Below are 288,358 nucleotides of genomic sequence, written 5' to 3' on the forward strand. Positions count from 1 at the left end.
AACCACTGGACCAGCAGCAGCCGCATCACCCGGGACCTTGTTAGAAATGCAGATTCTCAGATCTTACCTGAGACCTACTGAATCAGAAACTCTGGGGGTGGGGCCCTGGGATCTATGTTTTAACAGTCCTTCCAGGTGAGGATGATACCTGCTCAGCTCTGATTCCTGTTCAGCTGTGGCCGGAAGGTGGGGGCTGTGGAGAGGTGATTATAAGGTAGGGTGTGTTGAAGCACAGGCTCAGAGAAACCCTCCTTCAAATCCAGACTCTGCCAATGTCTTAGCATGTGATCTTGGGCAGGTCACTTTTGTAATTGAATAGATATTTACTGATAACCTACTGTTCACTATTAAGGCCCTGGGGCCGAAGTGCTGGGAGAAAACAATGACAACAGCCAACATCTTTTCCCAGATTAACTCATTTCCCTTACAAGAGACCTTTCAGGTCTGGTTCCATCAATCCCTGAATCTGGGTAAGTGAGGCACAGATGGGCACAGTAACCGGCCCGACGGCTGGTCTGAGGCAGTGCTGGGGTTTGAGCCATAGGATGTGCTCCCACGGCCGGGCACTGGGCCCCAGGGCTAGGCTGACCTGCAGCTAGTTAAGGAGATGGACAACATGCAATGCAGATGCACAACGCTGGCAAGTCGTGATGCATGCAATGAAGACAAAAGAAAGTAGGGAAGGAGGTATAGAGCACATTGGGGTGGGGGGAGATGACTTTTAAAAGGGTGGTCTGGCAAGGTGACCTGTGAGCAGAGACCCCTCCAAGGCAGCTTAGAGGAATTATGAGTACCCAGGTGTGGTTTGAATATGTCGCAAAAATATGCCTGTAAAGCACAGTAGATGCTGAACAAACGGGAACTGTCGGTATTATTTGGAGAACTGAGTTCAAATCCTAACCGGCTTGGTCACTCACTAGCTGTGTGTCCCATGTCCAAGCAAGTCACTCCATCCCTCTGAACTGAAGTTTCTGTGACCTCTGGAGATGACCCACCTATGGGTCAGAGAACAGAGCCAGGTACAGTGAGGACAGTCCCTCCTCCGGCCCCCACCGGCTTCTCTCCAGTCCCTCAGCAGCTCCTCTCTGGGGCGGTCGGTTCCCTGATCCAGGCTGCCCAAGAGCCCTTGCTGGTTTTATTTTTATTGCTCTTGCTCCACAGCTGAGGCCTCTAACTCCAAATGGCTCCTCTTGCCCAGAAAAATAGGTCGTTGGCAGCTCCGGCCTCATGACAGGCTTCACACAAAGGTGGCTGGCGGGCCTGCGTGTTGACGCCAAGCCCAGGGTGACGGGAAACGAGGAGCAGAGTCCACAGGGCTGGTGCCCGGCAGCACTGGGTCCCTGCAGGTTCCTGCGTGCCCTGGCAGAGTGACCCTGGTCCAGTCGCTTTCTGTCCCTGGGCTTGTTTCCTCACCTCTGGAGACATAGTGGGGTTGCTAAGGCTTCGAAGACATCAAAGGGCCTGGTACACACGGGGCACCATCACCCCACCTGCGGAGGCAAACTCCAGATATGCTCCCACCACAGTTGCTTTCACATTTGTGCCACCACCGACCCCTTGATGAGGGGTAGACCTTGTTATTCTTATTTCACAGATGAAGAGACAGGCTCATAAAACAAATTTTCCCCAAGTCCAATGAGTCAAATAGGCAGTCTTGACTTCAAGGCCCTGACCCTCCCCTCCACACGCTCATTCAAATCTTCTTTCCACCGATGCTGGACAACAGGGGAGGGACGTGGGCTGACCCCTGGCTGCTGAGTGGAGAACAGACAAGGGTGGGAAGAAGGAGCCCAGGTGGGAGATGATGCAGGCTCAGACCCAGGTGGTAGCAGGGAGGGGTGAGGAGTGCTTTGGTTCTGGATGTGGCGGGAAGGTCCAGCCCGGGGATGTGCTGACACATTACCCCAGGGAGTGACAGAGTTGAGGACCAGTGCCTGGATGGAGCCACCTCTGGCTCCAGCTCACATTTTTCAGGTCTTTGCCCAAATATCACCTCTTCTGAGGCCTCCCCTAATGCTCTCCTCTCTCACTAGCCCTGGGCCCCTACCCTGCTTTATTTACCCTGCAGCCTATCCCCATCCCACAGACTAGCTATTTTACAGACTGACTTGCTTGCCTCACCAGAATGTCAGTTCCTTGGGGTGGGGTTTTTGCCTGTTTTTCCCAACTGCTGCATCCCCAGTGCCCAGCCTGCTATGAAGGGGGGCTGATTCACCTCAATTATCTGCCATAATCTGTGTGACCTCAGGCAAATTGTCCCCCCACCTCAGTATATCCAGCTGCCCATTGGTCTCAGTGACTTCCCAGCCCTGACAGTCAGCCACTGGTGACTTTTATGTGGATGCTGGGTCAGGAGAACAAGACCAGGGCCCCCACGTGGGGCGGAGGTGAGAGTGTTGGGAAGCCCTGCTGGGCGCCCTGGCCTAAGGTGCTACATATAAATAGCAGCTGGTTCCACTATTATCCTTCCCTAATCCGCAGTTTCCTAATCCCGGGCAGGTTTGTGTGTGTGTGTGTGTACAGTGAACAGCAGAGCCTTCTGGAAGCCCAGGCCAGAGGCTGCCTCATCTCTGACCTTCAGCAGCAGCCCCGGGCCCCACTTCCACCCAGATGGATCCGGGTGATGGATTTTCCCAGAAGCCCCACTGGTCACCTTCGTGGTCTCAGTCACAAGTGGCCTTGAACAGTTAGAGACTCCCTACCCTCACCTCAGACACTAGGAGGACCCTAGAAAAACTCCTCATTGGTGTCCTGATTCCACACTCCCTGCCCTCCAGCCCACTCTCCACTTATAGCCAGAGTGGCCTTTTAAACACATAAGTCAGACCATGCTTAACACCCGCCAACGATTTCTTTCCTTCAGAATAAATGCAGGTGCTTTAGCAAGGCCTGCAAGGCCACCCAGCTGGACCACTCTCCCCCATCCTTCACTCGTTCCCCTCCAGCCAAGCTGGCCCCTGGGCCTTTATATGTGCTGGTCCCTCTTCCTGGAACAAATCCCCAAATCCTCACCTTGCTGCCCCTCTGTGATTCAGCTCCCAGCTTCTCGGGAGGCCTTACCCCTATCTAAATGAGTGCACCCTTCTCACTGTGTAAGCTCGACCTTCTGTTGTTCATTAATTATTTCTGCTTGTCTACCTGTCTCCCCACTAGAATGTAAATTCCTTGCAGACACGGACATGGCGTGGGTCATTGCTGTACTCTCCCACCCAAAGAAAAGAAAATCCCCTTGCACTTCAAATACTGCCCAGATCCCTGTGGGTTCCCAAGGACTGCTGTCAAATGCTTGACTTATTTATCAAACGCTATGTGGCACTTGGTACATGCCAGGCACTTTTTAAAGTGTTGTATAAATATTAATTCATCTAAACCTCACACCAGTCTTTTTAGGTTGATACTCCTGTTGGCCTCATTTCAGATGAAGAAACTGAGCCACAAAAATGACAAGGTATTTTCTCAAGTCTACACAGCTCACAAGAGGTGGCTGGCAGGATTTGAACCTAGGCAGCACCCTGCCTGCCTCCTTGTCTTAGCACCATACCAGGACCAGGCACTCGACAGGGAGGCTGGGGTAGGGTCCGGGGAGGTGCGGGAGAAGTGGGGGCTGTCACTGTACAAAGATCTTTAGCCTGGGAATCAGAAATTCAAATCTGGTTTCTACCCAGGCCTTGCTGTGTGGCCTTGGGCAAGTCCCCTCCCTCTCTGAGCCTCAATCCCCACTCAGTTTATAGGACTGGCCCTTCACCCACCCACCTTGCTTGATATCGTCCTAACGGCTTTTTGAAGCCAAACTGGCTATTGTTATTTACAATTAGCAGAGGGTCTTGGTCTCCCTTCCCTCCCACAGTCTGGAGCCTTCTTTGTCCGGGTGACCAGAGGATTCCCACCTGCTATCTCTGGCCTGGCTGCTATTGGGTACACAGCTTTCCCTCAAAGAAGGGGAGAAACAGAGAGAGAGACTGAGAAAGGGAGAATGGTTGCTTTTTTCTCACCAGCTGGCTCTGTCCTGCCTCCAGGCCTCTGGCCCCTGCTCTCCTCCCATCCCCTCATCTTCCTCACCGCCAGCCATCTTCCTGAAGCCCAGGCCTTCAAGTTCCCCCTGGCCCCGCACCCCTGCCTGGGCCTTCTGCACCCCTGAATCAGCCAGCCTTGACAGAGAGGAACCTCGCTAAGAGAGCCCACCTCCCCAGGGAGGCCCGGACCCTTCCCTTCGGGTTTCCTGGCCACAGCCCCTCTTCTACTCCCTCTCCTCCCCGCAAGCTTTTCCAGGCGGTACTGAAGTCCTTCCTACACACACGCTATTTTTGTACCATCACTCTCTCCTTCCTCCCCCCCTTCCCCCTACCTTCACTTACTTCCTGCTTTTCCTTCACCTCGGCCCAGCTCTGAAAGAATCGGGGCCCCTCTGGCCCTCACCCACCCCGAGAGGGGCCTTGGGCTTTGGGGCACAGGGGCAGGGCCACTGGGGAGGGGCGAAAGGCAGGCTCCCCCTTCCTTCACTCCCCCGCTCCTTCGCCGCCTCCAGCCTCCCGCGGCGGGAAGCGGGGGACTGGCCGCGGCCGGAGTCCGGAGGCGAGGGGAGGCCGGCCGCAACTTCCCCAGTCCACCTTAAGAGGACGATGTAACCGGCTCGCGGCGCTGACCTTAGAAAAACAAGTTTGCGCAAAGTGGAGCGAGGGGCCCGGGCTCTGGGCAGCCCCGGCGGCTCTTCCACCGTCTCGCAGCCCTCGCCAGCCCGGCGGCGCAGGTCCGAGCCCGGCTGGCCGAAGGAGGGGGCGAGGGGGAGGCGGTTCGGGGCCCGGGGCCGCCGCGCGGGCTTCTGAACTGTCACATCGTCGGAGCCCGGGCTCTGGGTCCAGTCCCGAGCCGAGCGGTGCGCCCCCGGCGGGGGCCGCAGCCTGGGCCCGGGCGGGGGTGCCGGGGCCGCGCGCGCCGCCCTCCCTCCCGGGGCGCGCAGCCGGCGGGCGCTCGGCTGAGGTGCCGGCCGGGCTGGAGCCCCGCAGCTTCCCGCGCGGCCGGCGGGAGGAGGGGGAGGGGAAGGAGGGCGGGGGCCGTGGCCGGGACTGTGGGCCAGAGGAGGCGAGCCACGGCGCCGCGAGGAGCCCGGGCGGGGCAGGTGGGCAGCGGCGGGGGCGGCCGGGCCCGCTGCCCCTCGCCCTGCCCTCGCGTCGGTCCTCCCTCTCCCGCGCTGTCTCGATCTGCGCGCCGCCTTGCTCACTCCGAGCTCGCTCGCTCGCTCGCTCTCTCTCTCCCCCTCTCTCGCCTCTCTGTGTCTCTGGCTCTCTGCCTGGCTCCCTTGGGTCTGTTTCCCTCTCCTGCCGCTTCTTTCGGGCCGTCCCTGGCTTCGTTTCTCGCGTGCTTGGGGTCTCTCCCCCTCTCCGTCTCTCGATCTCTCCGGGGGGCGGGGGGTTCTCCGAAAATCGCGGCGCTGACGGCGGCTCCTAAGCCGCTCCAGGCGCCCGTACCGGGGAGGTGGGGGCGGGGGGGAGCCCGGCCGCGAGGAGAGGAGAGAGGAGAGGGGGGAGCCTTAGTCATTTCCCCGCTCCAGTCCGCGCCCGCCCGAGCGCGCACTCACGGCCGCTCTCCCTCCTCGCTCCGCAGCCGCGGCCCATGGAGCCCGCCCGGCCGGCCCCCGGCCGCCTCAGGCCGCTGCTCTGCCTGCTGCTCGCTGCGTCCAGCGCCTGGTCAGGTAAGCACCCCCACCCCCCACCGCTGCCGTCCCCAGATGGCGAGTTCAGGCCTCTCAGACCGCCACTCGGCTAATGTCGAGCAGTAATGGGGGAGAGGTGCCCGTAACCAGGGTTACAGATGCGGAAACTGAGGCCCAGAGAGGGACACGACTTGCCCAAGGTCACACAGCCAAGGATGGAACCCAGTCTGGACTCTGACTGTGCGGCACTATGCTGGGCACCCGGACAGACCCAGATGAGTTGGTTCACCAGCCCCTGCCCAGTCTGATGGCGGAGGCAGCCTGTCAGCGGCTTTCAGAGCAAGGCGCCCCTGGCTTCTCTAGAAGCTCTTATGTTTTCCACATGTTTGACTTCAGGGTCTAAGAGAAGGGGCAGAGGTCCTTCCAGTACTGACGGGATGGAACAGAAGCAGGCTGTTGCAATTAGGGAAGAGTGAGCTATCCCTCTTGTGCGCAGAGTAAAACAGTGTTAGTATGGGGGCGAGAGAGGAAGGGAGGCCAGGGTAGCCCTGGGGTGAGCTGCTGCAATCCACAGATCCTGATGTGAAAACACGGCGGATTGTCCCCGTGGTTGCCAAAGCCTCTCGCTGGATGGTCGTGCTCCCTGCTGCTCTCCGGCCCCTCCTCCTTCCTCCTCCCTTCCCCAGGCTTCCAGGCAACTCCCTGCAGCTCAGGTGCTCTGTGGGGCTGTTACCTGTGGCTCTGAGCATGTCTTTTTGTTGGCCTACATCAAACACCTGGCTGTATCCAGCAGGCGGGCTCAGAAGTCTACCGTGTGTTCGCCAAGGGGTGAGGTCACCATTCAGGAGCCCTGCTTCTTAAAGGGGTTTTGCAGCACCCTGAGTCTCCTGGGAGGGGGTGGGGGGTGGAGAAACGGTGTTAAAGGAGTTGTTGGGGGTAGAATGGGAATCTTGTTTTTTTGGCTCCTTGAAGCTGTGTTGTCAGCAGAGGGGTCTCTGCACCTCCCCTCCCCTGAGGAAGGAGGTAAAGATGAGCTCAGTATACACCTCCCCCCTCCTGCATTTGCCTAGAGACTGGTAACCAGCTGATAGCAGTGAGAAAGGGAGAACTAGCAAACAGTGGGTGGAGGGAGAAGTGGGGGTGGACAGCAGCTTCTCTCTGCCCACAGTTTCCCCTGAACCCACACAGGCATCCCCCCACCTCCCCTCCCCCAGTCTTTCAATTACAGTTGGGTCCTCTCTGGACAAGAGGAAGCCCTGATAGATTTCATGGCTCTCTGGTGAGCCGATCGCATCTCCGATCTACTCCTTCCTGCCTGAGCCGGCCATTTACACCCAGCAAAAGTCCGAGGCCCTGCCCTGCCGTCCTTCCTGGCCTGGAAGTGCACGAGGGTCTCTCTCAAGTGCTTAATTTTCCTGAAGCAGGGAACTGGGCCCAAGTTAATTTCTAAATGTCTATTCCAGACCCTTCTATAACCAGGACCCCGTGTTTTTCCATCCCTGGCAAATGAGGGGTGACGCTGATTAACGAGTGGGCAGCTGCCTTTCCCAGGGCTGCCTGGGAACACCAACACCCTTCTCGGGAGGAAATTCTCCCCTTTGGCCTGTAAAAACAATCTATAAAATGGTAAAGGTTAGGCCATAAAACTTCTGTTCCAATCCATTCAGCATCAATAGCCTGAAGAAGTGGGAGCAGCAGAGGGGCCAAAGATTAACTTTGAAATAAATAAATCTTAGGAGGTAAGAATAAACTTCTTGGTTGAGGGTGGTGAGGAAGGCGTGTCACCGCCAGAGCTCAAGCATCCCAGCATCCTTCACTCAGTTCTGCGGGGTCCTGGTCACCCTCGCCCGTGGCATGGAATTCACCTGGTTTGGCTGAAGGATGGGGCTTCAGACCCTTCTCTCAGGGCTCCAGGCATGGACTTTATGACAAAGCAGAAGAGAGGCAAGACAGAAGGGCAGGAAGGTAGAAGGAGGCAGTTGTCCAATTTTCTAAGAAAATGGATTTGTTTGAGAAACTCAAATGTCAGGCTTAGGAAGGCAGCTTTGGATTGAATGACTACTAGTGTCTCTGGCAGAACTGTCAGCCTGGGAAGTGTCACATGATTGCTATGGCTTCACATGATCACTGTTTGGAGGGGGCTGGTCATGTGAATTATCTTGGTTGGGGGAGGCAGGGAAAGAAGTTTCTAAAGATTGCTTTCAGCACAAATGCTGCCAAAGGGAAATTCTGAAAAGAGGCTGGTGAAGTCACCAACCTGTGTTCTTGGAGCCAACGTGAGGCCTGTTTCCTCAAACAGCTTCACGGAGGGAGATTGTGAGGCTGGCAGAAGGGCAAGGGGCCGGGGTGGGGACAGCTGGGCAGCCGGATTCTGCAGCACAGCAGCGGTGCCTGACACTGAGCCTGCAGGCTCCTCACTTGGCCCCACCTAGGTCTGGGGACCTCTGGGACCCCTGCTGAACAGACTTCAGATAAACTCCCATTCACTCCTCGCTCTAACATGGAGAAGGCCAGGCCAAAATGGGGGTCAGGCTTTGGGGGACAGCTGGCCCTCTGCTGAACCTCTCACCTGTCGGAAGAGGGTAGCGTGCTGGTGACTCCTCTGTACTTTCCTAAGTGGTGAAGTTCATCTCACTTCCTCTTTCACAAGGAGAGAAAGGGGGGCGGAGTGCTTCGGCCCCAAAGAGCTCAGTCTGTGGAAGGTCCTTTAAGGCCTTGGTGTTCTCTGGGTACTTTCTTGCCATTAATTATTCCTTTACCAACCCCGTGGAGACTTGTGGTGTGATTCATTCCTTTACTTGCTGTCATCCAGCACGTATGAAGTCCTGATGGGAACCGTGTGTTGAGAGAAGGGAGGAGGACCAATGTTCCTTGAATGTTACCTGTATTCCAGGCTGTGTGCTGAGCGCCTCATCTGCGTAATTCCATCAATCAGCGAAGCAAAGCATGAGTTGGCTGTTATCCCCATTTTGCAGATGAGGAAAATAAAGTCCAGAACTGGGGAAGTAACTTGTCCAAGGAGTAAGTGGTAGGGAGCCTGGATTTTTGAATCTTGTCCTCATGGCTAGGCAGCCTTTGAGGGAAGAAATTCAATGACTTAATCAGGGTTACTTAGTCCAAGCTGAAGAGAGCCAGAGGGGCCCCCGCCCAGCTCAGATGGAGGTTTGTGGAAGGGTTCCTTCTGGGGCAGAAGTTTTTAACTGAGCCATGGTCATTTCTCTGAAAGCGCCCAGAGGATGCAAGCACTGGCAGCCCCTTGGTCGTCATAAACGACAGCTCTGGGGGCAGTGTGGCTCCCGTCAGAGCCCCCGATCTGGGCTGCCGAGCTCTGGAGGCCCCAGAGCTGGAATCTTCCTCCCTGCATCTTCCTGGTGCCCTTTGCGACAGATGGAGAGGGGGTGTGTGAGAGGAAGGCAGTCTAAAACTGTTGTACAGATCCCACACACGCTCGCTTGCTGCTTCCAATGGCTCCATGCGACAGATTATTTTCTTATTTGTAGTCCTGGACTGATGGAAGGTGCCCCCCGCTCCGCCTCTTTTTAATGTGCTCAGATTTCTGGTCTGTCAACACAATTCTAATCATGTCACTCCCCTGCTCAAAACTGTTGAGTGGGTCCAAGTTTTCTTTTTTTAAAAAAAAAACCTACAACAAGGCCTGGGCTCCCTCCCTGACAGGCCCTATTTCTCAGCTACATGTTTTCCAAAGAGCTGACCTGTTGAGATGCTGCTAAACGACCAGGTTTCCTCCCTGCAGCCAAAGCTTTCCTGGCAGCTCAACTGCATTGGCACCTAAGAGACCCTGAGAAGGCCTGCAGTTGTAGAAGCCCTAGCCAGACCTTGTTTACTCCAGGGTTCCCCAGACATATGAACAAGAAACATTGGGTTTGTTTAATGCCCATTAACACACGGCCTAACCCAGTTTGGTAAATGCCTTCGTACAAATCCACACCCTCAGCTGAACTTTCTCATCTCTGTGCCTGCACTTATGCTGTTCCTGCCACCAGAGATGCCCTTCCCTGTATGTCCCTATCTTCATATGTCTGAATCCTACTCAGCCTTCCATTTGTGCTGCCTCGTGTTCCATGGGATCTCTTCCTCCTCTGAACGTTCGCCCCAGGATTTATCTAAGGCTACTTATCACTTTCCCCTTGCTTTATCACATATGAGTGCATGTTTAACTCTGGTTCACATAGTGGTTCTGCATTGTAGCCTCTCCATGTACAGACACAGCATACCCTACTTGGACAATTTATTGAGCTCTGTGTTTTGGTTTCCTCACCTGTAAAATGGAGATGACATCAACAACTGTATTTCAGGGACTAAGTCAGCCAACCCATGTATAACGCTTGAAGCCATGCCTGGCATGTAGTAAGCACTCAGTACCAGTTTACTGCACGTTACATTCAACCAGTGTTGTAATCGTCATTGTTTCGTTCTGTTGGGTATTCTCATCTATGGGAGTGGGACTGATGTTGGTAAAACACCCAGCACAGCTCCTTGCACACAGTAGGTGCTCACAGAACAACAAAAGCTGTTGAGAGTGAACACGAGATTGGCATTTTTCCCTGTGGCTTTTGTGCGGTTGGGGAGGACAAGTTGCGCAGAGACCGACCAGCTGGTGTGACGGAATATTTACTGGGACTGAGCGCCCGCCATGGGCACAGCCTGCCTCTAGGTGTCTCTGTCCGGATCCACAGGGCTGGAATTGTGGATTCCTAGACCTGGAAAGCAGGAGGGGGCCTGAGAGAGCCATCAGTCAGCACCTCTTTGTGCAGCTGAGAAAACTGCAGCCCCGAGGGAGGAAGGGACCGGCCAGGCTCACACAGCAGATCCCTGGCAAGGCCTGGGTGGCATGCCAAGCCCCCTGTCATCCAGGCCAAGGCTCTTTAAAACTGAGCTGTGCTGGAAGTTTCCATCGTTAAAGCTAGAAATCTGACAGGATCCCAAATTCCCTGGAAAATACCAAAGTAATAATAATGGGAAACATTGTTTCTGGCCACTTACTGGCCTCAGCACTGGGCATGTATGATCCCAGTGGTACTCAGTTACCCTGGGTGATGTGCATGGTTGCCATCAAATCCATCTGACCAGTGAGGAAACTAGGCTCAGAGAGACAGAGCAACTTGCTCAAGGCCACACAGTAAGTGGCAGAGTCAGGATGACCATAGCACCCATGAGGTACACTCACTAGGCGTCACTTTGCCCTGACAGGTAGAAACACTGAGGCCCTGGGGTACTGGCGTCCTGCCCTCTTGGCGCTCCTCTCATATTTCTGTCAATCAGTGTATCCTTCTGGGAGGCAGAGGCAGCGGGCGTTCCCAAGATGTGTCTCTGTCCCATACTGAAGAAGGAATCATCTATTTTCACAACTGAAACTGCTTTTCTGTTAACTTGGGCGTTCCTGGGACGGGTCTTTTGATGGAGCCTTCTGCAAGGTGGATTTTCCCTGCCAGGTGTCCTGCCAGGCCCTCAGTCCAGAGAGATGCAAAACAGCTGAGGTGGAAGCTGGCCATTATACAGAATTGGTTCTTTGTGTCTGTAAGATTTCCTGGCACGTCCGATTGGGGACGCAGAGTGTGAGATGGCTGCAGAGTAAGCCAGGAGCTGAGGGAGATCAGGTGCCCAGATCAGGGGGCGATTGGAAGCCAGGAGTGAGGGATGAGCCTGCAGGCTAGGGGGCCGGAGCCGGAGCGTGTGGGTGACAATGCCATGGTGGGCTCTAGTGCCCTCATTCTTCAGAGCCTGCAGTGTCCTCCAGAAGTGGCAGCCCATGCTGGAACAAAGTAGTGCACGGTGTGCTAGGGACCAGCTGAGCTGTGAATCTGTGCTGCCTCTTCCTTATCTTTTTATTTTGGAAAATTTCAAACATTTGCGAGATGAGGAATGGTGTGAGGAACCCCAGCTTCAACACTCATCTGCCATTCATGTTTCACCTGCCCCTCATTTTTCTGGGGGTGGGGGGAGGAGGGAGGATTGTAAAGCAAATGGTAGACATCAGGCATCATTTCATCCATCAATACTTGGATGTGTGCCACTGTCTAACCCTTACAATGAGCCAAAAAGCATAGAATCCTTCATCCCCATTTTATGGATAAGGAAACTGAGATTCCCCAAAGCTGAGTTGGGCTCCTCCCAAGGCCACATAACCGGTGAGAGTTAAATAAAGCTGGATCCAAGGCTTGGTTTACTCAACCACTTTTCCGTCCTTATTATTGTCATTTTAATTACAGATATTCATTCAACAAATATTTTTGAGCATCCATGTGCCAGGGGTGGCTCTAGGTGCTAGGGATATAACCGCAAACAGACAAAAATACCTGCTGTCATGGCACTGACACTCTAGTGAGGAAGGAAAAACAGACCCAAGTAAATATTATGTCAGGTGGAGACAAGTGCCATGCAGAGAACTAAAGCAGGTCGAGGGAATAGAAGGTTGAGTGGGGAGAGAGGGAGGGCCTCTCTGAGGAGCAGAGGCCTGCATAAAACTGAGGGAGCAACCATGAGAATATCAGGGGAAGAGCAGGCCACACAGAAGGAGAAGCAAGTGCAAAGGCCCTGAGGCTGGGATGGGTTAGCTGTGTTCCAGGAATAGCCAGTGAGTCTGGACTTAAGGGAGATAGGCAGTAGGGGAGTTAGGAGAGGTCAGGGCCAGACCAAGTAGGATCTGGTTCACTGAGCACTTGACATTGAACGTGTGAGGTCATGTGATATGCTCATTACTCTGTACATCATCTCATTTAATTCTCACCACACAGTTCTGTAAGATGGGAACTATTATTATACCCATTGGACAGATGAAGAAAGAGAGATTCAGAGAGGTGAAGTGACTTGCCTAAGGTCACACAGCTTATAAGTGCAGAGCTAGGATTTGCGCTCAGACCCCTAAACGCTGTAGCATCCTCATCACTGCTTTCCTGTTTTCACTCTTACCCCCTCCAGTCTCTTTACCCATAGCAGCTGGAGTGAATCAAATCCTCTTTGTCCTTCTCCAAACTTTTCAGTGGTTCCCACTGCCCTTAGAATAAAATCAAACTCCTTACAATGATCCCTGAGACATGGCATTTTCTGGACCACATCCGTCTCTCCAGCCCCAACTAGTACCACACTTGCCTTGCTCCATGGGCTTCAGCCACAGCAGTCTTCTTTCTGGCCTTCATATGCACCAGCTGCTTTCCTACCCCAGGGCTTTTGCACTTGCTGTTCTCTCCTACTGGAACACCTTCCTTGGTCTTTGCTTCCTTCAGGTTTCAGCTGCAATCTCACCTCCTCGGAGATGCCTTTTACAACTGCCCCATTCTAAAAGTAGTTCTGCTTGTTATTCTCTATCGTGGCACCAAATTCGTTTGCACTCCTAGCCATTTCTATATTTGTTTAATTATTTCAGCCCTGTCTCTCCCACTAGAATATAAGCTACATGAGAGTAGGAACTATGTCTGTCTTATTCACTGCTGGGCCTCCTGGGACCTTACACAGGGCCTCGTAACAGTAGGCAGATTAATACATATTGGTTGATTGAAGAAAGATGCTCATTTTAAAAAGGGAGCTCCGAGCCATGAGGTCACACAGGCAGTAACCCTGGTTGGAAGGCAAACCTGTGCTCTAACCATTACACAGTCCTACCTCTGTAATGGGGGCCATGACCGCACTGCAAATCCCTGCCTATCGTGCTGAAATAGGGATCCCTAAAGTATCAGGAAGCACAAAATATCAGTGCCAGCTGGGATGGAGGTAGGGGCCCAGAAACCCTGGAATTGGTACTTAAATTCTGGCTATACAGAACAGCTTGCCCCAGTGTAGACACCCTGGTGAACCAGCAGGCAAACCATGAAACATGATGCAGTTCGTGCTACGCCCTTTTGGCCTTGATTTGGTTTGGAGGGCCTGACTCAGCGCCAGCCTCCCCCAGAGGGTCTTTCATTGCACAAAACTGTGTGGTGCAGTGGGTGAAGTTGTGGTTGGAGTCAGACTGCTCCGCAGCCCTGTGACCTTGGACAAGTGGCTGTACCTCTCTGAGCCTCAGTCTTGCCCTCTGTGAAGTGGGGGTGATGACAGCCTATGTTGCTGGGTCCCTGCGGAGGCTGGTGAAGCCTGTCATGCTCCTGATGATACCCGTGCTCAGTGCTCATTAACTATCATTACTATTACTGTTATCTTTGTGTGATCACCATTTTATGGTTGGAGCTCTACAGAGCAGGTGGAGGTCCTGCTCCATCACTTACCAGCCGGGACTTGGAACTCACTACACTGCCCCTCTGGGCCTCAGTTTCCCCTTCTGTGAAGTGGAGGCTCAGCTTGGCTGCTCTCCTGCTGGTCCCTTCCAGCTCGGATGCTCCAGCCAGGATGCCTCTCTCACCCTTCATCTTGATGGTACCCCAGAACCCCTCTCTAGCAGGGGAGGCAGTGGAGAGGTACCCACTTTGTGGCACATTCCTGAGTGAATCCAGCATGTGCCACTTCTTGGCTATGTGCTCTGGAGCAGGTGTCTTTCCCTGCTCTGAGCCTCAGTTTCCTCATCTGTAAAATGGAAATGCTACCACTCTTTCCTCCCGCACAGGGACTGTTGAGGGTTAAGGGAATTAAGAGCTGTGGAAAGTGCTTTTGTGAACTGCAAAAAGCACTATAAAAGGCATCAGCGGATAGTGTCAGCTTGGGGAAAAATCTTGTCCAGAGACTATCTGCTGTGGGCAGCAGAGTGTGCTGAAACCTTGGCAAATGTCATTTAATAAATGCGTGTTCCTTTTAAGGGGGCCTTTATCTCAGCTGGGAAAATGTGTGTACGTCCTTGGCAGCCTGAGAATCCAGAATCCTGAGCCAGAGGGGACCCAGTCACAGGGGGAAGAGCTCGCACGTGACTGACCTCAGTGTTTGAGTCCTGCCTCTGCCCCTTCCCTGCCTCTCAGGGTCTCAGCTTCCTTACCTGTAGGAAGGGGCTGGTGACAACAGCACTTGCTTCACTAGGCTGTCGTAACAGTTAAATAAATGAGGGCTCCCTGTTATGTGACCTCATCCACACGTTGTACCCATGAGACCGTGGCCGGGCATCACCAGGACCTGTCCTAGAGTAACAGCTGGGCCTGGAGGTTGGAAGGACACCACCTGGGTTCTCAGCCTCTCCAAGCCTCACTTCCGGGCCTCAGTTTCTCCCTCTGCAAAATGGGGAGGTGGGAAGGAGGTCCTTAGGTTGTCAAGGAAGTGGGTGGTTGGTGTTAGTGCCCCTGCATGCTCTCCCAGCCTCACCTGGCCCCCACCAGGCCTGGCAAATATGAAGGGTGCTTACAGCGCACACGTATCCATAGTTCTTTCCCTGCTGCTTTGCAAACAGGGCTGCGCTGCGAGCATTTCTTCATTGCCTCCAGGTCCCATCTAAACCTAGCAAATGCTCACCGGGGCTCTGACCCTCCCTGCCCCCCGGCCTCCCGCCAACAGTGCATACAGCCTGCCCACAGGTCCAGCTCCAAGTGTTCTTGTGCAGACATTGGGGCAGAGCTAGTTCTGCCTCAGAGAGAATCATTAGCTTCTCAGGCTTAAGGCTGTGATCCTCCGTCATCCTCTTCATCCTTAAATATCCACTGCATGGTAACACTGCCCTGCACCGAGTGCTTCCTCTGTGCCAGGAGCAGCACTGAGCTCTTTACACACATTAGCCTGTTTCATCCTAGAAGAGCCCTAGTGTTATTATTATTATCATCATCATCATCATTCTCATTCTATAGATGGGAAACCGGAAGTCCAAAGGGGTTAAGACACTTCCTGGGGTCTCATGAGTGGCAGAGTTAGAATCCAAACCAGAACATACATTCAACAAATGCCAGGCACTGGTATAAACCTGAAGGAAACTGCAGGGAACAAAACTAAGTCCCTTTCAAAGGGCTTATAAGTAAATCTAGGGTAGGGAGATAGATGCTAATGAAATTGACAAATGCTTGTAATGTGTCAGGTGATATGTATTGTAGATACAGGGTGATATGTGTTGTAGAAAAATAAAGCAGAGCAAGGGACATCGAGGGGGGTAGTGTCTTATATACCATGCCAAGGAAGGCCTCTTAGGCCAGAAGGAGGTGAGGGACCCAATATGCAGATATCTAGGGGATGAGAGTGCCAGGCAGAGAGAATGGCAAGTGCAAAGGCCCTGAGGTGAGTAGAGAATCTGGCATGGTTGAGAGCAAGGCTGCAGGGCCCTGGGGGCCACCGAAAGGATCCTGGGTCTCACTCTGAGTACGGTGAAGGGTGCAGGAGGGTTTTGCACAATGGAATGATGTTACCTTAGGTTTTAGAGGCTCCTCTGGCTGCAGGGAGGATACGTGTTACACAGAGGTGAGGTGGAGCAGGGAAGCCGGTTTGGAAGCTGAGATAAGGATCTAGGTGCAGTAGAGATGCTAGGGAGAGGTCAGAGTCTGGCCAGATCTTGGAAGGTGAGCCAGCAAGCTCTGCTAATAGCTGGCTGTGGGTCAGGAGAAAGATGGGAGTCGAGGAAACGTACAGATCTCAGGCCAGCTCTTCCAACCACTGAACATTTGGCCTTGGGGAGAGAGACGTTGGTACCCCCTTGTTTACAGGTGAGAAAGTGGAGGCTTAAAGAAAAGTGACTCTGCCAAGTCACTCCACTAGGGCTGAGATATACAGGTCTTCTGGCCCCAGAGCCCAAGCTATGGACTGTCCTGGCACCTTAGGAGTTTACCTGCTGCATGGAAGGGGCTACCAGGGTCTGCCCTTTCCCTGCAAGGGTATGGACAGTACCCAGTTCTCTGAGTGCCTGGAGTGGAGGTGAAGGAGAAAGTACCCTGGGCCCACTGGGCCCTCCCCCACCTTATTCACAAGGCCATGTGTATCCTCATTTGTGCTGGTTCCAAGTCAGGTGCTAGTTTCCACCGCAGGACCTTGGGCATCTCCACCCAATGGGTACCAGTAGACTGCTCCCAGTGATGACCTGCGACTGAAGCCATCCTTTCAGGTGCTAGGTTAGCCCAGTCCCTAGCCCTTCCCCAGCTTGCTCACAGCCATTGAGCATGTCCCAAAGACTCTGCCCTGGTCCCTGAATTGTGCCAAGCCCTTTTCTCTCCTCTGCACCTTTGTGCAGAGGAAGAAAAGTTCCACCTTCTTGAATGCCTTCCCTTCTCCCCAGCCTCTGTCGGCTTTCAAGATGCAGCTCAGGGACCACCACCTCCAGGAAGTCTTCTCAGATCTCACCCCTCTTCCAAAACCCTATCCCCAAGCCTCTTCTTGCTCACTGATCACCCTGCACATGATCATTGCCTGTGTCCGGGACTCTGTCCGGGGCTCTGATGCATCTTACTTGGCTCTGTGTCCTGTGGCATCTAGGACAGGGCCTAGCAATAGAGTGAGGTTTGAAAGGGCATGAATGAATCATTCTGACTCCAGAGGAAAATCAGTGCCTAGCTGCAGCTGGTGCTCCTGAATCAGAGCCCCAGGCTCCCCAATTGGGAACTGCAGAGTCTACACAGCCATCACCCATGCAGCCCCCTCCTGAATGCATCCTGGGAACCGTCTGCCCCACCCAGGGTCATGAGCTTCAGCAGGGCATTTCCAGGCTGGCTTCTTTACCACTGTGCCCTACGGCTAGCACCCAGTAAGTAGGTGCTCAGTAAAGTTTTGAGTCTCTGGTCAAGGGCAGGACCCTGTGCCAGGGGCCATGCAGCACTTTGCCCACCAGGAGCCAGATTTGAGGGAAGCATCTTCCCTGCCCTCCTTCCTCTCTCACCACCCTGTATGTGCCAGGCATGTTCACCACTGGGTACACTCACACACTCAGGTGCGTGGACACACAGTGTACAAACACAGTGGTCTCCACACACGCTGGGCCCCTGCTCCCCAGCACTTAAAGCACACACACCCTCACATTCACACTCATGTATACACAATTTCCATCGCACACATGCCCTCCCTGCGCGCGCGCGCACACACACACACACACACACACACACACTTGTGCACACAGCCGACTCCTATCCTCCCCTGCCCACACACACATTCTGTGCACCCACATGCTCACACCCCTCCCAGCTATCTATCTGTTCACACCTCAGGTGCAGACAGACCCTCTCATGCCACCAACAGGTTCACACCCACATTCAGATACTCTCCTGGGCACAGTTCATGCCCCCCTCCTGCCCCTGGTCCCTGGTCCTCTTCTGGCACACTTCTGAGCTGCACCAGAGCACATTCCTGCACACACGAGCATCTGATGCACATGCCCACCCATGCACATGTGTGTGAACACTTGTCCTTGGCACACTTGTGCACTCGTGTGCCCACTCCTGCATCTGCCCTCTTTCACTCCTGTGTGCATACTCCCATCCACACTCCTGCACTACACACTCTCGTACACAGACATCAAATCATAACCCAGAAGATACCAAAGGCAGCACCTGATGAGGCGCTGCTGTGTTGGGGGCATAAACCAGCAGCCCCCTGAGGATGGCCGAAAACGATCGAGGTCAGGAAAGGGGGATGCTGAGCTGCCCCAGCTGTGGGGGCCGCGGTGGATGCCATCTTGGCATGCCGAGCCCTGGGCACTGCCAGACCTCCGGCCATAGCCTCCCAAGCCCCGGGCTCCTTGAGTTTGTGGAAATCTGAGGGGTAACCTCCAGCCTGTCCCCAAGACCCCTGCTCTGGTGACCCACTGCTTCCAGGGGCAGGCAGGCTCCCATGCAAGTGGCAGTGAGCCGCCCATCAGGGAAAGGCTGGCTCTTGGGAAATGTGCATTTCAGCTTTGCCTCTGCATCCTGATGAAGCAGCAGGAATCACACCCAGAGATCACAGTGGCCCTGTTTCCCTCCCGGCAAGTTTCAGTTCTAAGTTGATTTGTTTTTTCCATTAGAAAAGCATCCATGCTTATTTTTTCACTTCTGATGAAATTGTTTTCATCTTTTCTTAATCTCAAAAACTACACGATTGTTGTAAAAAAAAAAAAAATCAAAGATATTTTTCCAAGTCCAATGGTCAGTTTTCAGTCCCCACCTTATTTCATCTCTCGCACCCTCCTTGGCCTATTCGTGGAGGACAAAGTGGGCCCGGTGGGGGGAAGCAGGTCATGGGGAGGGGGCAGGAGATAGGGTCAGAGATGCCAGCAGGAGTCCCTTGTCTAAAGGGTTGGGGCTCAGTCCAAATGTAGCATTGGAGTTATTTCTTTAAAGTCTATCTTGTCTGCTCGTGTGCAAGCCCCATGAGGCCAGGACACAGCCGTTCTGCAGCCCTGAGCTGAGGGCCTGGCTCACAGGAGATTCTGGTAATTCATCACTGTCCACCCATGCTGTGAGCTCCCTGCATCCTGTGGACAGAGTTCCTCTTACAACAAGTACAAGGGGCAGTTCCACCCACTGTGCTGACTTCTTCCATTAGATAACTTACTCACGTGTTTTATTTCATTACTTAATATTTTTCCAAAAGCAACAAATGTTCACTACAAAAAAGAGAGAGAGACTTCAATATATTATTGCTGTAAAATAGAAAATATACCTCTCCCCGTGTCCACCCACCGCTGGTGCCATTTCCCAGTCGTAACTTACCTTAACATCGTGATGTTTATCATTCTAGGCCTTTTCTCTAGACAATTTGATCACTCAGTCTGCAGATACTTATTGAACATCTGTTCTGCACCAAGCACTGTATTTTCTTATTACAAAATGGGATACTGTAAATATTCTTTAATAGGCATCCAGTTTAGAAAATCTGAAAATACCCAAAATAGAAGGAAAAAAAGGAAAAACCCATTAGATTCATGATCCAAAGAGATTCATGATCCAAAGAGAGTTGTGTTTTATAGCTTTGTATAGTACCTTGCAGTTGTTTATTTATACGTAGTTTTAGTTTACAATGTCATGATCATACTGAAAGCAGTTTTCCTGCTTTTTTATTGCACAAGTAATACAAACAGAAGACATAAAAGCAAAATCCCTTGGAAGTCTACTACTCACAGTTAATTACTACTAATCTTTAATATCAGATATACATTTTTTTCAAAACTAGAAGTTTGGGATCACACTGAAAACATCACTCAGGAACTGACTCTGATTTTGTAATCTATTTCTGTGTCCATAATTGTAATCCTTACATGTAGGCTTGGTCATCATGTGAGTTCGTCATCAGGGGATCAACAGCCTCCTTTTCTTGGAAATTAGAATATTTCCAATTTCTTATTTTTATAACAACACCTGAATGAATGAAACAAAATGTTTGCACATATCCTTAGTAACCTGAGTATGATTTTACATATTTATTCACTCATATTTTAACATCAAAATGTTGATCACAGTTATCTTTGATGGTATTCTATGAGATTATTATTTTCTTTTTATACTTTTTGTTTTCTCTAAATGCTTTGCAATAAACAGATTTTTATTTGCTAACCACAGTATCATTTAAAATTATGCCATGCAAAAATTTCCAGACTACTACAGTTTCACAGTGATGGTTTTTTATGGCTACCTGTAATTCCATCTAGTGGACAGGCCACTGTTCACTTAACCATCCCCTGTCATTGGCCACTTGGGTTTTTTCCCAACTTTTTCAAGATCATTACATGGGAACCCCACTCCATATTCGGGGTCATGTCCTCATGGAACAGCCCAGCAAAGGCTGGAGAACAGCTTTCACACCTGTGGTACCTCCTGCCACACTGCTTTCCCGAAAGGATGTGCCAGTCTCCATTCCCACCAGCATCATGTGACGATGTCCAGCTGCCCTCCTCTCCCAGAGACAGTTCAGGCTGCTAAACCATCGCTTTCTCTGCCAGGAGGGCAGGAGAGAGCGGGAAATGGGTTTGTCAGTGATGCCAGCATGATGACCCCAGGCCCAGAACCGCAGGAGTGATTTTTAACAAGGCCGATTCCCAGAACAGAACCTGCAGAGAAGAAGAAAAGCAAGCAAGCGAGGGAAAGACTCTGCTGGAAACACACACACACACACGCAGATTAAAATAATATTTGGCACTTCTGTCGCACTTTTAAAATTCTTCAAACGCTTTATAAACACTAGCTAATTAATTAAGCCTCCTAAATCTGGCTGCAGTTGGTGGAGAGAGCTTGAGAGGAGCTAAAAAAGGCGGTGGTGGGGGGGCAGTCCCACACAACTCCAGATTTTATTGTCGCCTCCTGGCTGTGACTGCAGGCCTCCGGCTGCAGCCCAAGAATAGCCCTGCCCCAGCCGCAGCCTGGCTCCACACCTCCTCTCCTGCTCCTGGCTCCCTCGCCAGCTGCTGACTCACAGCCCTGTGCGATGGTATTGATAAGGATAATAATAACCATCATTGATTGCGTGTCTATGGGCCAGGCACAGTCCCGGGCTCCAGGCTCGCCATCTCCCAGATCTGCCTGTGACAGTCCCTTTAACAGATGAAGAAAGAGCCTCAGGGAGAGGATTTGCCCAGGAGCAAGTGAAATCCCTCCTTCCTTCATTAATGCGTTCGTTCAACGTGTATTTATCAAGGGCCCGGTGTGTGCCAGGCAGTGTTCTAGGTAGGGGGCTGGAAACACTTCCTTGTGGATCCTGCATCCTGCTTGGGGGAAACATGACAATCCAGAGAAAATCAAGTATATAATAATGTATCTGTGATCATAATGGGAACAGAAACCAGCACCTGTGCTGCAGGCACTTACGTCTGACTGTGTCCTCATGACTATCTTGGGGGGGTGGGTGCCAGTACCGCACTTTGTGGAGGACGGAGTGGAGGCCCCGGGAGGGCGGGTGCTGAGCTGGCTAAGGGGGGACCGTGCTCTCACCCGAGCCTGCAGGCCCAGCGCGCATGCCTCCTGCCGGTGGCAGTTCTAGCCTAGTCTCCAATGTAGAACGCAGACCCTTCGGGAGTGGTCCTGGCTGGATGCTCTTGGCAGCTGTTGCTGCTGCCTGGGATCTCTCGGGGCCCCTGCCTGCCTCTGTGGGCCTCCTCCGTGTGCCTCTCACACACCTGGTCAACAGTTCTACCCCAAGCCCCTGTCCTCTGCAGACAGTGGTTTCTTCCCTGCACCATGAGGGTCAGGCTGTCCTCAGGCTGCCACTCTGCATTTCCACTCACTGGCCCCGAGAAACGGGCAATCCCTGGCATGGGAGTCAGGGCTGGGACCACAGGAAGGGGATGAGAGGCCCGTCCTGAGGCCCTGGGCTTACCTGCAGTGAAGGAGTCTGTGGCTAGGTAAATTCACAAGGTCTCTCTCCAGCTCAGCCAGAGGTGAGGGGCTGCTCGGGGCATCAACTGCAACCCTGTCCAATGTACAAGGCAAGGTGGCCTCGGTCAGGACAGGACAGGGTCACATCGAGGGTCACATCAAAGGTCAACCAGGCAGAGACCAGTTGGCGCATCTGCATCTCTGCCAGTCTGCTGCCCCTCCGTGTCTCTGTCTTATTCTCTCTTTCCCTCCGCCTCCTTCTCAGTCTCTCACTCCATCTCTGTCTGTCTGCCCCTCCCTCTGCCCATCTCGGTGGTTCTCTCTCTGTCTCTGTGTGTGTGTGTGTGTGTGTATGTGTGTGTTTCTCCAAGGTCTTCATGATCTGTTCTTTCTGCCCAGCCCACACCTTGTTCAGAATCGAGGCCCCGGCTGCACCTCACTCCGAGCATCTACAGCACCTCTCACAGCATCTTCACCAGGCCCGTCCATCTTCCTCCTGTGTCCCCCTCCCTCCCAACCTCCTCTACTGGGAGTCCCTGTTCATGTGCCCCAGTCCTCTCCAATTTGGGGCCAGGTCCCTCCCCACCGCCAACCTCTAGGACCCCTTCCAGCTGTCCAGCCTGGGAGCCCTTGAGGCTCGACCTGGGTCCAGCCCCTGTGTGTCCCAGCATCCAGCCCAGGCCTGGCCTGAAGGAGCATTAGCGAGATCTGGTGAGAGTGAAGTTTGAGCAGCTGACCCTCCTCGTTTATTCATTGTGTGATGACAGTAGCTTCCCCTGTGCCCAGCCTGGTGCTAAGTGACTTCTGTGTGTGACCTCATTTTCTTTTCAGAACACACAGAGGCCTGGGGGTGGTCTACCCATCTTGTAGATGAGGAAACTGATACTAAAGCAATGCATAAACTCAGGTCATGGGTGAATAAAAAGCGAGCCAGGTCTCAAACCAGTTCAGATGGCTCCAAAGACCAGACCCTTCTTTTTGACACTGTCCTGGCCTAGGCATGTTGTTTGTTCCTCCTAGAGATCCATGGAGATGGGGCAATAGTAACTGACAGATGAGGAGACTGAGGCTCAGAGGGCAGTAAAGGGACCTGCCCAAACTAAAGGCGTCACGCAATATCCAGTGTGCAGGTATTGAGCATGCTCACAGGCCTCCCTGTGGGATCTTCACGGCCGCCTGAGTGATGGCCAAGGTCACACAGCAATAAGCCTTGAGCCGGGACTCACACCCAAGTCCTTGTACTTCACAAGTCCATGGCCTGGACAAGCCCCAACTGCTGAGTACTTTTCCAGGGCCTGCTTCCTGAGCCAGACCCAAAACAGAATCTAAGCTCCTTGTAGAGTCCCCCTGCACACCATGCTGCCACCGACCTCTGAGCCTTTGCCCAGGCTGCTCCCTCTCTCAGGAACACTGTGCCCCTTTCTTTATTCCTGGTAAATTCAGATTTGAATTGAGAGCCCAGTTCAGACATGACTTCCAGAGCGGGCTCAAGTACTCAAACCTACTCTCTGCCACATTATTTAAGCTCTCTGTGCCTCACTTTCCTCTCTTGTATTAGGGTCTCAACGTTACAGGCTCATTGTGCAGGTTACATGTGATACACGTGCAAGGTGCTGAGTTCAGGTGTGGCTCATGGTGCACGAAGTCAATGAAAACTTGTTGTTGATAAACACTTGAGAAAACCTACAGGATCACATAAGGATGAATAAGTAACTGGATTGTGTTTCCCTCCAGGAGTTGCAGGTGAGAACGATGTGAAGGTGATTCAGCCTGAGCGGTCAGTGTCAGTTGCTGCAGGAGAGACGGCCACTCTGCACTGCAGCGTGACCTCCCTGCTCCCCGTGGGGCCCGTCAATTGGTTCAGGGGCACAGGGCCAGGCCGAGAGTTAATCTACAGTCTCAAAGGAGGCCCCTTCCCTCGAGTAACAAATGCTGCAGATACTACAAGGAGAAACAACACGGACTTTTCCATCCGCATCAGTAACATCACCCCAGCAGACACTGGTATGTACTACTGTGTGAAGTTCCGGAGAGCAAGCCCTGACGTGGAGGTTAAGTCTGGACCAGGCACTCATCTCACTGTGAGTGGTGAGTATGGCCTGGGTCTCCTTTGTCCCCCTGGTCTGTGACAGCAAGTCAACAAGAATGCCCTCCACCCTTTGAGAAAAAAGAAAAAAAAAAAAAGAATCAAGTGCAGCAGTGGGTGCTTATATCATGATCTGATTTCACTCCCTTCTACAGATCAGGGAAACTGAGGCCTGCAGAGGTCATGCTACTTGCCAAAGGCCCCACAACTGGTAAAGCTGGGAAAAGTCTGGAACCCCAGTCTGCCTGGCTCCACAGCCCTTGCCTTTTCCATCCCGTCTAGCCCTTTGGTTCCAGGGATGAGGGAACTGAAAGTCTGAGTGACTTGCCCCGTCACAGCCCAGGTATCACCTCCTGCCTCCAGAGAGTGTTCCCCTCAATGTGGCTGAGTCTTCTCTTTATTTAGCACCTATTGAGCACCTACTGTGTGCCAGGCCCTGCTCCAGATGTTGTGGAAGCAGCAGTGAACAAAGCAGACAAGGGCTCTTCTCCCATGAAACTTATGTTCTTTCCCCTTCCAAAGAGAAGTCTCTCCAGGGCAGGGTTTCTTTATTTCCTATTCAGAAACATCACACTGAGAAGAAATTCTTACAGCACAGGTTCAGTGTTTACTCTGATGGCCTGGGCTAGAGGAGATGCCCAGAGGTTGGGTGTTTCCTGGGGGTCTGTTGGGAAAACCCTCCTGTGATTCAGGGACTGACTCACAGAGTCACTGAAGGCTCCCAGCAGAGCTGGGTCATCTCAGAATGTCCCTCCCCAGGAAAGAGGTTCCCCATGTGGGTGACTTAGGGGCTGCCCCATTGAGGCAGCAAAGGTGCTTATTTAGAGTTTTCTGACAAAGACCCTGGATCCTCTTTCTGACTCCTGAATCCTGGACTGTGACACAGGAGGGACCTTTAGACACCATCCTGTGCAACCCCCAACGTACACATGGGGAGCCTGAGGTCAAGACGTGACAGGGACCTAGGCCACAGCCACATGGTCAGTGAGGGGATCCTCCCAGAACCCGATCTGATTCCGGGCCAGGCTCCCTCCTGCACCACCATTGGAACTGGTTTCATGGAAGAGCCTGGCACATAGAGGGGACAAGATAAAAGCTCCTTGAATTAGCCATTGAACAGGGAGCCTTTTCATAGGTTTCCCCAAGGTTCAGAATGCCCCTCACATTCAGGCCCTGAGGCCCAAGGTGACTGGGAACCTCTCCCTATTTTTAGCCACAAATCCCTCATTCCATATCAGCACCTGGAGCTGCCCAGTGTTTCAACAGCTGCAAAGCGCTCAGCATATGGAGACAGCGTCTGTCAGTCTTTTGTTGACAAATATCAAGTTGTTCCCAAACTTAGGATATTAGAATAGCACTGCAGTGGATAATCTTGTCCTGCATCACTCTACTCAAGTGGGAGATGCCCGCTGGAAGTGGCATTGCTAGATCATGGACTATGTGTATTTTAATTTGTGTGGATATTGCCAGATTTCCCTCCTAGATGTGGTAGCAATCGAATCTCCCCATTACCCCTGGACATAGGGAAGGTGCCTTTATCCTGACTTTGCAGCTATTACTAAACTTCCCAGATGGTGGTTCCCTTGCTCAGCCAATCACAGCTAGTAAGTGGCTCCTCCACCACTCAGACCAGCTGCCTGCCAGGAGGCGGCTCACCCTCCTCTCCAGGCCGCCTGCCCAGAGGATTCCCTGGATGAGAAGGGGGCGAGGGGAGGGGGCCAGGGAACAGCAGCCTGACAGACGCTGAATCTTCCTCATGGCCTTTGCTCCCAATGACCAGTGCTCAGAAGGAAGGGCTGTCTGTTTTCCCTTCTACAGATAAGGACACTGAGGCTCAGAAAGGGGTGTGGCTGGCGAGCAGGTAGGGGAGCCAAGACTGAACCCCCAGCACCCTGACTCACACCCTGCTCTCTGCATACCCCGCTGTGCTGGTCAAAGTGTAGAGAAAGCTTCAGCCCTCTCCTATAAAATCCTGTATTGTTCTGTTCTTCAGTAATAACTATGAGGAAAAGTCCTGTGTGAGAGGCAGGACTACCTTTACAACCAGATCAGACAGATACTACAGTGTCTCATGATGTCCTGAACGTGTTCCTAAAAGACACACTTAAAAGCACCAGGAATCGTTTTTCCACCACTGTTGTGATATTGCTCCTTCACTAGACCTCATGCGGGAGCAGCTCCAGGAAGTATAGCGTGGACAGCACAGAGAGGGACCACTGCAATCCCAGCAGCACCATGCACGCCCATTCCTGGCTCTGCAGACTGAGGAGGAGGAAGGGGAGGTGTTCCCTAGCAGGTGCTGGGGGCCCCGCGTGAGCAAGAGTTCATATTCTAGACTCAGGGGTCAGGAGCCCACGTCTTCCCTTGTTGCTACAGGGTCCCCAGGCCTGGGCACTCAGAAGCCACTCCTCCCTGTAGTTGCTTGAAGTCAAGAATCTCAGAGGGAAAAAAGGGGAGGGTGGTGGTCAGTGTGGGGGTTTGTGAAGGTGGGGGCGCTTGCTCTGCTGATGGACATGAAAGCTTGGAGGCGACAGGAAATACTTCTGGAACACGGTGGGCGGGTGAGGAGACAGTCCCTTCATTTCTCTCAGCCTCAGTTTTCTCATCTGTAAAATGGTGATCATCATGTTCTCCTTTCAGGAGAGTTGGAAGGATTTGAGGTGCTCTGTCTAAATCACCAGCACAGAGTAGGGGCCCCCCAGTCGAGGCTGTGACCCAGTTCCCTGTACTGGGCCCCATTTCCTCACGTGTAGAAAGAGGATAATCACACAGCCTTTGCAGGATGTCCTGAGGGTACAATGACCTGGTGACAGGACAGCCCCTCAGGGAGTGATGGTGCTGGCCTCCCAGGCTGTGTGATCTTGGGCACGTCTCAGTTCCCTCTAGTCCTCAGTTTCCCCATCTGTGCAATGGTGGTAATCACGCTGCCTTTCAGGAGTCTTTGATGATGGAGAGGATCTAGGAAGCCCTGGATGGAGTGGGCTGGGTGTCACTGAGCTCAGTGCACAGCAGTGGAGAGCCTGGTCCGAGCCCCCCCCTGCCTGGGCCCCCATCCCAGCTCTGCCCCGTCCCAGCTCTGGGACCTCTGACGAGTCCCTCTCCACACTAGGGCTCAGTGTCCTCGTCCATCAGTGACAGCACTGCCCTCACAGAGCTGCTGCAGGGACTGAATGAAGGATACATGTCGAGAGCTTAGAGCAGAGCCTGGCACCCAGAACGTGTTCCACCAACGTGAGCTCTGATGTGCCAGAGCCAGAGGACCTCAGATGGGTTACTTTCCCTCCAGGACTAAGTACAGCTGGGGTTGGGGTGGGACTGGGTGCCTTTCAACCTCAGCTGCTCACTGGAATCACCTGGGAGACAGTGAAGCGCTCCCCAGACCCTGTCCCCACCCTAGAAATTCTGATTTAATTGGCCAGATGTGGGCCTGGGCAGGTGAGTGTTTTAACTCCTGCAGAGGATGCTGTTGCCCAGCCAGGATAGAGGAGCCCTGAGTCACGTGTTCTCTGAGGTCACAGAGGGAAGACTGTGGTTTTTCCCTGACGAAGGTGGGTCCCCCGTGGTGCCTGAGTTGTAAGAACAGTTCTTCCGGGTGTGGGTGCTTCAGAATAGCCCGTGACGGTGACAGCTCTTAGGAGGCCCAAAGAAGTCAGCCTGAGTGGAGAGGCAGAGACACCTCCCCAGTGAGCTCATCTGGGCTGAGAGGGGCTTCCTGCCCACTCAGACCACCCTGTTCAGACCCGAGCTTTACCTCTGGGGAAACTTTCCCATATTTTAAACACGTGTGTGTGTGTAAACAGGTGCTAGAATCCCTGCAGACACTCCCTGCTCAGCCCAGAGCCCTCCTGCCTCAGTACACCACAGTGACACTGACCAAGTCTGTGTTCCCTTCTTTCAAAATGCTTCCAGCTTCTGTAAAGGGCTGACCTGCAGGAAAATGCCTATGATCCCTTGTGTGTTTTGAAAACCAGTTCCCCCAAATTTTTCCCTGAGGGGATTATTTTTAAAAAGAGGGAGAGAATCATAATTTGGTGGTTTCCTACTCCTTTATTCATGTGGATTTTTCATGGCAACTGCAGGGAACAAGGTTTGAGACTTTTCTTGCTTTTTCCATAATACTTTTGTTTTGCCTTCTTACTTAGAGAATAAATACATAGTTTCAGACCTAGGAATGACCAGATCTTATGATTAAGATGTTATTGTGTTATTGATTAAGCAACTATATGCCAGGCTCTGTGTTTTACATACATCCTCACTCATCTTACCAGGTGGTGCTTTATCCACTTTGTCTAGAATCAGACGCTGAGGCTTAAGAATAAAGATCAGAGACCCTAAAATCAGTCAGTCCTGTGTGCAGTGAGATGAGCTCTGACCTTTCCTCGCTGGGTGCCCTTGGCCAGCTGCATCCTCCCTGAGCCTCATCCCATAAATGGGGGCACTCTCGAGCCTCCCTCTCAGGCCTGATGTGGGGAATGAGAGAGCTGAGGTTCCTAGAGGGATCAGCCCAGCATCAGGCTCCCAAAAACTCTCTATAAGTGCTAACTGATCACAGTATCTGCTCCCTTTAGTTACGTCCAGGATGCTGGTGTTTTTATGACTTGATTTATTCAAGTAACACCTCCTTACTATGTCCTCAAAATGTCTGATGAGTTTTAGGAAGCACGTTAAATATTTACAAATGCAAATATTTATAATAGTTGCTGTCTGCCAACTTTTACAGGAGGTGTTACGTAATAACGAACAATTTGGAGACACCCTGGAGGGCCCTTCTACAGGGAGAAACTGCCCATACTTTTGATTTGCTGATTTGTGTACATTTTCAGGACACAAGAGGTGCTTCTGCTGCTTCATAGGCCTGTGTCTATGTCTCTTCTGATTTAATAACGATTAAGAAATTCACCACCTTTGGTTTCTTAGCACTCAGTGATCTTTGTTTCAACCTAAAACTGACCCAGGAGAAGAACCCAGATTCAGAAAAACATCCCTTTGCTCCCTTCCTTTCAAATTCAAGGATTGGCACATTAGTCCTACTGGAATATTTGTGGAAAGAATGAAAACTATGCAGTAAATTCATAGATACCTGAAGGGACAGCTCTGGATATAAATACAGTCTGGGTTAAAGAGAGATCTGTGTTTGTTTAATTTTGCGAATCATCTTGTGTTTTACTCACAGCAAAAATGCTCCCACTGCCTGATTTAACCCTCACTGCAGCCCGGGAAGGATAATGCTGTCCCCTTTCACAGACGAGGAGCTGGGAGGTGCCATGGCCACCTCTCGTTGGATGGCCAGCCTGGTTCAGCTTTCATGTGGTCCCACTATGACCCTGCTTCCCCTGCATTTACTTCTGTAAACACTTCTCCGAACTTACCTAAGTTTTCCAGGGGGAGCCCAGCTAGGAACAGTTAACAGGAGTGTAAGACCAATCAGTACTTTTGTTCCTTTGCCCAAACTGGTGGGAAATCACCTGGCTGATGTAAGAAGGTGGACTTTGAACTCAGGCCTGGAATTCAATGTCAGCCCTGCCCCTGACTCAGAGTCACCTCTGGGAACCTGTGTGTCTCCTCTGTCAGATGAGCATGATGACACTGCCCTCCCAGAACTATTTGAAGAATTTAAAAAATAATATGTGCGGTGGTTCTTAACGGTGTCACATTTTTATCATTAGTGATGATAATTACAATCATGTTCATCATTTATAAATGTTCCTTTTGTAGCCAAACCCTCTCCTCCTGTGGTATCAGGCCCCGCAGTGAGGGTCACACCTGAGCAGACAGTGAGCTTCACCTGCAAATCCCACGGGTTCTCCCCCAGAAACATCTCCCTGAAATGGTTCAAAAATGGCAATGAGCTCTCAGCCTCCCAGACCAAAGTGGAACCAGAGGGAAACAGCGTTTCCTACAGCATCTCCAGCACAACCAAGGTGGTGCTGGCCCCGGGGGATGTTCGCTCTCAGGTCATCTGCGAGGTGACCCACATCACCCTGCAGGGAGACCCTCCTCTTCGTGGGACAGCCAACTTGTCTGAGACCATCCGAGGTAGATGCCCCTCATGCCAGCCTAAGCCCGCACCTGCCCTCAAGGCCCCAGCCTGTTCCTCCGCCCTGCTTTTTGCTCCAGGCCTCACATTGCCTGGAATCTACTTCCTGACAGTCCTGCCCCATCCCCGGGCTCCTAGAGGAGCTGCTCACTAAATGCTGTTTTAATGGCAGCGGCCAGGTGGACACCCCTCATGTGCCAAGCACTGTGCTAAGTAGTTTCCTTTACTTTATCAATTGTTTCTCCAACGACTGAGCTCCTACTATAAGCCAGGCCCCTATGTGCTTGGTGATTTCATATATTTTGCTGCAGTTATTATATTCCAACTGCATGCCAGGGGCTGTGCTTGTAGATGACACACATCATTATCCTAATAGGAGCCCAGTCCTTGAGCTCCTACTGTGTGCCCTGCAGTGTGCTTATGATTTCATTTATATGCAAAGAGACCCTCGGTGTTTGAGCACCTGCTGCATGCCTGACTCTGTCCTCTGGTGACTCCCTTGCTGTGCTGCAAGCTGTTATCCAGCCCCTCTCCTGTGACCTGCTGGTTCCATAAGGTCAGAGCTTCTGCCTATGCTGTTTCAGTTCCGCCTACCTTGACGATTACCCAGCACCCCATGGCGGGGAACCAGTTGAATGTCACCTGCCAGGTGAGCAAGTTCTACCCCCAGCGCCTACAGCTGACCTGGTTGGAGAACGGAAATGTGTCCCGAATAGACATGGCCTCAACCCTCACAGAGAACAAGGACGGGACCTTTAACCGGACGAGCTGGCTCCTGGTGAACTCATCTGCCCACAGGGAGGCTGTGCTGCTCACCTGCCAGGTGGAGCATGATGGGCAGCCGGCGGTCACCAAAAACCATACGCTGGAGGCCTCTGCTCCCCAGAAGAACCAGGATGCAGACGAACCTCTGGGTGAGGCCTCCACTCCAACTGACCCAGTTCTTTACCTTTTTTTTAATATTAAAGGTAGTAATTCATGCTTTTTATAGAACAATCGAGAAGTGGATAGATGTAAAATAGAACTTTAGAGTGAGTTTCCACCCCCAAACCCCACACCCCCAAGAGTGACCACTTGTTAGAGTTCGGCATATTCTTTATAGATCTTTTGACATAAATATCCATGAAAGAAAGAAAGTAGGGAAGGAGAGAGATCGTCCTGTCCATGGCGTCCTGCCTCTTGCTTTCTTTCACTAACAGTAATTGTGTTCACCATTCCATGTCCGCCCACCTCCCTCCGGCTTGCTCTTTCTTACCTGGGCCTTGTCTCCCTGGCTGCCATCGCAAGGGTGCCCCACTAGGAGTAGGGATGGGAGCTTCAGGGTGTCTGCGGCTTATCTCAAGTAAAATCAATGCTGCACTAAATGTCCTTGTACATATTCTGTTACATGAGCAGCTATTTCTGTGGGACGATTCCCAGGAAACATTTCTAGGCCCATTTAAGGTGATGGTGATGCTGCCACCCTTCTGGGAGAGTGAAAGGTGTCAGCCCCCATCCAACCTGTTGTCGATGTGTCTCCCTTCTTTCTTCAAAACGGCAGCACCTAGTTGGCGTTTTGGTACCACTGTGGAATGTTCCATCACCTGTACGCTTGTACGTAGCGACCCTTTGAATGGATTAGAATAGAGTCCATTTCCTTCCTTCGTGCATCCTTCAAGGGAACAGCTCTAAAGAAGCCTTGAGGCCTGTCACGGTGCCCTTTGGTGCCACCAATCGCTGGTTTTCACAGGATGAGCCCTGCCCTTGGAGACAGGTTGTGTGGATCTACTCTGCCTGTCACAGTCTTTCTGGGGAGCTTAGACAAGTCAGTGCCCGTCTCTGGGCTGCTCCGCCTGCCCCTGGCAATGTTGAGGGAGGTGACCCTGGTGACCCCCCCAGCTTTGAGTCTCAGCTGCTGGGACCATAGCTGTCGCAGCATTGTAGCTTCAGGGCTGGGTATGCAGTAGACACTCAAGAAATACTTTTAGAAAGGATGAAAGAGTGAGTTAGCTGGTTGATGTGCGAGCTGGTTTGGTTAGGTAATCCTCAGAGCTATCCAATGAGGTAGAGATTACTATTGGCCTCAGTAACATAAGCCAGTGTGTGAGGGGGGTTTAAATGACCTGCTCAAGGTCACACAACAAAGGGCATTGATTGGAACCCATGTGTCTGAGACCTGCTCCTGGCCTCCCACTGTGCCCTCATGTGGGATCCCCTGCCTGTGCCCGGCGCCACCCCTGCCCTGTCTCCGTGTCCCATGTCCTGGGTTCAGCGCTCCTAGGCCCAGGCCCTGGGCACAGACCAGGGCACAGCCTCGGGGCTCTGCATGTCCAGACGCACGTCCGCCACTCCTCGCCACCCCTGCCCCCTGCGCTGTGTGATGCCCCAGCTACGATTAGGAGTTCCGGGCAGACCCGCGCCCCTGTGTGGCCGCTCCACGGCTCACTCAGATGAGGAGGAACATGTGTCTGTTCCTCAGGAGGGAGATTCCCGCCCATGCCCTGCAGCTGGGCCTCTCCGAGGCTGATGGCAGCGTTTCCCCTCTGTTACCTCGGCACGGTTTTTGCACTGCCGGTGGGTAACCCATGAGGAGAGGTGTGTGCAGACCCATGGACGTGCCCATGTGGCCTGAAATGTCTGAGCCAGATGTTTTCAGTTAATGAAGCCTGCCTCGTGGTGAATAGGGGCAGTGGGTTTTCCTTTTTTTTTGTTTTAAATTTTCCTACAAGAAGCCTCTATTTTGTGTGGTCCTAGACAAGGCTGACAACTGGAACAGTATCTTCATCGTGGTGGGCGTAGTGTGTGCCCTGCTGGTGGCCCTGCTGATCGCCGCCCTCTACCTCCTCCGAATCAGACAGAAGAAAGGTGGGTACTTTCCTCAATTCCTCCTCATGAGTTTGCCCCTGGGCTGTCCTTCCCAGAGGGGGAGGCCTCACACAGTTTAAGCCATAAAGATGTCCAGTTACTCCCGGTAACAAGAAGTCCAAAGGTAACAGTGCCATGGCTGTGTGGGCCCTTCCCCAGGCTGGAATCTGAGTGGGTCAGCACCCCCGCAGCCATCACTGCTCCAGGCCTCACATCCTCACAGGACCACTACCAAGGTGGGAAGCAGGGAGATGCCAGGGTGGCAAGAGGGTCTCAGGGAGGAAACAGTGTTTCCCAGGAGCCCCGGGCAGACTTCTGCTTTCCCCTTACCTGTCTAGGTTACATGCCCAGCACCCTGGCAGGAGGCTAGAAGGGAGTGGGGATAATACCACAACTTACTTCTGAGGCCGTTGGGAGGGTTAAATGGCTGACTGTGGGTACAGTGTTAGTAAGATGCCCAGCACACAGCAAGTGCTCAATAAATGTTAACTCCCGTCGTCAGTATTGTACATGAGCCTGGAAACATGAGCCATCTCCCTGGAAAGCTCCCTTCACTGTGGCAAGATGTGTGGCCTTTGACTGCAGCAGGAGGGTATAAGTTCAAATCCAGGACATTGTCCCCTTGTTTGCATGCTCATGCACGTGCGTGGGCAAGCACGTGTGTGCGTGTGTGTGTGTGTGTGTGTGTGTGTGTGTGTAGTTGTTACTGTGGCCAGACCTCTGACTTTGGAGTCAGACAAACTAGGGTTCCAGACCCTTGTTTTATGCTCTAAACAATTTGGCCTCCACGAGCCTCCATTTCCTCACCTATAAAATGGGTGTGGCAGTGCCTGCCTTGGAGGATAGTTATGAAACAAACAAGCTCATGTGAAACGGCCCCTCTGACACATTCTCAGACCTAAAAAGATACATGTTCTCCTTCCCACTCTTGAAGGAGACTATTTTAAGCCAGTGTTTCTGAAACTTTTTCGGCTACAAGTGATAGAAATACATTGCATGTCTCAACCCAATGCACACACACCCCATCTATAAAATTGGAACTCTGATATTTTCCTTTTTGTCATATTTTGTACTATATTCTTTTAAAAATGCTGGTTGTGACCCACCACATGCCGCAGCTTATAAAGTGTGGTCCTGAGCTGTGCTTCTGCGCCCAGACCTCCAGGCAGAGCTCAACAGGCATGTTGTGCATCAGCCACGCACCCCTCCTGCACCCCCTTTCCTCTGGTCCCCAAGTTTCCCTCCCCGCTGGGCTGGCTGGAGGGACTCAGCTCTGAGACACTGCCTGAGCCTCCAGCTCCCGTCCAGGAGGGCTGGCGTCAGGGCCTGCATATCTGGAATCCAGGAGAGGTTCTGCCAGATGATCTACAGGGTGGTTTCCCTGACATTCCTGGAGCCCCGGCACAGGAAGGACTCCTCCTCAGGTGGGGAAGCAGGGTCTGTTGCCCACCAAGAGTGACAAGCCAGCCCTTGGATGGAGCGTTCACTAGTGTCCCAGTCCCCTTTGGAGCCTCATCCCTGGCCACCACGTCAGGCTCCGGCACATGTGAGCTCAGTACCATGGGCCAGGGCATCAGTGACCCAGCGTTCCGGAGGGGGGAGGGGGGTTGGGGAACTGTAGATGCTGGTGAAGGCCACCCAGCCCTGAGTGGTGCGTCTGCTTGTGTGCAGAGCCCAGCTCTCACACATAGGCTCTAGAGACAGTGACAACTGGCCCTCAGTCAGATCTTCTGATGTGCCAGGCACTGTTCACAGACCTAACCCCACTTTACAGATGAGGAAACTGAGGCATGGGAAAGTTATAAAACTTGCTCAGGGTCTCACAACTGGTGAGTGCTGAGGCCAGGATTCACACCTGGACAGTGGGTCTCCAGGGACTATGTTTGAGACCACTCTGCACTTCACCTCCATCCTAAGGAGACACCCCTTCTCCCTCATTGGTCCCTGGAGGTATCTACCATCCTCTACCTCATACTCACAGTGAAATATCCTAATTTCAACTCTATCACTTACCAGTTGTGTGACCTTAGGGAGTCATCCAGTGTCCTTGGTGTAAAATGGAGATGATTGGTCCCGTCACTGGACTCCCTGAGATGACTCATGACCCAGCACCTGGCAACCCATCAGCCTCCATTCAAATGTTAGATGCTGAGCTGCAGCATCTAACTGGTGCCACTCACCTAAAAATCCAGTACCTGCCCAGGCACCAAGCGTTAATCTGGCAGTGAGAATTCTTGCATTGTGGCAGCCTCCAGCCTGTTAAAATGGGGTGCAGAGCACATTTGCCTGTGCGTGTTGCTTTTTAATTACAATTTTACAGCAAAATGAGAGTCAAATGGTGGCTGAACCCTAGTGGCTTCTCTGTGGGATGCCCCATATCACAGGCTTAAAATCTCTGAGCCAGATGGACCCTTTGTTTCCTCCCAAGATCCTTTTTTGGAAAGTGGTGAGATGAAAATGAGTGTCCAGCCCAACCCTGTGAGTTAGAGCACCGAAATCCAAGCTCAGAGAGGGGAAATGGCCCACAGAGGGTCACACAGCAAGTGAGTTGGTGGCAGAAGTGGGATTCACACTTACTCCCCTACCTAGCAGACCTGCTAAAACCTGTTCTCCAGCAGTGAAGGGCCCTGATGGGGACCCAGGCTTGCTGTAGGGTCTCTGGTAAGGTGTGTGACGCATGGAAGTGAGGCTCAGACAGAGGTAGGGCAGTTGACCTCTCCCAGGCTGAAGGCTGCTTTGGGATCTGACCTTTGGTAATTCCCAGAGATGGGAAAGCAGGAAGGCCCAGCTCACTCTTCCTCCATGGAAGATAATGGGCCACCCACCCCAGTGGGGTGGACATGGGGTTTCCTGTGGTTTAGAGGTGATTTCAATTATTCCTCCCAACATCCTTTGAGGTAAACCTCTGTCTCCCCCTCTACACACACACACACACACACAAAGTTACGTGAGAAAAGTGTGTTTCTAGGTTAAATAACTGGCTTTTGTTTTTTCTCTCTTTCAGCCAAGGGCTCCACTTCTTCTACACGGTAAGTACATCACTGCGCTAGGGTGATTTTGTAGTTATTTTGTTGTTTGCCCCCAAAACTGCAAAGCATAATGCACACCCACTGACCCTCACTCCTGCGCCAGTCAACCGTTCTATTTCTTTCCTTTGTAAGCTCTTCTCACCAGGTCCATCTTTAATTCCTATCTCAAATGAGGGGATTTGAGGGGATTTCTGCACACAGAGGCACTGATTTCTTGCTTGCTGTCCACAGACAGTGAGACCCTTATCAAATCCCATTTGGACTGTGGCAGAAACCTCCTGCACATTCTGCCCCCGAATCCAAATTGTATACTTTGCTCTTTCCTTCGTTCACTAAATATTCATTGAGTGCTTTGGCACAGACGGCCCTGGCAATGCTGGCATGAGTAGGATAGAAGCATCTGTGCCCTCCTGAAGCCCGTGACCTGGTCAGAAGCTAAGCCGATGACATTACATCACAGATGGTACATTAGTTTGTTGATTCACATTATCGGTGATTTTTGCTGAGTCTGTACTGTGCACCAGCTCTGTTCGGAGCACTCAGGATACAGCAGTGAACAAGAATCAGTCTGGGCCTTCATGAGGCCCAGATGCCAGTGAGAGAAGCAGGCAGTAAGCCTGGAGGCAAAACAGTATAATGCCCTGTCAGGTGGTGATGAATCAAACACAGCAAGGGGATGGAGACTTGGGGCAGGGAGGGCAGGGGCAGGGCCTCCTCTGAAGAGGACATATGAGCAGGGACCTGGAGCTGGGGACCTGTGAGGGGACACACGCTGGGGGAGAGAGCAGGCGAGGCAAAGGCCCGAGGTGGGCAGTGCCGGGAGGATGGGGGAGGCCAGCAGTTGGAGCAGAGGAGTGAAGGGACAGGAAGGGATGATGTCAGGAGGTGCAGGCCCACGTACCTTAGCTGTGGCCCATGCAGCAGATGGGTGACTAATCCAGACTTTGCAGCTTTGGGGAAGGCCCCCGACATTCACCCCAGCGGAGTAGAGGCAGCACCCCATCATCTACCACGTGAAGGTACCTGCATGGAAACATGAACATCCACACCAAGGACGATAAATACAAACTATAAATAGCTTCATGTTGGTTCGGGACAGGTTTTGCCACCAAATGGGTTTTGCAAATCTTTTGATATTTTTAGAACTTTGTGGATTTCAGAATTGCAAAGCAGAACTGAGGATCTGGAGGAAAAGCCAGGGGTCTAGGGCCTGTAGCTGTTAGGACTTAGGGTTTTACTCCCAGTTGGATGAGGAGGCTTAGGAGGGAGATGATCTGACTTTGTTTTAAAAGTATCACCCTGAACACTCTGTGTGGACCAAGCTAATGGAGGTGAGGATGGAGGCAGAGAGGCCAGAGAAGAGGCTGCTGCAGTAGTCCAAGCAGATGGTGGTGGCCTAGACCAGGGTGATGGGATGGGCTTAGAAATGGTCAGATTCCGGATATATTTCGGAGGTAGAGCCAAGAGAACTTGCTGATGGATTGTAGGGTCAAGGACAATACCAAGGTTGGGGGCATAGGGGTGCTGTGTCCTGTGTTGGGGACCACAGATGTAGGGGGGAAATACTAGGCACTGCGGTTGTACACAGCAAGAGCATCTGACCTGTCTGAAGGGCCCTGAGAAACACTATGTGTCCCTCCTGCCCCACAGCGGGAGTCTGTGGTGCCCTTGGGAGAGAGCCTTGCTTTCTGCTCTGACCTCCACAGGTGGCTTCCTGCTCTGAGCCCTGGCCAGCCTCCCGGCTTCCCCATCCCTGAACAAACAGAGCCACCACTCCAGCAAAACCAGGCTCCTCACTGCCCCCAGGGAAACGTGCTTCCTGTTGCCGGGCCTTCACCTGTCACACTTCCCACCCAAGTACACTCTTCTCAAGGGCAAGGCTCAGCTTCCATCCTTTGCCTAAAACCCCTCAGTGGCTCCCTGTGGCTCTCGAGGTAGTCCAGATGCTCTCCTGAGGCCCTCAAGCCCCTCGTGGTCCAGCCCTGCTGCGTTGGACAGTTTTACTTCCAGCCACTCCTGGAGCTCACATTCCGTGGCTCAGCCAACGCTGCCCCCCTTCACCTCCTCCCTCACGCTGCATCCTCGCTCTCCTCGCCCTGTGCGCTGGCCTCTCTCCCTGAGATGTGCTCCCCACCCCTGCTCCTGAACCACCCAGGGTCTGCACAGCTTCAGGGGGCGGCAGTCACAGCAGGCTCTGAACAGCGCCCCCTGGAGTTGTACCACATGGAAGCTAGTTTAGGCGCCCCTCCTTTTCCCTGGTTACCTCTTGCTCTTCCTTCTGGGCTCAGCAAGGGTGTTACCTCCTCCAGGGACAGAGGCCCCTCCTGGGAGCTCTCCTGATGCCCCTGGATGGACACCCCTGTGTGTCCAAGTTGTCTCTGCACTTGTCCCCATAGTATAACCCACCCCTCTTGAAGGCAGGGATTACTTCCCTCACGTTCACTGCTAATTGCTGCTGAACTTGGCACCATGCCCAGAATGGAATAGGTGCTCAGTAATGGTTTGTTGAATAAATGAATGAGCAAATGCCATCCCAAACCACCACAGCAATCCCCGATCTCTAACTTCCTGAATCCCTAAAACTCTCCCTGTCAGTGGCTTCACAGCCCCAAATATGGAAGGATCTCTCTTTTTTGTTTTGTTTTTATTGTTGTCACTATTTTTTACATGTCATCTCCTCAGTTAGACAATACATTTCTGGAAGAAAAGGGGTGTGTCAATAATAATGACAACAGCATCAGCGGCTAACATTTATTGAGCATTCACTGTGTTCCAGGCACAGATCTATGATTTTACCTATATTAGCCCATTGATGATTTAATTATTGCAAAAATCCTATGATTTACTATTGTCCCAGTTTAATTCAACAGAGGTTCTCAAACTTGAGTGTGTAGCAGAATTCCCTGGAGGGCTTGTTAAAATGCAGATTACTGGCCCCACCCCCTGAGTTTCTGATGCGGAATTTGTATTTCTAACAAGTTCTCAGGTGGCACTGGTGCTGCTGCTTCCGAGCTGGACTTTGAGAACCCCTGCTCTAGAAGCTTATTATTGTCCCTATGTTGTGGTTGAGGAAACTGAGGCTCAGAGAAGTCGTGTGACCTTCCCAAGGTCCCACAGTTAGTAAGTGCTGAACCACGAGTCAACCAGATTTCTCTGACGCTGAAGCTGAGGCTTTTCATCACTGATCCAGTGCCTCTTGCTGCCTGTTTCTTCTTCCCCAGAGAAGCCAGCCGTTTTCTGCCTGTTTTTTATTTTTCCAGCATGAGCCTACCGAGGGAGCCGTGAGATCACTTGCTCCCTTTCATCTCTCTAAGCCAAAGCGTTAGCTAGTGAGCGGTAATGGCGCTTTCCCATGCAGCCGCCAGCTTCAGCTAGGCTGACTGGGGTCAGACGCTTTCCAGAGGACATTGGCATGGGTAACAGCCCAGCACCCCGGGAGGGGGCGGGGCAAGGGAGGGGTAAATGCCGCCACTTTGAGCTCAAAGGGCCCATCAGGTTGCAGGGCCAGTGGGGGGACTGGCTATTTCTAACTCCCTAGGTTAGGAACGTACAGGAGAACGTTGTAATCTTCCCCAGCTCAGATGAGAGAAAAATGTGGCTCTGCTCCCTTAATTGGGCACTGGGGTTCATTCGGTCGGCCATTTGTTCACTTGTCAGACATTCACTGAATTTATTCTTGGAATATTTAAGGCTTCCCTGACTCTTTCATTTATTCATCTGGATTGAACGCCAGGCCTTAAGCTGGGGGATTGCAAAGAGGAGCAAAAAAGACACTAGCCCTGGTCTCGTGGCACTTTTGATCCCATGGGAGAGATGTTCATTCATTCAGTCATTCATTCAACAAACATCTATGGCATGCTAACCGTGCACCGGCCCATTACTAGGTGTCAGGGCTCCGGTGGTGAATGACACGGGCCTAGTCCCTGCCCACATGGAGCTCGTGGTCCACAGGGAGGCAAGTTACCAAACAAGCTAGGAGGTTAATACACGACGTGCTGCAGGCACTGACTGAATAACACAAAGTCAGGCGCAGAGCAGAGGTTGTGGGGGCAGGGGGTGGGTGTGCGGTCGGCGGTCAGGGAAGGCCATCTAAGGAGGGGACATTTAGGAGACAGCTGAGGGGCGAGAAGGCTCTAGCCATGGGAATATCGGGGGCAAGAGTGGACCAGGCAGAGGGAATGGCCAGTGCCAAGACCCCGAGGCAGGAGCAGTTGGACGTGTTCACAGACCGTGGAGGAGGCAAGGGGGCCAGAGCTGAGTGATCGAGGGTGGAGACAGAGGACTAGAGCGTTTGGTGGGGGCACATCACGCAGGCCAGGCAGTCAGGACTCGGAGATGGATTTCACTGCGTGGTGGGAAGGAGTTGAGGGTTTTAAGCAGAAAAATGATATGACATCGCAGATGCATTTTACACGTGGGGAGTGGAGTGCAGGCAGAGCAGGAATAGAGCAGAGACGCCAGAGGCTCCTCAGAAATTTTAAACCTGGATGGTGGTGATGACGGAGTGGAGGGGTTCGATAAGTACTTTGCAGGCAGAGTCGACAAACCTTGCAGTGGATTAGACACAGGTTTTAAAGGAGGAGGGAGGAGAATCAGGGGTGATTCCCACTTCCTTAGCCGAGCACAGGGATGAGTAACAGCAATGCCATTCACTGAGACATGAGGGACCGGAGGAGAGACAGACATGAAAAAATGGATAACTGCTTCTGGTCTGTAATAATTGCTCTGAGAGAGGAGCCCCAGTGTTCTGAGAATGGAGTTTGGGATTCAGTGAAGGTTTCCCTGAGAAAGAACTATTTGAAACAGCCCTGAGGGAAGAGAAGGAGTGAATCAGATGAAGAGGCAAGGAGGAATGAGTGTGCAAAGGCCCTGGGGCAGCCTGATTGTCATTCATTCCAAGTCAGTTTTGAGCACCCGTACCTATGTGGTGAAGAAGCATGGCAGACAGCCAGACACACAAGCCAGATGGGAAAATATGCAAGAAGTTTGCAACTGTCACGGAGCCGCAGCCCAGCCAGCCCAGCGCTGTCAGAGCCTTCCCAAGGAAGTGACAACGTAGTTGAGTCTTGAAGGATGAACAAAGCTTAACCAAGAGGAAAAGTGGTTGAGGGGGTTCTTCAAGGCTGTTGTTGACATGTAAAGTGGGCCTCATCAAGTAGCCCTTGAGAAATATTGGGTGAGTGAGTAAGTGGGTGAATGAGGGAGAGGGAGTGAATGACCCCTAGGGAGGTCAGCCAGGGACAGACTGCACAGGGCTTACGAGCAGGGCGAGGCATCGGACTTGAACCAAAGGCAGTGGGAAGCCAGACCCGTTGGAAGCAGGAGGGGTATGGATGGAGCTGAGTGAGTGATGGTCCTCTCCAGACGATGTCCCTGCTCCTGGAGGGCCGTTGCTGTGGCCACGTGGAGCCCGTCCTGCCCCAGAACTGCTTTCTGAGCCAAGCGCTCATGCCAAATCCATTAATAACCCCACTGCCAAGCCCCATTGCTCATTTCTGACATGATCCAGGCTAACATCCCCAGACTGGCCAGCTTGAGAATTTACACAACTCCTGCAGAACTAGTGGCTCTGGTTTGCTCACCACCTTGACTGTGACCCTGCAGTGAGCCAAGCCACAGCCTCCAATTACAGAATCAAGTGCTTGAAGAGCTTCTTTGATTAACCAGAACACTTGGTCCTTCTCTTTTCCTTTCTTAATGGTGACTTAGATGTGTATAATATAGAACATTGGGAAAACATGGGAAACTAAAAAGAAGAAAAAAATACCACCCAAAGACCCCTGCTGTTAGCATTTTACTATGTTTCCTTCCAGTGTTATCCACACATTTTTCATAATTGAAATCATTCCACAGAGAATTTTGCTTTTATACTTATCATTTTAATGTAATCATTTGTAATTTAAAAAAAAAAAAAACTTCCTCATAAACCTTTTAAGTCTTTATCTACAAATCTATCCTAATTTCCTTAACCAGTCCTAGTTGGTGGAGCTGTGAGGCGTAAACCTTCCTCCCCCATCTCATTCTGTGGTAAATGCCTCTGTGCATAAAGCTTTTTCTATATTTTGAATCCCACCCCCCAACCCGGCCAAGTGTGCGATTATGAGTCAAAAGATGAGGACAACTTCCAAGCTCTTGACTTTGCCAAGCGGCTTCCAGAAAACGTTGTGCCGGTCGGCCCCTCCCACCAGCAGTGTGTGAACCTGCCAGTTTCACTGCACCTTCCCCAGCACCAAGTATTATAATTTTTAAAGATCCTTGATGATAAAGTAGGTTAAACAAAAAAAGGTAGTGCATTGCTGAAAAGCCCTTTGGTCCAAACATGTGATAAGCAGTTGTGTTTCTGTTGGGAATCGCTCATCCATGTCCTCCACCCATATAGGAAGTGGAACCTAAATGTTATTCTTATCCATTTGCATGAGCACTGGAGATAGTGAGGGTATTTTTATCTGTGCGTCTCTTTCCTTTTTAGGTTGCATGAGCCCGAGAAGAACACTAGAGAAACAGCCCAGGTACGGTGCTTGGTGAGATGCCCTTCCTGGGAAACAGGAACAGGCTGGGACAGACTCTCCCAGCTGGAGCAGCGGGAGGGGGGACTCAGGAAAGCAAGGATCCTCCACCCCTGGCACCCGCCCACCCTGGTGAAGGAGTCTTAATTTAGAACAGGATCTGCAACTCCTGTCGATGCAAGGAAATCATACCACCGAGAGTCTGTCCCCGCCTGTCTGACTCAGTGCCAAACACTGCACAGCTTAGAAGGGCACCGTCCACCATGTGTTCTGTCTAAACGGTGCCCTGGAGTCGGGCTGAGTGTTCATCACGCCATCCAGCCTCCGTGCACGTGCCCAGCCAGTCCTTCCACCAGGGGCACCCTTGCAGCCCTGTGCCTCTCACACGGGGTAACACGCAGCACTGCGCTGCCTTTGCTGATGGGAAGACCCCATGTCATTAATGACCTCATGCAAGGGCACGCTCCCTTGAGCTGGCACTTTCGCCCCAGCATCACTGAGAGGATTTCAAGGCACCATGGCTGGCCTTTTTCCGAGAACTCTGGCCCTGTCTGCACCGGCTGATGCTGTCGGACCTTGGAGGCAGAGGGCTCCTCTGAGCCTTGTAAGGAGACAGGCCCTACCCTGAACCTGGAATGAGAACATGGCAGCTGTCCTTGACATTTCCCTGGCAGTTGTCATCGTCATATCTGTAGTCTGTTGAAGAGAGTCAGGGCTGGTGAGAGGCACGGTGCTTCTAGGCCAAAACTCTCCTGACCCAGCACAGCCCCACCCCGCCCTTCCTGCCTCCAGCGGGTCCTGGGCATGAGCTCAGGTGGTGATTAGAAATCCAAGACCATTTCCAGTCATGGGACAGGAAGGCCTTCTCCCCCATCATTTTACTTTCTGGGACTTTCAAAGTCGAAGTTCTTTCTGGAACTTTGCAGGGAAAGAATGACGGCGAAAAGAGCACTGAAACTTGTACAGAATTCACAGTCAGTTGGGACTTCCTGAGCACCTACTATGTGCCAGGCCCTGGGCAGTGAGCAAGGCTCTTGTGGAGCTTGCAGCCCTGTGACTAGGACTCCCAGTGCTGTGGGCCGTCGGACCACAGCTTTAGAGGCCAGCAGACCTTGGCTCTTTTCTAGCTGTGTGACTTTGACCCAATCATTTAACTTCTCTGGCTCTCAGATTCTTCACCGTAAAATAGAGTAAATAATTCCTACCAAGCAGGGTTGTGATAGGGCCTAAATCGGGTGATCCACGTGAGAGCAGGGCGCCTGTCAGCTGTTAGGGACTGAAGTTATTTTTGTGCATCAGGTAGGATCATGGGTGTTGGTAGCTCCCCTTCACTTCTACAGCGCAGGTGCCAGGCACAGAAGGAGCAAAGTATGTCATTCATGATGGGTAATTTCAAGGCGGCAGTTGTGGGTAATAAGATGAGCACGTGGGAGAGGTTCAGGTTTGCCAGGTGGCAGATGACAGCTGACACATGCTGAACATATGTGCACTTGACACGAGCCAGGCTCCGTCCTAAGAGCTTTACCTGGACCATCTCATTGGATCCTCCCAGTGACCCTGGCAATAGATACTATTATTAGACCCACTTTACAGATAGGGAAACCAAGGCCTAGAGAGGCTAAGTGAACTGCCCAGTCCCTTAGCCAGAGAGAGCAGAACCAGGATTCACACTCCAACTTCTGCCTACAGAACATTTACCTCCTGTTCACTGCTGGCCTCATTCTCACACACCCCTGTCTTCTGTCCCCCAGTCCCCAACTTCACCAGGAGCGGGGCTGAAACTGTTGCCATCCATTTATCCATCCACCACTCATTCATTCGTTCATTTAACATCCATGGGGCTTCTTCTGTGTCAGCCTTGGTTTCTGCATTATAACAGATGCCTAGTGAATTTTTCTTGAATAAATGAGTAAATAAGTGAATGTCTGCATCCACTGGGGGGTCGGCATCTTCTCAGACCTCCAAACAGGCACAGACAGCCCTAGGTGGTGGGTGCTGTGATGCAGAAGCACAGACTGAGGAAGCACAGAGACGGAGCTCTGGACCCAGCTGAGAGGAGGGTCTTAGGATGAAATTGACAGGGTGGATTGGGTTTCATTACAAGAAGAAGGAGGGCTGGACACTCTAGGCAGAGGAAAGAGCATTGGGAAAGGCAGGCGAGGACTGCAGGAGGGGGTGACTTTGAAGCAGGGACGTGAGGCGACTACACTGATGGTTAGGAAGACCCTTCAGGCTGTGTGAGGAGGAGGCTGATTGGAAGGGCGAGGCTGGAGACAGGTGACCTTGGCCGGAGAAGAGGGGGCATGAACTAGGGCTGAGCCAGTGGAGGCCAAGAAGAGACAGAAGCAACCAGACTTGGTACTGAGGGTGAGTGAGTGGCTGGGGGCTCCAGAATGACCTTCTCTCCATCTCATTTAGATCCAGGACAACAACGACATCACATATGCAGACCTGAACCTGCCCAAGGGGAAGAAGTCCACCCCCAAGGCCGACGAACCCAACAACCACACGGAGTATGCCAACATTCAGGCCCGCCCACCACCTGTGTCTGAGGACACCCTCACCTACGCCGACCTGGACATGGTCCACCTCAACCGGAACCCCAAGCAGCCAGCCCCCAAGCCTGAGCCATCCTACTCAGAGTACGCCAGTGTCCAGGTCCAGAGGAAGTGAACAGGGCCGTGGCCATCTCTAGGGTCTGTCCCCATGAGCCTTCCTGCCCCATTGCGGGCAGCCTTGATGAGGACAGCCAGCCCCATTCCTGGAGGGCCAGGGTGGAACAGGACCCAACAGTGAGGGTAGCTCTTGTCTCCCCAACCCAGCTGGCTCTCCAGCATTTCCAGGGCAGCCATGGCCCCTCTTTGTGGCCACACATGGAGGCTGATGTTGCCAGACTAGGCAGGGAACCGACCTGGGAACTGGCCAGAGCCATCAGGGGTGCAAGAACTCTCACGCCTCTGTCCGTCAACTGTGGGTCTTTGTCATGGTCTTGGAGACCACTGACTGCCTCCTTGACACTCTGCAGCCCGATCTTCCAGAGTGAGGAGGGAGAAAACCCACCTCCTCCTCCCAGTACCACCCACCTGGGGCTTTGGGGAAAGTTCTCCCTTTAGATCGAACTGCCCATCCATGGAGAAGAAGCTGGACGCGCATCCCGAGACTTGGTGCCGTGGCGGCCAGCAGTCCTGGCCTCCCCTCCCTGCGCTGACCAGCCACAAGCCCCGGGGAGGAGAGGACCGTCTGAGGCGCTCCTCCGCCACCAAGGACTGAGGGACAAAACGCCCCTCTTCTTCACGGCCCTCGAGACCTGGAGGACCTCCAACGGTGATACTCCACGTGGCCCCACCTCTCCCTTCCATACCTGAGCTCGCTTCCTTCAGCAAGCACTAACTCACAACCTCTCGCTGTGGACGCCTGTAAATTATTGAGAAATGTGAAATGTGCAATCTTGAAACTGAGGTGTTAGAAAATTTGATCTGTGGTGTTTTGTTCTGTATTTTTCTTCAAACAACAGCAGTGTTATCCTGGCTCTTTGTCATGTGTTGAAGTGCGTGGTTGGGTCTTGTGCAGTCTAAGGTTGAACGGTCGGTTGTTCTGGAGGGATTCTCTTACAGCGGAAACTGAGTCCCTCCCAGTCCCAGAGGCTTGAGGGTGGGGAAGAAGGTTCCAGGTTGGCTGCTCCATGGAGACACTTAGCCTTCTCTCCACGAGGCTGGTACTTCTGCCTTCCGAGCCCCCAGTGTGCTAAGTCTGAACCTGCCCGTGCTTCTCCAGGCTGCCTCCTTCTCCATCTGGCCAAGACCTAACGGCTCAGTCTGCTCACCTGTACAGAGGGGAGAGGAAAGATGCCATCCCTCCCCTCCATCGCTCACAAGCACTTTAGGGCCGTGCAGGGTAGGAAGCTGTGCCTGGCTTTTTTCCCCATTCCAGCTCTCTGAGCTCATCTCTGAAGGTGGAATCTTCCATTTCTGCTCCCAAACCCTGTTGAGATCAAACTGGAATAAATCAAAGACAGCCAGGAGGACTGGGCAGCTGTGAAGCCAGGAATGACCCACCTTCTGTCCCTCTGTCTCAAGAGGTTGGGCAGAGGCCGTGACCCTGTTATCCTCAGACCCTGCACCCCTCCAATTCAGTGTGGGGGCCTGGCTGGGCCCAGGGCAAGCAGGTGTTGCAAGCTCTGTTTATTCGGTCTTCACGTGTAACTGATCAGCTCTCAGAGCTGAGATGCGAATCTTCACTGCCCCCTGGGCCCAGCCATTTGATGCCCAAGGGATTCCTGGCTCAGGCTGTCAGAGCCAGAAGCTGAGCCATCCTGCCCATCAGCAGGTCCTCCAGGTGGAACTCCAGGAGCCGAGGGCAGACCCAGCTCTCTGGGGGACGGTGATCTGTTTTACATGATGGCATGCAGGAACTGGCTGAGCCAACAGGCCATGTGGGCAGCTCTGGCCCCACAAGCCAGAGTTTCTCTGTGGCATCTAGCAGCACAGTGGCCCAGCCACCTGGCTCGAGCTATTTCCAGATTCCAAAAGGTTGGCTTGTAAACCTTGGTCTCCCTCTCTTCTGCCCAGAGAGCACACGCATGTGAGCACACACACGCACACACACAGAATTTTGAAAAAATGTTTTCTTGGTGCCATTTTAATTTTATTTTATTTTGAATTTTGGAAGGGGAGTAAGGAATGAGGCCAAGGAAGTCACGTAGTTTAGCTTCAGCCTGGCAGCCTGGAGATTCCCATACCTTGTGAACCAAACCCCAGGAAAAGGAAGCAGTCGAAACAACAGTATGGAAGGAGCATGGTTTTGGGAGTTTATTTTCAAACTGCGGGGAAGGAAACAGGCCCTATTTTGTATATAGTTGCAACTTAAACTTTTTGGCTTGCAAAATATTTTTGTAATAAAGATTTCTGGGTAACAGCGGCCCCTCTGGGTGTTGAGTGTCCTTGTCTCTGTGAGTTTGTCCCTGTGCCCACGAGCCTGGGAGAAGATCATGTGGGCCCCAGGGCTTGGAAGCAACTTCAGCGTTTGGTCCTCTCTTGGGTTTTATAGACACAAAGACTTTGTTTCCCCTGGCTCAGAGGGAGTCAGGGTAAGGCAACCCAAACACCTGCTTGAGCAGAATTCCAACAGAAAACCAAGTTTGAATCCCGGCTCTGCCACTTTGTAGCTGCGGGAACAAACCACTCACCTCTCTGAGACTCAGGCTGATCATTGGCACAATGGGGACGCCCCCCTCTAGGGTTAGTGTGGGGATTAAAGGGGCTAAGGTGCTCGGCACATGGCAGGCCTTCACTAAGCGTTGGGTCTTCCTGCCCTAAACATTGCACAGTGGGGTCTGGTCACCCCTCACCACCTGTGGGATCTTGGACAAGCAGGTCACCCTCTCGGGGCCCCACTTTCCTCCTCTACCAAATGTGCAAGCTAATGCTTGTCCTAGAATAACCCTGCCAGATGATTCATGTCTCGTGCTAGTATATAGTAGGTTCTCAATAAATGTTAGTTTCTTTATGTCCCCTCCATAAGACTATTAATAATATTAATGACAGTTATATAATGATGGCAACATAACATTCATAGTTAGTGCTTACTGTGTGTCGGCACTTGATTAACCCCTTTATACCTTACAACTCCAGGTAAATAATAGTACTGACCTTGTTTTATAGACAAGGCACAGAGAGGTGGTGTAACTTTTATGGGGTCACACAACTAATGAGTGACGTCGCTGAGACTCAAACTCTAGCTGCCAGCTTCAGAGCCCAACTTCTAGCCACTGAGTTAATATAAACACATTACGTATTGGCACTGACTATGCAAAATTATTAGCAGTAATAATAGCTAATGCCTGCTGTGGTGAGTAATATGCCAAGTGCTTTACAGTTATTAACTCATTTAATCCCCCAACCACCATGTGAGGTAGGAACTCTTATTATCCCTGTTTTACAGATGAGTCAACCAAGGCACAGAGAAGTTAAGTCATTTCCCTAATGCCCCATGGCAGAGCCCAAGTAGTCTGGCTCTTCCCCATTATGTTTTTTCTTTTTTTTTTTTTTGGCTGTGTCGGGTCTTTAGTTGTGGCACGCGGGATCTTTGTTAAGGCATGCAGGATCTTTCATTGCAGCGTACAGGCTTCTCTCTAGTTGTGGCGTGCGGGTTTTCTCCCCCTAGATGTGGCGCACAGGCTCCAGGGCGCACGGGCTCTGCAGTTGGTGGCACATGGGCTCTCTCGTTGAGGTGTGCGAACTCAAGAGTTGTGTCTCGCAGGCTTAGTTGCCCCACGGCATGTGGGATCCTAGCTCCCTGACCAGGGATCGAACTCATATCCCCTGCGTTGTAAAGCAGATTCTTTACCACTGGACCACCAGGGAAGTCTCTCCATCATGTCTAATTCTCCTAACTGTCCAGTAGTGGTGGTGGCTGTGCCCATTTTGCAGAGAGAGACAGAAATTTGAGGCTCAGAAGTGCACATGACCTGGCTAATCTCACACAATGGATCTTTAGTCAAGCTGGGACTTGCACTTGGATCCACAAGCCCACCCGGGATCAGCCCTGAGCCCTTGGCCTGGTCCATGTGACCACACAGGAGGCAAGGAGCTTCCTGCCGGGCTCAGAGAGGTCACCTGCCTCACCCGCTAGGACCTTGGCTGTGACAGAGAACTCAGCTCTCCTCCCTTGGCCCCAACTTGTGAAATACGTGTGGTGCTTGCAGGATGAGGTGTTCCAGGCCTGAATACAGGCTGAGCAGGTGGGGAAATGCCTTCGTTCTCTGGGAAGGCGGGAGTGGGGGCGCAGACTGCACATCCAGGCGAGGAGACCTGGGGATGTAATTCACGCAGCGCCTGGGCCTCGCTTCTCCACAGCCCGTATCTCTAGGGCTGAGGTTGGCAGGCGAAATCTAAGTTCATGGGACCCAAGTGACCCTCTCCCTCCTGCCGGGAAATAAGTTAAGCATTCGGCATTTATCAGGCACCTCCTCGGTGTTCCTTGCGCAAAGGAGAGCGATAGGACCCCCGCACCCCGCCCCCATCCCTGAGGACCCGTGCTCTCGCCTTCTGCAGCCCCTGCCCACTTCACATTATAATCACGAAAATCTCTGCCCCTTCTCAAGGTTCTAATGCCCAACTGTAAAAGCGCCTGCGTCTTCTAGCATATTCACACCAGCCAAGATTCGATCCACATTAGTTTATTTTATTTAGTTTTAACATAAGCCCTTATACATATCAGAAAGTCTCCTAAACTCTGTACAAATATTAACTTATTTAATATCAGTTCACTCCAGCCTCTTAACACACCTGTAAGGTAGGTCCTAAGATTACCCCCGGTTTAACAGAGAAACTGAAGCACAGAGATTACGAATTTTGTTCAAGAGCCTCTGTCCATCTAGACAGTGGTGCCACCGTGGGTATGGGTGGGCACTGGACGGGCATGATGGGGACTGGGGGCTGCTGGGGAGACAGCAGTGGCCACATACAGGGTTGGGGTGCACTGGGCTCTATTGGGAGCCAGGAAACATCATGCGGTCTCATCCCAAAGCGTCGGGGTGGTCTCGCTCCCCTGGCCTGTCACCAGCCAGTCAATGTACCCTTGGGCCTCCCCGGGGTTCAGCCTGCCACCACTGTGGCCCCCTCTGTCCCCGCCTTAACCATGGCACTGTGTTTGACTGGGATCTGGGTCTGTTTTCTGAATACAGGATTATAAAATTTTAAATGCTTTCCAAAGAGACATGTGCCCCAGATGTTCAAAAACAGGCAACAGCTTGGTGGCAGAGGTCAGAGGGGGGCTATCCTTGGAGGAAGTAGTGAAGGGGAGAAGGCCTAGGGGCCCTCTGGGGTGATGGGATGCTGTTTCCCCACCCAAGTGGTGGTTATGTGGGGACTTGCAGATATAAAAATCCATCAAGTACAGACTCAATGTCTGCATTTCTCTGCATACAAGTTATACCTCAGAGTTTTAAGAAGACTGGTGCCCTGGCCCCCTGGGGATTCAACCCCACCCCCAACTTTGTTGCCTGCCCCAACCTGACACTTTCTTAAGATGGAGTCCACACCTTATCTTTTGTCCAGGAGCTCAGCCCAGGGCCTGGCCCAGGTGAGGGATTAGGGAGCGTTGCTGAATTCCCTTTAAAGATAATATCCAGGTGACCACAGCAGCACATGAAACAGTGACGAACCATTTATCTGTCATCACTTCGTCTACTGAGACTCCCTTAATAACCCCCCTCCTTCCCTCCTCACCCTGAGCCCAAACCCCTCCTCTCTCCACCCAGGGGTGTCAAGACAGCTGTGAAGTCCTCACCCTGTGACCTTGGGCAAATAGCTTCGCCTCTGAGCCTCCATTTGGTCACCTGTGAGATGGGGGAGTAGTAATCTTCAGCTCAGGGGGCTCTAGTGAAGGTTAGATAGAGAATAGATCAGCCCCTTGCAACAGTGTGGTGCAGATGGCAGTCAACACACACACATATTCACACACGCTCACACGCACACTCACACACATATACCTTCACACACATTCACACCCACACACACATTCACACCCCCACTCTCACATGCCACACACACACACACAGATTCACACACATTTATACACACAATCTCACACACACTAACACACACACACACACACCAAGGCCAGGTTCTCAGAGGAGCTCAACAAAGGTGGCTCTCCTCTCCTGGCTGAAATGATTTTATCAAGTCCCTCCCTCCCTCATTAGCCTAGGATGGCTCCCTCTTACCAACTTTGGGGAATCCAACACCCCAGCCTGGTTTCCAGGGTCTCTTCCTTACACCCTACCTGGTCTATTTAAAGACACTTCCTGCTCCTCCCCAGCCCAGACTGGACTCTGTGGCCAGGCTTGTCTCCCTGTCCCAACAAATACCAGATGGAGCTGCCTCTGGCTGCCCTGGCCCCACAGAGAGTCACCTTCCCTTCCTCCAGTGACTAAGTACCACCCCCAACCAGACCATGAGCTCCCCACACCAGATCTTCATTTCCTACCTTTGGGATCCAGCCCGTGGGAGAAGGGGGACTGAAGCCCACAGGATTACAGGGAACTGAATTCTGTATTTCACTGAAACTTTACTTCCTTTGCAGATGGGTGCTATGATGCCCATTTCACAGATAAGAAAATTGAGGCTCAGAGAAGTGAAGAGATAAGGTCAAGATCACTCATTCAGCCAATAATTATTTCTCAGGCTGTGAACCTGGCCCTGTACAAAATTCTGAGGATACAATGTTGACAAAAGATGACCACACCCTTGTGAGCCCACGAAGGGTGAGGGAGCCAGAGCTCCTAGTAATAATCCCAACACTGCATGAGCACCACTAGAACAAGGGGGTGTCAACTTGACATTTCAGTAAATGAAGTGCCACCTTCTTTGCCTTATTTCTGAGTTTTGGACACTTTTTCCTATTAGGAGAAAGTACACAGGCCTCACTCAACCTGCATAGGGCAGAGAGGCTTCCTGGAGGGGTAATTCCTGAGCTGAGCCCTAAAGGATGAATAAGAATGAGCCAGAGAAAGAGGGTGTGGAGGCGCCAGTGCAGGCTCTGCCTTCCCTGTGGGGGCTGACCCTGTGTTACTCTCCCCATCACTCCCTCCACTGGCAACTCCAGCCTCCCGACACTTCCTGGCAGGAACCACGGGGCCTTTGCACATGCTGTTCCCCCTGCCGGGAACACTTGCTATGTCTTTCCGGCTTGTCCTCCCAATCAAAGATGGGCTGAGTTCCTTTGTTGAACACCATGGTAACAACCTGTCCAGAATTTCTCCGTTGCAGCCCTGGTCACAATTTGTAAGTATACATTGACCTTGTGATGACTTAACACCCCTCTCCTCCACTGCACTGGGAGCTGCCTCAGGGCAAGGGGGTGTCAGCTTTGCTTACTAACGTAACTCCTGTGCTCAGCTCACAGGCTGTGTCCAATAAATATTTGTTGGATGGATGGGAGGAGGGATGGAAGGATGGGAGGATGGAGGGAAGATGAATGGATGGATGGATAGATGCATGGGAGGATGGATGTCTGGATAGGAAGGAAAGAAGGATGGAAGGAAGGGATGGAGGGAGGGAAGAAAGGTGGGGAAAGAAGAGCATGCACAAAGGCCCCGAAATTGGAAACTGCACAGCATCTTAGGAGAACTAAAAGTGCCCCAGCTGGCAGGTTTGGAACTAGGACTCAAACCCCAGTCCGTCTGACCTTCCCAATGAGTCACTCTGCCTCTCATCATGATGCTGGGTTCAGAGCAATCTCTTCTTAAAAAATTGATGCACTCTCCCCAACAGGCAAGGAGCCAGTGACCCTTGTCTGAGCCTTTGATGCCTCATCTGGGGAAACTGGTGCCACACTTAGAAAACAGAATGAGAGATTGCAAGATCTTTCTCTACCCTGAAATTGCGCAACCCAAGCACAGCTGGCAAATGGCCCGACTTGGAGAGCTGGTGGGGCTTGGCCGCTCGGCAGACGTGTCCTCCTGGCCCCACTTCAAGGACAACTGGCCAAACCTTCGTGGTGGAAGGGGCTGTTCCCAGGCGCCCGGGCCTCCTGCCCCCGCAGGCCCGCTCGAGGCAGGGTCAGCTGGTGTGGCAGCCGGCCGCGTGGATCTGGGCCACAGACCTGTCTCCAGAGTGAGGCCGGGTGAGAGTTTAATGGTGAGAAGGCGATGGCCTGACTGCGGCTGTCGGCTCCGTCCTGCCCTGGCTCCTTCCGTGCCAGTAAATGGAACCCACGCACATGCAGATGAAGGCATTACCGCTAATATTATGTGCGAGATGCAAAGGCTCTTGGGCAGCCAGGCTGGGAGCTGCCATTACCACAAGACCTTTCACTGGAAAATTTTTCTTGGGGCAATTAAATCTTCAGCTGTCTCCTCGCAGGGAGTGCCAGCTTGCATTTTAATTATCCTTGAAAGAGAGAAGTAGGGGAAAGGACACAAGGAGAAGAATTAAAAAATAACAGTCTGCTTTATAAACACAGCCATCATCTCACGGCTGTGCATCTATTCAGAGGGTCCTCCCCAGTCGACCCCGCAAAGCCCTTGACCCTCTGGGCTCCAGGCTCCCGGTGACGTTGGAAGGGCCCCTCTCTGGGGACCAGGGGGAGGTGGTGGGAGAGCATGGCTTGAGTGCAGGATGCAGGGTCCTCTGTGCGGGGATCGGTGATGCGGCCACACTACTCAGGGTCCTGTTTCTCCTTCAGTGCATTTTATGAGGTGGAAATTATTAACCTCATTTCACAGAAGAGGAAACTGAGACTGAGAAAATCACTGGTAATAACATGAGTTACAGCAATAAAAAGGAACAAACTACCGATATACACAATAGCATGGATGAAAACACATTGAGAAAAAGGAGCCAGAGGCTGGAGCACACACTGTAAGACTTCATTTATATAAAGTTCCAGAACAATCAAAACTGAGCTATGGAGACAGAGAGCAGACAAGTAGGGGCCAGGGGAGAGGGGGTTGACCGAATGGGCAGAGGGAACATTTGCGGAGGTGGGATTGTCCTTTGATTGAGGTTGTGCTTACATAGGTGTATATATATCCATCAAAACTCATCAAATCGTATTCTTAAGATGAATGCCTTTTATTGTTTGTAAGTTACACCTTAATAAAGTTGATTTAATAATAATAATAAAATAATACTTGTTAATATTTATCTAGACCTTACTCTGTGCCTTGCCTTATTGTAAGTGCTTGCCACGTGCTGAGCCATTTATCCTTCACACTGATCTGTGATGTAGGCACAGCAAGGGCCTCATTTCCCAGATGAGGAAACTGAGGCACAGAGACGTTCAGAAACTTTCCTCAGTTGATGTGGCTAGTAAGAAGAGGCAGAGCCTGGGTTCAAACCCAGAAAAGCTGGCTCTGGAGCCTTATCGCCTTGAAAGCAAAGTTCAAAGTTACCCAACTAGTTCTAGAAGCAGGATTAAATCCCAGGGCCTTCAGCTTGTGCACTGGCACCAACCATACTGGTGTCCTTGGTCTTCCCTGAATTTGCCACACGTGCTTCTACTTCAGGGTTGTTGCCCTTAGTGTTCCTTCTGTCTGGAACGCTCATTATTTCCTCCCAGTCTGTGTCCAAATGTCACTATATCAGAAAGACCATTCTTTATTCTTTGACAGATGCCAAAACATGTAAAGACCTCCCGAAAATTTATCTATTGATGACAACATTTTTTTAGGTATTATGTTGTATATGCATTTTTGGAACGTGAAAGGAAAAATTAAACTCTGTATTGTAGTTTAAGCAATTAAAAATAACTATCTTTTATAAAGTTCAGTTATGCTAGGTGAATAAGTTTTAAAGATCTGCTGTACAACGTAGTGCCAATTGTTAACAGTATGGTATTGTGCACTCCAAAAAAACAAAAAAAGGACACAAGGGAACTTTGGAAGGTGTTGCATATGTCTATGATGTTGATCGTGGTGATGGTATCACGGGTGTTTGCACATGTCCAAACTCATCAAATTGCACACATTAAATACGTGCATTTCTTTGTATATCAATTAGACTTCAATAAATCTGTTAAAAATAAATAAATAAATAAATCCCAGGGCCTTTCCAACATGACAAAACTGGCGGAAGGGGGCAATCCATTCATTCGAGAAATATTTACTCAGCACCTACTGCAAGTCATACTGTGTACACAGAGAGAGCAACTGACAAGGTCCCAGGCCTTTGCGGGAAATGGAGGGAGGCATGGGGGAATCACCAAATAATCACAAAAATAGACGTGAATTTGCAGCTCAGAGGGGAGGTGCAGGAAACCAAATGCACAGTCCAGACTGGGAGCTGCCCACGAGCACTCCCTCACCCATTTGTGCAGAAGCAGCTCTGCCTGGCAGGCACCAAAGGCCTGAGCCACCTGCTCCTAACTTGACTTCCCTTCCAAGCTGTGTATTCCGCTGAGGCAGGACAAGTTTTAGAGTCACATCTTTCAAGAGATGCGGCAAAGGCCCTTTGAAATTGCCTGCCCTGCTCTTAGCACCTTGTGCCCACAGCTCAGCTATGTCAAGAATGACCCCTGCGCATTCCCCTGGCTGGGCCACCCAGGGAGTCACATTCCTGCACTGTGGGAGCAGCTCGATGGGCGACAGCTGGGAGCCCTGGGGCCCCATGTGGACAATGGCCTTGAACCAAGTACCCAGGCCCTGGGGAGACCCTGGGTGGCCTTGGATGCAGGAAATGGAACAAAGCTTTCAGGCAGCCAAGGTCAGGTCTGCTTCCCCAAACATTCATAACCTTTGCTGTGAGCTACCATATCTTGAGGCCCCGAGCTGGGCACTCTGGCAACATTATCCAATTTATCCTTCTCAGTAGCTCTGGCCCACCACCCTGGGTTCCCAGGTGAGCACCAAGAAGGGAGCTGACTTGCCTGAGATCACACAGTACCCTAAGAAAAGCATTGGCGTCTGGACCCTTCGCCTGACATCCCAGGGCCTCCTGAACCTCAACTCACCCCTCTCCACCCCCTGAAATAATCACTCTACACCCATTTAGTGAATATATTTTTGGAAGTCAGACTCTGGATTCATTTTCTGGTTCTCGACTTTCCAGCTGTGTGATCTTGGGCAAGTTTCCTGACCTCTCTGTGAAAGTTTCCTCCTCTATAGAACGGTGCCTAAAACTGTGCCTACCCCAAAGTGTTGCTGTGATGATCATATGAGACAAGACAATGTAAAAGTGGGTATAACGGGCCCAGATGATCATTAGTCCTCAAAAACTGGGAGCTATTCTTATTGTATAGGCTACTTTTTATTTTTTACATAAATGGGTTCATATCCAACTACTTTATACACTTGGGGCAGGCACCTTTCCAGGTAACACATAGAGATCTACTTCCTTATTGTAAAAACTTCATAGTGTTCTTTTTATTTTTTTTGAATTTTATTTATTTTTTATACAGCAGGTTCTTATTACTTATCTATTTTATACATATTAGTGAATACATGTCAATTCCAATCTCCTAATTCATCCCACCACCACCAACCCCCCTACCCCACTTTCCCTCCTTGGTGTCCACATGTTTGTTCTCTACATCTGTGTCTCTATTTCTGCCCTGCAAACTGGTTCATCTGTACCATTTTTCTAGATTCCACATATATGCGTTAATGTACGATATTTGTTTTTCTCTTTCTGACTTACTTGACTCTGTATGACAGTCTCTAAGTCCATCCACGTCTCTATAAATGACCCAATTTCATTCCTTTTTATGGCTGAGTAATATTCCATTGTATATACGTACCACATCTTCTTTATCCATTCATCTGTCGATGGGCATTTAGGTTGCTTCCATGACGTGGCTATTGTAAATAGTGTTGCAATGAACATTGGGGTGCATGTGTCTATTTTTTTTAACATCTTTATTGGAGTATAATTGCTTTACAATGTTGTGTTAGTTTCTGCTGTATAACAAAGTGAATCAGCTATATATATACATATATCTCCATAACCCCTCCCTCTTGCGTCTCCCTCCCACCATCCTTATCCCACCTCTCTAGGTGGTCACAAAGCACTGAGCTGATCTCCCTGTGCTATGCAGCTGCTTCCCACTAGCTATCTATTTTACATTTGGTAGTGTATATATGTCCATGCCACTCTCTCACTTCTTTGGTTTTTTTTTAAATTATTTTATTTATTTATTCATTTTTGGCTGCGTTGGGTCTTCGTTGCTGCACGCGGGCTTTCTCTAGTTGCGGCGAGCGTGGGCTACTCTTCATTGCAGTGTGCAGGCTTCTCATTACGGTGGCTTCTCTTGTTGCAGAGCACGGGCTCTAGGCACATGGGCTTCAGTAGTTGTGGCACATGGGCTCAGTAGTTGTGGCTCGCGGGCTCTAGAGTGCAGGCTCAGTAGTTGTGGTGCACAGGCTTAGTTGCTCCGTGGCATGTGGGATCTTTCCGGACCAGGGCTCGAACCCACATCCCCTGCATTGGCAGGCGGATTCTTAACCACTGCGCCACTAGGCAAGCCCTCACTCTCTCACTTCTTCCCAGCTTACCCTTCCCCCTCCCCATATCCTCAAGTCCATTCTCTAGGTCTGTGTCTTTATTCCTGTCCTGCAACTAGGTTCATCAGAACCATTTTCTTTTTGTTTTTTTAGATTCCATATATATGTGTTACCATATGGTATTTGTTTTGCTCTCTCTTTTTTTTTTAAGGAATCAATCTTTTTCTCTTTCTGACTTACTTCACTCTGTATGGCAGACTCTAGGTCCATCCACCTCACTACAAATAACTCAATTTCGTTTCTTTTTATGGCTGAGTAATATTCCATTGTATATATGTACCACATCTTCTTTATACATTCATCTGTCAATGGACACTTAGGTTGCTTCCATGTCCTGGCTATTGTAAATAGTGCTGCAGTGAACATTGTGGTACATGTCCCTTTTTGAATTATGGTTTTCTCAGGGTATATGCCCAGTAGTGGGATTGCTGGGTCATATGGTAGTTCTATTTTTAGGTTTTTTTAAGGAACCTCCATACTGTTCTCCATAGTGGCTGTATCAATTTACACTCCCACCAACAGGGCAAGAGGGTTCCGTTTCCTCCACACCCTCTCCAGCATTTATTGTTTGTAGATTTTTTGATGATGGCCATTCTGACTGGTGTGAGGATATCTCATTGTAGTTTTGATGTGCATTTCTTTAATAATTAGTGATGTTGAGCATCTTTTCATGTGCCTCTTGGCCATCTGTATGTCTTCTTGGAGAAATGTCTATTTAGGTCTTCTGCCCATTTTTGGATTGTGTTTTTTTTTTTAATATTGAGCTGCATGAGTTGTTTATATATCTTGGAGGTTAATCCTTTGTCCACTGATTTGCTTGCAAATATTTTCTCCCATTCTGAGGGTTGTCTTTTCATCTTGTTTATAGTTTCCTTTGCTGTGCAAAAGCTTTTAAGTTTCATTAGGTCCCATTTGTTCATATTTCCATTACTCTAGGAGGTGGATCAAAATAGATCTTGCTGTGATTTATGTCAAAGAGTGTTCCTCGTATATTTTTCTCTAAGAGTTCTATAGTGTCTGGTCTTACGTTTAGGTATCTAATCCATTTTGAGTTTATTTTTGTTTATGCTGTTAGGGAGTGTTCTAATTTCATTCTTTTACATGTAGCTGTCCAATTTTCCCAGCACCACTTATTGAAGAGGCTGTCTTTTTTCCATTGTATATCCTTGCCTCCTTTGGCAAGAATATACAACTAATTATAGTTGGATAGCTGAGCATAGGTGCATGGATTTATCTCTGGGCTTTCTATCCTGTTCCATTGATCTATATTTCTCTTCTTCTGCAAGTATCATACTGTCTTAATTACTGTAGCTTTATTGTAGAGTCTGAAGTCAGGGAGTCTGATTCCTCCTGCTCTGTTTTTTTCCCTCAAGATTGCTTTGGCTATTTGGGGTCTTTTGTGTCTCCATACAAATTTTAAGACTTTTTGTTCTAGTTCTGTGAAAATTGCCATTGGTAATTTGTAAGGGATTGCATTGAACTTGTAGATTGCTTTGGGTAGTATAATCATTTTCACAATATTGATTCTTTCAATCCAAAAACATGGTATATCTCTCCAACTGTTTCTGTCATCTTTGATTTCTTTCATCAGTGTCGTATAGTTTTCTGAGTACAGGTCTTTTACCTCCTTAGGTAGGTTTATTCCTAGGTATTTTATTCTGTTTCTTGTAATGGTGAATGGGATTGTTCCCTTAATTTCTCTTTCTGATTTTTCGTTGTTAGTGTATAGGAATGCAAGAGATTTCTGTGCATTCATTTTGTATCCTGCAGCTTTACCAAATTCACTGATTAGTTCTAGTAGTTTTCCGGTGGCATCTTTAGGATTATCTGTGTATAGTATCATGTCATCAGCAAACAGTGACAGTTTTACTTCTTCTTTTCCAATTTCTATTCCTTTTATTTCTTTTTCTTCTCTGATTGCCGTGGCTAGGACTTCCAAAACTATGTTGAATAACAGTGGCAAGAGTGGACATCCTTGTCTTGTTCCTGATCTTAGAGGAAATGCTTTCAGTTTTTCACCATTGAGAATGATGTTTGCTGTGGGTTTGTCGTATATGGCCTTTATTATTGAGGTAGGTTCCCTGTATGCTCACTCTCTGGAGAGTTTTTATCATAGATGGGTTTTGAATTTTTTCAAAAGCTTTTTCTGCATCTATTGAGATGATCATGGGGTTTTTATTCATCAATTTGTTAATATGGTGTATCACATTGATTGATTTGTGTATATTGAAGAATCCTTGCATCCCTGGGATAAATCCCACTTGATCATGGTGTATGATCCTTTTAATGTGCTCTTGGATTCTGTTTGCTAGTATTTTGTTGAGGATTTTTGCATCTATATTCATCATTGATATTGGTCTGTAATTTTCTTTTTTTGTGGTATCTTTGTCTGGTTTTGGTATCAGAGTGATGGTGACCTCATAGAATGAGTTTGGGAGTGTTCCTTCCTCTGCAGATTTTTGGAAGACTTTGAGAAGGATGGGTGTTAGCTCTTCTCTAAATGTTTGATAGAATTCACCTGTGAAGCCATCTGGTCCTGGACTTTTGTTTGTTGGAAGATTTTTAATCACAGTTTCAATTTTTAATCACATTTTCAATTTCATTATTTGTGGTCTGTTCATATTTTCTCTTTCTTCCTGGTTCAGTCTTGGAAGTTTATACCTTTCTAAGAATTTGTCCATTTCTTCCAGGTTGTCCATTTTATTGACATAGAGTTGCTTACAGTAGTCTCTTATGGTGCTTTGTATTTCTGCAGTGTCCATTGTAACTTCTCCTTTTTCATTTCTAATTTTATTGATTTGAATCCTCTCCCTCTTTTTCTTGACAGCTAAAAGATTTATCAATTTTGTTTATCTTCTCAAAGAACCAGCTTTTAGTTTTATTGATCTTTACTATTGTTTTCTTTGTTTCTATTTCATTTATTTCTGCTCTGATCTTTATGATTTCTTTCCTTCTGTTAACTTCGCGTTTTGTTTGTTCTTCTTTCTCTAGCTCCTTTAGGTGTAAGGTTAGATTGTTTATTTGAGATTTTTCTTGTTTCTTTTTTTTTATATAAATTAATTTATTTTTGGCTGCATTGGGTCTTTGTTGCCACGCGCAGGCTTTTCTCTAGTTGCGGCGAGCAGGGGCTACTCTTCGTTGCGGTGTATAGGCTTCTCATTGTGGTAGTTTCTCTTGTTGCAGAGCATGGGCTCTAGGCACAGAGGCTTCAGTAGTTGTGGCACATGGGCTTAGTTGCTCCATAGCATGTGGGATCTTCCCAGACCAGGGCTTGAACCCATGTCCTCTGCATTGGCAGGCAGATTCTTAAGCACTGTGCCACCAGGCAAGCCCCTCTTATTTCTTGAGGTAGGATTGTATTGCTATAAACTTCCCTCTTAGAACTGCTTTTACTGCATCCCATAGGTTTTGGATCGTCATGTTTTCATTGTCATTTTTCTCTAGGTATTTTTTGATTTCCTCTTTGATTTCTTCAGTGATCTCTTGGTTATTTAGTAATGTATTGTTTAGCCTCCATGTCTTTGACTTTTTTTCTCTGTAATTTATTTCTAATCTCATAGCATTGTGGTCGGAAAAGATGCTTGATATGATTTCATTTTTCTTAAATTTACCAAGGCTTGATTTGTGACCCAGGATGTGATCTATCCTGGAGAATGTTCCATGTGCACTTGAGAAGAAACTGTAATCTGCTGTTTTGGGGTAGAATGTCCAATAAATATCAATTAAATCTATCTGGTCTATTGTGTCATTTAAACCTTGTGTTTCCTTATTAATTTTCTGTTTGGATGATCTGTCCATTGGTGAGGTGTTAAAGTCCCCCACTATATTGTGTTACTGTCGATTTCCTCTTTTAGAGCTGTTAGCAGTTGCCTTATGTATTGAGGTGCTCCTATGTTGGATGCATATATATTTATAATTGTTATACCCTCTTCTTGGATTGATCCCTTGATCATTATGTAGTGTCCTTCCTTGTCTCTTTATTTTAAAGTCTATTTTATCTGATATGAGTATTGCTACTCCAGCTTTCTTTTGATTTCCATTTGCATGGAATATCTTTTTCCATCCCCTCACTTTCAGTCTGTATGTGTCCCTAGGTCTGAAGTGGGTCACTTTTAGATAGCATTTATATGGGTCTTGTTTTTGTATCCATTCAGCAAGCCTGTGTCTTTTGGTCGGAGCATTTAATGCATGCACATTTAAGGTAATTATCGATATGTATGTTCCTATTACCATTTTCTTAATTGTTTTGGGTTTGTTTTTGTAGGTCCTTTTCTTCTCTTGTGTTTCCCACTTAGAGAAGTTCCTTTAGCATTTGGTGTAGAGGTGGTTTGGTGGTGCTGAATTCTCTTAGCTTTTGCTTGTCTGTAAAGCTTTTGATTTCTCCATTGAACCTGAATGAAACCCTTGCTGGGTAGAGTAATCTTGGTTGTAGGTTCTTCGTTTTCATCACTTTAAGTATATCACACCACTCCCTTCTGGCTTGTAGAGTTTCTGCTGAGAAATCAGCTGTTAATCTTATGGGGGTTCCCTTGTATGTTACTTGTCATTTTTCCCTTGTTGTTTTTAATAATTTTTCTTTGTCTTTAATTTTTGTCAATTTGACCACTTTGTGTCTCAGCGTGTTTCTCCTTGGATTTATCTTGCCTGGGACTCTCTGTGCATCCTGGACTTGGGTGGCTATTTCCTTTCCCATGTTAGGGAAGTTTTCAACTATAATCTCTTCAAATATTTTCTCTGGTCCTTTCTCCCTCTCTTCTCCTTTATAATGCGAATGTTGTTGCATTTCATGTGTCCCAGAGGTCTCTTAGGCTGTCTTCATTTCTTTTCATTCTTTTTTCTTTATTCTGTTCCATGGCAGTGAATTCCACCATTCTGTCTTCCAGGTCACTTATCTGTTCTTCTGCCTCAGTTATTCTACTATTGATTCCTTCTAGCGTAGTTTTCATTTCAGTTATTGTATTGGTCATCTCTGTTTGTTTGGTCTTTAATTCTTCTAGATCTTTGTTAAACATTTCTTGCATCTTCTCGATCTTTGTCTCCATTCTTTTTCTGAGGTCCTGGATCATCTTCACTATCATTATTCTGAATTCTTTTTCTGGAAGACTGCCTATCTCCATTTCATTTAGTTGTTTTTCTGGGGTTTTATCTTGTTCCTTCATCTGGTACATAGCCCTCTGCCTTTTCATCTTGTCCATCTTTCTGTGAATGTGGTTTTTGTTCCACAGGCTGCAGGATTGTAGTGCTTCTTGCTTCTGCTGTCTGTCCACTGGTGGTTGAGGCTATCTAAGAGGCTTGTGCAAGTTTCCTGATGGGAGGGACTGGTGGTGGGTAGAGCTGGCTGTTGCTCTGGTGGGCAGAGCTCAGTAAATCTTTAATCCATTTCTCTGCTGATGGGTGGGGCTGAGTTCCCTCCCTGTTGCTTGTTTGGCCTGAGATAACCCAGCACTGGAGCCTAGAGGCTCTTTGGTGTGGCTAATGGCAGACTCCGGGAGGGCTCATGCCAAGGAGTACTTCCCAGAACTTCTGCTGCCAGTGTCTCTGTCCCCGTGGTGAGCCACAGCTGCCCCCGGCCTCTGCAGGAGACCCTCCAACACTAGCAGGTAGGTCTGGTTCAGTCTCCTATGGGGTCACTGCTCCTTCCCCCTGGGTCCTTATGCACACACTATTTTGTGTGTGCCCTCCAAGAGTGGAGTCTCTGTTTCCCCCAGTCCTGTTGATGTCCTGCAATGAAATCCCGCTAGCCTTCAAAATCCGATTCTCTGGGAATTCTTCCTCCTGTTGCCAGACCCCCAGGTTGGAAAGCCTGATGTGGGGCTCAGAACCTTCACTCCAGTAGGTGGCCTTCTGTGGTATAATTGTTCTTCAGTTTGTGAGTCACCGACCCAGCAGTTATAGCATTTGATTTTATTGTGATTGTGCCCCTCCTACCATCTCATTGCAGCGTCTTCTTTGTCTTTGGATGTGGGGTATCTTTTTTGGTGAGTTCCAGTGTCTTCCTGTCGATGATTGTTCAGCAGTTAGTTGTGATTCCAGTGCTCTCGCAAGAGGGAGTGAGTGCACGTCCTTCTACTCCACCATCTTCTTCTTTCCTTCATAGTGTTCTTATACTCATACATTTGTTCATTCATTCATTCACTTGTCAAACATATGTATCGCAGCAGCTTCTATGCACCAGGCAAGGGCACACAACGCATTAAGTCCTTGCTCTCAGTTCTAGTGGGAGAGACAACTAACAAGCATACAAATGAATAATCGAGATCATTTCACCTTATGCCGAGTGCTATGAAGAAAGTAAGATGGGGCAAAGTGGAGGAGAGACACTGTATGGAGAACGGAAAACTAGACACAGTGCTCTAACTTCCTAAGGATATGGCATTTATACTGCCACCAGCAGAAAAAGAAGGGAGAAGGGAAGTAAAACCCTAGGCTAAAATATTCCAGGCAGAGGGATCAACAAGGGCAAAGGCAGTGAGGATTGAGCTCCGTGTGGTCTGGCTGGAGAAAATGAGCATGTTGAAATAATGGTGGAAAGCGAGGCTGGCACCCAGGAAGTAGGGACTGTAGACCCTGGTGGGGAGCTAGGATTTTATCCTGAGGGAAACAAGAAGCCAGTGAGTAGAGCAGAGGAGCAGCCTGCTCTAATATGCATTTTTACAAACCATTCTGGCTGCTGGAAAGGAAATGAATAGGAGGGGCACTAACAGAAGAAGGAGGAAGGTCACAAATTCCTCACTGATGGAGGCTTGGGCTGTTTCTATTTTTTCCCTACTTGCAAACAATTTTGCAATAAACATCATTGCACAGAAATTCCTAGAAGTGGGATGGCCAGATCTGACACATGGACACTGTTATCGTATCCAGATTGCCACATCGCCCTCCATGTCACTCCTTTCAGACACACAGGAGTCCCAGTTTCCACTGGAAACTTTCTCCACCTGCTTTGCTCCTGGAAACACTTCCCCCAACCTCTCCAGCCCTGGCACAAAACCCACCAGTCTCATGCATTTATATTTCTTGTTGCAATCTGGAATTACAAGTTGCTAAGACGAAAATCTCAGAATCAGGCTAAGTGGCTAAAAAGACTGCCAGGGGGCTGCCTTTTCCAGTGGGAGACAGAGAGAGGTCTTTACACCACCCCCCTCCCGCCACAAAGAGGACCAATTTACCCCTATTCTTTCAACCACAGGAATTTGCCTCTTTTTTTTTCTGCTCAGCTGTGAAAATAAGGCACGGCACCGTGATGGCAGTGGAAGCAGGCCCTGAGGTTACAAATGATGAAGGGCCAGTTGGAAAACCTTTCTCCCTACCACTCTCTGGGCACCAAGAATGGAGAGAGCTGCTATCCTCTGAGCCCTCTGCCTCCCACCCTTCCCAGCCCCAACCAGCCTTCCCCAGCTCACACCTTATCCGTGTGCCCTGGTGGCGGTCACCACCTGCTGGCCGGACTCCTGACTTCCGTTCCACTCCAGCTCCACTGCCAAACTTTCCTTTTCATAAGTGACCTTTTTAAAGAAAGTGTTTTCTTTTCATAAGCAGTCACAGCATCTGCAGTAGCGTTGACGCATAATTTTACTCTCTTCTCATCACTTAAGGCTTACCTGTGTTGTTTATTTCGGGGAAGGGGAAGGGCTGCTAAGATCTGAAAGATTCATAACTAGTGCGCATGCTGCGTCTGATTTTAACCTTGACATTTGGAGATGCTTTTGAAGATGTTATCTTTCCAAGGCTGACCTAGTGAGTTACTTAATTAAGAGAGGATTTTGCAACAGAATGTTTCTTAATATTTTAAGACAAGGGATTTTTTTTTCATAGCAAAATAGACGGACAGTAAACTCTTTGACACAGGCAGTCATTATTATTCACCAACTAATTAGGAGGTGTCAGCTGTCAGACTGGACTCATTGTCTCACTTTATCTTCTCAGCAGCTCTATAAGGGAGGTAAGAGTTTTGTATACATTTTACAGGTGAGGAAACTGAGGCATCAAGAATTTATCTTGCCCAAAGTTACAGAGCTAGTCAAGGGCAGAACTGAGATGCAAACCCAGTACTCCCTTCCTTCCTAATTGTGGTTTTCGCCTGCCCCAGGGCCTTGAACTGTGTCATCCTAGCAAAGCTGGACCTGTGTGTCCCAGAATTCCTCTCCCGTATGGTTCTGGGTTGACGTTGGCCACAGAAGACATTCTGTTCAAGGTTTCAAAGGCACATGTGAAGAAGCCACCATCATGTGACACTCTGGAGTCAGTGCACGGTGCCGGGGAGAGTGGCCGCCCCACATGTTGTTGATGACCTGCTGCTCATCTTTTGCTGTAGGGGGGTCGGGGGCAGCGCTCAGAACCGCAGACCCTGCAGCTCCCAACAGACCTTGCTGAGCGTCCGGAGCCCTGGGCGCGGTGTGCATGCAGCCCCATGGGCAAGGGCACCGGCTCTCCCTGCAGGTCACTGCGGCATTGAGGTTGGGGTGGGGACAGAGAGAAGCAGGTTCCAGTTTATCCCCGCTCTCCTCTCCACAGCAGCTCTCCTTCCTGCCTGCTGGTCCAGAGAAACTTCACCTCCCACTAGGTGCAGAGGAGGCAGCCTGCACAGACGCCCTGCCAGCTCCCACACTGCATGAGGTCACAGCCCTGTGATGGTTCCCTCCTTCTGGATCACTTGTAAAGGCTCTTCTCTGATGAGACCCTGACTGATGCACAGGGGGTTGAATTTTATTTGGAAAGTGGCTTGCTCCCTTCCCCCTTAATTTCACAAATTTAGCAAATAAAAATACAGAAATCCCAATTAAATTTGAATTTCACACACAAAAATGAATACCTTTATTAATGTAAATATATCTCATGCAATATTTGGGACATGCTTTTCTTTTTTATGTTTATTTATCTATTTATTTATTTATTTTCTTATTAGTCATCCATTTTATACAAATCAGTGTATACATGTCAAACCCAATGTCCCAATTCATCACACCATCACCACCCCCAGCCCCCCGCCGCTTTCCCCCCTTGGTGTCCATACGTTTGTTCTCTACTTCTGTGTCTCAATTTCTTCTCTGCAAACCAGTTCATCTGTACCATTTTCTAGGTTCCACATATATGCGTTAATATACGATATTTGTTTTTCTCTTTCTGACTTACTTCACTCTGTATGACACTCTCTAGATGCATCCACGTCTCTACAAATAACCCAAGTCCGTTACTTTTTATGGCTGAGCAATATTCCATTGTATATATGTACCATATCTTCTTTATCCATTCGTCTGTCGATGGGCATTTAGGTTGCTTCCATGACCTGGCTATTGTAAACAGTGCTGCAATGAACATTAGGGTGCATGTGTCTTTTTGAATTATGGTTTTCTCTGGGTATATGCCCAGTAGTGGGATTGCTGGGTCATATGGTAATTCTATTTTTAGATCTTTAAAGAACCTCCATACTGTTCTCTGTAGTGGCTGTATCAATTTACATTTCCACCAACAGTGCAAGAGGGTTCCCTTTTCTCCACACCCTCTCCAGCATTTGCTGTTTGTAGATTTTCTGATGATGCCCATTCTAACTGGTGTGAGGTGATACCTCATTGTAGTTTTGACTTGCATTTCTCTAATAATTAGTAATATTGAGCAGCTTTTCATGTGCTTCTTGGCCATCTGTATGTCTTCTTTGGAGAAATGTCTATTTAGGTCTTCTGCTCATTTTTCGATTGGGTTGTTTGTATTTTTAATATTGAGCTGCATGAGCTGTTTATATATTTTGGAGATTAATCCTTTCTCTGATGATTCATTTGCAAATATTTTCTCCCATTCTGAGGGCTGTCTTTTTGTCTTGTTTATGGTTTCCTTTGCTGTGCAAAAGCTTTAAAGTTTCATTAGGTCCCATTTGTTTATTTTTGTTTTTATTTCCATTACTCTAGGAGGTGGATCAAAAAAGATCTTGCTGTGATTTATGTCAGAGAGTGTTCTTCCTGTGTTTTCCTCTAAGAGTTTTATACTGCCCGGTCTTACATTTAAGTCTCTAATCCATTTTGAGTTTATTTTTGTGTATGGTGTTAGGGAGTGTTCTAATTTCATTCTTTTACATGTAGCTGTCCAGGTTACCCAGCACCACTTATTGAAGAGACTGTCTTTTCTCCATTGTATATCCTTGCCTCTTTTGTCATAGATTAGTTGACCATAGGTGCATGGGTTTATCTCTGGGCTTTCTATCCTGTTCCATTGATCTATATTTCTGTCTCTGTGCTAGTACCATACTGTCTTGATTACTGTAGCTTTGTACTATAGTCTGAAGTCAGGGAGTCTGATTCCTCCAGCTCCGTTTTTTTCCCTCAAGACTGCTTGACTATTTGGGGTCCTTTGTGTCTCCAGACAAATTTTAAGATTTTTTGTTCTAGTTCTGTAAAAAATGCCTTTGGTAATTTGATAGGGATTGCATTGAATCTGTAGATTGCTTTGGGTAGTATAGTCATTTTCACAATATTGATTCTTCCAATCCAAGAACATGGTATATCTCTCCATCTGTTGGTATCATCTTTAATTTCTTTCATCAGTGTCTTATAGTTTCCTGCATACAGGTCTTTTGTCTCCGTAGGTAGGTTTATTCCTAGGTATTTTATTCTTTTTGTTACCATGGTAAATGGGAGTGATTCCTTAATTTCTCTTTCAGATTTTTCATCATTAGTGTATAAGAATGAAAGAGATTTCTGTGCATTAATTTTGTATCCTGCAACTTTACCAAATTCACTGATTAGCTCTAGTAGTTTTCTGGTAGCATCTTTAGGATTCTCTATGTATAATATCATGTCATCTGTAAACAGTGACAGTTTTACTTCTTCTTTTCCAATTTGTATTCCTTTTATTTCTTTTTCTTCTCTGATTGCCATGGCTAGGACTTCCAAAACTATGTTGAATAACAGTGGCAAGAGTGGACATCCTTGTCTTGTTCCTGATCTTAGAGGAAATGCTTTCAGTTTTTCACCATTGAGAATGATGTGTGCTGTGGGTTTGTCGTATATGACTTTTATTATGTTGAGGTAGGTTCCCTCTATGCCCACCTTCTGGAGAGTTTTTATCATAAATGGGTGTTGAATTTTGTCAAAAGCTTTTTCTGCATCTATTGAGATGATCATATGGTTTTTATTCTTCAATTTGTTAATATGGTATATCACATTGATTGATTTGTGTATATTGAAGAATCCTTGCATCCCTGGGATAAATCCCAGTTGATCATGGTGCATGATCCTTTTAATGTGCTCTTGGATTCTGTTTGCTAGTATTTTGTTGAGGAGTTTTGCATCTATATTCATCAGTGATATTGGTCTGTAATTTTCTTTTTTTGCAGTATCTTTGTCTGGTTTTGGTATCAGGGTGATGGTGGCCTCATAAAATGAGTTTGGGAGTTTTCCTTCCTCTGCAATTTTTTGGAAGAGTTTGAGAAGGATGGGTGTTAACTCCTCTCTAAACGTTTGATAGAATTCACCTGTGAAGCCATCTGGTCCTGGACTTTTGTTTGTTGGAAGATTTTTAATCACAGTTTCAATTTCATTACTTGTGATTGGTCTGTTCACATTTTCTATTTCTTCCTGGTTCAGTCTTGGGAGGTTATACCTTTCTAAGAATTTGTCCATTTCTTCCAGGCTGTCCATTTTATTGGCATAGAGTTGCTTGTAGTAGTCTCTTAGGATGCTTTGTATTTCTGCGGTGTCTGTTGTACCTTCTCATTTTTCATTTCTAATTTTATTGATTTGAGTCCTCTCCCTCTTTCTCTTGATGAGTCTGGCTAATGGCTTATCAATTTTGTTTATCTTCTCAAAGAACCAGCTTTTAGTTTTATTGATCTTTGCTATTGTTTTCTTTTTTTTTAATTTTTATTTTATTTATTTTGGCTGTGTTGGGTCTTCATTGCTGAGCACGGGCTTTCTCTAGTTGCGGTGAGCGGGGGCTACTCTTCGTTGCGGTGCTCAGGCTTCTCATTGCGGTGGCTTCTCTTATTGTGGAGCACGGGCTCTAGGGTGCGCAGGCTTCAGTAGTTGTGGCACGCGGGCTCAGTAGTTGTGGCTCGCGGACTCTAGAGTGCAGGCTCAGTAGTTGTGGCACACGGGCTTAGTTGCTCCACGGCATGTGGGATCTTCCTGGACCAGGGCTTGAACCCGTGTCCCCTGCATTGGCAGGCGGATTCGTAACCACTGCGCCACCAGGGAAGGCCTGCTATTGTTTTCTTTCTTTCTGTTTCATTTATTTCTGCTCTGATCTTTGTGATTTCTTTCCTTCTGTTAACTTTGGGTTTTGTTTGTTCTTCTTTCTCTAGTTCCTTTAGGTGTAAGGTTAAATTGTTTACTTGAGATTTTTCTTGTTTCTTGAGGTAGGCTTGTATAGCTATAAACTTCCTTTTACTGCTTTTACTGCATCCCATAGGTTTTGGTTCGTCGTGTTTTCATTGTCATTTGTCTCTAGGTATTTTTTGATTTCCTCTTTGATTTTTTCAGTGATCTCTTGGTTATTTAGCAATGTGTTGTTTAACCTCCATGTGTTTGAGTGTTTTATGTTTTTTTTCCCTGTAATTGATTTCTAATTTCATAGCGTTGTTGTCGGAAAAGATGCTTGATATGATTTCAATTTTCTCAAATTTACCGAGGCTTGATTTGTGACCCAATATGTGATGTATCTGGAAAATGTTCTGTGCGCACTTGAGAAGTGTAATCCGCTGTTTTTGGATGGAATGTCCTATAAATATCAATTAAATCTATCTGGTCTATTGTGTCATTTAAACCTTGTGTTTCCTTATTAATTTTCTGTTTGGATGATCTGTCGATTGGTGTAAGTGAGGTGTTAAAGTCCCCCACTATTATTGTGTTACTGTCGATTTCCTCTTTTAGAGCTGTTAGCAGTTGCCTTATGTATTGAGATGCTCCTATGTTGTGTGCATATATGTTTATAATTGCTATATCTTCTTCTTGGATTGATCCCTTGATCATTATGTAGTGTCCTTCCTTGTCTCTTGTAACATTCTTTATTTTAAAGTCTATTTTATCTGATATGAGTATTGCTACTCCAGCTTTCTTTTGATTTCCATTTGCATGGAATATGTTTTTCCATCCCCTCACTTTCAGTCTGTATGTGTCCCTAGGTCTGAAGTGGGTCTCTTGTCGACAGCATATATATAGGTCTTGTTTTTGTATCCATTCATCCAGCCTGTGTCTTTTGGTTGGAGCATTTAATCCATTCACATTTAAGGTAATTATCGATATGTATGTTCCTATTGCCATTTTCTTAATTTCCTGAGGTTTGTTTTTGTAGGTCCTTTTCTTCTCTTGTTTTTCCCACTTAGAGAAGTTCCTTTAGCATTTGGTGTAGAGCTGGTTTGGTCGTGCTGAATTCTCTTAGCTTTTGCTTGTCTGTAAAGCTTTTGATTTCTCCATCAAATCTGAATGAGATCCATACTGGGTAGAGTAATCTTGGTTGTAGGTTCTTCCCTTTCATCACTTTAAGTATATCATGCCACTCCCTTCTGGCTTGTAGAGCTTCTGTTGAGAAATCAGCTGTTAACCTTATGGGAGTTCCCTTGTATGTTATTTGTCGTTTTTCCCTTACTGCTTTCAATCATTTTTCTTTGTCTTTAGTTTTTGCCAATTTGATTACTATGTGTCTCGGTGTGTTTCTCCTTCAGTTTATCCTGCATGGGACTCTCTGTGCTTCCTGGACTTGAGTGGCTATTTCTTTTCACATGTTAGGGAAGTTTTCAACTATAATCTCTTCAAATATTTTCTCAGGTCCTTTCTCTCTCTCTTCTCCTTCTGGGACCCCTATAATGCGAATGTTGTTGCATTTAATGCTGTCCCAGAGGTCTCTTAGGCTGTCTTCATTTCTTTTCATTCCTTTTTCTTTATTCTGTTCCGCAGCAGTGAATTCCACCATTCTGTCTTCCAGGTCACTTATCCGTTCTTCTGCCTCAGTTATTCTGCTTTTGATTCCTTCTAGTGTAGTTTTCATTTCAGTTATTGTATGTTCATTTCTGTTTGTCTGTTCTTTAATTCTTCTAGATCTTTGTTAAACATTTCTTGCATTTTCTCGATCTTTGCCTCCATTCTTTTTCTAAGGTCCGGAATCATCTTCACTATCATAATTCTGAATTCTTTTTCTGGAAGACTGCCTATCTCCATTTCATTTAGTTGTTTTTCTGGGGTTTTATCTTGTTCCTTCATCTGGTACATAGCCCTCTGCCTTTTCATCTTGTCCATCTTTCTGTGAATGTGGTTTTTGTTCCACAGGCTGCAGGATTGTAGTTCTTCTTGCTTCTGCTGTCTGCCCTCTGGTGGATGAGGCTATCTAAGAGGCTTGTGCAAGTTTCCTGATGGGAGGCATTGGTGGTGGGTAGAGCTGGCTGTTGCTCTGATGGGCAGATCTCAATAAAACTTTAATCCGCTTGTCTGCTGATGGGTGGGGCTGGGTTCCCTCCCTGTTGGTGTTTGTCCTGAGGTGACCCAATGCTGGAGTCTACCCGGGCTCTTTGATGTGGCTAATGCTGGACTCTGGGAGGGCTCACGCCAAGGAGTACGTCTTAGAACTTCTGCTGCCAATGTCTCTGTCCCCGTGGTGAGCCACAGTTGCCCCCCACCTCTGCAGGAGACCCTCCAACACTAGCAGGTAGGTCTGGTTCAGTCTCCTATGGGGTCACTGCTCCTTCCCCATGGTCCCAATGCACACACTACTTTGTGTGTGCCCTCCAAGAGTGGAGTCTCTGTTTCCCCCAGTCCTGCTGAAGTCCTGCAGTCAAATCCCACTAGCCTTCAAAGTCTGATTCACTAGGAATTCCTCTGCCCGTTGCCTGGCCCCCAGGTTGGGAAACCTGACGTGTGGCTCAGAACCTTCACTCCAGTGGGTGGCTTTCTGTGGTATAAGTGTTCTCCAGCTTGTGAGTCACCCACCCAGCAGTTATGGGATTTGATTTTATTGTGATAGCACCCCTCCTACCATCTCACTGTGGCTTCTCCTTTGTCTTTGCATGTGGGGTATCATTTTTGGTGAGTTCCAGTGTCTTCCTGTCGATGATTGTTCAGCAGTTAGTTGTGATTCTGGTGTTCTCAAAAGAGGGAGTGAGAGCATGTTTTTCTACTCTGCCTTCTTGAACCAATCTAGGGACACGCTTTTACTAAAAACTTGTTTGTTGTTAATCTGAAATTTAAATTTAAATACAGGGCATGGGCATCTTGTATTTTATCTGGCCACCCTATCTTCATCCCCCAATAGATGCCTTTCCAGGGAGACCCACATAACTGAGTCTCTTCCACTTGCCTGACACGACAAGAAGAACATTCCTTTAAGCACTCTATCAGCATGTGAGAGCCCTGGAGGATGGCATAGGGCAGGCCAAGGTTAGTCCTGGCAGGGCTCAGTTTCCCCCTCTTAGGCTACAGTGTGAAGCTGGGATGTCCCCACAGAACCTCAAGTCCATACATTGATCATCGCCACCTACAGGATAAAGTCCCGGTACCTTAATTGCGCATCCAAGGGCCTGGGCTCTCACCCCACCTCACCTCCTGCCCAGCTTACACAACCACCTAGGACCTGATATTCCCCAAAGACGATCTCTTCTCACCTGTCATTCTTTACCTCTACTCTTCTCCCTGCCTGGAATGCCTCTCCCTCCCTTGAATGCCATTTAAACTCCTATTGGCCCTTTACCGCCTCCTCCCAGAAGCCTTCCCTGACCACAGCACTTCACTTCTCTGTTCCTTTTGGCTTCTTTCACACCTTGATTCCAATGGAGTCACTGCTTATTTGGGTTTAATATGGTCTTAAGACAAAAGTAAAGATGAATAATTAAGTAAGGCACCAGTGGCTCAGTGGGCTCATGTATGTCCCGAGTGGATGGGAGATACAGGCAGGAAACTGCTCTCTGGGCTTTAGTCCCCCAGAGCCTCCCATCCTACAACTATCTGAGGATAAGTTTTAGACTTTAAAGATAAGTGTATTTTGTTTCTTTTTAAACTAGCAGTGTAGAATGAGGAATCTGGCAGACCAGACTTGCCCAAATTCAGACTCCAGCTCTGCCACTTACTAACCTTGAGCAACTTGCTGACCCCTCTGTGCCTCAGGCTCCTCGTCTATAAAATGAGTGTAAGAAGAGCACCAACTTCATAAGGTGGTTGAGAGAATAAAACAAGCTTACAACATATGATGTGCTCACAGCATTACAACCTCACATTACACCAGGCCCGTGAACTCCTGGGAAGGAAGAGCACCCTCTCTGGGGCTGTGGGAATAACCCGACCACGCTGGACCCAGTGCGGGATGATGTGTTGGGCTCCAACCTGTTGCCTCCTAAGGACGTGTCAAGTGTCATGTTTATGATGCTTGATCTTTGCTTTCCAAGCTGACTCCATTGAAGAGCACCCTCAGAGTATGACCAGTGGATAGCCCTGGGCTAGAAACCTCATTCTGCCGTTCCTAGGTGTGTAACCTTGAACAAGGCACGTCAGCCTTGTTCATTTCACCTGTCAACAGACGCTGATGCCCACCTTGCAGGGCTGTGAGGAGTCAACACCTAGGCTAATACATTAAATACCTTGCTGCTTTGTTATTTTACTATGAGTAGCAAATGGCTGTTATCACACGGGGTTGCATTTTCAGTTTACACGTGGTTCCTCACCTCCCCCCACCACCACCCCTGACAACCTGGGAGCCTTTGGGGACAAGCATTAGTTCCAATTAGCCCAGGTTTCCAAGGTTAAGTGTGTACTCAGAATCAAGGAGGCATCCACATATGTGGAAGGAAAGAGGGAAGGAAGGGAGGAAGGGAGGGAAGAAGAGAGGGAAGAAAAGATCGTCCCCTTTCTCCTTCAGCCCCAGAATGGATCAACAGGCCCCGTTCATTCTCATATCTCTTTCTGGAATCACAACTTAGGTTCGTAGCTGCCTAATTTATTATTATATGGTTCAGTGCAGGGTAATTATATGCTGTGGTATAATTTGTTATAACTTGGGCTAAGGCCTATAACTGTGTAATTTATTATTATACAGTACAGTGTTGAATAATACGAAGAGTATGTAATTTATCTCAGGCTTATGAGCCTAACCTGTAATCCAAATGCAGCACACAGCCTCTGTGGATGAGTTAATGTTTCTAAGGAAACTTCAGCTTAAAGATTCCTTCATTTCTAACTGCTTTCCTTGGTTTCTCAGAACTACTCCTGGCTGGGAGTAGCCAAGTTCCTGGGACTCTCTGTTTTGAGTGGGGCTGAAATCTCAGGCAGCCCTGGGCCAGGCTGAGTGGGATTTACACATCAGGTCATAGAGAAGGAGGCCCAGGGCTGTCACCCTGCCCACTGAACACTAGGAGGCCACCACTTGCCCAGGAGGGTGCCGGCAGCAGGTGCAGTACCATGGTCAAAACCCAGTTTCTTGGGTCCCCAGAAGGACCCTTGGGCTTGCAATTTCTCTATGCATTTATTTGGTAACTATTCTTTTTTCTGTTCTCAGAACACTGGGAATATATCATCGACCCAGAAAAGGCTTCCAGAGCTTGCATTCCAGGAGTTGAGAGCTTACATCTCAAAGTTTCTCAAATTGTGGTCCCTGGATCTGGGAGCTGATCTGGGAGCTGTTTGGAAATCCAGAACTTCAGCCACCTTGACCTGATGAATCAGAATCTGCATTTTAACAAGACCTCCTGGTGATTCATACGTACTCAGGAAGCACTGCTTGAATTTCTACATGATTTAGGAAAACTATTTCCTTCTGTATCTCCCCCTACCCTGCAAATATATACCCACTCACTGAGCTTTAAAGAAGAGTTCCTTCTCCCTGGGGACATTTTTTCTTTTTTATAAGAACACCTCTTTTGCCTGGTCACAAATGTTCATTGTGAAACTTCTGGAAATAACAACAACAACAAAAAAACCCACGAAGAAGAAAATCAGATCACCCAGAATGCCACAATCTAGATATGACGTTGTTGATATTTTAGGGACTAATTCATCAGACATTTTTTTATCCATCCACATACACTTTTAAAATCCAAACTGCAAGGAAAAGTGGAATAGGGTAGAACCTGGAAGGCTTTGCTCAGACACACATTGCTGGGCCCCACCCCCAGAACTTCTGATCAGAAGGCCTGGGAATTAGCGTTCCTAACAAGTTCCAGGTGATACGAAGCTCCTGGCCCAAGGATCACATTTTGGGAATTGACTCTGGGATCTGGTGTCAGGGATTGGACCCCTTCACCGGCCACCAGACTGAGGGGAAGTCATTCGGCCTCTCCATGCTCCAGCTTCTACCATCCACAAGGACAGCACCTGCCTCAGAAGATTATTGTAAGGACTAAATGCGTTAAAGTAAAGCACATGGGAAGAATTAATTATGATTAATATGCATATACTTTTATAATTGAGTTTTCTTAACTCAGCAATTGTTCATAAACATTTTCAAGTCATTCTTCTGCGTATTTGTTTTTAAAGGCTGTGGGGCTGTTGTTTGAATGGATGCATTTATCAAGTCCCCAGTTTTCAACTTTATAATATAAATGGTGCTGCAATGAGCATTCTCCTGGATAAATCATGGTGCTCCTGTCCGATTATCTCCTTAGGGTAGAATGTCCTAGTTGTGAAATTACTTAGTCAAATGGGATGAACATATTTAAGACTTCTGAAAAACTTTGCTAAATGGCCTTTCTGAAAAATAATACTGATTTATAATGTCAGCAGCAGCATATGAGAGTATCTTTTCCTTATACTTTCATCAGTGCCTGTGTTTTTTTTTTAATTATGCTAATATTTTGTTTGTTAATTTGAATTTTTTTGATGACTATTGAACTTGAATAGCCCCCCTCCAATAACCTAGGACTTGAAAAAAGTTTTTAATCCCTCAAAGATTGTGTTTACATGACGTCAGCCAGCCCTTTTCCCCTCTAATGAACCGACTCCATGTTGGCACCACTCCACACTCCTGCCCCCTGTGGTAGCAGAGGTCTCATCTCACAGTTAACAGCCGCCTGATTTAAATCCCACCGGAGCCGCTGGTAACATACCTCCCACTTAATAGGCAGATGTGGACTAGAGAAGGCATGAAACATTAAGAAAGCAAGCAGAAGGAGAAAAGTCATTTGTTCCACAAAAATTTCCTCGTCATCTCCCATAGGTCAGGCCCTCTGATGAACACGAAGGGGTGGGGATGAAAACACAGGAGTTTCAAAGTCGGAGGGGGAAGGGAAGAAGCATCCGAGAAATACACAGAAAACACCGCAAAATGTAATAGTGCAGAAAGGGACAAAAGGGTAGGAATTTCACATGAGAAATGGCACTGGCTTTGAAGTCAGAGGGGACCTGGGTTCAAATGCTGTTTCGTCCAACTCCTCACGTTGGGCAGGTGGCCTAACCTCGCTGAGTCTTAATTTCTTACACCCGTAAAATGTGAAGACTATTTTGAGGCTTAAATTAGTTAAAAGAAGAAGTAAAAAACCTAGAAACACCTAGGTTATGAGTCTCAAAATGACGCCAGGGGTCAAATATAGCCTGTGGAACATGTTGTTTGCTCCATCCAGTGTTTTTTTAAAAAAATTTAAAGAAGTTCTCCATCTTAGTTGCCCAGTAGAAACATTTGGAGCTATACTGATTCCTTGAGAAGTGATCTGGGCTCATTCATTGACTTTCTTTCTGGCCAAGATGGAGTAACGAGTGGAGTTTGTCCTCTCACCTGAAACCAAAACCTGGGCAAAAGATATGAAACAACAGTTTTCAAGACCTTGGGCATCAGACAACAAAGGCAGCGATCACTGAGAGATAGAAAACAAAAGAGGGGAGCCCCCAGCCTACTATCTGGAGAGAGCTTTCAGACCACCATGCAGGAAAGGGGATCTAGGTGGAGCCCCGTGGTCTCCTTGAGGGAGAAGATGAAGCTGGGAGGCCAAGGCGGCTACAGTTCACAGGGCAGAGTGTCACTGAGGAGAGAGCTGTACAGAAAGAGAAAGAGGAAGTGGGAAGGACTGAGAGGAAAGAAAGGAAGAGAAAGAGTCAGCTCTGGAGATCTGCAGAAGAGCCCTCGAGTCTTGTGAGAACCGATGAGCACATCTGTATTAGCCAGGGTTTTCCAGAGAAACAGAAACAATAGGATATACAGAGAGATACAGTTGACCCCTGAATAACATGGGTTTGAAATGCACAGTTCCACTTATACACAAATTTTCAACTGTGTGAAGGGTTGGCACCCCTAACTATTGCGTTGTTCAAAGGTCAACTGTATACATAAGATGAGAGATTTGTATAGGAATTGCTTCATGTGGTTATGGAGGCCGAGAAGTCTCACGATCTGCCATCTGTGAGCTATGGAACCAGGAGAGCCAAGGAGTAATTCAGTCAGAGTCTGAACACCTGAGAAGCAGGGGAGCTGATAGTGTAAATCTCAACCCAAGGCCAAAAGCTAGGGAAAAAAAAAAGACAGGAAAAAAAAAAAGCCAAGAAGAAAACCAGGAGTGCTAATGTCTGATGTCTGAGGGCAGAAGAAGATGGAGTCTCGGCTTAAGCAAAGAGCAAATTCACCCTTCTTTCACTCTTTTGTCCTAGTGGAGTCCTTAGGGGATTGGATGAGGCCTACCTGCATTGTGAGGGCCGTCTTCTTTACTTAGTTCATCAATTCAAATGTTAACCTCTTCCAGAAACAGCCTCACAGACACACCAAAAAATAATGTTTTAACAGCTCTCTGGGCATCGCTCAGCCAAGTCAAGTTTATACAAAAAATTAACCATCATAACATGCATGTGTGGAAACTACCTGAGGTTGTGACCATCATAGGTTTACCCCTTGTCAATTTGGCACACATACAGTTAATCCCCAAATTAAGACAATAAAAGGTGTAATTCTGTCTAACATAAAATCACCCTGTATAGAACCAAAAATGCATTAATCCCTTCTGCAGAAGAGGAAATAAAGTTCTTGTGTGATTTTTACTCTTCTCCTGATATCCCACAACTTAAATATTACTGTGATATAAAACTGACAATACTTAAATACTATGTAAAGTCAATACATCTTACGTCACATGATAAGGTAATAAGAAAAGAGAAAAAAAGGTATTTACTTAATACATGTACATATACACACAAACATATTCATAATAAAATAAGGAGGAAATATGACAAGTGGAGTCCTCATTTCTGTAATTGAATCTGCTGGACCACATGGCCCGAAGGGCAGGGCAGGTTGCACAAGAGCCTGGACCCATAGCAGAGTGTTCTCTTGTTCTGGGCCTCATTCAAAACTAGCAGCTTTTCAGGTCACTCAGTAAATGAGCTGGAGTAACAGCCCCCAAAGAGAAATATGTTGCCTCCAAAATCCAAAGAGGCCCGGTAGGCATTGTGCCTCTTTCTTGGCAGTAAGAGGGACCAGATGCAACAACTTATCCCTCACCTTAGAAGAGATATCTTGACATGCCCCACACCACTGGACCCCTAGAAATTTCACTGAGGTCGAAGGCCCTAAATTTTTGTCAAATTTACTTCCTACCCTCTGACACACAAATGTCTTACCATTAAATCTAGAGTAGTTCCTACTTCTGGCTCACTAGGCCCTATTGGTATAATGTCATCAATGTAATGGATCAGTGTGATATCTTGTGGAAGAGAAAGGCAATCAAGGTCCCTGCAAACTAAACTATGACATAGGGCTGGAGAGTTAATTTACCCCTGAGGTAGGACAGTGAAGGTGTATTGCTAGCCGTGCTAGCTGAAAGCAAACTGCTTCTAGTGGGCTTTCTAGGCATGTATGAAGAAAAACCTTTGCCAAATCAATAGCTGCCTGCCAGGTACCAGGGGGTGTGTTAATTTGCTCAAGAAATGAAACCACATCTGGTACAGCGGCTGCAATTGAAGTCACCACTTGGTTAATCTGATGATAATCCACTGTCATTCTCCAAGAACCATCTGTCTTCTGCACAAGCCAAATAGGAGAGTTGAAGGAGGACACGGTGGGAATCACCACCCCTGCATCTTTCAAGTCCTTGATGGTGGCACTAATCTCTGCAATCCCTCCAGGGATGTGGTACTGCTTTTGATTCACTATTTTCCTAAGTAGAGGCAGTTCCAGTGGCTTCCACTTGGCCTTTCCCACCATAACAGCCCTCACTCCACAGGTCAGGGAACCCATGTGGGGGTTCTGCAAGCAGAACACAACATAGGAGCACCTCAACACATAAGGCAACTGCTAACAGCTCTAAAAGAGGAAATCTACGGTAACACAATAATAGTGGAGAACTTTAACACTTCACTTACACCAGTGGACAGATCATCCAGACAGAAAATTAATAAGGAAACACAAGCTTTAAATGACACAATAGACCAGATAGATTTAATTGATATTTATAGGACATTCCATCCGAAAACAGCAGATTACACTTTCTTCTCATGTGCACACAGAGCATTCTCCAGGATAGATCACATCTTGGCTCACATATCAAGCCTCAGTAAATTTGAGAAAATTGAAATCATATCAAGCATCTTTTCTGACCACAACGCTATGAGATTAGAAATAAATTACAGGGCAAAAAACATAAAAAACACAAACACATGGAGGAAAAACAATACATTACTAAATAACCAAGAGATCGCTGAAGAAATCAAAGAGGAAATAAAAAAGTACCTAGAGACAAATGACAGCAAAAGCAAGATGATCCAAAACCTATGGGATGCAGCAAAAGCAGTTCTAAGAGGGAAGTTTATAACACTACAATCTTACTGCAAGAAACAAGAACAATCTCAAATAAACAATCTAACCTTACACCTAAAGGAACTAGAGAAAGAAGAAAAAACAAAACCCAAAATTAGAAGAAGGAAAGAAATCATAAAGATCAGAGCAGAAATAAATGAAATAGAAACAAAGAAAGCAATAGCAAAGATCAATAAAACTAAAAGCTGGTTCCTTGAGAAGATGAACAAAATTGATCACTTTAGCCAGACTAATCAAGAAAAAGAGGGGGAGGACTCAAATCAATAAAATTAGAAATGGAAAGGGAGAAGGTACAACAGACACTGCAGAAATACAAAGCATCGGGGCTTCCCTGGTGGTGCAGTGGTTGAGAATCTACCTGCCAATGTAGGGGACATGGGTTCGAGTCCTGGTCTGGGAAGATCCCACATGCTGCGGAGCAACTGGGCCCATGAGCCACAACTGCTGAGCCTGCACGTCTGGAGCCTGTGCTCCGCAACAAGAGAGGCTGCGATAGTGAGAGGCCCGCGCACCACGATGAAGAGTGGCCCCCGCTTGCCACAACTAGAGAGAGCCTTCGCACAAAAACGAAGACCCAACACAGCCAAAAATAAATAAATAAATTAATTAATTAATTAAAATGAATAATGCTTTAAAAAAAAAAAAAGAATTTAGGGGTTTAATGTCCCCCCCTTTATCAGGCTCTTCCCACACTCCCCAACCCAATTTATAGGATCCCATTCTTTCCCAGTCAATGCCTTTATATTAATAGCAGTTACCAGATGAGGCTTAGTTCAACTTGCATTGTAATTCATGCAACCATAAGATGATGTTCTGCATTTGATTTTCAGCAATTTCAGTCCATTGGCTACAGGAAATAAGGCTCTCCTTCAGGGCACACATAGATGCTCTTAGGTCATTTATGCAATGCTTGAGCTGAGAATTTGAATCCCTGAGCTCATCCTTTTCCTTCACCACCTTGACCAGAAACATTAGAAGCAACCAACCAGTATTATTATATTCTTAGTTTTACAAAAACATTTGAAAGTATCATATTGGGAGTCACCCAGCTTTTTGCTTCTTGTAAGTGATTGATTAGGAGTATCCAGTGTAGATACTTTGTGTATCTCTATAAGCAGGTCATACCATGGACTATCAGTGCTCTCTTTACTATGAGATAGAGTCATTAGTATATATAAATCTAATCATATTAGAGAATCAATTCCAGAAACCTCAGGACCAATTCAGAAAACTGGTCCTTAAAATTCTGTTCCTCTAGAACCACTCTTGGTACTAAAATCTGTATTAGTCAGGGTTTTCCAGAGAAACAGGACCAGTAGAATATATAGATATATTTGTGAGATCTATTATAAGAATTGGCTCATGCAATTATGGAGGCCAAGTAGTCCCACACTCTTGTCAACAAGCTAGAGAAATAGGAAAGCTGGTGATGTAATTCAGTCTGAGTCCAAAGGCCCGAGAAACAGGAGCACCAATTTCTGAGGGCAGGAGAAGATGCTCTCAGCTAAAGCAAAGAGAAAATTTGCCCTTCCTCTGCCTTTTGGTCTATTCAGCCCCTCAAGGAGTTGGATGATGTCCACCCACGTTGGTGAGAGTGCTCTTCTTTACTCAGTCTACCTACTGATTCAAATGTTAATTTCTTCCAAAAACACCCTCACAGACACACACAGAAATAATGTTTTACCAGTTTTCCGGGCATCCCTTAGCCAGTCAAGTTGACACATAAAATTAACCATCACAACACGCATGTATAGAAACTACCTGAAACCAGCAAAAAACCACTTTAAAAGATTATAGGGGGGTTCCCTGGTGGCGCAGTGGTTAAAAATCCTACTGCCAATACAGGGGACACAGGTTCAATCCCTGGTCCGGGAAGATCCCACATGCCGCAGAGCAACTAAGCCCGTGTGCCGCAACTACTGAGCCTGTGCTCTAGAACCTACAAGCCACAACTACTGAGCCCGCATGCTACAACTACTGAAGTCCGCGTGCCTTGAGCCCGTGCTCTGCAACAAAATAAGCCACCACAGTGAGAAGCCCATGCACCACAACGAAGAGTAGTCCCCACTCACTGCAACTAGAGAAAGCCCGCGCGCAGCAACGAAGACCCAATGCAGCCAAAAATAAATGAATAAATAAATTTATAAGCTAAACATCGCTCTGGTCCCATCTTACAAAGCTTAAAAACAAAGATTAAACTGATTCCAAGTAACTACAAACTATGGACTTTGGGTGATAATAATGTGTCAATGTAGGTTTATCAATTGCAGCAAATGTATCACTCTGGTGGGAGATGTTAATAATGGAGGAGGCCCGTGCATGTGCAGGTGTAGGGGGTCTATGGGAAATCTTTGTACCTTCCTCACAATTTTGCGGTGAACTGCTCTTAAAAAATTAAGATTTTAAATATGAAAAAATGAGGTTATAGCTAAAAAGCCAACAAAATAGATAAAATGGAATAATAAGAAAACAGGGGCAAAAAGGAGAAAGGAAACAAACAACAAATGGGACAAATAGCAAGATGGTGGATTTAAACCCAATCATATTAATTATCACATTAAATGTAAATGGTCTAAATGCCCCAATTTAAGGGGACCAGAAATTGTTAAAAATCAAGACCCCATAATATGCTTGGCCCCTTAAGGCACTTGAGTTTACTCCCCTTGTAGTAAAGACTCAGGAAATGATAAAAGCTAACTCTTACTGAACAGCTTCTATGTACCTGGTAGCGTTTTAAGGGCTTGAGATGTATTATCTCATCTAATCCTCACAAGAGCCCCACAAGGCAGGTATTAATGTCACCCCCGTGATATGGCTGAGGTTATAAACTGAGGCCCAAAGAAGTGAAGGAATGTGTTAAGGTCACCTCCTAATCAGAGGTGGAGCCTGGCAGCCCCAGCAGCTGCTCTAACACCACACTCTGCCACCTGTTGGATGTGTGGTCCCCTCCCTGTGGGGCCAAAACAGAAGGCAGGACCATCTGTGCAAGGCTGAGAACGGAGAAGACTTTTCAGCATGTGCTACAGGAATGTCAGTATAGAGTAGCGATGAGTTAGCCTTGGGAAGCAGCTGCTGGCACTTCTGAATGAAACTTCATCTGCCACCACCTTCTCCCCACAAGGCCTTGGCTCTGATTCCAGAGTTCATCTGACTGACAGCTCAGCATCTGGGTAATCTCTGGGTGGCCTGCCCCACCCTCAGGTTGTTATTCTGCCATCAGTACTAGAGACAAGAGCTCTCTGGGAAGACAAGCCCTTGGAAACCGGTTCCAAATGCCACAGGCAACCATATTGTCCAAGCATCCCCAGGTGACTCAAGGTGGGCCTTTATCAAAGGTCAGCAGAGCTGCTCCAATGGCAGGATAAATGGTCCTCAGAGGACCCAGAAGAGTTATTGGTCTAATACAGACCCAGGCATCCATAAAGATATTTTGTTCATTCTTTCATTCTTCCATAGGAAATTTATTGAACATCTTCTGTGTGACAGGCATCGTTCTAGGCTCTACAATGCAGTGAGAACTGTGAAGAGGTTTTGCCTGCCAGAGCCTCACAGTCTAGTGGAGGCAGACAGATAGATGGAAGATAAATACTTGCAATAAAGCATGATGACTGGTGAAATAGCCATCATGACAAGGTACAATGAGCACACCCAGTCACAGTTTGAAGGGTGAGCAGGAGTCTTTTGGGGAGACAGGGCAGGGAAAGCCATCAAAGACAGAGAGCTGGCAGCCGCAGAGGCAGAGATGCAGGAGTGGGACATGTTGGGGAGCTTCTGGGGCTTTGGTAAGCACGGAGGGTACGTGTGAGGAGAGGCAGCCAGGCAAGCCTGGAGAAATGGAACACGCCGGATGAGAAACGACACTGAAAGCCTGGCCAGGGAGTTTGGACTCAACCCCATGGTCTGGAACAAGGTGCCTTGAAGGGTTTTATGCAGGTGGATGACATGAGGCTATTGGCAGTTCATAGAAACCACTCTGGAGGCAGAGGAATGGCCATACAGGGGCTAAGGGAAGACACTAGAGGCAGAGAGAGGAGAGACAGGGCTGGTAAGGAGATGCTGGCAAGAGAAAACAGAGGTCTGATTCAGGCAGTGTCAGTCCGGCTAACAAGAAGAGGGTGTGGATGGAGTGAAGAGGTGGAACAGGCAGGGACTAGAGGCTTATCAGATGTGGGGGGAGAAGCGGAAGCTGGTGGGAGTGGGGGGGCTGTGCTGGAGTTGATCTAGAAGATATTTCTGCAGAGGCAACCCTGCCCAGAGTATGACCATAGGCAGAGGGAAGGGCTAAACATGACTCTCCACCACTGGCTCTGACATTGACATGTGGGCTCTGTCACCAAGGACACTCTGGGGAGCCTGGGTTTCTTTTAGTCCTGCAGGGCTGGCCTCTCAGAGATGACAGAGACCAGAAGGGGATTAGGGCCGACAGAGCTCCAAACGTGGCCATCCTCACAACGTTAAAAGCCAAAAGTCTTAAGAGTCAATACCTGGGAGAGATGTGTGTGATTCCAGGCAGTCAGATCCCCCCTTCACTGCCTCCCTATCTTCTCCTCCGTTTATTTCTAAGTGCCAGCCACACTTGCCGGTCTGCATTCACAAGACCTGCTCTGCCTCCAAGCATGTGTACATGCTGTTCCCTCTGCCTGAATTTTCTACTGTCTCCAGGATCCCCCTGCCACCAGATGACTTAGGATTCCCTCTGTGCTCTGCCATCTCCTTGTCATAATTCTAATCACAGTAAAGTGGTGGCCTTTCTTTTTATTCACCACCACTGGATGAAACTGGGTTTTATTCACTTCTTGATTTTCAGGGTCAATATGAGGCCTGAAAGGACGGAGGTAGAGGGAGGCATGGATGAAGGGAGGGAGGAACTGATGGAAAAATGGTTGGAGGAATCAATGGATGAAAAAGTAGTTGGATGGATGGGTGGATGGATAAGTGGAGATATGGATGGAGGGAAGGATAAATGGATATGTGGGGAATCGGTGGAGCAATGGATGGACAGACAGAGAGCTATACAGTTAAGTGAATGTATGGATTAGTGAAGAGCTGAGTAAATGAGTGAATGGTTAATGGAGTAAGAGAAAGAGAAAATGATGAGTAGGCAAATAAATAAGTGAATAATCATAAAAATGAATGAGTGAGTGAATTGATGAGTGAGTGGGTGAACGAATAAGTAAATGAGGAAATAAGTGAGAGAATGAATGAATAAATAAATAAGTAAACTCTTTGCATGAATAAAATCAAAAATAAGTAGATGGATGAATGAATTGATGAACAAAAGTGGTGAATGAGGGAATGCCGTGGGTAATCTGGGCCACCCAAGCAGTCATACCTTGGAACTGTGTCTGGTGCATAGTAGGTACTCAATAAGCATCTGTTAAATAAATGAGTGAAAAAAAAAAAAGAAAAAAAAAAAAAATGGATGTTGGTAGACCAGTTGACCCAGTGCTGTGGCAAACACTGAGGCTGATTTAAAAGATTTGGATTCTAATCCCAGCTCTTCACTTTACAATTATGTCACTTTGAATTCATCCTTTTCCTTCTCTGAGCCTCTGTCTCCCCATCTGTAAAATGGGGTGATTGTCTTTGTCAAGGCTATTATAAAGATGCAATAATAAAAGCCATCTGGCAATAATAGGGGCTTAACAAAGACTAGGTCACTCCAGTCCCCCCACTTTTTTTGTACTACTTGAAATATCTACTGGATATTTTTTTTAATATTACAAAGCTCCTCTTTCACAGAAACATGCTTTTCTCATTAATACGTCTGAGCAGCTGAATTTAACCCATAGCACCTTCCAGGATTCTGGTCTGTACTCATGAAATGCTCAGCCACTCAGGCATTTCAATCTCAGTTGAGAGCCCTCAGCATTTATAGTTTATTATTGTTGCCTTTATCATCATCATTATTATCTAAAATTTCCCCCAGAGCTTCAGGCAAGGATAGGTGGACAAAATAAATTGGGCCTGTTTTTATCTTATTTTAAATTTTTAGTGGAGAAAAGATGGAATGAGTGGAGAAAGAAAAGTGTTTTGTTCTCGAGTGAGGCTTAAATTTCTGAAGCCAATTGCTCAAGCTCAGTCTCCACTGGCGCAGATGAGAGCTGTGGCAGGCCTTATTTCCTTTGCTTTGCAGTGAGGAAATTGCTTAATCATTTGCAGCCAAAGAGAAAAGACGGCACTGAAGAACAGCCTATTTTAATAGGAAGCACAGAACCGTCTCATCTTAATGCTAACGACCGCCCATTTATATTAAATAGGCCCCTGAGCTCCAGTCTTAAACCCTCATTTTCTTCTCTCCTGGAGTTTGAACCTCGAGACCACCTGGATGGTGGGGGAAAAAAAAAACCCTCCCTCAACATGTATTGCTCTGTCTCACCACGAGGGGGCGCTCCCACATCAGACACAGGTGGCTGCCGGCCACTTGCCTCTCTGCTGCCACCTTCCATGGATGTAGCACCTTTGCAGATCTACCCAGAAGAGATGGAACAGGTAGCTCCTGACCCCTGAAGATCTCAGTGAAGACCAGATGCAGCTTTGAAGGCTGGAACAAGGTCACTACAGAGGAACCAGATGTTCCTTGAGACTTCCCTGGATCACTGCAAAAGATATCAGGCTACAGAGGAGGCAATGGGAACTAAATTGAGGGCCTACTATGTGCAGGGGCTTTACATAACTCAAGTCATTCACTCTGCAAACACTGAGGGCCTTTGGTGGTGGCTATCCAGCATGGGTGGAAGCTGAGGATAGAGGTGGAAACTTGACCCTCGGATGAGTTTCGTTGGCAGCCAGCACCACTTTCCACATGTTACTAAGGAAGAAAGTGGCCCCAGCTGTGGACTAGCTTCAGCCTGATCCCAAGTGGCTCTGGAGCGTGAATTGCACCCACGCAAGGTGAGGGACTGGTCTTTTGCACCCAGGTCAGGGTGGGGGAGGGTAGACTTGCTGGGAAGAGGACAATTTTCTGGAGAAGAAGGCGGCGGCGGTGAGTGCCTGAACTCAAAGCACTGGGGGAGGGGTGCGGCAGCCCAAAACGGGGATCTGGGTGTGGCGCCCACAGCGCTGACTACCAAAGTCATTGGTGATGGTTTTCAGATTATTATTACGTCCAGGATTCGTCCCTTCCCAGGTACAGAGTGAGGAGGTGGCTCTCAGAGCTGCCCTCTCTTCCATACCTCCTCTGAGGGGCTCGGTGGCAGCCTGGCTCTTGCACGAGTATCTCCCAAGACCTTTTCCTCTCTCCAAAGGAAAGCCTTCTGTGAAGATCAATGTGTAACCTTTGGAGAAATGTCTATTTAGGTCTTCTACCCATTTTTGGATTGAGTTGTTTGTTTTTTTGATACGGAGCTGCATGAGCTGCTTGTAAATTTTGGAGATTAATCCTTTGTCAGTTGCTTCATTTGCAAATATTTTCTCCCATTCTGAGGGTTGTCTTTTCATCTTGTTTATGGTTTCCTTTGCTGTGCAAAAGCTTTTAAGTTTCATTAGGTCCCATTTGTTTATTTTTGTTTTTAATTTCCATTTCCCTAGGAGGTGGGTCAAAAAGGATCTTGCTGTGATTGACGTCATAGAGTGTTCTGCCTGTTTTCCTCTAAGAGTTTTCTAGTGTCTAGCCTTACATTTAGGTCTTTTATCCATTTTGAGTTTATTTTTGTGTATGGTGTTAGGGAGTGTTCTAATTTCATTCTTTTACATGTAGCTGTCCAGTTTTCCCAGCACTTATTGAAGAGGCTGTCTTTTCTCCATTGTATATTCTTGCCTCCTTTATCAAAGATAAGGTGACCGTACTTGCGTGGGTTTATCTCTGGGTTTTCTATCCTGTTCCATTGATCTATATTTCTGTTTTTGTGACAGTACCATACTGTCTTGATTACTGTAGGTTTGTAGTATCGTCTGAAGTAAATTGATATAGCCACTATGGAGAACAGTATGGAGGTTCCTTAAAAAACTAAAAATAAAACTACCATATGACCCAGCAATCCCACTGCTGGGCATATACCCTGAGAAAACCATAATTCAAAAAGAGTCATGTACCACAATGTTCATTGCAGCTCTGTTTACAATAGCCAGGACATGGAAGCAACTTAAGTGTCCATTGACAGATGAATGGATAAAGAAGATGTGGCACATATATACAATGGAATATTACTCAGCCATAAAAGGAAATGAAATTGAGTTATTTGTAGTGAGGTGGATGGACCTAGAGTCTGTCATACAGAGTGAAATAAGTCAGAAAGAGAAAAACAAATACCATATGCTAACACATATATATGGAATCTAAGGAAAAACAAAATGGTTCTGAAGAACCTAGGGGCAGGACAGGAATAAAGATGACGCAGATATAGAGAATGGACTTGAGGACACAGGGAGGGGGAAGGGTAAGCTGGGATGAAGTGAGAGAGTGCATGGACTAATATATACTACCAAATGTAAAATAGATAGCTAGTGGGAAGCAGCCGCATAGCACAGGGAGATCAGCTCGGTGCTTTGTGACCACCTAGAGGGGTGGGATAGGGAGGGTGGGAGGGAGATGCAGAGAGAGGAGATATGGGGATGTATGCATATGTATAGTTGATTCACTTTGTTATGAAGCAGAAACTAACATACCATTGTAAAGTAATTATACTCCAATAAAGATGTTAAAAAAAAAAAAAGGGTAACCTTGGGAGGTTGAGATGAGTGAGATGGGACAGTGGGGATCTGTCCGGGGCTCCTGCAGCCTGCATACACCCTTTGAGTTCACGCACCTGTGCTGACCTGTAGGCAGTTGATTCCTTTGCTCTTGCTCTCTCCCCATCCAGTCAGTTGCCATGTCCTACCCATTCCATCCTCTTAATGCTCTGCACCCAGACGGCATCACTGGGTAGCCAGCAGGGACTTTGGTGTTACCTGAGAAACCTCAACTGAGCTCCTGAGTAAGCTTGGGAATTTCAGTGTTGGGGAGATTTTTTGTATACAGAATATGTTCCCTGTGCGTACTTGTTATTTAATTAATATTCATTGTATTACAGTAGCTTTAAAAAAAAAAAAAACAAAACCTAGTCATTCTTAAGCATTTAAGTTCAATTTACAAACCATTATTCTATTTCTATGCAGTCACTTTTAAGGGGCTTTTGATTAATGACCAATCCACTCATACTCAGTTAAATGATCCATCCCATTTGCAAACTTGGTTAATTAAATTATCTTCAACACTTTACATAGGACTTACTAATTTAACACATTCAATTTCCTTTTTCAAACACTTCCATTGCCTGACCTGACAAGCATAAATTTCCAGAGTACTTAAACAACTTTGGAAAATCTAATTTAAAAACTTATACATACAGTGAATCTCAAGATCTCTTACACATTCTGATATCATTTATAAATTTAGTGTAAGAAGATTTGTATGCTTCTCCACAGAAGAGTCACGAGTCTAAAATCAATTACACATTTTTAAATTGAAGTCAAAGGCTAATTTGTTCATACTCATATATGCCAAAAGAAGTCTCTTCAATGTTATGAACACTTTGAATACCAAATACATAATGATATGGGTTAGACTTCTAAACCTTTGCTGGGTTACAGGCATTTGCTCAGTGAAGGAACAGTCTCCCTCCTCAGTGAATTGGGGTGACTTCCTTCAGTGTGCTGTGCCATCTCAGGAGCAAAGGTTTCATATTGTGGCAGAAACTGCTGGGTCCCAATATCCATGCTCTCCTTCCTCCTTAGAAATAGAACTTCAGTTTCCAAATCGGCATTTGGCCACCTGAAATAAGGACAGTATTTCCCAGCCTCCCTTGCACCTAAGTGTAACCATGTGACTAAGATCTGGCCAGTGAGAGAAGCAGAAATGTTAAGTGCCAACTTCAAGAAACCTTTCTGAAAAGGCAACTGATGTGTGTGTCCTTTCCCCCTCTCTTTTGTCCATTCCTGAATCTTGCCACCTGGACGGTGGGTGTGATGGCTGGAGTCCAGCTACTCTTGGACCCAGAGGACCAGGACCCCCCTAAGGATGGTGGAGTGGTGAGCTGGAGGTATCCTGGGGTAGGAGGACTTCATGGAGCAGAACGTCCATTTCAGCCTGTGGTAGATTGTTAGGAAGATCCCTGCTGTCCCAGTGCCTCTGGGCAATGTGACTTTGCCCCCTTCCCATCAAGAGACAAAGTCTATTTCCCTCCCCTGAATCTGGACTGGTCCTGGGACTTGCTTTGATCAGTAACATGTGGTAGAATTGGCATTGGGTGACTTCTAAGGCGAGGCCATAGGGGCCACACACAGCTTCCACATTTGCCCTCTTGAAGTGCTGACCCAAGACCCCACGAGAGGATGAGGGTCCCAGCCGGGATCTCCAAGCTGCAGGGACGAGAGTAAGGCTGAGTGGGACCTCCCAGCCCAGGCTGCCCTCCAGCTGAGCCCAGGAGAAGCCCGGGGGAGGAGCTCCTCCAGTGCCCAGAATGGAAGAAATAAGCTGGCATTGTTTTCAGCCACTAACTTTTAGGGCAGTTTGTTTATGCAGAAAAGGCTGAATAAAACAGCCCTAGGCTGCCCACTTCTGACCTTTTCATGAGAAAGAAACTTTGTTCTTGTTGAAACCATTCTTGTCATGGGTCTCAGGTGAGCTGGGTCCTGATGCACCTGTGGACTAGAGGTTTACGCTGGGATGTGACACCACAGTGTCCAGGGTAATTCCCTCTGGCTGCTGACCGACAGGCTGAGCCTTTTTTGAATTGGTTGCCATGACAACAAGGGACTCCATTTCCTCTGAAGAGGTTGGTCTCTTGGACAATTAGATTCTGGCCATACCCAGTACCTAATTCTGACTGATCTGAAACTACAACACGCCCCACCCCCCCCAACAAAACTCCCCGCCTTGCCCAGGAGGTCAAAGCTGACTTCCTCCAATAATCTCCTTACAGCCTAATTAAATTCTTACCCTTGCTGTCTGCCCAGGCTTAGCTCAGATAGATATTCAGAGGCTGCCTTTTGGATTCTGCATCTCTCTCTTTCTGTGCTCTCTGCTACATCATCCCTGAAGTTGAGTTAGACAGAGACGGTGTGCCTTCTCCTGCACTGTGCCTCAGTTCCCTGATCTGTAAACAGAGACTGGATCAGACCTCATGGGGTTGCCGGGAGATCCCTGAGAAAACATCTGCAAACACCTTGCAGTTCTCAGCCCCTTCGCTCTGTGCTTTAAGTCCCCGAATGACATTCCTGAGCCCTGGCAATAAAGTCTCAGTGCTCGCTGCGGCCTGGAGGCCTGGCTGGCTCTTCACCTCCGCCACTGCACACACCCCACACTGGGCTTGCACTCTTCCTCAAGCCCCTGTGTGTTCCTACCTCAGGGCCTTTGCCCTTGCTGTTCCCTCTGCCAGGGCTATTCTCCCCTCAGCTCTTCCATGGCTGGCTCCTTCCCCACCCTTCAGGCCTTATTTTAGGCCTTCCCTGATCATGTTGTCAAAAGAGCCAGCCTGTCCCATCTTATCCCAACCCATCAGAGGTAAGAAAAATAACCTTAATAATTAAATTATAACTTTAATAAAAATTAAAGCTCTTAGTTGAAAACATGTGCACACAAAAACCTGCACACAGATATTTATAGCAGCTTTATTCATAATTGCTAAAACCAAGATGTCCCTTGGTAGGTGAATGAAAAAATAAACTGCGGTACATCTGACAATGGAATATTATTCAACACTAAAAGGAAATGAGCTATCAAGCCATGAAAAGACATGAAGGAATCTTAAATGCATATGATTAAGTGAAAAAAGCCAGTCTGAAAAGACTACACACTGTGTAAGTACAACTACATAACATTCTGGAAAAGGTAAAACTGTGGAGACAATAAAAGATCAGTGGTGGTTAGGGAGTGAAACTATCAATATTATTCTATATGATACTGGAGTAGTAGATACACGTTATTGTACATTTGTAAAAACCCATAGAAAATACAGCGCAAGGAGTGAACCCAAATAATAATGTATCAATATGAGCTCATCAGTTGTAACAAATGTATCACACTATTGCAAGATGTTAATAACAGAAAACTGTGTGTATTGGGGGAGATGAAGGGGTATATGGGAACTCTGTACTTTCATTCATTTTCCACTGTAAACCTAAAACTAAAAAAATAAAATGTATTAATTTTTTAAAAATTAAAGCATTGACAGTACTTGTATAGTTAAAATGGGGTTTTACTGTCATGGTCTCATCCTCTAGAGCATGAACCCCAGAAGAACAGGAAGCTGGCCTTTAGTCCCCATGAAGAACAATGACTGAGCGAGTCAACTGACAGCACAAGGCAGCGTCCGTCCCATGGAAAGGCATAGCAGCACTGCTCCAACACTTAAAACCCTCAGAGGAAATTCCAAACTCACTGCCAAGCACACAAAGCCATGATCTCAGGCTACCTCAGCCCTCAACGAAAACCACTCCCTCAGCGATGATGGCCCCAGCTTTGCCACCAGGAACCCAAAGGAGAAAGTTTATAACACTCTTTGAAACCTTCTGACTCTATTAAAGGGAAAGGCTCCTTTGGATGCTAGTCTTTAACATCCCTCCATGCTTGCAAATCTTCCTTTTCTCTACCAGTCTTGGCCCGGTGCTGGTCCTTCACAATATTGTTCTTTGAACCATTGCTATACCATTTCTATTAATAGAATACAATACTGGCTTTCGACTCATGGTAGTAATATAACATTTCCTTCTTTAATCAATTCATTCACAGAAGTTTTTAAAAACTAAGTTGAACTGAAGGAAAATGTTAAGTACAGGACAGTGTTGGCAGTGAGTAGCTGGGCAGACGGCATATGGATATCTGAAGTTTGAGAAACACAACCAGGTAAATTCTGAGCATCCTTTTAACAAGGACTGATTGTGATTATATGGTTTGTTTAAGCTGATTTGCTGAAATATATCCATCACTGGGTTATTCACAACAGTAATAAGAATAATATTAATAATAATGTAAGCAACTCAAATGTTCATCCCATAGGAAGGGCGGCCATATAATTGTTCACCCAGGACTCTTTTAAAAGTGAAAGAAGTGAGACTTCCCTGGTGGCGCAGTGGTTAAGAATCTGCCTGACAATGCAGTGGACACAGGTTCGAGCCCTGGTCCGGGAAGATCCCACATGCCACGGAGCACCTAAGCCCATGTACCACAACTACTGAGCCTGTGCTCTAGAGCCCGCGAGCCACGACTACTGACCCCACGTGCCACAACTACTGAGCCCGCGTGCCTAGAGCCCATGCTCCACAACAAGAGAAGCCACTGCAATGAGAAGCCCTCACACCGCAACGAAGAGTAGCCCCCACTCGCTGCAACTAGAGAAAGCCCACGCGCAGCAACGAAGACCCAACACAGCCAAAGATAAATAAATAAATAAATAAATTTTTTTTTTAAAAAAGTGAAAGAGGTGCTATTAATAACAACAGAGCAAAGACACAACCTCAGGAATATCCCAGACACGATGTTCAGTCCCTCTCCCATCAGGAAATACTTGAGTAAATTATAGTGTATCCAATTTGTGAGCTATTATGATTATATAGTTTTATAAATGACACTTATGAAGAATGTGTAAAAAATGCTTAAGACATACAATGCTAAATGAGAAAAGCATATCATTCAGTGTTCAGAGACAAGCAGAGAACCCAGCCTGGGAGGAAATATGCTATAAGTGATCACAGCTATCCCTAAGAGATGGAATCAAAGGTGATATTTTTTTCTTTGTTGGAGGTTTATGTAGAAATACGTATTCCTGACCTTGTTCCAGAAAACTCTGATTCAGCACATCTGAACATGTCACTTCTTTGCTTAAAATCCTCTACTTACTCACTTGTTCTTAAAATAAAGCCTACCCATCACGGCATGACCTTCAGGTCTTGCATGCTCAAGCTTCCTCTCCATGTCCCTGCTCAGCACCCTGGCTTTCCTCTAGACTCTCCTGTGGACAGTGCTCCTTTCACCTCTGCCCAAGCTGCTCCTTCCACTGAAAACCCTCCCTGCACCCACCCACATTCCCACCTGGCCACCTCTGCTCTTCCAGATCTCAGTTTCAAAGTGGCATCTTCAGGCCCCTGTTCTCCAGCCCTGCAGCTCCCTTTGTTACCCACTCATCCCCAGAGTAACTCTTCATTCATTTTTCATAGTTACTTGCTCTACAAGGTCTTCCCTGCTGAGGGCAAAGATTCTCCATGTTTGGATCCCCACCGGGCCTTTGCCCTGGGGCTCAGTAAACACTTGATATCTGAACACTGATGCTTTTCTGAGTTTTTCAAATGTTCCTAAGCGGGCAAGAGACACTGTTGTAATCTGTAAAGTCAATAAGACAATTGAATGGCAGTACGCCCTAGTGCATTAAAATATAATTCGATTTGCAAAAATTTGATTTATACACTTTCCAATGACCCATCTTTTATGTAAAGCAAATTCAAGGACTTTTCTCCCCTAAAGTTCAAAGCTCAAACTCCTGAGCCTACATTTTTTTTTTTTAATTAATGAATTTATTTATGGCTGTGTTGGGTCTTCGTTTCTGTGCGAGGGCTTTCTCTAGTTGTGGCAAGCAGGGGGCCACTCTTCATCGCGGTGCAGGGGCCTCTCACTATCGCGGCCTCTCTTGTTGCGGAGCACAGGCTCCAGACGCCCAGGCTCAGTAATCGTGGCTCACGGGCCCAGTTGCTCCGCGGCATGTGGGATCTTCCCAGACCAGGGCTCGAACCCGTGTCCCCTGCATTGGCAGGCAGATTCTCAAGCACTGCGCCACCAGGGAAGCCCAAGCCTACATTTTTAAAGGTTGAGATGGGTTGGAGAGTTGGGGAGTGTTTGTTGTGAGCTGGCTTCTGCAGACTGATTTCTTAAGTGCAACCCACCACCACTGAGAGTCCTGAGAGCTTGCTGCTGCCTGACTGTGGGCTTGATGCCCATCTCTGTCTGTTAAGGAGAGAATGCTGTGCCTGGGGCCTTGATTCCAAGAAAGAAAAGCTCCCATGTCATTCCTGATACCATGCATCCCTCACGTTCACTTTGGAAGGTACCATTTGCCAACAGGATCACGGAAAATTCCCTCAGGCTCCCTGCAGCCTGCTCTCCACGTGGTAGCCAGGCTGATCCTTCTAAATCCATGTCAGATAACGTCTGTCTTGCACTTATAACCCTCCAGTGTTTCCCCTCATCCAAGGCAAAAAGTCAGGGTCCTTCCCAGGGCCCATGAGTGGGCAAGAATATCACATACTGCCCAAACCCGGGCACTCTGAGAACAAAGGGGGCTCTGCTAATCCCACGGGGTAACGGTGTAAGACAGGACCCTGTGCTGAGATCCGGGAGGCCCTACACGATTGGTGCCTGTCTGCTTCTGCAGCCTGTTTCCTACGCTTTGCATTCACTTGTCCCCTTCACTTCCTGACTCTTCTTTACACAACCACAGACCCTCCCTTGGGCCTTCGCACTTGCTGTTCCCCTGCCTGGAATGCTGCCCTGACCGCTCATACACGCAACACTCCCCTTACCCCCCAACACATCTCTGGTTAACTGTCCCCACTGCAGACAGGCCTTTGTGACCCCTCTGAGTAACACCTCCTGCCCATCATCACTGGCATCCCCCTACCCTTTTATTTTCCTGCAAAGCCCCCATACCCACCAGAAACATTGACGCATTCCTTCGTTTATAGGCGATTGGTCTTCCCCAGTAGAAAGTGAGCCCCATGAAGTAGGGACTCTGCCTATTCACCACTGAATCCCCTGCCTTTACCCCAGGGCAGGGTATACAGCAGGTGTTCAATAAACACTCATCAGGTTATGGGATGCATTCGAGTGGGGAGGGCATTTTAGCACTAATTACGCAACAACTTTGGGCCATGGTCCCTGCATCTTCTCATGTGACCCCGCCCACTACCTGCCAGGGTAGGACTCATCACCCCCATTTTCAGACAAGGAAGCTGAGGGTCCTTTGCTTTGCTCATCAGTTATTGACTCAGTGCCTGAAGCGGGGCAGGTATTACGTGTCAGTTCTCGAGAGGACAAAAGCCCTGATGATACCATCCACATGGTTTTACAGATGAGAAATCTGTGTCCTGGAGAATTCAAAACCCATCTCCCACAGCCAGTTAGCACAGCCGGGACCACACTCAGGCCCCAGGTCCCCAGACTCTCAGGCCAGTGCCCCTTCTCCAAATTCAAACGCCACGTGGATATTACCAGTGACAGGAGAGCACTCCTGAGTCTCCCAGCACCATGGCAGGTCCCTCAGGAGCCACCCGGGAGTAGTGAGGAGTTAAGAGTGAGACGGGAGGGTATTTTCAGATGGCAAAACTCAAAGGTGATTAAGGAGGAGGGGAGCCCCGGGGACAAAGAATAATGGGGCTTGGCTTACAAGACAAATAGGGTGGGAGTGCAACTCATGTGCAAACTCACATATTGTAAGAGTAATTACAGATCTTTGGTATCAATCTCCACTGCTATAATGGGAGACGACAGGGACCCCGCACATGAATCAGAAATGCCGAAATGATATCTATTAGGGCACCATTGTTCCTGACACTGTCGTGGGGATTTTGTTGTCTTCAGCTTTTCGGCCTTTAATTAATAGACAAGCCTCATCGCTGGGCTCGTTGTGTGAAGGGCTTGGAGTTGGGGTGGGGGAGGGTGATCCAAATGCGAGGGATCATGAGGATTGTCATGATCATTATGACAAGACTTTCCTCACTGGAGATGGTGTACGGCGTTGTCGTGGAGACTGGGTGCTTATTAGTAACACGCTCGTTTAAGGTTACCGGGATGTTGGCATCACTTAACCAACGCCTGTTCTGTGATCACTGCCTAGTGGCCTTGGTGACATGGACAAAGAACAAGAACTCCACAGGGCCTGTGATGTCTTTATTCCAATTCTTCCTCTGGCTTGCTCTCCATCGTCACAAACAGCTCATAAAAAAAGATCACCCCTTTGGGATGCTAGAAATGTTCTATATTGTGATCTGAATGGTGGTCACACGAGTGTGTACATATGTAAGAATCCACTGAGCTGCACACTTAAGATTAAGTACACTTTACAGCAGGTAGGCTATAACTTGATTTTTTTTTTTTAATTTTTAATGTCCTTTTCTTACCCAGGAGAATTTTGTCCTTTCTGAGCAAGGTGTGCGCCTTGCTCAGGTGACATCTGGAATAACATAATCAGAGGCACCGCCCCTCAAGAGGGGGCAGCAACAAGTGTCACACACCCCTGTGCATGAGGTGCGTCACAGACTTTACATTACTAACTCCTCACCTCTGTTCAGAGAAGTCCATATTTTTCTCCCCATTTGACAGATTGGAAACTGAGGCTCAGTGAAGCACAGTCGCCTGCCCAGAGCCACCCAGGGAAGTGGGATCTGAGCCCAGGTCTCTGTGACCCCTCCCTGGCCACACTCTTTCCACCTTATGTGGACAACCCTCCTTGACCAAGAGAAATTCGTCCAAAAAAGGGAGTCCAGAGCAATAGCATTCTAGAATCCATAGCATATGGAGAAAATTTTAAAACCAAAAAGAGGAGTGTTTCTTGTTAAAAAAAAGAAAAAAAAGTCACAAAGTAGTGGTGAGAGTAATGTGTCTCATCCTGAACACATTATTGTTTGGTCTGCTCAGTACTTTAAAAAAATATTACTTGCCTACATTGAAAAAAAAAACTGCAGCCTAAATTTCTACAGTCTTAAAAATCAAATCTGGCTACTCTAGGCCCACATTCCCCTGGTACACACCCTCCAGTTTGCCCTAGCCCCCACCCAGCCACCCTCACTCAATAGGGTGGTGACCATCCTGCTTGGTGGGCTGGCATTCATTCGCTCTCCTACTAGGAACCATGCTCCAATTTTCCTCTCAAGAAGCACCCCCTTTTCCACTCCTCTTCCAGCTCCTTTGAGTTGGGTTGAATCCAACTCTGGCTCAGGTGGTGATCATGTGGTTCATTTCTGACCAATCAGAGCATCATAGTAATCTGTGTGTAATGAGGGGCGTTAGCTCAGAATTGGACATTTGACCCATTTAGAGCCCATGAGGTACAGTGAAACTCTGGTTGGGATTTGCTGTGAGAATAGCATGCTAGAATTGAACCTGCCTGGTGTAGCCTGGAGCTGCTGTCAGCCGTCTTAAAAGCATGTCCAACACAGAGGAGAATAGAGGTGCTGGTGTCCTTATTGAGCCCCTGGATCAAGCTGTACCTGAAGCTAAAGATCCTGTCTCTTTCTTTTGTGTGAGCCAACAAATTCCCCTTTTTAGTTTTTTTGTTTTCCTTTGCTCCTTTAACCTATTTGAGATGGTTAGGAGCCATTTGTTTGCAAGTAATAGAAAAGTCTTCCTTAGAGAATCTCCTGGGCTAGCAGACAGCAGGATCAGGACCCAATGGGTAAAAGTGACAGAAACCTAAATTTTAACCCAAGATAAAGATGGAACTTTCCAGTATGGAATCATTAAGGAGTAGCAATATGTAGTAAAGTCCAAGTCAATGAAAGTGTTCGAGCAGACTGAAATTTCTTATCAATGTGTCGATTTTGGCACAGGGTAGGTGGTTGGAGGAGATAATCCTAACCTTAGGTTCCTTCCAACTTGATGATCCTATGACTATCAAGAATGGAATATTCCTTGAGAAGGATTTCCTGAATACCTTAGGGAGATTCCTTCCCTACCCCTGTTATCCATTATTACCAAATCCCAATTGTTTCCTTTACAACAATTACCAATATTTTAAATTTCATTTAAATTTCAATTTATTTTTAATTGTATATTTATATTTGTTTACTTGTTTTTTTTCTGTCTCCCCCACTAGGCTATAAATTCCATAAGTGCTGAGACCTTATCCATCTTATTTTCCTGTACCTCCAGCACCTGGCAAAAGGCTTTCAATTACTTTGTTGAATGAATGAGGGAATGAATGAGATCTCCCTGACTCCGTATTTTCTATGAAGTCACTAAGAAAACCAGTGTCCAAGTGGAAGCCATGAGGTCTGTAGCCACTGAATCTTCTAGCCCTACTTAAAGACATCTATGCCATTTAAAGAAAGATGTCATTTTAGTAAAGGACACTGTGCCACCCATTCTCTAGAGTATTCTTCATCTCTAGCACACTCCCCCTTGTCTGGAAACATTTCTCCCTCCTGCCTGGTCAGCCAGCATAGGAGACAGCACCCCTCTTTCCTTTCCCAACTGTGTTGCTGGATGCTTGAGCTTTGTCACTGTTCCTTAAGACAATGTAAAAAAGAAAACTCTCGGGCTTCCCTGGTGGCGCAGTGGTTGAGAATCTGCCTGCCAGTGCAGGGGACACGGGTTCGAGCCCTGGTCTGGGAAGATCCCATATGCCGCGGAGCAACTAGGCCCGTGAGCCACAACTACTGAGCCTGCGCGTCTGGAGCCTGTGCTCCACAGCAAGAGAGGCCGCGACAGTGAAAGGCCCGCGCACCGCGATGAAGAGTGGCCCCCACTTGCCACAACTGGAGAAAGCCCTCACACAGAAATGAAGACCCAACACAGCCATAAATAATAAAATAAATAAAAAATAAAGTACAGAATGTTCAAAGTGCTCACAAAGCATAATGAACTCTGGACATAATCATGCTCTGAGAAAAAAAAAAAAAAAGAAAACTCTCATTTACTGAGTGCCCACTATGTCCTAGGAGCTTTGCATATTTGATCACACCTAACCCTCACAGCCACCTTACAAAATTGGCATTGTTCATCTTTATTCTACAGAGGAGGGAACAAAGGCTCAGAGAGGTCAAATGACTTACCCAAGGTCAAACAGATTTTCAACTTTTCAACAAACTTTAGGGCTGTGGCACTCTAAGTTTGTGCTCTTCCTGTTATCCTACATTTAGTTTTCTAACTTGAATGTGTGTGTGTATGTGTATATATATATTTTTTCATTCCCCAGCACTCTTTTCTGCAAAAGGTCTTATCACTCTTGGGGACTAAGGTGAGCGCGCGCATGCACACACACACACACACACACACACACACACACAAACACGGTCCAAGTCATCAGCATCTTTCTTTTATTTATTGTACTGGAGGAGTTGGAAATAACACAGGCTTGCTAAGGACTAAGGAAATTCCAAGTAAATTGCAAAAATGGGGTATTGAAAAGCACACAAAGTAACTGGAAAACAATCTATACATTTCAGAACATCATGGGAGGTGAGGGTTGTGCATGAAGAGGTGTGCTCAGTAGCATCTTATACAAAATAACCAAACTCGAGTTCTTTTCCTCCCCATCCAGACCATCTTGCTGGATCCACAAACCAAACCACAGTGCCTGGGGACAAGAGAGAGAGAGAGAAAGAGAGAAAGGGAGGGAAGGAGGGAGAGAGAGATTGAGAGATTTGAGAGACAGACAGAGACAGAGAAAGGCAGAGAGACAGAGAAGAGAACTTAGATTAAGGTCCCTGCCTCTGCTTCTGGGTTATTTGAATCAAGGGAACTCATTTGTCCTCAAGCACTTAATCATTTCATTCCTCTTTCTAGTTTTATTCTGAGGCATTAAGAGGAAAGAATCACCATGGGAGCTAAAGAGGGCCTCTTCCTCTTTCTAGCTGTTGCTTCTGGATTCCCTTACCCAAGGCCCAATGCATATTGTCCAGATGGCTTGGACTCTTGGAGGCGGATTCAGCTACTCAAGAACATGGTTGTGCTTAACCTCATCAACTTGACTCAGCGTCAGTTCATCCTGGGGTTGGAGTGTGATACCGATCAGTTTAATTTGTTTAATGACGGATGAGGGAACTGGTCCACATTTTGAGTCTGTTGCACAGAACAAATTGGTTTGCCTCGCTCCCCCCAACCCCTTTATCATTTCAGCATTCAGAAGGCGAGCTGCTCTCATTAACCTTTTCGGAAAGGGATTTTCACTCCCTTCCTCTCCTGTGAGAAGTTGGACGCTGTCCAGGGTACCAACATGGACTGGAGTCCAGGAACGGGGTTCTTCAAAAGGTGTGTTTCTAAACAATGTGAACTCAGAGTACAATGACTGAACATTTAACCCACTAGGAACCCAAACTCTCTAGTGTAGGAATACCTGCTCCAATAAAAGGCAATGTTTAAGCTTTTTACCTAAAGCATGGTCTCCATTGTAGGGAGATCTTTTGAGGTCTGAGAATAAAATGTTAGGATTTTTATTTATCTCTCTTGTTTTAAATTTCTACCTTTTGTATGTTTTATGATACATGCATATACTATATAAATGAATATATCTGCATGAGAGGGGGAATGCTCATTTTTCTTCTGAGAGGGGCATTGATCAGAATGCCTGATCATAGATCCAGAGGGATCAAGAGGTCAGTCTGGATTCCTGGAATTGGAGAGTCACATGAATGGGATTGATACCAAAAGCTGCTGCTGGTAGTAGTTTTAGAGGTGTAGGGTCGGAGCCAAGTGCTAAGCCTATTGGAGAGGGGAACCTCCATCCTCCCTCCTCACTGACCCAGACAAACACTGCACCCAGGCAGAAGAGAGGCAGGCTAGGTTTGGATGTCTTATAGACAATGCTGAAATGAGCGTAGGGATGGGGGCTACAGGGGCAAATGAATGCGTTCACTCCAATCTGGAAGGGCATTACGGGAAGCTCCTGACTCAACTCCACGATGGAGAGGTGTTTACACATCAAAAAGCTCTTCATAATAGGCATTGGGGTCTTCCTGAGACCGAGTAACCACCTTGAACTGGCGCCGGAGAAAACCGCCATAGCGCTTCTGGTTGTCCCACTTGAGCTTGGGACGGATGCGTCGTAAGAATCCCCCATAGCGTTTGTACAGGTCCTCGTGGCCCACCTTGTCCCCGTCCCCATCCCCATCCCCATCTCCAGCCACCTCTGAGCTCCTTTTGGGGTATTTGCGCAAAAAGCCCCCGTAACGTTTCACCTGCTCCTTGGGGTCCTCCTCATCGGAATCCAGTGTTCCAGCCTCCATGGCACCATCATTCGGCTGGGCCCCCCCCATCAGCTCAGACTCTGCTTCCTCCCCCAGCCTGCCAGAGAGACCCCTGAGCTTCTCCGCCAGGCTGCTGCTCAGATCATTCTCCTCTGCTGGGGTGCTGAGAAGGAACCTGTTTTTCTCCAGCTCCTTCAAGAAGGGCCCCGCGTGCTTTGCCAGCTCACTGTAGGGCTCTTCCAAAGCTGCCTTGCTCTCCAAGTCTCCCTTGCCATTAAGCCCGAGGGTGAAGGGAGTGAGGAAAGACAGAAGGCCCTGGCACCTCTCCCACTCCTCAGCGGGCTGCAGGGTGGCCTGGCATTCCAGGGAGCAAATCTGCAAAAGACCCCAAAAGACCACAGTGGTAATACCACCACCATCAAACTGTCAAACTACAAGCCCCTGCCCCAGAGAGTCCCCTGTCCGGTGTCTGAGAAAATTAAAAAAACATTACTAAGCCCCAGGCTGCCCACTTTAACGCTGCCAGTGGTGCACAGAGGTAGGTGACTTTGTGCTCCTGTGGAGGATGAAGAAACAGACGTGGAGAGGTGAAACAGCTTTCCCAAGGGCATGGCTACAGGTGACATTGCCAAAATTGGAAATAAGATCTTCCCATAGCACTCTGCTGTGCTCACCCATAATCTTCCACTTCTGACTCCAGAGGGAATAGTTGGTTCTCCCAACCTTTCCTAGGTGTGAAGGATGCTGCGAACACTTTATAGAGAGGGACAGAAGCAATGCAGAATGGTGGAAAGAACACATATGAGGGGATGTCTAAGGGTTCATCAAACCTAGAGGGATGATAGTATCTACTTCATAGCAGTAGGGAGGCGTCAAACATGATGATGATGATGATGACGATGACCACAATGACAATACTAGACAGTACTGGAACTTGGACCCAGGTTCTAATGCCATGAGTCATCATGTTTAACCACTGGCCTCTTCTGAGATCATATATGGGCAGCACCTGTGCACTGTGTGCATCCTAGTAAAGAGTGGCTAGAATTGTATATTTAATACTTTGCATCCTCAGTTCATGGAATCACCCCCATTTTGCAGATGAGGAAACTAAGGCTCAGAGAGGGGTTTCCAGGGTCATGGAACTAGAAATTGGCAGAACCAAAGCTCACATTCTGTCCACCACACCCTTGTACCTCTACTCTAGCTTGTCTGCTGTCATGGGAGAGGCACAGGGAGAAGTTTGACTCAAAGTAAAGCCAGCAAGGCCAGCCAAGAGCTGCTAAAGCCCCAGGAGAGGAGTCAGGCTTGGATCCTGACAACCAGATCCTGGCATCTAGGGGTGGTGAAAAGATCTCCTTCCCTGCGAGTGACTAGATTTGGAGGTGCCTATCAGCCTGGTGGTGAGAAGCTCTGAAAAGTTCATCTAGGGCTGCTGACTCCCAAAGTCAGCACCACCTCATAAATGACACTCCTTGTTACCAGGCAACAGGCTCCCTGGAAACCTGAGCTTCGGTCCCAAACCTGAGTGAGCCCATGGTGGTAAGGTCTGGGGTGGGGACAGGAGGCTGGAAAACAAAGTCCCTGGCACCCAGGCTGACCACAGCAGGACATGCCTTGCACAGGTGGGATGAGTCTATAGGACAGGCTCACAGCTGCCCAGGCCTGCTACCTTCCCTCTCTGGGATCCACACACAGATGGTCCCTTCCATGCACAGGCCCCAGGACCATCGAGGAGCCTTGCCTGAAACTCACCAGGGGGTTGATGGGTTTGGGCCCATCCTGGGTCTTCACAACACACAAGGAGCACCGGGACAGGCAGTCTGCTGTGGCGGAGGGGAGCGCAAGGAGGCAAGCTGCCAGCACCAGCCCCTGCCACGCCATTCTGTCTTGGCTCTTCCTGCTGGAGAGGGAGAAAGAGGAAACGAAATCTGTGATTGCCTACTCTGTGGGGTGTGTCCTGAGCCTGCAAAGCCAACTCCTGCTGGCAGCGCTGCACTGCAAGGCAACCGTTCTTGTTCCAATGGGACAGTCAAGACAACATAGGCCCAGGGAGGAGCAGTGGGTACCCAAGGCCAATGGTCAAGGAAGGGAACTAACATGCGCTGAGTGCCTGCAATGTGCTAGGAGCTTTCCTACGTGTTCACATTCAATCTGCACAACGTGGGTTGTGCTATTAAACAGATGGGAAAGTTGAGGCTCAGAGAGGGGAAGTGATTGCTCCCACAGCTAGGAAGTGGACAAAGATCTGTGAGGCATCAAAACCCACTCTGACCATGCACGCAGCCAGTAGACACGTGGCTATCTGCTTTTCTGTGTTCTCCGAGGCTTCCATCCCCTTCCCTTATCCCCTGCTCCCCAAGCTGTCCCCAGCTCAGTCCTTTCTGCTGTGGACCTTTCCCACCCCAGCACTTCTCCTTACCCCAGCCATAGCTCCACCTTCACCTGTCTCCATGCTGGCCCCCCGCCTCCACTTCCTTCTCTGGTCCCTCCTGCCCACCTTGAAATGCCTTTCTCAGCATATCAATGCTGGGATCAGACCCACTGGGCTGGGTCAGGTCTGGTCCTTCTCCTAAATGTCAGGGACACTCTCAATTCCATCCCTACACCCAAGTCTTCAGCTCTGGGTTCCGACCACATCCAGCTACCTGTAATTCCCCTAATGAATGGATCAGCGCCTGTCCCACCTCTGGCCCTTTGCACATGCTAGTCCCTCTTCCTGGAAAACCCTGCTCTCCTCTTCTGTTGCCTATTGTTTAGGTCCTAGAGTAGATATCACCTCCTCCAGGCAGCTTTCCCTGATCTCCTAGGCTGGAAGTGATGTTCCTCCTTTGTATTATCCCAGAAACTACTGCCCCCTCCATTAAAATAGTCCAATACTTGGTAATTACCTATGTGAGTCTTCAGACTTTGGTTCCATGAAGGCAGGAGCTGTGTCTTGTTTTCATCTCTGAAATACTTTCTCTGTGTTCCTCAAACATGCCAGGCTTGCCCCTACCTCAGGACCTTTGCACTTCCTGTTTCTCCGTCTGTGGTACTGTGGCCTCAGATTTCCACATGGCTCACTCCTTCTTGTAACTGAATGAATTCAGTGTCACATCACCAGGGAGGCACTTGCTGACCCCTGCGTTTAGCACAGCTTACTGGGTCTCTCTCGCATCCCCGTGCTTTGTTTGCATCGGAACACTTACAACCTCAGACTGTCCTGCCGTTTGATGCTTGTCGTTGTTGTTGTTTATTATCGTCTCCCCACTAGAATATTAGCTCCCTGTGGGCACAGACCCTAACTGGCATAGTCCCACTGTAACCAGCACCCACAAACCTGACCAGCATATAGTAGGCCCTCAATAAATCCTAGGCAGATGAATTAATGCTTCACAAAGAGTCTATTAAAAGCTGTCCCTTTCATAGTTAGCTCCTTATAAACCAAATATCAAGATGCAAAGCTGTCAAATGGGAGCACAGTGAAGAACTCCCAACTGGAAATGGGCAGTTTCCCCGAGACACCACCCCGGGCATGGCTGCCACGCTCTTCCCACCCTGGTCCCTGTAGTCTGCAGCCTCCATCGCTGCTCTCAGGTATGGCTGTCCTCCCTCCCCTCTCCCAGTTCCCCTTCCTGCACACTGCCCTGTTTCCTCAGGTGTTGAGGGGGGTTAGAAGACTCCACCCATGGCCCCAGGGCCCCATGCCATAGCCCAGAGCTAGTCTCAGAGCACGCAGTAAGTTCCCCTCCAAAGCATGCCTGACGAGGAGCCCAGCCGCCATTGATGGAGCCCCTACTGTACTTCAGGCCTTGACTGAGCCCCTGCGTCTGTCATCTCATTCCTTCCTCCCCGTTGAGGAGGGCACTTTCGGTTCAGTGAATTCCCCGTGCCCCCCGGTGAGTGGTGAAGCTGGTGTGCAGGCTCATTCTGTTTGACTCCCCACACATGTGCCCATAATGACTACAATTTCTAGAACCACTTTGATTCACTAGCAGCTGAACCCTCCGTGAGGCCCAGAAGGCCCCATGCACAGAGTTGTTACTTATATATTATTCTCAATCCACCTGCCATCTGTGAGAGGTGGACATCATTATCCCCACTTGGTAGACGAGAAAGCTGGTGCTCAGAGAGGACTGGTGAATCTCCTGAGGTCACACAGCAATTAAAGGCTTGTCTGCCTCTCTTGAGGCTGGGCTAGGTCTGCTCCCCTAAGCAGAGAAGCTCAGAGAAGAAACCTCGGGGAGGTGGACCTGTGTCCATCCCATGCCCCTCTCCTTCCTCAAGTTTCTCTCATGCTCTATCAACTGCTGAGCGGATTTGGGTTCCAGGCCAGTGAGCTGCGCCATTTATGTGCAGATGCAAAGCCGGCAGCTCATGTTTCCTCTCCTATCAGCAATGGCTGGGCTGGGCTGGTACAAGGTCAGCAAGGTCTTGCTCATCCCCTGGGGAGGCGCAGCATCACCACCCTCTAACTCCCGGCCGAAAGCTTCCCGCACAGCTTGGCTGCTACGGTAGGAAGCTCGATTTGAGATCTCGTTGTCCCAGGCAAATACAGTGTCAGCATCCTTTCTTTTCATCCATTTCCTTTATATCTAATAATGATAGTTCCAGCTGATCTGATGGTTGGTGAGCACTCAGGCTGTTCTGAGTGATTCTCATGAATGAACTCATTTACACTCATGGCAACTGTGTGGAGTGGGTACTGTTGTCATGCCCACTTCACAGATGAGGAAACTGAGATAAGACACCTGCAAAGACTCTAGAGCTAGTAAGCGACAAAGCTGGGATTTGCCCGCAGGCAGTCTGGCTCCAGCGCCCCAAAGCCCACCTTCCTAAGCATCCGGTACAGCCCCAGTCCCTTCAATGCACCCCCTCCCCAGCCTCCAGCTCCTCCCTCCTGGCTCCAGAGCCGCCTCCAATTTTGCCCCTGAGACACCCTCCACACAGCAGCCAGAGGACAGTCCTGAATGACAGTGTGACTGCACCCTGCCCTGCGTCTGGGTTCTCCATCCCCCCCAGCCTGGCCCTCCAGGGCTCTCCTGCCGAGAAGAGCTGCCATCGACCTGGCTCACTGTGTGCACGGCCCTGTGCTGAGACCTGTTCATATCTCAATGTAAGGGGTCCTCGTAACAGCCCCCAAAGGCTGGGACTGATAGTCTCCCCATTCTGCAGTGAGGAAATGGAGGCACAGAGAGGTTACATCATCTGAACAAGGAATCCCAGCAAGGGCACAGCACCCAGACTGGATGTGAGCTCCGTCTGACCTGGACCTGACCAAACCACCCACAGTTCTACAACGAATGCCCCCTGTGCCCCATTGCCCCAAACTTTTGCACATGGAGCACCTTTCGCATGCCGCCCATCCACTCCGCTCTCCCTCTGACCTGGCTAACTCTCATTGTTCTTCAAAACTCAGTCTCGGTGGCCTCCTTCAGGAATCTTGTCCGGATTAGGCTCCTCTTTTGAGCGCTCACAGCTCTCTGTCTATCACGTAATTGCCTCTTTCTGAGTCTCCCGCCAGCTCGGACTTTGTAAGTGCAGAGTCCCTGAGGTGAAAGAGTATGTGTGTTTGAGGATGACAAGGAGGCCAGGGGGATGAGGGAGCATAAGGGAGGAGACGTGGGCAGAGGCCGGATGGTGTCAGCCCTTGCAGGCCAAGGTGGAGCTTGCATTTCATTCTAATGTGATGGGAAAACTAAGGAAGTTTGAGTGATTGATGAATGAATGACTGAATGACTCGTGTCCCTAGCGCCGAATGCAAGGTTAGAACAGGAACAAGAGCTCCACACGCGTGTGTTGAGTGAATAACCAGGCAACCCTGGACCTCTCAGGAGGCCCATTTGAATTTTTCTGGCTCATACTTTTGTGCCCCCAGAGAAATCTCACAGGTCTGCAGGGCATCTAAAACCAACACCTGCTAAAGAAATTGGCAAATGTTAATGAAACCATGGAGTGGGTGAGGGGAGGAAAGAGAAGAGGCAGATAGGAAAGGGGAGACAGGAGGGAAGGGGAAACCAGACCAAGAGAGTGAAATAAGGGGGTGGTGGTGGGAGAGGGACAGGGGGAAGTGAAAACCAGTCAAAGACAGGCAGAGCAGGGAGAGACAGAGGGAGAGAGGGAGGAAGAGAGACTAAAGTGGAGACACAGAGGCAGAGGAGAGAGAGCGAGCGCTGGAGGGCCAAGAAGAGGGGGAGACCCAGAAAGACAGAAGGCATTGGGGTCGGGGGGGCAGAGAGAAGGAAACAGACAGGAGTATGAAGACTCCATTCCAACCTTACTTGGGCTACAGGAGATGGGAAAAGAAAGAGGCAAAAAGGAGTGATAATATAGGGCCTGCAACCGAGAGGAAGCAAAAGAAGTTGAATGAATTAACTGTGTGGAGGGCCTACTGCAGGCTGGGGCTGAGGGCTCTGTATCCATGGTCACATCAATCCAATAACAGAGCCTCCTCCGTGCCAGGCTGTGTGTTACCGCTTTACACGTATTATTCTAACCCTCACAACAACAGACACCCAGAGGTGAATGTTTTCATACCCATTGTACAGGGACAAGACTGAGGCTGGGAGAGGAGAAGTTGCTTGCTCAAGTCCACTTGGCTTGTAAGTGGGAGAGTTAGGCCTCCAAATGGATCTACCCAATCTCTAACAGAGACACATCAGCCCTGAGGTTTTCCTAAGCCATCCTGTTTCCTTCCCTGCGTAGGATAAACAAATTATTGAGCAACGTCAGATGAGTCCCGGGGCGGAGAGTTTTCCCCTTTGCTGTAGGGATTAGCTTGGAAGCTGTACATGAGAGATAGCCCTGCTGGCTCATGGCCCCTGACTTGGGAAGAGCCAGGAGAAAAGGAACTTTGCTGTTGATCTCTGTGTAGGATACGGAAGGGAGCCTGCTGGGTGAGCTCCAGGGGCAGTGAGTCAGTGCGCAGACCCCGGGGAGGGGCCAGGGTGGGGGGCCTGGTGGCCTATGGTGAAGGAGCCTCCTAAGGCCCCCCAGAGAAAAACCTCCCCACCTGCAGGTTTAGGAAGCATTTCCTCAGCCACTACCTAGAGGCACATCATGACAGCCCGGTGAGATAGGCTGGTGCCGGAGGAGGGTGCCTCTCATAATCACGTGATCCAATCCTTGGACCCAATCTTTATATGTACACATCCCATTGTTTCTGTTTCTCTGCAGAACGCTGATTCATACAACACCCGTCCCATTTGTTTACATAGTGTCTTGGCTGCTTTCATGCGACAAGAGCACAGCTGAGTGTTGAAACGGGGACCACAGGGCCCGGAACGCCCAAAATATTTACTATCTGGTCCTTTACAGAAAAAGTTTGCTGACCCCTGCTTTTGTTACGTTTATAACCATTTCATCATTCTAATTATTCTAACAGTTTGGAAGCTGATTTTCTTGGGGAAATCAGAGGGGGATCACCCCCTCTCCTAGCCTCAGTCTTCTCACCTGTCAATGGGTGTGTATCACCTCCCGGCAGCGGTTCCATAAGAACCCCCTGGACGGCACCATTTAAAGGCCAACACACTGTAGACCCTTTCTTCACCAGGGGCCCAGAGTTCCTTGAAAGGGAAAGGACTGCTGGCCTTCTTACCTCCTCTTGATATTTCTACATTGTAGTCGGAGGGCTCTGAGGAGCAGCAAGCATTTTTATTTAAAAAGCCAGCATGGAATAATAATGGCTTGATTTAACATCGCAATTACCTCTCTGAGCACTTTATCGCATATGATTATCCCTATTTGATAGAAGAGGAAATGGGAAAAGGTAGAAATGAAATCACTGGTGTAAGGTCACATCATGAGTCAGGAGGGAAATGGAGACAGAACTGGGACCTCCCACACCCAGGCTGTGACCCCAGCAAGCGCTGCGCTGCTGCTCTGTGCCAGGCCCGGGGCCTCCCGTGGACCCTCCAGGGCAGCTTCCAGGTGGAAGAGTGGGGACCACGTGACAGAGCCCCCCAGGGCCCTGAGCACCTGTGTGGCAGAGATGGGATTCTGAGTCCTCCACAGCCCCTGTGTAGGGCACAGTGACGGGCCTGTATCTCAATGACTGCATCCTCCTCCCCTCAAGAGGATCCGGTAGGCTGAGCACTAAGCCATTTACTCGATGGGGAAACAGAGACTTGGAAAAGCAAAATGCCTGGGCCAAGAGGCCGGGCCACAGGGAGCAGGCTTAGGGTCGGCATGAGACTCTGCTCCACAAACCAGCCTGAGCTGCAGGCACTGGGCTCCCCCCACTCCAGCTCACGGTCCTGAAGACAAGACTGTTCCGGGACTTACACCCCACTGGAAAATACGTAAAGTTCACCTTTGTGGGTTTCCAGTGGGCTGGCCAACAGAGTCCCCCCAAACTGGAAAATAGTGTTTTTGTTAGGCCTTTAGAGTCATTAACAAAGAATGGATTATCAATCTGGGGGCACGGGGGAGACCACCCTGCAATTCACGGTCATGGTGTTCATTAAGTGTATTTTTGAAAGAATGTTATTTGAGAGCAAGATTCCTATGGAACTCTCACCCTTTGTTACTGGATGCAATTAAGAGATGGGGAGAAAAGCAGTGGACAGAGAGATGGAGGTGAAAAGACAGAGAGAGAGAGAGAGGATGAGAAGGAAAGAGAACGGCAGAGAGTTGCATATGGAGAGAAAGAGATAAAGATGCCTAGAAAAGCAGAGAGTGAGATGACAGCCCATGTGGGAAAAGAAAATACAGATGAGAAGCAGAGATGGGGAGAGGGTGAATGGAAATGAGAGGGAGAAGGTATAAGGAAGGGGAAGGGGGAGAACAGGGGAAAAGAAGAGGGATGGAGAGAAGGCAGAGAGGAAGTGGATCTTGATCAGGAGGTTGACCTACTATGTGACTCACAAACACCAATTCCCTCCTCCCACGACCCTCTGATCTGCCCTGTGTTTCTAGTGGCCGGTGGACCAGTGGCCCAACCACATAATAACTGCTCTGTAAGCTCTTGTCAGGTTAAATCGAACTGTCCAGTAATAGGCCAAGGGGCCAAATGCCGATGGGCACATTGCCCCCTGGTGAGCATGCCTGCGGCCTGCAGTGACCACTCTGGCCAAGGGGACGGCTGGAAGGATTCAGGGAGAGGCCTCCAGAGCCAGGAGATGTGACTCGTGGCCCTGGGCCACTACCCTGCTGCCAGGAGCATCCATCTGAACTCAGGCTGGAGGGATTAATGACATCTAACTTCATAGGACCCAGGGACACCTCTCCATCTCCAGGGCCTGATCCTGGGCTTACCTTGGTGTCTCCAGCAATGTTTACTGCCTGCCACAATGGCCAGCTCTGTCTCAGTGAAATCGTTTTAGCCCTTTGTCGGACCCAGTGAGATTAACCAACATTTATGGGCTGGGATGAGGGAAAACGGTGAGAGATAATCAGCTAGCTGACTGCACTTTCTCAGACATGCGTTGGAATCAAGCCACCAACTATTGATCCCATTCAGAAGATGGAAGACATCTAATAAATACAATAATTGGGCAAGAATGACCCAAGAGGTGGGCCGTGGGCGGGGGAGTTAGGAAGGATCGATCAAGAAGAGACTTCAAGATCCTGAGGTGGCAGCTGAAGACATAAAATCTTCTGTTGGTGTGGAGAGAAGGGAGTGGGGTTGGGAGAGGAGTGCCAACCCCACAAACAGAAATGTTAGACATTAGATCATATTTCCTGGACGTAGCACACAGCATGATGGAGTGGGATGAACAAGGATGCTATAATAGGTTGGGGGAAGGGGGGGGCTCCAATTCTGCCACTTTGGACAGTGAAAACTTGAGCAGTCACACTAGCATTTCCTGAGTACCTACTAAATGCCAGGCATAGTACTGTATCCCATGGGAACCTCTAGTAACCTCAGGAGGTGAATATTATTGTCCGTATTGCTCAGGGAGCACTGCTGTCCCCAGTCACACAGCAAATGAGTGGTGGGACCGGGGACTTGAATCCAGCACTGTCTCAGGTGTTATGAGACACACATTTAGATGTTATATGAAAAATTCCTGGCTCCTGAAGACCCTAACCCCTCTCTGCGTGCCTTAAGGGGATTGCAAATTTCTCGAACAGCCCCAGAGCTGGTCCCTTTGCCCACTCCGCTACAACGTGCTGGGTACTGCTAAGAAGACTCTGCAGTATCCCTCTCCCAGCTGTAGCGGAAACATGGGATTCGCCTGCCACCCTCTAGCTCATCTGGGGCAAAGCCGTGGGCTTGAGATCCCTTCAGCAACCTCCCCCAGCAGCACAGCTCGCCCGGCTTGGGCTGCTGCAGCAGCTCCCCCACGCAGATCTCAAAGCCTGGAGATAAATGACCTGCAAAAATAGAACAAAAGGCAAGGTGAAGTGGGACTGGGGGGGAGAAGGTGAGGGGGAAAGAGATAGAAGGTGCAGCGATGGGAAGGGGAGCAGGGGAAAAAAATAAAGAGAAGCAGATTGACATTCTGAAACGTTTTGCAACGGATCTTCACTGGAAAGCCTGTCAAATTAGAAAGACAAGCCTTGGTATATTTTCCCAACCCTTGGAAGAAAGACAGTAATGAAGACTTTTGGTTTGTGGGAGGGGAACTGAAATCAGATCCAATAACCTGAAGAGGTCGTTTCCTTGGGAAGCTTGGAGGCTTAATAAGGAATGTTTGTAAAGTTTGGAGAGATTCTAGATAAAAGATACCCAGGAAAAAGTACGAGGTCACAGAATTTACTATTCAGTCTTGGAGTCATCAGCAGGCTTTTTTTCCTGAAGCTCACCAGCCTTTTTTGTGAATCAAACTTTGAGATTCTATAATCCTTTCTTTGAATGTGGATACCTTTACCGGTGAGAAAATGCCTTTCCAAAAAAAAAAAAAGAAAATGCCTTTCCCATCTGAGTTTCCTCCCTGCCTAACCTTGACTCTTCTGGCTGTAATTTACATGAAAGCAACAAGTCCTCTCAAAGTAAAATTGACAAGAAAAATCCTGCTAAGCCTGGGTCTCCTGGCATGTTGTCACTCTCTCTCCCCATTCCCTCCCAGCAAAACAACCCCAAACTTCATTTCTGTGTAAAATTACATCACAGGAAGCCACTCAAGGCAGCACCCTGTCAGCAATTAAACACGATCCAAAAAGAATGAAAAGGCTGAACCTGGTTGTACCTTGATGTACATGATACATGGTAAATGCCAGAGCCTTGATGTCTCATTAATGTCCCCAAGCTCTTGTTCTTAAGTCCAGCGAGAATCACTGACCTTTAAAATTACTCTGATTAGCTAAACCTCCCACTTCTTCCACCCAGGGCGTCCCGTTCTCGCATGGGCACCGCAATGCGGAGGCAGCCTGCCAGGGGACGAAGACACCCCCCAGCCAAAACCTAGGAGTGGTCCTCTTGGGAGGGAGCGGCCCACCTGTTTAAGACAGGGCTGTACGGAGAGGGGAATTCCAAAGAGCAGTCCATCTCATACTGATCTGGCTTTTGTAAACTAGCCTCATAACTCTTACTACCTCTGCCGGATAATCAGACCCAAACCGGAAATTCCCCAGCCCAAGCTCCCACCCTCTCCAGGTTCAGAGAATCAGGAAAAATAAATAAAACCAAGAGAGAGGGTTCCAACACCCTCTGGATATTACCTGCGCTCCTCTTTGTCCCTGGGCAGCTCCTGGCCGAGCAGGTGGGAGGGTGCTGGCTGCAGGTGGCCGGAAGACCCAAGGATGGTCCTGACTCTGGTCCAGAAGGAGATGCCAAAGGGGTGGCTGTGAGCACCGCCAAAGCCCCTTAGAATGGCAGTTCTGGTGCCTCAGCCCCCCTTTTATGGACTAGAACCTCCCCCTGTCGCTCAGCCTTTGCTCAGCACAGGCTGCTCAGAGCCAATGGGGAAGTAGCTCAGAGCAGTCAGAGACGCAGACCCCTGGGCCCTTCAACTCGAACTCCCTGGGCCCAACACAATAGGCTTCTCTTCGTGACCGGGGATGTGGAGGAGGCAGGCAGCCGCGCTGGGAGGGGGTGGTTTCTGGGTGTAGTGCTGTTTGTCACTTGAAATCCGGCCACTTCAGTCTTTGATGCATTTCCAGGAGAGTGTCACAGAAAAAGAGAGAGAGAGGTGGGGAAGGACAGAGCGAGGAAGAGTTAGAGACACAGAGAGAGACTCAGAGAGAGAGACAGACAGATACAGAGACAGAGAAAGAGATAGAGATAAACAGACAGACAAGTAGACATAGAGACAGATGGAGACAGAACGAGATGAGAGAGTTAGAGAGAGACAGACAGAGAGAGAGACAGATGGACACAGACAGAGGGAGAGAGAGTCAAAGAAACAGAGAGCCAAACAGGAAGGTTCAGAGAGAATCAGTAACAGAGAGAGACTGTGTCAGATGACGGGGAGGGATACAGACAAAGCAGGGGAGAAAGAGTCAGAAAAACACGGAGACACAAGGAGAGTGTCAGCTCTCAGAGATGAGGAAACCCAAAGAGACAGGTAGAAACAGTCAGAGGAAGAGGGATAAGGAAGCCAGGACACAAGACAAACTCAGAAGCCACACGACAAACAGATGCAGAGACGGAGGCTGCGAGAGTCCTGTGAGAAGAAAGACAAGAGGCAGAGGAAGCCAGCAGGGGCGTGCGTGGCCCTGTGTTGTGTGCTGTGGCAGCTCCGTGCATGGCTGGTGCATGCGTGTGCTGGAATGTTTTTGTGTGTACATTTGCCTGCAACCGACAGTCGACTCTGGTACATGCCTGAGCTGGTGCCAGGCACAACCAGCCCTGGCAAAAGCACAGCCCTTCCCCAGCAACCAGGAGCTGCGGTTTACTTTTCTCTGGCGGCAACACAGAATGAATATCATGAAATCCTCCTCAAAATCTGGGCCACGATATGCGTTTGCACGCACTCCAGGCGGGGAGGCAAACCCCCCTCGTGTGCACCTTGGCCCCATGCCAGCAGCAGCTTGAAGGCTGCACTCTTCATGGCTACAAATGCCTTCCAGAACATAGGGGGGTCTCTGAGTTTGGAAGAGAACATGCTTCTCCCCTCAATCAACAGCAGATAAGCAGTTTACGGTGGGTGGCACGGCTGTTTCACAAGTCAGGCAGGGGCTGCCCATTTCGTGGGTACCTATGCTGCATCGGGCAGTTAGCCAACATTGCTGGGTTTAATCTCCATGACCTGGCCAGGTAGAGAATATTATTCACATTTTGCGGATGAGGAAAAAAAGGCTAGAGGGCTGAGAAACTTGCTCAAAGACACACAGCAAGTAAGTCACCAAGCGAGCATCCAAACCCAGGTTCATCTGACCCTGCTCACTCCCTCACCCTTCCTCTGCCCACCCTGGGGGGTGGGGGGCAGGAGCTTCGTTCTCTGGGAATGTTCCTCCACCTGCACAGTATAGCAGAGGCTACGCTATTTAGGATGTGGATTTGATTCCCAGCTCTCGCTCACCAGGGGAGAGACCCTAGACAAGTTTCCAGCCTCAGCTCCAGTTTGCTTATCTGTAAAATAGAGATAACAGTATCTAGATCTTGTGAGGCTGAAACAAGAGGATGTGCGACACAGCACGTGATGAGTGTTCCATGACCACTGGTCTTGATGATCAATAACGTCGTTCCTGCTCTGATGCACCACGGTTCTCCGGGACATCGTCCTCTCTCTACACCTGGTTCATTACAAGCTGGAAGATGCAAGGGGCCGTTCACTGGGCACCCACTATGTTTCAGACACTTCTGCACGGTTCACTGTATACTCACAACATGCAACGGGTGGTGTGCGTACCACAATGCGTCCTCAAACCGATTAGGCAGCTGAAGTTCAGGGAGGCCCCAGACACACAGAGAGGGGGGAGGAGTTGAACCCAGCCCCTCGGGCCCCAAAACTCGGCTCACGCACATCCGCCTCCAGCTTCGAGATGAGGTCTCCCTCCTCCCTTCCAGAGACAACTCTTTGGGATCTGATCTTGTCCCCCTTTCCTTCCTTGTCCCATTTCCCAGGCAGCATGTAGGGTCTGACAGGCAGAGGCAAAGACCCCAAGTACCTGGCCGTACCTCAGGCCACCTCCCTTCCTGGCGACCCAGAGGGCTTGGCTAGAGACTATTCACTGCCACCTGGGGATCTGGGAACTGGGGTAGCTTCTTTACCCCCAAGGCCAAATCCTCACCCCAGTGGCCCTCTGTCCTCCTTACTGTTCACCTCCTCCTCTTCCTCCCCTCCACCTCTATAAGCTCTTGATAATAACCTCGAATAGAGAAAGGCCCTAAGATATGGGGTACCCATTCCTGGAAGCCAGCAGGCACTGGAAGAATAGAGGCGTAGGGCCTCTCTTGACTATTATTCATCATAAAGAGAAGTAAAAACAGCAAGGGTAGAGATGCTGCAGAAAATCCTGCTTTAAGTCATTGACGTTTCATATCCTTCACCCCCGAGTCTATTGTCAGCCGCAAGAGCAAATGGCTCATTCACTTGCTTTTCCTTTCCTTCTGCAACGTCCTTTACACACACGCAGGACAAGGCCAGGAACAGCCTTTTCCCCTAGTCCTAGAGGAGCTGGTCCTGAAGCTCACCCACTCCAGGCTTGGCGATGCTCTGGCACATCGCAGGCCCCACGGCAGCAGCACGTGGGATAGGAAGCCACAGAACTGGAACAAGCTCACTTGGGCTCGAATCCCAACGCCCCCGCCGACTACCTGGTGGTGACTGGTGGATTCCTGGCCTCCCTGAGCCCCCCGAGTCATCTGGAGACAGGGGAACGGCACCCGCCTCATGCAGGGTCAGGACTAACCCGAGCTCTGCCGTGTCCTCAGGGCACACATCTCTGATTGAGCTCTTGATGTGAACCAAAAGCAAAGGCTGAAGAGAAGGAGGTATTTGAAACCACCAGCCCTCAAACCATTCTGTTGGGGAGGAATAAGGAAGAACTTGGCAGAAGATAGACAAGTGAAAAAATAAAGCCAGCTTTTCTTAAGGCCGCCCTACATGCCAGGCCCTGTTGTCAACCATTCACGGTTATTAACACACTTGATTTTCCCAACAGCCCTGCAATTAGATGCGGTTCCCACCCCGCTTGACAGACAAGGGACGGAGGCTGTGTGAAGGTACGAAGTCGTGCAACTAGAAAACAGCAGAGCCCATGGACTCCAGCCTGTGCCCCAACCTCAGCTGTATTGCTTCCCAGCTTCTCCCCACCCTGGCTCCGTCTCATTCACAAAGACCTGTGTATTTCCTTTATCCACCTGTTGCACGGGGAGGTGGGGGCAGCTGATGCGGGTCACTCGGGAGGATTCCAGTGGACTTGAGGAATTTAATCCGCACCCTCTGCTCAGCTTCCAGTCTTCACGCTGCAGTGTGCCCAGCGCGGCTCTCAAAGGGCCTGCACCAGCTGCTGGCTATGGGAGCCGCGTGTGGCCCCCACGAGACAGAGAAAGTCAGAAGCTGTGCTTAAGATGTGGCAATGCTCAGTCTCTCTCTCTCTCTCTCTCTCTCTCCCTCTCTCTCCCTCTCTCTCTTTCTCATACTCTCATATTGAAATCTAACAACGTGTTTGGCCCGAGAAGTGGAAGGTACAGCATGCAATTCTGCCCTCTTTGTGCTCATGGGCCAGGTTGGGGGGCAGATGTTGTAACAGGCCATTCCTAGAGTTATGACGAGTACAGGACTGGGAGGAGACTGGGATCGCTGTGGGAACCCAGAAGAGGGGCTCCCAGCTCAGCCAGGTGGGGGGCGGGGGAGGAGCAGAGTCAGGGAGGTGAGAGCCAGGTGAGCTGACGCAGGAGTAGCAGTTGTCCAGGCAAAGGGAGGGAAGGGCATTCTGGGCAGAGGGAACAGCTCAGGCAAAGGCCTGGAAGCAAGGAGAGTTGAGGAGGAGTCATCGCTGACTGCCCTCTTTCTCTGGCCCCACATCCAAGTCAGCACACACCTTCACTGTTTGTGGCTCCGTCGCCCGGGGCTGGCCCCCATCACTTCTCTCTTGGATGACTACCCCAGCCCCGTGGCCTCAGCAGCCAGAGAGCTTCTTTCAAAAATGTTAACTCAGATTATACTACACCCCTGTTTAAAACACTCCAGTGGTTTTCATCCCGCTTGGAATAAGATCCACACCCCTCACCTGCAGGCCCTGTTCTCTGCCGACCTCTGCTTCCTGCCCACTCACTGCTCTGCAGCCACCCTGGCTCCCTGCTGCTCCTCAGACACACCGAACACGTTCCTACTGCAGAGACTTTGCACGTGCTGTGCCTTCCATCTGGAACACCCCTTGCCTTCCTGTTCAGTCCATCACTTCATTTAGGCTTTGGCTTAGATGTCACTTCCTCAAGCAGACCCCCTGCCCACCCTTTGCCCCAGCAGTCCTGATCCCTTGCCCAGCTCTATTTATCTTCAGAGCATTTGTCCCTGGCTGATATGATACAGCAGTTTGTCTGATTATTTCTTTCTTTTTTTTTTTTTTGAATTTTTGAATTTTATTTTATTTATTTTTTGTACAGCAAGTTCTTATTAGTTATCTATTTTATACATATTAGTGTATATATGTCAGTCCCAATCTCAGTTTGTCTGATTATCACCTGTATGCCCTGGTGGAGTGTAAACTATGAGGGCAGGCACATTGTGATGGGGGATGTAAAATGGTACAACTGCTGTGGAAAAAATGTTGGGTGGTTCCTCAAAATGTTAAATATAGAACCACCATATGGCCCAACAATTCTGCACCTAGGTGTATACCCAAAAGAACTGAAAATAGGGACTCAAGCAGATATTTGTCCACCAATGTTCATAGCAGCATTTTTCACAATAGCCAAAAGAGTAAAACAAACCAGCGTCTGTCAACAGATAAACGGATAAACAAAATGTACTCTGCATACAATGGACTATTATTCAGCCATAAAAAGGAATAAAGTTCTGACACTTGCTACAACCTGGATGAACCTGGAAACATTACGTCAAATTCATAGTGACAGAAAGTAGAAAAGAAGTTACTACGGGCTGGGAGGAAGTGGAAATAGTGAGTTATTGCTTAAACGGTGCAGAGTTTTTGTTTGGGATGATGAAAAAGTTCTGGAAATGGAGACCAATGATGGCTGCACATCAGTTTGAATGTACTTAATACTAAATTTTACACTTAAAAATGGTGAAGATGGAGGGGCCAGGAAAGGCCTTGGGGAAGCAGGTGCCTGTTTTCGTGGTGGAGAAAAGCTCTCCAGTAGCAATGAGAAGGCAGAGGGAAAGCTGTGTTTTCTTCTCTCAGCCAAGAGTGCAGACAGATGCCAACAGCTGAGCTGATGAACTGGAATTGGAGAGAACTTCCCCTTCCCAATGGGCCAAACCTCCCGTTCTCTCCTGTTTCGCCTCAGCTGGCAGCAGAACTTCATCACTCTGGCTAAGAGCTGTCGCGCACCTGCTTGACGCCCCTCACCCTGCTGAGTCGCCTCCATGTGTTATGTCATCTCATCCTTATAGCAAACCCCCATGGTGGGTGTGTTATTGCCTTCTTCCGTCAGAGGAAGACACTGCACTCAGAGATGCAGTGACTCAGCTAAGGGCACACGGCTCTCAAGTGGAAAAGAACCCAAGCTCAAGTTAATCTGATGCCAAAGCCCACGCTGTGAACTCCTACCTCACTGATGCCCACGAGCAGCACATGCGTAAATGCCATTATTCACTGTGCCAGGCACGATGCCAGGAACAGGTGCAAATGGTCTTTAATAGGCTCTCAGCAGCCCTCTGAGGGAAGCACTGTAAGTTCCACTTTGCAGGTGAAGAAACTGAGGCCCAGCGATCTGAAGTGAGCTCCCACGTAGCACAGCAGGTTAGGGGTGAAGCCAGGACTTGCACCGAGGTCTGTCTCACTCCAAAGTGTGAGCCCCTCTCTGCTGTGTCACGTCTCCCATGATGCTCCCCTGTCACTTCCAGCCACCTGGGAATAGGTCCTGAACCAGAATCCAACCAGCATTTGGCAAGAATGGACACCTGTTTACTGTGTTCTGAGTCCTGAACTACAGGCCTCACGTTCACGACCACACACGGGGCCCCCTCTTGACCTCAGCCACAGTGCAACAAGAGGTCAGTGGTGGGAAATGTTTCTGCCCAAATGAAAAAGGGAAAAGCCTTAAATCTCAAATCACTGAAATCTTATCACAGCCACTGTGTATCAGGTGCCTGCTGGGTGCTAGGTATTGTACTTTTCCTAAACCACCTCATTTATCCCTCACAACAACCCTATGACGTAGATGTCATTAACTCCACTTTGCAAATGGGGAACTGAGCTCAGGGCAGTGCAGTCACTTGCCTGAGGTCGCACAGCCAGTAAGTGGTAGAGCCAGGACTGTCTGCCTCAGAAGCCAGAGCTGTTTTACCTCATCAAGCTGCCTCCGCAAAACCACCAGTTCTGAAATTCCTCCAGAGAAGCCTGGGCACCAGCAGGAGGAGAAGTCCACCAGGGGATCCCAGATATTAGACCTGAAATGAGACCCTTGATCTGAGAGCTGCCCCTCATCACCCACAAGTTCCAACAGACACATCGTTCCTAATAACAGCTCTTAAGAAGTGAGTTTCTTTTTGCCAAAAGGGAAGGTTAAATTGCTTTTCTTCTCAATCTATGAATCTCACAGTTTCTCCTAAATCCTCTTGAACTGACAAGTTGCTACCTTTTCTGCATTCATTCCACAAAACACTCCCAGAGTAGCTGCCAGAGGCCAGGTTCTCTGCTCAACACTCAGATGTATGGCTGAGAAGACCCAGTCCCTGCCTCCGGGGGTCGCAATCTGGAGGGGATGACAGAAAGTAAACAGGTAATTTCAGCAGCACGTAGGAAAGTCTGAGATAAGGGTGACTGTGGAATCACAGAGGACAGGTTCCCAAGTCAGCCTGGTGGATGAGGGAAATCATCCTGGAGCTGGAGACCGAGGCTGGGTTTGGGAGACTGAGTAGGAGTGTGCCGTGGTGATGGGTAAGGTTCAGTGGAGAAGCAGGAGACATCCCTGGCTTTTATAAGCAAAAAGAGATTTAACATAGGGAATTGGGAAACTTTAATAGGTGTTGGCTTGGGGGGGAGGTGGGTATGGAACTGCTGGAGGAGTAGACTGGGCCTCCGGGAACGCTTCCAGAGCACTGCATGGCCTCCAGCCACACAACCAGAAAGCAGGCCAACAGGACGCAATCCCTGCCTGTCGTGCGTTCAGGAACCCACCACCACCTTATGATCCAGCGGTCTGGAAGCTAGGGCCAGGGAACCACCACTACAGCCTCTCAGCACTCCCGGGGGTCGGCACTGGGCCCTGAGATGCTGCTACAGGACCCCCACACCCCCATGACTACTCTGGCTGGACAAAGCGGCCAAAGCAGCAGCAAGACGGCCTCCAGTTCATTCCATCACGTCGGTCGCACACAAGTCTAGCTATTGGCAGAACGTTAATTTGCACCCAGAACCCTAGCTGCACAGGAGTCTAGGGAAAATAGTTTTCACCTCTGCAGTCCGGGAAGGCACATGATAAAGAAGCAGAAGTAGGTGGGATTGGGGGCTGAGGACCAAGCAGGCACACCCACCGCATAGAGGAAGGAAAGAAGAAAAGTGCCATAGGCTGGGCGGACACACGTCTCTTCTGCCCCCTGCCCCCACTTCCCCTGCCCCATACCCCCCGCCTTGAGCCTTTTTCCAGGTCAACACTCCCCAGGTGGCGTGGGAGCCGCCCACAAAACCGCTGCCCCGTGGCCCACACAGCCAGAGTGGGAAGAACCCACCAGAGTAATGAATCCAAACTGTGATTTTAGTGATGGGGATACGGAGGTCCAGAGAGGAGGCGCTGCTGTCTTAAGGCTGCTCAACCACTGAAGGTCCAGCTGGGCCCAGAACTCAGCTGTTCCCACCATGTCGCTCTGTTCTGCCTGCCAGCTCAGCCCACTCTGCTTCACATTCTGGGGCTCACCCTGCCAGGGCTGGGTCTTGGCTGGAGCTGGGGGAGGTGGCTGAGGCAGGTGGGAAAAGTGCAGTCTCTGGAGTCAGACAGACCGGAGTTCTCTTCCTGGCTCTGCTCCCCCCAGCTGCATGGCCCCAGGCAAGTTACTTGAGCCCAGCTACCTCCTCTGTGAACCAGGGCCTAATGGTAGCACGGAGTTGTGATGAGACCCAGCTAATATATGTAAGAGGACATAGAGTAAGTACTCTCTAAATGGAGCTGGTATGACTAGTTCTACAATACTATTGTTCATTTATAAACTGCTATTATTATTATTAATAGTAGATAATCTTCCCCAGTTCAAGAGGAAAAAATTTTAAAGGTTTTAAGTAGTTTAACCTTCATTTCTTTTTCTTCTCCTACATCACAGCAGCATCAAAATACCTGCCCTGTAACTGCTTCCGTCATCCTAGCCCACCGACACTTACCATTTTCCAACTAAACATCGAGATTCCTCCCCTCAGAAAGGTCCTCAGAAATATACACCCAGAGACCCACAAGTATCCTCAGGCCCACACGCATCACACCAAACACACACTGATGTACACACACACACGGATAGGAACGGACAGATAGTTAGACACACAAACTAACATAATCACATACACAGACTGTTTTCACCAGCCAGCACTTCCAGACACTCTCTCTCTCTCTCTCTCATACACACACAGACACACACACAGAGTAACCACAGCAGCACACATGCAAATAAACCCTCTGAGGCACACCTCACTCCCCCAGTTCTGAGGCACACCTCACTCCCCCAGTTCTGTGGCACATCCAGGAATATTGAAAGTTGCAGGAAGGGCAGCTGGGAGGCCCTGTTCCTGACTTCCCTTTGAATAACTGGTCAGCAACAGCTCAGGGCTCCCCACAGCCCTTGTAGAAGGGCTTTATCAGTCTAATTCCTAGTCTTCAGCCTGGGATCCAGCTCAGATAAAATAATTAATTTTCCATTATAGCCTCTCCCTCTCTGAGTCATCCTTACAAGTCCCTGGAATAATGGCATTTAAGAACGGAGCTTTCGGGCTTCCCTGATGGCACAGTGGTTAAGAATCCGCCTGCCAGTGCAGGGGACACAGGTTTGAGCCCTGGTCCTGGAAGATCCCACATGTCACGGAGCAACTAAGCCCTTGCACCACAACTACTGAGCCTGCGCTCTAGAGCTCGCGAGCCACAACTACTGAAGCCTGCACGCCTAGAGCCCGTGCTCTGCAACAAGAGAAGCCACCGCAGTGAGAAGCTCTCGCACCGCAAGGAAGAGTAGCCCCCGCTTGCCGCAACTGGAGAAAGCCCGCGTGCAGCAACGAAGACCCAGTGCGGCCAAAAATAAATAAATAAGTAAATAAATTTATTTAAAAAAAAAAAGAACGGAGCTTTCTGAACACCCCAAATCCGTACAGAAAAGTTCAGCTCCCTTGGTGAAGCATTTACGTGCCAGGGAGGGTGCATGGAGCAATGCAGTTTCCACATTTGAGAAAAGTAAGTGGGAGGGAATATCAGACAACAGTGCAGTGCAGATCATCATTTAAGTAAAATCCCCACAGGGCTCCTTGGCAGTGTTAAATCACTCTGTGCCTCTATGGAGGTATCTCAGAACAGCTTCTCTCCTTTCTTCTGCTTTACCATTGAGAAAAACAGTGTGAAGTAGTGGAAACATGCTGGGGTTTGATCCTGGGCTCGAGTCTGATCATCATTTCTGGACTATGTAGCTTACCTCTCTGAGTAACAGCTACTTTGTCAACAAAGTACAGTGATTAAGAGCAAGGGCTCCAGAGTCAGACTGCCTGGCTCGGTCCCTGACTAGCTGTGTGATCTTTGGCAAATTACTTAATCTCTCCGGGATTTAATTTTCTTACCTTTGAAATAGGAATAATAATGACACTTACCTCACAGCGTTTTTGCAAGTATAAATTAATACATGTAAAATGCTTAGGGCAGCGCCTATTACATACTCAGTGTTCAATAAGTGCCTGCTAGTATTCTTATCACTGCTACCTTCCAACATTGTTGGGAGGATTAAGAGAGATTAAAAATAAGACTGTGCCGTGGAAGAAGCAGAGATATCAGGCGCTACCATTATGAAAGTTAGCTCTGCAGGGGATTGATCATTTTTTAAAAAGCCAAACATGAACTTTATGTTTGAGATCCAAGAAAAAATTGTACTGCAAGTGGTTTTGGGGTCAGACAGATTTGGGACTGAGTCCTATTTTATCTCTTAAGCACTCTGTGACCCTGTGTAAGTTGTTCAAACTTTCCAAGCTTTAGTTTCTCATTTGTCAGATGAATAAACATTATTCTGCCAAAATCTCAAAGATGCTGACGGTCGTGCAGCAACAAGGCCAGGGGTATAAAATTCCTTGCAACCTAGGACCAGTGAGGGAGGGACTCTTCTTGTTTGGCAGGATTTTGCTGGGGACTTGGTAGTCTTCTTATGGGGATGATAAGGAAATTCCAACTACTTCATATTCTTAGCAAAGTTGCCTGGAATGTGCATTCCTTTCCCTATGCCATCTGGCAGAAAGTAGCCCACACTGCTTCACTCCTGTTACTGAACCTCAGTGGTGGGTGTGCTTTTCTAAAGTACCTATTTCTAAGGTGCAGCCTACTCTAGACCAGTGTTGTTCCTGTCTCTCAAGAGGCCCTATTGGAGAGCAGATAGAAATCAGAGGCAAGTGGCTTTGCCTGAGTTTCTGCTATCTGGAGCTTCTTACTTGCCTTTAAACATTCTGGTTCCGTCAATTGACTCCTTCCCTCTTCTCCTCAGCTCCTAGAGCAAAGACTAGTATTAAACAATGATCTTTGGGGAGATCAGCTCGGTGCTTTGTGACCACCTAGAGGGGTGGGATAGGGAGGGTGGGAGGGAGGGAGACGCAAGAGGGAAGAGATATGGGGACATATGTATATGTATAACTGATTCACTTTGTTATAAAGCAGAAACTAACACACCGTTGTAAAGCAATTATACTCCAATAAAGATGTTAAAAAAAAAAAATTCCCAAGCAGTAACGATAAAATACAAGGAATCGTATTATTGAAGCAAAACCAAAGCTGTGATATTAGAAGTCCTTGTTATTTTAAGAAGAACAAAATGTCATGTTTTTCCTTATTAAAATTTTTTTCTTACATAACCAACTCTGTGATAAACTCAGTCTGGACGTTCTGTGGAAAAAAAAACAACAATGATCTTTGGGTATATAGTAGGTACCCAGAAAATGTTGGCTGAATAAGTAGTACATCACTAACTCCCACTAGCCTCCATTAATTAGATCTTTAGACATGGTGAGATCTATAAAGACAGGAGCTCTAATTATCCTTGTGTCCCTGGTGGCAGCCAGACTATTGTGGTTTATCCATGGCAGGTGCAGCAGTCACTGTCATTTTGTAAGTGTTTCTTCTATTCTGAGCATCTTGTTTTGTCCTCCTCAAGACACAGACCTGGTCTCTGTGTATTTACGCATCCTTTTCTAATGTCCTCTTTGATAAATCTGCTCCATCTGCATTGGCCTCTTTGCTGTTCCTTGGACATGCTATCTTCTTCCCACATCTTTTTGGTCTTCTTGTGCCCTCTGCCTGGAACACTGCCTTTCCCCAATATTAATAAGTCTCATTATTTCAATTAGTTCACATTTATGCTCAAATGTCACTCCTTAAAGAGGTCTCTCATAATCATCTTATCTAAGAGAGCATTTCCTATTATTATCTATCCTCTTGCCTTGAATTATACCACATACTCATTTGTATATTTGTTTATTTTATGTCTCCCCCACTGGAATGTAAGTTCTAGAAAGTCATATACCTTGTCTTTCTTGTACCTGACTGTATCTGGAGTTCCTATAATGGTGCCAGACCATGGTAGGCACTCAATAAATATTTATAGAATGAATGAATGAACAAACATATTATCACATGAAATACTGGTCAAAATGAATTCTTGGAACTCACCCAACTCCAGACTGTGAATCTCAGACCCTACCTCTCTGGTTTCCCCATAGCCAGTTTTGACTCAGATCTGCCCACATTCTTGGGTGATAGACATGGATGAAATCATCTGGGGGAGGCATCTATGACTGATGCTTTTTCCTAGCCCAGGAATAAGCTGGAAAAGGGGTCCACCAATTTTCAACAACACTTTCAAATAGGACTTTATAGGGTTATGGACTCCCAGTACCTCCCAGCATTGTAGAGATTATCACCCTGTGTGGTTATTAAGAACACCTATCCCTGCAGTGTTTCCAGCTAGCAAGAAATGCAAGTGGGGACAGCTGGAAAAAGAAACATCAGCTTTGAATTCCAAGATTTGGCAAAATGAAGATGTCACTATTAGCTAGTGAAAAGTTGGCTCATTCTTCCCCTCTCTACTCACTTCCCCTGGGCTCCATTTTCTGCCTCAGCACCTGCGCTGTCTCATACTGAGAAGCAGGAATTTGCTTTTCAGCACCACGGACAGCAATCTGCTGGCAGCCGGGAGGCAGAGTGAGCCAGAATTTGGGGCATACATGGAGCCAAACAAATATTGAATGAGCACATCCTGAGGCCAGGCACACTGGAGAATACAAAGATTTATGTGGTCTTGACCTTCAAATAACTTAATCTCTTCAAGTGATCAACATTCCTAGACTGATACAGCTGGGGCAAGGCCCCAAGCCTTCTGATACTTGAAAAGTGGGAAGAACCAAAGGGAAAATCTTTTGTTTTCCAACAATTGAATTTCTGCTGTGCGTTCACATATGTCATCTAATTTTCTCACTAGACTACCACCCTCAAAGAGAACAGTTACTGCAATGTCCTACGCATTGTTACATTCCAAGTGCCCAGCAAGGTATATGGCAGATACTCAGTAGTTTTTGAATGGATGTGTGAAGGAATTCTTATAAAATCCTATTTTACTCTTTGTCTTTTTACCCTTATTTTACAGATGAGAAATCTGAGGCTCGGAAAACTACCTTCTCGTGACAGCTATTAAGTGGCAGAGCTTGGATTCGAAACCAGGGCTTCCAGATTTCATGCTATACTGCCAATCAGAAGCACTTACTATGTGCTGGGCATTCTTGGGTCCTACAAAAAAGTTCTAGCCACAGAGAGACTAGTTCTTACCTTAACATAGACTTTGAGTAAATCCCAACCTTGAGTAAATCCTGTTTTTCTTTCTGGCATTAGTTTCCCCATATGTAAAATGAGGAAAGGAGGTTGGTGTGGACTAAGGGCTCCCCTCTCCCTGCACCCCCCACCCCCAAACTGGATCAGGCATCTGCAGCAGTTGGGAAAGGATACCAGCAGGGGGCGTTATGAAATGAATTTGAAACGTCCTCCCCGTGCCTCAGCAGGGCGTCAAATGAGAAGTACTGTATTAATATCCCAACAGACTTCTGGCTCCTTTTTCATCTTCCTGCTATAACCAGAACTTGTGCGCAAGCCCTGCAGGTTCTATTCTTTTTAGAGTGCAACAAATGAACTTCAACCCCTCTTGAGAAGTCAGTAAAGAGGCAGCGCCAGGACACAGAGACAGTGGAATGAGGCTGCGGTGACTTATCACCCAGGAACCCACTAGCTGAGTAACTTTGGACAAAGCCCCAAGCAAAGATAACTGTTTAAATGGCTGCGGCAGCGGAAAAATCAGTTTGGTTGATTGATGTCCTGGGTTTCTAGTTAGTGGGTGGCTTCCAGCCACGGCTCTGCCTCAGCTCCCAGAATTACTCCAATAAGTGACTTGCTCATCCCTAACGCTTCCCGGGAGGCAGGGGAGGGGGATGAATCAGCTCTCTCCAAGCCTGATTGGGATTTAATGGGGGCCAGTGGGTATTTGTGCACTGGGTGGTGTGGGGAGAGGAGGAGATCTGTCAGGCTTGGCAGAAGTATCCGGCTCCTGCCTGGGGGTGTGGAGGAGAAAATAAAATAAGGAAAGAACTGATTGCAGAGTGAATATTTTTCAATTATTTGAAAAGAATGTGAATCAGATGTTTCATAAAGGCTGTTTTTCTAACCACATCTTAGTCACTGAACTCTAGATTTGTCAAGGATGGTCTCCAGATTGAAGAACAGTAATGGGAGGCTTGGGAGGTTTTGTCAAGCGGTCTAACTCAGTAAGAGGTATCTAGGATAATTGGAAGACAGCAAGCTATGCAATTAGCCAGACCTGGGTTCAGATACTGGCTCTGCCACTGGCTGCCTATGGGACCTGGATCAAGTTGTTTAATCTTGCTGAAACTCAGTTACCTCATCTGTAAAATGGGATAATAATAACAATACTTACTCTTCCAGCTATCTGCTCCTGTATAAAGAAAAAAACATGTTAACACTTTGTGGCGTAATGAAACAACCATTTTATTATACTCACAGATTCTTAGGTCTGGAATTCAGACAGGACATAGCACATGTGACCTGTTCCTGCTGCCTGAAATCTGGGGCCTCAAATGGGAAAACCTAAATGGCTGGAGGTTGGAATAACCTGGAAGTTATTATTCACTCACATAGTTCTGGGCTGAGGTGACTCAAAGGCTGGGCTCATCTGGAACAGTGACTGGATTATTCAATGGGGTAGAGGCCTCCTAAAAACTCAAAATCTGGCTTAATCTTTTGAGTTCCCCAAACAAAACCAGCTTTTCCACGGATCAACTCAGGATGCATACATTCTCCTGTCATGTGTCTGCTCCGTGGTATAAAGAGAACAGATTTAAGGGTTCTCATTAGACCTGTGAAGCAATGAGTTCTTTCTCAATAGTTATATTTAAGCACAGGCTTCAGACAGAGGTTGTGCAAGAGATTTAAGTATTGGATAATGTGATCTTTAAGGACCCTTAAAGCCCTGATCGCTACTTGTAATCTTGTATCTGTTAAAAAAAAAAAATCTAAGTATCTTATTGCCTCAATTTCCTCATCTTCAGAAGAGGGTATAAAAAGTAATGATTTCAGAGGATCCTTCCTGCTTGGTAACTGCAACTGTTTTGTCAACAGCCTCCTTGTTGATAGATCCAAAGGGCCCTTTTCAGTCCTTATCTTGACTGATACCCCGTAAGTATTTTACACTACTAATTACTCTCTATTTCTTCACTCACTCACTTTCTGGACCTTCCAAGACACAGGACTCTCCTCCGTCCCTCTGAGCACTCCTCTCAAGCTCCTTGATGGGCCCCTTTTCCTTAAATGGGCTCCTTCTTTTCCTCTCTCTCTCGACACACTCTCATTCACCACCATGGCTTCTATACCCACTAGACGCTCATGCATCAGTCAGAACTCTCATTTGAAAGATGTAGAAAGCCTGATCAAACATAATCTAGGAACTGTGGAAAGTATTGGTTCACACGACTGAAAAGTCCAGAGACTGAGAACAGATCGCCCAGGGGCTTAATTTCCCCTGGACCCACTCATTCCCAACATCCCTCAGTCCTGCTTCCTCCCTTGCTGACATATTTTCGGGTTGCTTTCTTCAGGGAAGGAAGATGGCAGCAACATCTTCAGATCTTACTTCCTATTAGAGAGACTCCAATTAGAAAGAAAGTGTGTCTCCCCAAGATGATGGGACAGAAGTATTGGATGGACCTCATTCTCATTGGCTAAATTCAGTTACAAATCTAACCCTGAACCAATCCCTGTGGCCAGGAGGAAGGGAACGATAATTAGTTGAGTTTACCCAAGGCCCACTTGTAGAGTTGAAAGTGGGTTAATGCCTCTCATGAGGTCCAGAGTTGGGGATGGGTTGCCAGAAGTAAACAAATGTTGAGTGGCAAAAACAACAGATGCCAAGTACAACTGAAGACTTCCAAATCTATCCTTAAGCCCAAGACCCTTCTCTTAACTTTAGACCCATGTGACAGATTGCCTTCTGACATCTCCACTTGAATGTTTCACAAGTATCCCAGACTCTACATGTTCCAAACAATACTCACTTCCCCTAGATCTTCTCCTCCATTTAAATTCACCCTGGTAGTGAATGACATCACCTTATACCAAGTTACCTAATCCAGAAACTTCAGTGTCATACTTAACTCCTTCCTTTCCCCACCCCCACATTGAATCAATCACCACATCGTCTTGATTCTAGCAAACTGTTAAAAGTTTGTATGTATATTGTAATCCCTAGAACAACCACTAAAAACCCAATACAAAGAGACATAGTAAAATAAAAATGGAAAAATTTAAATGGAACACTAAAAAGTATTCAAAAGGTCACACACCTGGTTTCAGGACTTAATGAAGCTCAGTTTCTTGATGTCTCATCGCAGAAAGAATTCAGTGAGAGACAAAGTGATGGGTAAGAAGTGGATTTATACAGAGAGAAACACACTCCACAGACAGAGTGTGGGCCATCTCAGAAGGTGAGAAAGGCACCAGCGTATGGGGTTGTCAGTTTTTATAGGGGTGTGTAATTTCATAGGCTAATGAGTGGGAGGAGTATTCCAGCTATTTCAGGAAGGGGTGGGGATTTCCAGGAATTGGGCCACCACCCACTCTTTGATCCTTATGGTTGGCCTTGGAACTGTTATGGTGCCTGTGGGTGTGGCATTTAGCTTGCTGATGTGTTAAAGTGAGGGGGGGTGTATACTGAGGCTCAAGGTCTGGTGGAAGTCGAATTGTCCGCCATCTTGGACCCATTTGGTTCTAACCAGTTTATGTCATGTCCTCGGGCTATGTCATTCTTTCAAAGGTTGTGCCCTGCCCCCTTCCCTGCTGTTTCACAGTGGTTAGGACTCTGTGCTCTCACCACCCAGGTTCAATCACAAGCCGTGTGGCACGACCAAAAAAAAAAACAAACAAAAATAACTGCTAAATAATCCATTGGTCAAAGAGGAAGTCTCAAGGGAAATTAGAAAATTTTGAAATGAAGGAAAATGAAAATACATCTCAAAATTTATGAGATATAACTAAAACAGTGTTTAGGGGGAAACTGTATATTATTAAATACATATATGTGAAAAAAAAAGGTGTCAAGCCAACAATCTAAGATTCCACCTTAAGAAACCAGAGAAAAAAAGAGGAGCAAAATAAACCCAAAGCAATCAGAGGGAAGGAAATAATAAAGATAGAAATAAAAATAAAGAATAATAAAAAATAAGGATGGATATAATAATATAATAATTAAGGCCAGAAATCAATGAAATTGAAAATAAGAAAAATAGAGAAAATTGATCAAACCAAAAGATGCTTCTGTAAAAATAGCAATAAAATTGATAAATCTCTAGCCAGACTAACAAAGAATAAAAGGGTGGAGACAATTAACAATATCCAGAGTGAAGCGGAGAATATCACTACCAACCCCACAGGCATAAATGGATAATAAGAAAATACTATGAACAACTCTATACACTTAAATTCAACAACTTAGTTGAAATGGACCAATTTCTTGGAAGCCACAAACTACCAAAACTCACCCAAGAAGAAATAGATGACCTTAATACTCTTATGTCTAAGAAATCAAATAAGTAGTTAAAAACATTCTGAACAATATGACTCCAGGCTCATATGGTTTCAAAAACTATTAGCAAATCACATATATACATCTATATATAATATATGTGTACACACACACAGGCACGCAACCACATAGTAGATCTTCACCAAGTGAGGTTTATCTTGGGAGTACAATGTTCATTCAACATTTGAAAATCAATGTAATCCACAATATTACCATAGTAAAGAAGAAAACCACCCGATCATATTAACTAATGCAGAAAAAGTACTTAAGCCACACCCAAAATCCACTTGTGACTTTTTTAAGGCTCTCAGCAAACTAAGATTAGAAGGGAGCTTCCTTAACTTGATAAAGGGTACCTACAAAAAACTACAGCAAATGTCATAATGGTGAAAGATTAAATGCTTTCCCTGAGACTGGGAACAAGGCAAGAAGGTCCATTGTCACTATTCCTATTCAACATTGTACTGTAAGTCCTAGCCTTTGAAAAAAAGCAAGTAAAAGAAATAAAAGGCATATAAATTGGAAAGGAAGGAATAAAACTATCACTATTCACAGACAATAGGATTATCTATATAGAAAATTCCAAAGAATATACAAAAAGAAAAAGCTTCTAGAACTAATGGGTGAGTTTGGCAAGGTCACAAAATATAAGGTCAATATGTAGATTATTATTAATCATATTTCTATATACTACCAATAAACGACTAGAAACTGAAGTTTTAAAAATAGTACTATTTACAATAAATCCTTAAAAAGTAAAATATTTAGGCATAAACCAACAAAACATGTATGGGATCTGTATGCTGAAAATTCCAAAACACTGAAGACCTAAATAAATGGAAAGATATACCATGTTCACTGATTAAAAGACAACATAGTTATCAATTATCCCCAAACTAACTGCAGCAGGAATTTTTCTGTAGATAAAGACAAGATGATTTTAAAATTTATATGAGTATGCAAAAGAACTAGAATAGTAAAAACAATTTTGATGAAGAAGACCATGTTGGAGGGCTCACGTCACCCAATTTTAACATTTATTATAAAGCTACAGTAATAAAGATATAGTGGTATTAACAAAAGCACAGACACATAGATCAATAGAACAGAATAGAGAGTATAGAAGAGGGAGCCACATAAATATGGTCAATTGCTTTTCAACAACATTACAAAAGCAGTTCAGTGGAGAACAGATAGTCTTTTCAACAAATAGTGTTGGAACAATTGGACATTCACATGCAAAAATAAATAAATACGCAACTAGAGAAAGCCTGCATACAGCAATGAAGACCCAACGCAGCCAAAAATAAATAATAATAAATAAATAAATAAATAAAAATAAATAAACCTCAACTTGTACCTCACATCTTATACAAAAATTAACCCAAAATGATCACAGAAGAATGTAAAACATAAAAACATTTAAAAGAAAACATAAGAGGGGTTTCCCTGGTGGCACAGTGGTTAAGAGTCAGCTTGCCAATGCAGGGCACACGGGTTTGAGCCCTGGTCCAGGAACATCCCACATACCGCGGAACAACTAGGCCCATGCACCACAACTACGGAGCCTGCACTCTAGAGCCTACGAGCCACAACCTCTGAGCCCACATGCCACAACTACTGAAGCCTGCATGCCTAGAGCGCATGCTCTGCAACAAGAGAAGCCACTGTGATGAGAAGCCCGTGCACTGCAATGAAGAGTAGCCCTCGCTCGCCGCAACTGGAGAAAGCCCGTGCCCAGCAACAAAGACCCAACACAGCCAAAAATAAATAAATAAATTTATTAAAAATAAAAAGAAAAGAAAACATAAGAGAAATGTTCATGATCTTCAGTTAAGCAAAGTGTTCATTTATATGACACCAAAAGCATGATCCATTAAAAATTACTGATAAGGATAGAAAGCCCAGAGATAAACCCATGCACATATAGTCACCTAATTTTTGATAAAGGAGGCAAGAATATACAATGGAGAAAAGACAGCCTCTTCAATAAATGGTGCTGGTAAAACTGGACAGCTACATGTAAAAGAATGAAATTAGAACACTCCCTAACACCAACACCATACACAAAAATAAACTCAAAATGGATTAAAGACCTAAATGTAAGGTCAGACACTATAAAACTCTTAGAGGAAAACATAGGCAGAACACTCTATGACATAAATCACAGCAAGATCCTTTTTGACCCACCTCCTAGGGAAATGGAAATAAAAACAAAAATAAACAAATGGAACCTAATGAAACTTAAAAGCTTTTGCACAGCAAAGGAAAACATAAACAAGGCGAAAAGACAACTCTCAGAATGGGAGAAAATATTTGCAAATGAAGCAACTGACAAAGGATTAATCTCCAAAATTTACAAGCAGCTCATGCAGCTCAATATCAAAAAAAAAAAAACCCAATCCAAAAATGGGCAGAAGACCCTAACAGACATTTCTCCAAAGAAGATGTACAGATTATCAACAAACACACGAAAGAATGCTCAACATCACTAATCATTAGAGAAATGCAAATCAAAACTACAGTGATGTATCACCTCACACCAGTCAGAATGGCCATCATCAAAAAATCTACCAACAATAAATACTGGAGAGGGTGCGGAGAAAAGGGAATCTTCTTGCACTGTTGGTGGGAATGTAAATTGATACAGCCACTATGGAGAACAGTATGGAGGTTCCTTAAAAAACTAAAAATAGAACTACCATAGGACCCAGCAATCCCACTACTGGGCATATACCCTGAGAAAACCATAATTCAAAAAGAGTCATGTACCACAATATTAATTGCAGCTCTATTTACAATAGCCAGGACATGGAAGCAACCTAAGTGTCCATTGACAGATGAATGGATAAAGAAGATGTGGCACATATATGCAATGGAATATTACTCAGCCATAAAAAGAAACGAAATTGAGTTATTTGTAGTGAGGTGGATGAACCTAGAGTCTGTCATACAGGGTGAAGTAAGTCAGAAAGAGAAAAACAAATACCATATGCTAACACATATATATGGAATCTAAAAAAAAAAAAAAAAAGGTTCTGAAAAACCTAAGGGCAGGACAGGAATAAAGACATAGATGTAGAGAAAGGACTTGAGGACACGGGGAGTGAGAAGGGTAAGCTGGGACAAAGTGAGAGAGTGGCATGGACATATATACACTACCAAATGTAAAATAGCTAGTGGGAAGCAGCCGCATAGCTCAGGAAGACCAGGTCGGTGCTTTGTGACCACCCAGAGGGGTGGGATAAGGAGGTTGGGAGGGAGTTGCAAGAGGGAGTGGATATGGGGACATATGTATATGTATAGCTGATTCAGTTTGTTAAAAAGCAGAAACTAGCACACCATTGTAAAACAATTATACTCCAATAAAGATGTTAAAAAAAATTACTGATAAATTGGACTTCATGAAAATTTTAAATGTTTGCTCTGGCAAGAGAATGAAAAACCAAACTACATATGGGGAGAAAATATTGCAAAACATATATTTTGTAAAGGACTTGTATTCAAAATGTACAAAGAACTCTCAAAATTCAACAATAAGAAGACAAAAACATAGGCCAGATATTTTAACAGCTACTTTACCAGAAAAGATCTATGAATAGTAAATAAGCATATGAAAAGATGCCCAACATCAATAGCCCCTATGGAAATTCAAATTAAAACTGTATTGAGATACCATTATACACCTATTAGAATAGCTACAATGAAGGAAGGAAAAACCCAACAATACTAACTACTGACGAAGATTCAGAGCAACTGGAACTCTCATACATTATTGGTGGGAAGGAAATGGTACAGCCACGCTGTCCCTCAGTGACTGATAAGCAAACTGTGGATCATACTACCACTAGGCAATAAAAAGGACGGAACTGTTGATACACATAACAATACGGATGTATTTCAGAAGCATTATGCTGAATGAAAAAAGTCAGCATCAGAAGGTTACATACTGTATCATCTCATTTATGTGACATCTATGTGGCAAAATTACAGGGACAAAGAAGAGATCCGTGGTTGTCAGGCGTTTCTGGTTTTGAGGGAAGGTTTGTCTATAAAGGTGCAGCATGAGGAAACTTGGGAGGGATGATGGAACTGTTCTGTATTCTGAATCTGGTTGTGGTCATATAAAAATTACATGTATTAAATGTCATAAAACAATATATCAAAAAAGTCATTGCCATTCTATCTAAATTTGTTAAAACCTCAATGACAGAAAACTGTAGAGCAATGCCTACAAAATTCCAAACCAAAACCCCATAATTTTATACCCAGCCGTGTTCATTTGTATGAATGAAATGGCAACACATGGACATTATCAATGTGAGTCCAGGAAACACAGGAGCAATAAGACATTCTTGAAAATAGTACTTATTTATGAAATCCAGCCAACAAAGAGATAAATCAAAATAAAAAATTCAGGAAACAAAAGAACAAGTGGTGAGCACAGAATTATTTAAACATGTAATTAAGATTAAACAGCTCCAGTAATAATTATGATTGATTGCCAAAAAAGACATCAACGTTCTAAATCTTGACAATATAAAAATAACAAAAATTTGCAAGTTTGGAAAGAGAAAATCAAAAGAATTATAAGGGTGCTAATGCCATCATGTTTCATAACAGGGAGTAATTCCATACTCTCTAGAATAAAAACATAACTAAAAACTAATCTCGTGTTTTATAATTTTTTTCTTAACCTTAAAGTGATTTTTTAAAGCTTTTTATTTTGAAACAATTTTAGAATTACAGAAACGTTGAAAACAATAATACAGAGAATGTGGTATGCCCTTCATTAGTTTACATGACCCCAGTACAATGATCAAAACCATTAAATCAGCACTGATATAACACTACTAATGGAACTACAGACTTTATTAAAATATCACCAATTTTCCCACTGATGTCCTTTTTCTGGTTCAGAATCCAATCCAGGATCCCACATTGCATTTAATTGTTACATCTGGACTTCCCTGGTGGCGCAGTGGTTAAGAATCTGCCTGCCAATGCAGGGGGACACAGGTTCAAGCCCTGGTCCGGGAAGATCCCACATGCCACAGAGCAACTAAACCCATGCACCACAACTACTGAGCTTGCGCTCTAGAGCCCACGAGCCACAACTACTGAAGCCCGTGTGCGTACAGCCCACACTCCTCAACGAGAAGCCACCGCAATGAGAAGCCCGCGCACCACAACAAAGAGTAGCCCCCGATTGCCACACTAGAGAAAGCCTGCACGCAGCAATGAAGACCGAATGCAGCCTAAATAAATAAATAAATATAATTGTTATATCTCTCTAATAATTCCCTTAGAGTGATCATTAAGAAATAATATGCCTTGGGTGAAGAAAAATTACTCTAAAATCAGCAGTTATTTCAATTTCACTTCAGTTTCTTTTTTTTCTTTAAATTCAGGTAAAGTTAAATTATACTTTTATTTGAAACACTATTGCAATAACACCAGTGTCACATGAGTTGAATGATTAATATCTCAATATTCATCAGGAAAAAAAAAAAAAAAGCTGATCAAGATGCTGAGATGCTCTCTGAAAATCCTTATTAGCCAGAAAATAGCACAATGCCCAGGGACTATTGTAGGTGATGGGAAAACTTTGAAAAGTTTTCAGCACAGGAGTGATCAGATTTGTATATTTCACAACATACCTGTGGCTGCCATGCAGAGGATGAATTAGAGAGCTAAACCTGGAGGAGGCGAGTTGGGAGGCTGTTATAATAAAATAGGTAGACAATTAGGAATCCATTTGACTCTAAGTAACAGAAAATCCAAATAATGGTGGCTTACACAAAAGAAGGGTTTATTCTTCTCACAAGAAAATCAAAGGTCAGCAGTTACTGCTGTTAAATATTTCACCAAGGATCCAGGCGGTTTTTGTTTATTTGTCTTTTTGTTCTATTACATTGGCTTTTATCTTCATGGTTGTCACTTCATGGTCCAAGATGGCTCCCACAGCTCCAAACATCACATCCATGTTCAAAAAAAGAAAAACTCAGGACAGATATAAGGCTCTACTTCTATTTCTTTTACCTCCAGGAGACTTTTGCTTTCATCTCCTTGGTCAGAACCGTGTCTTCTAAGTGCAAAAGAGGCTCAGAAAGTGAGTAATCTGAGATTATACACATTATAGATGCAAACAAAATCATGATGTTTTTAGAATGGAAGAAGGAAGAAACGTATATGTTGGATAAGCAATTAACAATGTCTGTCAGACAGGTATGAGTTTAAGAGCCCCAAACTATGTCAGTGAATGGGGCCTGGAGGTGAGCAGATACATCTGAGCTATATAGAAGACAGGAAGGGCAGAACTTGGTGACTGACTGGCTCTCAGTTATGAGAAAGAGAGAGGAATGAAGGACGCCTCTCAGGTTTCTGAGTTGGTAGAAAAGGAGAATGGGGATGCTTGGACTGAAGGGGAAAATTCTATCCGCTATTTACTTGGGGCTCCTGATATACTGAACAACATTAAGAAAGTGTTCCTTGATTAATTTTAAATAAAAATCAAACATCCACCATCTAATAAGCACATACAATAGACTAGGCATGGTACCAAATGTTTTATATGCATTATCTCATTTAATCTTTATAACAACTCAGTGAGTTTGTTCTGTTTTGGTCATTGGAATACCACCAGTGTCCAGAAGATCACCTGACACATAATAGGTGCTCTAAAAATATTGAACAAAGGAAGAAAGAGGAGAAAAATCTGAGGTTCAGGGAAGTTAAATGGCTTGCCTAACCTGAGGTCATACATCTGTAGAATGGAAAAGCCAAGAGTTCAGCTTAGCTCTGTGCTTTTCTACCACAGTTCACAATCTTTCTGTTAAGAAAAGCTATGAAACTCCCATTTCTTCAGAGAAAATGGAACCACTGGGAAAACTGGAATCTTTCCAAGACACTGCGTGATCCAGCTTCTCAATGCCTCCCTAATCCAGTCTTCTGTCACTCTCCCCACCTTGTTGCACTCAGGTCACTTTGCTCCATTCAGCGGCTCCCAGGTCAAGTTTCCGAGATCCCCCAGGATCTCTTAACACCACCTACCCCTTTTCTATAGCACTTCTTGGAGCCTATGACTAAAAAGATATTGGCATGATTATCTGTTTATTGTCTGAACTCATGCTAGAATGTAAGCTCCATGAAGGCAAAGTATCTGACTCGTTCACGCTATTTATCCCCAGTCTTCAGCACAGTGTCTGGCACAGAGTAGGTGCTCAGTAAGCATTTTATGCCTGAAGGGATAGATAAATGAATGTGATGGATAGGTGGATATAATGGATGGATGAATGTAATGGATGGATGAATGAATAAACAGATAGATGGGTAGATCTTATAGATGAGTAGCCAGATGCGATGGATGGATGGATGGATGGATGGATGGATGGATGGATGGACGGATGAGAGGCATTCTCTAGACCACTATCCCTGAGGCTTCTCATGTCATATTCCCAGGTTTCCTGGCAGGCTGCCTCCTGCTACAGCTTTTGATTACTCCTCCTTCCTTTGCTGGCAAAGACTGCCTGGTTGGATCTTACCTGGGCCCACACTGCTGGGAAAGTAGCCAAAAGAATCCAGATCTGACTTGGGTGTGCGGCAGCAAGAGGCTGTGGGCTGATGTGAATATATCCTCTCCCTGGGGAGAAGGTGGACTCAAGGCAATTATGCAGCAGAAAGGGCTCTGGAAGTAAATCTGTCTTGCACAAACAGGTTAGAGTTAAATTTGACCTGAGCCATGAATCATACTCTCAGTCTCCCATTCAACCGCATCACTGAGCCAGCAAACTTTGTGAGTGCTACTCTTTATATAGATACAAGTATATGTAATTATACAGAGATATGTGCGCAACTGAAGCATTCTGATTAATTGTATCCTTGGTGAGAAAGACTTTTTTTCATCACTCCTTCTTTTGTGTTTAGTCAAAGCTGGTTCAAGGATGTGGAGATGAAGGCCCTTGAAGGACTGGGAGTGCCAGGAGTGGGAGGAGAGAGCAACGATTCATTCAGCAAACATTTCCTGATACTGACTCTGGGAGGAGCACTGGGGAATGGGAGTGGGGTGTTGGAGGGTATGAAAGTTAATAAGACGTGCTTTTCGCCCCCATGTTATTCAAAGTCTGGTGGGGCTGCTGACTGACAGGAAGAAGGATAGTGGGTGGTTAAGGATTTAGATTCTGAAATCAAATAGATGGAGATTCAAATACCAGCCTCGTCATGTACTTGCTGCATGACCTTGGCAAGTTATTTAAAGTCTCTGAGCCCAAGCTCTCACCTCTGTGGGTATATATATATATATATATATATATATATATATATATATATATATTCTGTCTTCTGGAGTTTGTGTGAGTCTGGAATAAGACAATGAATGTAAAGCCTGGCACAGAGTAAACACTCAAGAATCATCGTCATTATCGTCATAACTAAAGCTTTTTCAGTGTTCATTATGTGCCAGGGACAAAAAGCACTTATATGTAGTAACTCACAACTACTACTACTACTACTACTACTACTACTACTACTACTACTACAGAGAGATATTATTATTCCCCTTCCCACACTCCCCCCATTTTTCAGATGAAAAAAAGTGTGACATAAAGACTTGACCAAGGTCACACTTCTACTAACTGGTGGAATCAGGCCTTGAACTCAGAAAACAAACCCAGATCCAGAGGGTCACAGATCCACCCCAGAATTCCTTTAGCACCCTCCTGGTACCCTTTTCTTAACTGTGATGATCCCCCTGGCCCAACCTTAAGGACAGAGGGAAACTGCTTCCTTGATCCTTAGTTACTGTTGAGTGCCAGGTATTTTGTATATAAGAGGTACAGTGCTGCATAGTGTTTATGGATTGAATCCATGCTCTTCTCTTATGTTGAAGAAAAGATTCGTAACAATAGTAATCAGATGAACAATCTAACTTGAGTTCACAGGGAGGGGAGGGGTCCTGAAGGGCTGGGCGGTAGCTGGGAACTGCCTGACCGCATAGGCACTCCAGGAGGAAGGAGGGAGAGAGGGAGGGAGGATGCACAAACAGCCGGCAGCACCCCACCCCATCACCATGCCTAATTCACTTCAGAACCAGAATGTACTCCTCTCCTTGTCTCACTGTCCACACCATAGCACTCACCTCCTGACACTAAGCCATGGTCTGGAGGGTCTCATGTTCCATCCAACCCAAGGAGCTTATCAGCTTATTCTTTTTTTTTTTTTTTTAATAAATTTATTTATTTATTTATTTTTGGCTGCGTTGGGTCTTCGTTGCTGCGTGCAGGCTTTTCTCTACTTGCAGCGAGCGGGGACTACTCTTCTTTGTGGTGCGCGAGCTTCTCATTGCGGTGGCTTCTCTTGTTGTGGAACACGGGCTCTAGACACGCAGGCTTCAGTAGTTGTGGCACGTGGGCTCAGTAGTTGTGGCTCGCAGGCTCTAGAGCACAGGCTCATTAGTTGTGGTGCATGGGCTTAGTTGCTCCGCGGCATGTGGGATCTTCCCGGACCAGGGCTCGAACCCATGTCCCCTGCATTGGCAAGCGGATTCTTAACCACTGTGCCACCAGGGAAGTCCCAGCTTATTCTTTTCCACAATGACAGGGCTCTCCAGGTCCCTCCCCAGTCCAACAGAAACCAAACCTGTGAGGGTAGGACCCAGGCATTGGTATTTTTCTTAATCCCCACCCCACCTCCACCCCTGCCACTACCCATAACCATTTCCACTCCCCTTGAGTGGTTAACTCTCACTGGTCTTTTCAGTCTCACTTCCTCCAGGAAGACTTCCTGCTGTCATTCCATAACTCTTAGTTGGGTGCATCTCCTCTGAACTCCCACAGCACACTTTGTGTCTACAGTATTCACACTTATTACCTTGGTGAAGTTGCGCATTTACTATCTCTTCCTCTCTGAACCTTGAGTGTTACATCCATATTGTGTCTTATTATAGGCATGTGTCTCTCGAGTCTAGTACAAAGGCCTACCCATTGTAAAAGAGCTATAGTACCTGTGGAAGAAATGAATGACCGAACATTGAGGATGCTTCTGGCTTTCTACTCTTAAAAATAACAGTGAACATCTCTATAAATATGCCTTTTCTTGTGTTTTAGAATATTTCCCTAGAAGTAGGGCTACTGGAACAGGGGCATAAAGAGTCATGTGTCTCTTGTTATAGGCATATGTGTCTCACTTCACACTTTTCTCTTCCCCCTTCCTAATAAGACCCAGAATGTGTCACTCATAGAGTTTAGATGGGATTGACCCAACCCTCAATCCCCTGAGTAAATCTCTAGTTTAATCCAATCAGGATAACCTACTGCCTCCACCCACCAACTGCCACACACAGTGATGGATTCAGGGATGATCACATGATGAAAGCCAGGCCCATCAAGACCAACCAGACTCAGATCCACTGAATTTTAGAAATTCAGAAAAAGAAACTGAGGTGGTCACATTGCTGCTGGATTAAGCCTCACCTGAAACTTACCACTCAGGTTTTGAGCTATGTAAGTCAATAAATTCCCTTTCTTGTCTAAGCCACTTTAAATTGGACTTTTTGTTGTTTGTTTTTATTTTCAAGCTTACTTTAAAAAGCATCTTAACTCATGTACTACACTGCATCCAAACTGTTTTTCAAAGAGTTGTCAACATTTGCAACTAGGCTGAAATTGTTTTTAACGTATTAGATAAGACAGCTGCTTCTAAGAATTCAATAATTCAGGGTATCAGGGGTCACGAAGACTCCAGGATTGATTCAGTCATATTGCCACCCCCTCCACCACCATAGCGAGCAGTAGAATATGGAGTCAAGTGATGTCTGTCACCCTTAACCTGGAGGAACAGGTAGATGAAAGACAAATTTCTGTTCCCAGATGGTGCTGTGAATTTTTTTCTATGCCTGCAAATTTTAAGAGTAACCTTTTCCATCTTTTTTTTAACATAAAACAACCCTTGATCATTACAGAAAATCAGAAAATATCTATATTTCAACTATCTATTGCTGTGTAATGAACCATTCCAAAATTTAGTAGCTTAAAATAACAATTTTATTAAGCACCCACATTCTGTGGGTCAAGAATTTGGAAAAGGCACAGTGGGGATGGCATGTATTTGCTCCACCATGGACCCTCAACTGGGAAGACCAAATGTTGGGATTGACTTGATTGCTGGGGCAGAATTATCTAGAGGTAACTGGACTTACATGTCTGGCCTTTGATGCTGGCTGTAAGCTGGAACCTCAGCTGGGGCTGGAACACATATATATGGACTGTCCACGCGGCCTGGGCTTCCTCATAGCATGGCTGCCTCAGAATTTTTACATGGAAGCTCAAGGCACCAAGGCTTGTGTCCTAAAAAACTAGACCAAAACTTTATGGCCTTTTCTGACCCAGCATTGGAAGTCACATAGCATCACTTCCACCACACTCCAATGGGCATTCAGTCACTAGGGTCACTCCGGATTCAATGGGAGCGAACACAGACCCCGTCTTTTGCTGGCAAGGGTATCAAAGAATTTGCAGGCATATCTAAAAACTACCACAATATTCAAGTAAAAGAAGACAATAAGCAAAAACACAACCCTGCTCACCCAGAGAAGATCACAATCAACATCTTGGTGGTTACCTTCGCGGATATTTTTTTTTTTATTGATTTTATAACACTGGATTAGTTTTTTTTTTAATAATTTTATTTTATTTATTTATTTGGCTGCACTGGGTCTTCATTGCTATGCACAGGCTTTCTCTAGCTGCGGTGAGCAGGGGCTACTTTTCCTTGTGGTGCTCGGGCTTCTCATTGCGGTGGCTTCTTTTGTGGTGGAGCATGGGTTCTAGGGGCATGGGCTTCAGTAGTTGTGGCACGCAGGCTCAGTAGTTGTGGCTTGTGGGCTCTAGAGCGCAGGCTCAGTAGTTGTGGCACACGGGCTTAGTTGCTCCGCGGCATGTGGGATCTTCCCGGAAAAGGGCTTGAACCTGTGTCCCCTGCATTGGCAGGCGGATTCTTAACTACTGTGCCACCAGGGAAGTCCTGGATTAGTTTTAAGTCAAGACTCTTTTCTTTAAAAGTGAGAGAAATCCACTTTAAACACATGTAAGCAATAAAAGGAATGTAGTGGCTTATAGAGTTGAAAATCCCATAGAGCTAACTTCAGGAGAAGGTGGCTCCAGAGGCTTGATGAGTGTAACCAGGATCAGTTTTACTACACCTCTTGGTTATACTTTCTCTTAGTTGGTTACTTCTCAGGTTCTTCTTGATTCTCCCACATGGTGGCAAAAGCAACGCTATAGCTGTTGGCATGAATGGTCCTCAGTCTTTATGTCTGTAGAAAGAGAGTTGCTTCTCTTCTGAGAGATTTATCATCATCCTGGGGATGACCTTCCTTGGCCCAGCTTGAGTCATGAGCCCAGGGCACCCTCTAATGAGTGTCCTGCCTAAGAATATCCTGGGGAGACAAGAAGCTCATGTCCACCACAGGCATTATAACCCATATGCAGTTTTGTTCCCTGCTTTTTTTCTGATTCACTTTATATTCAGGCCTATGAATGTGCTTCCAATAACATCATTTAGAATGATTGCTTTGTAGCGCTATGAGTGGATGCACCATTATTTAATTAAGTTCCCTGTTGTTGAACATTTAGATATTTCCAATTTTTCACTGCAACAATCAACACAATATGCCTTTTAACTAAATCTTTGCAAACATCCACTAAATATTATTTCTAGATGAGGAATTGCTAAGTCAAAGGACATGCATGTTTTTAATGCTCCTGATGCTTTTTCATCAAATTTTCTTCACGAAATGTTGTAACAACTTATACTTCCACCTACAAGATTTAAGATTGCTGATTTCCACCCACCCCCCCACCCATACCCCTGCTGGGTACTAACACCTTAGCAACAAAATCTTTGCCAAACAGACAAAATGGTATTTTGTGGTTTTAATTTGCATTTATTTTATTTTTTTTTGAATTTTTGAATTTTATTTTATTTATTTTTTTATACAGCAGGTTCTTATTAGTTATCCATTTTACACATATTAGTGTGTATATGCATTTCTTTTATTGCTAGTGAGGCTCAATGAATTTCAATTCCTCCTGTATAAATTGCATTTCCTGGTAGAGAAGCAAAATGCCTATCAGAGTCAGAGCCCCCCAATCCCTGAGAGGCAGTGGGGAGTAACAAGACCACTGATTGTAATGATAATTGAAATAATCACAGCTTCTGTCATAGAGCATTTACTAGGATCAAGCCTTGTGCCCATCACTCTCCAGTGACCATCATGTCTAGCCTCCTCAGACATCGTATATAACCACATCCACTAGGGTCTATGGTGCACGGGCTTAGTTGCTCCGCGGCATATGGGATCTTCCGGGACCAGGGCTGAAACCCATGTCCCTTGAATTGGCGGGCGAATTCTTAACCACGGCGCCACCAGGGAAACCCCTGCAGGAAAGTCTTTGTTTCATCCCCTTATCTACTCTGCTTCTTCACTTGTTTGTCCAAGAGCTTTACTCACACAGGGCACTTTTAAGTTTCGTCAACATGAATAAAGACTTGGGAGCCGCAGGAAGCAGGCAAGAGGCTTACTGCGCACCTTCTGGGCAACCTCACGGGTTCTTGTTTTCTCTGTCCCTCTCAGGAGCAGAATACATTCCTCTCCCTGTCTGTACAGCAGCATATAGGAACCTCCTTAGGTGGTTTAAACATGCCTTGATAAGGGCAAGTATGTGTCTGTCATCCTCCACGGACTTATCGAAGTATTTATTTCCATACAAAAAACAGGAGAAAAAATGAAAAGAAAAATATTCTTCCAGGCTTTTAACATCTATAAGGACAGGGGCTAATGCTGCCTCATTTTATAGGTGAGAAAACCGAGGCTAAAAGAAATACAATAATTTGTTTGCTGTCCTACCCTCACACCCTCTCAGAAACTCTAAAAGATGCTGCCACGGCAACACGAACTACCTACTGACCCTGAACTTGCAGCACGTCTTCCTGCTCCAGTGCCTTCCCTCCTGCTGCTCCCTGTGCTTCTCACTGACGGTACCACATTCTCCCATTCTCCCAGTATCTGCTGCACAAATAGACCCTATCCCATCCTTCAACCTGCAGAACAGCACTCAGCCTGTAAAAGCTGGAGAGTTCCGGCACAGACACACAGCCACGTCAGCATGAAAGGTAGGAAAACGTGACCTTGAGACCGGTTCCTCCAGCACTCCCAACGCCCAGCCTTGAGAACAAGGAGCCTGGAGCAGCCCTCAAGTGGGGCACAGCTCCCTGGGGCCTGGGCAGGGATCAGCCTGTACCAAGGCTGACGACTGACTCATCCACCCAGATCCTTCCCATTTTCTCAGGGCAGGCAGTTCCTGATGCAGAGCTGAAAATTCTCCACTGCCTTATTGTGTGACTGTTCTTGGGGGCGGGGGCTTTGTGTAGATTTCTGAAAAGCAATTATGCTTATTACTGGTTAGGATTTCAGAAACCTTCTATGTTTGCTGAATGCATTAATTTGCAGCCCTTTCCATCACTCATGTTTCCTGACAGCCCCGTTTTGCAGGTGGAAAAATATGCAGATGGAGAGCAGTGGAGAAAGGCTGTAACAAGAAATCAAAGACAGAAGAGAAATTCAAAGATGGAAAGAAAGCTTCCTGACGACATCATCAGTGCTTGTAGAGTTCCCAGGCCCTCACCTTGGAGATTTCAGTTATGTTAGCCAATAAATCCTCCCTTTTACTTAAAATGATTCGAGTTGAATTTCTCTCACTTGAAATCACAAGTCTTCTGACTATTATGCCTCTCGTATGTGTCTTTTAAAAAAAAGTGTATATATATACACACACACACACACACATATACACTAAATGTTAATATTATGTATATAACATTTTAGTTTGTTTTACAAAATAAAGTCTCATTTTAAAAAATTGAAACAAAAAAAAGCAAAAGAAAAAAATAAAAAATTGAAACCATACAGAACTATATAAGGCATAGACTTGGGGTTAAGCATAACCAATGAAGCACATGCGCTTCCTCTGCACCCTTCCAAATTCCCACTACAATTAAAGTAAAGAGATAAAAGAGGCAGCCCACAGAGTGGAGAGAATGAGGGAGAAGAGAATAGCAATAAAACATAGACGTTATGCAACAAATGGGCAAATGGTGACTGACTCAGCCAACCTAAGAAAGCTGAACCCTGTGCAAGGCAGTGGAGAAGCAGAAAAGCCATCAAATTTATGCTCTGGATTCCCCCAAAGGCTCAGGAATTGGAGGCGTCATGGGCCTCTTAAGATAGGGTACAGATAGGGCAGGAAATGGCAAGTTTGTAAAAAGTCCGTAAAAGAAGTGATTAGACCTCTTGGCGAGGACCCCTAGTCAGGCAGATTAGAGGGTGTCTTTCAGGCTTGAAGCAAGAGACTCTGGCCTTGGGGGGTTCCATCCAGAAATCAGGAAGAGGCTGAGTTAAGAAAGAGGTATAATCTGAAGGCCGAGGCCTCATTCTCCTCTCTACTCTGAGAGTCAGGAGTTTACTCCAGCAGGCAGGCAACTGGAAGGTTTCTACTCTGGGAAAAATGAGGAACCCAAGAGAAAAGGCCCACAGGTACTCACAGCTGAGGCGTCTCACAAATAAACAGCCCAACCAATCAGGCCCTTCCCAATCAACACCTTTCTCCTATGCATTATTTACATGTCTAATCACTTACAAAGGAGGGAAGGTTGTAATTACCCACACTGTTCTGCCACTTGCTTTCTTAATCTAATAATGTATTATGGACACAGCCCATGTCTGTACACATAAGTCTTTATGTGCAATAGACTTATATATGAAGTTTTCATGTATATGAAGAGTAGGTTAGTCACAGAGTCTCCAAGTATCACTGCACAGGTTAGTTATTTACAGAGGGAGGGGGTTCCTGTACAATGATTAATCTGATGAACATTGCTTTAACCAAAAGGTCAAATTTGACATCATGAATGAGGGCCATTCTGATACCACATGTCTTTTTATGTGATGCACTAACAAGGACGCAACATTACTTCCAAGTCATTCCCACTAAAAACATACATCTTGAATCTAACCAGAAGGAGACAGACAAATCCAGAATGTGAGATAGTCTCCTAGACTCTTCAAAAGGATCAATATTATGGGAGGGGGGAAATGAACTGTTCTAGATTGAAGGCAACTAAAGAGATTTGACAACTAAATGTAGGGGAATTCTAGATTGGAAAGACACTAGCTAAAAAGGAACTTTGGGGGACAGTTGGAGAAATTTGAATATAGAATGTAAATTTGAATATATAATGTATAGAATGTATTAATGAATGTATTAATGTCGAATTTCCTGAATGTAGTGCAAATATGGCAAAATGTTAGCAATTGGTGAAACTGGGTAAAGGACGTATGGGGGTTCATTGTACTTTTCTTGCCAGTCTTCAGTAGCCTTGAAATTTTTCAAAATAAAAAGCTGGTTGTTAAGGGAGTTGGCTCTGGAGTCTGATCTACACAGTCCATTTGGGAAGGTGACTCAACTTTTCCAAGCACCTTCTCTGTCAAAGGGTGATAATAATAGAACCTACCTCATGAGCCTGTTGAATTAAATGAGATGATGCCTGCAAAGTGCGTATCAGAGTTGCTGACATAGTAAATGTTAACTGTCATTATCATCTGCCTTGTTCTCTTTAATGGATACATAATTCCATTGTCTTGAGTTTCTCTTGATTTGACAGGAAAGTCATCACCCAGCTAATGAGTGCTGCTATTTTCCTGTTAGCACAAGATAAGGTGGGCACAGTTTGTGCTGTCTGCTGTGTGGTGGAGCAGAAGGAGGTCTTGCTCCAACTGTTGAATTTGGGTGCCTGACTGGTGGACACCTGTAACTGTAGAGCCCCTTCCCTCACCTCCTTCGATTAATAGAAAGCCCTTTTCATCTGGGAACCCATTCAATGTGGTTTGAGTTGGGCTAACTGTGCTTCCCCCATTGCCACTGGGGTAGCCACCCACCCAGGTTCAGATAAAGCTCTTTCCTCCAAGCAACAGTGGTTACTTTAAGGATAAGCATCATCTTACACAGGGTGCTTCCTGGGAAACCTTTGCCACCACGATCTGGAATACCTACAATGAACCAGAATTACAGAAGTGGACAGAGTCCAGCCCTGGCCCCAGGAGACCCTTGGGTCTAGAAGGGGAGACTGACAAGCTGCAGATCCAGGTCTCCAGAATCCCAGATCCCCAAAAGATCGATGTTTTTCACTTCTCTGTCATTTCATCAAATGAGGCATCAGAACTGAAGTTCTCAGAAACTGGCTTTATCTGCAAGGCAGAGATTTAAGGTTCTCTCCAGAAGATCTTGAAGGTAATTTCCTCCCAATTACCACTAGTTTCTCGTCAACACCATTCCCTTGGGAGGTATTAATAGAGGGGAGATGGTACCGGATGATAATGTCAGGGAACCTGCACTATTAAATAACTTCTGAAAATTCCCAAGGTTTAATGGCAATGTTTTCCTTTGAACTCCTAACTTCTGCTTTTTTTTTTAAAGCACTCTCCAGCTATTTCATTTTATTGTGTTCAGACCATCCTTTGACGCAAGTGGGATAAATATAGTCATATCCGTTCCTCTGATAGCAGAGGGGGTGGTGCAGTGTCACGGGAAAAAGCATGGGCTCTGGCATCAGACTGCCTGCATTCACTCTTGGCTCTGCCAGTTAGCAGCTTTGTAATCTTGGGCCGGTGACTCTGCTTCTTTGAGCCTCAGTTCCCTCATCAATAAAATGGAGTGAAAAAGTACCTGCTTAATAACATTGTGGTAAAGCTCAAATGAAATAATGAATGCAAGAGGAAAACCTGGTACATAGTAAGGCCTCAGTAAATGACAGCTATTATTATTATTGTTATTACCGACCGTTCGGGGTGACAGAGGTAGACAAGCAATCAGGGAGAGCTGCATGTGGTGTTAGATATGGAGGTAGATACAAAGGGCCAAGAAAATTGTCCCTGCTCTCAAGGATCCCACCACTAGATTGGGGGAGAGAGGGAAAAGTGCAGTGGGAAGCGAAACAATAATGCAAACAATTAAAAAGGAGTCCTCTATAAAATATGTTTCAAGGTAGCACTGATGCTCATGCACGCAGTACAGGCATTGGAGTGAGCTCCACAGAGCAAGAATGGAAACTAATTCATCTCTGGCTGGGAATCAGCCTAGAATCAAGCCCAGGGAGATGCTCAGGTGAACATAAGGACGTTTGTTACAGACAAATGTGTTTTGAGAAGTGTCCTGCTACACTCTTACAGGAAAATAATGTTAGAGGTCGTGGAGTTGGCCTGGTGTAGAATTCAGGTCTACCTGATGCCAAAGCTCCTAATGTTTCTATGACATCCCACTGTCTTCATTGATTTCTCTCTACCTCTTCACAAGTTCTGAAGCATAATAGTTGCTCATCCTATACTGGTGGAGAGGATGGAAGGGTGGGTAGATGGTGTAGGGTGGGTAGATTGTGGAGAGGTGGATGGGTGGTGCATGAATGGAAAGTAGAGGAGAGATGGAGGGACGGTAGGTAGATGAAAGGACCGATGGTGGCTAGATAGATGTAGAGTGGATGGATGGGTAGATGGGGGCTGGAAGAATGGTAGGTGAATGAATAGTTGGATAGTTGAAAGATGAATGGATGGTGAGAAGATGGATGGATGGCAGAAAAATGGACAGAGGCACAGACTTGCTTTATACTTAAAAGCTCATGAGATATAACCTATAGGTTAAGCAGTAGCCCAGGGTGAAGTGCAACCAAGTACAGTTAGTTACTTAACAGCTCACTCTTTGTTAAAATAACAGCTACTTAATGATAGCTGGTAAGTACTATAGTTCAGTACTTACTATGCACCAGAGCCTGTGCTAGGCCCTTTACAGAGATCATCTCACAAAAGTCCTGAGATCATTGTAATTATACCCATAAGGAACCAGAGCTTAGAGAGGCCTGCTGCAAGGCACAGAGCAAGTAACTGGCAGAATCGAGACTCAGATTCAGGCTGCTGAAAACTCCAAGCTCCTGTTCTTAACCTCTGGGGTCAGTTCTGTGATTGACTTTTTCTTCACAAAAAAGGCCCATAACACCAACTAGGAGTCAGGAAATATTTCCCAGGGGAGGACACACCTGAGCTGAGTCTTAAAGGCCAGAAGAATAAAGGGCTTTCGAGATGGAAAGCACAGAGAGCTTAACGCTGAAGAGGTGTAACAGCCCTTCCTACAACGTGAGAGGGAAGCAGGAAAAAACATAAGACTGGAAAGGTAGGCTAGGACCAAATCATGGAGGGTCTTGAATGCCATAGATAGAATAATTAATGGTAATATTAGTAGCAATGAATGCTATGAGTCAAGCTCTCTGCTAAGTACTTTTACTTGTATTCTCTTATCTCATCCTCCCCAATATGTGAAACTAGTTGCTATAGTTATCCTGATTTGCAGCTGAGAAAGCTGAGCATGTGATTTAGTAACTTACTGAGGGTTATACAGCTAATAAGTGACAAAGTCAAGACTTGAACCTAGGTCTCTCTGACTCCAAAGTTCATGCCCTGCACTGCCCTGTGTGAGCTTGAACTTTATCCATTCCACAAGGGTTTGGACTTCATCCTGTCCAATAGGAACTTTATCCATTCCACAAGGGTTTGGACTTCATCCTGTCCAATAGGAAGGCACTGAAAGCTTTTAAACAGGGAAACAACCTGAAAAATGTGTGTATTAGAAATATCCCCTCTGGGACTTGCCTGGTGGCACAGTGGGTAAGAATCCGTCTGCCAATGCAGGGAACACGGGTTCAACCCCTGGTCCGGGAAGATCCCACATGCCGTGGAGCAACTAAGCCCGTGGGCCACAACTACTGAGCCTGCGCTCTAGAGCCCATGCACCACAACTACTGAGCTCGCACGCCTAGAGCCCATGCTCCACAACAAGAGAAGCCACTGCAATGAGAAGCCCGCGTACTGCAACGAAGAGTAGCCCCTGCTCGCCGCAACTAGAGAAAGCCCGTGCGCAGCAATGAAGACCCAACACAGCCAAAAATAAATAAAATAAATTAATTAAAAAAAAAATAAAAGAAAGAAATATCCCCTCTGATGACTATGCAAGTTGGACAGAGTAAGACAAAACTGGTCTCTTCTGTAAGTCCACCTTTTCTGTGTGCCTGCCTTTGCCTAGACCTGCATCTTACCTCCCAGGTCCCTGAGCCCATTTACTGGATGGGAGGCCAAGACAACTGATTTGCTGTGTGACCTTAAGCAGGATCTGACCTCACTGGGCCTCATATTCCTTACAGGATAGGAAGGGGCTACTCACAGATTCTTAGGGCTCTCTCCGGTTCTGACATTATTCTTCCCTCTGATGTTCTCTGGGATTATGTAGCTAAATGTGCCACTTTTAGCCATTCATGACAGCCTCAAGAAAGTTGACATCTGCATTTTTTTTTTTTTTTTTTGCACTATCATGGAGTGCCAATGGCTCTTCCTCCCAGTATAAAAGTGTTGTTTTTGGCCACTATTCAACATAAAGCTTTGTTCTCCTGACCCTCTAGTGTCATCGCCAGTTTGTCTCTACAGAATCCTCTTTAAGACACCTTTGCCTTCCAGAGCCACTAACTCCAAGGGGGAAGCTATTTATAAGCCTCTGACAGTGTATAATTGCTGACTGCATCTAGCTGAGGAGTTGTCAGCAAGTAGCATTAGACTGGAAATTGGCTCCCCAAATGCCCACAGAGGTGTCAACTGTCACTTCCTTGAGAACTGAGGAAAGTTTGCATTCCATTTAAATGTAGTCCAGGAACGAAATTGGGGGCAGGGAGGATAGCTGTAAACCAAATGGTGAACATGGCCTCTGGCTTGTGCCCTGAAGAGTACTTGAGTAGGACTAGCCCCTCAGTCTTAGTGGATGGGCAGGTACTAATGAGTGTGGGACAAGAGTGTGGTGCTCATGGGTGTGGGCTTTGGAGCCGGACTGCCTGTGTTCAAAACCCCGCTCCAGTTCTTACAGGTGATACAAATTTGAGCAAGTTACCTAACATGGCTGTGCCTCAGTTTCCCCAGGTGGAAAATGTGGATATTGTGGGTTTAAGTGAGTCATTGTGTGTGAGGTCATAAAAACAGTGTTGAGCATGTAGTAATTGCTCAACCAAATGTTGGATATTATTATTATTAGGGTTCCAGGGGCCATCAGAGGCCCCACTAGCCTAAAGAAACAAGTATGCCATAAGGCTGTGATCCTCAAAGTGTGCTCTCATCCCAGCTTTACCAGCAACTTGTTAGAAATGCAGATTCTCAGGCCCCACACTGACCCACTAATCAGACTCTCTGGGGGTGGAGGCCATGGATCTGGGCTTTACAAACACTCTGGTGACATTGATGCATGATGAAATCTGAGAACCATAAGCATCCCTCCTTCCTCCTAAAACACCCCTCATGGTAACTCCTCTAAGATGGATAAACATGGCGGAGTGGCTAGGACTTGGGCAGGTCTTTCCCTTTGCTTGAGCCTCACTTTTCCCCATTGTAAAATGGATGAAATGGGTGAAAATACAGGGTTGTCGTGCAGAGCACATGAAATTACGGAAATGACAAGACCTTATGGCCCATCCTACCTGTTTTGTCTTCCTGGAAGACCTAAGGAAAATATCCCTGGGACATAAGGCAGTCCCCTGCTGATTTAACAGTTTAGTTCACTGGCTTTGGAAACATACATATATTTACAGTAAAGAGAAAATCAACAGATAGGCGAGGCTCTGGGTGACTCCCGGCAGGTGGCTTCCTCCTCTCTAGGCTCCAGTTCCTCCCAGCCATTTGTAAACCAGGGAGCAGAGCGCTTCCAGACCAGATGACTAAGAGGAGAGGAATAGCTGCAGAATGACCAGGACTCAAATCTGGGCTCCAGCCGAGTGACATGGGCAGTTTACCGCCCCTCTCTGAGCCTTTCTGTAAAATGAAAGTCATCATCTTCCCCATTCAAGGTTGTTGAGACAACTAAATGACATCTCTTGCCCAAGAGATCCATATTAAGCACCTACTATGTGCAGGCTCTGCTCTGGCTCTGCAGATACAGTGATGACCAAGACCATGACCTGCCCTCATGTAGCTAATACTTTAAAGCGGGAGACAGATATTCCATGTCTAGTTACAAAGTTAATTACCTTATTACAACTGTTATGGATACATGATGACATAAGAGGGACCCAGTCTGATGTGTGGGGTTAAGGGCAGGTGAGGACCTGGTCTGAGAGCAGGTCTGAACTTAGTGGGCAAAACTGTAGCAAAAGTACAGAATCTTTAAGGCCACCTTGAGAATTCTGAGCAATAAGAAGCAATACAGGATCAGCAGGAGTGTGAAGGAGGAGTGTGAAGTGATGAAATCTGAATTTTTAAAAGAACGCTCTTACTAAAAAAAAACAAAAAAATAGACCATACCAAGTGCTGGTAAGGATGTGGAGCAACAGGAACTCTCATACAGCTCTGTGCAAATGGTTACAACTATTTTGAAAATCATTATGTTGTACACCTGAAACTAATATAATGGTGTACGTCAATTGTGCCTCAATATAAATAAATAAACAAACGAACAAATAAGAAAAGCAGTTTGGCAGCTTTGTTATGAAGTTAAAAATACTCTTACTATGCAGCCCAGCAATCCCTCCAGGTACTTACCCATGTGAAATTAAACACATGTTCACACACACCAAAAAAATAATGGAGATGAACGTTTGCAGTGGTTTTATATATAATCATGAAACAATCCAGATGCCCATTAACTGGTCAGGGGGTAAATAAACCATGTACATCCCTTCAATGCTCCTCAGCAGCAAAAAGAAACACGTCACTGATACACATAACAAATGGTTGAATCTCGTAAAAATGTTGCTGTGTGAAACAGACTCAAAAGAGTACCTACTATATTATCTTATTTATAGGATACTTCAGAAAAGCTATAACTACATGGATAGAAAACAGATCAGTGGCTGCCAGGGGGTAAGGGGAGTTGGTGGGGTTGACTGCAAAGGGTCATGGGGGAATATTTTAGCGTGACAGAATTGTTTTATATCTTGATTATAGTGGTGGTTACCTGACTGTGTGTGTTTGTCAAAATTCACAGAACTGAACACTATATAGTGTTCAGTGAATTTTATTGTTTATGAATAATAACTTTTAAAAACAACACATTTGCTACAGAGAGAGAATAGATATGCTGGAGGACAATTAGAACACCTTTACAGGTAAGAGATAAGAGATGAAGGTGCCTGGGCTGGCGTGTGGAAGTGAGGATAGAGAAGTGGGCAGATTCAAGAGCTAGTTAGAAGGGGAGGCAGCAGAAGGGTGGCATCTTACAGGATCATTCTCGTTGCTCTCTTTGTATCATTTATATGAGCCATAAGTATACACAGACAACTTCCAAATGTATACCTACAATTCCTGCCAGTTAGAACATTTTATGGCCTCATAGATTCATACGGGGAAGGAGACAGGGACAGTCAGGTGAGTGGGCAGAGGCATCATTGGGGACCCAGTGGAACAGAAATTCACACGTGATCTCACTTATATGTGGAATCGAAATGGTGATCATTTCGCAATACATACAAATAGCGAATGATTATGTTGTACACAATATAATGTTTATGTCAGTTATACCTCAATAAAAACATTTTCTTTCCTTCTTTCTTTTTTTTTTTTTTGGCTGCGTCGGGTTTTAGTTGCGACACACGGGATCTTAGGCATGCGGGATTTTATCGTTACGGCATGCTGTCTGCTCGTGTTTCTCTCCATTTGTGGCGTGCGGGTTTTCTCTCTCCAGTTGCGGAGCGCGGGCTCCAGGGCGTGTGAGCTCTGTAGTTTGTGGCATGCAGGCTCTCTCTTTGAGGCACGTGAGCTCAGTAGTTGGGGCACACAGGCTTAGTTGCCCCACGGCATGTGGGATCTTAGTTCCCCGACCAGGGATTGAACCCATGTCCCCTGTGTTGGAAGGCAGATTCTTTACCACTGGACCACCAGGGAAGTCCCTAATTATTGTTTTATAAAAGACACACCTAAGGTGTGAACAGGGTCCTGAGTGATGGCTGCAGAAGGACAACCAGCCCCTGTTCATGAATAAGGAGACCAAGAGCACCATAGTGAGCAAATTCATTGACACTGTTGATCTTAATAGAGACTCCAGATCTAATGTGTCATCTCATGCCCCTGGAGATGTCTCTAACTGCTTACTTGGTGACTGACTAAAACTTGAACCAACAGTGAGTGTCATCTAATGAGATTGGGATGCCAGAGCCTGGATTTTATATACCTGAATTATATGGAGTAGGAAATTCAAAGGCGTAGGGACATGAGAAGTTTTGACTGGATTTATCATGTGCAGCCTGCACACCTGCTCACCAACTGTGTTCCATGAGAAGGCCCAGGAGACACTGCCTTGACTAAGGTCTCAAGAGGGGAGTATATGTGTCCCTGAAGGCTCTGTGGTTGATCTCTTTGAATGACAGATTCAACCACAGGGAATGTCACCATTGATACAGGCTCCCTGATTCCAATGAAAATGATGGGATCCTGAAGTAGCAGAAGACAAATGGCAGCACTTAACTAAGACCAGGTGGGTACATCTATCTTAAAGGGCAGTAGGGAATGTCCCAGTAATTAGAATGTCTTGGTCCACAGAGGTCTTTGATAATGTTTAATTGATCATGGAGTCCTAGGAATGAAATAGATGGGCACCCTACTAGAGAACTGTTTGACTTCTGTAACAGGAAACATTCTAGATCTGGTAGCCAAAAATCCAGCAGTCTCGACTGTGAAGAGTCATGGCTCTCAGTTTTGAAACCTAAGTCAATTCACACGCAAAGAGCCCTTCTATTGTAGGGGATGTGGGGTATTACTGAAGAATGGCTCTGCACTATTGTCTCAGGTACACACAGTGAATCTTACTCTAAGCATTCCCCCAAAGGACCTGCAGCCATTTGCTAGAGTGACTGTATTAGGAGGAAAAAGAAATTTTCAGAGATTACTATCCACGGGCTCTGAACTGATGCTAATTCCTGGGGACCCAAAATGCTACTGTGGCCCAAAATGGGGGTTGTAGTGTCAAGTGATAGCATTTCAGCTCAAGTCAGACTCATGGTAGACCCAGTCTGTCCACAAATCTACCCTGTAGGTTATGTTCTCAGTCTCTAAATTTGTCATTTAAATAGACACACTTGACAACTTGCAGAATCCCCATATTGGCTCTCTGAGCAATGGGATGAGGATCATTATGGTAGGAAAGACTAAGTAGAAACACTTGGAACTTCCCCTCTTACTGCCGTGGTGAACCTGAAGCAATACCACATCACTGGGGAAATTGCAAAGATTAATGCCTTTGAAATCTTGAAAAAAGTAGGAATACTGTTACTTATTATATCTCCCATTTAGCTTTCCAGTTTCTCCTATGCAGAAGTCAGATGGATCTTGAAAAATGAGATCCTAACTATTATAAACTTCATCAGGTGGTGATTCCCACCAAAGTTGCTGTTTCAGGTGTAGTATCTTTACTGGAACAATCAACACGGCCCCGGCACTTAGTAAGCAGCTATTAAATTGCCTAATGCCTCCCTGCACCCCATACCAATGTATAAGGACAATCAGAAGCAGCTTGCTTTTACCTATCAGGGACAACAGTCTACCTTCCCAGCCATGCCTCAAGAATACATCAATTCTCCTGTTCTCTGCCATAACATAATCCACAGAGATCTTGATTGTCTTGAGAGTCTGCAAAGCATCACACTGGGCCACTGCACTGATGACATTTTGCTCGCTGGATCTGATGAACAGAAAGTAACAAGTATTTTAGACACCTTAGACGGACATATATGAACAAAGGGTGAGAGATAAAGTGTTAGGGATTCAATGGTCTGAAGTATGTCAAGATTATCTCCTCTAAGGTGAAAAATAGGTTACTCCACCTTGCACCACTTACAATGAAAATAGATACAATACTTCGTAGGCCTTTTTTGGACTTTGGAGATGATATATATATCACATTTAAGTGTGAGATTGGACCCATCTAAGAGTTATCTGTAAGTCAGTTTCAAGTGAAAACCAGAGCAAGAGAAGGCTCTACAGCAAGTTTGGGCTGCAATAGAAGCCACTCTACCAGTTTGGCCTTATGATCTAGCATATCTAATGATATTTGAAGTGCTTCTGGCAAATAGGGATGCTCTGTGGAACCTCTGAAAAGTACCAATAGGAGAATCACAGCACAGACCCCTAGGATTTTGGAGCAAATCTATGACCTCTTCCACATCTGTTCTGTTCTATTCTCCTTTTTAGAAACAGCTTCTGACTTGCCACTGGGCCTTAGTAGAGACTGAACACCTAATCACAGGACATATGGCCTGAGCTTCTCATCATGAACTGGGTGTTGCCTGACCCATCTAAACATAAGCTTGCACATATGCAATGTAAATCTGTCATAAAATGGAAACAGTGTATAAGAGGCCAAGCTTGCACAGGTCCAGAAGCTACAAGTAGGTTGCACAAGCAGATGGCTCAGACTCCTTTGACATCAACTTCTATTGCATCACCTCCCCTCTCTTAATCAATGCCTTTGGCTTCCTGGGGTGTTTTTTTATAACCAGTTGACTAAGTAAGAGAAAACTCAAATCTCTTTTACAGATGAGTATGCAAAAAATTCTGGTGCCACTTCAATGTGGACAACCGCTGCACAACAGCCCTATTCATGGGTGATCCTGAAGGGCAATAATAAAGGAAAATTTCCCAATGGGCAAAATGTCAAGTAATACATCTGGCTGTCTACTATGTCTAGAGTGAGAGAAGGCCAGAAGGATCTATATTAATCCATGGACAGACCATATATTTTGGCCATATGGTCATGAACTTAGAAGAAACGTAATTGGAAGATTGGTGAAAAAGAAGTCTGGGGAAGAAGCATATGAATGGACCCCCTCAGAATGGGCGCACACCATGAGGATATTTGTGCCCATATGAATGCCTCCACAAAGGGTATCCACTGCAGAGGAGGTTCTTAATAATCAGGTAGACCAAATGATGCATTCAGTGAATGTCAGTCATTCCTTTTCCCAAGCCAACCCAGTGCATGCTTAATGAGTCCATTAACAAAGTTGCCATGGAGACAGAAGTGGAAGCTATGCATAGGATCAACAACATGAACTTCCCCATAAGGTCAACTTGGCTAAAGCTACTGCTGAGCGCCTAATCTATCAAGAGAAGAGATCAAACTGAGTTCCCAATAGACACCATTCCTTGGGGAAACTAGCCAAACACCTGGTAGCAGGTTGACTACATTGGATCTCTTCCATCTTGGAAGGAGCTGAGATCCATCCTCCTGGGAAAAGGTACATGTTCTGGATATCGATTTGCCTTCTCTGACCATAATGCATCCGCCAGAATCATCATCTGTGGACTCACTGAATGCTTTAGCTACCATCTTGGCATTCCCTGTAGTATTAATTCTGATCAAGGAACTCATTTCATAGCAAAGAAAATGCAGAAATGGAATCATGCCCATGGAATTAATTGCTCTTGCCACACACCCTATCACATGGAAGTGGCTGGACTAATTGGAAGGTGGAATAGCTTGCCGAAGACTCAGTTACTGCACCAGTTGTGAGTCGACATCCTGAAAGGAATGGGTTCTGTCTTACAGGATACTGTATGTGCTTTGAATCAGAGACCACTGATCTTGGTTATGAAGAACCATAAATAATAAAGAGATAGAAGTAGAAGTGTCTCCTCTCACTATTATACCCAATAACCTACTTCGCAACTCAGGAACCTTGAACTCTGGTGGTTTGGAGGTCTTAGTCTCCAGGGTGGGAATACTTCAACCAGAGGACACAAGAACAGTTCCATTGAATTGGAAGATGATACTGTTAACCTGGCAGTTTTGAGCTCCTTATGCCACTGAAGCAATCAGCAGAAAGGGGGTTATTTACAGGATGGAATGATTGATCTTGATAACCAAGAGGAAATTGGATTGCTCCTAAAAAATGGGGACAAGAAGAACTATGTCTAGAATGCAGTGGATTTTCTGGGTCATCAATGTTAAAGTAAAACTATAGCAAATGAACAAACAAAAAGTAGAATAATCGGGGACTCAGACCCTTTGAGAAGGATGGTTTGGGTCACTCCATCAAATGAAGAATTTTAATTAGCTCAGGTTCTGTCTGAGAGCAAGGAAAATGAAGAATATGTAGCAAAGAAGGAAGCCAAAGACATCAACTGTGAGCTCACGACCAATTACAGTCAAAGACTGTAATATATGGAACTCTGCATATATTCTCTTTGCTTGTTATATATATGTGCTTTTTTTTATTTTTAAAATTTATTTTATTTATTTATTTATTTATTCTTTCATTTATTTTTGGCTGTTTTGGGTCTTCGTTGCTGCGCACAGGTTTTCTCTAGTTGCGGCCAGCGGGGACTATTCTTCGTTGTGGTGTGTGGGCTTCTCATTGTGGTGGCTTCCCTTGTTGCGGAGCACGGGCGCTAGGCGCACGGGCTTCAGTAGTTGTGGCATGCAGGCTCAGTAGTTGTGGCTCATGGGCTCTAGAGTGCAGGCTCAGTAGTTGTGGTTCATGGGCTTAGCTGCTCCGTGGCATGTGGGATCTTCCCAGACCAGGGGTCGAATCCATGTCCCCTGCATTGGCAGGTGGATTCTTAACCACTGTGCCACCAGGGAAGTCCCTGTGCTTATTTTTATACGCTACTTTATTCTTCTTATTTTTGTCTTATGTAAAATTTTAACCTTCATTTTACAATTCGGTCTTTAGGTAACAGACTTTTCCGTGGGATTGTGAAGAGCAATTAATATAACTAGCAATGGACACAGGGAACTCTGCTCAATATTCTGTAATAACCTAAATGGGAAAAGAATTGATACATGTATATGTATAACTGAATTACTTTGCTGTACACCTGAAACTAACACAACATTTTTAGTCAACTATACTCCAATATAAAGTTTAAAAAAAACAAACTAGCAATGGATACCATGACCATGGGGATCATGCTTCTCCTCACTTTGGGGAAAGGGCGAGAACTTCTTCCCTTGTAACAAGGATAAATATGTCTTATGAGATAGGAAGCTTAATCCCATTGGGGATTTTTGAGAGACAGTGCAGCACTGACACCTCAGGGTTATCCCCCTGGGTCAAGGCAGACGGTATTTCTGCACAAACGCCCATCAGTCGTCAGTGGTTGAAAGCTGCTGGGAAGGGGATTGTTAATGTCCCAGACCTCCCAGCCTGACAGCCTGACAGCAACAGGAAATCCTTGGGCAAAGAAATGCAGGTGTCAGCCGTCGGAATTTGCTGAGGTGGTGAGGGCAAAAGGATACAGGTGAGGCCCCGAAAGTGTCTGCTATGCCGACGTTTCTTTCTCTACAACATGGGAAGGAGAATTTCCACCTCACAGGGCTGCCTCTGTGCTGCTGAACTGCACACTCCAGGGGTTACTATTGGTAACTTGGAGGTCCTGAGCTGCTATGAAGATGAAAGGAGGTGGTATAAAGCAAGTGCCTGACACACAGCAGGCCCTCAGTATGCGTCCATTCCCTTCCCTTTTTTCATTTTAATAATTGCTTCACCATATGGAGGACTTACTCAGTGTCAGACACTACACTCAGTGCTACCCACACCCACCCACGATACAGGTATTAACCTCCTTATACAGAAGAGGAAACAAAGGCTCAGAGGGCTTGGGCTTAAGTCACTTCGTCCACTCCCTGAGCACATAAGCACCGTGTCTGTCTGACTCCAGGGCCCTTGCTCTTAACCTCTACGCTGCCCTGCGCTGCCAAGGGCTGATTCTGACACGCTGCCCAGTTGTGCTTATTTCAGAGCTCGGGTGCCAGATGCCTCAATCAGCATCCTCCCTCCGACATGACCCAGATTTGCTGTGGGAGAAGCTGCTGCCAGGAACTGGCAGGTCTTCTACTTCACCTCTGCCTTCTTAATTGGTGTCCCACCAAGATAGCTCAGATGGGTGGGAGAAGTCTTTTTTCTACCTGCCCCAGGCTTTGGTCTCTTCGGCCCACACATGTCCCAGAAGCATCATAAAGCATCACCTCTTGAGCACCTCCTTGGGGGAATTAATTTTGAGTCTAGGCCTCAAGGCTTGAAGAGACAAGCGACATGGCAAGGCTCTTTGTTCTATCAAACTAGTTTATCTGAGCACAGAAGAAATGGACATTCTGCCCACTTTCTGTCTCTCTGCCTTGGAAGAGACAAGCTGTGGCTGCTCACCTTTTCCTCATTGGGTTCTTAGTCTAGCAGGGGCAGACTGAGCATGTGTTTAGGGTACCAGCAAAGCAGGGCACCAAAAGCGAGAGTAGGTAAGTGCAAGCAATGCACTAAGCAGGAAAAGTGATTCTTATATTTGGGGTGTGTTTCTGACATCATGGGTTGGCTCACTCAGCTCCATTTGTGCATGCTTTATTGCAGATCAAAAGCTGGCAAACTCAAGTCTACAGATTGGGTCCTTGAGACACCTATCTTCCAAAAATGGATGCACTGTTTGGAAGCCAGAAGTGAGGTGGAGAATGTATTTCCACTCTCTGCACTGGTAAGCATATGCTGGGAGCATTTGTTTTTTCCTGCAGCAGTGATAGCAGAGGTCCAGCGATGGGTGCCTTGCTCTGTATTACTGAGAGGAAGGTTATGGACATCTGTTCTCTTGCCATCAATCAAGGCAGAGGCAGCGTGGTCCTGGAACCAACAGTAGTAGCACCGTTTCCTGATCTGTGCCTCTCAGCTGAGGGAACGTGGTCCTGGAGCCAGCAACTGGGACAGGGACTTCCTGAAGCTCCATCCTCCCAACCATAGAGGATTTAGAAGCTCCCTTGGTGCACCAATCTTGTTGATATACTCTGGGAGACATTCCTGGAAGTTCTATCCAGAACCTGCTTGTCCAGCACATCCAACAATCCTGCAAGCACCTGATCCCCTGTATTAAGTCTCTTTCAGTTTAACCTGGTCTGGTTATCTGCAGCAGAACCTGACTAATACTGGGTGCTTGTGATGTACCAGGACGTGTGCTGTTCTTTACATTTAATCTTCACAATGGCTTTCTGAGTTCACTATAGTCATTTACTTGGTGGCAAGCAACAGATCCAACCTTGACTAATTTAAGCAGAAAATGAGCTCACTGAAAAGCTATTAGTTAACCCAGTGAATCACTGGGAAGGGGAAGCCTAGAGAACTAGGCTTGGAAACTCTGCAACCAAAAACACAGCCTGAACTGTGCCACAGAGCTAGTCTAATGAGAACACTGCTTCCGTGTGGTTCCGGGCCCCGGTCCTGCACACCACTGCCCCGCCAGAACTGCTCACTGGACACCCTGAAGGCTTGGAATGTACCACTGCTCCCCAGAAATGGGGTACTGTAGTCATTGCTGCCTCTGCCACAAGTTCTCCACCCCTCCCTCATCTCTGTTTTCCCAGCCTCTGATTTGAAGCATAGGACACATATTATTGGCTGAGCCAGGTCACATGTTCAAACCCAGCTCCAAAGAGCCTGAGACCCAGACACCAGCCTTTGTGGCTTTCTCTGCTTCTCACAAGGTAAGCCCCGCTCCCCTTCACTCTCTTCCACACATCAACATGCCTCTTGCACCTTCATCTGATGAGGACTGTTGGTCCCCATCTGGGTTAAGCATTGCCCTTGCCCATTGGTTCTTTAGAAATGAAAATATGCTAGATTTCTTGTTGGCAACTCAGCACCATTCCTCCCTGTCTACACTCTCCCCCGTAGCAGGGACTGGAATCATGGAGGGGACATTCCCAGGAATCCCTTGCCAACAGGTTTGCACGTGGGATCTGCCAATGAAAGGCACTCACATCAGATCTGGGAAGCAGAAGAGAAGCAGAAGGCCCATTGTGCTCCTCTGCACTAGTGGACAGACACATGGGCTCCAGTGATGGACACAAGGGGTCCTGCAGCAGCCTCTAGATATTCTCTCATAAGCGTGGGAGTTACAGTCAATCGTGGAGCTACAGGCAACAAGGCCTACATTGAAAGGAGCTCTGGGAAACACATATACTGCTTCATTTAATCCTCACAACAACCCTACGAGGAAGAGGTTATTCAAAATCCCATTTTACAGGTAAGTAAGTAGGGATTCAGAGAGGTTTAACAGTTGCCCTAGGTCACAGGTCTGTGTGACAGTAGAGCTCATGTTCACTTTCTCTTATCCCTGACATCCTGCCCGGCTCACCCCTACCCCTCATTTGCAAAGCAGACAGAGGAAGGTGTAGGAGAGGGCAGAGACCAGCAGGAAGGGCGAGAGGTCTGCAGCCAGGCAATGCTCAAAGCACAAACTATCCTTGGAATGTTGGAAATTTCTGTTGGAAAGTCCTTCTGAGCCTGAGGCACATTCTTCTAAAGAACTTTCTTGATTGGAAAAATCCTGTGCTTTGAGGATGGAATTGAAAGTGTGGGAACAGCCAAAGGTCACTGGGTACCACAGCTGCAGAGTAAGGAAGCAGATCAAGCTAGGGAATACCATTGCAGATTGAGAGCCAGCCATGGCTCACACAGAAATAAACCCAAAAGGCAGGCAGTGCTGTCAGGGCCATGGCAGCGTCAATGGAGGAACCCAGAGGATAAGTGGTCTAAAGTCACCCATTAGCTGTGCAACATTGGGGAAGTCACTTCAACTCTCTGAGACCCTTCTCATCAACCCTCTGTCTGAGAGGCAGAAAATTATAGTGGTTAGGATTGCTGGCTTTCAAATCAGACAACTGAGTCCTTGGTTCTGCCTCCTCCTGCATGGTTTGGGGCAAGTTCTCCAATTTCTCTGTGCCTGTTTTCCAAATCTGTAAAAGGAGGATAAGAGTACCTATGAAACAGGGTTCCTGGAACAATTAAATTAAGTGAATTGGAAAAGGATTTTGAACTGCAGTAGGCATATAGCAAGCACTCAGTAAATGTTAGCTATTGTTTTTCTTACCTTAGAGGGAAATATGAGGACTAAAGGACACAGCATGTGTGAAAGGTTCCACACATAATTCGGCTTATTAGATCAGCTCAGAAAACAGTGGTATTCTGGTTATCTAATACTGCATAATAAACCATTCCAAAATGTAGTGACTTAAAATAACAATAGTCAATTACTTTGCTCACAGATTTGTGATTTGGGCAGGGATTAGCAGAGTTGGCTTATCTCTGCTCCATGAAGCATGAGCTGGGGTGGTTAGAGTAGAGTTGGAGGATTCACTTCCAAGATGGCCCACTCCCATGGGTAGCAGGCTGGTGCTAACTGATGGCTAGGAGTTCAACTGGGGCTGTAGACCAGTGGCCTACATTATCTCTACATGGACCTCTCCACAGGGCTGCTTGGGCTTCCTCACAGCATGGCAGCTGCCTTCTAAGAGCAAGTGCAAAAGACAGAATATGGAGCTTCCAGTCTCTTAAGGTCTTGGCCCACAAACAGGCACAATTTCACTTCTGATGCTCTGATGCTGTCAGAGTTTGGGCCAGACGATTCTCCCCTGAGCTGAAGTGAGCCCTGCATTGCCCCTCGCCTACGTACCTGCCAGGAGCACTCCCCACTGCCAACAAAGAACACCCCCGCATTATGTAGAAAAATGTTCTTATTTTTCAGAGATGCATTTGGGGTGAAATGTCAGACTGTTTGTAATTTACTTTAAACTACTTCAGAAAAAATAGATAAAACAATTATGGCCAAAAAATTCCCCATGACAATTGAAAGATCTAAGTGATGATGTATGTGTATTTGTTCTATTTTTTTTTTTTTACATTTCTGTTTGAAAATTTTCATGATAAAAAGTGGGGGAAAATGCCCCACCTATTTCTGAATGACTCCTATTGGTGTGCTACCACCCCTAGTTGAAAACCTATATTTTCATTTTGTATCAGCTTCATTTTCATAAATGTTGTGTCTGATTTTCAATTTAAAACCCCTCTGGGGCTGCCATTTCTTCTTCAAATGTTTCCTCTTTGGCTTCCTTCTCCTGAAGATGATATCTGGTTGTAGGGGAAATGTCCTCGTGGCAATGGGGAGAGGTGGCCCTCCTGTTGTGTTTTGAGTCCTTGCTGGTTTCATGAGGTACCCCTTGCCCTGCCTGCTCAATGAGGGCCTGATGGCACAAGTTGCTAAAGTCCACGGCCACTGAAACTCGTGATCCGTTCTCACTGGCACTGACTCAATGCCACCACCTCTCTCCTGGGCGCCTGAGCACCTCTGAATCTCAGCTGCATCCTCCATCCAGCCCCGCTTTGGCTGGCCACCCTACCGCTCCTCACACTCACTGTTTTTCCTGCATCTCAGCAATCTCTTCTGTTCCTCACTGTGAGCACATAAGGGCTTCTGGACCTCTTTCATGCCGCGTGCATCCTGAGGTGATTCCTAACATAGATGACAAAAGTGGGATGGGATAAGATGCGGTAATGAGGAAGCCCAACCATCCGTCATTACCTTACATGTATATGACATTTTACAGACTTCAGGTACACTCTCCTTTCAATAGCAAACCCTTTCTGAGTGCCTACTCTGTGTCAGACACTGTTCTGAGGGTCTGGGCCCCCCACCTGACTACATATACACACCAGGTGTCTGTTGATATGTGAAAGGGCAGACAAGTCACGTTGCAGCTATACCAGTGAATATCAAGCAGATGTTAAAAAGAATTAAAGTAATTGATATGTTCTATAAGGAAAGCTATCCAAGATATGTTGTTCAATGAAAAGGAAAGTTTCAATATAATAGGTGGGGTAGGCTATGAGCCCTTTTCCATGAAAAGAAATTTATATTAATGAGAACTGAAAACAACACACTTTTCTGTTCCTGTGTTAAATAATACTGGGACCAAGTAATAGTTTAGGGGTTTGCTCCAGGAAGTACCCACTCTTTGAAGATAAGACAGATAAAAACGAAACACCGTACTTATCAAAACAGAAAACTTGCTCATCTAGACTCACTTCAATGCCCTTGCCCCTCTGCGTTCACTAATCCAAAGTTCTTATAAATTCTGCCCAATTCCAACCAGCTACCTGCCTTATGTGATCCATCTTAAAACCATCCAGTGCAGCCTTTAAAACCCTGTAAGTATCCTTCCTTAATGTCTTCACTTGGAGGTACTACTAAGACTTTTTCAAGGTGTTATTCTCCCTTTCTGCAGTAAATTGAATATACTTCATTTTGTTTGATCATCAAGTTTTTTCTGGTGGTCTTTGAGGGAATCAGCGATCAATAATTATAATAATTTAATATGTGCTGAGAACCAAGCTGATTGTTTTATAGACCAATCCTACTCTGAGATTTTTAATATTATTCCCATTTTACAGATGAAGAAATTCAGGATTTGAATTTGAGCAACTTGCCAAATATTACACAGGGAATAAGTGACAGAGATCACATTGAAACCAAGAAGTCTGGTCCCACAGACTGAGATCATAACCCTCTAATACTGCCTCTGTTCTAGTTATTATGACTATGTAACAAAGCACTCAAAATCTCAGTGGCTCAAAAAGCAAACACAACATTTACTGTGCTCACGAACCCTCCATTTGGGCAGGGCCTGGGGGGATACGTGCCTCAGCTCCATGCAGCGTCAGCTGAGGTGGCTCGAAGCCCGGAAGCTGGGATCGTCTGGAGGCTCATTCTTTCCCCCATCCGGCAATTAATGCTGACTGTCAGCTGGGACCTCAGCTGGCAACCAGCCAGAACACTTGCATGTGGCTCTTCATGTGCGCTGGGGTTCCTCACAATGTGGTGGCTGGGTTCCCATGGTAAGCACCCCAAAAGAAAGAGATTTCCAGGAGAATCCATTTTGCCTTTTATGACCTGGCCTTGGAAGCCACGCAGCATCACTTCTGCCACATCCCATCTGTCAAGGCAGTCACAAGGCCCTCCCCAGGTTCAAAGGGAGAGGATATAGATTTACCTAGTGATGGGGAGTGCCAATATCAGAAAGACCATAGAAGACCAGAAATATTGCTGTGGTCATTTTTGGAAATACAGTCTTCCACAGACCCACGTATTTGGTGTACATGTATGTAAAATCTGAAGTGATATATAACAAATAGCTATCATTATTTCTGGGGATAATAGAGGGTCTTTTATTTTCTATAACATTTAAATTTTTGTAACAGGTGTGTAAAAAAACTATGGCAACATTGTTTTTCAAAGACTTAGTGTCCATTCTCAAGAAGCTTGCACTGAAGGTGAGCATACTGACCGTTACCTATTTCTTCTCCTATGTCCATTTGCTGCCTCTTGCTGACCTACTTTGTTCCCCAGAAGGCTGACCTCTACAGACTGTATCACCTGGAATCCTTTGCCTTCTGTCTTCTGGTTGGGTTGATCCAATGGGAGCTGAAGGAAATCAGAGGGTAAGAAAGAGGGTAGGGTATTTATTCTCCCCTCCCTACCTGCCCATGGTTCTCCCAATGGCTATGTTCCCCGATAGCCCATAGTATCTGTTGGACAACCCCTCCTCCACAGCTATAGGTCTCACTGTGTTCCAGTAACACTTCCTTCATCTCTATCCTTCAGACCCAAGAATGGTAATGGCTTGCCTCCATGGCTAGTTCCTGGGGTACCTCATCATCCCTTAATCCTGTCTATTCCTCTGTAATTGTCTCTTCATTAAACTCTCTTCAATTAAGCCCTTTAAGTGCACCCTCTGTTCCCTGATTAGTAAGGCACTGATGGAGACAAACATGCAAACAACGACATTACAGTGCATTGATTGCTTTCAAAGGCATGAATAGAAAAAGAATATCTAGGTTTTACTGAAAGAATCAGAGGAGACGTCCCAAAGAAAATGATACTTCAATTGAGACAAAAAAAATGAGTCAGTGTTCACTAGTTTATGAAAAAGAGAAGAACTTTCCAACCTATGAGGTTTCCATGGATAAGGAAATAGGCCCAGAGAAGCTGGGTGACTTACCATGGCCACACAGGGAGTAGCATAGATTCAAGCCTTCTGCTTAATCCATCACCCTACAGGGCAAGTTTGTTATATCAGTTGAGATGTTTTTAGCTGAAAGTAACCAGAAAAAAATGCCTTAAGCAGTAAGGAAAATATGTAATACATTTATATAATCTTGTTTATAATAATAAGACAAATGTAAGGTAACTCCATGGTTGATTAAATAAAATCAGATGTTCAACCAAGCCATCAAGAAGATCTAAATAAGTGGATTGGAAGAGGATATTGCTAAGTCAATCCTCTTTACATTGACTTATAGATTTAATACAATCACAATCAAATTCCTAAGTTTATGTATTGAAATTTTCAAGTCAATTCTAAAATTTATATGGAAATACAATGGACCTAGAGCAGCCTAGACAATCTTGAAGAAGAACATACACCACCAGATATCAATGCTTAACATCAAGCTATAGTAATTAAGCCAGGGTGGTATTGATACAAGGATAGACAAATAGACCAATGAAGCAGAATTGGGAATCCGGAAATGAACTGAAACATGTATGTTCACTTGATTTACAACAAGGGTGCCACTGCAATTCAGTGGTGCTGGAAAAACTGGATATCCATACAGAAAATAATCTGTATGGGAAAAAATCTTTACCCAACACTATGCATAAAAATTAACGTATTGGGGCTTCCCTGGTGGTGCAGTGGTTGGGAACCGGCCTGCCAGTGCAGGGGACACGGGTTCAAGCCCTGGTCCGGGAAGATCCCACATGCCGTGGAGCAACTAAGCCCGGGCGCCACAGCTACTGAGCCTGCGCTCTAGAGCCTGCGAGCCACAACTACTGAGCCTGCATGGCACAACTACTGAGGCCTGTGCGCCTGGAGCCCTTGCTACGCAATGAGAGGCCACCGCAATGAGAAGCCCACACACTGCAATGAAGAGTAGCCCCCGCTCGCCGCAACTAGTGAAAGCCCGCGCGCAGCAACGAAGACCCAACAAAGCCAAAGATAAATAAAATAAATAAATAAATGAATTTATTTAAAAAAATTAATTAATGTGGTATGGATGACAGACCTATATGTAAATTCTAAAAAGAATCAGGCTTGTAAAGGAAAAGATAGGAAAATATCCCCATGATCTTGAGGGTAAGCAAATATCTCCGAAACAGAGCACAAAAAACACCATACTGAACACATTGATAATTTGAACTTCATTAAATATAATATGCTCATCAGAACACGTTATTGGGCTTCCCTGGTGGCGCAGTGGTTGAGAATCTGCCTGCCAATGCAGGGGACACGGGTTCGAGCCCTGGTCTGGGAAGATCCCACATGCCGCGGAGTGACTAGGCCCGTGAGCCACAACTACTGAGCCTGCGCGTCTGAAGCCTGTGCTCTGCAACAAGAGAGACCGCGATAGTGAGAGGCCCGCACACCGCGATGAAGAGTGGCCCCCACTTGCCGCAACTAGAGAAAGCCCTCGCACAGAAATGAAGACCCAACACAGCCATAAATAAATAAATAAATAAATAAATAAATAAATAAATAAATAAAATTAAAAAAAAAAAAAGAACACGTTATTAAGCAAGTGAAGAAGTAATCTACAGACTGAGAGGAGATACTTGCATTTCGTATATCTGACCAAGGACTTATATCCAAAATGTAAACAAACTCTTACAAATCAATAACAGAAGACAAAACAACCCACTTTTAAGAAAGGGAAAAAGACTTAAACAGGCACCTCTTAGAAGAGGAAATGACCAAAAAGCACTTGAAAAGGTCATCAGAGAAATGCAAACTAAAACTACAATCAGATGCCACTACTAACCCACCAGAATTAAAGGCTGACGAAGTGTTGGTGAGAATATAGAACAATCAAAAATATCACACTTCTGGTGGGAGTGTAAATTGGTTAAACCACTTTGGTAAGCTGTTTGGCAGTATCTGACGAAAGCTAAATAAATAGCTATTCACCCTATGTCAGTGATTTCACTACTAGGTATATGCACAAGAGAAATGAGGACATATAACCACCCAAAGATAGGTACATAGAATGTTCATAGTACCTTTTCTTTTTATAACAGCCAAAAACTGGAAATAACTCAAATGTCTATCAACATGAAATGGATAAATAAATTGTGGTACCAATGGAACACTATACATTGGTTTGATAAACTATTGATATACATAAAAACACGAATGAATCTCAAAGAAAACATGTTGGACAAAGAAGCCCAACACAGAACAGTATGTACTGTATGAGTCCATTCATGTGAAGTTCAAGGGCAGTTAAATAATTTATGGAGATAGGAATCAGAAGAGTGGGTATTGGCTATTGGCTGGGAAGGGGCAGGAGAGAGCCCTCTAGAGTGCTGGAAATGTTCTGTATCTTGATCTGGTAGTGGTTACATGAGTGTGTACATACATAAAATTTAGCCATGCTGTACACTTAAGATTTTCATACTTTATTGTATGGAAATTATACTTTAGGTTTAAAAACATGTTATCAAGGATTTTAACACTGTCATCCTCAGCATGTGGACATTTTCCCCATATAATCATAAAATAATGGCTGCAATATCCAGGCAACACACATAGTCAAGAATATGTCTGGGGGAAGAGGAGACCCTCTTCTCCTGAGTCTCTTTGAAAAGTAAAGAAACATTTCCCAGAAACACACACCACACCCCCAGCAGAAGCCTCTTATTGGCCACAATTGCATCACATGTCCTGGCTTAACCCAATCACTGGTGAGGAAAATGGAACTGTCCAGATGAGTGTTTACCTTTCTCCTGGTCAGGTGGGAAAGAGAGGCAACTCTTGCTGGGTCAGTAATAAATTCCAAGCTCATAGCAGTGAGTTCCTGAACAAGGAACTGGGCTTGCCCCACAGAGGTTACCCCACAGGGATAAAGCAGCATTTCCTCACTTACAACTGCTTTTATTCTTTAAAAAAAATTTATCTTTTTTCTCAAAATGCATGTATCTTCATTGTTTTTCTGATTATGTGATTAATGTTCATGGTAAAATTTCAATTAATAAGTGGAAATCAGCTATAACTAATTCTCCCTCTCACCACACCATGATAGTAACTATTAAAAGTTTGATTCATGGTCTTCCACAATTTTTTCTTGGCATATATGTTGTATTATATATTTACATAATTTTTAACCTAAAACAAGACCACACCATATATGTCAAACACTATCATTTGCCTACACAACAAACACTTTCCATCATTTTCTCTGCTAACAACCTTAATATTCTTCAGGTGTCTAGTGACCAGATACTTCAGGGAAAATAGCCCCTTCCCTAGCTCCAGAAGATGAACTATGATTAGTGTAAAATAGTGGTTCTGACCCCTGCTGCCCATCAAAAATACCTAGGGGGGACTCCCTGGTGGCGCAGTAGTTAAGATTCTGTGCTCCCAATGCAGGGGACCCGAGTTCGATCCCTGGTGAGGGAACTAGATTCCACATGCATGCTGCAGCTAAGAGTTCGCATGCCACAACTAAGGAGTCGGCGAGCCGCAACTAGGGAGCCCGCGAGCTGCAGCTAGGGAGCCTGCCTGCCACAACTGGGACCCGGTGCAACCTAAGGAATGAATGAATGAGTAAACAAACAAATTAATTAAATATTTTTAAAAATACCTAGGGAATCAAAAATATATACTAAGCCCCAGGTCCCACCCCCAGAGATACTGCTCACAACTGCTCTGTTGTGAGCTCAGGCATCAAGACTTTGCAGGTATTGCTAACATACAGCGGGGGCTGAGATCTACTGGGCTCAACTCTTGGTGATGCTCCCATTCCCCTTGCCACTGACTGGCTTAAGAATGGGGCACATGGCCCAGTTCTTGTCATGAGCAATGAGGGGAAATTTGATGGAGGTTCTGGGAGAGTTTTCCTCAGTCTCAGAGAAGGACATACATAAGGTCTTTTCTGCCTCTACATTGACAGCAGAGTGCCTTTCCTGAACAATGGCTGTCATCTTGGGACCATGAGGGGAATGAGACTAAAAGGATGAGCCAATGACCTGGAGATGGCAGAGCAGGACTATGGAAAGGACTTGAGTTCTTGATGATGCCATCATGCTGCTGAATCAGCCAACTTGGGAAATACTCTACTTGTCAACTTCTTGAGTGAGATAGTAAGATTTCATTAATGTTTCCACCATTTTGAGTTACATACAGCCAAAAGCTTCCTGACTAGTACAGTATAAAACTGTTTATAACCTGCTTTTTTTTTTTTTTTAATTTTTTATTTATTTATTTATTATTTTTGGCTGTGTTGGGTCCCTGTCCCTGTGCGAGGGCTCTCTCTAGTTGCGGCAAGTGGGGGCCACTCTTAATCGCGGTGCGCGGGCCTCTCACCGTCGCGGCCTCTCTTGTTGCGGAGCACAGGCTCCAGACGCGCAGGCTCAGCAGTTGCGGCTCACGGGTCTAGTTGCCCCGCGGCACGTGGGATCCTCCCAGACCAGGGCCCGAACCCGTGTCCCCTGCATTGGCAGGCAGACTCCCAACCACTGTGCCACCAGGGAAGCCCTATAACCTGCTTTTTAACTTAGATTTTTAAAAAACTTTTATTGCAGTTTTGCATTTCTTGCTAATTTGTTCCCAGCCCCCCATTCTGGGGATCATCCATTAGAAGGGAGGATTAAGAACTGGTCAGGCAGTTGCGGGCTCCAGCTGGGAATCTGGAAATTAGCTACTCTCCCCAGATTGGGGGTTCTGGGAGCCAGAAGGGGGAGATCCTAAAAGGGGGAAGGCCCAGCTCAGCTGCAGGAGCAAGGGGTCCAGTGGTTGTGCCAGATGAGGTCAGGGTCTAGAGAGCCCCTGCAAGGGTCAGCAGGTGGGCAAATCCAGGGCCCTGGAGGAGGGAAAGGGTGAAACTGGAACTGAGGACCAGAGAGCCCATGGAGATAGGAATTGGCTTCAGGGCAGCAGGGTCCCCTCCCAGTCCTGGCATATCCCACTTAATATCAATAATTGGGTCCTAAAAAACAGATATTCTTTATGAAAATGCCAAAAGGAAACCTATTTCCATTACATTAAATAGGAAAAATTATACACACATTAGCTCAAAACCCTCAACCAATTTCCTGAAATGTTAGTAAAACTCAGGGAGATGTATACACACCACACACACACACACACACACACACACACGTTTTTTAAAACTATATATGTTAGGCTGTAAGATGCTTAGCATTACTTCCAGATCATCCAACCAATTAAATTAGTTGCTAAACATTTGCTTAGGGTATAGTGACATGGCCTCTCCCTCTGCTACCAACAGCCAAGGTGCACAAACACTTTGTTATCACTCAGTTGATTTTTTTATTGTATCTTCTTTTATTTGATTCATCTACTGGTACATAATTTTTATCATTTGCTTCATTGGTACATAATTTTTATCATTTGCTTTTAGAAAGAGAGAAATGAAAACAATTGTATAGGGATTGTGTTCGGAAGCATATGGCAGAAAATATGAGAAAAGAGGCATGAACAACTGAAAGGCTTATATGTCTCATGTAGCAAGGATCCCTAGGTATGCCTCCTCTTTCCTTCTTTCCTCTCTGTCACAGTGCAAAGACTTTCATCTTCAGCTTTGTTGCCTCAGAATTGTTTGATGTTTGCTGCACCTCTAGGCAACACGTCAATGTTCCAGACAGGAAGAATGGACAAGGGGCAAAAGGCCAAACAGGTCAAGAAAGTGGGGTCTGTTCCCCTACAAAAGCCTTCCTGGGGGTCTCACCCAGTGACTTCTACTGTACTTATCAGCCAGAATCCCTCGGTACTAGAGGGTCTGGGTCACTTGCTTGATTTTTCAATACTTCTACATGTAATTCTGAGCTATCGATTTTATTTGGGATAAAATGTGAGACATTTTTCTCCCAAGTAATTTGGTTTAAAATGTTGTATTGAGTTTTTGGGATGTAAATATAAATGCCTTCCTATACAAATATTTGCCAAAAAAAAGTTGCTATTGAGCCACATATACACTATCAAGTTTGTGTGTTATAAATGAAGAGTCATTCTACTGGGAAAACATTAACCAGGGAAACATTCTGCAGGATATCCCTTAGTACTATGGAGGTTTTCCCCTACATACAACTCTACTTCATTTTTGGCAACAGTTACATAGTAGACATGTCACTGTGTATGCCATAATGGATGTAAACTGTTCTCTATCGTTGGACATTTAGAATGTTTCCAATTTTTCACAATTATAAACAAAACTGCATTGAACATCTTTGTACAAGCATCCTTACACATTTGTCCAGTTACTTCTTTGAGATAAATTAAACCCTTGATATGAAATGTCTGGGCTGAAGTTTCCACAAATTAAAATTTTTTGATCCATATTGCCAAATTGCCCTCCAGAAAGGTTGTACCAACTCCACTATGTCTCCATTGCTGGAGCAATGAACGTGCATTACAGTGGCATGCTGGCCCACTAGATGGGAAGGAGGATGGATGGCTCTGTTAACATTGCGTTTGGAAGCAGAGAGCTTCATAGTTCAGGTGCCAATTACATTTAGAAATGAGATTAGCACATGGAATCTTCCCACTCATCTCTCTGTAGTTTCAAGGTTCCATTCCTGGGCAGATGAAACAATAAAACAAAACTGGTGAAATGAAGTTAATGTGGACCCAGGACATTTACACTGATAAATGTTCCCATTTAGGACAGACTTTCAGGGCAGCTTGCTCAGCTCTGACTTGAAGGAGTGTCAACATCACACTCAGTCCCCAATTTTTCCCAATCACTGACCCTTTCTTCCTAAAACACACATGTTGATCCCATCAGCTCCCTTCATAAAGTATGTTATGATGCCCCACCCCAAATGTTCTTCAGAATGATGCCTAACATCCTAATAGAACAACTGTTGTTGTTCACTACATAGTAATAACAACAGCATCACTACATAGTACTACACTACATAGTAATAACACATAGTAATTCACTACAGCATCAAGAATAATATAAAAGTTAGCGCTTACATAATGGGGAGTTATTGCTTAGTGAAAACAGAGTTTCAGTTTGGGATGATGAGAAAGTTCTGAAGATGGATGGTGGTAATGGTTGCACAACAATGTGAACGTACTTAATGCCTCTGAATTGGACACTTAAGGATGGTTCAAATGATAAATTCTATGTTATGTAATATTTTACCACAATGAAAAAAAAAAAAAAAATCACTGACTTCCAGTTTCCAGTCCAGCACGTAAGGAACTCAGAAGCTGTCACTCTGTCCTAACAGGAAGTAAAAAGCTGAAAAATCAACAACTCTTAGGTCTGTAAGAGAAATGAGGTCACAGGGCAAATTTCAGCCCCCAAAGTTGGAGAGACAGGTAGATACAGAGAGTCAAACTTACTAGAGCAGAAACCTCCACAGAACCAGTGCCAGGGTAGGAAAACCTGAACCATAATTGACAGATTGCTGGAAGCTCAGCATGCGTAAGACTGAGAGATACAAACTCTAGCGGAGGAGCCCCCACACTTTATGAGTTTCACTGCTGGGAACTCAACCAGGCTCTCACAGTGAATATTGGAATTTCAGTGAATATGGGATAGAAATCCCTTCGTGATTCTGGCAGGGGGAGAGGAAATATACTGTATTTTAAAATATGCCAGAGCATTCTGTTCTTCTTAACAGAAGACCAGCCTTCAAGAGAAAGTATTTTACCAGAGCCTAACCTATCGGGGTTTTATCAGAGCCTACTTGACCTGGGGGAAGGGAAATACCCAACTCCAGCCCTCTCTACACATTCTGCCCCATCTAAGGGAGGGAGGGAAAAACTGAGACGTGCTTATGAAGCTCACAGCCCAGAGACATGGGCTCACTAGAAGACTGAGACATAATTGTAGGCATATAGAATGCTTCCGCTCGTACCACGTTACCACCACTTCACTAAAAACCTGTTTACCGGAGTTCCTTTTATCCAGCCTGACTTTCAACAAAAAAATTACAAGGCATACTAAAAGGCAAAAGCACAGTTTGATGAGACAGACAAAATGTCAGGACCAGACTCAGAAAGAGCAGGGATGCTGGAATGGCCAGACTGGGAATATAAAATAACTTTGATCAATATGCTAAGGGCTCTAATGGAAAAAGTAGACCACATGCAAGAACAGATGGGCAATGTAAGCAGAGAGATGGAAATTCTAAGAAATAATGAAAAAGAAATGTAGAGATTAAAACCTCTGTAACAGAAATGAAGTGGTCTCTGCCTTCCATGAAGACTCAAAACATGAGAAATTCTCCAAATATAGCGAAAGGGTTCAGATGCAGGGTGGCCCCCAAATAAAAATAAAATGTCTATTCCACATATCATGTGGTTTAGGACTGGACTGACTCAGACACTTCACACCCTTCTCCTGACAGATGCTAGCATCTGGTGCTGAATCAGAGGGTGGAGGTGTTGCCTTGACCTTGATTTCCCTTTACCAAGTTTAAGTTCATGTTCACAGTATTCAAAACAGCCTCAGTAAGCCGAGCCTTAGTAGGTAACCTAAGGACAGAGGCAAAAAGAGTTTTAATAATTGCCCTATCTTCCCCTGTTTCTTTTTCCAGCCAGCTCACTCTGCCTTCTGCTGAGCTTGAAAGTGTAACTCAAAGACCTCAGTTGAACTACTCCTGAGCACTCATCCAGTCCAGCTCTCAGCCCAATTAACAAGTGCTCTATCCTGGGACTGGGCAAGCAGGTGCTGCCGGGATATTATTACTCAGCTCTCCAGCTAGGCTGTTGGGAGAAGAGGGGCTTTTGCATCCAGAGGCAGCAGACACATCCCTCTAAAGGAGATGAGGAAGTTGTACAGAGGTCTGAGGAAGCACCAAGGGATCACCCAACCCACATGGGAGGTTGGGGTCAGGGAAGACTTCCTAGAAAACCCAATGTTTCTGATGAGTCTAGAAGGAAGAGTAGGAATTAACTCCACTATAAAGGAAAAGTTGATCCAGTCAAAGTACCTGTGTGGGCAGAGTTCCCGAGGTGTGAGAGGGCAAAATATACTCAAGGAATGAGCGCCCTGAGAGAGCTTAGAAATCCAATCAATAAGTGGCTCATCACTTCTTAGTGCATCTCAGATCCCCAGGGGATCTGGTGGGTTCTACCCCAGACTTGAGCCCATATGCACACACTGACACCCGCTGTCCAGGGATCCCAGTTAAGACCCTTTACATAAGTCAATCCTTCATTCACAGATGCCTGAACAGGCCAAGAGAATGTCAAAGTGGCAGTCACAGCAAAGCACTGCCTCTCAGGCAATATTTTCTTTGGTCTCTCTTGTTCAGACTGGAAACTTACCTCTAGTGACTAATGATCTTTATTTTAAAGTGAAGCAGGTGAAAGCTGACTGAAAGCTTGGCAAGCATGAAGAGGGCATGAAACTGATGTGATTCACTGTAGGGTAAGTAAGTGGCCAGCCAGATTTTTCTGAGAAGATTCAAATATCACAATAGCCAGTCTTTTCTCTGGGGCAGTTGGGTTTCTTTATAAAGTGAAGCTCAAATCCCCTGCTTACTGCAGGGAGGTGGGGTGCGCAGGGCTTGTTGCTTAATCAGCTAGGTGTAAATATTCTGGAGCTCGGCTGGGAACAGACTGGGGGTGTCATCATTCAGGGGGCAGCTTTTTAGTCAACCCCTAAGTCTAGTCCAGCCCCCACCATGCCCCCACCTTTTCCCTATACTGTGGCCACTAAACCTGGGGCCACTCGGGTTCAATTTCTCTAGAGTTTCGATCCCAGGTATCCTCTGAGGGGTGAGTGCCTAACAGCAAGGGGTCAAGATACCCCACGACAGAGACTTTGGGTCAATTCTCCTGCTTCGTCTCCACCTCCTGCACTACCTGGTTCTCCCAGCTCCTGAGCCTTCCGGGATTCCGGGGTGAAGGGGCTCTTCCTTGATATATGCCACTCCTTAGGCTGGATGGTTTGACCCTCCTCCACTTTGCCAAATCACTTGCCACTCCCCAACCCAGTTCCTGTCTCCATTTATTGTCTCAGGGTTGGAACTGTCTCCTGGTTTCATCAAAGATAGAGAGGGTGTTTGCATGTTCTCCTTGTGTCTGGTGTGGCTTTTATAAGAAGAGAACAGGACAGAAACAAGACTCAGCCACCCTTGAATATGATTAATAGTACTGAACTGCACACTTAAGATCGGTGAAGATGCTAAATTTAATGTTATGTGTTTTTTTGCCGAAATTAAAAACAAAACAAAAGTCAGCCATCTTAAAACCAGAAGTCTCCCCATTGAGTTTTCTGCGAATTTTGAAAAACAAACACAACAAGCATTTCCTTGAAAATCTATTTACATATAGAATGTGGATATTTTGGTTCCTTCTATACAGTTTATTGGGACAATTAAAGGGAATATCTAAAGCTGTGGTTCTCAAAGTGTGGTCTTCAGACCAGCAGCATCAGCATCACTTGGAAATTTGTTAGAAATGCAAATTCTCAGGTCCTACCCTAGACCTACTAAATCAGAAATTCTGCAATCTGTGTTTTAAAAGGCTCTCGGTAACTAAATGTTGAGTATCAGTTTTGTGACGGTTGACATATAGTTAAAATTTGAAAATCACTCATCTAGAGCAATATGGGGGGGAAAGAATGAAATTAAGCTTAGGCTGAACATCAAAGAAAGGATCTAACTCCATCACATGGAGAAAAGGTAAACGGAATCATGAAAGGGTGGGAGGAGGTAATTCATGGACTGATGACCATGTGTCGGGTACCTTGCTTGCCAGTTTACATACATCTCATTTAATCCTCAGTTTCCTTGAAAAGAAAGAATTATTCCCCCATTTTACAGATAAGAAAACTGAGGCTTAGGGAAGGTAACTTAGATAGTTAAGGAGGATTTCAATCAAGGTCTGCCTGATTTCTTAGGTCCTTCTCTTTATTTTCCATACTTCCCTCTTTTAAAAATCACCCCATCACTGAGAATATCTCTGGCTATGGAAGACAGAGGAAAGCAACAAGACTTCTCCTCTGCTTGGTAAAATCCTATCCATTCTCCAAAGCAGAACTCAAACGTCACCTCTTCTGGGAAGTCTTCCAGAACTACCTTGCTCAAAGTTAACCTTTCCATAGCACTTTGCACATACCTGTCTTGGAGTACCTCATACACCTATTATAGTTCTCAAATCTTTGGTCCCAGGATCCATTAGAAATTATTGACATTCAAAGGCAAACGAACCTTGACCTAAACCTCACAGCTTAACAAAAAAATTAATCAAAATGGATTAAAGATTGGATGTAAAATGTTACACTACAAAACTTATAGAGAAAAAAAAATAGGAGAAAATCTTTAGGACCTAGGGCTAGGTGAAGCATTCTTAGACTTAATACCAAAAGCATGATCCGTAAAGGAAAAAAAAAAAAAAAAGATAAATTGGATCATTTTAAAATGAAAACCTTTTGTTCTGAGAAAGAGCCTGTGAAGAGGACAAAAACACTGGGAGAAAATGTTTGCAGACCACATAACTGACAACGGCCTGGTATCTAGAATACATAAAGAACTCTCAAAACTCAAGAGTGAAAACAAACAATCCAATCAGAAAATGGGCAAAAGACATGAACAGACATTGCACTGAAAAGGATATACAGCTGGCAAACAAGCATATGAAAATATTTTCAACATCATTACCATCAGGAAATGCAAATTAAAATCACAATGAGGTATCACTACACAACTATTGGAATGGGTAAAAGAATAAATACTGATAATACCAAATGCTGGTGAGGATGCAGAGAAACCAGAAACTCATAAAGTGCTGGTAGGAATGTAAAATGGTTCAGCCACTCTGGAAAAGGTACAGTGACTTCTTACAAAATTAAGCATGTGCTTACCATACTACCCAGCAATTGTACTTTGGGGCATTTATCCCAGAGAAGTGAAAACTTACATTCATACAAAAACCTGTCCATGAATGTTCATAACAACTTTATTCATAATAGCCAGAAATCAGAAACAATCCTAATGTCCTTCCACAGGAGAACAATTAAACAAACGGTGGTGCATCCGTGCCTGGAACACAGGGAACACACTAGTGGTACATGCAACAACACGGATGGATGGCGAGGGAACTATGCTGAGTGAGAGGGCCGACCTCAAAAGGTTACATGGTGAATTATTCCATTTATATAATATTCTTGAACTGACAAAATTATAGAGCGGGAGAATAGGGGTTAGGGAGGGGAGAGGGAAGGAGGTGGCTGTGGCTACAGGAAGGCAGCACGAGGGATCCTTGCAAGGGGACTACTGTTCTGTATCTTGACTCTGGTAGCGGTCACGCAAATCTACACGTGTGATAGAGATGCACAGAATTAAACACACACACACATACATGTAAAACTGGTGATATCTGGATAAGATGGGTGGATTGTATCACTGCCAATTTCCTCTTTGTGATATTGTACTAAAGTTATGCACGATGTTACCACCAGGGGAGACTGGGTGAAGGGTACACAGATCTCTCCATATTATTTCTTATAATTGCACGTGAACCTACAGTGATCTCAAAATGAAAAGTTTAAATAAAGAACTGAGGGCCACAAAGAGATTTTCATTTATGTAGGCTATATCAACTGGTATTTACTATATTCGAAATTAAAATGGAGACATTTTAACAGTGTTTATTTATTGACTTATCTTTAAGACAATAATAAACATAAATAAAAAATGTGTTATTATAAACAAAACATTCCCATGAAAAATAAGTATATTTTCAAAAAATAGAAGAATAACCACGTTTTACAAATTTACTTTAATGTCTTTAATGTCTGACTTCATAGACAATTGGATTCTCATATCTGATTCTACATTAATATGTTGTGATATCACGTCATGCAGCTTATGGAAAATTCCACTGTACACACGTGGAAAATTGAGAGTAAAAGAGGCAAATAATGTCAGTATTCTTATTAAAATAATACGGACTCCCTAAAAGCGTCTCTTGAAAGGAAAGAGAAGACTGTTGCCAGGCAAGTGGAGGAACAGAACACCTGAAGGCATCGTATTAGGGAAGATAGTCAATTGCGATCATGCAAACCTCAGGTAACAATGAGCTAAATAAAATGGAAGTTTATCTTTTTCTGTTATCACAGTCTAGGCTAAGTGGTCTTCTGGCTTCTGTGGTTACCCCACAGTGTCAGGGTCCCAGACCCATCCCTCCTGATGCTCCACCATACCTGAGGCCCAGCCCTCACCTGTTTTCGTGGTTCAGAACCATCACATCTGCCTTCCAGCCAGTGGAAGTAGGCAAGCAGAAGGCTGGCATGCTCCTTCCTTCAGAGGGTACAATTCGGAAGTTGCACACTTCACAAACCATTTGCCAGAACATAGTTTCAAGGGAGGCTGGGAAATGCGAGCTTTGGGACTTCCCTGGTGGTCCAGTGGTTAAGACTCCACGCTTCCACTGCAGGGGGCATGGGTTTGATCCCTGGTCAGGGAACTAAGATCCCACATGCTGCATGGCACAGCCAAAAAGAAAAAAAAAATAGAATAAAATGCGAGCTTCTATTGCTCTATAAGAAATTGGGGGACAACTAGAGGTTTCTGTTCCAAGCACAGAGGTGAGAAAGTGGAGGGAGGTTTGAGAAGCCAGTAGCTAGGTGTGTTTAGAAGTTGTGGGACAGAGAAGGAAATATAGTAGGAAAGGTGGGTTGGAGCCACATGGTGGAAAGGGGCCACTTCATTCTGTAAGGCAGTGTTTTCAAACCTGAGCGCACAACAGCATCACCCGAGGGCCTGTTGAAGCTTAGCCCCGCCTGCAGAGTGTCTGATTTACTAGGTCTGCAGAGGAGCCTGAAAATGTACATTCCTAACCAGTTCGAGGGGATGCTGGCACTGCTAGTCCAAGAACTTTGATAAATGTGGAGCCACAGAAAGTTTTAGAGAGGAGAGCAAGATGACAAGGCCTGTATTTCAAAAAGCTGATTCTGTTACAATGACAGGGAACAAGCTGTACTAGAGCTTCCCAGAGCACTAGAGCTTCTCACCCTCTTGATCCTTAATGTTCCTGAGAAATTTCACTCAAGAAAAACAGGGATGATAAAGAGCCTGCAAAGCAGAGTTCACGGAACTCCAGTGCCCAAGGGCCACTCCCACACCTGAGTTTTTCCATCAATGATAATAATGAGGACCATTTACCTATCCAGGGTGCCAGATGGCACAGATTGAGAAGTCGGACCATGTCCCAAGGCTGTGGGGATTCATGGACTCACCTACACAATGGGTTGGAGAGAAAATTGGTACAACTCCTGAAAGGCAATGTGACAATCAAACCAGAACTCTAAATGCCTGTACGCTTTGACCCAATGGTTCCATTTCCAGGAATTGAGTCTACAGATACACTCGTGTTTGTGTGCAAAAGACAGATTATTCAATGCCCATTGTGCTGGCAAGGGATGGGGAAAAACCTGAATGTCACCCACAGAGGGCTGGTTAAATAAACCATGGTGCATCCAAAAATGGAGTAATGGGCAGCCCTTAAAAATAACAAGTTAGATCTATGTAAGCCAGTTTATAATAATCATAGATAGATAGAGATAGAGAAGTATATGTCTTGTGTGTGTGCACATGTCAAGGGGCAGAACACTGTTGTAAAATGCTGCCATTTAAAAAAATATATAGGACTTCCCTGGTGGCACAGTGGTTAAGAATCCGCCTACCAATGCAGGGGACACGGGTTTGAGCCCTGGTCCGGGAAGATCCCACATGCCGCGGAGCAACTAAGCCCGTGTGCCACAACTACTGAGCCTGCGCTCTAGAGCCCACGAGCCACAACTACTGAGCCCGTGTGCCACAACTACTGAAGCCCATGTGCCTAGAGCCCATGCTCTGCAACAAGAGAAGCCACCTCAATAAACCCATGCACCGCAATGAAGAGTCGCCCCGCTCACCGCCACTAGAGAAAGCCCACACACAGCAACAAAGACCCAACGCAGCCAAAATAAAAATGCGTGTGTGTATATATATATAAATAAATATATATATATATTTATATATATACACATTTGTGGGACTTCCCTGGTGGTCCAGTGGGTAAGACTACTCCACACTCCCAATGCAGGGGGCCCGGGTTCGATCCCTGGTCAGGGAACTAGATCCCACATGCGTGCCCCAACTAAAGGTACCGCACGTCACAACTAAGAGCCAGCACAGCCAAAATTAATTAATTAATTAATTAAAAATGAAAAACAAATATACCTATTAAATATATATATACACATTTGTATACATGTATACATAGTTATATATGCAGAGCACATCTTTGAAAAGATTCTGAGAAAGTCTGCCTTTCAGGATAGGAATTGGAATGGAAGTCCGGGTTGAGAAGGAAGCTTACTTTTCACTGTAAACATTTTGTTTGTTTGATTTTTTTCAACCCGGCATATGCATTACTTATCTAAATAAGTAAACATAGAAGCAGTGCCATGTGCTTTACATGCTTTATCTCACTAAATCTTCAGAAAACCTAGAAGGGAAGTACTTTTGCTATTCACAACGTACAAGGCGGTTAAATTATTTGGGGGAGGGGCCGAGGGGGAATGGAAGGAACCTTGATTTGTAAGGTTTGCCAGTTTCCATGGTGTAAATACTCCCTACCTGGCTGATTTCCAGCTGCTGCTGTGATGTCACTGAGCAGAGCTGGGGACAGATGTGCACGAACAGCTCTCAGGAGCCTGGAGGAAGCAGCTCCACCACAGCCTTGTAGGGGAACTTGCACACCCAAACAAGGTACCATTGACTCTTCCCACCTCATACCTGAAGGGGTTGTTTTTCAAGAACAAAACAAATGTAAGCAAATATGGCACTTCAGGACCTAAGAGCAGCTTCCAGGGATCTTTATAGACACTGGGGCATTTATTTACGGTATAAACAACCTGCCTTGTTTTACAATAAATTTGAAACAGAAACCCAGAAATTAAAATTAAGCATCTGGGTTTTATATTTGCAAATTGCTTTGCCATTCTCTTTATGAAATACTGCACACAGCTATACAAGCATAAGGCAATAAAAGAACAATAAATTAATCAGTGTTAGTATTCTGTCAACACAGCCCCACATTCTTATCAGGGCCAGCAATCTAAATCAGGAAAGTGGTTTAGAAACTTGCCCAGTGCTTTAATAGGAGAGGTTGGGTAAGAGGATCAGACAGACTCGGGTTCAAGTTGTGTTCCAGTTCTGCCACTTGTGAGGTGCCTCCGGCAAGTCACCTCACCTCTGAGTTTCAAGTTACCCATGTGTTAAGTGAGGATAGTGCCCACTATACAGATTTGTACAGGCAAGTTTGTCAAGTTTAACAGATAAGGTTAATGTGTCATCTACACCTGGATGTAAGGCAGGATGGTTTTCCCCAAAAATTATCCCTCAGAAGAAATTGGGAGTTGCCTAATATTTAAGTTCTTACAAAGCCTCACAGTCTTTCATATTCCCTAGACTCTCTCAATAACTTTCAACAACAAAGTATTGTTTGCAAAAGACCAATTTATAGACGTCACCTGAAGGAAGGGGTTTAAAAAAAAACAGTTTTTGACACAGATGTAGTCATTATACTAGGGGCTGATCTCATACCCCTTGTAAAGATGCAAGCCTTATAAAGAGGACTTTAAAAGTAATCCATTAAATGTTAGGATGTTGTGATCACAAATATAAACCAATAGGGCAAACAGAAAAACAATACTGTCCTAAGATTGAGTGAACTGGGACTTTAAGGATAAAATATTTCAATGACAGCATTATATAAAGGCTCAGAAAGTCCTGGATCACAAACAAATTAGGAGTGAAATGTATGTGATCTAGAAAGTGCGTTGGGTGATTCAGAAACTATCCCTAGTGATAATAAAGATATGAGATCAAAGATTCACAGGACTAGGGGCTTCCCTGGTGGCGCAGTGGTTGAGAATCTGCCTGCCAATGCAGGGGACACGGGTTCGAGTCCTGGTCTGGAAAGATCCCACGTGCCGCGGAGCAACTGGGCTCGTGAGCCACAACTACTGAGCCTGCGCGTCTGGAGCCTGTGCTCCGCAACAAGAGAGGCCGCGATAATGAGAGGCCCGCGCACCGCGATGAAGAGTGGCCCCCACTTGCCGCAACTGGAGAAAGCCCTTGCACAGAAACGAAGACCCAACTCAGCCATAAATAAATAAATAAATAAATAAAAAGATTCACAGGACAAGATGAAATAAAGCTGTTTTGTAAAGTGTCAGATTAGGAAAAAAACCCAATATTTCTAAATTAATATATTAGTTATTAATATATAATATATTTAAATAATATATTAATAATCTTGAAAGCATGTGCATACCTAAAATAATAAATTAAATATTATACATAGACATTTGATTATTTTGTCTACAGCCTTAAGAATTTATATATTCAAGATGGCCCCCCAAATATTTCCTTTTTTGCAACCTTCTCATTGTGAAATATGGGAGGATCACTTTATATTGGGGATCACCTAACATTGAGACATGTATGTACAAACACTTAAACCCCACAAAGCTCTGTGTGGTTTGTGACAGGTGCTGTTACAGTTGTTAATACTATTTTTATCATGATTGCTCTCCCACAAGCTGGGCTGTTTGGTTGTGCTGTTCTAAGCATTTACCTGGATTGGAATTTCCTGATCATCCACATCCTACCTGTGTGATCTTGGGCAAGTTGCCTAAACTCTCTGTGCCTCAGTTTCCTCATCTGTAATACAGAGATAATAATATCAATAGTATCTCAGAGGGTTAAGAATTCAGTAAATTAGTATATGTAAGAAGTGTATGAATCAGTGCCTAGTAAGTACTTCTTAAATGTTTGTTGGAATCATTATTTTCACCAATGGAAAACTATAACTATTTAGAAACATAGCAGTTTTCCTCACAACACCAGATTTTACCAGCACAGAACTTATCTCATTCATCTCTGGATCCCCAACTCACACACAGGGCCTAATGCCCACTAAATGTTGGTGGAACCAATAGTAAGTTCTATAGAGGAAGAAAGACAGTGTATAATGTTCAGGCCCTGCATAGCACCTGGTTCCATTAGTTGAAAGAGGAAATTCTGAGTGTTGATACCTATGGTGCAGCCTCATTTCTCTCTGGCCAACCAAAATCTAAAGGAAAGTCACAGTGCAATAGAGCCAGAAAAGACTGAGCACTGGTTGCTTCTTTCTGGTCCTCACAAGACTCTATGTTCCTCCATCACAGGAACTGGGTTTCATTCATCTCAGTCCCTAATCCAGCAAACAGTAGGAACTTAATCAGTACTCACTGAGCAAATGAGTGATGAGAGATGCAGTCTACATTATTGCACATTCTTTTTAAACTGAATTTTATTGTTTTTTCATATCTACAAAAAAGTACTTAAAAACTAATACCGAAAATATGTACATAAAAGGTTCAAATAATACAGAAGTGTTGAAAGAATCACCTAGAGAGAATTCTTCTTGGCATCTAGAGTATTATTTATCCAAACGTTTCCTTTATGTATGTAGAAACTAACATGTAAGTACATGTAACATGTAAGTACCATGAGCTTTGGAATCAGGTATGCCTTGGTTTGAAACCAAGCTCCATCACTTCTTAGTGCTATGGCCTTGGAAAAGTCACATAACCTCTCTGTGCCTCAGTTTCTATGGAAAATGGAGATAATAATGAAACTTACCCTACAGTGTATTGGAATAAATAAATTAATATGTACAGAGCACTTAGGACAGCTCCCAATACAGAGAAACAACTCAATGAAGGCTAGCAACTATTTATACATATTTAAACAAAATGTGAGGTTATACTATAGATCCTAGTCTACATTTCCTTTTTATATAACAATATGTTGTGAATACTTGTTCACAACATATACAATATGTTGTGAATACTTGTTCTGTAGCATATACAGAGCTAATTCCTTCTTTTTGATGGCTACATTATATTCAAATATGTGGCTGTATGTAACTAATCCCGTCTCTGGCACTTGAGTATTTCTAATATTTTATTATTACAAATGACCACAATAAAAATTCTTGCAGCACATGTATTGTTCCACTAATGGGTAAGTATTTCTATAGGATAAATCGTAGAAATGAGATTGCTGGTTCAAAGTGTATGGATTTTTAAATATATTAATAGACAATAAATTTTCAAATTGCCTTCCTAAAAGGCTGTATGCTTCATACTTTGAACAATGAGTGTACTTTGGTGCCTTATGGTTGTGTACATTTCAACCAGATTCCCCAATAGTTTATTTTGAATGTCCCAGTAGTTATAGAATCAAGGACTTTGCCCTGCTAGCTCATTGTATTCCTTTATCTTTCTAAAAACCATAAACAACTCCTAAGAACTTAGCAACCAATCTTCTGCAGCAAATACTCAGATGATAGCCTGACAGAGAATTTCTATGACATTCCCAGAAGGGAGAGGAGGAAAGGTTGGAATTTCGGAGCCCTGAAGTGGCTGATGGGAAGAACATGTGAAATGAGAACAATCCGTTAAGTTTGGGAAACAGCGTGGCTGTATCTGCTCCCATCTTTGTTTTCTGTGACTCAGACCCTTGTTAAATAAACAAGAGGCCCTCTCTGTTGAGTCTCACTGGGTGCAATGTCTCTAGTGTGGTGTCCCCAGGGTGTGATTTCGGTACTTACTACTTGTAGCCCTCCAGATGCTTCTAGGTGATTCAAGGACAAGAGGAGCACCTCATGGCCAGAAGCTGAACAGCGCCACCAAGCTGACAGGCTGTTTCAGTGGTGGCCAAAGCCCACACCCACTCTTATTTTTAATTTCAATTTCAATCCAAGTAATAAATATACATAATGTTTAAGAGTTAATTACTACTACGAGTTAGATACTATTACAAGGCTTATAACAAAAATCCCCTTTCTCACCACTAAGTCCCATCCCATGAAGCAATAACTCATTCTATGGTTACTTCTTTATACCTGACTATGGTGTCACTTCAAGATTTTAAAATTTTAGACCTTTTCTATTAACTTACAGCTATGGAGAATAAAAATTTAGTTTCTCTCTCTCTCTCTCTCACACACACACACACACACACACACACACACACACACACACATACCTTCCCTCTCCAATTTTCCCAAAATAATTATATCATAATTTCTGGTTAAATCAAGGTACTGTTCTTACATTATAATGACAATGTAATATTATTTCCAGCTGAGTGTTGTAGTTTATGATGATTACAATGTTCTTCTTATAAATTGTCTTTGTTTTCTTGGCTTTAATAATCACCTTGGCTTACTTGCTTAGTTTTCTGTGAGTAGCTCCAATCCATCCTCAAACTCTTTGCCAGAACTCCAATCCTCTATAATTGCCTCAGCTTTGTGCTCAGTCCAGGGGCAGTTTAGTGTAATGCAGTGGTTCTCAAAGTGTGCTTCCTGGACCAACAACATTAGCATCAGCATCACCTGGGACCTAGTGAGACATGAAAATAATCAAGCCCTACCCAGGACTTACTGGTTAGCCGCTCTGGGGTGGGATCCAGCAATCTAGGTGACGCTGAGGTGCATTTCACCTGGAGAACCCCGGTTTGTGTCAAAGTTAAGAGTTTGGGCACCAAAACCCAAGGCTGCTGGGGATCAGATTTTAGCTACTCCACTTGCTTGTAATGTGACAGCATCCAAGGTTCAATCTTACCATTCATAAAATGGGGTCAACCGTATCTCCCTGTAATTGTTGTGAGCTTCGGACTGTTAGGAAGCATGACAGGCTCCAGTTTTTCTTGGAGACAGCCCTCCTGGAGCCTCTGAAATCCAGTTCCATCATGCGAGGGGAGTTCAAGCCAATGGCATAGCCTCCCCACAGCCCTCCCCAGAGTCCCCCACTCAAGAGTACACCCTCCACTGAGGAACCCACCTCAAGCTTCTGTCCTTCAGAACATCCACAGCCCCTCCCATACCCCATATCAGCTTCTCTCCCCTTAACCCCTTCCCATCCTCAGCTCCCCTGCTACAACCGCCATTTCAGACGATTCTCTGCCATGGCCCTGTGCCACCTCCAGCCCCCAACCCTCAACTCCCAAGCCCCCTCCTCATTCCCACTGCCCTCTGACGCAGCCCACTGGAGCAGTCTCAGCCTTCTCCCAGCTTCCATCCCTTCCACACTCCTCTACTCACCCAACCTTTCCTTCCCAGCCCAGAGGCTCCTGCTTTCCCAGAGAACCCCTCCCCGCCACCACAGGGCCAGCTGCCCCTGGGTGTTCTCACCCCCTGAAGTAGCGGGGATGGGAAGGAAGCATCACCATTCTGCTTCCCACTACTCTTCCCTATCCCTGCGCTCCAGTCACACTGGCCTCTTTGGGTGCTACATCTCAGGGCCTTTGCACCTGCTCTTCCCCCTGACATGGAATGTTCTTCTAGTTGGTATGCACTACTGCCCCTTAGCAGTAATTCCCACCCAAAGATGACCACTGATAAGATTTCTGCCACCATAGATCAGTGTAGCTTGACCTTACATTAATGGAATCAAATAGTATGTACTCTTTTTCCCCATTTTTTTTTTACAACTTTATAGAGGTAAAGCTGTAAAACTGACGTACAGAAACTGCACTTATTTAAAGTGTACAGTGTACAATTTGAAGTATTTTGAACACATTCCCCCCTTGAAAGTATCACAAGGTAATTTCAAGATAACGAACATATCCATCCCCTCAAAAAGTTTCTCAAGTCCCTTCGTATTCCATTCCCTCTTCCCCACCCCAACTACTAATCTGCTTTCTGTCACCATAAATTAGTTTGCATTTTCAAGAATTGTATATAGAATCATCCAGTATATACCCTTTTGTTCTTGACTTCTTTCACTTAGCATAATTATTTTGATTCATCCATGTTGTATCAATACTTCATTCCTTTTTTGTTTTTCCCCCCACTGAACAGCATTTCTTGGTACAAAAATACCACAACTTGGTTATCCCTTCATTTATTGATGAACATTGGAGTGTTTTCCAGTTTGGGACTTATAGAAAAAGCCACTATAAACATTCTTATGCAAGTGTATTAGTGAACACAAGTTTTCATTTATCTTGGGTAAATACCTAGGCATGCAATTACTGGGCTATAGGGTAGATATATATTTAACTTTGTAAGAAACTGCCGAACCTTTTTTTTCCAAAGTGGTTGTACCATTTCACATTCTCACCCATTGGCTTAAATTTGACATCAATCATGTTCCTCACAGCTTCTGTACTTACTCCCTCTGCCTGAAATGCCTTTCCACTAGTTTTAGCATGGCTGGCTTGAGGTCTCAGCTCGTGTCACTGTTATAGATTTAATTGTTATAGACTGGTATAGACTTAATTCCCCCCTCCCCACCCTTGCCAAAATCATATGTGGAATTCACAACCGCCAGTACCTTAGAATGTATCATTAATACATTTGGGGATAAAGTCTTTAAAGGGGTGATTAAGTTAAATGAGCCAGTTAGGGTAGGCCCTAATCCAATACGACTGTGTCCTTATAAGAAGAGGGAAAGATATCCCCACAGAGAAAATGTCTTATGAGGACACAGCCAGAAGGCAGCCATCTGCAAACTAAGGACAGAGGTCTCAGGAGAAACCAAACCTGCCAACACTTTGATCTTGGACTTCTAGCCTCCACAACTGTGAGAAAATAAATTCCTGTTAAGCCATCCAGTCAGTGGTATTTTGTTATGGCAGCCCTAGCAAACTAATACAGAGGCCTTCCAATCAGCATTTTGTAACCATGGGAGTAATTGACTCAGGCAAGAACCATCATAAATGAATGCTAAAAACAGTGGGTGAGAGTCTGATGAAGAACAGGATAGTCTCAAATATATCCTCCCACAAGACACTTAATAAATACAAAGGGAAAAATTGTAACTTTTCAGTGGAGTACCTTGGCAGACACCACCTTAACCAAATGATCAAAGTGAACATCATCAGCATTGGAATAAAAAAATGCCATGTGCCTCCTGATGTGGTACACTGAGGACACAACTCCTTTCAGTGCCATTCCTACCAAAAATGCATAACCTAATTCTAATCATGAGAAAATATCAGACAAACCTAAACTTAGGGACATCTACAAAATAACTCACCAATACTCTTCAAAAATGTTAAGGTCATAAAAGACAAAGAAAAGCTGAGTAATTAACTGCCTTTCTAGAGTAAAGGAAACTCTGGAGGCATGACAACTAAATGCAAAGTGATCCTGATTGGATCGTAGGGAATAGCTATATTATTGGGACAATTAGCAAAATTTAAATATGGAAGACATATTAAAGAACTGTATTATTGTCAAAATTCTTGATTTTGATAATTGTACTGAGATTGTGCAAGAGAATATCCATGTTCTTAGGAAGAACACACAGAAATATTTAGGGATTAAAGGGGAATGACGTCTGAAATTTACTCTAAAGTGGTTTTGGGGGAAAAGAAAGTACAAATACATATTATATATAATACATACACAAACAAATACACAAGAGAATATGATAATGCAAATGTAGTAAAATATAACAAATTATTATTATGGTTAAAAATATGAGATTATTTACTATTCTTGTAATTTATATGTAAATTTGAAATTTTATCCAAAAAAAGTTAAGTTTTTAGTGACCACACTAACAAAAGTGGCCTGTCCCCAACCTCCAGGCACTCTTTAGCTCATTCTTTTCCTCTATTACAGTTACATTGTCAAAAATGATCTTTTGTATTTATTTAATAATATCTAACACTTAATGTGTGCAAGGCCCTGTCCTATTCTAAGTGCTTTAACTGTCTAACCTCAGTGAATCCTTCAACTACGGTTCTTCCCATATTACAGATGAGAACAAGAGACACAAGAAAGTGTTATTTGCACAGTCACCCATACGATTTGACGAGGCACAGAACCTCAACTAAGGTAGAGACTGTCTTGTTCACCGCTCTTTCCCCAACAATTTAGAACAAAAACGGTGCCTAGTGCATTACAGGCACTCAATATCTGTAGATTCAGTTTATAAATATGGAGCACCTACTCGGCACTGAGGTACAAAGCAGTAAACAAAATATTTAAAAATTCATGTCTAAATGGAGCTTACATTCAGCACTCTCAGCCCTGCACCCAATTAGCCACTTTAGATTTATATCAAAATCTAAATATTTATATGTTAATATTTTATATAATATATATTTATATATTTTTTTTATTTGGGGCTATCAACCCTGGGAGGCAAGGCCGAGTCTACCCATTTTTCAGAAGGGGAAACTGAGGCTCCAAGTGGGGCAATGTTTTGCCCAGGATCAAGGGGCTTAATAGGAGACGGGGCGTGGATTCCATCCCAGTGCGGGCGGTTCCCAGGCAAAACCTATGAATCAATTAAACCGACCAATCCAATCAACCAATCAGTATTTATTAGGGCCTACTGGATGCAGCTTCTCTTCACGCAGCGCAGGCGAGGAAGAGAGGAGGTTGCGGTGCTCAGGCGGCTGCGGAGACCGGAGGCCGCAGCCTGATCGCGGGAATTTGGCGCCTGTTTTTTGTTGGTTGGGTGTTCTCGCCTGTGATTGGGCCCCGGCCCCGCGTGGGTGAGCCCGGCTGCTGCTGGTCGGCCGACCTTGGCAGTACCCCGGCGGCGCCGTACTCGGCTGCCCTCCCGGGGGATGGGCCACCAGGAGCCCCCGCTGGCCCGAGTGCGGACGGGACGTGCGGCTTATATAAAAAGGTTACGTAAAGGGCTCAGCTGGCGCGAACACGTGGAGAGCCGCGGGAGTCCTGACGCCCAGTTGTCCCCCGAGAGCACCGCTGCCGTCACCCGTGCAGTAGCAGGTTCTGTCGCACGCCCGACCCGGGCCACGGTCTCTCGCGCGGCTAGGTACCCGAAGCAGCCCTGGCCCGGAGCGGACCATCCCCAGCTGGGGGCCTTAGGGGGGAAACGCGCTGCCCGGAAGTGGAAGGGCGCAGGCCAGGTAAGGGCGCGGTCCGCGAAGTGAAAGGTTGCACCCAAGCTGGAACTACGCCCGCCGCCTCGGGCGTCTGGGGAGGGCAGCTGCGTCCCCGGTTGGGCGCGCTCAGGGACTCCGAACTTTTAAGCCAACCCCTTACACCCGCAGCCCGGCGGGACTTGGGTCGGTCCGTTGGGCTCCACTCCGGCTTAATTCAATGGACTGTTTACACCCGGGAGAACACAGGGTGGGACGCGGGGAGGGGCATCCCTGAGGGAGCCAAGCGGAAAAGAAGATTTCCACAGTCCGAATTTCTTCTTAAGGGTGATTTTCATAAGTCGCGAAAGCTCCGAGTCCTTGTTTCTCGTATTGCTATACAATAAATTAACTGAAAAGGCGGGGAGTTTCTGCTTTTCTTTCCGGCTCCCCCTCTGAGCCAGTGCCCCGTGGTTTCGTCTTTCCCGCTTCCCCCTCCCCTCCCCCGTTTAGTCAGCAACCGTGGCTTCCGTCTTAAAGGGGCCGTGGCGGCCGGAGGAGGAGGTGGGACGCCCTGAGGCCTGCGCTGCTTGCCTCCCGGCCTCGGCCTGGTCGCTTAACCGATTCTTTCGCCCGCAGGTCACAATCCAGGGTCCCGCTCCTCCGCGTCCCGGGACCGGACGGAGGGATGAGGCAGGGGGGTCCCGGGCAGCGCCGTTGCTGCTCCCCCCGCCGCCCGCAGCCATGGAAACGGGGGAGGAGGACGGCGCCCGCAGAGGTACACAAAGCCCCGAGCGGAAAAGGCGAAGCCCAGTGCCGCGGGCGCTCAGCGCGAAGCTGAGGCCGGCGGCGGTGGCCCAGGCCATGGATCCGGTGGCGGCCGAGGCCCCGGGCGAGGCCTACCTGGCGCGGCGGCGGCCGGAGGGCGGCGGCGGGTCGGCGCGGCCGCGCTACAGCCTTTTGGCGGAGATCGGGCGCGGCAGCTACGGCGTGGTGTACGAGGCAGTGGCCGGGCGCAGCGGGGCCCGGGTGGCGGTCAAGAAGATCCGCTGCGACGCCCCCGAGAACGTGGAGCTGGCGCTGGCCGAATTCTGGGCCCTGACCAGCCTCAAGCGGCGCCACCAAAACGTCGTGCAGTTTGAGGAGTGCGTCCTGCAGCGCAACGGGCTAGCCCAGCGTATGAGCCACGGCAACAAGAGCTCGCAGCTTTACCTGCGCCTGGTGGAAACCTCGCTCAAAGGTAGGAATGCCGAGGGCCGTCCTGGCCACGCATGGCCTGGACCCACGAATCTGCTGGGCTCGGCCCAAACTGAACCCTAGACCCTGGTCCCGGTTCTGTCGCCCTGGACCCGACACACCCTCCTTTCCGGGCCAGACATTCGGGCCGCCCTCTCCTCTCCAGATCCAGGATCAGTCCCTGGCACTAATGTTAGCTGGTATTTTAATAACTAGGGCTCATTAAGTGCTAACCATTGTCGTAGTAAGTGATCCATAAGTGTGAACCATTATTATGAAACTTCTAGCACTTTTAAGGTCGGACTTGGGAGTGGAGGGGGTTGGGTTCAGAGTCGGTGGAAGAACTGCCGAGCCCCCTCACACTCTAGGGTCTCTTCTCTTTCCCTCCCAAAGCAAACAAAAAGAAAAAAACTTTGCTGGACCCACCCACACCCGCTCCCTGTCTGGTTCCAAAAATCCTGACACCCTCCGGCTCCACCCTGCTAACTCTTGTTTCCTGGTCTGCCTTTTCCTCTGAGACCCCCCCAGCCCTTCATCCCAGGGAAGTCCAGCAAACCGGCGGTTTTCAGCCTAGGTCCTCTAGGGGCCTGCAGAATAACTCCACAGGTGGGTCTAGAGCTGTCACACAACACATCTAACATCTTTTTCCTCCCTTTTACAACCACCTTCTGAGGCTGGCTTCCAAGTGGTTTTATTTATAGGGACGATGGGGCTCAGTGAAGCAAGGGGATTTTGCAGTCCTGGGAGGGCTAGTCCTGGTTTCGGGGTTTTAACTGCAGTTAGGGAGTGTGTGCATGCTGAGTGCTCATGTGCCTTGTTCAGACTACAAGTAGCCAAGGGTCTGTTCATAGAAGAGAGAGCCAGTGGGCTAGGAAGGCCTGAGGAGACTTCCTCAGGGGAGAGGTTGCTAATCTGAGACCCAGCTCTGCCCTAGATCTCTTACAGAGTGACTTGAGGTATAACTTGAAAAGTAAATCCTCTTCTCTTTCTATAAGTGGAGAAACTAAGGTTTAGAGGTGAATGAACCCAAGTTGAGGAAGGTTAATCAGCTTGTAAGGGAGGTATGGTTGTACTCCTGGTTTGTTTACAATTTTTCATAGCTTAAGCGATGTGGACTCAGATCTGTCTTGATTCAAGGTCTCAACCCTTTTAAAAGGTGTAATGGTTTCCTCCCTCCCCGAGGGATGAACTAGATCTGACCTTAGTAAGAGCTGGTAGGATTTGGGGTGGGGTTGGATAGGGCATTTTGTTTGGAGCTTTTGCCTGACTTTAAGATCCTCCAGGCCCATCCCAAGAGAACTCCTGGTCCTGTTTCAGGTCAGTTGTTTGACAGCGGATTGAGGACATGCTCAATATTACCTGGGGTCCTTTTTCAAAATAGGCTTCTACTTTTTCTGCCCATCCCTGCCCCATCCATCCTGAAAAGCCCACCCTCTCTCCAGGGTAAATATATTTGTTTTGAAAAGACTTTCCAGGAGATTCTTTCAGCTTACCTGTATTCTACAGGCTCTTCACTTCACTCTCAGACTGTCTTCTCTGTGGTTAATGAATGGTCTGGACTTCCGACTTACATGACTGCCTTGGGATGTAGGAGTTTGCTTTTCCAAAGGATCCCCTTCTATCCTCAGCTCATTGATACCAGTTTTGAAACTTCAACCTGGGTTGGAAGTCTTTGCTTTGTGTCCCTACATATACTGTTCAAACTTTCCTCACTTGTAGAATTTGTCAAAACTCCGCAGTAAACAGTGGCAGCATAACACAGGCTTTGGGGTTAGACTCACTTTTAGTCATAGTTTGTCTCAGCTGACTGCATGAGACATGGGACAAGTTGTTTCAAACCTGTGGGGAGCATTCCTTTATTCATAAGGTGAGGGTTCCTCTGTCATAGGGTTGCTGTGCAGCCTAGGAATGTCAACAAGTGCTCCAGATGAGGAGAAATTCGCTGCTTCAGTAAGTTCAGGCTACGTTTTGAATCTTCTTCCACTGTCGTCCCCTTCGAAATTCACAATGTTCCTGTTCAAGTTTCCCAAACTTGACTATGGAACACATTCTGTTTCCTGTACTGTAGGCAGCGCCAAGTTGACAGAAACACTGGTATTTTCTTCCTCCCTTTGTGAACTAAAACTGAGGCCTAAAAGAAACAAAATATTTTGCTTTAGGCCACATACTTAATATATCCCTTTTAGTTATTTGGAGTCTTAAATATATGAGCCTCTACTATGGGTCAGTTAATATTCTGGGCTTAGAGAGAGAGCAGTAAAGACAATGCATGTTGCCTCTGCTTATAAGCTTATAAACTGATGTTCAGATTTATGTGTCAAGTGTTAATTTAGCAAGCAGTTAATAAGCGTTGAGCTTTTTGCTATCAGTATTAAAGTGGAGAACAAATACCCAAATTATTCCTGGTTAAGTTTTCCTGACTTCAGCTTCCAAAATTTAGCAGTCCTGATATGCCCTGGGGCAGATTCCTTCTAGTTTGCAAGTAATCTGGTTCAGCTCTGCCTGTAAACAGATGCGGTCACCTCTTGCCCTGTCTCCTGCAATTTAGAATAATTTTGAATAGACTGAAAAGTGTTAATCTGCCTTAAAGTCTCAATGAACCAAATCCACAAACTTTTACTGAGATCCCTATGGTGGTATTTGCAGAGGAAAAAAACCCTCTTTGTCCCAAAGGAACTTAATTTGAAGTTTGAGGACCTGTAGAAGACTCAAATGCTAATCACGGTCACGGTCACGGAGGAATAGCCAAGTTGGCTCATCAATGGCTTTGTTCTGTGTTGTACAAATTAACAAGAATGAGAATCAGGAGTTAGCCAGAAGTTAGCAGAGAAGGTGGGCTTTGAAAGAAGGGGGCCTAGGAAAACATGAATAGGTAGAGAAGAGAGTGCTATTTATTTCACAGTTTGGCCAAATAGAGAACAAATAGAGAATGGTTGTCCGTCTCCTCTCCCCTCCACCCTCTCCGAGTATCAACTCCACCAGAAGGCATTTCTGTAGTTTAAAAAAATTATGTATGAATAAACCAATATCAAAAAAGGGGTAAGGGGACTTCTTAATGCAGTTCTTCATGTTCTCCAACTTTGATAGACTTTTGTGTCTTATGTCCTTCCTTTCTCTCTGAACATAGACCAAAAAGTCCTACCCAGAGCATTAAATAGAGAACAGAAGTTTCAGACAGTCAGTAGTGAGCCATCTTAGATGTCTGATCTGGCCTTCTGTTTCACAGGGAAGGAAATTGAAGCCCAGAAAAGAGACAGGACTTGCCCCAGATGAGTTAGTGGTAGTATTCAAACCAGCCTCCCAGGCTTTTTTAAACCAGATTAACAATCCTGTAAATTATTTGGTTGATGGGTTGGTGGCTTTGTTTAACTTTTAAGAACTTTTCATTAAAAAAGGGTTAACAGTTTGCTTTTATCCCCTTGTTTCCATTGCCAAAGGACCCTGTCCTGATTGCACCTAAAACTGAATTCAAGATTACTGCCACTTAGACAGCAGGCATGCCTGAGCTCATTGTCAAACTCAGAAATTCTGATGCTCTCTACAAAGTGCACACTGATCCTTATACAAATAGCAGCAAATAAAGACAAAAAAAAAAAAAATCCACAACAAACTGTCAAGGTTCATAAAACTGAATAATTAGAAGTTTGGAAAAGCCAGGAACCTAGCTTATCCCAACTTGGTAAAACGTGTTCCGCTTGACCAATTATTTGATGTTTGCTGTACTCAAGATACCTGGAGGGGCTTTCACATGGGTGGGACTCTTGGCCCTTGGGAGGCAGTCTTGTCTGCACGCCGATGCCCGGTGTGACTGTGAGCCATACGCTGCACTAGAAGAAGCTATGCAGAGTTTCCTCCACGAGGCATGCAGAAGACTTGGCCATGACCATCGTGCAAGGTCATGAGTGGTGGGTGTCCCAGAAAACAGTAGAGGTTCCCTCTGGGAGCATAGAGGCCTGGGGAAGCAAGGAAGGAGGTAGACCTCAGGAAGCTGAGGGGGAGCCAGTGTCTTAGTGGATGGGTTGTCGGCCTGCAAACTCCTCTCAGCCCATTGAGAGCCCAGGGAAATCTTGGGCTCAGAGCTGGGTGCCCCCCTCCCAGGCCGCTGGAAAGCACCTCTGAATTCTCTACTGCAGCTTTGGGGCCTCCGAGTTTAGAGATCCCTGGGTAGAGGCAGGGAGCTGAATGGTAATCTTTGGCTACCCTGACAGATATAAAGGCAGCATTTAGGGGCCCTGGAAGTGAACGGGATACAGTAGAACATTGGTATTGACTGGGAGTCGGAAGGTCTTAGTCCCAGTTTCACCCTGTTAATAAAAGCTAAAACTCACTGATTGCTGTGTGCCAAGAGCTGTTCTAAAGGCTTTATACCTCTTAACTGTTTCAGTCTTCATGACCACCTTTTGAAGTCAATACCATAATTATCCCTATTTTACGGGTGAGACAACTTGAGGCACTGAGGTTAGTGACATTGCCTGATGTGTAGCAGCTAAGCAGAACCAAGCCAGGCTCCAAGCCCTGGCATTCTGGATTGAGTCAGCTTTCCTTCACAGCTGTGCTGCACTCTTGGGACAGGTGGCTTAAGTTCTGGGCTCTCCTGTTTTTCTTGTTGTTAAATGGGTATAATCATATTTTACTCAGAAGCTAATGGCTACTATCTATTTTCAATTATGTGTTAACCAGTACTTGTGGCACTGCTGATTTCTACTGGTGCCTCCCCTATGTCTCAGCTGCCAGGGACCCTCTGCCTCCTTTCTGTTCTGCTCTTCATTGTTTTGGGACAACCACACAGGCTTTCCTTTTCTCTTGCTACTGACAGACTGCTTTCCTTCTGTGTGCATTGGGGGTTTTAGATAACCAGCCCCAGGAGATAGAAGCAACCCTTACTTGAGAGCTTTGATTAATTGGGGTTGTATTGGGAAGGGCTTTTTACAGTGTAAGTAAACTCTCAAAGAGAGCTTAGCTTCCCAATAGAACATCAGTTTATTTTCAGCTCGACCTTGGCTTTTGGTGGTATTTAGCCACAGGCCCTCCTCAGTGACTCACAAATTCTGGATGCTTACCTAGTTGTCTTAATCTAAACATTCTGCATGCCCTATACTAGAATGTTCTCTGAATTTCTCTGTTTTAAGCCTCTCCAGCTAACAGTTCTCATCTTGATTCATTTCACCCAGTTATTGATCACCTACTCGATGTGTGTGAGGTGCATCGCGGGAGCCCAGAGACATGGTCTTGTTCCACTGTGGTGCCCAGTCTAAGGGAGGAGATGGGCACAGCACAACCGATGATACGTCACTGCAGCCTGTGAGAGGTGCTTTAGGGGGGACAGCTGGCAGGAATGTGGACTAAGTTTAGAGGAGGGAAGGATGAGTTGTAAAAGGGTAAATCAGAAGTGAGCCTGGCACGCAGTAAGGCTAGGCATGTGGCAAGGACCATTGCACATGGAGAGAGAAACAACCAGGACTGCCCTACTCCCCAGTCTGCCTGGCCAGTGGAATCTGCATTTTTAACAAGAGCCTTGCAATGTTCCAAGTCCTAATAGCTAACCTTAGATTTTCATGGTTCATCTCATTTAATCCTCTCCACTTTAGGTTGGAGTTTTTGTAACCTGGTTTTACACACAAGAAAATCAAGATCCATTAAGTCAAGTAACTTGTCCATTCCCACAGCAGTGAAAGGTCAGGCTCTAGGTTTATATCCAGATGTTCTTTGCAATTTTTAACATGATTAATACCCAGTAGTTGTCTGCTCTGGTGTCCAGGCACCTTGCAAGATGCTTCGTATGTCACAATTAAGCCTCCCAGCAGCCCATTGAGGTAAGTGTCTCTTCCCAATTTATGGAAAATGAAATACTCATGGGGTCTTTTTTAGCAGTTTGCCCAGGGTCGCATTAGCCGTGAAAGTGTGGGAGTGGCTGGTTTTGACCCAAGGCCTGGCTGGCTCCTTCTCCTTTCCCACTGGGCCTGAGAGTTCATAATTGGCCTCTTGGCCTCTACAGGACACTGTATCTTGCCCTGGCAGCCACCCTGAGGGGGTGTGTTCTGTAGTGCACAAAGACATTTGATTAATGAAGTACTTTGAATTGAACACACCCTGTGGTGTTGACACTGGACCCAGCCTCTTTATAGTGACACAGCTCAAGGTCATTGAGGCTGGGAGGAGGGCTTGGCCTATGTGCTCGTTTTTGGGAGAATGTGCTTGAATGGTCCTCATCTTCAGCATCTTCTCAGGACTGATCTTCTGAATCACTTCTTTAGTTAAAAGTTGTATATTAAAATTTTTATTTAATCAGAAGCAGGGATAGCTATGGTCATAACAAATTCAAACCTCATTTCTGGATTCCTTTATAATATTTTCTTAAACATAACTTTAAAATTTTATATCTTATGTCTCACTTCACATTAAACATGCTTATGATGTGTTATGTGATCTCTTTTGGCTTTTTAAGTAAATTTTGTTGAAGTAAAACATGGCCCTTTCAGCATTCAACTAAGTGGCAGTGCCATTATTAATCATTAAGTACCCGGGGACAGTTGTTCTAACTCCTTACTTGTACTGTGCTGTGTGGAATACCAGTTCTGTGTGTTTTTAGTGCTTGGTGTGCCCTTTTGTTGCTGGTAGTGGTAGGTTTTTGTTTTTGTTTTGCCTTTTTGGTACTCTTCGCTTAGAATAAATTCCTGGAGTGGGATTTTTATGTCACGTTGAGCATTTTGGAGACTTGTGATAAATATTGCTGAATTGTTTATCTCAGCATGCTTATCAAAATCATAATTAATCCTCTATGAAAAATGAATCAGCGTGTTATGTGGTTGGCCTATCAATACCGGAGACTTAAGGAACATTGAACTCCTTGGGGGCATCCGTAAGAGTACTTAACAAGGAACTGTGTCAGTGGGAAATGGAACATCCAGGTGTTAACTTCTGCTGCAGGCAAGCAGAGGCAGCAGTAAAGCATCAGGGTTAGGAATCCAGGCTGTGGAGACTCTGGGGTCTGCCTCTGTGAGACTGTAGTGAAACCAAAGGCAAGGTATTTAATCTTTTGAGCCTCAGTTTCCTCACTTGTGAAAGGGTCATGTACGTAGACGCAAGTTGGGAGTAAGAAGAGAGGATTGGCTTCTTCCTTCCTTCCATCGCATGTGAAGTGATGAGTTGCTCAGCTCTGTTGATTCTAAACCTCCAAGACTTTTCTCCCATCCCCTTACCGCCTCCTCCCTGGCCAGCCCTCACTTCTTCAGCTTTCAGGACCTCCTGATGCGTCTCTTGGCCTCTAGTCTGTCTTCCATTTCTAACTCCTCTTGCCTCCAGAGGGAACCTGTTTCGTCGATTCTCAGATGTGTTCTTCCACATGTTAACATCTCTGAAATCAGAACTCAGTCAGTGGTAAACCAGAGTGTTGTCAACAACTTGGATGTCTTACCTAAGTGGTACGTCTAACTTAACACTGGTGACTTCTTAGTTTCAATAAGCAGCTTATCTTTCTAAAATACTTCAAGAACTTTTAGTCACTTCCCATTTCTTAGGGTTCACATTCTTGTAGTCTGCCAGATACCATTTCTTATGAGCTGACTCCAGCTTCACCTCCAGCCTCATTTCTCCCCATCTCCTACCACATCTCTTCTGTGATTACCCCAGGTTACGTGGGTCCCTCGCTGCAAGCTTACACCCCCCTGTGCCGTGTGCTTACTCTCTTCACCCCGGGAAACACGGTGCATGAGCCGCTTACTCTCAGCCTGCCCTTCTCTCGTCCTAACCACGTTTCCCTACCCCTCAGGCAGAGCTGCCTCCTCTTCCTTACTCTCATAGCTGCAGTCATTCTGCTTCTAATGGCTGGAAGCCTTCATAAGGGCAGAGGCTTTTGCTCATCACATGTCTGGGGTCTGCCGAGCAGTGTGTGCTCTAGCATAACTGTGTACTTATACTAGAGCATAGCAGATGCCAGCCATTATACAGGGGAGGGATAAACAACAAGGTCCTGCTGTACAGCACAGGGAGCGATGTTCACTATCCTGTGGCAAACCATAATGGAAAAAGAATATGTACATGTATAACTGAGTCACTTTGCTGTACAGCAGAGATCGGCACAACATTGTAAATCAACTATATTTCAATTAAAAAAAAAAAGCCGAATTTCTGGAGGATGCTTGGAAATGGGCTTATAAAATTCTGGGTATTTTGTATCCCTTTCCAGGAAGTGCCTGCTTTCCACAGCTCATACTGACTTATCCTTATGCTGAGCCTCCCGACCTCAAGTTTCTGAATACAGCCCATTTTGTTGGGAGACTTCAGCCACTACTTATGCCCATGAGTAATGAGATGCGAGGCACCTGCTTGATTTTTTTTTTTAACTTTATTTTTTTTTAATTTGTTTATTTGGCAGCACCGGGACTTAGTTGCAGTACTTGGGATCTTGATTGCCGAGTGTGGGATCTTTTAGTTATGGCATGTGGGACCTAGTTCCCTGACCAGGGATCAAACCCAGGGATCGCTCCTGCATTGGGAGCACCAAGTCTTAGCCACTGGACCACCAGGGAAGTCCCCTGCTTGATTTTTTTTTTTTTTTAATTGTTTCCCTGTGAACTGTGGCATAGGATATGTTTTGAAATACAGAGTTTATTTTGTGGTCTTCTGGCTACTGGACTTGGGAAAGGTAATAAAACGCCCCTGAAGGTAGGCCTGCCTCTAATCCAAGTGCATTTCTTTGCCCCCTGTAACCTGGGAGTTAGCACGTTCTGGTGGAGGGAGGTGGCTGTGCAGGATCGCACCTTACCAACCACTCATGGCCGTGACAAATAGTTCCTGGAACCCAGTGGGCTCTCAAAGGTTAATTTGCCACAAATCCTTATCACCTTCAAATAACACTCCCTTTTCTCCAGCTCTGGGCAGCTAAATTCTCAGCCCTTTTTAGTCTTACAGAACTGTCAGATTTATACCAAACAAGGGAATTATAAAACTTAAGTAAATTTTGTTTGTTTCTGTCAGTTCAAAAAACTGAATTTCATGTGAGGATTCTACTAGTTTCTGCATGTGTTTGTTCCAGTTTTACATCCCAAAACTGGGGAAGTAACCACAGGGTGGCTTCAGTGACCCACTGGGGTGGCTGTGAAACAGACCTGAGCTGAAACTCCACTGGTCACCTGACCTCCATCAGCCCCCTACCCTGACTGGACCACGGTGACGTTTTGAGTCTCCAGGAATTTGTGTCAGCTTAGAACCAGTGTTCGATAATCCCTGGAAGTTTGACCATTTTCCCTTCCCCAGTGCACAGTCACCCTGGTAAATAATGAGACTTGGGCTTTGGCTGGTCAGAAGAGGAAAGTTACCTGGGAAATCAGGCACATGTCGAATAGGCTAGCTTTCAGACTGGGTCCTAAGGTACACATTCAGATGCACCTGCACAGATTTGGGGAGAGGGGTCACCTTTTACGTAGAGAGGTCACCTCAAATAAAAGTGGCCTGCTCTGGCTAGAATATGGATTTTAGCTATTGCAGCCGGAGAAATGTGATATAATCATCCATTTTCATTTTCTGATCTCAGTTTCATCTTTTGCCTAACGTGTGAGAGCTATATTCTCTGGCCTCCAGCACTGAGAGTACTGAAACCCGTGACTTGCTAGGACTTGGCTGGGGTCCGGTGGGAATGATGATGTAGGAGATGGTAAAGGATGTGATTCCCCCAAAGTACGTTATACTCTGCCAACTGTGACTTAACTCAGGAATATGTGGTGTAAGTGTCATTCTCATTTGATGGTTGAGAAGACTGAGTCTGAGAGGTTCAGGGACTTGCCCCAGGTTCTAGCTATCTTCCCATCATACTCAGTCTCGAAACCACCCAGTAAACCAGGGGCAGAATTGGGGTCTCAACCTAGACTCCTGTCTTCTGGTCTTCTATTACTCTTCTGTTACTGTGTGCTCTTCTACTACTTGCTTCTCAACAGAAATGCACCCAGTGTGTTATGTGCCGCATTCCCTCCCTCCATCTTGCTGTGATGCAAGGTAGCTGAGAGGCCCAGGTAGACAATCTGCCTGAAGGAAAGGGCTGGAATTCTTACATGCCTCTTATGTTTTTTGTGGGCAGTTGGGATTCCTTCATGAAAACATATACTGTAGATTCTCATGAAATAAGCCCAAGGTCCTTCCCTGTGCAGAGTGCTTTTTGTCTCTGGGACAAGTAGCTGCGTCCCCCACTTTCCATTCCGTCATGCTCACTGATGCTCTGTCTGCTTCCGGTCCAGTTCTGTCATCTCTACAAACAGCCCCCTTCTTTGGCATCTCCTGACCTTAGCTCATTCCCCAGAGCAAGTCCCTCGATCCCGGGTCTCATCTACCCACTCACTCACTGACTGAGGGCACTTTTTTACCTTTTTTTTTTTTCTTTTTCTTTCCCTGAATTCTCATAACCTGGACTTATATGTAGTCTGTTTTACAGAGTTGTTGTCTTTTTATTTCAATTGCCATAGTTACCAACTTTGCGTATAAAATAATCATCATTCCCCACCCTTTATTTCCCTACCAGAAGTTTCACTGTTTTCTGATGTGGCCTTTGCAGAAGGAATTTGATGCCTTTTTAATAGTTTCCTTTCTGGCTCTACCACCCCCAAACATTTCTTGTTCTCCTTTTTATGGGTCTTTACTCAGGAGTCTAGGTTGATTGATCGGGGCTCAGATCACCACTTCATTTTGCAGTCTTTTTATTTATTTATTTATTTTTAATTTATTTTTGGCTACGTTGGGTCTTTGTTGCTGCGCGTGGACTTTCTCTAGTTGCAGTGAGCGGGGGTTACTCTTCGTTGCAGTGCACAGGCTTCTTATGGTGGTAGCTTCTCTTGTTGCGGAGCATGGGCTCTAGGCACGCGGGCTTCAGTAGTTGTGGCTCACGGGCTCTAGAGCGCAGGCTCAGTAGTTGTGGCGCACGGGCTTAGTTGCTCCGCGGCATGTGGGATCTTCCCGGACCAGGGGTTGAACCCGTGTCCCCTGCATTGACAGGCGGATTCTTAACCACTGTGCCACCAGGGAAGTCCCTGCAGTCTTTTTAGATAGAACCTCAGCCTACTGGAGCAGGTGACCTAGAAAGAGGATTATGAGATGGGAAACAACTGATTTGAAAACAAAAAACAAAAAAACCATCTGCCCTAAACTAGTTCTACCTGTATTACTTTTGATTGTGAGCAGTATAAACAAATTATATAATTACAGGGGAAATGTGGTCTGTCAGATCGTGGTCAAAAACCTAAAGCTTTTGCCTTGTCCATCTAGTCATCTTCTTGCATCAACCTAGAACTCCCAAACCACTGGCTTTTTGTAGACTATGTGCCTTGGTAATTTCGGGGCTTAGCAGCATCTCATCTGGATCACCCATTCTCTTTGTAATAAAGTAAATGACTAGTGAAAGAAACCCTCTGGCAGAGGCTGTGTGAGGGGTTGCAGCCTTCATTTTTGGTAGAATGGAGACACTGTACGGGGGATCAGAGGACTTTTCCTCAGGGTCTGGCTCAGTCACGAATGATCCATGTGACCACCCGGGGCTGACCCAGCCTCCTCATCAGCAAGATGAGACACCTGCCTACTTAGGCTCAAGCTTTTGGGGCTCTTGCAGTCGCCAAATAACGTCATGCTAAGGGTTCAGTGTACCGTTAATTGCTTTATAAAGTGTATTGGTATTTGTTTGGAGATGCCAATCAGCAGCTTTCCTGGAGTTACTGTGGTTCAAAAGGAAAGACTTTCTGAGGAAGGCAGAGCTGGAGTTTCAAGTTTCCACATAACTTGATTACATCTTACATCCACTTCAGACTTCCTATTTACACCTCTCTGGTCCATTTGTTCCTGTGCCTCGTTATCCATCCCATCTCAGCCTAGAGTTTCCTTCTGGCTTCTCCCTGCTGATTTACTGCCTGTCTCTTAGGGGTCACTCAAGTCCTGCCCCTTCGGACCTCTTTAGATCTGGTGACTCCTACCCACCCTTCACTGTTCGTAAAACTTGACCTTGATGCAGATGCACAGCTAATGATACTTGCTGTTTTAAACATCTGTTATCTCCTTCAAACTAAACTTCATAGAGATGGGCCTGTCACGTACCTAACTTGTGCTAGGCGTGTGGTGGGCTACCAGAAAACACTGAGTTGGAGTGTGTCTGAAATAAACTTGTAGTGCCATTCTAGATGCATCGACAAGAATCCCTGCACAAGGCGGGAAGGTCTTTGGCTTAGCATGGAGTAACAGACATTTGACGGTCTTCTCACAAATTTTCCCTCGTCTCAGCAGCAGCCCTGGGAGATGTGGGTGGTATGGTGCTGCCTATTTGGAGACAGTATAATGAAACACAGTGGCGCTGCAGTCATGGATTTGAGTTTGTTAACTCTAAGTCTCTGTGAGCCTCGGGTTCTTCATTTTATTAGATGGGGCTATTTCTTCCTACCTCCTAGGGTGGTAGTAAATATTAAATTGAATGTCAAGGGCCAGTGTTGGTACTCTGTGTTACACACGGCCATTTACAGGTGAAGAAGCAGAGGTGGAAACTGGGAAAGGTGAACTAAGTTGCCTCCTGGCTAATCATCAGTAAACCAGGGTTCCCTTATCTTGTTATCCCTTGACTCACCCTGTATGAGTAGAGATGGGCCTTGTTGTGCAGAGTTGGCTCCGTGCCAGTTGTGCTGGTCCTCTTGGATTGGAGCGATTGTCATCACTGTCACTCCTACTCTAATGTGCTACATCCCTTTAGTCTACAAGTGGTGTGACTGTGTCCATCTCACTTGGGCTCTTTCTGGTCTTCCCTTGATTTAGGAGAAAGGATCCTGGGTTATGCTGAGGAGCCCTGCTATCTCTGGTTTGTCATGGAGTTCTGTGAAGGTGGAGACCTGAATCAGTATGTCCTGTCCCGGAGGCCGGACCCAGCCACCAACAAGAGCTTCATGCTACAGCTCACGAGCGCCATTGCCTTCCTGCACAAAAACCACATCGTGCACAGGGACCTAAAGCCAGACAACATCCTCATCACAGAGCGGTCTGGCACCCCCATCCTCAAGGTGGCAGACTTTGGACTAAGCAAGGTCTGTGCTGGGCTGGCCCCCCGAGGTAAAGAGGGCAATCAAGACAACAAAAATGTGAATGTGAATAAATACTGGCTGTCCTCAGCCTGCGGCTCAGACTTCTACATGGCCCCTGAAGTCTGGGAGGGACACTACACAGCCAAGGCTGACATCTTTGCCCTGGGCATTATCATCTGGGCAATGATAGAAAGAATCACTTTCATTGACTCTGAGACCAAGAAGGAGCTCCTGGGGACCTATATCAAACAGGGGACTGAGATCGTCCCTGTTGGTGAGGCGCTGCTAGAAAACCCAAAGATGGAGTTGCACATCCCCCAGAAACGCAGGACTTCCATGTCTGAGGGGATCAAGCAGCTCTTGAAAGATATGTTAGCTGCTAACCCACAGGACCGGCCTGATGCCTTTGAACTTGAAACCAGAATGGACCAGGTCACATGTGCTGCTTAAAATTCAGGGCAAAACATCTTGGGTGTTTTTAAACTAGGTGAGTGTACTTCTTTTTGTTCTGCATGCACACTTCCTGGACTACTGGATTCTTCAATCTGAGCCCAGGGAGGCGGGTATGGAGTTGGGGGGAAATGCAGGCTTGAAGAGAACTAAGTGCTTGTTACCAAAGATTCCTCCCAAGTCTCAATGAGGAGATGTGGGATTACTTGAGTACAAATTAGAAAGTCTAGGGAAGTTTTGAGTAGACATTGCATTTGAGCTGAGTCTCTTTTAAGTTTTTTAGAAACACTTTCTCATCAATTAATAAACGCTTACTGTAGAAAACGTGCAAAAGAAGTACGGACATTTTTTTCAGAATATAAACTGTCCCCAGTTTGTATCTTTCCTACTCGCACATCCAATTCTGCATAGTTTAGATCATGCTCTTTTAGGTTTAGTTTCCTGCTCTTCCATTCAGCTTTAACCCAAGCATTTTCCATGTCATACTTTGAAAGCATGGCCTTCAGTAATTGACATTCCATTATAGGTACAGTAATGTAATCATTCTCCCACTTCAGATAGCAGATGTCCATTTCTCCATTTTAGATACTATAAACAGTGTGTGAGTGAATATTTTTTAGAGAAATCTTTGCTTATTTAACAGATTGATTGTGGGCTTTCATTTGTCAAGTACCGTGCTAGGCTCTGGGATAACAGTGGTAAGCAAAATCAGAAACATGCCCCATCCTCATGACTTCTGCAGCTTAGTCAAAGAGAGAAACATTAAATCAGTATTTATCATAGTTGCTTTACAACTAATGTAAGGAAATTGACCTTTCAGGGAATAGTGCCCAGAAGCAAGAGTAGAGAATTGGAAGCAGAGGAGAGCATCCCAGGTAAAAGGCCTAGCCTCTGCAAGCGACCTGAAGCCAGTGGGAGCCTAGCATATTGGAGAGCCTCCAGCAGTTTGGAGTAGTGAAGGATGTAGTAGACAGGTGGTAGTTGGGGAGGACAGTGGCCTACTGGAGCGTGGATAGAGCTGAGGTGGAAAATCCAAAAGTGTGTATGTACCAGGAACAGCACTGGTAGTTCAGTTGGACCAGAGTCTGAGATGTGAGCAAGGGAAATAAGACTAGAAATAAGGTGAAACATGGGACCCTGGAATTTGACCTTGACTTAGTAGGCATTCGGGAGCCATATGCAAACCAGAGAAGAGCAATGTAGCACTGAGAGCTTCAGCATGTGTAAGCTGATTTGAACCGGAGATTGGGAGACCAGTTGGACCAATTATTTGATTCACGCTAGTAAGGGATGTTGTTGAACCTAAATGTAGTAGCACTGAGGGTAGAGGAGTGCTTGGATCTTTGGGGCAGAATTGGCAAGGCAACTGGCCAATATCAAAGTAGAAGGAAGTAATAGATGTAGGGAGATTAATGTCAGTAGATACATATGCTGGCTAGCGTATTGGTCAGATATGATTCATTTTCCTTAAAGGGAATGGAAAAGAAAAGAACATTGAATACCTACCATGAATGCTAGGTATTTTCACATGTGCCATTTTGTTTCACCTTTGCAACCCTGCAAGGGTTAAGTCATTTACCCACGATCCTACTAATTTGAGGGCAGGTATATTTTACTCATCTTCCTTCTCCCCCCAGCCCCTTTTTTCTTGGTATCAAGAGGGCAAGCTGGAAATAAACTAGTCTTAGATTTTGCTGAAGGCTTGAGAGGAGGTGATAGGGGGCGGAAGCTGATCCCAGTGGTCATGAGGAAGGAGCCTCAGCTCCTAGGGCACAGAGCCCTCCATTACCTAGGTGGGTTCTTAGTCCCTTCTTTCCCTTCATCACCCTCACATTTCTGGTTGGTATTGGTTAATGCTGATTTGAGCCTGGTTATGCTTCAGTATTCAGGGAACTTACTTCTCAAATGAGTCACTCCAGGTTTAATTCTTCCATTCCACAAACATTATCTTCCAGGTGCCAGGCCAGTTTGTCCTACTGCCCAGTGAGTAAGAGAACAGCGTTCTTAAAGCTAGGTTTGGGGTAGTACCATGTTCGAGCCTAAAAAGGGTTGGCTAGACAGTATTTTAATTGTATTTCATGCTGTCACTTTCCATTTCCATCTCATCTTTTCTACTTTAAAAAAACCTCTTAGAATTCAAGTTTGCCCTGGGGTAGAAAGAAGGTTGTCATTGGAAGAGGGATCTGAATTTGGGTTAGGATTATGGGGTTGTCATAACTAATTGAAATCATGGCTCCCATTTGGACACCCACACTTGGGATTTGTGCTTTGTTGCAGGGCAAAGTTAAAGTTAAAGCTAAATAGCAGTGATTGCTTCAGGTAGGAGAAATAGGTGACCTTGGGATGGGAGAAGATCAGAAACATAGTTAAGGCCAAGTGTCCCAGACTCTGACAACTAATGAGGACAGTGCTTGGTCAGTTGGTACCTATCCTGCCCTGTCCTAGCTGGGCACTTAGAATTGAGGTCTGGGTCCAGGGCCCTGGTCTTTGTGACCAGGAGCTGAGCCTTGTAGTGCCAAAGGTTCAAATCAGTTGTGGTATAAATTGAGTATTTGGCTGGTTAGAGAATCAGAGGCTTGAGCTGGGAGGAACTATTGAGTCTAAACTCCCCTCTCTCGCAATCAAGCTTTATAGATGGAGAAGCTAATTCCATATATTCATTCAACATATTTATTGAGAAACTATTTGCCAGGGGCTATTTCAGGCACAGAAGATACATTAGTGAGCAAAACCAACAAAAACTCTTACAGTTGTAAAGCTTACATCTACTGGGGAGACAGACATAACTTAGCTGTGGGTTAGTGGAGGGATGTAGACCCCAGGATAAGGGAGATCAGAATGCAGGGAGGTGAGGGATGGAGGTGTACTTCCAAGTGGAAGAGATCAAGGTTGGTCTTCTTAAGACAGTGACCTTTGAGCAAAGGTTAGAAGGAGTAGAGGGAGTGAACCATGAGGATTTCTGGAGGAAGAACATCCCAGACAGAGGCAATAACCATTATAACAGCTTGAAGGCTAGATAGAGTGAGCAGGGAGGAGAGTATAGGAAAAGCAGCTAGAGAGGTAATTAGGAGTCAACTAGAATAGCCCTTGTAGGCCACTGTGAGGATTTTGGCTTTTAATCTTCTGGTCATTGGTGTGTTTTCAGCTGTGTGATATCTGATCTTTTGAAAGGATCACTGTACCTGCTGTGCTAAAAGTAAACTGAAGGGAGCAAGTGAGGGGATGAGATGGGAGGCTACTATGATAACCCAGGTGAGAGATAATGGTGGCTTTGATCAGCGGAACAGGGGAGGTAATGATTGGATTTTGGGTGAATTTTGAAGTCAGCCAACAGGGTTTCATGCTATATTGAACATAAGATGTGAGAGAAAGGAATTAAGGATGGCTACAAGTTCTTGGCCTTGGAAGCCATTGGAAGGATAGAGAGGATCAAATGAGATGGGGAAGACATGAGGAAGAACAGATTTGGCTGGAGAAAGTTAGGTCTTGGTCATCTGAAAGTTTGGAATGCCTGTTTAGAATCCAAGTACAGAAGTTGAGGGACTTCCCTGGTGGTCCAGTGGTTAGGACTCCACACTTCCACTGCAGGGTGCATTGGTTCCATCCCTGGTCAGGGAACTAAGATGCCGCATACCCGTGCGGCTCAGCAGAAAAAGAAAAAAAATCGCTGGTGACCAAATACAGAGGTCGAGTAGGCTGTTGTGTGAGTCTAGAATTCAGAGGAGAGAATGGTCTAGAGGTACTAATTTGGAGATGACCAAGGTTCTAAAGTGGGCATAGAAAAGATTTCAAAGCAAAACAGAGCTTGGAGAGAAGGAAAGGAAGCCAGAGGTATAGGAGACCTGGGCATGGTGTCCTGGAAGCCAGGTGGAGAAAAGACCTCAGCAGAAGGAAGGAATCAGCCGTGGCGTGTTCTTTAGGTAGGCTGAGTGAGATGAGATGAGACTGGCCACTGACCATTGGATTTAGCGATTGGGAAGTCATTAGTGTTCGTGAGCAATTTTGGTGGCTCATAATGAGAACCCTAACTAGAGTGGGTTTCAGAGAGAATGAAGGGGAGGAATCGGAGACCGTGAGAGAGTAGGCCAACGATTCTCAGTTTTTGGTCTGAAGGCCCCATTGCACTCCTGAAATGGAAGATTCCAGAGTTTTTGTTTTGGGTTATATCTATGGGTCTTGGTATTAGAAATTAAAACTGAGAAATGTTTTAAATGGTCCTTTCAAATGAGTAGTAATTCAGTTACATATTAACATACATAATTTATGAAAAATAACTTTTCAAAAACATATTTAGTGAGTAGAGTGGCATTGTTTTATATTTTTATAAATCTTAACATCTGCCTTGATAGTCAGCTGGATTCTTATTTGCTTTTGCTTTGTAACCTGGTGCTATGTCACTCATCATGTAACTTCTGGAAAACTTCACAGTACACTTGTGAGAGAATGAAAGTGGAAAAGGTAAATAACTATGAAAAGTTTTGGCTTCGTGTACTCCCGAGCTACAAACCACATTTTGATGCCTCTTCCTGAGGAATTTTACTGTGAAGGGGAGCTGAGAAGTAGGGAGAGACCTAGAAAGAAGGGACTTATTCAAGGTCCCAAATGAAGGGGCAGAACTTGTGTGTCCTGATTCCTGGCCAGCTTTCCTACGAAACTTTTTGTCGTGGGTCAAACTCTAGCTGCATAAAGGACACCCAGTCGTTCCCAGTAGCAGCGTGATGAAGGAATGGTGAAGGAACGCCTCAGCAATCTAGGATTGTAGATTTCAGAGTAATGTTTAAATTGGGACTAAATGGTTTCAGTTTTTTGCAACCATGAATGGAATTGCACTTTGGGTTGGAAACATGGGATTCCTCTGAAAGGAGTGTTGCCTCGTGGACTGTCCAGAATCGAGTCCCACTTCTGTGCTTTACTGGCTCTGTGACCTCAGGCAAGTTATTTTACCTCTCTGGGTTTCATCATCCATAAAGTGGAGTAGATCATACTTATCTGATTGAGGTTGTTGGGGGAGTCGCAAGAGGCTGTGAAAGTGCCCCGTAGAAACTGTCTAAGTGAGATGCTGGACAGCGCAGTCTTAGATGCACGCTTGGGCTTGAGGTGGAAGCGTTGTCTTCTGTTCCTCTGAAGATGGTGGTCTTTAGTTGCCTTGTTTCTGAGGACTGCCAAATAGCTTTCTTCTTTGAAACAAAGCTATAATCGAGGCAACTCTATCCAATTGCTTGTTCCAGAAAAATGTATCTGTTTTTAAAGGTTACTCACTGAGGGGTCCTATCTCTCCCTTACTTGTCACTTTTTGAAGATGTTTAATAACCCCTAATGGTTCCTACCAGCCAGCCAAAAGCCTTACCCAAAGCAGGAAGCCAGCCAGACTGATGTTCCAGGTACCACTGCCCACATGTTAACGGGGAGGTTGTTGTGGGTTAAGGAACTCTGCATTCATGGCCAAGTTTGCTGTCTAATACACAAACCTCAGTTACCTAGGGCCTTTTGAAGCCAGGGCCTTGAATGATGTTTATTTGGAGTGGGCAGCTCAGGTCTGCTGAAGGAAATCAGATGTTGTTGTGACCTAAGGGGTCATAGAAAATGTTCTTTGTACCATATGCGATCTTGGTAGCTGCCCAACATCAGAAAGAAATCGGGCCTAATTTCTTGTTGAAGTAATAAATTATATATTATTCCCTGGCCTAGGGTCCAAAGATGTGGCTCTGGGCTAACATGCTGGGTATCCGGTTGGCCCCTTGACCTGGGCTTCAGATTTTGTTTCTGTTTTATGAGATCTGAGGTTTTTTAACATGAGGATTCCTAAACCCCTAGTCGAGCCCCTTTGCTGGAGATTCAAAAGCTTTTTCAGCTCATCTCACAGGCAGCAAGCAGCACATATGCTTACACTGAAGCTGTAGAAGCCAGTTCAGATCATTCGCTTCCTTTCGGCTGGAATTATACCCAAATTGTGTCACATTACAGGTATCAAGTTAATCAAAAATAAGACTAAAAACTTAAAAATGGGGGGAAAATGTTTAATTAACGTGGTTTGTTTTAAACAACAAAGTCTTCAAAACAGAGTCCGGGGTAGGGGGGCGGGTGGTGGTAAATTTAAAAAAGATTTTAAGTGCGAAATTGGGAACCCAAGACTAGGTAGGTCTCCAGGCCCCATCTCTGAGTGTGACTTCCTGACCCAGCCATCGGAACTAACCCAGGAACACATAAGACAGGCCTTTCTCTCCCAGGACTGCCTTCCCTGTGGGAAGGGGCAGAATGAGACCATGGGTGAGACCTAGCTTCTGGGAATGTAAGACCCCCATTTGGAGCCTCACCTCCTGAGTCTAGAAGGCTAAGGCTTTGATGGAGGGCAACAGTGCCAGAGAGGATGATAATTAATGGACATCCCTGGGCTGGGTGCTTTATGACCATTATTTCATTTACTTCTTTTCAAGTAACTTCCTGAAGCTCTCAGAGCTAGTAAGGGTCAAAGCCTAGATTTGAACCCAGGTCTAAGTCCATGGCTGTAACCAATATGGTGTATTGCCTCATGGAATTGCCTATAAATCTCAAATGTTTTCAAAATTCAACAAACAGTTGAGCCTCACGTAGATTGCGCGGCACTAGGTGGGGCAGGAAGTGCATTCTGAGTTGAGTAACGTGGACCCGAGGAGCCTGGCACTTAGTTGGTTTCCAGTTGGGAGGTGGTTTCTTCTACTCTGAGAAGGTTCAGAGTGTGCTGGTAAACACCTAGGTAGCCCAAAGGACAGTGATGGAGGAAGGCTTCCCAGAGAGGGTGTAACTGCCGAAGAGACCCAAGTCAGAAGTTTGATTCTCACAGCCCAGAGGCTCATCCCTCTTAGTGTCTGGTGGAGCCTTGAACTGCCCGAAGGGAGGATGGGAGGAGTAGAAGAGGGAAGTGCCCGTCTCACCCTGAAGTGGATGGATGATGAGGTCCTTGGAGAGAATGGAAGTTTTAGTTAGAGAGATTTGGTGATGGTGGTGGTGGGGGGTGGGTGTATTTAGCCAGTGACTATTAATTCTTAGATCCAAGCAGAACTAGAACTGCTGAGCATCTTTTGAGTCCCTGTCTATAAATGGAGGCCCCAGCCTTGCTTTTACCCTGTCTCACTAGACTTCACGGGGCTGTGTGAGAGCAGAGGGTTGTGGGTTTGCTGCTCTTTTCCCTGGGAATGTAAAGCTCAGCGTTCACTGAAGACCCGGCAGTTCTAGGTACCACTGGTATGCGGTGTGCAGGCCATCCCTTGGTTCTGGGTCTGTCTACTGGTGTTTCTTGGGAGATCCCCCAGGTGGGGAAGGCTGGTATTTGTAAGGCCAGGCAGCTCCCTAGGCGCCAGCTTTTGCCCCCGCTGTTGCCCTCTCTGTCTGTCACTCCTGCTGTCTCAACACAAGGAAACTGAGCTGTCTGTTATGTAATGGGGCTGGTTGCCCACAAGGATAATCTGTCCCTTGAAGCTCTGCAGGACATCAAAGCATTCATGAGGGGACAGGCCTGCCCCAGGGCTGTTGTTGCTCACATTCTCCTCCTCCCTGGCATCCTTGGCTCCTCTCAGCCTAGGCAGCACCCCTTCGGGCAAATCAGAATAGCTCCTGTAATCCTCCAGCTGTGAGCAAAGCTGCCTGATGGTTGGGGTCTTTCCAACTCCCATTTCCTCTTACGCTAGGGACACAGATACTCCCTCCCACAATAACAGCTCTGGTTCTGAAAACCTGTTTTGAGGGGCCCTCTGACTTGTGCAGGGCAGAGGCCCTGCCCTTTTATCTCCAGCCCTGAATTAAGTACTTTTACATAAAGTGTCTTATTATCACATCATCTGCATAAGTGTTCTGTTATCTGCCATCATTCTGCAGATGAGGAAGCTGAGAATCATTTTGACACAGTTTTCAGAGGCAGGATACCTGACTGGAAATTCCACTGCTCTATCCTGCCTCCTGCAGCTTCTTTGAAAGCAGCTTTTGATGGGTTTCTAGGTGGGTTCCCCCTCCTATTAGCTCCACACGAGAGGCCCCCAGGTATTAGTGTCGGTGCTGCCCGTGGGCATCTTTCGGAGTCTGGCAGTCTCGGCACAGCACACCGCAGCAGGGCCACCTTCTGCTCCTTCAGGCGAGATCACCTGTGTGTTGATTCCTCTTGTGTCACACTGATACAGCCTCAAACATGGGCAGGCGAGGCAAGGCAGGGATGGTGAGGCACCCACGTAACCAAGGGCCGGGCGACAGTGGCAGAAGCCACACAAGCAGGCAGAGGTTAAAATTCCCAAAAGGTTGGAAAGCAGGAGACCCGAAGTGCATCCCCCTTGGGGGCAGCAGGAAAGCACTGGCACTGGGGGGGTGCTGACAGGACAGTCTGTGCACCAGGACAAGGAAGGGCTCTGATGTGACCCAAAGGCACCCTGTTGTCTCTGTCCCCCGGGACCTGGCAGAAGCCCGTCCTAAGTGAGCTTAGCCTGGACACTTAAGGTTGATGAGGATCCAAAGCAAAATGGCAGGGTTGCTGGGTTTCTCCCTGACCCACCTTCCCGCTCATTTATTGACTCTTGACCAAAGCCGAGGGCTTTCATGATTCGTCCCTGTTGTTGATGTGGCTGCCTGCAGCCCTGTGTTGAAAGATTCTGAGGCCAAGTCAGATTTGGTGAGCAGGAGCCCTCGTATGACAGGCGCTTGCCCAGCGGTGGTCTTGATAGTGTAGACCCCAGTGCTGTCCTCTAGGAGCTCACAGGTTAGCTGTGGACCTAAGACAACATTTAGTTGTAGAAATACAGGAAGAAATACAGGAAGAGAAATACAGGAAGCCTGGAGAGAGTGGAGGGAAAGCTTCCTAGAGAAGGTGGTGCCTTGGGCTGGTTCTTGAAGGTAGGTTTAGGGGCACCTTGTAAGCCAGGTGGTAGGTGAGGAGGTCACATCTCAGGGTTTGTGTGAAACTCGCCCTGGCACACTGAGGCTTTGTTGCGTACAGGACTTAGCTGGTAACGGGAGAGGGGACTGTCATTGTAGTGAAATCCCCAGTCGGAGGGGCATTCAAGATGAGGACCTGGAGAGAATGCCCAGGGTTCTGTCTTGATAAACTAGGGCAGCAACGTATAAGCTCCCGGCCGCTCTTTTCATTTCCCCTAGTGAGTCTTCTGTGATTTTACAAAATCAAAGGAAATGGAGACCTCCTCCAGCATTTCTAGGATTCAGAGGCATGCAGGCCTTAAAACTGCCAGCGAAGTTTAAAATAAATCAATACCGTAAAATACTGCAATGAATTTCCCAACTTTAAAGGAATTACGCTTTCAGTTACAGGTGCCAGGGGAAAGCTGTAACTCAGTCTGCATCGTACACAGGTCAGAATTCTGTAGTTTGTTTCTTTGTAAAAGGAGGTGATGTCTAGGGACTCAGGATTAGAGCCACCCAGGCACACCTTAGGGCATAATGAAGAAGATGAAAGTGCTTCTATTTTCCCAGGCTGCATAAAGGAGCCAGATGTGGGGCCTGGGCAGGTAATCTTATGAATGGTAGGTAACCTTGGCTTTTTGTAATTCCGAGGCCTGGCACTGGAGCAGTAGTGGAAGGCAGGTGGGCTGTGGTACATCATGTTGGATTTTGGTATTGACCCTCTGTTCCAGTGGGAAAGACACAGATGACGTGAGCCAATTGACTCATTCCATGTTTACTTCCATACTTTTGCAAAAAGGAAGCCCTTAAATATCATGTACAGCACCCTTTTATTTTTTTCCTTTCTGCTTTTTTCGTACATGTCTAAGGCATGTCCTCCCAGAGAGTTCCAGTCTAGGGCAAAGCTAAGGCAGGGACTGAAAGAAGGGTAGTGCTGTCAGATCTTGGCAGAATGCATGGGCCTTTCCAGCACAGCCCAGCCTTGTACCAGACATAAGGAGAGCTGGAAGTGACAACTAAAGACTCATTTGTTGTTAGTAACCAGATTGCAGGCTTGGATGTGATGAATGTTTGGAAGGAACCCTTGGTTTGCATGGGACAGTGGAAATGAGTGTGAATGTACCACACCCGAGGCCAAAGAACAGGGTGACTTTCACCTTCCAAAAAAAATTGCTTGGGAGTTTAGGCCAGTTGCCTAAACTGAAATCCAGATGTCACCACTGAGGTGATCCAGAGATCCTCCTCCCTCCCTCACCCTGAGCATCTCGGGGCATGGGCACCAACCAGGCGTAGCATGGAGAGCCTTCGGGAACACGACACTCCAGCCCAGTGTTTTGGAAGTCCTATAGCGGAGGGACACCTGTCCCCAGAAGTCCAGTTTCCCACCTACTCTTAGAATTCCGTTGAGATGGTCATACGATAGTGATGACATAGGCAGACCCAGATGTGCATCTTCAGAATCCACAGACTCATGTTACACACCCTGGGTAAAGTTTAGAAAGATTGCTTCCATTTTATCAGTGGAAGGAACTGAGGGTGTCAGGAGTAAGAAGTTTTCTACTTAATGGATCCAGAGTCTATCCTGTGACCTTGAAGATATCAACATGCTATTGCCACATTCCTCCCTGCTCCTCCTCAGCAGCTCGCACCCCCCCAGCACACACACAGTGTCCACGACAAACTTCAGCACTGTTGGTTCTCAAAGTATGGTCCCCAGACTGGCAGCATCTCCAGGAAACTTCTTAAAAATACGTATTTCTGACGCCACCTCAGACCTACAGAGCTGGAAGCTGGGGGTGAGTGTTTCAACAGGAACCTCCAGGTGATGCTGATGGCACGCTCAGGTTTGAAAACTGCTCTGGCAGAAGAGGGTAAAGGCACCGTCTGCCTAGCATCCTACAGTTCTTCCCTTAGAAAGCTTGCATCGAGGCCTGAGAACTAGGAGGGCCTGCCAGGTTCTAATTTGGGCTCTGTCTTCTGTACTTACGTAGCATGGGGCTTTGGACAGGTCACGCACTGTAGGTCGTGGTTTTCTCATCCAGAAAACCAGAGTATAAAAGGTGGTCCTCTTTCCCCTCCTCCCTCAGCCCCGGCACGTTCCGAGTTCCACAGTGGGTGTGGTTCTAGGACAGGGACTCCTCTAATTCTTGCTTAGTTTCTTTTTTTTTTTTTAATTTTTTAATTTATTATTTATTTATTATTTTTATTTATGGCTGTGTTGAGTCTTCGTTTCTGTGCGAGGGCCTTCTGTAGTTGCGGCAAGCGGGGGCCACTCTTCATCGCGGTGCGCGGGCCTCTCACTATCGCGGCCTCTCTTGTTGCGGAGCAGAGGCTCCAGACGCGCAGGCTCAGTAGTTGTGGCTCACGGGCCCAGTTGCTCCGCGGTACGTGGGATCTTCCCAGACCAGGGCTCGAACCCGTGTCCCCTGCATTGGCAGGCAGATTCTCAACCACTGCGCCACCAGGGAAGCCCCTCTTGCTTAGTTTCTGCCTTGTGCATTTGTCTTGAGGATGAGGTGAGGCCCTGTGGCCATCTGCTCCTGGCGGCAGGAGGAGGAGGAAAACAATTGAACTTCTCCTTGGACTTCCCAGGCCCTGGGGAAGTGGGCTTCTAAGCCGTAATAACAGTGAGCGTGTTACGGGTGCCCTCCGGAGAGTCATTCAGGGACATAACAGATCCCTGTGAGGCTGCTGTGATAGGACAGGAGGTCACTGTTAGAGGAAGGGGAAGTTGAGGGGCAGCAGGCATAGGAAAGGGAGAAGCAATGGGGTTGGAGTCGGGCTTAGGTCTCTGAGTGGAGTCTTAGACGTGGCTTTGAACCAGACTAGGAAACTTCACTTGTTCTTTCCAGGCATGTATTAAGTACCTGCTGTGTGCCTGGTGTGGGCCGTGGAGATCAATATTGCTCCCGGCCTCAGTCCATCTAAACCCTAGGCATCTCTCTGAGTCTTGGAGTCCTCATTTATAAAGTGGCGTTGCCGGCACTTACCCATAGGCTTTTCGTGAGGAGTAAATGAAAAATTCATGTAAAACTAGCCTAGGGGTGCTGGGTATGCAGTAGGTACTCCACAGCTGTTGAGTCCTGTCGTTCTTTCATACCAGTTGTTGACCATGCTGGTAACAGAGCTAGAAGTTGTATCTCAGAATGTGTGCAGTTTCTTGGCTCCCCCAGCGCCCCCCCAAAAAAAAACACTGAACATAAAGCGCCTTCATGGGCACGGAGTGACCTCCGTAGACCCAGGGTTGCCTTCACAGCCTTTATTTGATGGCTGAGTCTTGCTGTGTTTTGTTCTAACCCCCTTTGTAATCAGCTTCTCATTAGCTGACTGACGTATCTGACTCTTCTGAGTCTGTATTTGCATATTCATTCTGCTGTAATTATGTCTCAAGGACATAGCATTTTGTTTTTGTATTTACTTTTGCTTTTTAGAGCTGAAAACCTGTGCTGTCACATGGGCAGGCTGGTGGTTCTGCCAAAGAGCAGCTTTCTAGCGCTGGCATCTCACTGTTTTTTTTTTTTTTTAATAGTTACATAACATCAGAACCATGATTGCTGGCTATAAAATTGATTTTGAGAGCCACTTTAATTTGTAAATTGGGAAATACTTTCCATTTGGGGTTAAGGAAAGGAGTACAGGGGAAGGAGGTAGAGGGAGAAGGTCTCTGGTCTGTTGCCTTCAGGTTTCTAAGTGCAAATACCAGGAGCAGAGGGGTGGCCCTTCCCTTAAAGTCAGTCCTTCAGCTGTCCTGTCGTGCCTTGGTTTGAATTTTATATAGGCCTTGGGGTGGAGGATGGCCCCACCTGCCTTCCACCAGATCTCCTTTCAGGAACCCAGGAGAGTCGTTTTTTGCACTTGTTTAGCAAATGCTTAAGGAGAGCTTTTGCGGAGAGCTTTTGCAGCTTGCTAGGGGTCTTGTATGCACTTGTTTCTGTATAGGATCAAGCCTGCTACAGCCTGGAGCCTTTATCATCTGTAAGGCATGGTGGGGAGGTGCCAGGGAGCACCTTCTCTTACCTAAACTTACTGAGCACAGGCTGTTTGCCAGATTCATACTCTCCCCATTTACTGTCTCGTTAAATCCTCACGTGCATCCTAGGTACGGTGTCCGCCCTGCTCCCACTCCAGAGAGTGATTTGCCCCACTGGCCACGTGGCTAGCACGTGCCAGCTCCAGGCTAAAGCTCGGGTGTCCATGCTCTTTTCCATCGAGCTTCCGAAGATGTTGCAGCACGGTACTGTCTCAGTGCTCCCAGGAGCTCAGAGGACCGAGTACTGGCTTTTTGTTGAAGAAGTCAGTAACGGCAACCTGTAGGACGTGTGACTTAAGATGGCCCTTGAAGAAAGGAGAGCAGACAGGGGTCTTCTAAGCAGGAGACACAGTATGAGCAAAAGCAGAACACTGAGAATTTGTGGAAAGAATTTGGTTTGGTTTACGCAGAGGCTCAAGTTGGAGAGTGAAGTAGCGCCAAGTTGCCAAGAACCTTGAATGTCAGCCTAAGAAAGGTGAACTTCATCCTACAAAAAAGGTGGGGGTGACGTACAAGGCTGGATTTTTGGCAGGTGAGTCGGTCACAGTGAGGGGAGAGCTGTTAGCCCCCTCGGGGAGGGAGATGAGATGCTGTACCTGACAGTGCCAGTCTTCAGAAGGTGCAAGACTGCGCTGGCACCTGCCCGAGCACAGGAGGGGAGAAAGGGCCACCACTGACCAGGGCGATTACAGGCCCTGTGCTTCCATTTTTGCTTTTGAATCTGATATGCTGATTAACCTAGGTTTGAATCACCTCTCTGCCTCTTATCAGCAGGGTGCCTTGGGCAAGTCACCTAACGTTTCTGGGCCCCCATTTCCTAATCCATTAAATAAATGACGCTCCTTTAACAGTGACGCTCACTGTGTGCTGTCGTGAGGACAAAAGGCACGAGAAACAAAGTACCCGGTGCAGCTCCTAACACACGGCGGGAGTTGAGTGAAATGGTGGCTGCCTCTGTGGAGCTCCCTTGTCCTGTTTGTTGGTCTCATAGGCTAATCAGTCATCTCTGCTTCACTTCTCACTAACAATTTGCAGTGCCCTTCTTTTCCCTGAGAGAGCGCCAAACCCCTTAGCAAGTGCCCCCAGTGAGTTCCTCTCAGCACGCTGGGCTTTGGACTGCTTGCTGTAACCGGAGTACATATGGTCTCCTCCGGCCCCGACCACTCCGGGCATGACCTTGTTTGAGCCACGCCGTTCACAACCACAAATTGTCCCATCCCCATATAGAGGAGCCACCTCTCCCCTTTAGCTCTGATAACTCCTTAGACACCTTCCTCCTGGCTAAGGGCCCAAGAGGGGAGGAGATCTCTCGCAGGAGCCCAGCCTCCCCCTGAGTCCTTTCTCTGCTAATCACAGCAGCCGCAGCTGAACCCCAATCTCTTTGGGGGCCAGTTGAAGCTGTTGGCAGCTTTCATTTCATCCCCACACTTAATAAGTTGAGGAAGGGAATTAGGGTATCCCCGCAGCTGACTGCCAATTACCAGGGCTGTTTCTGGAGACAAAAAGTTCCCCCTTAGTTTGTCTTGAGTGAGTTCCACCCATACCTGTTTACCAACTGACTTGGTTAAGGGAAACACCAACCCCTAGGCCCTGACAGGCTGGTGACTTCCCAAGGCCAAAAAGACCGGGTTTAATTGGATCTGCGTCCTCAGACGTAGATGGTGACTCAGCGTGCAGATCCCCAGAGACCTCCAAACCTCAGAATCTTAGGTCTTGCCCAATGATTCTTTTTTTTGTGCATTTGGCAAACTTTTAAATACTAGCATTGTGGGCAGCACGCTTCAGGGAATCGGAAGGTTTAAAACAATATCAAGCAAGTCAGCAATGGTGACACCATGGCCACTGCTAAAATATGACCGAGTCTCCTTATCTAGGAGCTTCGCAGTGACTGCTTGCTGCAGTTTGCATAGAACCAGTTGCTGCCCTTACTGAACTTGGGACGTTCTAGAGATAAAGCTGCCATGTGTTTGCATCCACACGCCATCCTGTCTTTAACCTCTGCTCACTCCCTGTCTCCCAGTGAGCCATGCCCTGCTGTATCCTGGGCCTGCCGCTTGCAGCCATGAGCGTGTGTGTCCTCGTTGTGCTGCGTGGGCTGCGGGTTGGGCTCAGCTGACACACATAGAGCCCACCTCCTCTTGGTGACATTCGTCCACTTTAAGGGCGACTCAGGCTCTGCTTGAAAGCCTGTAGAAGAGGGACCTCACCATCCTGCTGTTCTGTTTGGAAGGGCCCTGGTGCAGGAGCTGGAGCCTCGCCCTCCCACCCTAACCCACCCCCCGTCACAGCGCCCAGGCCTCTTTTGCCTGGGAAGCCCGCATAGCACTCCTGTGCTGCCTTCTGGTTAGGGTGTTTCCTCAATCGAGAAGGAGCCTACAAAGCTCGTCTTGATTCTCAGTACTCCTTGGGTCCTGAGAAGCTGGATGTTGAGGATATTCCCCCAGAAAAATTCACGTGACTTACACACACTGAGATGCTTCCTGTGCCTTCAAGGGGATTGCTGTGTGTGCATCCTTGGAGTTAGAAGGACCCTGGGTTAAGGACCTCTCGTCCCAAGCCCCTCAGCACATGAAGAAACCAGGTCCCCAAAGAAGAGTGGGGAGAGCTCGATGAGACTGGAAGCTGGCTTTCCCACCTGTACTCTCACCACTGGGCGGGTCAGTGTCTCTTTTTTAAAATATATATATATATTTTTTTATTTATTTTTGGCTGCATTGGGTCTTCGTTGCTGTGCGCAGGCTTTCTCTAGTTGTGGCGAGCGGGGGCTACTCTTTGTTGCAGTGGGCGGGCTTCTCATTGCAGTGGCTTCTCTTGCTGCGGAGCACGGCCTCTAGGTGCACGGGCTTCAGTAGTTGTGGCTCATGGGCTCAGTAGTTGTGACTCACAGGGTCTAGAGCGCGGGCTCAGTAGTTGTGGCGCACGGGCTTAGTTGCTCTACGGCACGTGGAATCTTCCCGGACCAGGGCTCGAACCCATGTCCCCTGCATTGGCAGGCAGATTCTTAACCACTGCGCCACCAGGGAAGTCCCAGTGTCTCTTAATAGGCTGCCATGTGGGGGTACACTCCTCCAGTTGTGTTTGTACTGTCACAGCCTGGGTGACAGTGTGCCTTTCAGAGAACTCACTGGGCACTTGCTCTGGACGAGCATAGGTAGGTGAGGAGGATGTGAAAGATGGGAAGGGTGGCTTCTTAGGCAAAGGACAAGTCCTCTGGCTGCGCAAGGGCAGGTGCTTAGTTCCTCATGGGGCTGCCCTGTCCCATGTCCCTGCGCCTGTTTCCATAGTCCATGTCCTTCCATTGTGGAGAATGGGAGGCTGCCAGGTATGAACGCCACCACCTCTTGAGCCACTTGTCAGCTAAGGAGAGCTTTTGGACATTTCTGCCATTTTGCAGATGGCTGGGCGTGGAAGGAGGCCACAGTGGTTCTTTAAGATCTGGGAAGTCCAAAGAGTTGAGGCCAAACCCAAGTCTTCCAGTCCTCATTAACCTCCTACTGTGACTGACTTAGACTGGGGACATTCTCTGAAGCCAGGCCGGCTCCAGCTAGCTGCAGCTGGGTTTCAAGCTCCCTCTCCAGATGAAACAGTCTGTGTTTGCAGACAGTGGGCTGTGTCCTTCCCCTGTGAGGGCCGGCCTCCTGTGGGGAAGTGGGTGCGGGGGAAGTAGTGGAGGAGCCTCCTGGTTCTGTCACTGATAGGCTGTGTTGTGTCAGGAAAACCCTTCCTCCCCGTGTGCCCATTTCGTCCGCTGGGCTCTGAGGGTGGGGTGGGGACACAGTGGAGCGCGGGAGAAAAATAGCGCCAGTGAAACCCCAGCCGCTCCCTTCGCAGCCACTGGGGGCTGGAGAGGCGGCCGACCTCCTGGGGTGGGGTGAGCATCCCTCTGTGCACCTGGCTTGTTGGGGTGTTTGGCAGGAACTCAACCAAAGGCAGGGGTTTTATAGCCATATTTTTATGTTAAACTCCTGTCGTGCTGAACGCATGATTCCATGAAGTTTGTGAATTAACTTTTTATTGCCATATGCTAACTCCCAATTCCTATCAGTCACCCAGTATTCGAGCTCCTTCTGTGCTTGGCAACCTGAGAGTCTTCAGAGGAGCAGAGGCTTGTCCCTGTCCCCCAGGAAGCTTGTAGTCGGGGTGGTGAGAGGACGTGCAGCATGGTTAATGGGGGTCTGCGGTCTTCCTGTGCCTACTCACCAGAGAACAGAGAAGAGTCCCTACCGCGGCTGGGCCCCTGGGAGTGCTTCCTGGAGGAGGCGTGCACCATCTGAGCTGACAGCAAGGGGAAGGGGGGTGCAGCCAGACTCGCAGTTCCTGAGGCCCGAAGCAGAAAGGACACTGTCTCCTCCAGAGAAGACTAACATGAGGCCAGTTTATCTTGTCTGGAATTTTTGCCTGAGCAAATGACTTTTGTGAGGTTTTTGGTTTTGGGGATGTGATTTAAGGCTGCTATCGTAGCTTGATTAAGTACCTCCTGCGTATCTCACTGAGACCGTCACAAAGACCGTCACTGGGCTTCACACCCTGCAAGGTAGACATTTCCACATTGTAAGTCAAGAAAACAGACTTGATAAAGATGAGAGCTAGTAATTGGCTGAGCTGGGGTTTAAACCTTAGATCTTCCTACTCCAAAGCCCAAGCCCTTGACAGAGCACCAGACTACCTGTGCTCTTTGAATGGTACTCCCGCCACATTGGGGACCTGCTCCTGGACTTCTGCCTTGTTTAGGTCCCCTGGTCAGGACTCAGAGACCGCAAACACAGCACGACGGCCTTCCAGGTTGTTGTCCGTATCTGCTGTGAAGCTCCTGCTGGGTAAGCTTCGGTGCTCTCTGACCTCACATCCCTCTCCCTAATGCCATTCCCCTTCGGTAGACCTGGAGACTGAAGACACCATTATCCCATTTATAATGTCTACTTCATTTTCTTTTACCCTGACGACAGGACCTCGTATGCTGTGCCATGAGCCGCCCACAGCACAGTCGTCCCTGGTTTTGCCCTACTGTGAGCACCACTGTTGCTTCGCTGAGCCTTAGAGGAATGATGCACCAAGCTTGGCTCCCTGGCCTCAGTCCCTCTGACAGATTAGAACAGACAGTAGTGCCGGAGCCGCTGATCCCCCCAGGGTGGTATGTTGATATCTGAGTATGAAAAGCCAGCTGTCTGGTGTATGAAACAAATGAAAAATGACTCATTTTGAAGCTAATCTTGCTTGGAAGGAGAGGCCTGCCCTCTGTGACCCTGAGATTACCTTGCCTCTGGGCTTCTCCAGCATGATATGCTGAAAATAAATAACCTGAGCCTCAGTTTGCTCATCTGTAAAATGGGGATAATTCCTACATGGCCCTTTGCCTGGACAAAGGAGGCTTTGCATATCAGGCCTTGCATAGTGTCTAGTTTATCACAGGCGTCATTAACTACAGTGATAAGACCAGGCTGGATATTAGGGGAGCTTAGGTAAGGGTGAGTTCTTGGCTTCACCCCCAGTAAACCACGACTTGAGTATGCCAGTCAGATGACTTTCTTTCCTGTTAAATAGGTGAGAGGCAGAGAGGAATAGAGAAAACTAGACTTTAGATTTGAATCCCAGTTAACCGTTTACTACCTATTTAACCTTTTGCAACTTGCTAAGTAACTTCTGAGACTAAAATTCCTCATCCGTGGGGAGAGCCTTTTTCGTGGATAGACGTGTCTGTATAAAGTAAAGAGAGTATTGTGACGACTCTTGCTTAGCGTCCCTGCTTACCCTAGCACAGAGCACAAACTCGAGTGCCACCCTGAAGCCTGCAGGCTGCTGCAGGAGCCCTCCTGAGGAGCACCAGTGGTCACCTGGGGAACTGGCCCACCCTTCGAACGAGTAGCTGTGACACTTTTGTGCGAAGCCACAGAAAATTGGTCCTCCCAAACAGCCAGGTGGTATTTCTGATTTCTAGGTCCCTGGACTTCAAAAATCCACCTTTAGGGGACTTCCCTGGCGGTCCAGTGGTTAAGACTTCGCCTTCCAATGTCCCACATGCCTCGCGGCCAAACTACCAAAACATAAAACAGAAGCAATATTGTAACAAATTCAATAAGGATTTTAAAACTGGTCCACATCAAAAAAAAAAAAAAAAAAAAAAAATCCACCTTTAGGCCTGAGCAGGTCGAAAGGTGCTGAGGATACTTTTGCTACCATCTGGCTGTCCTTGGGGCATTATGGTAAAGGTGTGGCAGTGGAGAGCTACCCTTCCCTTCCCCCTCCACCATCACCTTCACTGCCCTCATTCTTAAATCTCCCATTTTGAAAACACAGGAGAGAAAGTTCCTGACTTAAACTTTGACTCCGGATAAGTTATACATAGTTGAGTGTGTGGCCCCCTAGAAACCAAAAAAGACCATCAACATAACTAATAACAAGGTAGAGCTCCCTGACTGCCCCACTGCTGGGGATCCTCACTCCTTACAGCTGACCCCAGAGCGGAAATAGCAGCATCCCCATTTGCTAGGAAGGAAAAGGAGGCTCAGATAGTGTAAACCGCTAGTGAGTGGCAGAGCTCAAATTTGAACCCAGGACTGTTCACCACAGCCTGCGCTGCTTCCCTGATAGAGCACTGGAGTAAAAGTGCGGAGCTAAAGCTTAGCTGTGGGACTTCCCTGGTGGCGCGGTGGTTAAGAATCCGCCTGCCAATGCAGGGGACACAGGTTCGAGCCCTGGTCCGGGAAGATCTCACATGCTGCGGAGCAACTAAGCCCATGTGCCACAACTACTGAGCCTGCGCTCTAGAGCCCGTGAGCCACAACTACTGAGCCCGTGTGCCACAACTACTGAAGCCCACGTGTCTAGAGCCCATGCTCCACAACAAAAGAAGCCACCTCAATGAGAAGCCCACTCACCGCAACGAAGAGTAGCCCCTGCTCGCCGCAATTAGAGAAAGCCTGTGCACAGCGACGAGGACCCAATGCAGCCAAAAATAAATAAGTTAAAAAAAATAAAATAAACAAAGCTTAGCTGTGGCTCCCAGAGATTTTTAAATCCTGTGGTTGCCAAACTTACACACTTTGAAGGACAGTACAATTTAAAAGCCAGGGGGTGGGGGTAGGAGATGGAAGACCAGTTTTTTAAACCACTCCCATATACTTTCATCGTCATTTCATCAAAGAAATGACATTTTGACCAAGGTAGGAAGGCCATACTTTTAGAATAAAGGGTAATCTTTTGTTCACCCAGCCATTCCCAGTCTGCGAGCTGAAGACTAGGGGAGGGAGTTGGCCGTGGGAGCCCATTGGGTCCCCAGCCCCATGGCTGCCTGCTCCCACCTCAGCTTTCCCCAGCTTCTGTTCTCCAACATGCTGATGGCCTTAATGGGAGCAGTTTGGTTCCTCAGTCTCCTTGGACAGAAGGGACAACTGCTTGGCTGGCAGAGGAACTTGCCAGAAGGCTGCTCACCGCCTGGTTGGCACCACATCCCCCTTTGTGCTCTGGACCCCAGACCCATGCAGAGGTACCTCAGCCAAGCCTTCCGGAAGCCTTTTCTGAGGGAATCTATTTATAGGTGAAGGGATTAAATGGGTTTTAAACTCCTCTTAAGCTCTTTTTGTCTCTCTAGGAAGGGATTTTACATTACAAAGTTACATGTTAAAAGCAGGAGCTTTGGAGTGAGTCAGACCTAGGTTCAACCCTTTTCTCTACCACTTACTAGCCATGCAGATCTTGTCTCTGAACTTTAATTTCCTCATCTCTAGAACTGGGGCAACAGCAGCTCCTACCTAGTAGGGTGGTTGAGTGAGATGAGGCAATAGATGTAAAACACTTGGGTCCATGACACAGCCCACAACTACTGAGCCCGCATGCCGCAACTACTGAAGCCCATGCGCCTAGAGCCTGTGCTCCTCAACAAGAGAAGTCACTGCAATGAGAAGCCCGCGCACCACAATGAAGAGTAGCCCCCGCTCGCCACAACTAGAGAAAGCCTGCGCACAGCAGCGAAGACCCAATGCAGCCAAAAATAAATAAAAATATATATATATATTTTAAAAAAGAGACACTGACCCGCCCAGTGGTGAGAGTACAGGTGGGAAAGCCAGCTTCCAGTCTCATCGAGCTCTCCCCACTCTTCTTTGGGGACCTGGTTTCTTCATGTGCTGAGGGGCTTGGGACGAGAGGTCCTTAACCCAGGGTCCTTCTAACTCCAAGGATGCACACACAGCAATCCCCTTGAAGGCACAGGAAGCATCTCAGTGTGTGTAAGTCACGTGAATTTTTCTGGGGGAATATCCTCAACATCCAGCTTCTCAGGACCCAAGGAGTACTGAGAATCAAGACGAGCTTTGTAGGCTCCTTCTCGATTGAGGAAACACCCTAACCAGAAGGCAGCACAGGAGTGCTATGCGGGCTTCCCAGGCAAAAGAGGCCTGGGCGCTGTGACGGGGGTGGTTAGGGTGGGAGGGCGAGGCTCCAGCTCCTGCACCAGGGCCCTTCCAAACAGAACAGCAGGATGGTGAGGTCCCTCTTCTACAGGCTTTCAAGCAGAGCCTGAGTCGCCCTTAAAGTGGACGAATGTCACCAAGAGGAGGTGGGCTCTATGTGTGTCAGCTGAGCCCAACCTGCAGCCCACGCAGCACAACGAGGACACACGCGCTCATGGCTGCAAGCGGCAGGCCCAGGATACAGCAGGGCATGGCTCACTGGGAGGCAATGGATAAAGGTAGGACACTTTTATATGTAACAACTTGGTAAGGCTGTCAGCCCTCCTACACAGCCTTACCAAGTTGTTACATATAAAAGTGTCCTACCTTTATCCATTGTAGAACATGCCTGCACATATTCAATGCTGAGTAAGTGATTGCTGTTACGATCATCATAGAGAAATAAGGAGCTCGGATGTACTGAGGGAACTTAGTCCGAGAGCTGAAATAAGAAAGGGAAGCATTTGCCAGCACCTTCCTGGACACCTTTCCCCCAGGAGACCATCTCAAATGCAGGCTGTTAGAGCCACTGGCGGAGCCGGCTCTGGAAGCACTAAATGGAGGCTCGTAGTAGAAAGGCTGTGGGCGGTGAGGCTGGAGAAGATGGGGCTGAGTGCCGGTTCTGCTGCTCTGATGTGGGGCAAGTGGCTCCATCTCTGGGCCTGTTCCCTTGTTAACTCCTCACTGGATGAGCTCGTCAGGCAGGTGAGAGATGGGAGTGCACTACAGACGTCACCTGCAGGTTAACCTCATCACTGTTTTTCATCGTGCTCAGAGGGGTGGCTTTGCCCTCTAGGAGGGCTCTGTGGTCAGAAGTCAGCGTTCCAACTGAAAGGGACATGGCAAGTCCTGGCTGGAGCTGGCAATCAGGCAGTCGAGCCACAGCCCAGGCAGTCGGAGTGGAGGTGTGGCAACTACTAGGATGAAGGGCAAGGGCCCACTGGGCTGGGACCCGAACCATTCATTGTCCCAGCAGGTGCCTGAGAGGGCCCGCTGCTGCTTTACCCCAGAACCACGTGGTCTGAGCCCTTCCCACCGGGGGCTGTAGAAAGCCCCACCCTGCCCGCCCACCCCTCACCCCCCTTTCCAGGGAGGTCACAGCTGTTGGCTCCCTGGGGGAAGGTGCACCTTCTCTAATGGAAGACGGGAAAGGAATGCAAAGCCAGGGTTCTCTCTGTGGAAGAAAGAGCCCTATTTCTCTTGTCCTTGCGCGCTGGGCAGAAGGAGGCAAACCTATGGACTATCCTGAGGCGTCCTACCAGGAGGGCCAGAGCCAGTGCCAAAGCTGGAGGGAGGGAGTGTGGAGGAGCCTGTGGGAAATGTCAGCCGCTTCCTGGCAGGGGAGCCGGGGTTAGAGCGGTCATGACGCTGGTGTCTCAGGCACTCTCGCAGTGCTGGGTGCTTGGTGTGACCTTCTGCAGGCACAGTGTGTTCTGCTAGTTTATTATGTAAAGGAGACTTCTGCCTCCCTGCCGACACTGCTCTTCCGCTGCCATGCGTCACCTTCCTGCTGTGATGGTCATCCGTTTGAGGTTGTCCTCAGCTTGGGTCCAACCAGGGGAGGTAGGAAAGCAGTGTTAAATAGGTCATAACTGGTTCCAAAGATTATCTTAGCAAATCACACATGACCATACAACTTCCCGGGCCTTTTTTGTATCTCACAAGGACTTAGCGTCTTAGATGGTGAGGTTCCCCCAAGCCCTCTCTCCCCCAATCTTCTGGTTGCTCTGCTGAATAAAGCTAGGTTTGAGGTGGCTGCTGGACCATCCCAGGATGTGCTCAGGATGATTGTATTTTTCCAAGTCAAAACTGGCATATAGGACCCACCAGTGGATGTTTGTTGAGGGGAATTAACAGGCAGGGAAACAGAAGCAGTAGAATAAAAGGCTGGGCCTGAGAGGGGCGGTCTCTCCTTTCCAGATCAAATACTTTTCCAGTGCCTTTATCCTCCATCCCCACTTGATTCCACACATGGACCCTGAGTCACCCCTCACCTGTGCAGTGGAGGAAGGAATCACACAGTCTAGCCTCTCGTCTGACAGGTGTGAAAGATTCTCCACTGTCCACTGTGTATGGAAGAGCCCAAAGAAGAGACTGGGTCTGGTCTCTGGGACCCCTCGCTACTCCAGGGACCTTTCTCATGGGGCTGCCAGCTTTCTTTATTCATTAAAGTACACTTTTTTTCCCATTAAAAAGTGAAGTGTGACAGTGTGATGTGTACCCAGTATTAAAAATACAGAGGGAGAGTGGAGGAAGAGGAAAATCCACCCATGACAAGTACAACATTTTGATGTATTTTCTTGCCAGATTTCCTATACTTGGAGGTCTTTATTTTTTACATAGTTATGGTCATATGTCACAGAACTTCATAGCCTGCTTTTTTCCACTTAACCCATGGAAATGCTTCTGCCATACTGTTGTTCAAAATGCCACACAGCTTTCTCATTTCCTCTGTAGTGTATCATTGAGTAGATGGGTCATTTGCTTCAATCTCTCATTTTTGGATTTGCGATTATTACCTCAAATTAAATACTACTTCAGTGGACATCTTTATTCATAAAGTCCTTTTCATATTTAGGATAATCAGACTAGATTTCCAGAAGTGTAATTATAGGGTCTAAATACATTTGAAGCTCTGAAAACGTTGCCAAATTGCTTTCTAGAAGGCTTTGTCATACTCCTCCAGTGGAGTGCGTGTCCTTGCCGTGGAGCCTTCGCCCGGCTGGAAGCAGTTTGGATGGTTCACTGGCTGAGGACCGTGGCCTCTTAAGCCTGACACATTCATAATTTCTGGTTGGGGACAAATGGCTGGGAGAGGATGGGATGTCGAGGAGTTGGATCCTGCCGTGGGCCAGGTACTTCACAGTCGGTATTCCACTCAAACCTCAAAAACGAGCCCCCATTTCTGAGGAAGAAATGAAGGCTGACCAGGAGAGGTAAAACTGTCCAATATCGCAGTACCCTGCTGCCTCTCGTGAGGACTAGCCAGGCATCTCCCTGGGACCTGAGGATGACAGGCCAGTGTGATATGACTGTACAGGCGGCAGGCAATGGTGGGGAGGATGCAGGGCTGGGAGGGCATACCTGTCAGGCCGCAGCGAGCTTACTGAGCCTTGAAGCCAGTGGGGGGATTTCACACACACCGAGTAAGACTGTCTGATTCAGTCATTCAGGGTGAGAGTGGGCACTTGGAAACTCTGATGAGACCATGGGTCGCCACGGAGCATTGCTGCCCTGGGTGGCCCGCCTGCCCAGTATTAGGGCTATACTTAGCTCTAATCAGACTCAGACTGGGAAAGTTGGGCTGGGCAGGGTGGGGGCTGGCCCAGGGCTAATCTCTGCGGGTTCTTGTATTCTAGGCCTCCATTAGAACAGGTCCCTGAAAGGCTGGCCGCCGGTCTCGTTCTGAGGCCTGGCACCAAGGCCATTCCCAAATAATAGCTAATAACAATACAGCCAGGCACTGTTGTAAGTTTTCCATGTATTAGTTCATTTGGTCCTTGTAATAACCTGTGATGTGGTACAGGTGACAAGACCAAAGAACCAGAGGACTCAAATTTGCCCACAGTCCAGTGGCAGAGACTGTGGACTGGACCACAGTTCTGGCTGCAGCCTCCTTCCTAAGCACGGCAGTGTCCTGCAGCATGGGGCCCAGCGGGCGGCTCGGAGACCAACACTACCCCTGCCTGTGGGACTCTGGTCCCTCTATGACCTGGGTGGGTAGCCTGGTGCAGGTTCTCAGAGGCCTGAGCCGCACTTTTCTTGTCTCTGAAATGGGGTAAGAGGGTTGCTGTGAACGTCCAGTGCAGCATGATTGGTCACAGAGGGTAGGGGGCGGGGGATGAGGGAACTCGGGCTGCCAAGGCTGCGGGGACAGAAGGCTTGGGTCCTGTGACATCTTTCTCCTAACAGTGCGGGGAAGCCAGGACAGAGGGATGGGGTTTTTGCTCGGGTTTGTGGCTGGGGCCAGCGTGCCTGGGTTTCCAGCTGGAGTCTACCCCTCCAATGATGTGACTTGGGGCGTGGTGCTTAAGCTGCACCACAGTTCATCTGAAAAGGGGGATAACATGTCCACGGCGTGGTGGTTGTAGTGAGGATGGATTCACTCCATAGAGAGTGTTTAGAAACCAACTCCCCCGGCTCCCAGCGTGGCACGGCTCCTGAGTTCATCTGGGTTGGGTGCTGGCACCTAGTGGGGGATCTGGAGCTTGGAGGTGCCCCATGCCCACTGACCCACGTCCACTCTCCCTGCCTTCTGTCTTTCAGGTTGATCCTCGGGACCCACAGTCTCATCATGTCTCGCACAGAGGACGGCAGAGGGTACAGGCGGTGGCTTGGCCGGTTGGCGATCTCCCAACAGCTGGATCTCCAGCAATGTGAAGCTTTTGTTTGGGTTTTCCCCCTCCTTTTAGTTTTGCTTAATTTTTTTATTTTCTGTCTTCCTTCCACCGCCCCCCCCCTTTTTTTTAATTTCAACGATTAAGACTTCAGAAGAACAGGAAGCTATGCTGTGGACAGGCACCAATTTCTTTAAAGAAACTCAATATGGACAAAGCATATGTATAAATTTCATTTTTAATTTTTATAAGGGGTTAGGGAGCTATTTTGTTTTGTCCTTTATTTTTCCTGTCTTCTTTCTTTTACCCATCTCTTAGTTCTGCTTATAACACCTCACTTCCACAGAGAAGGCCTGCCCCTCCATGGAGAATTTGGGGATTTCTCCTGGAATGGGGGGCATGAAGCCAGAAGGAGGCCTCTGTGCTGCCTCCCCACCAGGTGCAGGAACTGCTGGACTCCCTGGTGGCCTGCTCCTGGCTGGCCCTTGGGCCTTGGAGATGATCAGAGGCCAAGAACCACCTGGAAGGGGAGGACCAGGGCTTGGCCAGGAGAACTCGAGAAAGAAGATCTGTATTTTGGGTATGTCCTCTTGAAGCAGTTGGAAGCCCAGGGCCACACCAGGACTTGCAGAGGGAATCCATTCCCTCTACTGCCGTTTAAAACCAGGAGTTCTGAGGGGGGAAGGGACAGAGGGTGATCATCTCGTACTGCCTGGCGTTTGAACGGCCAGCCTAGCCCAGCTCTACAAGCCTACCTTTCTGTTAGTGATCTTCCTCCCAGAGGATGATTCCCAGAAAAAACTGTGTGCCAAACCTCTGCCTGGGACACAGCTGGGTCTTCGACGGGCATCTGTCACTCCTGTGAGCTCAGCTCCCGTCACCTCCTGCCTCCTGGATCGTCGTCTTCCCAGATGTACCCGCCAGATGTCCAGGTCGTCAGACACCGCCTGAGTCCCCACGACCCAGTTGTGACCATTGCCATAAGAACAGGGTGTCCTGAACCGGCTGCCGCTATCATCTCCTCACAGTGAGGGGTGTGCCCTGTGTGCCGGCCCCATGGTGTCACATATGGTGACGGTGCCGAGCATCATGTCCCTCACTGCAGGGACTTACTGTTAGGGGCTACCCTCAGTGGAAATGTGTCTGATGGGAAAGGATGGACCTGGCTGACGGGGTGGACCGTGGCCATTAGGTGCCTGTGGGCTTGTTGGCTGTGACCCTGTGACCCCACCTCCAGTGTCTGTCTGTAGCCTTTCTTCCGCTCTCCAACGACTCTCGCAACCTCCCTACTCCTGGGCTTCTGAAGTGGGGTGTCCTCTCCCCTTGCCAGGAGAAGGAGAGCTGTCCCAGTTGCCCCTCACCTGGCTTCTCACCCCATTACAGCAAAGCAAGGAAGGGAAAAGGAATTCTTCTTTTGTGTTTAGTTGTTTTTGTTTGTTTTCTCTTAACCAGCATAGGATGGATAGGGGAGATGTTGGAGGGCATTTAAGTTGGTGTGTGACCAAGGAGGGCTTCCCCCCAGAGCCGCAGCCCTTCGGCCCTGGGAGTTTGGGAGAGACCAGCACAGCATCAGCCCAGACTTGCAAACTCAGCAATATGTTTGCTCACATTCTTTCCGCCTTTTCTCAAGTCCTCTTCCTCCTCCTGGGCAGATGGCTAGCTGTGGTTAGCAGGATCCAGCAGGGCAGCAGGAGGTGACCAGGCCCCTCCCTCCCCTCCCTCAGCTGAAATTCTTTGTCATCACCTGTCTCTTGTCTCTTCCCTCTGACTTCTCAGACAACCTAGAGTCTACTCTGAGCTGCAGCTGGGAGAGCACATCCCCTAACTGCAGTGTGCACCCCTTCTCTGCCCCACCTCCCCGCCTTCCCTCGGGGGCAGCTGTCTGTCTGTCCATGAGCACGTGGGAAAAACAGTCCCCGGACTTGGCACCCTCACCTGTCCCTGGCTGCAGCCCACACTCTGAAGTCCTAGTGAGGGTTCAAGCCTAACAGGTTATTTACCTTTTGCTTATCCTTCCCTTCCGCCCTCCCCAGGTCTCTTAGCTCTGACTAAGGTCTTGGAGCTGTAGGTCACAGGTGGCCATACCTTTCGGGTGAGGTGGGCAGCCTCGGTCGGGGTAGCCAGCCTCCACGTACCCTTGTCTTGCAGGACGCCCAGCCCGTCCTTGCTTGGTGGCAAGACCTGCTTCCCTAGCTCCTGAGGCCCAGCTTGTTAGCCCCAAGTGCCTGTCTCTCTTCTCCCTCCCCTGTTCTCCACTCATCCACCTCGGACACCCAGCAGCCGGGTAGAAGTCAGCCCGAAGTCAAGGCTGGCTCTGCCCAGTCGGCAGACTAGCCTCGGTTAGGCCCAGGTAGCTGTCCTCTCCCTTAGCCACTCTTCATCTCTTCCCACTGGAGTCAGCCTTGTCGTCTCTTCCTGCCTTTTACCTGGGTCTCGGGCCTGGCAGCCGCTCTGGGGATCATCATCTCAGCGCCACCAATTTGTTAGTCCTGTCCAAGTTCTAGGAGTTTCCAACCCTTAAAATAGCAGTCAGTTATTCTTGTCTCCTGGGATCTGTGAAAAGGATAGCCTTTGGAGGGAGGATCTGGGCCTCAGCCCTACGGATCTGAGCTCCATCCCCCCTCAGTGAGAGGAATCAGCAAGACAGATCATAGTGCCTTATTCCATTGCCCTCCCCGCCCGACCGCCTGGCTCAGTTGGCAGTACAAGGCTTCTTTCTCCCTCTCGGTGTTCATCTGCCACTTAAACTCTCACCCCCCGCCCACAGTTAGCCTCGTGGGAGGATGAACGCCCCAGTCTTCGCCCTATCCCTTCCTAAGAGCTGCAGCCAGGCACGTGACCCCCAGCCACCACAGGGCGCTCACTAGCAGCTTCTGCTGGGGACAGGGCTGTGCTGCAGACAGGTGCACTCTCGGCCACCTCCTCCCCAGCAGGTCCCACCTCTTACCTCCAGCCGGGAGGACGGAGGACGCAGTCTCTTCCTCGGAGACCAGCTCCATCTGACCCCCTCCTGGGCACCGGGACTAAGGTCGCAGGCCTTAGCACCCTCTCATCCCAGAGGTACTGGGACAAGAGAATGGAATTCTTTCCTCTCTCCCACGTGTGGTTCATGCCCCCATGGCTGCCTTTCTGAGGGAGTGTATTAAATGTTTACTTAAGAAATACCGTGTTTACAGCTGGAGGAGAAATGTGCCCCATGCTGGGTGGAGATTTGACCCTCTGGACGGCGCCTGGCTCCTTTATGGCACTGCCAGTGGTGACCCCAGAGCGAATGCAGGCAGGGGGCCGGGGCACAGGCCCTGCACCCCCTCTGCCTCCGACCCTGCGGTGCTAAGACCACTCACCACCTTCCTCACAGCCTTCATTCCCCGCCTCTCATTCTCTTCCTCCAGGATCTCGCTCCTTAACATATCAGTTATCTCCTAGAAAACCAGTGTTTGGAGCAATAAGATAATTTTTTTTTGCTTGAGTCTTTTTCTAAGAAAAGGAAAAGAGCGGGCATTGTGGGAATCTTTCTTTTCCTGCTGTTGGCTGTTTACCTTTTTAGAAGACAGATCTTACTTGGGTGGATGTCTGGGTTTCAGCCTTAGGAAGCTTGGAGAGGTAGGAGTCGGGCCTCCACCCCGAACTCTCTGCTCCGCCGCCCGGGCTCCCAGCCCTACCCACCAAGTGCGCCACCCACCTTTGCTCCTCGTGTGCCGCTCCCTCCCTGCCCATCTTGGGGGCACTGGTGGCTCTGCCTCTAAGTGGGGCTCTGGTTCTTGCTCCTTCCCTCTCCTGGGCCTGTCTGGGGGCCCAGCTGCTGGAGTCTCCTAGGACCTGGCGACCTGAGAAGAGCTTACCCTGCTCCGCTCTCCAGGCCCCAGGCTTGGGGCTGAGGCACAGCCTTCGGGACAGTGCGGGCCGTCTCTGATCCTGCCGTGCCAGGCTTAGATGGCCGGGGCTCCTGTCTGGAGAGATGCCCTGGGAGGCGGGGGACCAGGATGTGCCGTGAGGTTGGCTGATATCAGCATCCATAGCCGAGGGATGAGTCCACTGCCAGCAGCTCCAGGAGTCCTTAGACTGGGGGTAACGGGAAGGAGGCCCCCGCGTCTTTTTCCCTGAGAGGCCACAGGAGGAAGGGAGTTCATTTAGGGACATTTTAAAGAAATCTTTTTGTGTACCAGGCGCCTCTTTCCATCAGAGCAGGGGAGAATGTTGCTGCAATGATTCATAATCGTGTGGGGCCGACTTGGGTGTGAGGGAGGGTTTAACCCAGGCACAAGGTTAGTTTCAAAGACTAGTTAATAAATCTATTTTCTTTATTTTCTTTTTTTGCACAGAAGCTGGTAATCTAGGACCTACGTGTGAACAACTTTATATATGAATATTTTTTGTACTTGGTTTACTTGGGTTGGTATGATACATTATATTTAAGTTCCTTGAACACTGTGGATCCCCCTAATGTGTATGAATGACTGAGGCTTTGTAAATTAAGGGACGTTTGTGTGAATAAAGTTATTTGATGGGGTCAAAGAAGCCATACGTGATTTGAAAAGAAGTGCTCTGTGGTTTTGTCGCCTCCTGTTTGGAGGAGCTTGTCTGGGTCCTGGTGGGGTGAGCGGCAGGAGAAGAGGACACTCGGCTGCTGGATGGGAAGACGCCTGGTGGCCTTGGGTAGTCCTCCCCCTCCACACCTGGGACAGGAAGCCACACCAGGCCTGGTCTGCTCTCCCCAGGGACCCAGGGCCCAGCCAGCATTGCCAGCCCCCCAGACATCCAAAGGCCCTTCCAGCCCCAGCTCTGTGCTTCTGCAAGTTCTGCCCTCAGGGATTTTTAATGTAGAGATGAGAGGAGTCTCCCAACCATGGCAGCAAGGGGAAGGAGACATTTTTGGAAAGCTCAGCTAGGAGACAGGCTCTCAGAGGAGCTGGGCGAAACAGCTCTGTGGGTGAGGGGGTAGCACCCGTGTCCGGGGACCAGTGATTGGCTGGGGGGGTGGGGGAGGGGGCGCAGGGCAGAGCACATAGCCCATCTCCCTCCGCCTGGCCAGCAGAAACCACATTCCATACGGAGTGAGGACTGGCATTTATTAAAAGTCGGGCGCTTCTGTTACCTTCGCTGGCCTGCGTGGTAGGTGTGGTGTGTGCCCCTTTGCTGAGGAGAAAACTAAAGCCCAGAGAAATCCAGACTGCTGAGTGCTTGGTGCACCAGGAAAAGCCACATGCCACATGCCGGCTGGGACAGGCGGTTCAGCCTGGCTGCACGTCCCTTTCCTCGTGTCCTCGTGTACAGTGGTGGTGGTGATAACTACCTTCAGAGCAGCTGAGGGCTCGATAAAAACCTAGTATTGGGCCCAGCACTTAGTAGGCTCTCAACAAATGGTTCTATAGTTGCTCTTCCCAAAGAAACAGGTTTGGGATTCTCCCGGAGCCTGCTGAACTCCAGACCCTGACTCCTGGCACTGCACTGCCTCAGTAAAGCTTAAAAGTCTGGAAAGGGTTGGTGTTTGACGTGGGACCCACCACCTGGGCTCTTCCGGAGGAGACTTGGTGAGCCCAGGAATAATAGAGCTGCAGGAGGACAGAGTCAGGACTTTGGAATGTAGGTTTAGAGGAAAAGATAAGACGGGGCTCCCTGCCTAATCTGAAAGTGAACGGGCTGCATTCCAGGCCCCGGCTTTGGTGTCCAGTGGCTGCTGGGGATGAAGCTTCTGGCAAAGGATACTTCTGTGCTTAGCCTGGGCAGTAGCCTGGAGCTAGGAGAACAACCCACAAGTACGTTTTTTTTTTAATAACTGCTGAGGTAATTCACCCTTTTGAAGTGTGTACACGTCAGTGGTTTTTAGCATACTCAGAGCTGTGCAACCATCACCACTGTCTAATTCCAGAACATTTTTATCGCCTCAAAAAAGAAACCCATGCCTATTTGCAGTCATCCCCTCCCAAGCACGCTCCTCCCACCCCACAGCCGTAGGCAACCACTAATCTGCCTTTTGTGTCTATGGATTTGCCTGTTCTGGACATTCCATATAAATGGAATCACACAGTGTGGGGCCTTTTGTGTCTGGCCTCTTTCACTTCATAATGTTTTCAAGGCTCATCCACGTCATTAGCATATACCAGTGCTTCGTTCCTTTTTATTGCTGAATAGTATTCCATTGCATGGAAATACCACATTTTATGTATCCACTCACCAGTTGATAGACATTTGGATTTTTTCCATTTTTTTGGGCTATTACAAATAATGCTAATATGAAGATTCATGTACAGGTTTTTACGTGGACCTGTGTTTTTAATGCTCTTCAGCACATACATACCTGGCAGTAGACTGACTGCATCATATGGTAAAGAAGCATAATTTCTGAGAAACTGCCAAACTGTCTTCCAAAGAGGGTGCACCATTTTACATTCCCACCAGCCATGTGCGAGGGTGTCACTTTCTCCACATCGTTGCCCACACTTGTTACTGTCTTTTGTGGTCGTCCTAGTGGGTGTTACAGATGTCTTCACCACTATACTGCTAATGGCGGGTAAGGGAGAATAGTAAATAGCTACTTTAGATTCAGATCCAGTCTGCTCCAGCAGGCGTGGGGTGCAGAGTTCAGAGAACGCACACTAACTCTGCTGTTTTGTTGGCTCCTTGACCTTGAGGCAGATCGCCTTTCTGACTTGATCTTCTCATCTGCAAAATAGTAAATATCCCCTTCATATGATGGCTGGCAGGACTGAAGGTTTTCATGCCACATACGTGGTGGGTACTCCAGAGCATTTCCTTCTCTCCCCATGTCTTGGGCACGGTGGGGTTAATTAGGGCCAGGATCAGAAATGGAGGGGCTTTGAGGGGCTCACTGTGTGTCGGGTTTGGGCGCGGGTGATGAGGAACGTGGGACGCATCACTGTGACACGGGGTCTCTTGAGGCCAGGCTCTGCCGAGGAGAGAGTGCGTCACCCAGGCCCTGGAGGGAGGGATCTGGGGTCCTCTTCTCCCATGGAAGGAGAGGTCACACATCCGGGCCCTCACTGCCTGTCCCCTCCCACCCTGCTCCCACAAGTCCCTCCGACTCCAGCCTCTGGCTCAGTCATTGGGTAGATAGCTGCTCCCAGCCACCTACTCGGTGCTTGTGAACCAGGTAGGCCCTGCGGGCCAGGAGCTCCAGATCCAGAGGAGGAAGGACTCGGAGAAGACAGGTGCACCATGGTGTGCCCGGCCTGAGACTGAGGGAAGTTCCCAGGCTGTGGAGCGAGCGTGGTGGGGACGTGCTGGACGAGGTAAGGCCAGAGGCTTGATCCAACCTGCGCTTGGTCCAACCTGCTGTCTGACCCGGCCCCCAGCCCTCTCCAGGCTGTGCTGCGGCCCCCAGCCTGCAGGGCCCTGACAGACTGCAGTGGGCACGGCATCCCAGCCTTTGTTAGTCTTTCGACTTGGAGAGTTGCAGCATCTTCCCGCCTCCCAGGAGGTCTTTGCCTCATCGTATCCCCCCTGAGGACCCAAAGGAGGGCCTGTGGCATTGAGACCCACCCCTCAATCCAGCCTCCACACAGATTTCCTTTTAAATCATCAGAACAGGTCATGGCCCAAACCCGCTGAGGCTCCACTGCACTTAGGGGATCACCCAGACCCTCTCCTTGGCCTATAGGCCCTTCTCCATCTTCCTCCTCTTACTCCCCAGACCCTCTTGCTACCAGCACCCCTCAGTCTCTACCCTCTAGCCGTCTCAGCCTTACTGCTGTCCTTTAAGCACACACAGGACATTTCCATCTCAGGGTCTTTGCACTTGCTGTTCCTGCTGCCTGGAAGGCATTGCTTCATTGCTTCATTTAGGTCTCTGCTCATGCACTTGAGAGAGCTCTCCTGGCCCCCTTATTTAAAGAAACGCCTCATCACCATCTCTATCTCTTTAACATGCTTTCTTTTTCCTTAGGGCAGTTACCACTAGCAGAAAGTTTTATGTTACATACATGTATATAATACATACACAAGCATGTCTGTGAATGTATATAAATAATCTACATCCTTAAACAGAGCCCGACATGGCCCATAGTAGGCGTTCACTACATGTTTACAAAGTACATGCATGAGAGCACATCATATCTGCAGGAACATGGTCCCGTGGAAGGAACTTGCTCAGGGGCCTGCAGGGTAGGGGCAACACCATCACACGAACCCCGGGCTCCTGGGCCCGTTCCACCCTCTTGGCCTGGCCTGCAACTCCTCTCCCTTCCTGAGGTTTAGTCAGTCCATTTCATTCCCGCCAACCCCTGAGAAATGGAATGAAACCACCTACTTGAGAAGGAATCACCAGATGTGGATGATGATACTATTGGGCTTTAATTTCTTTCGTCTGGAACAGGGATCGGCCAACTTTTTCTGTCAAGGGCCAAAAAGTAAGCACTTTAGGCTTTGCGGGCCCCGGGCCCCTGTTGCTGCCGCTCAGCTCTGCTGTTTTCCCACACGAGCAGCCACACACGGTATGCAAGCAGGTGAGTGTGGCTGTGAGCCAATCAGACTTTAGTTGTGGACACTGAAGTTTGGATTTCATATGACTGGCACTACAGTATCACAAAATATTATTTTTCTGCAACCATTTCAAAATGTAAAAACCACACATCCAGAGCAGTCTACAGCTGGGCCTGTGGCAGACAGCATGGCCTGGAACTGATGGGTCCAGCTCAGGGATGTGGCCCTGGGTCCTGTGTCACGTCCACAGGGGTGGATAAGAGGTCATGTAGGGTGATGGGGGAGAACCAGGCCCAGAGGCTCTGCTTCATCTCTAGCTGGTCTTCTTTTGGCCACAGCTCTGGGTGTCGGGGAGGGAAGGACGATGCAGGGAGATGGACATCACCCACCACCTGACATATGTTCATAAATTTAGAAGCAGAAAAGTATGAAAAAACAATTGAAACAGGAGTCAAGAAGCCTGAATCCAGGTCCAGCACTGCCTCCAACCAGCTGTGGGTTGTGGCAAGGTCTCTCCTCTCTGGGTCGGATGGTGGGCTCAGGGCCAGACAGAGGCTGGGATTACCGCTTTATGCTGACAGCCCTGTGACCATGACCTGTGACTCTCTGAGCCTCTGTTTCCTCACCTGTGAGATGGCACTAATACCATTACCCCACTTCGTAGATTCTTCTGAGGATTAATGATAGTGCATGTATATTCCATGGCATAGTGCCTCACAGGAAGTAAACTAGCCATAAATGATATTGATAATCCTTTTTACAGAGGAAAGACATCCTTTAAGGTGCTCCTCAGAAAAAGGGAGGGAGGCTCAAAGTTCAAATACTGTTACGGAAGGCTCCCCTCCATGTCCCAATGTACAGTAAAGGTTATGAGAAGTGCTGTAGTGAGTTCTGTTTCTCAAGCTTCTTGGATCATCAGTGCTTCCACACTGAACGCCTATTAACATCTCCTGACACTAGTGTTCTGGGAAAATGCTTCGAGGCCCACTTTGAGAGATGCTAAACAAGATCTTCTTTGAGGCTCTCAGATCCTAATTCCCTGTCAGGGGACTTTAGCCGTCCATCATGTTTCACATGAGGCTGGAATCACTTCCCTCTTGCAAAAGTCTCCAATAATTGCTTCTGTTTGGTCAACTGGTTCCTTGAGGGCAGATCAAAATATGAGGAATTTAATAACCATGGTCTGGGTCCCCTGCCAAAGTGCTGTAGGGCCCCAGCTCAGACAACTCGAATGTGGTGAGAACACAGAGAGCAGTTCCCCCAGCCAGCAGACCAAGGCCACTGCCAAAACCCTCGCATTCCTGGTTCCCACGCTGGCAGAGCCCAGCCGCCCTCCAGCGAGTGTTTACCCAGCAGGATGAGCAATTAGCTCTCTGCTGGGAGGCTCCTGTAGTTATCGGGGCCGCACACACGCCCTGCCGTGAGACTGCCTGGGTCACACCAACGGGCTCTACCTCTTTAAGGCCTCAGTTTCCTCATATGTAAAATGGAGATAATAACTGCCCCTGTGTCTGTGAGGATTCGGTATGGCTGCCTAAACAAGAGACCCCAAATAACAGCAGCTGAAACAAGAGGGAAGTTAGTTTCTCTCTCACATACAAGAAGTGTGAGGTGGCAATCCAGGGCTCTGGTGCTGATTACATGAAGTCATCAGGGGTCTCCTTCTGGCTTCCTGCTCCAACATCTTCAGCAAGTGGCTTCCACCTTTAAGGTTGCCTCCCGGTCCAGGAAGCCGGCTGGAGTTTCAGGCATTTTCTCCTTATCCCAGGTGATAGCAAAGAGGGAGGGAGGAAGAGAGCTTGCCTCTCCTTTCATGGAGACTTGGCTTAAGTCCCACACCACCCTTCCACTTACCTCTCACTGGCTAGACCTTAGCATTGGGTCACATCTGCTGCCAAGGAGGCTGGGACACAAGGGGGCAGTGGACCTGTCACTAAGGTTGAGGGGAGACTTGGTGCTGGGTAGGCAAGTAGCGAGTGTGCCTATGGCTCCTTCTAATAAAAGTTAGGTACTACCATTATTAATAACAGCCCTACAGACCTGGGCTCAAAAAGAAAGGAAATAACCAAATTAGCCAGAAGAGATCCAGGGCGCCTTATTCAGAGCTGGGACAGTGGCCACCTGTGTGGTGCGAGCAGGGGAACCACCCGATGCTGGGTATTTAGTTAATACATATGTATCGAGTGCCTCTATGTGTCAGCACCCTTCTAGGGCTGAGGATAGAGAAGAGATGGGTGAAGAGGCAGTATTTTGTGGCAATTAAGAGAGTGGGGTCTGAAATACAGTGTCTGGTTAGAGTCTCAGGTCTGCCACTTCCTGTGTGATCCTTGGCAACTTATCTAACCTCTCTGGGCTTCGTTGTCTTCACCTCTAAGTTGGAGAAGATGATAAACACCATCACAAGATTATTCTGAGAGTTCAATGAACTAATACAAATAAAGTGTTTTGAACACTGAATAAAAGCACTGTGATCTCTTCAATGGACTCACGGAGCTCCTCGACACCTACTTCGCTTTCTTCCTGCAGCCTGGAGCATTCACGGAGCACCCACTCTGCTGGGCGCTGCAGATTCATAGAAGAAATACATCTAGACCTGATTCCCTCATCACAGGGATGTTCCTGTGCCCCCAACTGTGCACCATGCTGACAATCCTGAAGGCGGCTAGGCAGAGGTGTGGGGTCAGGCGAGGGGCACACAGAGGACGTATCCTGAGAACTTTGGTCCAGGCAAGATGGATCTAAGGGGCTAAGAGACTTGGGGCTGGTCCCAGTCTCTGGTGGGATGCAGCCTGTCCATGTCTGTGTCCCATAGTTCTGGACAGGCAGCCAGGCCTGTGGACAGGACTCTGGGGGATGAGGTCACCCAATTCCAGCACAGAAAAGCCGTCCTTCGTTTTCCTAAGTCATCAGATGGGCAGTAATCTGGGAACAAAAGATGGTTAGCCGTGGACGCCTGCGGAGCTGAGCCAGTTGCCTTCACCTCAGAGCCCAGCCAGTTCTCTGCTCTCAGGGCCCCAGACTCACTGCCCAGGGCAGTTTCTCTGACACTTTCTCTCTGCCCCACCCTTTCTTCAGACCCTCACACACCCTCCCCAGCCAGCTTTGGAGGGTGGTTAAAACAGTGAGCTCTGCCCACCTAGTCAGGTATTAATTATGGCCTCTCAGTTCTAAATGCTCCTTCAATGTGTGCTCTATGATTAGCAACAGAATTCCTTTACACATTTCTTCTTTAAAGTGAACATGAATTTAAGCTCTCAGTAGAAGACTCTGGAAGGACATGGCAGGAGGAAAAGGCTTCCTGCAATTTCCAGCTCAGGGCGGGAGGTCTGCGGTGGATTCCAACCCCAGCCATGGGCAACAGAATGCGATCCGTCTGCAACTTTGCAGCCTTGGCCCAGTGATAACCTTTCCAGAGCCCTCTTGAAACCGCAGCCCCTTCGTGGCCTGCACGCAGTTGCCTGTGGCCTGGAGAGTCTCACAGACCCAGTAGTGCCCCCTCCGCAAACCTGTGTGCGGCCCAGTTAGCCTGAAGTCCACCTGCCCCACACATGTCCATTCTCCCAGTGCCCGAGACACTGTTGGCTAAAGGCCTGCTGTCCCCACATGTATACACTGGAGGGTTGCCTATTGCTTGCTCAGGAATTCCAGACCAGCTCCAGCCTGGCTAAATCATCAGATTTCTCTGCTATCTGGTGGCTGAACTACACCTTTTCCAACAAGGTCTAAACCCCTTCCAAGTTTGTCCTTCCTTGGGCGTTTATGAAGAAACTACCGCTAACATCATACTTAATGGTAAAAGACTGAATGCTTTCCCCCTAAGATCAGAACAAGAAAGGATGTCCACTCTTACCATTCAACACTATACTGGAGTTTCTAGCCAGTGCAAAGTGGCAAGAAGTAAAACTAAAGAAAGAAAAAGCATGAGATTAGAAAGAAATAAAACTCTTGATTAGCACATGGCATTTATATAGAAAATCCAGGGCTTCCCTGGTGGCGCAGTGGTTGAGAATCTGCCTGCCAATGCAGGGGACACAGGTTCGAGCCCTGGTCTGGGAAGATCCCACATGCCGCGGAGCAAATAAGCCCATGAGCCACAACTACTGAGCCTGCGCGTCTGGAGCCTGTGCTCCGCAACAAGAGAGGCCGCGATAGTGAGAGGCTTGCGCACCGCAGTGAAGAGTGGCCCCCACTTGCCGCAACTAGAGAAAGCTCTCACACAGAAATGAAGACCCAACACAGCCAAAAATAAATAAATAAATAAATAAATTTTAAAAAAAAAGAAAAAGAAAATCCAATAGAATCTAAAAAAAAGCTACTAGAATTAATTGAGTTGAGCAAGGTTCCAGGATACAAGATCAATATACAACAATCAGTTGTATTTCTCTACGTCAGCAATGAAAAAATCGGGAATTGAATTAGAAAAAATAACGCCATTTAAAATATCATCAAAAAATATGAACTACTTAGGGATAACACATATGAAAGACTTGTACAGTGAAAACTATAAAACATTGCTGAGAGAAATTAAAGAAAACCTACAAATGGAGAGATATAAGAAGTCGATTTTCATTTGTAGATTCCGCATTCACGAATTCACTTACTCTCTAAAGTTCATTTGCGACCCCAAGTCAGTGATGGCCGTGCTGCCACAGATTCACAGGCTGCCCAGGGCAGCACAATGCGCATGTTCCCAGCTGAGGTCAATAAGGCGACACTCTGTCTTCTTTTTTTTAAAATAAATTTATTTATTTATTTATTTATTTATTTATTTATTTATTTATTGGCTGTGTTGGGTCTTTGTTGCTGCGCGGGATTTCTCTAGTTGCAGAGAGTGGGGGCTACTCTTTGTTGCGGTGCGAGGGCTTCTCATTGCAGTGGCTTCTCTTGTTGCAGAGTACAGGCTCTAGGCATGCGGGCTTCAGTAGTTGTGGCTCATGGGCTCAGTAGTTGTGGCTCGCAGGCTCTAGAGCACAGGCTCAGTAGTTGTGGCGCACAAGCTTAGTTGCTCCGTGGCATGTGGGATCTTCCCAGACCAGAGCTCGAACCCATGTCCCCTGCATTGGCAGGCGGATTCTTAACCACTGCACCACCAGGGAAGTCACTGACTGTCTTCTTGTTTCAGACGCTAAGTAAGTGTCCTTTTCACAGTCTATTTGGCACTAGGTTTTTCACATTTGTCCTTTTTGTTGGTGATTTTAAAATGACCCCCAAGCATAGTGCTGAAGTGCTCTCTGGTGCTCTTTTGTGCAAGAAGTCTGGGAGGTGCCTTAACAAAAACTCCTGTGTTAGATAAACTTTGTTCAGGCCTGAGTTATAATGCTGTGGGCTGTGAATTCAATGTTAATAAATCAACAGTAGATATGACAAAAGATACCTTTAAACAGAAACACACATAAAACAAGTTTACTTATTGATCAGTTGACAAAACTGTGATTAGAGGTTCACAGGAACCTAACCCTGTATTTTCCCTAGGAGCGATGGCTCAGTATTCACCAATTCGGTGTTCATGATGATTGTATAGACAGTAACTACTGGGAATAAAGAGACTCAGCTGTATTTGTTCATGGGTCAGAGAACTCAATATTAAGATGGCAATTTTCCCCAAATTGATTTATAGACTCAATGCAATTCCAATCAAAATCTCCGCAGGATTTTCTGTAGAAACGGACAAGCTGATTTTAAAATTCTTATGGAAATATAAAGGACCTAAAATGGTCAAAACAGATTTGAAAAAGAACTAAGTTAGAAGGCTAATATTATCTGATTTCAAGAATTATTATGAAGCTCCAGTAATCAGAACAGTATGGTATTGGCATAAAGATAGATGTGTATATCAACATAACAGAATAGAGTCCAAAAATAGACCCACACGTATTTGACCAACTGATTTTTGACAAGTTATGAAGGCAATTCCATGGAAAAAGAATAGCATTTTAAACAAATGGTACTGGAACAACTGGATAAACATTTTTTAAAAATTCAATTTATGCCTCAAACAGTGTACAAAATTTAACTCAAAGTGGACCACAGAGAGACTTCCCTGGTGGTCCAGCAGTTAAGAATCCACGCTTCTACTGCAGGGGGCACAGGTTCAATCCCTGGTCGAGGAACTATGATCCCACATGCCATGCAGTGCGGCCAAAAAAAAGAAAGAAAGAAATGGATCATAGACTTAAGTGTAAAATGTGAAACAATAAAACTTCTGGAAGAAAACATAGGAAAATCTTTGTGTTAGCTAGGCAAGTAGCTCTTAAATATGCCACCAATAGCACAATCCATAAAAGAACAAATGGATGGACTGAACTACATCAAAATATAAAACTTCTGCACTTCAAGAGTCACTTAAGAGAATGAGAAGACAAGACACAGACTGGGAAAAAAATCTTTACAAAGCATATATTTAATAAAAAAGACTTGTATCTGGAATATTTAAGGAACTCTCAAAACTGAACAATAAGAAAACAAACAATCCAATAAAAAATTGGCAAGGGATTTGAAAAGACATGTAACAAGAGAAAATAAACAAATGGCAAATAGCACATGAAAAGATGCTCAAAATCACTTGTCATTAATTTAAAAATTAAATTAAAACCCCAATGAGATAATCACTACACACCTAATGTAATGGCTAAAATTAAAAAGACTGACCATGGCAATCTTGGTGGGTATGTGGAGGAACTGGAACTCCTACACACTGCTGGAAGGAATGGAAAATGGTATCACCTCACTGAAAACACTTTGATAGTTTCTTAAAACTTAAACGTATACCTCCCATATGATCAAGCTATTCCACTCCTAGACACTTACCCAAAAGAAAAAGAAATAGGGACTTCCCTGGTGGCTCAGTGGTTAAGAATCCGCCTGCCAATATAAGGGGCAGGGGTTCGAACCCTGGTGTGGGAAGATCCCACATGCCACGGAACAAGTAAGCCCATGCACCACAACTACTGAGCCTGCGCTCTAGACCACGCGAGCCACAACTACTGAAGCCCGCATACCTAGAGCCTGTGCTCTGCAACAAGAGAAGCCACCGCAATGAGAAGACCACGAACCGCAACGAAGAGTAGCCCCCACTTGCCGCAACTAGAGAAAGCCCACGTGCAGCAAAGAGGACACAACGCAGCCATAAATAAATAAATAAATAAAATTTAAAAAAAGAGTAGTGGTACTGATATGTATTTATAAAAAGAAAAAAGAAAAAAAAATATGTCCATACAAAGACTTACATAAATGCTCATAGAAGCTTTATTTGTGATAGCCACAAACTGGAAACAACCCAAATGTTCATCAACTTATCAACATACAGATAAGTAAATTGTGATATATCCATACAATGGAGTGCTACTCAGCAACAGAAAGGAATGAACTCGATACACACAATAACATGGATGAATCTCAAAGTACCATGCTGAGTGAAAGGAACTAGACTTAAAAGCAACCAGACATTTAAAAAATAAATTAAAAAAGTGATTCTGTATATACTGTCAACTGAAAAAAAATGCACAACCTAAAAGTTGAGAGTTATGTTTTATTCGGCAGTCTTTCTGAGAACTTAAACCCAGGACACAGCATCTCAGATAATGCTGAGAAAACTGTTCCAAAGAGGCAACGGGGCTAAGCCAGGACATACAGGAGTTTTTGCAGCAAAAGACCAGGTAGTCGGAACATCAAAGGATTACTGTTAATAAAAGAAAACCGGACATCTCAAGTTAAAGAATTTAGTGATTTTCTATGTATGGGATGATGCAAGAGGCTGGGCTCACTGAAATCATTCCTCCTGTGTTTTCTCACCCTGAGTTTCCTCACCCACGTGAGGATGGCTGCAGTGGCTGACTGCTAGATGGGCTTGGCAGTTGGCAGCCCCCGTTTGTCTCCATCCTGAGTTCCCTCAGGGCTCACCGTCTGGGCAGCTGTAATGTGATGGCGTGATGGCTGCAACATCCTTTGTTTACTGAAATGGCAGGCAATGTTTTAGTTCTCATATATAAAGCTCTAGAAAATGCAAACTAATCAATAGTAACTGAAAGCAGATCAGTGGTTGCCTGGGGATGGTGAAGGGCTGGAGGGGAGGACTATGAAATGAGAATGGGAATACACCAGGAGGTTTTGGGAGTGATGGATGTGTTCACTATCTTGAATACGGACATGGTTTCCTGGATGTATTCACATCACCAATTACTAAATTGCACACTTTAAATATGTCAACTATGCCTCAATAAAATTGTTATTTAAAAAAGTTGGGGGACATAAGTGTTAGCTTGAAGGGACTCCCACAGGTCAAACTTGGAACAGTTTGAACATCAAAATGAACAATGATGGTAATGGCTTTTAAATACATTGAATAGTAATAATAATAAAAGAATCCATAAGTGTGTGGTAATCTTACCAAAAAAAGGAGGGGAGGGAGAGGAAAACTTTATTTACAGAAGAATGTAGAAAGGGTAATAGAATTAAGAAAATTCCCATATTGCAGCCACCAATGCAATAATTGATTCAGGCAAGGTATCAATAGCTGCTCAAATCACTGTGAAAATTTGGGGAAAATTTGCACAGGATATTCACACAGTCTCAAATATCATCATTCATTAAAAAGATGAATTGTTTACGAAGGGAAAGATTAACTTTACAATGGAGAGATCTGCTGGAACCACTTTAATCAAATGATCACATTTAGCATCACTGATGACAGGACAAATTGGCATGACTCCCTCCTTATATAATGCGCTGGGGAGGACACCACCTCACCTTTGTAGTGTTATTGCCCAAAAGGTTCCACCCAAATCTAATCTAATCACGAGGAAACAATCAGATTTGCCCAAATGGAGGGACATTCAACATGACAACGGGGCTGTCTCTTTAAAACTGTCAATGTCATAAGAGGAAAAATAGGTGACGTGGGTGGTGCAGTGTACACGGTTCATTCTAGGTCAGGCACTAAAGCAAGTGATGTTCCTAATCTTGATGGACTCTGAGATTGAAATAAAGTCCAAATAAAACAGCTCTAAAGGACATTATCAAGACATTTGGGGAATTCAGAATATGGGCTATAAGATGATAGACTATATGCTGATTTTATTGCTACAATGTATTGTAACAACGTGAAACATTTTGGTTATTTTGGTGTTTGGTGTTTTTGTTGTAGAGAAGAATGCCCTTGTTTCTGGGCGATACATGGGTACATGCTGAAGTATGATAGCTCTACCTATATACCTCCATACTTTCTCTCTCTCTCTCTCTCTCTCTCTCTCTCTCTCTCCCCTTCCCTCTCTCTCTCACTCTGTCCTTCCAGGGAGAGAGAGAAGGAAGGGAAGGAGGAAGAGAGGGAAGGATGGGAAGGCGAGAGAGAGAGAGAGAGAGAGAGGGAGTGCATTGTGACAAATACTAACAATTGGTGAGTCTAGCTGAAGGGTATATGGGTGTTCATTGCATGTTTCTTAACTTTTCTGTTGGTGTAAAGTTGGAGTTGGAGTTAAAAGTTGGAGGAGAACGGGTAGGGGTTGCTTGGCAAGTTGGCTCAGGGCTCAGACCTTTGACCACCAGGCAGTACCTGGCGCTTCTTTCTCTTCTCAGCAGCCACAGCCCTGCCTGGCCTGTCCGGCCTGGACCACTGGTGGCAGGGTGCTTGTCCCCTCCTGCCCAGCTCCTCTTGCTTCTGGAGCCCCTGGGGGAGCTCAGAATAAAGCGTGGGCAAATCTCGGGGGAGGGGGCAGGTGTGGAGAAGCAGCCCAGTGACTTCGGACGTGCCCTCCAGCCCCTGCCACGGCCTCAAGGGGTGAGAGGCCACCAGCTCTGCTCGTAGATAGGAAACTGTGTGCCTTCAGCCCAGCTCACCCTCAGAAACCCTGTGTGCCAACTCAAGTCCTACCGTGGCACACAGGCCCTGGGTCTGCCTCTGTCCCCTCCCTGCCCGTCTTCTCTCCTCCTGGCCTCACCCATGCTGCTCCAGCCCCACCAGCCTCTGTGCTGTTTTGAGGACACACATCAGGGCCGTGCCCCCCCTCAGGGCTTTGTACTTGTTGCTCTCTGGAAATGTCCTCCCCAACCCCGCGCCAGCTCCCAGCGCCCTCCCTCCCCTCCTGTCATCCTCCTCCTCGCTGGCTTTGTCTTGTCTTTGTCCTGAGCGCACCTCACCATGTCACCTGCCATCTATCTGTCGTGTTTTTTGCCCTCTCTCCTACCAGAATGTCACTTCCCCAGGGCAGTCGGCTTGTCTGTTCCTTCACTGCTGTATTCCCAGCACCTAGAAGGGTGCCTGCGACATAGTAGGTGCTCAATAAAGACTTCTGGAGTGGACTTCCCTGGTGGCGCAGTGGTTAAGAATCCGTCTGACAATGTAGGGGACACGGGTTCGAACCCTGGTCCGGGAAGATCCCACATGCCGCAGAGCAACTAAGCCCATGTGCCACAACTACTGAGCCTGTGCTCTAGAGCCCGCAAGCCACAGCTGCTGAAGCCTGCGCGCTCGAGGGCCCGTGCTCTGCAGCAAGAGAAGCCACCTCAACGAGAAGCCTGTGCACTGCAACAGAGAGTAACCCCCGCTAGCCACAACTAGAGAAAGTCCGTGCGCAGCGACGAAGACCCAACACAGCCAAAAATAAATAAATAAATAACAGCTTTATAAAAGAAAGAAAGAAAGGAAAAGGCAGATTGCATTTAAAAAAAAAAAAAAAGAGAGAAAGACTTCTGGAGTGACTGATGCCAAAGCCAGCCCCTGCTTCCCTCTGGACAGTGGTGTGTGTGTGTGTGCATGCATGCATGTGCAAACATGTACATGTGTGTTGGGTGGGCTGGGGTGGTGAGACCCATCTCCTGGGTGTAGGCAGAGTTCTCAGAGGGTTGGGTGGGTGCCACCTGCAGCATCAACAAATTACATAATCTGGCACCCGGCAGGGTGAGAGGGGCAGGCAGGGCCTTTATTATGTGTTTGCCCAGAGAAGCTTCCCCAGCCATATCCTGAGCTGCCAACCCTTCAGCTTTGTGCTGCCTAATCGCCCCGACAGGCCCCACAGCCCATTCACTGTGCCCACTGGCCCTGAAAGGAGGCTGCACGGACGCCCGGGGCCTGGGAGGAGCTGGGGTGCTGGTATGTCCCGGACGCTGTTGCCCGGGGGCCTTACCCCGAACGGGCAGTGGGGACCCTGAGAGGCTGTCTGTCCCCCTGCCCGCACACACCTGGGCTGCAGGTGCTCACCTGAGACTCTGGCTGTCTGCTCACTGACCTTTCCTGTGCTGAGACTCATGGCCTGAGCTGCCAGGAGAGGCACAGCCCAGGCCCCAGGCCTCCACTGCCCACAGAGTGACCCAGGCGGGGCAGGGGCTCTGCCAGCCTCAGAGTCCTCTTCTGCCCCCAGGGAGTGGTACCGGTGACTGACCTTACAGCACCATGCACGCATGTCAGGGGCCGGGCTCCCTCTCAGAGTCATGGAGCGAGGGTCACGGTCACGGAGGGGTCACTCTGAGCCAGGCCCAGGCAGACCACTGGGGACCCAGAATCATCAGCACATCCTGCCCGCTTCTGCCTTCTTGGCACTTAGAGCCCAGTGCAGGGAGACAGATATACATAAACAAACACAAGTATGCAGCAGGCAGTTGAGTGCTGGGAAGGAGAGAAATCAGGGCAATGGGACGGAGGGGTCAGGGTGGCAGGGCAGGGTCCCTGAAGAGGTGCTGTTTGAGCAGAGGCCTGGCTGGAGTGAGGGGCGAGACAGGCGGTGGCTGGGGGGAGAACAGCAAGTGCCAAGGCCCTGAGTGGGGGTCTGGATAAGTGGGAGGCCGGTGCTGCAGCAGCCACAGGCCGAGGGTGCAACCAATGCCCTCCCTCACCCACCCTCTTCTTCCCACCCTCAAGGGCGAGGAGACAGTGTCGCCCTCAGCACTTGCCAGGTAATAGCTTACTTGCTCCCTTGTGCATCTGCTCTACGAGGCACACACCCCCACTGTACAGATGAGAAAACCAAGGCACAAAGAATGAAGTGACTTGCCTAAAGTCAGCCAGCTGGTAAGTGACAGAGCCAGGGTTTGAACCCAGGCAGTCCTGCTCCAGAGCCTAAGCCTACCCTTGGCTGCAGTCAGGACTGAGGGAGGCTGAGGCCACAGAAAGTGCTTGACAGACATCGCTCCCTCACCCTTGCCTCTGTACAGGGTACTGCCACCTGGAATGGCTTGTTAGGACACCGTTGTCCCTGACTCTGTGATTTACTCTTATTGTGCCCATTTTACAGATGAGGAAACCAAGGTCAAGAGCAGTTAAGTCATTAGCCAATTTCAAACGATTGGAAAGAGGTAGAACAGGGATTGGACTGGGGTCTGTCTGATGCCAGAGCTCATGCAGAGCCAGAAGACCAGTAAGTGTGCAGAGAGGGAGGGGGAGGGGGCAGGAAACCCCAGGGGGCAGCGGACCAGGCAGGGGGAGGGGAAACCAAATCCAAGGCTTATTTTACACTTTGGAGTTTTCTTCTGGATGGAAAAAGCAGTTCATTGTTGAGGGGACCACTGCATTCTGCCACCTGAAATATCAATAGATGAAATAATTGAGGGCCTCTGTCTGACCGTCTGACCGCTTGGTCCCTGAAAAGAATTTTCAGGTAGGTTTCAGCTGGGAGATCTGGGTTCTACTTAGAATGTAAAATGCGTGTGTGAAGTATTTTTTCTGAAGTGGGAATAGGTAATTGATTTTTTAAAGAAGGCGAATTTTCTGGGCCCTGGAAAGCGCTCTCAGGTCCTTTTCGTATTTTCCTGTGCATAAAGACAATTATCCCAGGTCAGCTCTCCACACAGGAAATGGGACTCGCTAATTTTACACAACAAATGTTTCACTATGGCTTTTCCTTATTGCAAGAAGGATTATCGTATCAGCTTGTTTCACATCAGAGAGAAAAATCAGGCTCTGCTTTAACCAGTGGATCTAGGCGAGAGATTCCAGGGGGTTGGGAAATCCTTGCTCTGCCTCTACCCAGGGCTGCTAGGCGTTACTCTCCCTCTCTGTGCCTCGGTTTCCTTCTCTGGACAATGGTTATCATCACCACTAACAATCACTGCCGGCGGTGGATGGTAAGAATGGCCACATGGTGCCCCTCCCTCTGTCCGTGCTCTTTGGTGGTTCCCTTTCACCCTGACTCAGGGCATGGCCATGTGACTTGCTATGGCCAACGGGACAGTTGCAAATGCGACACAAGCAGAGGTTTCAAAGCACGTGCTGCTCTTTGAGGCTCTGAGACCACCCAGTGAAGAGCCTGAGCTAGCCTGCGGGAGGAGACAGAACCCAGCCCTCCCAGCTGAGGCCCCAGACCAACCAACCCGTCAACGGCCAGAGAGGTGATGAAGGCCATCCTAGACCATCTAGCTCTGAGGAGCTGGTTCAGATCAGAACTCTCCAGTAGACCCACAGGATTGTGAGAAATAAATGCTTGTTTTAATCCACTAAATTTGGGGGGGCTGTCTTGCTCCACAACAGCAGCTAACTGATATATCACCTCTTGGTCTTGTATCTGTTACGTTCTTTGGTACTTGGGTAAAAAGGGAATTTATTGGGAGATTATCGGAGATCACAGAATTGCAGTGAAACCTGGAAAACCAGGCTTGGAATCAGGCAGGAACCAGAATAGTAGCTACCAGACTGTCAGGGCCCTGCCTGTGGAAGGGGCCATTCCACCAAAGCCTTCGTCCTTGCATCATCTGCTCAGAAGTCAAAGGCCCTATACACGGTCACATGTCCCACCTCGGTTGTACCATGAAGCAGGGAAGAAGCAGGGCCTGAGGAAAAGACACCCACAGGGCAATGAGAAAGTGTGAAACCTTCGGAGACAGCCTATCTGAGCTCAAATTCCAGGCTGCTGCATCCAAGCAAATTAATCTTTGAGCTCATTTTGGCCCTGTGTAAATGCGTTGGGAGGTGCCTCAGTGTTCTGGGTTTACTGCAAACATGAAATAAAGTGATATGTGCAAACCACTTAGAACAGAACCTGACATTCAGAAAGCACTCAATAAATGCTGGTTGGTATTATTATTATTATATTCTACAGAGGGAGGGGAGAACTACAGAAATTATCTTACGTGATTTGTCAAATCACGAGGATTCCACACAATGTGGGAAAGGTAATTCCCCCAAAGGAAATCAGGGTTCTGCTAGGAAGGAGAGGATGGATACAGGGTGACCCAAAATGACAAATGTCCCAGCTTGGGGTGTTGTGAAGACTTGGCTTCATCATTTCTGGGACTGAACCGAGCATTGTACAGGGAGATGGACCTCGTCCCTGCCCCCCAGGGCACACCTTCTGGTTGTGGGAGGTTGGCACTGAACAAGTGATTTGATAAATAACATGATGATTCCTGAGGACACCAAATACCAAGACGAATGGGAAAGAAATGAACAGGGTGCTGCTTAGGTAATGTGATGGGGTAAAAGAAAATGTTCATGTACTGGTGTAAAGAGAGTACTTAGCATCTTAGCTGCTGCCTGGTGTATACAAAGCCCCTCTGTATTCTATCCATGTCATTTCCCATCCCCTGCCCCTGGGAAGCTCCTGGCTGGGGACTCAGGAACCCTGGCTCCTGGTCCTTGCTGTGCTCCTCAGGCAAGCCCCTTCCCCTCTGTGAGCCTTGCTTTTCACATTGATGTGATTAAGGTGCTGAATCAGTCCGCAATTTTTCAAAAATTTTAGCCTTTCTGTGTTCCTTGTGAGACCCAAATAAAATGGATGAAAGTGGAGGAGGAGTCCGATTTGTGAGTCAGCTTCTCTGTCACCTCCCCTCTGAGGCCCCGAGACACTTCTGCAGACACCTGAGGTGCCTAGCAGTCCCACCTGCAAACCACAAGGTACATAAATGATGTCTTGGAGCAGACAGGGGCAGCGGGAATCCTCGCTTTGCTCCCTACTTGCTGTGTGATCTTGGGTTGGTCACTTGACATCTCTGAACCATCTGCATCATCTCTCCAGTGGGGATGGAAATTAGGAGATAGATCTGTGTTCTAGAGCCCACGTTCCACCACTGACTTGCTCTGTGTCTTGGCGAGCTCCTTCCCTTCGCTGGGCCCCAAACATGATGGGATTCCTCACTCCCCAGCCCCCCACCTGGATTTGCCTGTCAAGGAGCATGGCAACTTAAGCAGTCCCCAGAGCACAGCCTGCCCCCTCCTCCCTTCCAGTCTCGATGGAGGAGGGAAATCTAGGAGGACACTGGCAGCCCCACAGCCCAGAAATAGCAGGCCAGCTGGTGGGCAGCTGACCCCGGGGGCACAGGGCCTGAGCTGAGGCCTGTTGCCTGGCAACAGGCACCATCACACACCTTGGGTGGCCACGGGTTCCAGTGGTGGCCCACGTCACTGGCCCAGACCGCATCACCATCCCTGAAGCCTGGGTAAGCCTGGAGAGCAGGGCTAGAGCAGAGGAGGCTGGAGGGACTGGCCCCAGGAGGTCTGAGCTGGTCAGACAGGCCAGGGAGCCAGACAGAGGGCCCCCAGGCAGAAATAGGCCTTTCAAATGCAAAGTGGCCTCTGACACAGCTGCTCCCACTTAGAGAGCTTCCCGCTGCAGGACCTTTGCCTGTGGCCCTCCCAGAAGTACACAGGTGCTACTCTGTAGTTATTATCATCCTTAATCCCGAGGAGAACCAGCAAGTGGGTATCGTCCTCCCCTCTGCACAGGCGAGGAAGCTGAGACTCAGCCTGGCCCAGTGTGCGGCCCGGGATCAGGTGGCGGGTCGGCAGGCAGCCCCCCTCGACTGTGGCCTGAAGAGACAGAGAGTGGAGGGGTCGGAGGTCGTGGGTAGGTTTCAGAGTGAGTTTGGTGGGAGAGGAGGAAGATGAGGAGGTGGAGAGAGATGGTGCTTGTGGGCCTCCTACCTCCCAGGCCCCGGTGATATAAGGTCTCGGGTGCAACTGCAGCGGAGGGGAAGGTCCCCAGAGGTGAAGTGGTCAAGGCCCTGAACTCCCTGGGGTGGGAGGAGCCCACGTGGCACCTGGGCGGTGGCTCCGGCAGGCAGTCCCCTCTGTGGACGCCCTCAGGTCATGGACCTAGAAGCCCTGAGCCTCTGGGCGCCGACCTTTCTTCAGACCCCACCTCACCCCTTCCGTGGCCAGCCCAGCTTGGGTCTCTAGGGCCTGCTTCAGCGTGGGGGACTCGGACCAGGCAGTACAGGTGGCCCAGGCCTCAGGCCAGGCTTCCACATCTCCGCTCGCTGTCTGTGTGACCCTCCACAGATGAAGGCACCCTCTACTGCTGTGTGACAAACTACCCCACAACGTGAAACAGCAACACTTCTCGTGTGCCCGAAAGTACAATTTGGCAGGGCCTGGCAGAGGCCACTCATCTCTGCTCCTGTTGGCTTTAGCCTGGTAGCTCGGGGGCTGGGGCTCGAGTCTCCCGAAGGCGTCGTCACGCCAGGCTGGGTGGTAGCTGCTGGCTGTGGCCTGAGTGGCTCTCCGTGGGGCCTTGCTTCCAAGAGCAAGAGTCCAGGGAGAGTCTCTCTGTCTCCAAAGCCCATTTCTACCCCGCCACCCCACCGCCCCGGGAAGGATTGAATGTGTGGGTAACCAAGCACAGGGGGGAGGAGAGGGAGCTGCCTGGAGCTGACAGGTCCCCGCACAGGATCCAAGCGAACGCTGTGTCCCTGAAGCCTGGGTAAGCCTGGAGGGCAGGGCCGGAGCAGAGGAGGCAGGGGGGACTGGCCCCAGGAGGTCTGAGCTGGTCAGACAGGCCAGGGAGCCAGACAGAGAGGCCCCAGGCAGAAAGAGGCCTTTAAAACGCAAAGTGCCCCCTAACACAGCTGCTCCCACTTAAAAGCTGAGCCGTCCAGGCCAAGAGCCCAGGAGTGCCCTTCATTCCTCCTCTCGCCCACTGTCAAGCCACCTCCACAGTGCGGGGGTCCACATCAGTCCCCCAGCTCCACGGTCACACCGGGGTGCGGCCACCGTCACCTCTTGCCTGGACCCTGCAGGAGGCTCCTCACTGTCTCCCCTGCCCAGTTCCCAATCACTTTCCACTCAGCAGCCAGAGAATTTTTTAAACTGTAAACCAACATCACATCACTCCCTGTTTAAAAAGTCTGAGGACTTCTTAGAATAAGATTTAAGCTCTTCAAACCCAGACTACAGGCGTCGCCATCAACCTTTTGCCCTCTTCACTCCCTCTGCCTGGAATGGTCTCCCACATCTTTGCTTGGCTGATTCCTTCTGGTCCTTCTGGACTCAGCTTCAGTGTCACCTCCTTGGAGAGGTGCTCTCTGCCCACCTGGCCGAAATGGGTCCTGACCCCCACCTGAGGTCACCTTTCCCACCCTGTGATGTCACTGGTTTGTTGGCTTGCTTTTTTCTTTGTCTTCCCTCTACCCAGCCCTGGCTTCATGAGGGCAGGGACCACATTCGTCATGCTCACTGCTGTGTCCTAAGCATCTGACCAGGGCTTGGGGAAGAGTGGACGCTTAATAAACACTTGTGAATGAGCAACAGAGTTGAATGAATAAATGCACTCATGACACACATATTCTCAGTTAGGGCACTCAGTCACATGCTCAGACCCTCTCTCACACTTGCAAACATATGCCCTCATCCACGCCTGGCTTACATGTTCAGAAGCTCCCAGACGCATCCTGCCCAGAAACTCGGAGAGGCTCGGGTACCTGCAGCCTGGGACGCTGCCGCCCCCTCCTGGCCCAATCTAGGAAGTGCAGCCAGGTTCAGGACGCCGACCTGAGGCTCACCCTAACTCCTTCCTTGCAGGTACCCGGGATTCCTGCCAGACCCCTCCCAGGTGGGGTCTCTCTATCATTTCTGGGCTTTCCCTCCCTACCCGGGCCTTTGGCCCCAGGCCTGAACCTCAAAATGTTCTCACCAGGTGTGCAGAAGGAAGGCGGGAAGAAGTGGGAAACAGTGTGACTCAGGCAAGTCAGCTCACTGCTTCACCTCTCCAAGCCAAATTTCAGGATCATTGTCAGAGGCCTGGTATGGTAGGGTGCAATCAGCCTTTGTACTTCATACGTTCAGAATCAGATGTGAAAGGCTTTGAACGAAGCCCTGGGTTTTGTCCTGTGTTCATAGGGAACCACCATAAGTTTTTGAGCAAGGAAGGGGCAGGATCTAGAAAATAGACCAGACCATGTGCGTCCATTTGTTCATTCATCCATTCATCCATTCATCCAACAGTCTACAGGAATCCAGCAGCGACAAGACAGAGGTGATGTTGGCCTTCACGGAGCATGGTCTAGGGTGACGTGTAGGAGGGGGATTTGGACTCAGAGGGGCATCACCCCAGTCCTAGGCATGGTGAGTCCTGGGGTGAGAAGAGACTCAGATTAGAGCCCCAGCTCCTGCCCCGGTATCCCTTTGGGCAGAGCAGAGATGAGGGTCTGCTCAGCCACTGATTAGTGCAGCCCCAGACACAGGGCCAAGCTGGGTGCTGCTCAGCCCCTTTCCAGCCCGCCTGATTCAAGATCTACATCTGTTGATTTTTTTCCAGTCCAATCAAATAGATGCAAATAGTATGCAAATATATGCAAGAGGTCCTAATTCAAGGTATGTTAAATAAATGTATTATGGTCTGCCTGCTGCAATTATAGTTAAAGTCAGCATTCAGGATGTGACCGACATGAAATGATGAGCTGATTTTAGTATCAGGCAGCGTAATCACATGGGAGACAAGATGAGGCAGAGGCCCAGAGACCCAGACATGCCATGTGGGGAAAGGCACACACAGGCAGGTGTTTGCAGAAGAGTCACTGTGCTCAGGAGGTAAGAAAAGAGGAAGGGACAAATTTCATTTCTCACCCGGGGTTAAAGCTTCCGTCCTTCCTTTGAAGGAACATGGAAGAGGAGTTAGACATCCTGGGCACTCATCCCTAACTGGGCCGCCTGGTAGCTCTGTAACTTCCAACTAGTCCCTTCCCCAATCTGTTTTCTCATCTGTATAATGGGTACAATGACAAGGAAGCATGAAGGAGACTATGGCAGGTGTCTCAGGTTAGATCCCCAGAGGTTGACCCTGAGACAAGGATTCCAGTGAGAGTAAAGATTCCATATAATAGATGACATGACATGATATACTATAATTACTGTGAAGCATTCCCAGGAAAGCTGGTGGAGGATGGGAAATCAAGAGAGAGGATGAACAGAAGTCAAGCAAGGATGTGTCATCTCAAAGTCCCACTTTGGATTGATCTGGCAACAGTGTTCTGGAGATACTGTAGATGGCATCTCAGAGTTGTCACATTTGGGGGGCAAAGGAGCTGGGGTATTTATACCCCTGTACTCATCAGTGATTAGAGGAGGTAACTTCCTCTCAGGCGTACATACATCTCCAGGCATTTCCTTCTCCATAAATGCAGGCCAAGAGCAGTCCTCTGAAAGACATGGGTGCTGGGTGCTGGGAGTGAAATCACACTGGGAGCTGGCAACCAAGGGATCGTCTGCTATAGGAGGGAAGTGCTCTGGAAACTGTGAAGTGCTGTACCAGGTCTTCATCCCAGCTCTCGTCTGAGCCACTGATCACCCTCAGGCAAGTCATCTCAACTATTCTGGGCAAGTGAGAGCAGCAATCCATGTGAATTGTCATGAAGGTAGGAGGACTTGAGAAATGCTAACGGTGGTGGTGAGACTGTGTGGAAGCAGCCACCTCATACGCTGTTGGTGGAAGTGTAAATTGGCATAACTGCTGTGGAGGGCTATGTCGCAGGATCCATCAAAATTACAAATACACAAATCCTTCAACCCAGCAAGTTTATTTATAGGATGTTTTCCGGTGTATATCCTCACACACACATGAAACAACATATCCACAAGTTCATCTATTGCAGCTCTATTTGTAATAGCAAAGAAATTTAAATAACCTTATTATGCATACCCATATAATGGAATATCCTGCCAAAAAACAAACAAAAAAGAGAATGAATAAGTCCTTTCTATACTTTTACTGGATGATCCCCAAGCCCTAGAGTTAGCTATATAAAAAAAACAAGATAAATAAAAATCAGGATAAAGAACTCTCTGTATATTTATTTAACAAACTCTTGTATAGCGAAGTATTGTTGTATGTGTTTTTTAAATATGAATTCACCTAGTCTTCCTAAGAATTCTGTGAGATGGGAGTTATTATAATACCCATTTTGCAGATGAGGAAACTGAGAAACTGAGAGGTTAAGTAACTTGACCAAGGTCATGAAACGAGTAAATGGCACAGCCAGGATTTGAAGGGTGGAGGAGCCAAAGAATCTGTGCTTTTTATCACTATGTTATATTTCTTCTCTGTAGCTGGAGATTACTCCTAACCAATCATAAGAACTCTGTTTTCCTAAGCAGTGATTGGCTTGAGAAGGGCACATGCCGCACTTCTGGCCAATGAGATGTGAGAGGATGTCTGGCGGAGGTGGTGGGGGGATGTGGAGGGGTGGGGGGTTGGGGGGAACACTTCTAAGAAAGGTTTTCTCATTCATTAAAAGAGATGTCCAGGGAGTTCCCTGGTGGCCTAGTGGTTAGGATTCTGGGCTTTCACTGCCGTGGCCTGTGTTCAATCCCTGGTGGGGGAACTGAGGTTCCAAAAGCCACACAGGGCAGCCAAAAAAAAAAGGACTGTCCAGAGAACAGTCTCCGCTCTTCCTGATGTTTGTGTTGTGAGGTTGTCAATGGAAGCAGCCACCTAGCGACCGGGAGGGGCCAAGCCTGAAGACAGGCCCATGCACTGATGGAGGGCTGGATCCTTACGAAGCCATCAAGCCACTGAAATAGCCAGCCCTGGGCCTCCTGCTTTGTGATATAGCAGGCATCTTGACTGCTTCATGTTCTCAAACTTGAGCAGCACTAACTTCTCAGTTAAATCACAGATGGCTGCACCGCACCCCTGGTGTTTCTGATTCAGTAGACAAAGCCAAAAATTTACATTTCTATACAAGTTCCCAGTGATGCAGACGCTGGCTGGTCTGAGCACCACACTTTGAGAACCACTGTTTAAAGCATTTTGAGTGGCATCCTGTGGCATGCAGCTGTGTGTCTCCCAAATCCTCTGGGTCAGGGCAAGGCTCACGGGTCAGGGAGGCAACGCGAGTGATGGAAGGAGCACCAGACAGAAGTCAGGAGCCTGGGATGCTCCATCCCTCCCTTGTGAAGACCCTTCTCCGCAGGGCCTTTTCCCCCATCTGTATAATGGGAAGGAGGTTGGATGAGATTATGGCTAACCTTCGGTCTGGCTTTGACACTCTGTGTTCCAGGATTCACTGGAACGAGCAGTCTGATCCTGGGGACTCAGGTGGTATCAAGCCAGGCCCCTCCGTTGTGCTATCAGCTCCTCTCTCCCTCTCTCCAGGGCGTCTGCGGCTCCCACAGCATCAGGTGCTGGGAGGCAGAGGCAGCGCCACGGTCATTTTTAACATATTACAGTTCCGGGCAGAAAGCTCATTTGGAGCCTGTGTTTGAGCTGGGAGGAGAGGCCGGAGCCAAGTCTCTCCCCACACGGGTTCCATCTCCCCCGCTTGAGCTGGGGTGCGTCACCAGCCAGCATCTGAGGGGCGCGATGCCCGGGCCTGTGGGAGCCATTCCCGAGGGACTCTCACTTTGAAGGTGTTGGGTAAACACAGACTTTGGCGCAATTTCTCCCTCCATAGCCAATCAATCACTGAGAACTGGCTTCTACCTCCTAAACGTCATTCAAATCTGCCAGGTTCTCCCTGTCTCTCTAGCCTGGGTCCTTGGAAGCAGCTCTAACTGGGCTTTCTGCCTCTGGTCTTGCCCCAAGCCCTCCTGTCCCACAATGAACACCTCTGGATAAAGTCTACAGCCCTGAGCATGGAACACCCACACGGCCCTTCACATCTGGCTCCCACCACCTTCTCTGGCATCCCTGAGCCCTCTACACTCCAACTGGACCAAAGTACTACAGTTTCCAGAATGTTCCAGGCTCTCTCTCACCTCTGAGCCTAGAATATGTGCTTTGCATCCCCCCAGCCCACCGTGCAGCCTCTCAGGACTCAGGGTGGATCCCACACCAGCAAGTACCAAATGTGTGATTTGCTGGGCCTGGTGCAAAATAAAAGCATGGGGGCCCTGTTCAAAATGTATTAAGAATTTCAAGATGCAACAGCAAAGCATTAAACCAAGTTTGCGGCCCTGCTAAGCTAGGGCCCCATGTGACTGTACATGGTACAGACCCCTGAAGCCCACCCTGCTCCAGGCTGTCACCCCAGTGTGTGCACCCAGGGTCTCCTCTGTGCCCCGCAGCCCTCTGTGTGTCCTGGCCTTGGTAATGACCACCAGCAGTGATTGTCTATTTTTCTTCTCCCACTAGACTGTGAGTACCAGGGGGCAGGACTTGCATCTATGTTGTTCCCCAAATGTCCCAGCTGCCTGGTGCAGAGCTTGGCAGTAGGCACTCCTTAAAGATCTGTTGAATTGTCAGTCAATGCATAAACAATCTGTTCAAATATTTTTGCAGAGCCTCTGATGTGCCAGGCACGCTTCTAGGTGCGGGGGCTGAATCCCTGAGTCAAACAGAGACCCTTGCTCTTGTGGAGTTTATGTTCTAGCAATTGAGATACACCTTAACTGTCTTAGGTTGGTCCAGGCAGGAGCAGACCCCAAGGCTAGGGTCTGAGTGCTAACAAGGTGTTTGAGAGGAACAGGAAGCACCCGGAGGGGACGGGGAAGTGAAACAGGAAAGGGAGAGAAGCCACACAAGGAAGTGAAACAGCAGGTGACTGTGGGCACAGGGTTTCGCCTCCAAAGGGACCCTGGGAAGTAGTCTCCCACCCAAGGGGTGAGAAAGATGGGGAAACTGGTCCACCACCTCCCATTCTCCAGCATCACCTGGATGCCCTGGCCTGGCCCAAGTGCAGGCTGAGCTGCGCCTGCTGGAGGAGGTCTTCAGGCAGAGTCCTGGGTGTTGCAGCCACTGGCAGGGAGTGGGCTGGGAGAGCAGTGAGGGAGACGGGCAGGCTGGACATGCAATAAACAATGACCGCAACAGATAAGTAAATGTGTTATAGGTGAGACATAGGGGTGAGTGGAGCAGAGTAAGGGGGTGGGTGTGCATGTGGGGAGGGGCTAAAGAACCCACTGGATCTGGAACTGAACCCCCCACGCCGTCAGCCCACCCTCAGCCTCAGCAGCAGCTGGTGTCCCCACCCTCCCTCCCCCTCCCCAACGCCATAGTGTTATTCTTTTAGCCCTTAATGTGGGCCATATATTGCAATTTCATAGGCACCAGTGGCATGAGAGACGAGGACGTAAATTGCTAGAGACTTTTAACTCAGCCTCTGACAATCCCCACACTGGCCTGCTGGCCTGGAGGGCCCGTCTCCCCTCCCGCTGGGCCTGACAGCCTGGAGCAGAGGTCAGCTGGCTCCCACCTTCTGGGAGGAGCTGCTAATGAAAGGAGGGGAAGGAGGCATTGGCCCACCTCCTGGCAGTCGTATGACTTCCAGGAGCTGCAAGGGAAGGGGACTGAGGCCAGTGCATGGGCAGGGCAGCCGTCAGCCTCTGCAGAGCACACCCCCTACTGGCAGCACTGCGAAATCACATTTGTTTGATTTTGCCTTCACTTGCCTCCCTCAGCAGAAACAGGACTTTGAAGTCCAGGGCCAGACAGGGTTTAATTTGCTTCTGGGAGGGGCTGGATCACCAATTCCCTTGTGAGCCAGCACCTTGCACCCTCCCACTGCCCCCCACAATAATTCATGGAAGGAGAACTATGAGCCCTGGCGTGGAGAGCACATAACTCACATTCCCAATTGTCTTCAAAGTTTGTTCACATCTATGATCTCATTTGCCCCCGCACAACCTCATGGATTTGGCAGAAGTATGACTTCCTCTTTCAGAAAGAGGGCAGTGGACACTGAGGCAGGTTAAGACAAGGCAACGAAGCTGGTCTAGAACTTAATTCCTGAGCCTTGACCCAGTGCCTTGTCTTTCACAGCAGGCTGTGTCCACCTTCCGTGAGCCTCTGGTGAGGATGAGATCTTGGGGAAGCATTTTTTAAACGTTTTTTTAGAATTGAAATATAAAATAGATTAAAAAACAAACACAAATCAGTGCACAGCTCAGTGAATTTCACAAAATTTCACTGTAGATTCAATATCCAGTTCAAGAAACAGAACATTTCCCCAGAAGCTCCAAACTTTGGTGTCACCACCAAGTCACAATCCCTGGGAAAAACTTTTACCTTCAGCTTGACTTTTAGTGGCCACTTTACCCTCAGGGCAAGAATTTCCATTCTTGGGGGGAAACCCCCACCGTTTCCAGAAAGACATAGTTTAATGATATAAGAACACTGGGCTGGGGTCTGGAGATTTGGGTTCTAGAACTTGGGCTGTGCCACTTCTCTTGCCTGGACCTCAGTTTCCCCATCTGAAAAACTTAGTGATTTCCTCAGGAACTGGAGCTGAAATCCCTCTCTGTGAGCCTGAAGTTGTCGGCATCCTTGATTTTAGGTTCTCTGTGGGACACAAGCTCTCTGCAGCAGCTGGCAGCTGATAGTCATACTGATCCCTAGTAACTGGCCTGTGGGGCCCAGGCTCAGCATATGTGTGTCCCCTTTGGTGGTTGCTAATAAAAACCCATAATGGGAGTGGCTTATGTTTAGGATGTAAGCTGAGAATGCCGTTTAATCGCCAATACCTGCTAACTTTTACCGCATGCTTGCTGTACCCTAGCAGCTCCACCAAGCGCTTTACACGCTTGCAGATCTCATCTCATCTCCCAACAGTCCAATGAGTAGATATTCTTCTGCCCTCTAATACATAAGCTAGGGGTCCTTTTGGCTGCAAGAAAAAGACTGCCCTTTTAGAAAAGGAAATCTCCCTATAACATATAGTCAAGACTGAGGAAGGCAGTTCTACATTGTTGAGCATCTCAAAGGTGTTTTCTATGACCAGACTTTTTCTGTCTTTCTGTCCAATCATCCTTGTCTGTTCCAGTCAATTACAAATGGCCCCATGAAGAGATGGAGTCTATTTTCCCAGCTTCTGAATCTGGGCCAGCCTCCTTACTGTCTTTGATCAATAGAATGCAATGGAAGTAAGGATGTGAAAATTCTAAGCCTAGGCCCCAGGAGACCTTGACGTAAGCCATCCCTGCTGAGCCCAGCCCAGATTTCTGACCCACAGAATCCTGAGCAAATAAATGATTACTGTGTTAAGCCACTACATTTGGGGATTTTTTTTAATTGGCAAAAACTGATACAGCTGTGTTGGCTTTTTGTCCTTAGGTTTGTCATCACTATCATGGTTATAAAATAGCTGCTGTAGCTTTATAAAGCCAAAGTCAAGACAGGAGGAAGGGGATGGATCAAAAAGGGACCATTTTCTCAAAATGTTCTTTTCTTTTTTCTGGGACAAAAGTCTTACTAAGAGCCTTCATGCTTCCCAGGAACCTCATTAGAACCTGGCCTTTGGTTCATTCCTCACCAGTCATTTGCTAAGGGACACAGCACCATGATAAATATTACCACCCATGTGGTGGCAGGTCCTGCCCTCAGGGAGCTCACAGTCTCAGTAAAGTGAACTTATAATACAAGGCAGATAGCAAATGCAGATGTAAAGCCCAGATGGGCAAGGTTGCAGGAGCTCAGAGGAGCAGAACTCCATGAGTAATCCAGGAAAGCTTCCTGGAAGAGGCAGCTCCAGGGTATGGACCTGAAAGATTATGTGTTGGTCAGTTTCAGAGAACAGAATTACTCTTGCTAATTTGTGCAGGAGTCTACACCAGAGTAGTAAGTGGCTTACAGAATTGTTGGAAGGATTGAGAAACAACCTCTAGGCTCACCTTCCAGAAGTGATTCCCAAAGCCACGCTGCAGAACTAGGCCACCAAGCAAGTTACTGTCCCTACCACAATGAGGAAGCTGCCTGCAGAAGTGAGAAACAGGGCTTCCCTGGTGGTGGAGTGGTTAAGAATCCGCCTGCCAATGCAGGGGACACAGGTTCGAGCCCTGATCCAGAAAGATCCTATATGCCATGGAGCAACTAAGCCCGTGTGCCACAACTACTGAGCCTGTGCTCTAGAGACTGCGAGCCACAACTGCTGAGCCCGTGTGCCACAACTACTGAAGCCCGTGCATTTAGAGCCCATGCTCCCAACAAGAGAAGCCACCACAATGAGAAGCTTGTGCCCCACAACGAAGAGTAGCCCCCGCTTGCTGCAACCAGAGAAAAGCCTGCGTGCAGCAATGAAGACCCAGCGCAGCCAAAAATAAAATAAATAAACTTATTTAAAAAAAAAAAGTGAGAAACAGCTGCTCTGCTTGCTGGCTCCAGACCATATTGCCTTTGCTGTGACCCACATGGGCAAAGTAAATGCCTGTGTCCTGCCCCCCTCCCCACCTCACTCAGTTCTACATTTAAGTCTTGCACAAGTGCATCTGATTGGTCAGATGAAATTACATCCAAATCTCCAGCTGCACAAGAGTCTGAGAAATGTGTTCCTAGCTTTCCATTCGCTGCAGTAGAGAAAGTCACACTGGAACTAGGTTCAGCTGGATATTGTTAGAATTCACCAGCAAAACTACTTGAGGTAGAGTATTCTTTGTGGGAAGTTTTATGGTAACAAACTCAATGTCTTTAACAGCTATAGAGCTATTCATATCTTCTGCTCCATCTTGTGTCAGTTTTGCTATTTTTGTTCACTTTGGAATTTGCTCATTCCATCTAAATTGTTAAATTTGTTAGCTAGTCTAGATTATAATCAAACCAATCCACTGTGTCCACTACACATGAATGAACATTGCTCTCCTCAGAATTGGGAGATGCTGGGATGGCTTTCCCATGTTTGTACTGGAACTAAGTCAGCTGCTTAGATGTTGACGAGGTACGGAGGGGTAAGGGGACACACCAGAAGCCTCTCTGTGGCCAGGCCAGCTCCTTGGGTGGGGATGAAAGGTCCCATGTCTGTCCATCCACAACTACAGAAGTAAAAATGTCTGATGTGTTGGGAACAGGGGAGGAGAGGGGCTTAGTGTTTCTTGAGTACAGAGGACAGCTTTGGGAATGCCTTGCCCAACTTTCTGTGGAAACTGTTCACCCAAACCATAGGGTAGGACACAGGCTGTCATGTTTAATCAATGTGACCCCAGCCCACCCCAGCCCCCATAGCTGATTGGACCAAGGGTAGATTCTTGATCCTGGCTGAACCAGTCTCTTTCCTGGAAATACAGATTTGGGACCCAGAGTTTAGTTTGGGCTGATCTCTTGAATGGAGGAGGTCTAAAAACATTATGGTTCTTGGTGGCCATGGCAGAGAAGGACAAATATAGCAGAGATGCAGCAAGTAACATGGGGAGAAAGTTTCTTGGAGGCCTGGGTCCCAAATCTGTGCCATGCCTTTGTCCTTGGAGCTCCAGGAGAAAGGTTTTTATCCCTGTAATTCTTTTCCCTTAAGCAAACTTGCAGGGGGAGCAGGGTTGCTGTTATTTACAACCAACAATCCTAACTATTGTAACTGGGTTAGAGAAGACTGAGGGTTGGAACTCAAAGACATATTGGCCCCCAAACCACCCTCATCATCTTCCTTAATTCAGCTAATTAGAACAAAGTAGTATGAGGATCATGGCAGAGAGAGGAGAAATATTTGTTGAAGCATATAGTGTGTGTGTATATAATATATATACAAATTAATGTGCTTATTTATTCATGCTCATTGCATATAAGCAAAAAGAAGATGAAAACCCTTTGTAATCTCACCCTGAGTAGGTATATGCATAAAGAACACCACGACAAAGAGGGGCATGGTAAACCTTTATGATTAGCTGAGCTTTGCCATAAATATCAGCAAAGAGAACCTAGTGAGTGATGTGGACCAGGGTAAGCCGTTCCTTTCTCAAGGTTGTCAGAACAAAATAGTTTCAAACCAGTGTATTCTGGTCTAGTCTCACCCGATCCCCATCAACTGCTGAAATTCAGGAATTAATTGAGCCCTCTACCACCCATAACTAAAGTTGGGCATGTAGCAAAATAAAATTGTATTCATATTTGGCATCAGAATTTCTTTTGTGGGGAGTAAGAGTGGGGAAAATACCTTGGGAAAAAGCTAAGGGTAGAAAGTGAGGGCTTAAGTGTTGGCAGGGTCAGGGCACCAATAAGGAAAAGTCAAACTGCCCTGCCTGAAACGTGTGCTTTTTCCCAGGAAAGGGGTTGGAAAGGAGAGAGAAGAAAGTGGAGGAGGGAAGGGGATTTGCTGCAGAGACAGTTGGGCCTGAGCTGTGGAGGGCAAAAGACCTGGAGGAAACCCCTGTCACTGGGAGACCAATTGGAGTTCAAAAACATGGTTGGGTACCAAAATGCACCCTTGCTTACAGAATGGTGTACAGTGCAACTCCTCCCCATCACTCCCACAGTTTATTAAAGTCTGCTGTTTTAACAGGTGCTTTGTGCGGATTGGTTTTCTTTTCTTTTCTTTGGCAGGGGATGGTGGGGATGGTATAGAGGATGGAGCAGTATGGGAACATTTGAAGGCACCCATGTTGAAGCAGAGATAGCACTTGGGGAAGCAGGAGTTCGAAGCCGGAATTGACATTGAGGGCGTCAATCATACTCCTACCCAACCCTGGAAATTCACAGATACCTTAAGGAAATCTTTAACAAGGCTCAGAGCCAAGGGTTCTAGCAAATCTTATTAAGATCTCAAGAGGTAGGGAGGCCCAGCTAATACAGGTTTTAGATAAAACATTAAAAATTGCAACTACAAGCACCATCCCCCAAACACAATAGCAGTAGCACCTGAAGGCTGAGGTAGCCATACCCAGGAAGACTGTGTACCCAGACCCATGGCTTGGATCACAACTGGTCTTAGCCAATCTCAACAGTCCTGTTCCCCACTTTCCCAGCTAAGGGTGGCCTCATGCCACAGTCCTGATGAATGAGACCTATGCAAAATTCTGCTGACTGGGTGTAGGGTGGATTTGGGGGTTCTTAAAGATTTTGCTTTTTTCTTCTGCCTTGAACACAGACATGATGGTTGGTGTAGTGGCAGCCATTTTGTTATCATGAGGGAAAGGTCAAGAGAATCACAAAGACATGTGTCCTGACCCAGCTGAGCTGCTGAACCAAGACCAACAGCCACCTATCTCTGGCCTCATTATATTAGAAAAATAAACCTCTATTGGATTATAGCCTCCAGAGTCAAATTTTCTGTTTCTTGCACTAAACACATTTCTAAATGGGTACAGAGGTAGCTGAAGGAAACTGCTCCCCAAATGACTTGATTTTACTCATGTTTGAGAATTAAAGACAAATTCAGAGGACAATTTAATCAGATGCCTGGAACCAACAGGCGCAGCTCCAGCCCTGGTGAGAACAGAGAAGAACTGCCAAATCTCATTATTGAAGGCACAGAACAGCCCTCCAGTGAAGCATCAAAGTTAACAGTGTATCTCAAACTCATCCCCAAGCAAAGCCAAGGCAGCAAAATGAAGCCAGTGATGGACACTGCCGTATCAGCTGTTTGCTTGTTATGGTTTTAGTCCCTTCATCATCAACAACTTCAGGATCCCGCTAGAGAAATGGATGATCAAACAGGAGAGCTGGGAAAGGGTATGCCACTTCTAGTTTGCAGGAATAAGAGCAGGCATTCGTGGACAAGAAAAATCAATCAAGAGTAGGAGGCTATCGTCACTATTTTATTTATGAGAAAGCAGACAGGATGAGAGTTTCAAGGGCTTTGGATATAAACTAATTGATTTATTCATCAAGTATTTATTAAGGACCTACGGTATACCAGTTTCCATGCTGCTTGTCAGCAAGATACTCTTGAGTGTAGCGGAGTCAATAAACCAAGGATACAAATAACTACAACATAAAACAAAGGGATCTTGGGAATCTTGGTAGAGGAGCAAAATGTGCTGGAGTCCTGGGAAGTGAGGTACCTTTGTATCCAGTGGACGGGAGGAAGAGATTCAGTTCAGCTGCACAATTGCTATTGGGGGTACATATGACATGAGCATATAAAAGGAAAAGGAAAAGGAGGAAAAGGAACAGACTTATCCATGATGCAGGGCCTCTGTTCCTGATTGGTCCCCAGCAAATAGAACATGTTAAATGAGCATATTTCTTAGTCACCTACAGAGTTTGAGAGGCACTATGCTGGGCACTTTTGGTATCTGGGTAAAGAGGTTACTGCCATTTTTCAAAAGGGGACTGACACCCAGAAAAGAGAAGTATTGTCCATGGGTGCTATGTCAGGGTTTCAATCCAGATATACCTGAATCCAAATCCAGGCTCAATACACAACATTACACTGACTCCTTTTACTCATCAGGACACCTTCAGAGAATCCAACTGACTCTGTCTTAAACAGAAAGGGGGATTTACAGGACCATGTAACCAAAGAGTTTACTGTGGGTTCAGGTAAGTGTTGCTCCAGCAGTTCAAATGAAGTCACCAAAGGCCTAATTTCTTTTGATTTCACAGTGCTGTGTTGTTTAGCTTTTTCCTCTGGCTCCACAATTACCCCATCACAAAAATAGGTCAAGGTTCTCCTCTATGCACCATGGTCCCATTGTTCTATACTTCATATCATCTACACTATTGACTAAAGGAAGAGAAAAGATATACCCTGGTAGCCCTTGTAGAAAGGAAAGAAAACCAACTTCACCTTTCCAGAAATTCTGGCAAACATTTTCTTGCATGTCATTGGCTCTGGTGGGTCATGTGCCTACTCCCAAAAATATCAGTGTGGGTTCCCTGAGGATGACTTTTATAAACAGAAAAGACTATTTTTGGTTACTTTAAAATTTTCATTTAATATTAAACATATTAAGGTTAGAAATTAAAAACCTAGTCCTTTAAACTGTTAAATTCAACTTATAAATCTTTATTCTACCTCTAGATCTAGCAGACTTTAATCATCAATTTTAGGGGGCCTTTGCAATTAACTTAAACATATCAAACTGCACTATTAAATTTAATATAGTTGATTTTTTTGAGTACTTTCATTATCTAATAAATAAAACTTAAATATATAAGTAATACTTGCAATATGGTGACTTTTAAGGCTTCTTAGATGTTTCAAATCAGTTTACAAACTTAATAAAATCACTTACACTGGTGGCGCAGTGGTTAAGAATCCACCTGCCAATGCAGGGAACACAGGTTTGAGCCCTGGTCCCGGAAGGTCCCACATGCCGCGGAGCAACTAAGCCTGCGAGCCACAACTACTGAGTCCATGTGCCACAACTACTGAAATCCGCACGCCTAGAGCCTGTTGTCCGCAACAAGAGAAGTCACCGCAATGAGAAGCCCGCGCACCGCAACGAAGAGTAGCCCCTGCGTGCTGCAACTAGAGAAAGTCCAGGCACAGTAACGAAGACCCACCACAGCCAAAAATAAATTAATTAATTAATTTAAAAAAATCACTTATACTTTTTAATGTAAAAATCATAAATCTAAATCAATTACTCAATTACATTTTTAATTGGAACCATAAATTGATCTCTGGTACACTCCAATATGCCAAATAATTTTAAACATTACTAGTGCTTTAAAAATACAAAATATACATAAATATTCCTAAACCAAACACACAAAAAATGTTCAAATTGTGAGTATGGTTTACTTCATTGTTTCTATTAACAATGCTAAAACTTCTTGGGGTTAAAAGACTCTTCCCCTCTTAGGAAACATGGCCTTCTAAGCAAGGCAGATCCTTGTCTCAGAGCAAAGGGTGTAGATGGACTTGCAAAGATTGAGCTGAGGTCTAAACACACATCAGGTCACCTATCAGGCCTGAGCTGCTGATGGGATGTGCTGAAACCTACTTAGAGTTGCCATAATACAGATTCCATAATTTCTAGAGAGGTTGTGGTAGAGTAGTAATGATGGGGGAGAGGAGGAAGGTTTCAGTCATGTAGGATATTTTGGGCCATCATAAGGACTTTGACTCTCTAAGGGGAAACCCTTAAATAGTTCTGAGCAGAGAAGTGGTAGTCTCCTTATTTTAATGGTGAACCTGAGACCCAGTTGTTGTCAATGAGTTGTGAGAGGAAGTCTGCCCGAGGGCTTCTGGGAAAGGTTTCCTTGACCGTAAAAGAAAGCATGAGAAACAACCCCTCCACACACATACACACACATTTTTATTTTCTTCTAGACATTGTCCCGTGAAAATGTGATGCCTGGAACCATGGCAATTATCTTGTGATGATTAAGAAGCTACCTGGGGTTTCCCTGGTGGCGCAGTGGTTAAGAATCTGCCTGCCAATGCAGGGGACACGGGTTCGAGCCCTGGTCTGGGAAGATCCCACATGCCGTGGAGCAGCTGGGCCCGTGAGCCACAACTACTGAGCCTGCGAGTCTGGAGCCTGTGCTCCGCAACAACAGAGGCCGCGATAGTGAGAGGCCCGCACACTGCGATGAAGAGTGGCCCCCGCTTGCCACAACTAAAGAAAGCCCTTGCACAGAAACGAAGACCCAACACAGCCAAAAATAAATAAATTAATTAATTAAAAAAAAAAAAAGAAGCTACCTGAAAACAATCTGACTCTAAACATGGCAAAGGTGAAACTTCTTTTTTTAACAGCTCTATTGAGATATAATTCACATACCACACAATTGGCTCTTTTAAATTCAGTGGTTTTAAATACATTCACAGAGTCGTGCAATCATCCCCTCAAATAATTTGGGACTTTTTACCACCACAAATATAAACCCTTTACCCATTAGCACTCTTAATTTCTTCATACCAATTTTCATTTCCTCTCAACCTCCTCAATTCTTTTTTTTTTTTTATAAACCACTTTATTGAGATAATATATCACACAATTCTCCCATTTAAAGTACACAATTCAGGGCTTCGCTGGTGGCGCAGTGGTTGAGAATCTGCCTGCTAATGCAGGGGACACGGGTTCGAGCCCTGGTCTGGGAAGCTCCCACATGCCACGGAGCAGCTAGGCCCGTGAGCCACAACTACTGAGCCTGCGCGTCTGGAGCCTGTGCTCCGCAACAAGAGAGGCCACGGTAGTGAGAGGCCCGTGCACCGTGATGAAGAGTGGCCCCCGCTTGCCACAACTAGAGAAAGCCCTCACACAGAAACGAAGACCCAACACAGCCAAAAATAAAAATAAAATAAATAAATTTAAAAAAAAAGGCTAGGTTGCTGAATTGCTTTCTGTAAAAATTAGTCTTTAAAAAAATAAATAAATAAAGTACACAATTCAATGGTTTTTAGTATATTCACAGACTTGTGCAACCAACACCAGAATCAATTTTAGGACATTTTCATCAACACAAGAGATAATCCCCCCCCCCCATAAGCAGTCATTCCTCATTCCTATCACCCCAGTCCCTGGTCACCACTGCTCTGCTTTCTGTCTCCATGGATTTACCTCTTTGGGTCATTTCATAGAAATGGAATCATTCAATATTTGGCCTGTCGTGTCTGGCTTCTTTCAGTGAGAGCATGCTTTCAAGGTTCAGCCATGCTATAGTGCGTGTCAGTATTTCATTCCTTTTTTTTTTTTTTTTTAGCATTAGCTGTTTTTGTTTGTTTGTTTGTTTGTACTGCAGGTTCTTATCAGTCATCAATTTTATACACATCAGTGTATACATGTCAATCCCAATCGCCCAATTCAGCACACCATCATGCCCACCCCACCGTGGTTTTCCCCCCTTGGTGTCCATACGTTCGTTCTCTACATCTGTGTCTCAACTTCTGCCCTGCAAACCGGTTCATCTGTACCATTTTTCTAGGTTCCACATACATGCGTTAATATATGATATTTGTTTTTCACTTTCTGACTTACTTCACTCTGTATGACAGACTTTAGATCCATCCACGTCTCAACAAATGACTCAATTTCGCTCCTTTTTATGGCTGAGTAATATTCCATTGTATACATGTACCACAACTTCTTTATCCATTCGTCTGTCGATGGGCATTTTGGTTGCTTCCATGACCTGGCTATGGTAAATAGTGCTGCAATGAACATTGGGGTGCATGTGTCTTTCTGAATTATGGTTTTCTCTGGGTATATGCCCAGTAGTGGGATTGCTGGGTCATATGGTAATTCTATTTTTAGTTTTTTAAGGAACCTCCATATTGTTCTCCATGGTGGCTGTATCAATTTACATTCCCACCAACACTGCAAGAGGGTTCCCTTTGCTGCACACCCTCTCCAGCATTTGTTGTTTGTAGATTTTCTGATGATGCCCATTCTAACTGGTGTCAGGTGATACCTCATTGTAGTTTGGATTTGCATTTCTCTAATAATTAGTGATGTTGAGCTTCTTTTCATGTGCTTCTTTGCCATCTGAATGTCTTCTTTGGAGAAATGTCTATTTAGGTCTTCTGCCCATTTTTGGATTGGGTTGTTTGTTTCTTTAATATTGAGCTGAATGAGTTGTTTATATATTTTGGAGATTAATCCTTTGTCCGTTGATTCGTTTGCAAATATTTTCTCCCTTTCTAAGGGTTGTCTTTTCATCTTGTTTATGGTTTCCTTTGCTGTGCAAAAGCTTTAAAGTTTCATTAGGTCCCATTTGTTTATTTTTGTTTTTATTTCCATTACTCTAGGAGGTGGATCAAAAAAGATCTTGCTGTGATTCATGTCAAAGAGTGTTCTTCCTATGTTTTCCTCTAAGAGTTTTATAGTGTCTGGTCTTACATTTAGCTCTCGAATACATTTTGAGTTTATTTTTGTGTATGGTGTTAGGGAGTATTCTAATTTCATTCTTTTACATGTAGCCGTCCAGTTTTCCCAGCACCACTTATTGAAGAGACTGTCTTTTCTCCATTGTATATCTTTGCCTCCTTTGTCATAGATTAGTTAACCATAGGTGCGTGGGTTTATCTCTGGGCTTTCTATCTTGTTCCATTGATCTATATTTCTGTTTTTGTGCCAGTACCATATTGTCTTGATTACTGTAGCTTTGTAGTATAGTCTGAAGTCAGGGAGTCTGATTCCTCCAGCTCCGTTTTTTTCCCTCAAGACTGCTTTGGTTATTTGGGGTCTTTTGTGTCTCCATACAAATTTTAAGATGATTTGTTCTAGTTCCGTAAAAAATGCCATTGGTAATTTGATAGGGATTGCATTGAATCTGTAGATTGCTTTGGGTAGTATAGTCATTTTCACAATATTCATTCTTCCAATCCAAGAACATGCTATATTTCTCCATCTGTTGGTATCATCTTTAATTTCTTTCATCAGTGTCTTATAGTTTTCTGCATACAGGTCTTTTGTCTCCCTAGGTAGGTTTACTCCTAGGTATTATATTCTTTTTGTTGCAATGGTAAATGGGAGTGTTTCCGTAATTTCTCTTTCAGATTTTTCATCATTAGTGTATAGGAATGCAAGAGATTTCTGTGCATTAATTTTGCATCCTGCAACTTTACCAAATTCATTGATTAGCTCTAGTAGTTTTCTGGTGGCATTTTTAAGATTCTCTATATATAGTATCATGTCATCTGCAAACAGTGACAGTTTTACTTCTTCTTTTCCAATTTGTATTCCTTTTATTTCTTTTTCTTCCCTGATTGCCGTGGCTAGGTCTTCCAAAACTATGTTGAAAGATAGTGGTGAGAGTGGACATCATTGTCTCGTTCCTGATCTTAGAGGAAATGCTTTCAGTTTTTCACCATTGAGAATGATGTTTGCTGTGGTTTTGTCATATATGACCTTTATTATGTTGAGGTAGGTTCCCTCTCTGCCCACTTTCTGGAGAGTTTTTATCATAAATGGGTGTTGAATTTTGTCAAAAGCTTTTTCTGTATCTATTGAGATGATCATATGGTTTTTATTCTTCAATTTGTTAATATGGTGGATCACATTGATTGATTTGCGTATATTGAAGAATCCTTGCATCCCTGGGATAAATCCGACTTGATCGTGGTGTATGATCCTTGTAATGTGTTGTTGGATTCTGTTTGCTAGTATTTTGTTGAGGATTTTTGCATCTATATTCATCAGTGATATTGGTCTGTAATTTTCTCTTTTTTGTAGTATCTTTGTCTGGTTTTGGTATCAGGGTGATGGTGGCCTCATAGAATGAGTTTGGGAGTGTTCCTTCCTCTGCAACTTTTTGGAAGAGTTTGAGAAGGATGGGTGTTAGCTCTTCTCTAAATGTTTGATAGAATTCACCTGTGAAGCCATCTGGTCCTGGACTTTTGTTTGTTGGAAAATTTTTAATCACAGTTTCAATTTCATTACTTGTGATTGGGCTGTTCATATTTTCTATTTGTTCCTGGTTCAGTCTTGGAAGGTTATACCTTTCTAAGAATTTGTCCATTTCTTCCAGGTTGTCCATTTTATTGGCATAGAATTGCTGGTAGTAATCTCTTAGGATGCTTTGTATATCTGCAGTGTCTGTTGTAACTTCTACTCTTTCATTTCTAATTTTATTTATTTGAGTCCTCTCCCTCTTTTTCTTGATGAGTCTGGCTAATGGCTTATCAATTTTGTTTATCTTCTCAAAGAACCAGCTTTTAGTTTTATTGATCTTTGTTATTGTTTTCTTTGTTTCTATTTCATTTATTTCTGCTCTGGTCTTTATGATTGCTTTCCTTCTGCTAACTTTGGGTTTTGTTTGTTCTTCTTTCTCTAGTTCCTTTAGGTGTAAGGTTAGATTGTTTACTTGAGATTTTTCTTGTTTCTTTAGGTAGGCTTGTATAGGTAGAAACTTCCCTCTTAGAACTGCTTTTGCTGCATCCCATAGGTTTTGGATCATCGTGTTTTCATTGTGATTTGTCTCTAGGTATGTTTTGATTTCCTCTTTGACTTCTTCAGTGATCTCTTGGTTATTTAGTAACGTATTGTTTAGCCTCCATGTGTTTGTGTTTTTTACGTTTTTTTCCCTGTAATTCATTTCTAATCTCATAGCGTTGTGGTCAGAAAAGATGCTTGATATGATTTCAATTTTCTTAAATTTACTGTGGCTTGATTTGTTACCCAAGATGTGATCTATCCTGGAGAATGTTCCTTGTGCACTTGAGAGGAAAGTGTAGTCTGCTGTTTTTGGATGGAATGTTCTATAAATATCAATTAAATCTATATGGTCTATTGTGTCATTTAAAGCTTCTGTTTCCTTATTTATTTTCATTTTGGATGATCTGTCTATTGGTGTAAGTGAGGTGTTCAAGTCCCCCACTATTATTGTGTTACTGTCGATTTCCTCTTTTATAGCTGTTAGCAGTTGCCTTACGTATTGAGGTACTCCTATGTTGAGTGCATATATATTTATGATTTTTATATCTTCTTCTTGGAGTGATCCTTTGATCATTATGTAGTGTCCTTCCTTGTCTCTTGTAACATTCTTTATTTTAAAGTCTATTTTATCTGATATGAGTATTGCTACTCCAGCTTTCTTTTGATTTCCATTTGCATGGAATATCTTTTTCCATCCCCTCACTTTCAGTCTGTATGTGTCCCTAGGTCTGAAGTGGGTCTCTTGTAGACAACATATATATGGGTCTTCTCTTTGTGTTCATTCAGCAAACCTGTGTCTTTTGGTTGGAGCATTTAATTCATGCACATTTAAGGTAATTATCGATAGGTATGTTCCTATTGCCATTTTCTTAATTTCCTGAGGTTTGTTTTTGTAGGTCCTTTTCTTCTCTTGTGTTTCCCACTTAGAGAAGTTCCTTTAGCATTTGTTGTAGAGCTGGTTTGGTGGTGCTGAAATCTCTTAGCTTTTGCGTGTCTGTAAAGCTTTTGATTTCTCCATCGAATCTAAATGAGATCCTTGCTGGGTAGAGTAATCTTGGTTGTAGGTTCTTCCCTTTCATCACTTTAAGTATATCATGCCACTCCCTTCCTGCTTGTAGAGCTTCTGTTGAGAAATCAGCTGTTAACCTTATGGGAGTTCCCTTGTATGTTATTTGTTGTTTTTCCCTTGCTGCTTTCAATAATTTTTCTTTGTCTTTAATTTTTGCCAATTTGATTACTATGTGTCTCAGCGTGTTTCTCCTTGGCTTTATCCTGTATGGGACTCTCTGTGCTTCCTGGACTTGGGTGGCTACTTCCTTTCCCATGTTAGGGAAGGTTTCGACTATAATCTCTTCAAATATTTTCTCTGGTCCTTTCTCTCTCTCTTCTCCTTCTGGGTCCCCTATAATGCGAATGTTGTTGCATTTAATGCTGTCCCAGAGGTCTCTTAGGCTGTCTTCATTTCTTTTCATTCTTTTTTCTTTAGTTTGTTCCACAGCAGTGAATTCCACCATTCTGCCTTCCAGGTCATTTACCCGTTCTTCTGCCTCAGTTATTCCGCTATTGATTCCTTCTAGTGTAGTTTTCATTTCAGTTATTGTATTGTTCATCTCTGTTTGTTTGTTCTTCAATTCTTCTAGGTCTTTGTTAAACATTTCTTGCATCTTCTCGATCTTTGCCTCCATTCTTCTTCCGAGGTCCTGGATCACCTTCACTATCATTATTCTGAATTATTTTTCTGGAATGTTGCCTATCTCCACTTCATTTAGTTGTTTTTCTGGGGTTTTATTTTGTTCTGTCATCTGGTACATAGCCCTCTGCCTTTTCATCTTGTGTACCTTTCTGTGAATGTGGTTTTTGTTCCACAGGATGCAGGATTGTAGTTTTTCTTGCTTCTGCTGTTTCCCCTCTGGTGGTTGATGCTATCTAAGAGGCTTGATGGGAGGCTCAACCTCCTCAATTCTAACCAACCATTACATTACTTTCTGTCTCTATAGATTTGCCTTTTCTGCACATTTTGTATAAATGGAATCATATAGTATGTGGTCTTTTGTGACTGGGTTCTTTTACTTAGCATGTTTTCAAGGCCCATACATGTTGGAACCTGCGTCAATATTTCACTCCTTTTTATTGCTGAATTATATTCCATCATATAGCTATACCACATTTTAAAAAATTCATTCATTAGTTGATGGACGTTTGTGTTGTTTCCACATTTTGCCCACTATGAATAACACTGCTATCAAAATTTGTGCACAATTTTTTGTGTGGACATATGTTTTAGTTTCTCTTGGGTATGTACCTGTAATTGAAATTGCTGGGTCATATGGCAATTTTGTGTAAACACAAAATCTTTTGAGGACTTGCCTGACTATTTTGCAAAGTGACTGCACATTTTACATCCCCGCTGCCAATGTACGAGAGTAACAATTTCACCACATCCTTGCTAGTTCTTGTTATTGTCTGTCTTTTTTACTACAACCATCCTAATGGTGGGAAGTGATACCTCATGGTTTTGATTTGTAGTTTCCTAATGGTGGATGGTGTTGCATCTTTTCATTTGATAGTGGTCATTTATTTATCTTCTTCAGAGAAATATCTATTCATTCATGTTCTTAGCCCATTTTTAAATTGGGTTATTTGTCTTTTATTTTTGAGTGGAAGAGTTCTTTATATATTCCAGATACTAGTCCTTTTTTATGTATGGGATTTGCAAATACTTTCTCTCATTCCTTGTATTGTCTTTTCCACTTTCTTGATGATGTCCTTTGTAAGCACAAAAGTTGTTACTTTTAATGAAGTGCAGTTTATCTTTTTTTTTTTTTTTTTCATCTACCAAACGTGTCTGGTATTATGTATAGGAAGGCCTTGCCTAACTTTAGGTCATGAAAATTTACTCCTTTTTTTTTCTGAGTTTTATACACTTAAATCTTACATTTGCACCTGTTATCAATTCTGAGTTAATTTTGGTGGACGATGTGAGGTAGAGATCCAACTTCATTCCTTTGTGTGAGGCAAAGTAATCCAGTTGTCTCAGCACCATTTGTTGAAAAGACTCTTCTTCCCCCATTGAGTTTTCTTGGGACCAATGTTGAAAATCAATAGATGATCAACATAGGAGTTTATTTCTGACCTCTCAACTTTATTCCATTGATCTGTCTGTCTATCCTATGCCAGTACTACACTGTCTTGATCATTGTAACTTTGGGGTAAATTTAGAATTCAGGAAGTGCAAGTCCTCAACCTTGTTCTTCTTTTTCAAGATTGTTTTGGCTATTTGGGGACCCATGAGATTCCATATTTATTTTAGGATCACGTTGTCAATTTCTGGAAGACAGATAACTTGGATTTGTTAGGGATTGTATTGACTCTATAGATCAACTGAGGATTGTTGCCTTCTTAACATTGTCTTCTAATTCATCACCATTGAATGTTGTTCCATTTATTTAGGAATTTAGAGCAAAACTCTTGTATTTATTTTGTAAAATTTACTTCTAAGTATTTTTCCCTTTTGATACTATTGTAAATGGAATTGTTTTATTAATTTTATTTCATATTGTTCATTGCTAGTGTAGAGAAATACAACTGATTTGCATACCTTGTATCCTGCAGACTTGCCACACTCACTCATTGTAATAGATTTTAATGGTTTTCTTAGAATTTCCTTTATACAAAATTATGTCATGTACAAATATAGGTTTACTTGCTATAGAATTCTTTCCCTCCCCTCACAGCACTTTAAATATGCCATCCCACTGCCCTCTGAACTTCATAGTTTCTGATGAGAAATTAGCTGTTAATATTATTGAAGATCGTGTATAAGTGATGAATTGCTGCTTTCTTGCTGCTTTCAACACTCTCTCCTTGTCTTCACCTTTCAACAGTTTGAATATAGTGTGTCTAACGTAGATCTTTTTGAGTTTATCCTGTTTGGACTTCACTGAGCTTCTTGCACATTTAATGTTTTTTAACAAATTTTTTTGTTTTTTAACAAGTTTTTGGCCACTGTTTCTTCAGATATTCTCTTTGCTTTTGTGTCCCTTTTTCTCTCTCCTATCTGTCTGGACTCCCATTATGTATACATTGGTAGACTTGGTGGTATCTCACATGTCTCTAAGCAACTTTTCATTTTTATTTCTTCTTTTTTTTCCTGTTTGTTCTTCATTGTATAGTCTATATCAATCTATCTTCAAATTCACTAATTATTTTTTTCTGCCAGCACAAATCTACTGCTGAGTCCTGCTGGTGAGGTCTTTGAATTCAGTTATTAGATTTTCATCTCCAGAATTTCCATCTGATTCTTTTTTGGTAATTCCTATCTCTTTACTGATATGCTCTATTCAATGAGACATTATCATTATAGCTTCTATTATTTCTCTTTTTTAAAGTAAAACAAAAACATGTTTATTTAGAGCTGTTATTAAATTACTAATTTAAAAATAAGTTTTTAATAATTTATTTTTAATACCAAATATAACTATGATCTTGTTTTATTGTTTATAAGGAGACCCTGCTCTTATGACTGTTGCATACAAAAAAAGGCAACAGTGAAAGAAAGTAGTCTTGTTTTCTTTCTTTTAAATTTTATTTTATTTTATTTTTTATACAGCAGGTTCTTATTAGTTATCTATTTTATACATATTAGTGTATATATGTCAATCCCAATCTCCCAGTTCATCACACCACCACCCCACCACCACTTTCCCCCCTTGGTGTCCATACGTTTGTTCTCTACATCTGTGTCTCTATTTCTGCCTTGCAAACCAGTTCATCTGTACCATTTTTCTAGGTTCCACGTATATGCATTAATATACGATAATTGTTTTTCTCTTTCTGACTTACTTCACTCTGTATGACAGTCTCTAGATCCATCCACGTCTCTACAAATGACCCAATTTTGTTCCTTTTTATGACTGAGCAATATTCCATTGTATGTATGTACCACAACTTCTTTATCCATTCGTCTGTCAATGGGCATTTAGGTTGCTTCCATGACCTGGCTATTGTAAATAGTGCTGCAATGAACATTAGGGTGCACGTGTCTTTTGGATTTAAGGTTTTCTCTGGGTATATGCCCAGTAGTGGGATTGCTGGGTCATATGGTAGTTCTATTTTTAGTTTTTTAAGGAACCTCCACACTGTCCTCCACTGTGGCTGTATCAATTTACATACCCACCAACACTGCAAGAGGGTTCCCTTTTCTCCACACCCTCTCCAGCATTTGTTGTTTGTAGATTTTCTGATGATGCCCATTCTAACTGGTGTGAAGGGATACCTCATTGTAGTTTGGATTTGCATTTCTCTAATAATTAGTGATGTTGAGCTTCTTTTCATGTGCTTCTTGGCCATCTGTATGTCTTCTTTGGAGAAATATCTATTTAGGTCTTCTGCCCATTTTTGGATTAGGTTGTTTGCTTTTATAATATTGAGCTGCATGAGCTGTTCATGTATTTTGGGGAATAATACTTTGTCCGTTGCTTCATTTGCAAATATTTTCTCCCATTCTGAGGGTTGTCTTTTTGTCTTGTTTATAGTTTCCTTTGCTTTGCAAAAGCTTTTAAGTTCCATTAGGTCCCATTTGTTTATTTTTGTTTTTATGTCCATAACTCTAGGAGGTGGATCAAAAAGATCTTGCTGTGATTTATGTCAAAGATTGTTCTTCCTATGTTTCCTCTAAGAGTTTTATAGTGTTCAGTCTTACATTTAGGTCTCTGATCCATTTTGAGTTTACTTTTGTGTATGGTGCTAGGGAGCGTTCTAATTTCATTCTTTTATATGTAGCTGTCCACTTTTCCCAGCACCACTTATTGAAGAGACTGTCTTTTCTCCATTGAATATCCTTCCCTCCTTTGTCATAGATTAGTTGACCTTAGGTGGGTGGGTTTATCTCTGGGCTTTCTATGCTGTTCCATTGATCTATATTTCTGTTTTTGTGCCAGTACCATACTGTCTTGATTACTGTAGCTTTGTAGTATAGTCTGAAGTCAGGGAGTCTGATTCCTCCAGCTCCGTTTTTTTCCCTCAAGACTGCTTTGGCTATTTGGGGTCTTTTGTGTCTCCATACAAATTGTAAGATTTTTTGTTCTAGTTCTGTAAAAAATGCCATTGGTAATTAAATAGAGATTACGTTGAATCTGTAGATTGCTTTGGGTAGTATAGTCATTTTGACAATATTGATTCCTCCAATCCAAGAACATGGTATATCTCTCCATCTGTTTTTATCATCTTTAATTTCTTTCATCAGTGTCTTATAGTTTTCTGCATACAGGTCTTTTGTCTCCCTAGGTAGGTTTACTCCTAGGTATTTTATTCTTTTTGTTGCAATGGTAAATGGGAGTGTTTCCATAATTTCTCTTTCTGATTTTTCATCATTAGTGTATAGGAATGCAAGAGATTTCTGTGCATTAATTTTGCATCCTGCAACTTTACCAAATTCATTGATTAGCTCTAGTAGTTTTCTGGTGGCATCTTTAGGATTCTCTATGTATAGTATCATGTCATCTGCAAACCATGGCAGTTTTAGTTCTTCTTTTCCAATTTGTATTCCTTTTATTTCTTTTTCTTCCCTGATTGCCATGGCTAGGACTTCCAAAAGTATGTTGAATAATAGTGGTGAGAGTGGACATCCTTGTCTTGTTCCTCATCTTAGAGGAAATGCTTTCAGTTTTTCACCAGTGAGAATGATATTTGCTGTGGGTTTGTCATATATGACCTTTATTATGTTGAGGTAGGTTCCCTCTATGCCCACTTTCTGGAGAGTTTTTATCATAAATGGGTGTTGAATTTTGTCGAAAGCTTTTTCTGCATCTGTTGAGACGATCATACAGTTTTTATTCTTTTATTTGTTAATATGGTGTATCACATAGACTGATATGCATATATTGAAGAATCCTTGCATCCCTGGGATAAATCCCACTTGATCATGGTGTATGATCCTTTTAATGTGTTGTTGGATTCTGTTTGCTAGTATTTTGTTGAGGATTTTTGCATCTATATTCATCAGTGATATTGGTCTGTAATTTTCTTTTTTTTGTAGTATCTTTGTCTGGTTTTGGTATCAGGGTGATGGTGGCCTCATAGAATGAGTTTGGGAGTGTTCCTTCCTCTGCAGTTTTTTGGAAGAGTTTGAGAAGGATGGGTGTTAGCTCTTCTCTAAATGTTTGATAGAATTCACCTGTGAAGCCATCTGGTCCTGGACTTTTGTTTGTTGGAAGATTTTTAATCACAGTTTCAATTTCATTACTTGTGATTGGTCTGTTCATATTTTCTATTTCTTCCTGGTTCAGTCTTGGAAGGTTATACCTTTCTAAGAATTTGTCCATTTCTTCCAGGTTGTCCATTTTATCGGCATAGAATTGCTTGTAGTAGTCTCTTAGGATGCTCTGCATTTCTGCGGTGTCTGTTGTAAGTTCTCCATTTTCATTTCTAATTTTATTGATTTGCGTCCTCTCCCTGTTTCCCTTGATGAGTTTGGCTAAAGGTTTATCAACTTTGTTTATCTTCTCAAAGAACCAGCTTTTAGTTATATTGATCTTTGTTATTGTTTTCTTTGTTTCTATTTCATTTATTTCTGCTCTGATATTTATGATTTCTTTCCTTCTACTAATTTTGGGCTTTGTTTGTTCTTCTTTCTCTAGTTCCTTTAGGTGTAAGGTTAGATTGTTTATTTGAGATTTTTCTTGTTTCTTGAGGTAGGCTTGTATTGTTATAAACTTCCCTCTTAGAACTGCTTTTGCTGCATCCCATAGGTTTTGGATCATTGTGTTTTCATTATAGTTTGTCTCTAGGTATTTTTTTATTTCCTCTTGATTTCTTCAGTGATCTCTTGGATATTTAGTAACGTATTGTTTAGCCTCCATGTGTTCGTGTTTTTTATGTTTTTTTCCCTGTAATTGATTTCTTATCTCATAGTGTTGTGGTCAGAAAAGATGCTTGATATGATTTCAATTTTCTTAAATTAACTGAGGCTTGATTTGTGACCCAAGATGTGATCTATCCTGGTGAATGTTCCATATACACTTGAAAAGAAAGTGTAATCTGCTGTTTTTGGATGGAATGTTCCATAAATATCAATTCAATCTAACTGGTCTATTGTGTCATTTAAAGCTTGTGTTTCCTTATTAATTTCCTGTTTGGATGATCTGTCCATTGGTGTAAGTGAGGTGTTCAAGTCCCCCACTATTATTGTGTTACTGACAATTTCCTCTTTTAGAGCTGTTAGCAGTTGCCTTATGTACTGAGGTGCTCCTATGTTGGATGCATATATATTTATAATTTTTATATCTTCTTCTTGGATTGATCCCTTGATCATTATGTAGTATCCTTCCTTATCTCTTGTAACATTCTTTATTTTAAAGTCTATTTTATCTGATATGAGTGTTGCTATCTCAGCTTTCTTCTGATTTCCATTTGCATGGAATATCTTTTTCTATCCCCTCACTTTCAGTCTGTATGTGTCCCAGGTCTGAAGTGGGTCTCTTGTAGACAGCATATATATGGGTCTTTTTTCTGTAGCCATTCAGCAAGCCTGTGTCTTTTGGTTGGAGCGTTTAATCCATTCACATTTAAGGTAATTATCAATATGTATGTAATATTACCATTTTCCTAAGTGTAATGGGGTTTTTTTTGTAAGTCCTTTTCTTCTCTTGTGTTTCCCACTTAGATAAATTCCTTAAGCATTTGTTGTAGGGCTGGTTTGGTGGTGCTGAATTCTCTTAGCTTTTGCTTGTCTGTAAAGCTTTTGATTTCTCTGTCGAATCTGAATGAGATCCTTGCCAGGTAGAGTAATCTTGGTTGTAAGTGCTTCCCTTTCATCACTTTAAATATATCATGCCACTCCCTTCTCGTTTGCAGAGTTTCAGCTGAGAAATCAGCTGTTAACCTTATGGGAGTTCCTTTTGTATATTATTTGTCATCTTTCCCTTGCTGCTTTCAATAATTTTTCTTTGTCTTTAACTTTTGTCAATTTGATTACTACGTGTCTTGGCGTGTTTCTCCTTGGGTTTATCCTGCCTGGGACTCTCTGAACTTCCTGGACTTGGGTGACTGTTTCCTTTCCCATGTTAAGGAAGTTTTTGACTATAATCTCTTCAAATATTTTCTCGGGTCCTTTCTGTCTCTCTTCTCTTTCTGGGATCCCTATAATGCAAATGTTTTTGTGTTTATTGTTGTCCCAGAGGTCTCTTAGGCTGTCTTCATTTCTTCTCATTCTTTTATATTTATTCTGTTCTGTGGCAGTGAATTCCACCATTCTGTCTTTCAGGTCAATTATCCGTTCTTCTGCCTCAGTTATTCTGCTATTGATTCCTTCTAGTGTATTTTTCATTTCAGTTATTGTATTGTTCTTCTCTGTTTGTTTGTTCTTTAATTCTTCTAGGTGGTGTTCTTTCATTCTTCTAGGTCTTTGTTAAACACATCTTGCTTCTTCTATATCTTTGCCTCCATTCTTTTTCCAAGGTCCTGGATAATCCTCACTATCATTATTCTGAATTATTTTTCTGGAAGGTGGCCCATCTCCACTTCATTTAGTTGTTTTTCTAGGGTTTTATTTTGTTCTGTCATCTGGTACATAGCCCTCTGCCTTTTCATCGTGTCTATCTTTCTGTGAATGTCGTTTTTGTTCCACTAGCTGCAGGACTGTAGTTATTCTTGCTTCTGCTCTCTACCCTCTGGTGGATGAGGCTATCTAGTAGTCTTGTTTTTAAACAACACTTTTTTTTCCCTTGGATGCTTTTGCTCAGAATCCAACAGCCAAATGAGGAAACTCCCAGAGAGCTTGGTTATCAAAATATTTAGCCACATAAAGTGCTTTCCACATTTTACGAATTGGGAAAAAACTTTCACTTGAAGCAGCAAAATGCTCTTGGAGGATTTATCTACATATTTTTAATGATGATTGTATCCAATGTATTAAATAGTAAGATTAAGAGGAGTAGGCATGCACTTAGGGAAATTCACATTTTCCTTTGTA

At 46.5% G+C, this 288,358-nt stretch overlaps 3 protein-coding genes and 1 long non-coding RNA gene across 12 annotated transcripts; 3 read left to right on the forward strand and 1 right to left on the reverse strand.

The window, feature by feature from the left end:
• The first annotated feature begins 4,532 nt into the window (after positions 1–4,532).
• Positions 4,533–47,192, forward strand: SIRPA (signal regulatory protein alpha). 3 transcript variants are annotated; one of them, XM_082428539.1, is made up of 9 exons: positions 4,533–4,747; positions 5,602–5,689; positions 23,506–23,859; positions 29,573–29,893; positions 30,479–30,808; positions 32,628–32,738; positions 35,743–35,767; positions 42,237–42,276; positions 44,692–47,192. In XM_082428539.1, the coding sequence occupies exons 2-9, from the start codon at positions 5,611–5,613 to the stop codon at positions 44,944–44,946; spliced, it is 1,515 nt and encodes a 504-aa protein (XP_082284665.1). In that variant the 5' UTR covers positions 4,533–4,747; positions 5,602–5,610; the 3' UTR covers positions 44,947–47,192. The 3 variants fall into 3 exon arrangements, with proteins under 3 accessions (XP_082284665.1, XP_082284667.1, XP_082284666.1); XM_082428540.1 differs by lacking the exon at positions 4,533–4,747 and adding an exon at positions 5,051–5,116; XM_082428541.1 differs by lacking the exons at positions 29,573–29,893; positions 30,479–30,808 and having other exon boundaries at positions 4,539–4,747.
• A 14,156-nt stretch (positions 47,193–61,348) lies between these two features.
• LOC309644679 lies at positions 61,349–78,195 on the forward strand. The gene is made up of 2 exons (XR_014254552.1): positions 61,349–62,874; positions 74,735–78,195. It is a non-coding gene; the product is annotated as an uncharacterized lncRNA (long non-coding RNA).
• A 22,447-nt stretch (positions 78,196–100,642) lies between these two features.
• Positions 100,643–206,941, reverse strand: PDYN (prodynorphin). Of its 6 annotated transcripts, XM_082428546.1 has the most exons (6): positions 185,679–192,230; positions 168,069–168,161; positions 167,355–167,491; positions 165,427–167,060; positions 103,595–103,742; positions 100,643–102,214 (listed from the first exon to the last, which is right to left on the reverse strand). In XM_082428546.1, the coding sequence occupies exons 4-6, from the start codon at positions 165,438–165,440 to the stop codon at positions 101,567–101,569; spliced, it is 810 nt and encodes a 269-aa protein (XP_082284672.1). In that variant the 5' UTR covers positions 165,441–167,060; positions 167,355–167,491; positions 168,069–168,161; positions 185,679–192,230; the 3' UTR covers positions 100,643–101,566. The 6 variants fall into 6 exon arrangements, 5 of the variants coding, with proteins under 5 accessions (XP_082284672.1, XP_082284674.1, XP_082284675.1 ...); XR_014254544.1 differs by lacking the exons at positions 100,643–102,214; positions 103,595–103,742 and adding an exon at positions 154,794–156,935 and having other exon boundaries at positions 165,427–167,491; XM_082428548.1 differs by lacking the exons at positions 165,427–167,060; positions 167,355–167,491; positions 168,069–168,161; positions 185,679–192,230 and adding an exon at positions 195,667–206,941.
• Positions 192,416–237,873, forward strand: STK35 (serine/threonine kinase 35). Of its 2 annotated transcripts, XR_014254537.1 has the most exons (5): positions 192,416–192,985; positions 193,577–194,177; positions 206,948–207,697; positions 233,281–233,931; positions 237,674–237,873. XR_014254537.1 is itself a non-coding variant. In XM_082428520.1 (4 exons), exons 1-3 carry the CDS (start codon positions 192,680–192,682, stop codon positions 207,658–207,660), a joined length of 1,620 nt encoding a protein of 539 aa, XP_082284646.1. In that variant the 5' UTR covers positions 192,416–192,679; the 3' UTR covers positions 207,661–207,697; positions 233,281–237,873. The 2 variants fall into 2 exon arrangements, 1 of the variants encoding a protein (XP_082284646.1); XM_082428520.1 differs by having other exon boundaries at positions 233,281–237,873.
• The last annotated feature ends 50,485 nt before the right edge of the window (positions 237,874–288,358 follow it).

Source organism: Balaenoptera physalus, assembly GCF_965194825.1.
Source record: "Balaenoptera physalus genome assembly, chromosome: 16".
Taxonomy (NCBI): domain Eukaryota; kingdom Metazoa; phylum Chordata; class Mammalia; order Artiodactyla; family Balaenopteridae; genus Balaenoptera; species Balaenoptera physalus.

Excerpts from the sequence above, each read along its gene's own strand:
- SIRPA (XM_082428539.1), top strand. The coding sequence starts at position 5,611 with ATGGAGCCCGCCCGGCCGGCCCCCGGCCGCCTCAGGCCGCTGCTCTGC. Across the intron at positions 30,809-32,627 it reads GGATGCAGACGAACCTCTGG|ACAAGGCTGACAACTGGAAC; the intron begins GTGAGGCCTCCA and ends GTGTGGTCCTAG. Across the intron at positions 32,739-35,742 it reads CCGAATCAGACAGAAGAAAG|CCAAGGGCTCCACTTCTTCT; the intron begins GTGGGTACTTTC and ends TCTCTCTTTCAG.
- PDYN (XM_082428546.1), bottom strand. Across the intron at positions 102,215-103,594 it reads CCAAACCCATCAACCCCCTG|ATTTGCTCCCTGGAATGCCA; the intron begins GTGAGTTTCAGG and ends GGTCTTTTGCAG.
- STK35 (XM_082428520.1), top strand. The coding sequence starts at position 192,680 with ATGGGCCACCAGGAGCCCCCGCTGGCCCGAGTGCGGACGGGACGTGCG. Across the intron at positions 192,986-193,576 it reads AGTGGAAGGGCGCAGGCCAG|GTCACAATCCAGGGTCCCGC; the intron begins GTAAGGGCGCGG and ends TTTCGCCCGCAG. Across the intron at positions 194,178-206,947 it reads GGTGGAAACCTCGCTCAAAG|GAGAAAGGATCCTGGGTTAT; the intron begins GTAGGAATGCCG and ends CCCTTGATTTAG.